Genomic DNA, 288,358 nt, shown 5'->3' on the forward strand with positions numbered 1-288,358 from the left:
GATGTGTGACCTCGAGCAAGACACTTAAGTTTTCTTTGCCTCAGTTTCCTCACCTATAATTGGGGACTCAGTACCTGTTCCTCATCTTATTTACACTATGTCTGACCTAATCATTTTGGATCTAACCCAGTGCTTAGTAATAATAATAATAACGATGATGGTAGTTGTTAAGCGCTTATGATGTGCCAAGCACTGTTCTAAGCACTGCGATAGATACAAAGTTATCAGGTTGTCCCACATTGGGCTCACAGTCTTAATCCCCATTTCACAGGTGAGGTAACTGAGGCACAGAGAAGTTAAGAGACTTGCCCAAAGTCAAAAGGTTAACAAGTGGTGGAGCCAGGATTAGAACCCATGCCCTCTGACTCCCAAGCCCATGCTCTTTCCATCATCATCAATCATATTTATTGAGCGCTTACTATGTGCAGAGCACTGTACTAAGCGCTTGGGAAGTACAAATTGGCAACATATAGAGACAGTCCCTACCCAACATTGGGCTCACAGTCTTTCCACTGTCACACTGCTTTGCTTGGCACATAGTGAGTGCTTTAGAAATGCCACAATCTATGAATCATCTGCAAGGCAGTAGGGATTGTCTCTTTTTATTGCTATATTGTACTTCTCAAGCACTTAGTACAGTGCTCTGAACACAGTAAGTACTCAATAAAAACAATTGAATGAATGAAAGGCAAAAAGATTGTCCACAGATGAACCAGATGGCAGCACTCTCCCTTCTAGAGGGAAGAATAGTTGGTCTCTATTTACCTGTGGTGTGAGGACCAATTTAGCGTTTCAGCTCTAAGAACATTGTTCTGGGGCAATAAGTGGCTGGCATGTAATTGCACCATAAAGCAAAGTATCCATGAAATCAATTCATTCTGGACTCTGCAGATAGCCACAGAAAATGCATTAATTAAAAGGAAAATCAGGAAACCTTATCTGTTTTCTGAGATTTGACACTTATAAGAACCCCTTGCTGGGTTCTTGCAGCATCAAAATAGAAATGTTCTTTAAAATATAAAAAACAACTTCCAGGCTTCCCATTGACAGGGAGGGAAAGAATCCTGGAAGGCACATGTTTCTCTGACCCTTCTCTGAACCCTGGAAACCAGTCTCTGCCAGTGTTTGAGACTCTTTTAAATCCAAGGGAAAGGGAGGGTTTGTGGCCATATGGAGTCCTTGGAAAGAGATTGGGGAAAAAAAGCCATCTACAAAACTACAAATTAATGTCAAGGGAGAGAGCTACTGGGGCAAACAGTCTCTTTCCCTAGTCCCTTCCAGAGATTCAGATATAGATGCTTAGCTCAATATAACTCATCACTCAAAAGCAGGTAGATGGTTAGTATTTTGCAGTTACCTGGTTAGCAAATGGGCAAAAATCTGAAATTCATAAATTGCTACTCTCCTATTTCTCTTCCCTGGTCTTGTTTATCTGGTAAATCTGAATCTGGATCTGGATCTGAAAGATGTTGTTTATTTGGAAACTTGTTTCCTTCCCAGGAGGGCCTGCCCACCTTAGTGGGAGGCAGGAAGGGAGAGAAGCGCTGACCTGCATTGGCCCCGGACATCAGCCTCCTCCGGAGCTCCTAGCAGTCATGCCTCAAATTCTGGAGGGTGCCTGAGGGAAGTGCACTGTGGGGACTTTTGGTGGAGGGGAAGGGAAAACTGTTTTTATTGCAATTTAGCTTGGCGGAAAATTAACTTCTATTGCCTAGTAAATAGCAATGGACCTGCCCCATCTATGAGAACAGAAAAGCAGCGTAGCCTAGTGGAAAGAGCACAGGCCTGGGAATCAGAGGACCTGAGTGTTAATGCCAGTTCTGCCACATTCCTGCTGTGGGACCTTAGGCAAATCACTTAAATTCTCTGGGCCTCAGTAACCTCATCTGTAAAATGGGGATTAAATCCTACTCCTTCCTACTTATACTGTGAACCCTGTGTGGCACAGGGACTGTATCCAACTTGATTATCTTATATTTACCCCAGCACTTAGTATAGTGCTTGGCACATAGACGTAACAAAAATCATAATTATTATTCATGTGATTATTAGGCCAGAAAATCATCATTTAAGAATTTTTCAGTCCCCATTTGAAACTCAGGTCTCATCAGAGATCTGGGCAGAACAAGTCTAGGAATCCAGCTCAGAAAACTGTGGGAGAGGCTAATCCCCATCCCCCGACCTGGTGGGGACACCTGCTCATGTGGACACAGTGTTTTACATACAGTAAGTGCTAAATAAATACGACTGAATGAATAGACATTCAAACAGCTCTCCCCCTCTTACCTCACCTTGCTCATCTCCTACTACAACCCACCCTACAAACTTTGCTCCTCTAAATGCCAACCTACTCACTGTACCTTGATCTCGTCCTTCTCATTGTGGACTCTCACCCACATCCTCCTTCTGGTCTGGAATTCCCACCCATATCGTATCCAACAGTCCTCACCTCTCCCCACCTTCAGAGCCCTCCTGAAATCACTTCTCTTCCAAGTAGCCTTCCTTCACTAAACCCTTATTTCTCCTACCTGCTCTCCCCTTTGCAATGCTTGTGGATTTAGATCTGTATTACTATTATCATTATTGTATTTGTTAAGGGCTTAATATATGTCAAGTACTGTTCTAAGAACTGGGGTTGATACAAGTTAATCAAGTTGGACACAGGCCTTGTCCTCAGTACTTAGTACAGTTCCTAGCACATAGTAAGCACTTAGCTTAACAAATACCATTTAAAAAAACCCCACTTTGGAGATATTCAGTAAACTCTGTGCTACCCAGAAAACTCTAATAGCTGGTAATCAATCAATCATATTTACTGAGTACTTACTGTGTGCAGAGCACTGTACTATGCACTTAGGAGAGTAAAATGAAGCAGGGTTATATTGTAGCATTATTGCAGTTATATCGGTAGAGCTTTAGAGTTCTCTTTTACAAGGTCACCCCCTAGATGGGGAAACAGGTCCCTTGGGGCTTTTGCATAAACTCTTTGGTCATCTAATTAGTAAACAACTTCAGCTCAGCCAACCAGTGAACAACCTCTCCACACCGACATCTCTTTCCTCCACCTTCAAGCTAACCTGATTCCTCAAGGATGTTCTCCATCAACTCTAGCAGGACTGCCTTAGGCAGGTTTTGCTGTTTCTACTCTATGTCATCATCCATCAGCAGTTTCAGATCAAAGTCTTCTAGCCTTAGTCTGAGCCAGAGTTCCCTATTCTGTTCCTTTGCTCCAGGCAGATCTACCTGGGGCTTTCAGAAGCACTTCATCTACTGATTATTCCAAGTTTCCTGATGGTTAGCTTTGGCTCTTAGTTTCCTAGAATTTTTGACAAAATCAATCAATGATATTTATTGAGATTTTACTGTGAGGAGAGCACTATACTGAATTGCTTGGGAGAATACATGGCACCTCCCACTCCCCCAGGTGATCAGATAAAAAATCTTCGACCATACCATCTAACAATCTGATAGTAATAATGGCATTTATTAAGCACTTACTATGTGTCAAGCACTGTTCTAAGCATTGGGATAATAATAAATAATGATGGCATTTGTTAAGTGCTTACTGTGTGCAAAGCACTGTTCTAAGCACTGAGGAGGTTACAAGGTGATCAGGTTGTCCCACGGGGGGCTCACGGTCTTAATCCCCATTTGACAGATGAGGGAACTGAGGCCCAGAGAATCAATCAAGCAATCAATCAATCATATTTATTGAGTGCTTACTGTGTGCAGAGCACTGTACTAAGCACTTGGGAAGTACAAGATGGCAACATATAGAGACAGTCCCTACCCAACAGTGGGCTCACAGTCTAAAAGGGGGAAGTTAAGTGACTTGCCCAAAGTCACACAGCTGGCAATTGGCAGAGCCGGGATTTGAACCCATGACCTCTGACTCCCAAGCCCAGGCTCTTTCCACTGAGCCATGCTGCTTCTCACAAGTTAACACAAGTTAATCAGGTGAGTCCACATGGGACTCACAATGTAGGAGGGAGAAGAGGTATTGCATCCCTATTTTACAGATGAGGAAACTGAGGCACAGAACAGTGAATACATTTGCCCAAAGTCCCACAGCAAGCAGTTGGCAAAGCCGGTGTTAGAACTCAAGTCCTCTGATTCCCAGGCCTATATTCTGTTAGACCATGCTGCTTCTCTAACTTTCCTTATAGAAACTCACTATGGCCCTCTCATCCACAAATTTATCCAAATCTTCCTTCAACCTAATGACGTCTCTGGCCTGCTTCACTTCCTGTTGTAACGAATTCCATATGTTTGCCAGCCACTCTGAGGAACTGTTTCCTTTGTCTTAACCCTACCACCTTCAACTTCAGCGGGTGCCCTCAGTCATGGAGTTGTGTGATTTAGTGAACAACAATCTTGTGTTTGCCCTGGTCACCTTTATCGTTTATCAACTTTAAAGCTATTCCTTTTCAGCCTTCATCTTTCCAGAGTGCTCTGGAATAGTGCTGGTACAGTGATCTGCACACAGCAAGAGCTCAGTAAATACGATTGAATGAATGAATGAATGAGATGCTCCATCCCCTTGATTATTTTAATTGCTCTCTGTCCCTTTTCTAGTACTTTCTTGTTCCTTTTATGGCTACTAGAATTGCAAACAGTAGTCCAAAAATAGGTGAACCATGGTTCTATTTTAAACTCTACATTGCTTCTTTAAGAACAAAGCTATGAAAATTTTCATGGTTAAAAACAGGGGATTTCAGGGTTTTAAAAATTCAAATGGTCTTTCACTTTCCCCTGTGTAGATCTGCCATTGAGAGAAACAAGCGAGGTACGATACCACACACATTCAAGCAGAGCTCTAGATTTGGGAGAACAGAAGGAACTCTGCCTTGTTTCCCTTGGGTAAAATCATTCTTCAAGCAAAATATTAAGCATAAGATTTGTTCTAAGTAAGGATTTGAGCTGTCACAATTAGAAGCTAAAGAGTCAGAGTGCGTACTTCAATGACTTATGTCCTGTGACTCAGAAAAGCTGCTGTTCTGTTACTGCATAATTAAGACCTTGTGTGGCTGGTCTTATACTTTTTAGGAGGTGCAGGAAAATTTTCCCTCGAAATAGTCTTAGTTTATTACTGCTTTCGGTTATTGTTGCCACCATATTTATCTTCCCCCTAAAGTAGAAATAGCTGGTCCTGGGTTTAAATGTTTCAAACCGATCCCCGATAGATTGCTCAGTAAATCATATTTGAATCGCTAGCCAATTGGGTAGGAGTTTTTTCTTTTTAATAATGCCAGGCCTTGCTTATTTAAACCATTTTCTCCTCTGCAAGTGGTCACACAATAGCATACATCAGCAAGACGAAAATGCCAATCTGGAAACATGTTGGGAAACATAAGCTTCTTCTCCCAAGCTAACCATTTCTAAAACAGGGTAAAGGATGATTCATTCATTCATTCAATCGTATTTATTGAGCACTAACTGTGTGCAGAGCACTGTACTAAGTGCTTAGGAAGTACAAGTTGGCAACATATACAGATGGTCCCTACCCAACAGTGGGCTCACAGTCTAGAAGGGGGAGACAGACAACAAAACAAAACATATTAACAAAATAAAATTAATAGAATAAATATGTACAAGTAAAATAAATAAATAGAGTAATAAATATGTACAAACATATATACATATATACATATATACAGGTGCTGTGGGGAGGAGAAGGAGGTAAGGTGGGGGGGGATGGGGAGGGTGAAGAGGTGGAGAGGAAGGAGGGGGCTCAGTCTGGGAAGGCCTCCTGGAGGAGGTGAGCTCTCTCAGTAGGGCTTTGAAGGGAGGAAGAGAGCTAATGACCCCTTAGACTTGACCTAGGTATGCAAGAACCCAAAACTGTTTCTTTTCCCCGCTGCAAACAGACCTGCTGTGACACAACAAACAAAACTTGAGCAAATCTGTGTGAAGTCACTCCTGTCTCAGATGATACTTGCACTCTTTCAGATACTCTCATTTTTTCTACAAGGTGGGAGTTACATTCTCACCTAATTCCACATTAAGGAAACCTCACTATACAGAAGGCACACCTTGACCGATCAATGAATCAATGCTCTTCTCTAGAATGCAAACTCAATGTGGACTCTGCTAAATCTGTTGTATTGTACTCTTCCAAGCGTTTAGGACAGTGGTCTGCATACAGTAAGCTTTTGATAAATACTACTGATTGAGCCCTTACTGTGTTCAGAGCACTGGACCAACGCTGCACACAAGCTCACAACCATTTTTTTCTGAAACCACATTGCGGTTTGTCCAGGTAGAAGCATGCTGTCAGCAGAACATTCCTGAATTCTTCCATCACATTCGATTCAAAGCTTACATTGACAACACATAATGAATACACTAAAAGTACATTTGAAGGTCTGCTGACTCCGGTTTCATAATGCCTAAATAATAATCCACTTTCAAGCAGGGAACTGTCAACTGATTCTGTTGTATTATACTTTCCTAAGTGCTCTTCACATAGTAAGTGCTCAATAAATACCACTGATTCATTATGTGAATTGTACTTTCCAAGCGCTTAGTACAGTGCTCTTGGCACAGTAAGCGCTCAGTAACTATGATTGAATGAACAAAGCCACTTCCTAGGGACTGTTGGGAGGAAGAGGGGCCAGATGGATGGATAGAGTGTAATAATAATAATAATAATAATAATAATAATAATAATAATAATGGTGATGATGGTATTTGTTAAGCGCTTACTATGTGCAAAGCACTGTTCTAAGCGCTGGGGAGGATACAAGGTAATCAGGTTGTTCCACAGGGGGCTTACAGTCTTAATCCCCATTTTACAGATGAGGTAACTGAGGTGCAGAGAAGTTAAGTGACTTGCCCAAAGTCACACAGCTGACAAGTGGCAGAGCCAGGATTCGAACCCGTGACCTCTGACTCCAAAGACTGGGCTCTTTCCACTGAGCCACACAGCTTCTCTGATAGATAGCCAGGCCAGACTAGAGCAACAAGCTCCACATCACCATGGCAACTCAGAGTTACATACAAGCATAGTCTTGGTGATTGCCAGGGGTGGTTCCCTGGAGTCACCATTATATCCCAATGCCAAGCTACCAGAGGAGCATTGTCATCCCCTCAGTCATCAATAGAGAGGATTCAAGCAGGAGATACTTGTATGGGTAGGGACCGTCTCTATATGTTGCCGACTTGCCCTTCCCAAGCGCTTAATACAGTGCTCTGCACACAGTAAGCACTCAGTAAATACGATTCAATGAATGAAAAAGGCCAACTGCAAGGGCTTGTTCCTATGATGATTGAACAAAGGTTGAATCCAGGTAGCGCAGGACAGGAGGAGATTGTAAATGATTGGCTGGTTGGGACTTGGTTTTGTCACCAGGCAGCCTAAGTGCTGAGCTAGGAATTCATTCCTGTGGCAATTCTAGGGGATTTCTAAAAGGTTTGCAGCTTTTAAATGCTACTTCCCAAGATGACTTTTAGGTTTCAAGGGAAAGGAACTGACTGGTATTTGAATTTACATCACTCACCCATCCCCTGACAAGAGTCATCTTAAAGTATTCTTCTTCCCATGACTTATTTCCTGAACCTCAAATTCCACTCAGGGTTTTAAGTGGCAATAAAAAAAGAGAAAAACCCAAGGCCATCAAGGGGTTTCCTGAGTTGAGATGTGCTCTTTCTAAGGTATAGAGCGTCTTCCCTATTTACAGATCTCAGTGCTTAGTACAGTGCCTGGCATATAGCAAGCACTTAAAAAATACCATTATAAATCTGGGTAAGAATATCAACGAGTCTAGATTGATTTAGCAAGTCTTGGATTTTCCCAGCAGTGTGATCCAGTGGAAATGATGCTTGCCCGGGAGTCAGAGGACCTGGGTTCTAATCCCAGCCTCACCACTTGTCTGCTATGTGACCTTGAGCAAATCAGTTTTCTCAGCTTGGGAAAGTACAGAGTAAAGAAGAGACACATTCCATGCCCAGAAGAAGCTCATATGGAACACACAAGTAAACATTTTTACAACTAGAGTGGCCAAATTAAATAGCAAAGTGTATATATATATATAAATATATAGATATAGATATATAAATAGGAACACTATCTACCCTAATGCTTAGAACAGTGCTTGACGCATAGTAATTACTTAACAAATACCATAATAATCTCTTTCCCTCCCTCCTTCCTTCTCTCCCTCCCTTCTTCGCTCCCTCCTTCCTTCCCTCCCTTCTTTGCTCCCTCCTTCCTTCCCTCCCTTCTTCCCTCCCTCCTTCCTTCCCTCCCTTCTTTGCTCCCTCCTTCCTTCCCTCCCTTCCTCCCTCCCTCCCTCCCTCTCTTTCAGCAGAGACAGGCCGGCAGGGACAGAGGCAGAGTGATCCATCTGTTCTTCTTCTCTAACCCACTGCCAGGTCTGCCCCCAAAGGTGGCATGAACCAGGACCACAGCAGCCAGTGGGAATGCCAACTGGGATGCAGCTGGAAGTACGGGAGAGCTGGGACTGGGGCTGCGTTGCCATTTTGGCAAGCTCCAGTGCCTCCCAACCATGAGACAGGAGTGGAGAATGCTCATTCTAGCTTCCTGCCCTACCCTGTCCACGAAACTATGGGGCAAACAAAATGACTTGCCCTTCAGTCCCAATCTTAAAGTATCAATCACCTCATCACCACTCCCTTCCACCCCCTTCCACTCCCCACTCGCCGACTCCTAATTCACTGTTTGTCGGGACACAGGCTGTGCCCTGCTGGCAGGGATTTGGGGTCAGTTTACAGTGGGATGTGATAACACATGCTCTGGATCAGTAGCAGTGGAATGTTTGGAGCTGCATTGCTGCCTCCTCATTAACAGGAGACCTCGCTAGACTCACAACTGGAGTATCGCCCAAAATAATTAAACCAGCCCCAAATCCAACCTCAGGGAAGCACGATAAATTTATACAATTAAAAATGAAATGGCACCTTTATCACCAGGATAGACTAAAGCCACAATTAAACTGAATAGCGTTGTGACTCTGTTAGCGGACAAGTTTTTCTATTTGCCTTCACACAGCTGGAGCGAGAATTTGAGGTTTTTCCTGGGACGTTGACAACCAGCGAAAGAAAAGTGATATTAGAAGCAACTGCGGAGAGAAGAAAATCAAATGGAAGGTATGAATTCTAATAACCCACTAGGTAAGTATCTGAGAGTAGAACAACATGAGTTGAAATCTGATATCCCTCAGGATTGAAGTAAAAGCTGACTGCTTGCTCCAGTGAGCCAAAAAATAAAAAACATGTAAGCGCAAGTATGTAGTCAGCAAAAGTATAATGCTTCATAAAACAGGACACAGAATTTTAAACCTAGATATTTAAGGCCTAATATACCTTTGTGAAAATTAAACTCATGTTCATCATGCATTCATTAGATTCCATTTTTTTTTACAAATCATGCCCATGTATTTATGTTTATTTTTGTCTATTGTTTTTTAATCACAAGGAAATTATTTTTTCATAGTAACTCAGAGGATCTGGTGATCTGTTATTTAGATAATTTCAGGATGGAAAAAAGAAAACATCTTTGGTAATCTTTCCTACCCCCTCTCTCCTGTCACCTGCCCAAGGATTAGATCCATTGTAAAATGGGAATTAAGACTATGAGCCCTCTATGAGATACGGACTGTGTCCAACCTGATTACTTTTTATCTATCCTGTGCTTAGTACACTGCATGGCACATAGTAAATGCTTAACAAATATCATTTTTAAAAAAGCAGCCATTTTTTCACAATTATAATGAATATATTTTATTACCCCTGTAAAGGTGCTGCTTTAGTTTGCAGAATTCTTTTTTAGAGTTTATGGGGGTTCTTCACAAAAATCTTGTATTGCTTTGTCACAGCCATTTTTTGTCTTGAGGGTTTCTGAACAACCTACCCAGAAAAGCAGTATTGGGTGGCCTTAAGTCACACAATAGAGTTCGTTTTGAATCTGGTATGAGGGAAATTAGCTACCCAATTCCTACAGGAGCCACATGTCTAAACTGCCATCCTGCTGAAAATATGGGGAATGATACCCCTGATTAAAGGCCAAAGAGGGCTTCTCTGGCAGTTGGGGCCTCAAAGCATGCTGAGAATAGAAGCTAAAATTATTTTATAAAGGGTGCAAATAATGCACCAGAGTAAATGAGATACATTTACCAAAAAAACAACACACAGTCCTTTGAAAAAGGAATATCAGCCATAATGGTCCCCAAGTACTTTCTAGGTGGAAATTTATTATTACAGATAGATGGGTGACAGAATTATCTCCATATTACAGGATGAGAAAATGAGTCACCCAAGGGATAACGTGACTTGATTGAGGTCATGTTTAACCAGTAGAAAAGCTGAGACTAAGATCTAGATATTCTAGTTGGCCCCTGAATCCACCAGTGTAAGAACTGGGAGCCAGTCCGTGATACTGGGCTTAAATGAGGACAGCAGATTTTCTTTTTCTTTTTTTTTCTCTCTCTCTTTCCTCTCTCTCTGCTCCTCTATGCACAAGTGTGAGCGATGAATGATTCCTCTACTTCATGAGTGCCCTGGTAGACCGTAACTGAGCCAGCTAGGGATAGGTACAGTGGCCACCGAGGGACTGCCATCACTCCCACAGGACCTTGCTTCCACCACTTTGGAACAGTATCAGGAAGCTGATCACTGGCATCAGCAAGGAAGCTTTTTTCCCACAGGAACTGTTAGCACTCTTCCAAAAGGAAAATTAACTGGAATATCTCCTCTGAATCTAACTCACCGTAGCCTTTTGGATGCTTCCCAAATGGAGTGAACTAAAAAAGCCCCAAAACATTACTTTGAAAGAAATATAAAAAGAAAAGAGTGATAATGTATTTGTGCCTATTCATCATCAAAACAATAGTTTTTCAGTGATAAAACAAAATTATGGTGGTCAAAAAAAAATCCGCTTGTGTTAATCTCTGTAATTAGTGTCTTCTTCTACTGTTGTAGATCATTCCTCTGTCTGTGGCTTTCCTTCTGTGTCACCCAACTAGGAGGGCTTGCAGCCTGTCTGCTAAATGGCATGCTGCAGTGAGCTGTTTGCCACCGTGGCTTTTAAGCTACTTGCGACTCTTACACAGTTGCAGATACTGCTTCTGTGTGCCCCTGAAGCGTTTCTGCTGTACGCTCCATTTGGGATTGTCCTTCTTGGATGCATTGGCTGTAGTATCCTGGCAATATCCATCTCTCTCATATGACCATCCCAGCGAATTTGAGTAGTAGTGAGCTTGGCTTCTGTGCGTGTGGAATCTGTTTGCAATCCATAACTTAGTTATTTCAAGCCACCTTTCACAGGAGTGGGTGCTCGAGAAGCAGAGAGTCACCTGTCATATCTCTTACATATTACTAATTGTAAACCAACTTGTCTTTAATTTTCCCTTCCTATTTCTCCATTTGTCTTCCCTCCCTCAATTTCTTTCCACCTTCCTCTCTCTCTCTCTCTTTCACTCTCACAACACACCCTTCAGTGAAGTTTAGCTATATTGACCATCTTTGAAAGCAAAGGAACTGAAATTATGGAAGGGTTGAATTGATAAAGGTTCATGTTGCTAAGCTGTGGTGTGAGTTCCCTTTTCCCCAAAACAGTTTAATAACTTTTTAATGTAGCCCAAACCTGGGACTTGGAAGACAGCAATGTAGGTATGATTGTGATCGAGTGGTGACTGAGGTTTTTTTTTTTTTTTTATGGGATTTGTTAAGCACTTATTCTGTGTCTGGCAAGCAATTAGGTAAGTACAAGGTAATCAGGTCGGACACAGTCCCTGTCTCACGTGGGGCTCCCAGTCTTAATCCCCATTTTACAGATGAAGTAAGTGAGGCCCAGAGAAGTTAAGTGACTTGCCCAAGGTTGCACAGCAGACAAATAGAGGAGCTGGGATTAGAACCCAGATCTTTCTGACTCCCAGCCCCATGCTCTATCCACAAGGCCATACTGCTTCTCAGAGGGGTTGCTCTTGGTCCTTAATCTCCCCCAACTAGGAGCCAGACACTGCCAGTGCAGGGACTCCTAAACTCCACTGATCCAACTCCCAACTCTCAGTGGGGTTGAGAGTTTCCTCCCTCCTCTTCCCTTACTTCATTCTCTTCTCTTCTTCCCATTCCCTTTCTTCCCCTCCAATCCCCGCTCCTTTTCCCACATATAATCTTCCTACCTTCTAGAAAGTTCAGTTGATTCTTAAGAATCAACTGAGGAGAGTGTGGTCTCCTGTGTGGTCATTTAGAATTAATAGTTCCACTGCCTCAATCTGAGTTTTCTGTCCCCTCAGGCCTTTACCTTCCCCTATAAACTCTGAAGAGAGTGGAGCAAAGAATAATGAGGTTGCATCAGGACATATGGTGTCAACCCTAACAGTGTAAAGTCTACTTCATAAAATCCTTCTGGAAGCCAGGTGGACTTCTCTTAATTAAATCCAGTCCCTAATTGCAAAATGTCAGTTCAGAACTATGTGACTAGCCCCATTCTTTTGTTTACAGAATGCCACTAATTATTCCTCGTTGTGTGGGAACCTCAGAAATCAAGAATAATACTGAGGCTCATTTTCTCCCTGGGCAAGCGAACCCTAGGAACTGTGTGAGGGAGTCTCTCAATTGCAAAGAAACAGGAACCGCCACATTGCCCTCTTTCAGTCATCTTTGTGAGATGCCAGCCTACAGAACAGCTGGGTTTTTCTACACAACTGCCCACAAATATGAGCTATTCTTCTCTAATTGACTGTGGGTGAATAACTGTTCATTTTATATCCCATGTATGACTTTATTTTTTGAAGTAGTTCCTCCTGCCTTCTCCCACTTGGCTTGTATTCAGTATTTTACATTTGGGATGTGCTTTGCCCTCAACTGTTATTTACTCCTTATGCTCTCCTTAAAAATACCTTCTTCCTTGCAACTTAGTTTGCATTGCCTACAGAAAGCTAAACTGCAATTAGGCCCTGGTGCTTGCATGAGGTGGGTAAATGGAACAGAGTCAGGCAAGAACTGAGAAACAGCACTTCCCTTCCAGTCCAGGGTGTAGATAATTAGAAGGATTCATTGGAACCCTTTAAAATAAAATTACCTTCAAACAAAGAAGACATGGTTTGCATTTCTAGACATTAGACCCAATGGCTTCTCTTTCTACTGATGTTCCTTTGTCCTAGTTTTTCATCTCTAAAATGAGAGTGAGTTCTGTTCTGATTTTTGAGAAGGATTTTTTATACCTTAGATCAAAGACCTTACATGAAGAAGCACAAGCCTAACGGGAGAGTGGCTTGGTCCAGGAAATTTACTCAAACCTGGAAGTTTAGAATCCTGGCTATTTCCAAGGGGAAATATGCATATGTTACAATGTAAAGGCTAGAAAGGAAAGAACAGTCTAATTTGGCTGAGAGGTCAACATTACCTTGAATTTGTCGGTTAAGGAAACACTTTTAAACTGTTTCAGTTGGGACTTCAGTTGAGCTTATAAGTAGACAATCAGAAGTAGAACTCCAACCTCAGGTAATTTTAATTTTATAATAATAAGAAAATTTACTTTCCCCATGTTTATAAATTTAAATCATTATGAGATAGTATTCTAACATCTAACTTTGTGTTGGTCTGGGATGAAAGTAGATTTAACTGGGATGGAGAAAATAAGAACTGGCCACACATCCATTTTCAGGCAATATTTCTCTGCATTTAAATACATGAAATCAATCAAACAGGGCTATTTACCGAGTGCTACTGTATCCAGAGCAATGTATTAAGACCTTGGGAGAGAACAATTCAAATCTGTTTTCAAGAAGTCTGGAGCTTAGTAGTTGGAAAAAGGACTTACTTAGAAGCAGTGATATGAAATATATATATTTTACTGATGGGATACATTCCCCCCACCGCCCCCCCCCAGCAAAAAAGACCCTCATTAATAGTTTATTGTTTTACTTAAACAGAATTTCCAATTTACTTTCTCTCTTTTTCCTTAGAGCTTTTTGGTGCCTGACCTAGATAGTGCTTACAAGATGAACCATTATTTTTTCTCACAAATTGACAAATTATAGAATTCCTATTAGCAAGAGATTCTTGGAAATAATTTGGGGTATTTTTTTAATGGTATTTGTAAAATGCTTCCTATGTACCAAGCACCGCTCTAAGTGCTGGGGTAGATATCTATTCCCCCTCCTTCCTCTCCCCCTTCTCCCCCTCCCCATCCCCCCCACCTTACCTCCTTCCCTTCCCCGCAGCACCTGTATATGTGTATATATGTTTGTACGCATTTATTACTCTATTTATTTTTTTTATTTGTACATATTTATTCTATTTATTTTATTTTGTTAATATGTTTTGTTTTGTTGTCTGTCTCCCCCTTCTAGACTGTGAGCCCGCTGTTGGGTAGGGACCGTCTCTATATGTTGCCAACTTGTACTTCCCAAGCTCTTAGTACAGTGCTCTGTACACAGTAAGCACTCAATAAATACGATTGAATGAATGATGAATGAATACAAGATTATCAGGTTGGACACAGGTTTTAATCCCCATTTTACAGATGAGGTAACTGAGGCCCAGAGAAGTTAAGTGACTGACCCAAGTTTACACAGCAGACAAGTGGAGGAGTCGGGATTAAAACCCAGGTTTAATCCCAGGCCTGTGCTCTACCCACTAGGCTGCACTGCTTCCTTATTTGATTTGAGAATACCCCTTTTCTACTATTAAGAATTGATTTTTACCTCAGTGAATTTTACCAAAATGATTTAATATTTCAAGCAATGGCCGCCATTTTGTGAAGGTCCTTTGCTGAGCCCAGAGGGGATGACTTTGCTTCCTGGCAGAAGCTGGGCCTAGCTTTCAGAGTTAAGAAAATGGGTAGGACTGACAAAGGTTTCCAGGCACATCACTGCCCTGTTCCATGGGCTGTTCTGGGAGCAGAGACCTTTCCTGCTGGAGTCTGCAGATGTAGGAGAGTGATGTGAAGAGCTACAGAACCGGAAATGATTTCTGCATTTCTCCCCAGCTCGCCCTGTCAACAAAAATAGCTGCGTTAAAGGGGTATCTTGGAGTGGGCTCCCCTCCTGCCTTCAGGACATCTCTATTTGGATGTCCCACTGACACCTCAAACTTAACATGTCCAAAACAGAAGACCTCATTTTCCTATGCAAACTCTGTGCTCTCGAGCCCTCCCCATCCCTGTAGATAATACTACTATCCTCCCCAACTCACCAACCTGTAATTGGGACATTACCTTTGACTCATCTCTCTCATACAAGCCACATATTCAATCTGTCACCAAATCCTGTTAGTTCTACCTTCATAAAATCACTAAAATCCATCCTTTCCTCATCATCCAAACTACTACTATGCTGATTCAGGCACTTAACCTATTCCAGCTGACTATTGCATCAGCCTCCTCGCTGACTTCCCTTTCTCCTATTTCTCCCCACTCCAGCCCTTACATCACTCTGCTGCCCGGATCATTGTTTTTAAAAAAACATTCTGTCCACATCTTCTCAATTCTCAAGAATCTCCAGTGGCTGCCCATCCACTGTCACATCTAACAGAAACACCCTAACTAACCATCAGTTTTAAAGCACGCATTGTTTGCCCCTTCGCACCTTATCTTGCTGATTTTCTAGTATAACTGAGCCCATACACTTGGCTTCTTCAACTCCAACCTACTCACTGTACCTTTATGTCATCTATCTCTCCACTGAACCCATATTCACATCCTCCCCACTGGCCTGGAGCGCTCTCTCCCATCATATTCAATGGACCACCACTCTCCTCACCTTCAAAACCGTACATAAATCACATCTCCTCCAAGAGGCCTTCCTAGACTAAGCCTTCATTTTCCCTGCTCCATCACCCTTCTGCATTGCCTTTGCACTTAGCCCTGTAATAGTAATAGTAATAATGGCATTTGTTAAGCGCTTACTACGTGCAAAGCACTGTTCTAAGTGCTGGACCTTTTAAGCATTTGATATTCAGCCCATCCTCAACACCGCAACGCTTATGTACATATCCATATTTTTAGTCTCCATCTCCCCATCTAGGCTGCAAGCTCGCTGTGGGCAGGGTACCTACCAACTCTGTTGTATTGCACCCTACCAGGCATTTACTACAGTGCTCCGCATGTAGTAAGCACTTCATAAATATCATTAACTGGTTGATTTCTACACTTTGTGGGCAGGATTCGCCAATCGCAGCTTTGCCCAGAAGGTAACTGTGATTTTCTGCCTACCTATCCAATACTCAATGTATCCCCTAGTTCCATTATTCTCTCGAAAACAAATCATTTTACTTCTCTGTGCCTCAGTTTCCTCATCTGTAAAATGGGGATTCAATACCTGTCCTCCCTCTTACTTAGAATGTGAACCTCATGTGGAACAGGAACCGTGTCTGACCTGATTGTCTTGTATCTATCCCAGTGCTTAGTACAGTGCTTAGCATACAGTAAGTGCTTAAAATACTACAATTATTATTATTATTAATTTAGCACAGGAGATTGGTCAAGAGCCTGAAAAAATGGATATACTGGATTTGAATCTTATTAAAAATAGAAAATCTGGCCCATAGTTATGGCATTGCACTTCAACATTTGTTCTGTTTACATCAATAGATTGCTACTAGTAAATCTTGAAAAGGCTGAGGAAAATGTTGCAGACTAGAAAACATATTTCAGGATCAAAACTTTCTTGAACTTATTTGTAAGGTTGCTATGCATTTTATGTCCTTCCCAAATGGCAGAGTGTGTCCAAGAGGATCTACACATCTGCCCTAAATAAACAGGCCACCTGGGGTTTGTACTGTCTTCCATTTTATAAGTAACTTTAAGTTGAACAGCATATTTGCTCAAGTGGTTAAGCAAGTACTCTCTTATTTAAGAATACACATGGAACAGAGGTGTTAATTTCTTAAATACTCTCTAACACAGCAGGGGCTCTACAGGAGGGGGTGGTGAGACAAATACCTGGGGAAAAGGAATGAAGGGGAAAAAAGAGGGAAAAATTATTCGTTATGGGCAGGGAACTGGTCTGGTAATTCCATTGTCTGGTACTGTCCCAAGGCCTAGTACAGTGCTTAGTAGAGCACAGAGTAAGCACTCAAATACAATTGATGAGATTAGAAAAGCAGTGCTAAAAAGGAAAATGTTGGCAAGGAATAGGAAGGCAAGAGATAAAGATGAAATGAGAAATGGGTGAGAAACTTGGTGGGTAATTCATGTTGGAAAATTAAAACCTCCATTTTTTTCCAAGTTGCAAATGTATTAAGGTGTAATCTTTTCTTCCCTCATAATAGCTTCATGGATGCTCCCAAGTCTATGAAACACTTCACGTTGGTATCTTCCAAGTAGTCAAAAGCAGCTGATTAGGTCATTTAGCCTTTGGAAGCGATATTACTGGAAACAGGATGGAACTGAATTCACAATACCGTCCAGTCTGGGCCAAGAGGCAAGAATGTGAATGATCCATAATTCATTTGTCCATTCTTGTTCCTCTGTCCTTGCTAGTGACCACCATAGTTTTATCGTCTAGACTGCAAGACTCCATATGCGATTAAATAAAGGATCAATGTGGCTTGACAGGTGTGCAATTTTATTTTCCCGGTCTCCTTTCATCGAATTTCTCATAGTCTATTTCCTACCAGCAGTGCAGGAAACAGCTTAAGGATCTCTAAGACATTTTCCCATACTTTCAGGACATGCCAGCAAACTGCCGAGCACACCAACACCGTGTAATTGGCATTGACCAGGTTTAAAGTGAGTAGAACTCATGGGATCTCAGATCAATCAATCAATCAATCAATCGTATCTATTGAGCGCTTACTGTGTGCAGAGCACTGTACTAAGCACTTGGGAAGTACAAGTTGGCAACATATGAGCGCTCTCTCTAGCTCAAGAAAGAAAGAAAGAAAAAAAAAACCCAAACTGGAAAATATACTTCAAGCAGGCACAAAGGATGAGTGATGTGTGGCATCCCCCTTTATCTATAAAGCCTAGGATCCTCCCACCATCTTACTAGGATTGGACAGGAAGGCAACTGCTTCATATTCTCCTACAGAAGGAATAATAAAAAAAGGCTGCCATTTGTACATGAAGCATCTGCCTGAAGTGGAGAGGATGGTTCTAATTCACCTAGGAATGGTGGTGCAAGGTAACACCTGTTTATCTTGGATCATTTCCATAAAGGCCGCAAGCAAGGCATCTCTATTGAGGTTAGACTTTGAGGGGACCTTGGCGAGCTTTCTCCCCCCAAATGCCAGTCCCCCGAAGTCAGCGGCTAGCCTTTCGGCAGAAGGAACGGTTAGTCCTGTGGTTTCACTCCCGTTTCCTCTGACGACCGCTGAATTATTTCCATCCGGACTCTGTGGGCAGCCTGCTGCGGGGGCTCTCTTTGAATGGGGGCTCGAAGGGAGGGGGCAGGGCGAAGGCAGAGTTCTGCCCTGTGCCCCCTCACCTTCCCACCAGCAGATGCAGGGGAAATTGCGGGGAAGGGGCCCGGAGCCATTTCCCCTTTAGTGTCTCTCTCCCAGCCTCAGCGTGGTGCCTCTGGATCCTCAAGAGCCACCCAATCTGCCTTTTTGTTCTATAATAATAATGCTGGCATTTGTTAAGCGCTTACTATGTGCAAAGCGCATTTCTAAGCGCTGGACGGGGGGGCGATACTAGGTGATCAGGTGGGGCTCACAGTCTTAAACCCCATTTTACAGATGAGGTCACTGAGGCATGGAGAGGAGCCCGTTGGTGGGTAGGGACTGTCTTTATATGTTGCCGATTTGTACTTCCTGAACGTTTAATACAGTGCTCTACACAGAATAAGCGCTCAATTTCTAGACTGTGAGCCCGTTTTTGGGTAGGAACCATCTCTATATGTTGCCTACTTGTACTTCCCAAGCGCCTAGTCCAGTGCTCTGCACACAGTAAGTGCTCAAGAAATGATGTTAAGCACTTACTATGTGCCAAGCACTGTTCTAAGCGTTGGGTGGATACAAGGTGATCAGGTTATCCCACGTGGGGCTTACAGTCTTCATCCCCATTTTACTGGGGCACAGAGAAGTTAAGAGGCTTGACCAAGGTCCCACAGCTGACAAGTGGCGGGGTCAGGATTCGAACCCATGACCTCTGACTCCGAAGCCTGAGCTCTTTCCACCGATCCACGCTGCTTTGAGAAGCATCGTGGCTCGGTGGAAAGAGCCCGGGCTATGGAGTCAGAGGTCATCGGTTCAAATTCCTGCCCACCACTTGTCAGCTGTGGGACCTTGGTCAAGGCTTTTAACTTCTCTGTGCCCCAGTAAAATGGGGATGAAGACTGTAAGCCCCACATGGGGCAAGTCACTTTACTTCTCTGTGCCTCAGTGACCTCATCTGTAAAATGGGGATTCAGAATATAAGCCCCTCGTGGGACAGCCTGATCACCTTGTAACCTACCCAGCGTTTAGAACAGTGCTTTGAACACAGTAAGAACTTAATAAATGCCGTCCAAAAAATACGATTTAATTAATTCATTCATTCAATCGTATTTACTGAGTGCTTACTATGTGCAGAGCACTGTACTAAGCACTCGGGAAGTACAAGTTGCCAACGTATAGAGACGGTCCCTACCCAACAGTGGGCTCACAGTCTAAAAAACGTGGATGAGTAAAAAATGAGTAAAATGAGTAAAAAATGTAAAAAGGTGGATGAGTAAAAAATGAGTAAAAAAAATGAGTAAAAAATGTGGATGAGTCCCTACGCAACAACGGGTTCATGGCCTGCTTCCCAAGCGCTTAATACATCATCATCATCATCATCATCAATCGTATTTATTGAGCGCTTACTGTGTGCAGAGCACTGGACTAAGCGCTTGGGAAGTCCAAGTTGGCAACGTATAGAGACCGTCCCTACGCAACAGCGGGCTCACAGTCTAAAAAACGTGGATGAGTAAAAAATGAGTAAAATGAGTAACAAAGGTAAAAATGTGGATGAGTAAAAAATAAGTAAAAAAAATGAGTAAAAAATGTGGATGAGTCCCTTCCCAACAAGGGGTTCACAGCCTGCTTCCCAAGTGCTTAATACATCATCATCATCATCATCATCAATCGTATTTACTGAGTGCTTACTGTGTGCAGAGCACTGGACTAAGCGCTTGGGAAGTCCAAGTTGGCAACGTATAGAGACCGTCCCTACCCAACAGTGGGCTCACAGTCTAAAAAATGCGGATGAGTAAAAAATGAGTAAAATGAGCAAAAAAGGTAAAAAAAGTGGATGAGTAAAAAATGAGTAAAAAAAATGAGTGAAAAATGTGGATGAGTCCCTACCCAACAAGGGGTTCACAGCCTGCTTCCCAAGCGCTTAATACATCATCATCATCATCATCATCAATCGTATTTATTGAGCGCTTACTGTGTGCAGAGCACTGGACTAAGCGCTTGGGAAGTCCAAGTTGGCAACGTATAGAGACCGTCCCTACCCAACAGTGGGCTCACAGTCTAAAAAACGTGGATGAGTAAAAAATGAGTAAACTGAGTAAAAAATGTAAAAAGGTGGATGAGTAAAAAATGAGTAAAAAAAATGAGTAAAAAATGTGGATGAGTCCCTACGCAACAACGGGTTCACGGCCTGCTTCCCAAGCGCTTAATACATCATCATCATCATCATCATCAATCGTATTTATTGAGCGCTTACTGTGTGCAGAGCACTCGACTAAGCGCTTGGGAAGTCCAAGTTGGCAACGTATAGAGACCGTCCCTACCCAACAGTGGGCTCACAGTCTAAAAAATGTGGATGAGTAAAAAATGAGTAAAATGAGTAAAAAAGGTAAAAATGTGGATGAGTAAAAAATGAGTAAAAAAAATGAGTAAAAAATGTGGATGAGTCCCTTCCCAACAAGGGGTTCACAGCCTGCTTCCCAAGTGCTTAACACATCATCATCATCATCATCATCATCAATCGTATTTACTAAGTGCTTACTGTGTGCAGAGCACTCGACTAAGCGCTTGGGAAGTCCAAGTTGGCAACGTATAGAGACCGTCCCTACCCAACAGTGGGCTCACAGTCTAAAAAACGTGGATGAGTAAAAAATGAGTAAAATGAGTAACAAAGGTAAAAATGTGGATGAGTAAAAAATAAGTAAAAAAAAATGAGTAAAAAATGTGGATGAGTCCCTATCCAACAGCGGCTTCACGGCCTGCTTCCCAAGCGCTTAATACATCATCATCATCATCATCATCAATCGTATTTATTGAGCGCTTACTGTGTGCAGAGCACTGGACTAAGCGCTTGGGAAGTCCAAGTTGGCAACGTATAGAGACCGTCCCTACCCAACAGTGGGCTCACAGTCTAAAAAACGTGGATGAGTAAAAAATGAGTAAAATGAGTAACAAAGGTAAAAATGTGGATGAGTAAAAAATAAGTAAAAAAAAATGAGTAAAAAATGTGGATGAGTCCCTATCCAACAGCGGCTTCACGGCCTGCTTCCCAAGCGCTTAATACATCATCATCATCATCATCATCAATCGTATTTATTGAGCGCTTACTGTGTGCAGAGCACTGGACTAAGCGCTTGGGAAGTCCAAGTTGGCAACGTATAAAGACCGTCCCTACCCAACAGCGGGCTCACAGTCTAAAAAACGTGGATGAGTAAAAAATGAGTAAAATGAGCAAAAAAGGTAAAAATGTGGATGAGTAAAAAATGAGTAAAAAAAATGAGTGAAAAATGTGGATGAGTCCCTACCCAACAAGGGGTTCACAGCCTGCTTCCCAAGCGCTTAACACATCATCATCATCATCAATCGTGTTTATTGAGTGCTTACTGTGTGCAGAGCACTGGACTAAGCGCTTGGGAAGTCCAAGTTGGCAACGTATAGAGACCGTCCCTACCCAACAGTGGGCTCACAGTCTAAAAAATGTGGATGAGTAAAAAATGAGTAAAATGGGTAAAAAATGTGGATGAGTAAAAAATGAGTAAAAAAATGAGTAAAAAATGTAAAAAATGTGGATGAGTCCCTACCCAACAAGGGGTTCACAGCCTGCTTCCCAAGCGCTTAACACATCATCATCATCATCAATCGTGTTTATTGAGTGCTTACTGTGTGCAGAGCGCTGGACTAAGCGCTTGGGAAGTCCAAGTTGGCAACATATAGAGACAGTCCCTACCCAACAGTGGGCTCACAGTCTAAAAAATGCGGATGAGTAAAAAACGAGTAAAATGAGTAAAAAAAAAGAGTAAAAAATGTAAAAATGTGGATGAGTAAAAAATGAGTAAAAAATGTGGATGAGTCCCTACCCAACAAGGGGTTCACAGCCTGCTTCCCAAGCGCTTAACACATCATCATCATCATCAATCGTGTTTATTGAGCGCTTACTGTGTGCAGAGCACTGGACTAAGCGCTTGGGAAGTCCAAGTTGGCAACATATAGAGACCGTCCCTACCCAACGGCGGGCTCACAGTCTAAAAAACGCGGATGAGTAAAAAATGAGTAAAATGAGTAACAAAGGTAAAAATGTGGATGAGTAAAAAAGGAGTAAAATGAGTAACAAAGGTAAAAATGTGGATGAGTAAAAAAGGAGTAAAATGAGTAAAAAATGTGGATGAATCCCTACCCAACAACGGCTTCACGGCCTGCTTCCCAAGCGCTTAATACAGCGCTCTGCACACAGTAAGAGCTCAAGGAATACGAGGGAAGGATGAATGGATGGATGGATGAATGAATGAATGGATGGGGGAATAAGGGTGTCGGCGGTGCGTTTTTATTTTTGGTGAGCCCGGCCAAAAGAAGAGAAAGGAGGACGGGGGATTAGAGGGGCGGGCTGCGTGGGGGGGGGGGGGGTGCCCGCCCCTTTGGGCTCCCCCGCCTCCCGGGGCCACGTGGTGCGGGGCTGGGGGCTGGTGGCGGGGGGCTGTGGATGGTCGTGCGGGCCTGGCCGCGCTGTAGCCGCGCTCGCAGTCGGCGGGGCCCAGGGAGGAGCCCGGGGGAGGCCGGCGCGGAGGCGGAGGCGGAGGCGAAGGCGGAGGCGGAGGCGGGAGCAGCCCCAGCAGCAGGCCCGGCCCAGCCCAGTCGAGCAGCAGCAACAGCAGCAACAGCAGCAGCAGCATGGCGGGGCTCCGCCACCCGCAGCAGGGCAGCCACTGCCGCGCAGCCACGGCCATGAACCTCCTGCTCGGCGTCTTCCACGTCCTCTTGCCCTGCTTTCGCCCCGGAGAGGCGCAGGGACAAGGTCAGCCCCTCTTCGGTCGCGTGTGTCTCTCCCCCCCCCCCCCCAACAACGCCCTCATCATCATCATCATCAATCGTATTGATTGAGCGCTTACTGTGTGCGGAGCACTGTTCTGAGCGCTGGGGAAGTACAGAGCGGCATCAGTCGTATTGATTGAGCGCTTCCTGTGTGCGGAGCACTGGACTAAGCGCTTGGGAAGTCCAGTTTGGCAACAGGGAGAGGCAGGCCCTCCCCACCAGTGGGCTCCCAGTCCAGAAGGAGGTGGCCACCGGCTGGGAAAAATGCCCGCCGAGGCCGCCTCCGCTTTGTGCCCGCGGGGTGAGCCCGCTGGTGGGTAGGGACTGTCTCTGTATGTTGCCAGTTTGGACTTCCCAAGCGCTTAGTACAGCGCTGTGCACACAGTGAGCGCTCAGTAAATACGATTGATGGTGATGATGAGCCGAGCGGACGGGCCTGGGCCGCCCACCCCGCTTTGTGTGTTTCCCCACCCCCTGCACACACCCGTAATGGTTCCCGGAGGCCCAGGAAAGAGGCAGGACCGGCCCGGCCTTCTCCCTGCGCCATCCATCGGGGACGTTTCGGACCCATTTCCCGGATCATCGGAATCCCTTTTTTTCCGCCCAGAAAATGCCGTTAAATTGGGGGTCGGGTCAGCCTTTCTTCCCCCCCCCCCCCCCCCTCACACGCTGTCATCTCACGGATCGGTGGGGCGGGCCCTAACAGCAGCTTCCCCCCTCCCTTGGAGCTGGTGGGGTTTTTGTGCGAAATATCCCCCTTCCTCGGTGAGCGGGAGCCCCTTTTCCGTCCTTAAATCAATCAATCAATCGTATTTATTGAGCGCTTACTGTGTGCAGAGCGCTGGACAAAGCGCTTGGGAAGCACAAGTTGGCAACAAATAGAGACAGTCCCTACCTAACAGTGGGCTCACAGTCTGGAAGGGCGGGACAGAACAAAACCAAACATATTAATAAAATAAATAGAGTAGATATCAATCAATCGTATTGAGCGCTTACTGTGTGCAGAGCACTGGACTAGGCGCTTGGGAAGTCCAAGTTGGCAACATATAGAGACAGTCCCTACCCAGCGGTGGGCTCACAGCCTAGAAGGGGGAGACAGAGAACAATACCAAACATATTAATAAAATAAATAGAATAGATATGTACAAGTAAAATAAATAGAGTAATAAATATGTAATCAATCAGTCATATTTATTGAGCGCTTACTGTGTGCAGAGCGCTGGACTAAGCGCTTGGGAAGCACAAGTTGGCAACCTATAGAGACGGTCCCTACCCAACAGTGGGCTCACAGTCTAGAAGGGGGAGACAGAAGAAAACCAAACATATTAATAAAATAAATAGAATAGATATCAATCAATCGTATTTATTGAGCGCTTACTGTGTGCAGAGCGCTGGACTAAGCGCTTGGGAAGCACAAGTTGGCAACATATACAGTCCCTACCCAACAGTGGGCTCACAGTCTAGAAGGGGGAGACAGAGAACAAAAGCAAACATATTAACAAAATAAAATAAATAGAATAGATATGTACAAGTAAGATAAATAAATAGAGTAATAAAGATGTAATCAATCAATCGTATTTATTGAGCACTTACTGTGTTCAGAACACTAAGCGCTTGGGTAGTACAAGTTGGCAGCATATAGAGACGGTCCCTACCCAACAGTGGGCTCACAGTCTAGAAGGGGGAGACAGAGAACAAAAGCAAACATATTAACAAAATAAAATAGAGTAGATCTGTACAAGTAAAATAAATAAATAGAGTAATAAATATGTAATCAATCGTATTTATTGAGCGCTTACTGTGTGCAGAGCACTGGACTAAGCGCTTGGTAGTACAACTTGTACTAAGCGCTTGGGTAGTACAAGTTGGCAGCATATAGAGACGGTCCCTACCCAACAGTGGGCTCACAGTCTAGAAGGGGGAGACAGAGAACAAAAGCAAACATATTAACAAAATAAAATAGAGTAGATCTGTACAAGTAAAATAAATAAATAGAGTAATAAATATGTAATCAATCGTATTTATTGAGTGCTTACTGTGTGCAGAGCACTGGACTAAGCGCTTGGGAAGTACAAGTTGGCAACATATAGAGACGGTCCCTACCCAACAGTGGGCTCACAGTCTAGAAGGGGGAGACAGAGAACAAAACCAAACATATTAACAAAATAAAATAAATAGAATAGATATGTACTAGTAAAATAGAGTAATAAATATGTACAAACATATATACAGGTGCTGTGGGGAAGGGAAGGAGGTAAGACGGTGGGGGGGGGACATAAAAGTTGCCAACTTCTCGGAGGAGGCGAGGGAAGGGATGGGGGGAGCTAGGGGGTGGACAGCCGGTTCCTCTTCTCGAACTGAAAACGCGTATTGTTGTTGTTTTTTTTTGTCCCCTCACCCCCTTTTGGTGCCTGTGTAGCTATCGAGCCGCTGCCCAACGTGGTGGAGTTGTGGCAAGCCGAAGAAGGGGAGCTCCTGCTGGCCACCCAGGTGAGGAGGAGAAAGTGACAGGGTTTTTGTGGAGGTGGGGAGGGGTGTGTCGGTGTCTGTGTGTGTGTGTGTGAATGGAGAGGCCTAGGCAGCCGCCCCCTGCCTCTTCCTCGCCAACGTCAATTTGCAAGGCAAATAAATGGTGTGCCCGGATCAGAACACCTGGCATCGGGGGTGGCTTTCTCCCACCCGGCTCCTCTCCCTGCCCCCCTGCCTCCCACCAACCATCCGAGCCCCAAAATGGTGCTTTTCATCCTGGCTCCACCGATACTTTCATCCTGGCTCCACCGAATGCAGCAAGGAGACGCTGCTGTTTAGATGACACTGCAGTCTGGGAAGGAGAAGGGTATTCAGGCTTCCTGAGAGCACATGGTGGGGAAGATGCCATATTTTTCCATGAGAAAATGCTTCGGGTTGAAATTGCATGACAGACTCGATATTGCAATATCCTTGGATCATTTCCAGATGTCTCCAGCAGCTAGGGTACACCCATTTGCAAACTGGATTTTCAGGTTTTCGGTATATGGTGATATAATGTATGCAGGTGGAAAGATAATTGCTGACATTTTGTATGGATTTGTCATGTAAAGCTTTTGCTGCCGCTATGGGTGTTGCAAAACTTTTGTGCTTATTTGATTTTTTAACTTTTGCTGATTCTCTAATTTCGATTGCATATGTATATATTGAGAGACATTTTCAGCCATCTTTGATCTATGATCATTCAGATGAAGTATATGCTTTTCTGCACACACACGCATATATATATTTCTCTCGTGGTTCTATCAAGGCCAGTGTTCAGATCCCCCCCCCCCCCCCCCCCCTTTAAAACTCGGTTTTTCACAGTGGTGGCGGCAATTTACCCTATACAGTAAAACATTCATATTCTTTATCTGGCTTGAATAGCAAAAAAATTCAGATTAGTCATGCAGGGGAGAAATTGGATTGTAAAATGTTTGCACTTTTTTTTTCCAGACAAGTATGTTTTGTAGACTCTGAGGCATATGTTCATTTTTCTCTAGTCTGTTCCAGCTGTAGTTCTGGGAGGAGCTTTCCTAGACATTTAAACACTGGGTCTTTAAATGAAGAGACCCATTTTCATGTGAGGCCCTCCCCCCCCCCCCCCTTTATTCTGGTTGATGAAAGAATTCTATATTTTAAACCAAGGAGGCGCTGAGTTGGTTTCAGGTCAGAGCTATGTCATAAAGAAACCAAGTTGTAGCCTCTTATGGAGTATAGTTTGCAGTTTTTATGTTTACTGACCTGAGGTGAGAAAGTGTAGGTACAAAGCTTAATTTTTCTTGTAATTTTTGGTCTTTGTCAGCAATTTTTTTTTTTTTTTTTAATTTTGAAAGACCACATTTAGGGATTAAGTTTGTGCCTGCCACAGGGCACGTGTTTCTTTTGAAGAGTTTTTCCATATGCTTCTGGTTGGGCCCAGAACTGCCTTGGCCTTGCAGAACCAATGTGACACCAGTGGGGATTGTGCCATATCGACAAGATCAGTGTTTTTGGTTCACGTAACTGCTAATCCTCGTTCCCAGCTTGTCCAGGAACGCTTCTGTGAATTCGGCTGCCTGTGTGGTATTTGATAGGACAGGCTCCATCAGCCATATTCCTCTCCCTTTTTGGGTGGCCTCTAGTCTGAGCCCAGGCAGACTAAAGGGTCTAGGGAGGAAGAGTCCTTAGCACCCCAGCATGCAGCATTTGCTTAGTATTATTTTTTGCAGATTCTGCATATTGGTGCAAATGGATACATTTTCTTTTTTGTATTATATGTTTAGGGAGAATTTCTAAGGTGGATTTTGAACCCATGATATGGCAGTGCTATGCTTGTGGCAGAAGAAGGAATGACATTCAGTGCCAATAAACAAATCATTCAGGCAGATTGCTAGGTCAGTCTAGCATTCTCAAGGCAGTGTGGCCTAGTGAAAAAGAGCACAGGCCTGGGAATCGGGACTTGGTTCCACCTGCCTGCTGTGGGTGACCTTAAACAAGTCATTTGACTTCTTTATGCCTCTGTTTCCTTATGTGTAAAATGGGGATCTGTTTTTGTTCTTCTCTTGTAGTCGGTTGTATTTATTGAGCACTCACTGTGTGCGGAGCACTGTACTAAGCGCTTGGGGGAGTACAATATAATAAACTGATTCATTCCCTGCCCACAACGAGCATTCAATCTAGAGGATTGTGAACCTCTTGTGGGACAGGGACTTTCTGGTGTGATAATTATGGTACTTGTCAAGCGCTTACTATGTGCCATGCACTGTTCTAAGCACTGGGGTAGATACAAGTCAGTCAAATTGGACACATTCCCTCGCCCACATGGGGCTCAAACTCTTAATCCCCATTGTACAGATGAAGTAATTGAGGCCCAGAGAAGTTAAGTGACTTGCCTTAGCTCACACAGCAGACAAATGGCAGAATCGGTATTAGAACTCAGGTCCTTCTAACTCCGAGGCCCCCCCTGCTCTATTCACTAAGCCATGCTGCTTCCTGTGGCCTGATTAGCTTATATCAACCCCAGTGCTTTTCACAGTGCTTGGCAAATAGTACACGGTTAATGAATATTATTTTTATTAAGACTAAAATATCTTCTGATCCAGCCTATCGTTTGGCCTTACAAATTAAATTGAAAAAAATCGGTTAATATTAAGCACCCCCCCCCCCCCCCTTTCTGTTGGGGGTTTTTGGGCTCCTTTAAAAATAGGCTGATTTTGTGAAATCTTTTGAACCTGTGATTAGATTTGCTCCTCAGACAAAAGTGATCATTATGGAACATTTTGAAACAAGTGAGTTGTAATGAAAGTGAAATTGCTAGCATTTGTTGGTAACATTTTCAAGTAAGAACCTATCCAGCCGCTATTCAGGTGGCTTTATTGTGTTCTGGCTAGAGGAGCAAAAAACCCCTCCATGTGTGACTGCTGAAATGGGGTGACTCTTCTGCATTGCTGTACTTTTGTCTTTTCAGTGTCTTTGTAAATTAGAGGAACTTCAGAAATGTATTCCTGCATGCTGTAGCATGCAGCATTTGCTTAGTATTATTTTTGCAGATTCTACATTTTGGTGTAAATGGATACATTTTCTTTTTTGTATTATATGTTTAGGGAGAATTTTTAAGGTGGATTTTGAACCCATGATATGGCAGTGCTGTGCTTGTGGCAGAAGAAGGAATGACATTCAGTGCCAATAAACAAGCAATGCTGACAAATATTTGCTTACCCTAATTATTTACATAAGCTTGCTTATTTGGGAAATGATTTCTCTGAGTGAGAAATTGAAATTTTTAAATGTGTGTCTCCTTAAGTGATCAGATTCATTTCATATTGTAACCTTGACCAATTGAATCTTTGTGAAGAAAAAGTAGGAGTAATGGCCAGACATCTAGAGTCTAGCAGTGAGTTTCAGGGAAAGTGAAATTGCTAGCATATGTGTGAAACCTTGTTCACAGAATAGTGCAAAGTAGGTTCCTTCTTTTGACAAAGTTGCCTAGGCAAAATGCCATGGTGCTACTCTGAGCTGTGGAAATAGATCAGTGACTGTGAGCCCATTGTGGACAGGGTTTGTCTCTGTTGCTGAATTGTACTTTCTAAGCGCTTAATGCAGTGCCCTGCACACAGTAAGCGCTCAATAAATACGATTGAATGAATACATAAATGTTTTTAAAGAACCATTTTTGAATGTGAAGCATAGGTAAGAGTTTTTCTCCCACTGACCCTTAAAAGAGAGGCGGCAGGAAGGTTTTAGCTAATACTTTCTCTTTCTGATATTCCTGGTCCTATAATAATAATAATAATAATGGTATTAAGCACTTACTATGTGCAAAGCACTGTTCTAAGCGCTGGGGACGTTACAAGGTGATCAGATTGTCCCACAGGGGGCTCACAGTTTTAATCCCTATTTTACAGATGAGGTAAATGAGGCACAGAGAAGTTAAGTGACTTGCCCAAAGTCACACAGCTGACAGTTGGCAGAGCTAGGATTTGAACCCATGACCTCTGACTCCAAATAATAATTATAATAATAATGATGGCATTTATTAAGCGCTTACTATGTGCAAAGCACGGTTCTAAGCACTGGGGAGATTACAAGGTGACCAGGTTGTCCCATGCTGGGCTCACCATCTTAATCCCCATTTTACAGATGAGGTAACTGAGGCACAAAGAAGTTAATTGACTTGCCCAAAGTCACACAGCTGACAACTGGCGGAGCTGGGATTCAAACCCATGAACTCCGACTCCAAAGCCTGTGCTCTTTCCACTGAGCCATGCTGCTTCTCCTACCCTCCGCCCTTTCCTCTCCATCCAAACCACTACCTTGCTGGTTCAATCTCTCAGCCTTCCCTAACTGGATTACTGCATCAGCCTCCTTTCTGATCTCCCATACGCCTGTCTCTCCCCGCTTCAGTCTATACTACACTCTACTGCCCTGGTTATCTTTGTACAGAAACGCTCTGGGCATATCACTCCCCTCCTCAAAAATTTCCAGTGGTTGCCTGTCAACCTACGAACCAAGCAAAAACTCCTCACTCTTGGCTTCAAGCCTCTCATCACCTCGCCCCCTCCTACCGGACCTCCCTTCTCTCCTTCTACAGCCCAACCCGCACCCTCCGCTCCTCCGCCGCTAACCTCCTCACTGTGCCTCATTCTCACCTGTCCTGCTGTTGACCCCTGCACCACATCCTTCCGCCAGCCTGGAATGCCCTCCCTCCGCATATCCGCCAAGCTAGCTCTCTTCCTCTCTTCAAAGCCCTACTGAGAGCCCACCTCCTCCAGGAAGCCTTCCCAGACTGAGCCCCCCTTTTTCCACTCCTCCTCCCCTCCCCCCCGCCCTACCCCTTTTCCCTCCCCACAGCACTTGTGTATATTTTTACATATTTATTACTCTATTTGGACATATTTATTACTCTATTTTATTAATGATGTCTTTATAGCTACAATTCTATTTATTCTGATGGTATTGACACCTGTCTATTTGTTTTGTTGTCTGTCTCCCCCTTCTAGACTGTGAGCCTGTTGTTGGGTAGGGACCGTCTCTATATGCCGATTTGTACTTCCCAAGCGCTTAGTACAGTGCTCTGCCCACAGTAAGCATGTTGTTGGGTAGGGACCATCTCTATATGCCGATTTGTACTTCCCAAGCGCTTAGTACAGTGCTCTGCACACAGTAAGCAGTCGATAAATACGATTGAATGAATGAATTTTATTTTTAGAAATAGTTTTGCATGAATGTAGTGATGAGATTTTAGCCACCTTCCTAACTAGCCCAAGCATAGTTAGGCAGTGCAAGCTTTCTCATAAATATATTATTTAGTTGGTAAAGTTTGAGTACTCCCAGGGAGTGTAGGACTGTGTGATGAGTTGTGGAGGAGTGAGAGGTACATATTAAAAAAAAATTGATGTGTACAATATTTCTCCTCTCCCTTCCTGAATCCCCCCCTCTGCAGTGTAGCCTAGTGGAAAGATCATGGGCTTGGGAGTCAGGGGACCTGGATTCTAATCCCAGCTATGCCAACCACTTGCTGGGTGACCTTGGGCAAGTCATTTAACTTCTCCTTGCCTCAGTTATCTCATCTGTAATTTGGGGAGTAAATCCTCTCCCCTCTAACTTAGACTGTGAGCCCCAGGTGGGACAGGGATTGTGTCCAACCTGGTAAACTTGTATCTATTCCAGCACTTAAAACAGTGCTTGCTGCATAGTAAGTAAAAGTAAAAAAAACCCAAACCAACAACTTTCCCATCATAGTTGACAATACCACTGTCTTTCAAGCCTTCCACCTGGATGTATCCTTGACTCCTCCTCGCATCCAGTTTGTCACCAAATCCTGATGGTTTTTCCTGCTCATTATTTCCAGCATTTGACCCTCCTCTATCCAGACTGCCACCATACTGGTCTAGGTATTTGTCGTATCCCTGATCGACAGGTGCAGCAGTCAGCTTACTGCCTTCAGCCACGCTCCTCTCCAGTCCAGCCTTCATTCTGCTGCCCAGATTATTTTTGTAAAAAAAGGCATTCTAGCTACACCTCCAGTGTTACTCGTTCCTTTTTGTATCAGGCAGACATTCCTAATCATTGGCTTTAAAGCACTCAAACAACTCTCTTCCTCCACCGTGCCCTAACTTGCACTATTTGTTCCTCTCAAGCTAACCTACTCACCCCAGCGTATTCTCATCTCTTCTGCTGTTGCTGTCTCGCTCACCTCCTCCCTTCTGCTTAGAACCCTCTCCCCCTTTCACATCCAACAGATCACAGCTCAACCCATCTTCGAAGTCCCTTTGAATCAGATTTCCTCCGTGAGGCCTTTTGCTTCCTGCTATCTGTAATTTAAGTGACTGTCTCTCCCTTTAGATTGTAGGATCTTTGAGGGCAGGGATCATGTATGCAAATTCTGTTTTATTCTCCCAAGTGCTTAGTACAGCGCTGTGCTCCGTATATGCAGTTAATCATTTCCAAGGGGTTTACAGTCTAATGGGTGAGGGCAAATAGCAAACATGAACAAAGATCCATTAACCATATTTATTACAAGAATGAGTTGAGAAGTGGCCATGTATGGCTTGTGTTGATGATTTGGAGAAAGGGTGGGGATGGGAAAATTGGGAGAAGTTCCTGCTTCAGTTGTGCAAATTTTTAACAAGAGGAGGGAGGTTGTCCCATGTATTGAGGTTGTCTTGGGTCAAGACTCGAAGATGAGAAGAGGGTCAAATACAAGAGGGCTACAGGAAGGCAGGTTTGGTTGGGAAAGATGGTGAGGTGTGGGCGAATGGGACCACTGATGGGAAAACTTTGCAGGTAACAGTCAGACACCAGAATTTATCATGGAAGATAATGGAGAGCCAAGGGAAGGCCAAAAGTAGTGCAGTGATGCATGGCAGCCATAGGTTTGGAAGATTATTTTAGTTTGCAGTCTTCAAGCCTTGAGTCTGCCACGGTCTGTGTAATCAATTTAGACGGGTGGCTGGATGGGTGGTAGCTGGCGAGGGTTGGAAAAAGGGAAAACACTGAAGCAGTAAAGAGGTTATGGGTGTTGAACTCCTGGACTTCTTGTCTGCCACTTCTCTGCTGTGTGACCTTGGGCAAGTCAATTCACTTCTCTGTGCCTCAGTTACCATCAATAAAATGGGGATTGAGACTGTGAGCCCCACGTGGGACAAGGACTATGTCCAACCCAATTTGCTTGTATCCACCCCAGTGCTTAGTACAGTGCCTGGCACATAGTAAGCGCTTAGTAAGTACCATAATTTAATAAGTACTGAAATTATTATAATTATTATGACGATGTTCAACTAGAGTGTGACTTCAGTGTGGTGTTTCACAGTATCCTGTTCCTATCTCTGTCTTCAAAATTGTCATCAGTGTTGAAGACGTAGGCAGGGCCACTGCTTTAAACTTCGAGAATATGGTACGTGTGGCCTGGTGTTCTGTCGTTGCTTTCCGGACCTGTTTTTGAAAGGGCAGGTTGTAGGGACAAGGAGGTATTTCTCGGTAGCTCCGTCAACCTTTTATTACTGAGACTGAGATTATGGGTTCTGTGAAGAATCACGTTCGAGGGAGGGATCCTGAGGGATCATCTGGTCCATTCCCCTGCCTCCAGAACAGAGATTAGTTCCTTTCCAGAGATGCACTGTTGTGATTTAAAGCTGGGGCCCCCCGTCTGGGGCTGAAGCGGCAGGGTTCAGATCTGACCTAAACTCTGTTCATGTTCCGTCTCTCCTTTCCCCCACTTTTATTTCTTTCCAGAGTTGATGAACAGGAGCTGAAATTGATAGAAAATGAAACTGTACTAGTAATACTTTGCTGAACCTAGCACGTTTTGGCTCACAATTAGCTGTGTTTTCCTTTAGGATAGAGAAGGAGCAATGTGGCAAGTACTGTGCTCAGCTCTGGGGTTGATTCAGTACAGTCAGATCAAACACAGTCTTTTTCGCACATGGGGCTCACAGGCTAAAGGGGAGGGAGAGCAGATGTGAGTGCCCATTTTACAGACTAGGAAACTGAGTAACAGGAAATTTAAATGACTTGCCCAAGGTCTCACTGCAGGTAAATGGCAGAGCCGGCATTAGAACATAGGTCTCCTGTTTCCTAGTCTTGTGTTCTATCCACTTGGCCATGCTGCCTCTCAAGCTACTGGAAATCTCAAGGAAGAATATTCCTCTCTGGCAAAAGAACGGTAATAGAGACATGAAGTCTAAAAGACAACTAGTGAATATGAGTGTGCAGTGATGTTAGGAGGAAGACCACCAAATCCTGTATTGATTTGGAATTTCCATTGACATGGTGCTGGTGGTAGCCAGTGTATTTACCAAGCTTCTGTTAAAGTCCTTTTCCTTATTGGTGAAACAGTTGTAGTCATAATGAAGGTCTATGCAACAGTTTTTAGGTGAACTCTCAAGTGTGGTTTATGCTGTTGATAAATTTCAACAGATTTTATGTTTAGAACTGGTGATTTAAAATGACCAAGAAAATATATTTTAGGGATTCCGGAATAGAGGGGGAAGTCTTTATGTTGGAATTTTATTGATTATGGGACAGCAGATTGAGAATCAGGGTCCTAAGGTAGGTATGAAGTAAAATTCACTCCTGTTGGCTGGGTTGAGTTAACTACTTAAGCAAGCAGAAGTTTTGTGTGCAGTGGATCCACTTAAATCATTTTACAATTTGTGGCTTTTTACTAGTGAGTCATTAAAAGTACATCAGCCTTGGTGGGATTTAAAGAAGTCTGTTTTTGGTGAACACTCTGTTCTCCTTTTGAAATATCTCATAAAAAGTGTTTTCTTTGTTCAATAGGCTGATTCAGAGGAGGATGTGGAGGACCATCCGCAAGAGGCAAGGTAAGCAAAGTCAACCACCTGGGGGAATCTCGAGGCCTGTCTCATTTACTCTTTTGTCCATTGTCTATTTTATATTCTGTTTGAAATCAGACTAGTTTTCTGAACACTTGTTTCATTTATAATCTCTTTTCCTGGTATTAGTGTCATGACGTCTGTAACAGTTAACATTGTGTCACATATTAGCAAGAAAGCCTTATGAATATATTAGACTACAGGAAAATTTTGCTTTACTACTGGAGATCATAAATGTAGATCATGTATGTGGGCCAGAAGTAGGGTTATTTAGGGGAGAAAAAGCAAGGGTCAAGGTTAAGAAGTATATCCATGTGCCATTCCATGATGTCTGGTTGTTTAGCTGATGTGAGAATACATTCCTATAAGAACAAAATAATCGTATCCTCACAGGTATTGACAGCCTTGTATCTTAAAAATGAGTATAATTTGCTGATTTCATTTAAACACACAAAATAATATTCCTGGCAAGTTGCTCTGAGACCTACGGAATTCCTAATAAAGTTGCCTTGTTTGAAAGAAGAGGATTTATATGTAACAAATTTGTGATATTCAGTTTCTCTATTCAAATTAAGATGTTTTATGTTCTTACTAATATATGTAATTTTCCCCTGTCTAAATAAGTATTATTTTCAGTACCATTAAATTATTCATATCACAAACCTAATGAGATAGACAAATGTAATTGTGTTTTGTACAGACTTCAATTTTTCACAAGGGAAATTGGTACTTAAGTTATGATCAGAAAATATATCCCCCTGGGTATCTATTGTGTGTCTGTTTTGGAGGTGAGGTAAATTTTTTCTCTCCCAAACTACTGCATTAAAAAAAAATTTGTTTCCAATTTATCACAGGTAATCCTTGGAGAAAATAATCTAGATTATTCCACTACTAGTTTTTCTTCACTCAATCCTTTGCCATTAGGTGCTCTTTCCCCCCCTTTTTCTTCCAGCAAACAATATGCAGACTTTATGCCTCCAAGTTTGGCAGAGTAGGTTGATGCACATTGCTTCTTCCAGAAAATTCCAGTCATTGCCAGTATTCTTCTTTTAGCTTAGGGCTTTGATCTGGGAGAAAAGATTTTTGTTGCCTCTGGTCCTTTTGCTTTTGTTGCCTCTGGTCTGTTGCCTTTGTTGCCTTTGGTCCTTTTTTTAAAATGTCATTTGTAATAATAATAATAATAATGATAGCATTTATTAAGTGCTTACTATGTGCAAAGCACTGTTCTATGCGCTGGGGAGGTTACAAGGTGATCAGGTTGTTCCACGGGGGGCTCACAGTCCTAATCCCCATTTTACAGATGAGGTAACTGAGGCCCAGAGAAGTTAAGTGACTTGCCCAAAGTCACACAGCTGGCAATTGGCAGAGTCGGAATTTGAACCCATGAGCTCAGACTCCAAAGCCCGTGCTCTTTCCACTGAGCCACGTAAGCGCTTACTATGTGCAAAGCACTGTTCTAAGCGCTGGGGAGGTTACAGTGTGATCAGGTTACCCCACAGGGGGCTCACAGTCTTAATCCCCATTTGACAGATGAGGGAACTGAGACTGTAGTCATCATTTTCATTCATTCATTCAGTCGTATTTATTGAGCGTTTACTGTGTGCAGAGCACTGTACTAAGCCTTTGGGAAATACAAGTTGGCAACATATAAAGACGGTCCCTATCCAACAGTGGGCTCACAGTCTAGGAGGGGGAGACAGACAACAAAACAAATCATGTAGATAGGTGTCAGTTGTCAGAACAAATAGAATTAAAGCTATATGCACATCATTAACAAAATAAATAGAATAGTAAATATGTACAAGTAAAATAAATAGAGTAATAAATCTGTACAAATATATATACAAGTGCTGTGAGGAGGGGAAGGAGGTAGGGAGGGGGGGATGGGGAGGAGGAGAGGAAAAAGGGGGTTCAGTCTGGGAAGGCCTCTTGGAGGAGGTGAGCCCTCAGTAGGGCTTTGAAGGGAGGAAGAGAGCTAGCTTGGTGGATGTGTGGAGGGAGGGCATTCCAGGCCAGGGGAAGGATGTGGGCCGGGGGTCGATGGCGGGACAGGCGAGAACGAGGCACAGTGAGTGAGGAGGTTAGCGGCAGAGGAGCGGAGGGTGCGGGCTGGGCTGTAGGAGAGAAGGGAGGTGAGGTAGGAGGGTGCCAAGAGCCTAACCTTGGGACGATTGAGGGAGGATTCAACAGACCCTGACTTGTTTCCATTTTCCTAAATGACAGATCTGCTAGTTTCAAAATATGATTTTTGCAGCAGTGCAAACTCGTCTCTGTCTTAATCGTTTTGGCCTGGCTGACATTTCCGGATTGGTAAGCCAGGCACCCTTGAAAATTCATGTTGCTTTTCAATTTCCAGTTTAAATTTATTCTTTTGCTATGTATTTGGCAAATAGACAGTCAGTTTAGCCATAATGTTGGGATTGTGTTCCTGAAGAACCTCGCATTCATGAAATTTCAAGTAGTACTACTTGTACCGGGCCCTATAAAATCATTTCTTCCATCACATGTTGTATCCACCCATACGCATTTTATGCAGATATGCACACTTTTGGAAAAATTCATTCATTCAGTCGTATTTATTGATTGCTTACTGTGTGCAGAGCACTGTACTAAGCGCTTGGAAAGTACAATTCGTCAACAATATGTTCTCTGATTCTACGACAGCATTCTTTCCAAAATGTCATGACAACCTGTAGTGTGACAGCAGTATCTGTCTAAAAGAATTTGTTCACAATCCTGAATGTACAACATCATTGGTTTGTGGCTATGATTTTTTTTTTTTTAATTCTGAGACTGGTTTACACTTCAGCTGGACATAAAAGCCATTTAGGAACAATCATCTGGCATCTTTGTAGAGCCTGTTACTCCAGTGGAACTGTGGCCCAAGAGAGAATATAGTCAGGAAATTTTAATTTTTTTTTATCCCACAGACCCCCCATTCAGACCGATCGGGTTCTCTGTCTTGGTTTAGGAAGGGAGGTTAGGGTTCAGGGGAGAGGCGGTTCTGACTAGGTTAGATCGGGCCTAGAGCAGTCCCACATCAGCTCTGTCGAGACTGGTTCTGGAGGTCCATTTCCCCCTTAAGGAAGACCCAGAGTGGCCCTGAGGGTCCTGAACTCCAAATCTTTGAACTGTCTGTTGCTCCAGGATACTGTGGACCGGAAAGGTCTTTGTTGACTCTGTGGCTTTCCCGGGCTTTTCCAGGCCAGGACAGAGCCCTCCCCGGTTTTCCCGGCCCAAGGTGTTCATACTGTACCCCCTAGAGAAGAAGGGGTCAGGTCACAGAGCCAAAGGCAGTTTCCTTCGCAACAGTCTCTTCGTTGTCATCCCTTGTTCTTCCCGTTTTGGTGTTTTGACCAATTTCCTCCTGTTGCAGCTGAATTCATTGCCTCTTGTCTGGTGGCTGCTTGTGTTTTCTCCTTCCAGTGCTTTTAGTCTTTCTGTCATGTGGCCTTCAGGATTACTTTCCTTGGCAGATACACCTTCAGTTTTCCTCCACCGAATGGCATTATAACATTTACTTGCAGGATCTCATATCAGTTGCTCTAGGTTATTTTCCTGTATTTTTTTTCTTTTTGGGTCCGGGGAAGTTCCTGAGCTGATTACCTTAATTGCATGTTCTGAAGATGGTTGGTCTGTGTTTCTGGTTGAAGAATTGAAATGCAAAGTTTGAGAGGTGGCTTTTTTTTTTTTAAACCCCAGCCTCTCTTGGGCATTCTCAAATATCACTAGTAATCTTTTCCTTTTGCTGGAAAAGTAACATTGCTGTTGGGATTCAGTAACAAGAGTAGATGAAAAGTGACTTTAGCTCTTGTTAAGGCTCCAGCATGCTCTAGGAAGCATGTTGGGTAATTGCTCTGTTCACATGCATTCTATCAGCTTTTTATTTGTATTATCTGGGAATGTGAATTCAAAAGGGGAACTACTCCTGTATTTTTCAGGATCCTAAACTTCTGAGGATTGCCAGTATTATTTAACTAGAGTATTAATACTGCATGACAGTACTAAAGTACTAATAAACCCCTCTTAAAAAAATCCAAAAAACCCTCGTGCTATTTATAGATTTTTCCATCCTGCACAATACAGTAGTCTTACTTCTTCTCCATTTCTCCCCCCACCACCCTCCAACACACACACACACACACACACACACACACACACACACACACACACACACACACACACACACACATATTAACCAATTACTCCTTATGCCCAGAGAGGCTTAGAAAAAGGACACTTGTTTCTGCTTAGTAACAGAAGAGGTACTGGGCTAGCTCTGGTGGATCTGCTTAATAAAATGTTAGAAATTTCTGAAAGAATATGTCAGAGAAACCATTGCTGTTAGATGTGAGACTGAGATTTAAAATAACAAAAGTGCCTTGAAATGTAATTTCTTTTCTGGTAATTTGGGGCTCTCGCAGCAGATTTGGGAATTGAGAGCTTCTTTTTACTGTCTTGTAGAAAATTAAAGTTAGAACTTGAACCTTCAAGGGCTTCCTTAGATAATAAAGTCATCTGTGTCTCAAAATAAGTACAATTTACATTGATCCCATAATTTACCTTTCTGCTGTTTGTTCCTCACTCATTATGGATAGTGATGTCTTTTCACATGTTTGTAATCTACACCCAAATGTGCATTTTTTTTACATAAAAAGGTTGTTTTTAATGAAGCTATGGTTTTCTTTTTGGTGAAAGCTTTATTAATATAAATAATATGTGCATTTAAAAAATGCTTCACTAACATTGCAACTTTATTAAAATAACATTAAGCAGTCTTTTTTTCCAGTCCGCATCTCCACAGGATGCATTTGAAAACAATGGGCATTGGTAGTAACTTGAAGGAACGCAGGGAGTTTTCTTTTCTTTCGTTAAAAATTTGACCTGCCTACAGGCTTGACTTCATAAGATTCTTGGGTCCCTTTTCTAGTACTAGATTTTACTATTGAATCAGTAGTTAACTTAGCAATTTCAAAAGGCTTTTTAATACTGACATGCTAATGCTTGACAAAGAGTTTATTTTAAGGTCCTAATAAATGTTACTTCAGTATTCTTGCCAGTGAACTTAAAGCAAATATTGTACCCACTTTCTAGAGCGGTTGTGTGTCCCAGCTCCGAATAGTTTTGTGAGTATCGTGCATTCATTCATTCCCTCAGTTGTATTTATTGAGCACTTACTATGTGCAGAGCACTGTACTAAGCTCTTTGAGAGTACAACAATAAACAGACATATTCCCTGCCCACAGTGAGCTTACAGGTTTGAGCCGGGGAGACAGACATCAATACAAATAAATAAATTACAGAAATGTACATAAGTGCTGTGGGGCTGGGAAAGGGGAATCCGAGCAAAGGGAGCAAGTCAGGGCAATGCAGAAGGGAGTGGGAGATGAGGAAATGAAGGGCTTAGTCCGGGAAGGCCTCAATAAGGCTTTGAAGCAGGGATGGGAGGGTAGCATAACTGTCAGTTGGATTTGAGGAGGGTGGGCATTCCAGGCCAGAGGCAGGACGTGGGCTAGGAGTTGGTGACAAGACAGGCGAGATCAAAGCACAGTGAGAAGGTTAGCACAAGATCGAGGCATAGTGAGAAAGGTAGCACTGGAAGAGCGAAGTGGAAGAGAAGCGTGAGGTAGGAGGGGGCAAGGTCGAATGCTTTAAAGCCAATGGTGAGGAGTTTTTGGTTTGTGGCGATGGATGGGCAACCACTGGAGTTTTTGAGGAGTGCAGTGGCATGTCCTGAACGTTTTTGTAGAAACATGATCTGGGCAGCAGAGTGAAGTATGGACTGGGGGTGGGGAGAAACAGGAGGCTGGGAGGTCAGCAAGGAGCAAAGTTACTGACTATGTGGAGAATGGAACTTTACCTAAAACTCCTGTCTTTTATACTTGCCTTGAAGTCCTTCCCCACAAACCCCCTGAAATAGTTTGAAGTAATTTGTTCCTTTGTCATTTTCTGTGTTTTTTCAATAAGGCAAACATTGGCACTCTGGATTTTTATGCTAGTTTCCTCCTAGCTTGAGCTTGACTTGAGTATTGCCTGGTAGGTTTCTAACTTGTTAATTTGCCAAACACTGAAATCCTGGGAAATTGGTTCCTTTTCTTCAGTTGGAGATAAATTAAGGAAAGGTCTGTGCACTACACAGGAAGGTGGAGACAAACAGTTTCCATCCATCAATCTGGTAAGGAGACAGAGAACATATGTTAGAGTTCAACGGTTGGGCTGAGACGACCCAACTATAGGTTCATAAAGACCACTTTTGTATTAATCAGCTCCTCTCAGCAAGATATTCAGAATTATGGTACCCTCCCCTAGAATGCCTCCTTTTAGGAGGTGGAATAGAAGGAGGATCAGTAGACAATGGAAAGTTCCCAAAGTACAGGGAGAGACATGTGTTCCCCCTAAAGCAATGCCTGGGGGAGGAGCAGTGACCATTGTACATGGCTCGAGAGAGGGCAGACATTGTTTAGAATTTCAAGATACAATTTCAGTCTTTCCCAAAAGAGTGCTCCACTGGGGATCATGCTGTGTGGTTAATGGATTCTTCTGGGGTTTAAATCTATTTTTAGATGCTGTCAACAGAACTCTGTTAGAGAGAATCTTCCTTTAACTTATAGAAAGGGCCCTAACGATACTCTCTACCTTGCCCCTCTCTTGTGTTCAGGTTTCTCTTTTTCTTCTGGTTGGAGGAATCCAAGAAATAGGAAGATGCAAATGTTCATCAAAGATAGGAGGGGAAACCATCAGAAAGAAGTCATCTTTCGTCAGTCAGCCATATTCATTGAGCGATTACCGTGTGCAGAGCACTGTACTAAGTGCTTGGGGGAGTACAGTATTTATCTCTTCCTACCAATAGGTGGTCCTTGTCCTTTATGTATGTTCAGTTTGGGAGGGGTGTTTTGATTTGAGCAGTCTTTGCACACTTTTGAGTCTTTAACTCTCTACTTAGATAAATTTAGGATAAGAAGTTTCCCAGAGATGAGAAACACTGGGACTTGCCCTGGGAGGGGTGAAGTGGTGGACTCTCCTTCCTTGGAGGTATTTTTTTTTGGTTAGCATTAGCCAGATTGAGACGATTCAAGGGCAGTATTGCCTAGTGGAAGGAGTATAGGTCTGGAAGACAGGCGACTTGGGTTCTAGTCCTGATTCCCCCACTTGTCCACCGTGTGACCTTGGGCAAGTCACTCCTTCAGTTTCCACATCTGTAAAGTAGGGTTCCTTCCTTCATTCAATCGTATTTATTGAGCGCTTACCGTGTGCAGAGCAGTGTACTAAGCGCTTGGAAGTACAAGTTGGCAACATATAGAGACGGTCCTTACCCAACAGCGGGCTCCCAGTCTAGAAGGGGGAGACAGACAACAAAACAAAACATATTAACAAAATAAAATAAATAGAATAAATATGTAGAAGTAAAATAGAGTAATAAATATGTACAAACATATACATATATACAGGTGCTGTGGGGAGGGGAAGGAGGTAAGGCGGGGGGATGCGGAGGGGGATGAGGGGGAGAGGAAGGAGGGGGCTCAGTCTGGGAAGGCCTCCTGGAGGAGGTGAGCTCTCAGTAGGGCTTTGAAGAGAGGAAGAGAGCTACCATGGCGGATGTGTGGAGGGAGGGCATTCCGGGCCAGGGGGAGGACTTGGGCCGGGGGTCGACGGCGGGACAGGCGAGAACGAGGCACAGTGAGGAGGTTAGCGGCAGAGGAGCGGAGGGTGCGGGCTCGGGCCAACATAGGGTTGGCATACCTGTTCTCCCTCCCCTTCAGGCTGTGAGCCCCATGTGGGAGAGAGATTGGGTCCAATCTGATGATCTTGTATCTACCCCAACTCTTGGTTCAGTGCTTGGCACATAGTAAGGGCTTAACAGATACCACAGTATTATTAGTCCTGTGATGGTATGGTTTGCACACCACTGTGTCCTGTTAACACTCCACTCCACCCCAACCTGTCCCTCCCTGCATGTGGGAGACCAGGTATGCAGTTGACAAAGCACTCCTCTGCCCAGTGTGGCCTAGCGGAAAAAGCATGGGCCTGGGGGCCTAGGAGTCAGAGATCATAGGTGCTACTCCTGGCCATGCCACACGTCTGTTGTGTGACCTTGGGCAAGTAACTTCACTTCTCGGTACCTCAGCTACCTCATCTGTAAAATGGGGATTAAGACAGTGAGCGCCTTGTGGGACAGGGACTGTGTCTCACCTGATTACCTTGTATCTACCCCGGTGCTCAGAACAGTGCTTGGCACATAGTAAGCGTTTAACAAATGCTACAATTATTATTGTTATTATCATTATTATTATTATTATTACTTGTGCCTTAGACCACACTAGGCTGACCTGGGGAACTGACTCTAACTAAAGCCATTGAAAATCCACTGGTCTCAGCAACAATAGGTGTGCAGTTTTCTCCTGAATTAAAGACATCCTGCTTTGCAGGATAATGGCCAAGTAATTGAGGTCCAGAGCCAAGCCTATCTATGTAAATGCTGTTTAACAAAAGTCTGAAATTACTAAATGTACTTGGCCAATGTGGTTATCCCCTGCTGTTCACGTATTTCAGACCTCTCTAGGAATGGTCATCAATGAGTGATTAATTTATCCACTGTGTTCTAGGGAGGAGGTTTTTCATTTAGCCTCAACTTACTTTTGAGTGTTTGTCCATCATTAGTGTCACCAAACTTAGTTCCTTTTAACTGCTTTTCACATGTATAATAAGAGATGCTGTATCGTTGCAAGACATTCAGATTATTTTTGAAAAAATGTATGCCAGGGAAAGGAAATAAACATTAGGAAGTAAATTCTAGCCCATGGGTCTTATCCTCATAATCAGCAGTATTGATTGAGGTTCCGTTTGTTTGGCACAACAGCTTATTAAATTTACCCTGGTGGCCTTGAAACAGTATATTCAAGGTGGGAGACTGTCACTATCTCCTGGGGAATGGTACCCAGAGCTCTGAAGTTTATTTAAAATGGCTTCTCAGGGGAAATTCCCCGAGTGACATTGTGGCTGGAATATTGGCTTGAAAGTCAGAACTAAATCCTATTCCTGCTTCGGCCACTCCTACTGACAGTTTCTCTTTTCTGCATCACAGGGCTTGCCTCTGTTAACGAGCTGCTAGCAATACAAGCCTATTGGTCCTGTTTCCTCAAAGGGATAAAAATACATGTTCAGGCATGTTCATTTCAATATATTAATTCAGATGCTTCCTTTGGCCCTCCAGTCAAATTTCAGGGAACTCTAAATTAGGGCAGAATCCCTTCTGAGTTGTCCGTTTGTTGATGACCCTAGCTCCAGCAGGAGGTCTTCCAACTGCTAAAACCTCTGCTGCCAACAGATGGCTTTTGGAATTTTGGACAGGAGCAGTTTTTATTTGTGAGAGAGAGAGAGAAAAAAAAATATGCGCGCGCACTTGTCTGTGCCAGAACCTGCCGTATGTTGCCTCATTAATATAGATGGTAAGCTGTTAGACAGGGATGGTTTCTTTTTAATTTCTGGAATAATTGTTGCTGTCCTGAGGCAAACGATCAAATGACTTAGTCCCCAAATAAAATCATATGTCTGTGACTCGGATTCAAGCAAATGAAACTATTAAGCCATTGGGCCGGTTTAATTTTTTGAAAATAAAACTGTCTTTTAAAAGCCTGTGCTTGTACCAAGCGAAACAGGGCAAATGGATATATTCACCCCTGGTGGGGTGCGGAGGGGTATGTTCTGTGCCATTCACTTTTAGTCCTTAAGGTTTCCTACAGCTGGTCTGCTTTTGTGTGTTTCTGTATTGGCTAATACTTAAAATCAGAAGGTTAGCTTTCCTGCTTCCTAGTCAAGAACCTCTGTAGACCGTCTCCTCAGCTTTAGTTACGTGAATAACTGGCAATCCCCTAGGTGTCACAGGGCTTCTGTGTGGGTTTAAGTGCTTCAACAAGCTCCATCTTCAGATGACTGGATGTTCGGTCATTTGATTTTCTTTTAACTTAAACAGCAGATGTGTGTTACTGGGGAGCTTTGCCTCCAGTTCTGACATTGGTTATGGTTGGCCTGCCATGTGAGTATTGAGGTGATTCCATATCCACTTTTCTGTTTATTCAATTCTGCTCTGTAATTTGGGTTGAAAATGTCAGATGAGAAGAAGTTAGCACTTGTTCTGTTAGTGTCTCAATTCTTACATCTTTTAATCCATCTGTGACTGTAAATTCAAAATTAATTCCAATTTTTTAAAAGTTTTAGATGGTGCATAGGGAAACTCACTTCTTGGTCTTCACTGCCATTCTCCCTATTGACGACAGGCATTTTACTGTAATTGTACTAGTAGGGCCACATCTCTTGAACTTTGAAAAATTGAGGTATGCCATAACAATGTTAAGTCCCCACGAGGAGCCGAAATGATTGCCTCAAGGTGTGCGGGTGAGAGGATATGGAGGTGCCAGATGCCGATTTTTGCAGAAGAGGGTGTGCCCAAGGCATAGAATGGTGTGGACTTTGCTCTCTAAAGCCTTACATTCTAAAAGAGATAAGAAATACATTCATATTTTGACATAAAGCTCCTTGAGGGCAGGGAACATGCTTACCAACTCTGTTGTGTTGTACTCTCCCAAGCGCTGAGTACAGTATACAGTAACTATGATTGAGCCCTGGAGTAGGTACAATACAGTTGGATCAGATAAGCTTTCTTCTTTCTGGGTGGGAGGAAAAAGGAAAGGAAAAGAGGCAGAGGAGGGAAGAATGCCTCAAAATAGAAGCTGAGCAGGTGGTTGCCCATCCACCTCCACATCAAACAGAAACTCCTTACCATCAGCTTTAGGCTCAAAACAGCTCTCTACCTCCTACCAGCCTCATTGATCTACCGCAACCCAATCTGCAAACTCTGCTCCTTTAATGCCAACCTACTCCCTCTACTTTGATCTCATCTGTCCCACCACCAGCCCCTTGCCCACATCCTCCCTCAGGCCTGGAACTCCTTCCCACTTCATATCCGACAGTCCATCACTCTCCCCGTCTTCAAAACTCCCCTAAAATCGCATCTCAAAGAAGCTTTCCCTGACTAAGCCCTCACTTCTTCTACCCCCCGACCCCAGCATCAACTCTGCACTTGGCTGTGTACCCCTAGGGCACTTGGATAGATCCTCACCCCAGCCCCACAGCACTTATGCGTACATCTTTATACTCTACTATTTTCATCATCTGTACTTTGTTATAATGTCTGTCTCCCCCTTGAGAATGTAAACTCCTCGTTGGTAAGGATTACATTTATCAACTCTACTGTATTGTACTTTCCCAAGAGCTTAGTACAGAGCTCTGCACACAGGAAGTGCTCAATAAATTCTATTGATTGATTGTAGCAAAATCGTGAAGGGAGATGCTGAGCAGAAAAGGTAGAGGAAGAAGAGGCGGTATTTGAGATAGAACATTTCCTAAACTGTTGATTTGTTCTTTTGCAAGTGAACTGACTGTTCACTTTCTCAGCTCTCATGGCAGAATTTTAAAGTCAATACCTGGGCAAACCTTGTTTTACCTCTTCCCTTCACTCTGCAGCTCACTACTGATTCTTTCCATTGATCCAAGCTGCTTCCCCCGCATTGCTCTGAAAAGCCATAGGACCAAATTCTCCCACTGCCCAAGAGCCCAAACTAGGGTCTCTCTTTTGAACCATCTACATCACTGTTTCTTCCAGTATTGGTACTTAAGAATTGATGAACATATACAAGAAAGAATAGTCAGAAAGTGTTTTTTTGGGCTGCAATGGCCATAATAATATTAATAGGATTAAATGATTAAGTATAGTGTTAATTGCTGGCATAAGTATGCAATAGTGATTGGGCTCAGACCCTTTCCCTCATTGGGGGTTACAGTTAGAGAGAGCGGGTATCCTGTCCCCAGTTTACAGATGAGGAAACAGAGAAGTCAAGTGACTTGCCCAAGGTCACACAGAAGACCAATTGCAGAGCAGTGATTAGAACCCTGGTCTCCTGTATCCTAGTGCCATGCTCTTCCTGTAATTATGTTGTGCTTGGTTCTATCTAATTCTGCTTTCGTTTTTCCTTAAACTAAAACAACGCACCCTAAGTAAAAATATATTCTGTTAGAATAGATGAAATAAAAAAAATTACATTCTACTGTATTCTCTAGACTGTAAGCCTGTTGAGGGCAGAGAAAGTACCTGCTAACTCGTACTCTCCCAGGCTCTTAGGTCAGTGCTCTGCACATTGTAAGCTCTCAATAAATACAATTGATTGATATCTCTTTCTAACTTCTAAATTGTGTGTGTGTGTGTGTGTGTGTGAATGTATAAGAACTCTAGAAATGTTTAAATGCATCCAAGAAATGGTTATTTTTATTTTTAATTATTTAACTTTTCCCAAACTAGGGAAAAACTTAAGCATCTGAAAAACTGTTATTTCTTAAAATATATTACCAGTCCATGATGAATTATGAATTGTAAAACTAGCTTTTATGAAACCCACTTTTTGACATTGCATACTTCTCTTTATATACCATCTTTACAGTATTTACTGTAATTTTTTGCCATTAAAGAATTTAATTTGAATGCCCATCATTTTGAGATAAAAATGAAGTTTGTCTTCAGATCCTCATTAGAATTTTGCACCCCAAGAAGTGATGGCATAGTAGCTTGGCTCATTAGCATGATATTCAAGTCACTCTAGTTTTGCTCAAGAAGCTCGGTTTGTTAGGGATGTATAGATGCCAAAATATCTAGCTAGACTCACATAACCACAGGTGCATTGCCTTTTAATCAACCAAAGGTGCTAGGAGCTCTCCTTCCATCCATCAGTGGTATTTATTAAATGCTTGCTCTGTTAAATGAAATGAAGGTTCCTGTCTTCAAGAAGCTTTTGGGCTAAGATGGAATGTGGTTGAGGTAAAATGGGTAGGAAGGAGAGTGGGAGGAATAAGCGCTGGGGAAGAGGGGCAGCCAGCAAAGAGTAGGGGAGAGGGAGAGTGTGGAACATAATGGAAATTTAATTGGTCCTGAAACTGTGTTTATTTCCTTGCAGATGTAATGCTAGTGGTGGTTTCCATAGGTTGGGGACAGACGTGCAAGAGTGTAGGGAGAAGGCAGGAAAGGGGGCAGGTAAGAAAGACAGAAGTAAAGATACACAAGAGACACAGATAAAAAGATATGGACAGATGAGGCATGGAGATAAAGATGTACACATCGTACACTCTCTCTCTCTCTGTCTCTCTCTCTCACTCTCACTCTCATACTGATCTAGACCTTTCTCCTTGTACAGCAGAAGCAGCAGCTGTGAAAATCATGGAAGGAGACAGCTCGTCCCCTGCCTCTGCCTGCTAAATGGGCCAGCCAGAGCAATGAGCTGCCGCTGCCTTTGAGAGTTTTGGGACTGAAAACTCACTGCAGGCAGAGGGGCTCAGGATTCTGGAGAGCTGTGGCCTGGAACCCTTTCACTGCTAAGCAGGAAGTGTGTTCCAGGCCACGGCAGAGCTGGGACATGTGTGCCTTGACTGTCTTTTTTCAGCTTTCCGTTGTGATCTGTTGTCCTTTGGTTTGCCGACAACTTCAGTCAATCAATTATATTGAGTGAGCACTTACTCTGTGCAGATCACTGTACTAAGCGCTTGGTAGAGTACAGTATAACAGAGTTGGTAGACACGATCCCTGCCCACAACGAGTTTACAGTCTAGAGGGGGAGCCAGACATTAGGATAAATAAATTATGGATATGTACATAAGTGCTCTGTGGCTGAGGAAGTGGTGAGTAAAGGGTGCAAATCCAAGGGTAAACAACAAAGAAGGAAGTGGGAGAAAAGGAGTTGAGGGCTTAGTCGGGGAAGACTCCTTGGAGATGTGTTTTTAATAAGGCTTTGAAGGTGGGAAGAGTGGATCATCTGTTGGATATGAAGAGGGAGAGAGTTGCAGGACGTGGGTGAGGTTGGCAGCGAGATAGATGAGATCAAGGTGTAGTGAGTAGGTAGTCATTAGAGGAGCAGAATTGCCAGCTAGGTTATTGCAGGAAATCAGGGAGGTAAGGTAGGAGGGAGCGAGGCGATTGAGTGCTTTAATCAATCAATCAATCAATCGTATTTATTGAGCGCTTACTGTGTGCAGAGCACTGTACTAAGTGCTTGGGAAGTACAAGTAGAACAAGTACAGCTTTAAGGCTGATGGTAGGAGCTTCTGTTGGATGCCAAGGTGGATGGGCAACTGCTGGAGGTTCTCAAAAAGGAGTGGGAAAACATGAACTGAATGGGCAGCAGTGAAGTATGGACTGAGGTGGGGAGAGACAGGATGCAGAGAGGTCAGCAAGGAGGCTGATGCAGTAATCGAGATAGGTTAGAATAAGTGCTTGGATTAACTTCATGGTAGGCTTTGAGTTTGGAGTGCCTGAATTAAGGGTTCCTTCAACATGTCTTGAGGTCAGGAGGCCTTTCACTTCTGGTAACCTGGGGCAAACTGCATGAGTTAAGTGACTACATGGGCATGCTTGGGGGCTGGAATCTGCCACCTCTAGACCTCTAGATGCAATTGAGGAACAGTTTTAGGTGGGAGGTAGGATGAGATTCCTGGTCTTTTCAGTATTCATTTTTTCAGTCGTATTTATTGAGCACTTACTGTGTGCAAGGCACAGTACTACAAGCTTGGGAGAGTACAATTTAACAACAGACACATTCCTGCCCACATTGAGCTCACAGTCTAGAGGGGGAGACAGGCATTAATATAAATAGATAAATTACAGATGTACATATGTGCTGTGGGAATGGGAGGGAGGATGAATGAAGAAGCAAGTAAGAGTGGTGAAGAAGGGAGTGGGAGAAGAGAGGAGGGCTTAGTCAAGGAAGGCTTCTTGGAGGAGATGTGCCTTCAATGAGGCTTTGAATTGGGGTAGAGCAATTATCTGTCTGATATGAGGAGGAAGGGCATTTCAGGCCAGAGGTAGGATGTGGACAAGAGGTCAGTGGCGAGATAGACGAGATAGAGATACAGTGAGAAGGTTAGCATTAGAGGAATGAAGTGTGTGGGCTGGGTTGTTGTAGGAGAGCAGTGAGGTGAGGTAGGAGGTGTCAAGGTGAATAAGTGCTTTAAAGCCAATGGTGAGGAGTTTCTGTTTGAAGTGGAGGTGGATGGGCAACCACTGGAATTTCTTGAGATTCTTGTCATCTACCCTCTTATACCTACCCACCCACTCAGAAGACAAAGATGGCAAAGTTTCAAGGGACTGTTCTGTAACCTTCTCCGTAGTCTTCCCCTCCCTGGCCTCTCTCGAATTTCTGCTGACACCTCTGGGTGCTGGTAGTCATGAGATTAGCTTTATCTCCCATTCCCCGCAGATGTGGACCGAAAGCCTGAAGGTGCAAGTCGGATTTGGAGAAGGCCAAGTCATTTGAGGCTTAACTACCCATGACTGCTGATGGTGCAGTTTTGTGTCATGGGGATTGCCATGGCAAAACAATCGTACTGATGGAATTAAAAGGGAAAGTTTTAGCTTGTGGGAATATTTCATGAAAAACATTTCATGCTTTTGTGTTTCAAGCAGATTTGACAGGGGGATGGGGAGAACATTTTCTCCATAGGAGATAATCGGAGTACTCAAGGAATATGTGTTGGTTCTTTCCTTTGTGCCAGTGAGCTACTCCTGCATGCTTCCCTCCCTTTCAACCTTCAGTGAGTCTTATCCAATCTCTCACCACCAAGACTATCAAGACCCTTTACTAAAAGATAATAGTAATAGTGATGGCATTTGTTAAGTGCTTACTATGTGCGAAGCACTGTTCTAAGCGCTGGGGGGGATACAGGGTGATCAGGTTGTCCCACCTGGGGCTCACAGTTTTAATCTCCATTTTACAGATGTGGTAACTGAGGTCCAGAGAAGTTAAGTGACTTGCCCAAAGTCACACAGCTGACAAGTGGTGGAGCCGGGATTAGAACCCATGACCTCTGGCTCCCAAGCCTGTGCTCTTTCCACTGAGCCACGCTGCTTCTCTAAAAGATGGGATGGGCAGAGGGAAACCTGAGGTTGCTGAGTCCAGTTTTAGTTTTACATTGGAGAAGCTGACTCTGTATTTAGACTGCGAGCTGCACATGGGACAGGGACTGTCTGACTTGATAATCCTGTATCTACCCCAGAGCTCGGTACATTACTGGCACATAGTAAGTGCTTAACAAATAGCCCTGTTATTAATTTTATTTATTATCAGGGGAAAGCCTTAAAATTGGCCTCTAGGGCTTTTCAAACTTGATTGACTTGCATTGCTGAGCAGTCTGGAAGAGGAGAGGCCTAGCCTTTCTGTTCTGTTTCAGCTTCCTCCGCCTCTTACCTTTCATCACTTGGCCACATGATCACTGGGGCTTCTGGGGAAGCGTTGGGGTTTGGAGCTCTCAGTGCAGGGAATCTCCTCCTCTGGCCGGCCCAAGTCCGTCTGCTTTGCTCTGATGACGCGGTTGTAGCAAGTGTTGGGGAATCATCTCAGGTGGGAGCACGTAACTAAGCTGACTTCGGGGAGAGCATCAGAGAAAGCCAGAGGGGGAACAACTAATTGTGGTCTCGCCTTGCCTATGGATCCATTACCCCACCAGCAACAACCCTCAATTGTGACGGTAGTTTACTTCACATATCCTTTGGCTGGGATAAGTAGTATTGTAATTACTGTATAATGAAGCACTTAGTATAGTGCTCTGCACATAGTAAGTGCTCAATAAATACCATTGATTTAAGCATACCGTATCTTTGGGCTCATTCAGCACTTTGAAGTCACTTGTCCAGTTGTATTTTCACAACATCCCTAAGAGGTAGGGATGGGTAGGATTTACCTCCATCTTGCAAATGAGGTAAGCAAGATCTAGACAGACCTATGATCCCACACCTATGATTCTAGCAAGTCCTGGTGGTAGTGTGAATAATAATTATAATGGTATGTGTCAGGCACTGTTCTAAGCGCTGGGGTAGGTACAACATAATTGGGTTGGACAATCTATACTAAGTACTTGAGAAAGTACAATACAGTGGAGTTGGTATGATCACTGCCCACGAAGCGATTAGAGTCAGAGGGGGAGGTAGATATTAAAATACAATAAAACAGTCATTACATTAAAAGACATTAAAATCAATTGCAAATGGGGAAACTTCCTCTCCCTTCATATTTGACAGCCTGCCACTCCCCACCTTCAAAGCCTTATTTAAAAAGCGCATCTGCTCCAGGAGGCCTTGAGAGGCCTAAACCCTATTTTGTCGTCTCCCACTTCCTTCTGCCTCACTTTTGCACTTAGATTTGCATCCTTTATTCACCCCCACCCTCAACCCCACAGTACTTGTGTACATATATGTAATTATATATGTATTAATTTATATTAATGTCTGTTTCCCCCTCTAGACTTAAACTAGTTGTGGGCAGGGAATGTGTCCATCAACTCTTACATTGTACTTTCCCAAGCATTTAGTACAGTGCTCTGCATACGGTACTCAGTATATATGATTGGAAATGGCAGAGCATAAGGATATGCATATGGGAATATCAAGTGCTTAAGTGGTATAGATTCAAATGAATAGATGACTCAAAAGGGAGAGCAAGTAGGGGAATTGAAAGCTTAATTGGGGAAGGCCTCATGGAGCAGATGTGATCGTGGGAGGGCTTTGAAGGTGGGAGAGTGGTGGTGTGTCGGATATGAAGCAGAAGGGAGTTCCAGGCCTGAGGGAGAACATGAGCAGGTGGTCAGAAATGGGATTAGTTGAGATTGAGGTGCAGTGAAAAGTAGATGCAACAGTGCTGAAGAAAATTCTGGTATCCTTTAGAGCATCCTCTTTCAAGATGCTCGTGCTCCTCTAGTTGTCCCCAGCATTGGGTGTCACTAATTAATCATATTCATTTAGCGCTTACTGTGTGCAGATCACTGAACTAAGCACTTGGGAGAGTACAGTATAACAGAGTTGGTAGACATGTTCCCTGCCCACAAGGAGCTCCTATGAGGAATTGTTTTTAGGATGTTTTTATTCTGGCCCTTGTGGCTTCCCTTTCCTCCCTTCCCTGTAATTTTCCCTTCACTCAGTTACCACGGGTTGCCTGTAAACTAAAAATTGGCAGAAACTTAGGAACCAAAGAGTGGCTTAACTGTGTGTATGTACATAGTATGCAGCACATTAAGCTAAAGTTAGTTCCAAATTTAGCCAGGTTAGGTCACAGCTTTTAAATAAGTCTTCCTTGGCACCTGAAGCAAAACTATGCAAATCTGCCCAGAGGAAGCAGCCCACCATTTCGGTGTTCAAGCCTGGGGTTGCGGCCAAGCCAGAAGTCCCCTGCCCAGGTCTAGAATCAGTAGAGTGTAACTCCCACTTCTGGGCTGTTTGGAGCTACTGAAACCGTATCTGTGGCCATTGAACTTGGGTAGCTTCTGACATATCTGGCTTGCCCTTCCTCCAACTAGGCTTAGCTCCAATGGTCTGGACAGTCAGAGATACAGCAAGGCCCCTCCAAGCCACTTAGAACTGGGTTTTCAGAGGCCTAGTAACTTGAGAGGCAGTAGGCCCGGCTGACCAGCCCCCAGGCCACTGATATCTTGGCAGTGTGGCCAGAGGGACCTACTGCAGTGCAGTTTGTTTTTATTAAAGCCTCTGAGCTCCACAAAGTTCAGAATGGCATAGAGGCCTCCTCCAGTACAAGCATGAGGTGGTCTGCACTGAGCCTTTTCTTAACGTGTGTTTTTGGTAGGCAATGTTAGGAAATTAGAGTACGTTCTTCTGACCATGCTTGTCTGTCTGGGTAGAACAACTGATGGAAGAAGCAGGTGGCCACATGAGCATGGTATTGGTGGAAGTTGCCACAGTAGAGTGGGAATTTTCCTCAACGTGGAGTTCGTCGAGAACTTAACCCCCACATTGTGGGAGGATTCAGGGTACCTGAAGGCTAGACATCTGCTTAAGATTTGGCTTAGTTTGCCATGTTGATCTTTAATTCTTGGGCAATTTTTTCTTCCTGTGAATTATTCATGGATTTTATTTTCAGCATTGGGAAAGATGACAAGAAAAAGACATGTAAATTATTTAGTTCACAAGCCTGTTTTTCGCCGTGGCATGTGTTCTTTTGAGACTATTATGTCCAGAGAACAAAAAAGGAAGCCTGTTAGCTGGGGGAAGATTGATATGGGATAGATATTTAAATGTGTAATTCGCATTATCTTTGGGGTGTAGTTGTTGTAGGCTACAAAGTAAAACTTTTATGAAGATGCTATCCTTGCCAAACAAATTAATTTTAACCTAGTCCCGTTGCTTTCATTTCCACAATTCCTGATTCCCACATCCTTTTTTTTTCCATGCTTTGTGCCAGAGGTCAATCAATAGTATTGATGGAGCACCTGCTCTGGGCAGAGCACTGGTCCAAAGCACTGTGGAGAGGTATTTGTCTCCCCTGAGTTGTCCCTCTTTATAAGCGCCTCATGGGTAGGGAGGAACCATGTTTCTTGTGATTAAATTTGGTATGGTGCTTATTACAGCATCAGTAAATGTTTTGTAGTAATTTTTGATGACAGTGATGGTGACTGGGTGTTTATCAGTGTTTCATGCTGCCTCGTTTTCCCTCCCCCGGCATTGTTCCTTTTCACTCAAAAACAGCCTCTTACAGAAAAATGTGAATGGAGATCTGCCTGCCCTGTGAATGTATGAATTTAAATAAGGATTTGGAGTGGGTATAGATTTCTTAAAAGTTGTCAGCTGTACATTCTAGTGAGCGTGTTTCTGTTGCCGGAAGAGGACTCAGCAGAAAGACCTTCCTGTTATGTAATTGCAAACTACAGTGGTAAGTGGAGGACTTATGGAGAAACCAGGGGAGAGCACAAAAGAAAAGATGGATTCCCTGTCTGGGGCATTGTATCAGCCACGGCCCTGAGATGTCAGGACTGTGAGCCCTATATGGGCCAGGGATTCTGTCTGACCTTTTTAGCTTATATCTACCCAAGGGCTTAGTGTGCTGCTTGGCACATAGTAAGCTCTTAACAAATATCACAAATTATTATTATTATTATTAGGTAACATGTGCAAAGGAATTGATTATAGTGATAGTGGCTTGCACATCATCACTATCTCTCATTCCTTCTTTCCAGTCATATTCCTCCTGGGCCCAGGGCGCAACGGGTCAACAGGTGGGCAAGGGTGGAGCATGCTGCAAAGTGCCTGTGCAGTCTTTGCCTTCGTTGGCCATTTACAGTCAGAACCAGGGTTTAAACCCAGGTTTCCCAGGTCCCTGTGCAAATCTCTTTCACATAGACCAGCAACAGAGTTGCAAGGGGAAATAGGCTTTTAGGAAAAGGCTAAGGAATTAAGTCTACTTAGCATCTTCTCCTGGAGGCCTTCCCCAATTAATTTGTAATCTCTTAAGGTTATACCATGTACAGCCAACACTTCTACACCACCCACACACATGTTTGCTCAACCACTTCTATATTACGCATGTAGCTTTTGCCCTGGGATTTAAACACTAACTTGTATCCGTTTCTCCTTCATCCTTCTAGCTGTAATTTATTTTAGTGTCTTTTATGCTAGATTGTAAACTCCTTAAAGACCAGATCATCGTACTCTACTGTACTCTTCCAGACACTTAAAACAGTGCTCTGCACCCAGCAGATGTTCAGTGAATACTCTAGTTGTTGATGAAGAGAAGATTAAGGGGTTAATAGATGGCAAATACATATTTTAAAATTCCACTGTTGGTAAAATAAGAGGACATAGGGAGTGATTTATTCCAGGAGTTGTGATTTAGGGTAGACCCTAGGAATGACTTGTTGATTGTAAAGGGCTGTGAGAAAACAGAGAAGCAGCATAGTTTAGTGGAAATAGCATGGGCTTGGGAATCAGAGGACGTAGGTTTTGTACCCAGCTCTGCCACTTGTCTGCTGTCTGACATTGGGCAAGTCACTTAACTTCTCTGTGCCTCAGTTACCTCATCTGTAAAAGGGGGATTAAAAGTGTGAGTCCCACGTGGGACAACCTGATTACCCTGTATCTGCTCCATTGCTTAGAACAGTGTTTGGCACATAGTAAGCACTTAACAAGTACCATTTTTATTATTATTATTCTTGTTAGAAAATGAAGTCTTAAAATGGTAAGAGGGGACATTCTTATCTAGAAGCAAGGGATCGACATAAGTGACCTGACAAAGTCTTCCAACCCTCGCTTTTATATTTTGAATCTTACCTTTGCTGTTCTGTATCGTGTTACTTTGACCAGACAAGACAGGCAAAAGAGAAGCAAATGGCCGGAGCGGCCATCTAAATGTGTGCCTTTCTCAGGGGAGAGAAAGTAGAGGTTAGACTGAACCAAGACTGACCGGAGAGGAACAGAAGTTGCCCAGGGGGAGGGGATGTGGTGTGAGAGATACCAGGCACATTCACAGAGGAACAGCTTGGCAAAATGGAAATGAATGCCTGGTCAAGAACCTTTTGGCTGCAGATTAGCATTCCACATTGATTTTGATTGCTTTTCCCCCATCCTAACCCTGCAGCTCTTCCTGAGCAATAGGAGTTATTGTGCCCAATATGCTGTTTCCTTAGCTGGGGAAAAGGTCATTTCAGGTATAGTCAGATTTTGACAGTGGGGACCACAGGACCCAGAGGAGTTCTAAAAAGAACTGTGAAGAGAAACAAGCCAGGGGAAAGTGGAGAGGGAATTGCAAAAATGTGAAGGACTCCTGTCGGATTGCTCCAAGGAGAACTGGAGAAACAGGGTGAAGATTGAGGAAATGCCCCAGGTGTCCGAGAAATCCGCACTCCACCCCCTCTATACCTTTGGAGCAGTTTGGGACCCTCCTGGGCTGGAGCCAAACAGAAATGCTCTCCATAGCTTCTGGGAGAGGGTGGAGAAGGCGGAAGAGCCCATGACCCCTATCTTTGGGATATTTGGGGTATTTACCTCGGGCGAGGATGGGGTTGGGGACTAATTTAGTTGGAGAGGGAGAAAGAGAGAGAGAGAGGTGAGAGAGAGACTCCCATGTACAGTTGAAGAAGTTCACACTGATGGCGTAACTTACATAGGGTACTTTTGTCTTTTGAGAAGGCCAAGATGGGATCCATAGCCCTAACCATACTGTGTTCACACAAGGATTGCCTTTTGTCATGCTGTCATGTTGTTTTTTGCTTTTACTTCTTTGTATTACAATTCTATTTATTTTATTTTGTTAATATGTTTGGTTTTGTTCTCTGTCTCTCCCTTCTAGACTGTGAGCCCACTGTTGGGTAGGGACTGTCTCTATATGTTGCCAATTTGTACTTCCCAAGCGCTTAGTACAGTGCTCTGCACACAGTAAGCGCTCAATAAATATGATTGATTGATTGATTGAGTAGCTGGTCCTTTTTTGACTGCAGTTCACCATGCTGGTATGTCTGCTTTAGTTGTCTCCATTTTTCAGTGGGGATTCAGTATTCTTACTTTGCTTTAACTTTAAAATGTTTCCTCAGTCCCTCTTGTTTTTGGTTGCTCCCTTTAAGCTCTTCCTCCAGCAGCTGTTCGCAGCTGTCGAGAAGCCCCGCTGCCCTCCATTTTCCTCACACGTTCCATCAGTGAATCTGTGTTTGAGTGAGCATAGCTTCAGTGCTAGGACATTTCGTTAGTTCCTGGCCTTTGTTATTTGTGGTCCTTTCTCATTCATTGATGTTGTGTTTAGCTTATTAAGTGGTGTTGATGGCACTGCTTAAGGAGTCGGATGTGGCATATGTGTGTGGTGTAGGTGTCACCACCGTAGAGAAGATGGCAATACAGGCCTTGGTCTAAATCCTGATGCCACACAGCTACCGCACTCTTTGTCAGTCTCCCAAAGACTACGGTGGTCTTCTTGATTCAGTTTTCTAGTTTCCTGTTTATTGTGGAGGTGTCTGCTGTGTTGCCGGCGATGATATTTGACTGTTCAGTTTTCCTGGTATAGGGGAGGACAGAAAATAGAAATACCCCAAAATAACTTAATAGTGGGAGGAGGTTTTGGTGTTCAGGTTGATGACTGGGTTGGCTCTTGAAAAAATTCAAAAATACAACTTTCCCTTAAAAATTTATGTATATTCAGTTCTGCCATAATGTGTGTTTTCAGTACACTTTTTGGGCTAGAATGAAAATTAGGGAGTGGCTAGAATGCGAATTAGGGAATGTTCTTCAGAGAAGGTGCCAATTTGTACTTCCCAAGAGCTTAGTACAGTGCTCTGCACACAGTAAGCGCTCAATAAATACGAATGAATGAATGAAATTGGACTTGACATCATGCGTTATGGAAGAAACCGCTTGACGTAGGGTTGTAACGGTGGAGTACTATGGGACAAATTTTCTTCAACCAATGTTTCTCAAAACTGCACTCATGTTGTTGGTGAAAGTGAATTGAAAAGGCTTGTTGCGAGATGGTAGAAATGAATGCACTGATGCTTTCATTTAGTCTGTCTTTATAGATCCTGTAAGGATACAGACTGTATCTTTACATGATGCAAATAAGGGATTTTTATGGGTTTTTTTTTAATTAAGAAAAAAAAGGTGCCCTGTAGGCCTTGAAAGCCATTTTGCAAACATTTCTCACCACATCCGCTTTTCAGAAGTAAATTATTTGAACCAATGGATCATAATGACCAGCTACCCAAGCAAAGGCTAGCTTTGTAATCAGAAAAAAAAATTGGCTATCCAAAACCAACTGGACAAGTGTCTGTTGTACACTGTTAGCAGTCAGTAAATACCATCGATTATTAGGCAAACAGTCTAGCTTGAGTAATCAGAAAAAAAAATTGACTACCCAAAAACAATTGGACGAGTGTCCGTTGTACACTGTAAGCAGTCAGTAAATACCATCGATTATTAGGCAAACAGTCTAGCTTGGGTAATCAGAAAAAAAAATTGACTACCCAAAAACAATTGGACAAGTGTCTGTTGTACACTGTAAGCAGTCAGTAAATACCATCTATTATTAGGCAAACAGTCTATCTGAAATTTCAGTGGTCTAAAAGTGGTTGTGCAGTCAGTCATTATGTCATTATGTTGAATTTAGTAGGATTAATTTTGATGTGCCAAACAGGATATAAACCGTGAGGGCTGCTGAAGAGAGGGGTTGAAATTCTTTGCTTTCTACCCCATTATTAAAAAATGGTGGACTAGTTGGGGAAGACACGAGAATTGAGGAGGGATGTGGGCAGGAATTGTCTCTACTGCTGTATTGTACTTTCCAGGCGCTTAGTACAATGTTGTGTACACAGAGCACAACAAATATGATTGAACAAATAAATGAATTTGAGAGCAGTACCTAGTCTTGGGACTGAAGAGGGGCTAGTACGAGGCTGGCTTTCTTTACGGGGGTGTCATCACATTCCCTGCAGAACTGTGGACTAAGTCATTGTTGGCAATAGTTTTTGCAGGTTCCCTTCATTATTTGGGGATAATCATTCCATTTTATGTTGATGTGTAACTTTTGCAATTGGATTTCTCAACATCTTTCAAATGGTAACGACTCCCCATAATTGTAAAAGAGCTAACACAGACACTTAATTGTGGGGTATCACACAGTTACCAGATGCAAAGCACTGTGCTCAGTTTTGGAGTGGATACAATGTCAGATCAGTCACAGTGGTATTTATTGAGCACTTACTATGGGCAGAGCACTGTACTAAACGCTTGGGAGAGTACAGTACAACATAATTAGCAGACATGTTTCCTGTCCATAAGGAGCTTACAGTCTAGAGAAAGGAGACCAGACATAGTCCCTGTTCCACCTGGACAGTCAAAGACATGGGGAGAAGAGGTGTTGTTACCCTATTTTATAGATTAATCAGTGGTATTTATTGAGTGCTTACTTTGTGCAGAGCATTGTACTGAGCGCTTAGGGAAGTACAGTTCCACAGAGCTGGTGGACATGATCTCTGCCCATGGGGAGCTGACAGTCTACAGGGGGAGGCAGACATTAAAAGAGATTAGGGATAGGGGAAAGAGTAGATAATAAAAATATTTGCATAATTATTCTGGGGCTGGGGTGAGTATCAAGGTGCTAAAAGCGTTCTCGGCCAAGCACGTAGTTGACACAGAAAGGAGGGCAGTTAGGGGAAATCAAGGGCTTAGCCTGGGAAGGTTTCTTGGAGGAGATGTGCTTTTAGGAAGATTTTGAAAGTGGGGAGAGTGGACTGTGGACAGGTGAGAAACCTGGGGTCACACTGCCAGCCAGTGACAGACTGGCACTAGCAACTGGGTCTTCTGACTCTTAGTCCTATGTTCTTTCCATCAGGCCTTGCTAAAGGCACCTTCCTCAAGTTCTAGGCACTCTGTGTTGATTGTCAGGAGAACACTGATAATCTCATTTCTTCATGCCCCGGAATGCAGCAGCATTCACGAAGGGCCTGTTCCTGGCGGGGGATACTGGGATGAGGATGGGCATGCAGTCATTCAGAGAGCCTCGAACCATAGGCGGCTAAACCTAACGGCAGAAGATGGTTAGCTTTATCACGTGTGTGGTTCAAGGCAGGTCTCATAGTGTTCAACCTCTGAGAACAGCAATGTATTTTTGAATTTTTAAATCCAGGTACAGAACTGAGACAGAGACATGGGGAGAGAATGCAGAGCAGAAAGAAGCCCAGGGGAAAGTAAAATATGTATATCTCCCTGCCAGACAACACTGAAGAAAAGAATTTGGAAGAAAATTAAGTGAGCTGGGCTTTTAAAAGAAAAATATGTGCAGATACATCCTTAGAATAGAAAAGCAGCGTGGGTTAGTGGAAAGAGCTGGCTTGGGAATCAGAGGATGTAGGTTCTAATCCTGACTCTGCCACTTGTATGCTGTGACACCTTGGGCAAGCCACTTAACTTCTCTGTGCCTCATTTACCTCATCTATAAAATGGGTATTAAGACTGTGAGCCCCAAGTGGGAAAACCTGATTACCTTGGGCTACCCCAGAGCTTAGAACAGTGCTTGGCACATAGTAAGCACTTAACAAATACCATTATTATTATTATTACATTTTAAAGGTATTCTACATTATTTTTATAAATATTGCTAATTACCACTAGAATTATATCAGTTTATTAATAATTATGAACAATAACAATAATTTATCTATTAATTATGAAGTAAATTTTACTTATGCTGAAAATGATTTTGTGATATCTGAGCAAGTTTTCATCCCAAATAAGTGAAACCTCTGTTATGAATCGTGGAAAAAGTTTGTCAGTGAATGATTGTGAGCCCCATGTGGGACAACCTGATTACCTGGTATCTACCCCAGCACTTAGAACAGTGCTTGGCACTTAGTAAGAGCTTAACAAATACACCATTATTATTATTATTATTATTATTATTATTATTATTATTATCCAAAACTGAACTAGAAATCACTGAACATTAGATTCTTATTATATGCACTTGATTCTTCCATTCATATATTTCCTCACTGTGTTTTGAAGAGTGTATTATCAGCGAATGTTCTCTCAACAACTCTGTGGATAGAACAGGATGTGATGTCAGAAAAAAATGGTTATCCAATCAATCCGTGTTATTTATTGAGCTTGTATCCCAAGCAGAGCCCTAGACTGTGAGCTAGTTGTGGGCAGGGAATGTGGCTACCTACCTTGTTGCATTGTGCTCTCCCAAACACTTAGTACACAGTAAGCAATCACTAAATACCATTAACTGATTGATAAAAGAAATTTCAGAAAGGGGAAGTGGTAGAGTGTGAGGATATGTGCACATGTAGAGTTGGACTTGAAGTGAGTAGCAAAGTGGTTAAGCGATTAGGATAGGTAAAGGATAGGTTAGTCAAGGAAGGACTTTTTGGGGGAGATGTGATATTTCGTAGGGCTTCCTGCCCTCTGGACTTTAAGCTCCTTGTGGACAAGGGATTGTGCCTGTCAACTCAGTTGCATTGTACCCTCCTAAGCGCTTAGTACCATGCTCTGTACATAGTAAGCACTCAAATACCAGTGATGATCCCAAGTGCTCAGTACAGTGTTTTGCACACAGTAATAGCTCAGTAAATACAATTGATTGCTTTGAACATGGGAAGAGTGGTGGTCTGTCAGATTTGAAGTGGGGAGAGATCTCTAGGCAAGAGAGAGATATTAAACAATAGGTCGATGGTAAGAGAGATAAGGAAGAAGTTCAATAAGTACGTCATTAAGAGGAGTGACTTGAGCATGTTGTTGTCCACGGTATGTGTATTCTCATGTAAATTTTCCTTTCTTTGGGGTTTTCCTGGAATGTTATAAAACTGAGTGCATTTGGAAAATATATGCCCAGTCCTTTCAAGTCAGTAAGCCCTCCTCTATGCTGTAAGTTCTCTGTGGTCAGGGAACATGTCTGCCAACTCTGTTGTACTCTCCCAAGCGCTTAGTATAGTACTTTGTCCACAGAAAGCACTCAGTGAATACCATAGATTGATATGTTTGTAGAATGTTTTCCCTGACTACAATGACTCCTTTTTTAATTTTGGAAACTTAAGGAGCTTCATTTGTGGTTCACAGCCATCTGGTTATACCTTCTAGCCCCATGTATATCTGTATAGCCTAGTGGCGATGAAATCAGAATTAGGCTCAGCCTGTGACGTGGGGAATGTAAAGCAAAATGCAATTCTGCATTTTGGTATTTAATTCTGCCAGTCAGGAGTCTTTATAATGCCATTCATTAATTCTTTATTCAGGTAATTAGAAGCACTTTCCCATATATTCAGGCTTAATTCCCTTTATATAAGAATTATGAGAATGATTTGAAACTGCATTTGGAGAGAACACTTTTTATCATGTTTAAAGTGGAGGTGGTGCAGGTAAAGCTTTAATTCTGATGTGAAATCAGTTGGCTGATTCTTCAAGTGGCTATCAGTCCATCAGTAATAATAATAATAATGGCATTTATTAAGCACTTACTATGTCCAAAGCACTGTTCTAAGTGCTGGGGAGGTTACAAGGTGATCAGGTTGTCCCACATGGGGCTCAGTCTTAATCCCCATTTTACAGATGAGGTAACTGAGGCACAGGGAAGTTAAGTGACTTGTCCAAAGTGTCACAGCTGACAATTGGCAGAGTCAGGATTTGAACCCATGACCTCTGACTCCAAAGCCCATGCTATTTCCACTGAGCCACGCTGCCTCTCTAGTAGTAGTGTATACTGAGTATTTATCATGTACGGGACACTGTAGTAAGTACAGTAGAGTCAGTGGATGCCACCCCTGTCTTCAGGGAGCATATAAGTCTAGGTGGAGAGACAGACCCTAAAACAGTGTAAAGGTAGGGGGAAGCAGAATAATTCAAAGGATATGTATGTCCAGGGCTTCAGAGGGAGGAAGTGGTGAGTACCCAAATGTTTAGAATCAGAAAAGAGGTGGATAAAATGTGAATCACAGTCTTTTTTCTGTGAATTTGTAGTGCATTTTATATTATTTGAAAAACCTTGATAAACCTTGATGGATGGTATAACACCATTTATTTTCTGTGTTTTAACTTGAGATTTATAGGTGCTTTAGCCAAGGAGATTTTTCTGCCTTACATAAAGTCATCTTAGAGTTCTAAATATTTTATTACAAGCCTTTTCTGGAATATAAGGAAATTTTTCTTCAGTGGCAGCCTCTGAGGCTGATTTTTTTTTTCCGGAGGTATCTTGTAGAACTAGCATAAATCTTTTAAATAGATGTTCACATTTGTTAAATGGTAAGTTGTTTCTACAAGAAGCCACTTTCTCATAAATAAAGCTTTAGTGGACCTTTCTTCAGGAGATGTGAACAGGATGATCCTTTACCTTTGACGGTGGGAGAGAAATGCCATGTGTTATATGTTAGCCCCTTGGCTGCTCACACTCTGCAGGTGTACTTTATCACCCCTTAGGCAGAAACCAGATGCCTTGCCGCTTTGTTGTTTTTTTGTCAAAACAGACCAATATTTTATTTTCAGTTTTCTAGGTCTTCCTCCATCTTTTTTTTTAATGGCATTTATTAAGCGCTTACTATGTGCAAAGCACTGTTCTAAGCACTGGGGAGGTTACAGGGTGATCAAGTTGTCCCATGGGGGGCTCACAGTCTTAATCCCCATTTTACAGATGAGGTAACTGAGGCACAGAGAAGTTAAGTGACTTGCCCAAAGTCACACAGCTGACAATTGGCAGAGCTGGGATTTGAACCCCTGACCTCTGACTCCAAAGCCCAGGCTCTTTCCACTTAACCACACTGCTGCAGACTGCATGAGTGCAGCTGTCAGGCAATTGTATTTATTGAGCGTTTTCTATGTGCAGAGCACTGTACTAAGCACTTGGAAAAGTACAATATAGACATATTCCCCTTCCACAAAGAGTTTACTGTCCTTCCAGATATTCTTCTATTTCCACTTGTATTTTCAAATTTCATCCATGCAGCTCACTTTGGAGTCAGAGGTCAGGGGTTCAAATCCCGGCTGCACCAGTTTCCAGCTGTGTGACTTTGGGCAAGTCACTTAACTTCTCTGTGCCTCAGTTACCTCATCTGTAAAATGGGGATTGACTGTGAGCCCCTGTGGGACAACCTGATCACCTTGTAACCTTCCCAGTGCTTAGAACAGTGCTTTGCACATAATAAGTGCTTAATCAATGCCATCATTATTATTATTATAATTACTACTAACCTGCAAGATTACTTTGGATAAGTGCTATCATAATTTGGGATTTCTAATTTCAAAAGTGGGAACAGTAAGTCTAACTGTCCTCACACAATTATTAGAAGAAAAATTGTTAAGCTGATTAAAGCCATTTATGTCACCAGACTGTCAGTTCTACCTGCATAACATTGCTAAAATTCACCCTTTCCCTACCAGCCAAACTGCTACTATGCTGACTCAATCAGTCTATTCTGCTTAGACTACTGCATCAGCCTCCTCGTTGATGAATTAATTGTATTTATTGAATGAACTGTATTGTAGTAAATCAATACAATGTATTGTATTTATTAATGCTAATACTCTTGCTTATTAGTAAGCAAGAGCACTGTACTAATATGTACATAAGTGCTGTAGATCTGAGGGTGGGGTGAATGAATTGTACAAATCCAAGTGCATGAGTGAGGCAGAAGGGAGAGAAAGTAGGAGAAATAATTATGACATTAATAATTAATTAAATATTAATTAAAGTTAAGCACTTCTATGTGCCAGGCACTGTTTAAGCACTGGATAATAATTGTAGTATTTGTTAAGCGCTTACTATGTGCCAAACACTGGAGTGGATATAAGCAAATCAGGTTGGACACAGTCCCTGCTCTATGTGGGGTCACAGTCTCAATCCCCATTTTACAGATGAGGGAGTTGAGGCCTAGAGAAGTGAAGTGACTTGCCCAAGGCCACACAGAAGACAAATGGTGGAGCTGGGATTAAAACCCATGACCTTCTACTCCCAGGCCTGTGCTCTATCCAGTACACCATGCTGCTTAAATGAGAGCCTAGTGGAGAGGGCTTTTTGGCGATGTGATTTTAATAAGGCTTTGAAGGTGGGGAGAGTGGTGGGGAGAGGTGCAGTGAATACCTCATTGTGGGTAGGGAATGTATCTACCAATTCTGTTGTATTGAACTCTCCCAACTGCTTAATGCAGTGCTCTGCAAATAGTAAGTGCTTAATAAATACCACTGATTGAGTAGGTTCATGTTAGAGGAGCCAAGTGAGAGTGCTGGGTTGCAGTAGAAAATCAATGAGGTGAGGTAGGAGGTGGCAAACGGATTGAGTGCTTTAAAGTAATTGTTAAGGGGTTTCTCTTGATGCAGAGGTGGATGAGCAAGCACTGGAGACTCCTGAAGAGTGGGAAAACATGGACTGCCCATTTTTTTTTAAGTGATCCAGGCAGCTGAGTGAAGTGTGGACTGCAGGGGAAAGACATAAAACAGAGAGATCATCAAGGAGGTAATCAAGGTGAAATAAGATAAGATAAGCGGTTTGTGTGAAGAAGAAAGGGCAGATTTTAGTGATGTTAGAACCACCAGGATTTGTTGACATTGAATAGTGGTTTGAATGAGATAAGTTGAGGTTAATGCAGAGGTTATGGGCTTATGAGACAGGGAGGATGGTGGTGCCAGGAAAGACAGGGGAAGGAAAGACAGGGGAAGGACAGGGTCTGGGTGGGAAGATGAGGAGTTCTATTTTGGACATGTTAAGTTTGAGGTGTTTGTGGGACATCCAAGTAGAGATGCCCTGAAGGCAGGATGAAATACAAGACTGCAGAGAAGGAGAGAAGTCAGGGCTAGAGATGTAGGTTTGGGAATCATCTGCATAGAGAAGGTAGTTGAAGACATAGGAGTGAATGAGTTCTTCAAGGGAGTGGATGAAGGGGACCCAGTACTGAGCTGTGAGGAATTCCCACAGCTATCGGGTGGGCAGCAGAGGAAGAACCTGTGAAAGAGACTGAGAATGAGCAGCCAGAGAGATGGGAGGTGAACCGGGAGAGGACTGTGTCTGAAGTCGGTGTTTCCAGGAAGAGAGGGTAGTCGACAGTGTTGAAGACAGCTAAGAGCTTGAGGGGGATTGGGATGGAGTAGAGGCCATTGGATTTGGCAAAAGGGAGATCATTGGTGACATTTGAGAAGACGATTTCTGTGGAGTGAAGAGGGTGGAAGCCATATTGGAGGGGTTCAAGGAGAAAATTGAAGGACCTCCTGGTTTCCTGCCTCTCCCCACTCCAGTCCATACTGTAATCTGCTGCCTGGTTCATTTTTTTTTTTTTAGAACTACTTGGCTGCTGAACCTTCAGCGGTTGCCCATCCACCACCCCATCAAACAGACATTCCTTACTTACCATCTGCCTTAAAGCACTCAGTCAGCTTGTCCCTTTCTACCTTACCTTACTGATCTCCTAGTACAACCCAGCCCGTACACTCTACGTCCGCTAATGTCAACCTACTCACTGAACCTTGATCTCTCCTAACTGCTGACCCCTTGCCTGCATCCTCCCTCTGAACTCCCTTCCCCTTCATATTCGACAGACCACGACTTTCCCCACCTTCAAACCCATATTAAAGTCACATCTCCTTCAAGAGGTCTCCCGAACTAAACCCTCGTTTCCCCTACTCTCTCTCCCTTCTGCATCACCCTTGCACTTGGATTTGTATCCTTTAAGCGCTTGATAATTCAATCTGTCCTTAGCTCTGTAGCACTATGTACATATCTATAATTTATTTAAACCAAATCAATAGTATTTATTGAGTGCTTGCTGTGTGCAGAGCACTGTACTAAGTACTTGAGAGAGTACAGTACAACAGAGTTGGTTGATGCTTTCTCTGCCCACAGGAGCTTATAGTCTAGTTTAATTCCTGTTGTTTTTTTATCCTTTTGTACTGTGTGTTGAGCACTGTTTTGTTTTTACCTTTAGACTGTAAGCCTCTTGTGGGCAGGGAATGTGCCTACCAAATCTGTTGAATTGTACTCTCCCAAGTGCTTAGTACAGTGCTCTGCACACAGCAAGTGCTCAGTAAATACCATTGATTGATTATAGAGTATAGTACAAATATGAATATAATCGTAATTGTGAGAGTTAAGATGGAAATGAGAAATGTAGCAAAAATTTCCTTTTTGCTTACTTTGAAATGGTGAACCAGGAGTCACCAATGTAGTTGGTGTAGGTGCAGTGATATTTGATAGTTAAAGTACCAGTTTTTGAACACGGAACAGGATTAATTTTTTTGGTCATACATCAGAAATATTCTGCAGAGGTGCAGTGGCTTCACGCTTGTTTCATTTCAAAATAGTGAAGTGTGTCTGTTAAAGACATGGCAAACTCAGTAGCCGTGTTCTTAAGGTATCTAAGGTTGCAGATAATTTTTTCCTAGTTAGTAGAGGAACATTTTTCAGCACAGTGATTCTTATTAAGCCTACTGTTTTTGTCATTAAATGTTAAAAAGTAATTTACCTAATAAATGATTTAACCAATTCTGATACTAATGACATGTAGAGGAGTGCTGGTGAGAATATTTAAGGTGTATCTCTAGTAATGATCGTGATCTGATGTTCACATTTCCACCCTTGGATTTGTTGAAAGCCTGTCCTAGGATTGGGCTGATGGGTCTGTTGTTTTTGGCTGGGCACAGTCAGGGGGATTTTGATGTAACTTTACAGTGACTTCATTCTCTTTGTGTGAGCCCCAGAAGTTGGTGTCATATAGCCTTTCCTGTACTCTTTAGGTTGCCTCTCTGGGGGATGGGAGGAGTATTTTGTATTACCGCCCTGCAAGTGGGGTTTGGAGTAGGGAATGTTTGTGAGCACGCCAGAATTATCCTTGAAATAGATTTGCCTGAGTTGTCATTGGTAAGCCACCATCATTTGACTTTTCACCTGTTCCTGCCAGCGTAGTCTCATTTCTTTATCACTTTCTGGATAAGCCCGGAGCAGTGCTGGGAGAGGGAGTCTTGAGAGGGACAATCAATGGTATTCATTGAGTGCTTACTATGTGCAGAGCCCTGTACTAAGTGTTAGGTGGTGTTCAATGCAGTAGAGTTGGTAGAAATGATCCCTGCCCCCAGGGAGCTGAGGGGAGGCAAACGTTAATCAATTGTATTTATTGGGCACTTAATGCATGCAGAGCACTGTACTAAATGTTAGGTAAAGTTCAATGCAGTAGAGTTGGTAGAATTGATCCCTGCCCACAGGGAGCTGAGGGGAGGCAGACATTAATCAATTGTATTTATTGAGCACTTAATGCATGCAGTGCACTGTACTTAGTGCTTGGGAGAGCACGGCACAACATTAACATAAATTACAGATGGGGGAAGGCAGAATGTAAAGATATGTACATAAGTGGTGGGGGGATGAGAGGGTTGGTGAATATCTATAAGGGATACAGATATGAGTGCATAAGGAACGTCCAAGGGAAATGAGGGCTTAGGGAAGGACTCTTGGAGATGTGATTTTAGGAGGGCTTTAAAGCTGGGGAGCGGGTGCTCTTTGAGATGTGAAGGGGGAGAAGCCACATGGCCTAGTGGATAGAGCATGGCCTGGGTTTTAATCCCAGCTTTGCCACTTGACCTCCGTGTGACCCTGGGCAAGTCACTTCACTTGTCTGTGCCTCAGTTACCTCATCTCTAAAATGGGGACTAAGATTGGAAGCCCCATGTGGAACAAGGATGGTGTCTAACCTGATTATCTTGTATCTGCCTCAGTGCTTAGAACAGTGTCGGGCACATAGTAAGCACTTGACAAATGCCATTTAAAGAAAAGTACAGGGAGGGGAGGCAAGTAGGGGCAAGGCTTTATAGGTGGATAGATGAGGTCGAAGTACAGAGAGCAGGTTTGGCATTAGAAGAGCCAAGTGGGTAGGTTGGAGATTAGGGAGGTAAAGTGTGAGGGGAAAAGCTGATTGAATGCCTGAAAGCTGATGGCAGGGAATTTGTTTGCTGAGATGGATGGACAGCCATTGGAGGTTTTTCAGGAGTGGCGAAGTATGGACTAAGAGGTTTTGTTTTTTGTTTGATTTTTTTTTTTTAAAAGAAAAGTGATCTGACAGCAGAGCTAAGTGCTTATTGAGTGGGGAGAGATGGGGCAGGGAGGTCATCCAGAGGCCTGGTGCAGTAGTCAGGATGGGTTAGGATAAGTGCTTGGATCAGCACAATAGCAGTTTGGATGGAAAGGAAAGGGTAGATTTTAGCGATGTTATGGAGGTAGGATCAACAGGATTTGGTGACAGATTTGAACATATGGATCGAATGAGAGAGATGAGTTGAGGATAATCAATCAGTAGTATTTACCGAGCACTTACTGTATGCAGAGCACTGTACTAAATGCTTGATAATGCCAAGGTTACAGGCTTAAGACAGGGAAGTTGGGGTGGTGTCTAAAGTGATAGGAAAGTTATGGAGGACAGGCTGTCAGTGGGGAAGATGAGGTGTTCTGTTTGAGGCATTTTAAATTTGAAGTGATGTTGGAATATCCAAGTAGAGCTGTCCTGAGAGCAGGAGTATATGCGAAGCTGGTGGGTCAGAGAAATAAGGCAGGGGATGGGAGCCCGCTGTTGGGTAGGGACCGTCTCTATGTGTTGCTGACTTGTACTTCCCAAGCGCTTAGTACAGGGCTCTGCACACAGTAAGCACTCAATAAATACAATTGAATGAATGAATGGGAGTAGATTGAGTATAAAGCTTCTGAACCTAATGTGTAGGAGGTTTCATAAAGAAATTCCTGACTGTTATCTTTAAGATTCTCTTTCAGTTTGCTCTTCTTGCAAGCTGCGGGAGTATCAGAGCAGAGCCCATTCAGGCAACAGAAGTTGTTTTAGGGGGCAGCGAAGCTTCACTGAACGCTTAGTTCAGGGCTGATTTTAGAAAGTCTGATCCGAGCACCTGCCTGATGGTTAAACCAGCCCCCGGCTGCTGCTTCTCTCATGAGGAAAGCTGTGCCTCGTGTGGGGCACGTCCAGACCCCATCTCCTTCACAAGGCTGTATAGTCCCACCTGGTCCTTGGACATTCTCTTTACACTTGGCCAGTGTTCATTCATTCAATCAATCATATTTATTGAGCGCTTACTGCATACAGAGCACTGTACGAAGGATTTGGTAGGTTACAATACAGCTGTAAACAGGCACATTCCATGCCCACAATGAGTTTACAGTTTACCTTGTTAGAGCCCCAAGTGATGATGGACTTTGGGGTTGATAAATTCTCTTTAATATCTTTTACCAAAGAAGAGGGTGTACACTATGGAAGCGACTCTTGTAGAAAGTGACGCAGCAGGGTGGAAATAGGTGAAGTACCACACTCAGCACCTTACTAAGAAGCCAGGAGCAGGGGCAGCTTTTTGGGATAGGCTGGTGGAAAGACACACAGAGAAATGTTGTTGCCCTGCTTTCTGCTCTCCTGTCAGTCAATCAGTCAGTTGCATTTACTGAGCACTTACTGTGTGCACTAAGTGCTTGGGAGAGTACAATATAACAATAAACGGACATATTCCCTGCCCACAACCAGCTAGCTACCAGTCTAGAGGGGAATCCGATTTGACCATCGCTGTTGAGTGTGACTCTTACTTCCGATCTACTAAATAGTAATTTGAACATTGGTAATGGAGGAGGGGGCAGAGGCAATGACGGTGAAAGAGTGGAAAAACCAAAACATGGTTTTAAGATTTATAGAGCTTCACATTCTCCTTCCCCGTACTTTCCCAGAAGCTGTCCCCTCCCGGCTTTCCTGGTCTACGCCTGCGGAGGACCACGGAGTTCAAAAGAGAAAGCAAAATAAACTAAGTATTGGAGCAGATCTCTTGCTTCTCCCCCTCCTCCTATTGGCACTATTTATTGAACACTTTCTTTGGGTAGAGCAGTCTGCAAGAGGTTTCCTTTAATCACCCCATACTCTTTTTAAGGAAGACCAAGGTTGCTGTATCTAAAAACTCTCTGTTAATGCACAGTCATGGCTCAAACCCCAACTGCTTACCAATTGGATATTCCAGAGGAAGCAGTGGTTAGAAACTGTGAGGTCTGTTTGGCTGACCCCTAGGCCATTAGTAGCCTGCACATTAGGTGATAGAGCTCATTTTTACCCAGAGGCTCATTATTGAGCTGTTTCAGGGGTGTATAATGAATTTGGCTACTGATCTATTTAAGGACATTTATGGCAGGCTTTTAACAAGATGAATTATTGACTTTATTTCATGAGGTCCAAGAACATGATGAACACTGATCTTCTTTATTATTACAAATTAACACATTCCATTTTCTGAGATTTTGAGTGGTTGTAATTCAGCTCTGAAGGTTTGAGACAAATCATTTTAGTTTAACACCTTTGCTCCCATGCGCCTGATTATTCGCTTTCACAATAAGTAAAATTAAGTGATTGAATTTATTCACTTAACTACGCACTAAGCATTGGGGAGATGATTGGACACCTGACCATTCCCATGTGAGGCTCTCAGTCTGAGGGAGGGAGGGTAGAAATCTTATCCCCATTTTGCAGATGAGAAAACTGAGACCCAGAGAGACTGTTCCATGGTCAAACAGGAAACCAGTAGCAGACCTTGGATATTATGCCTTAACTGTAAATACGTATTGCGTGAATTCCCAATGTCTGGTAATAATGGCATAATGTGTGAAGTAATTTATAATTTATAGTAATTTATATAGTGGAGGTATCCAGGGATTCACCCTTGGCGTTTACATATAAACTGTTTATTGACTTACTGTGAAGTTGCTTCCTCTCTAGGTTCTGCAGTTTCCCACAACTGAGGTGACAGTTATAAGGCTTGCCACCTCCTAATGATGATAATATCAATAGTTATGATATTTAAGTACTTACTGTGTGTCAAGCACTGTTCTAAGCACTGGGGAAGATATTAATCAGGTCAGACACAGCCCCCTTCCCAACCGATGCTCACAGTCTCACAGCACATACACATCTCTGCAAAGTAAGATCACATGCACAGGGATTTGAGCTGTCTGGGTGACAAAAGAGTAAGAAAAAGAAAGAAATGTTTTGATCATGGCTCTACTGACCCCCTGTTATTAATAGTAACAATGATAATGACAAACTGCAATTTTTAAGAAATTTTTTTCTCCAGCCAAGTTAGATTAGATGATGCCTTTTCATGTTGTGTCAGTATAAAGCCATGTCTCACCAAAGTTTTTTAAAAAATGCTTGAAATGGCTGGGTATGAGGCTATCAGTGACAACAGACTATCTAGTTTGAATCCAAAGCATTCTGCAACTGAACTGATTGGCTCATTTGTGGGCCTGCCCACAATGTCTTGTCTTAACATTTTGGTACTATATGGGCAGAGTTGGGTTAGTGTTGTTAGCTCTTAGTTAATTCACCCCCGGCAGCCGCACTCAGTTGGAGACAGAAATATTTCGATGACAGCCAGGGGAGCAGTGACATATTAGTTGTGGGTGGCACATTTTTATTTTATAAGTGCGGGTTGGCTTAAAGACTGTTTCAACTGTTTTACTGTTCAGCCCTTTATAGGAGAGAGGAAAGGAAGTGGAGATGTGACCACAAATTAAAGGAACTTTCTTTAAGAGATTTAACTGTGTGTGATATAATTGCCCTTCATGCTCTTTGTGGTTGTGTATGTGTGCACTTGCTCCAAGCACACTTCACATACTCAACTAACTAGAAACCTGGTGTTACAACCACTGCAAGGCACTGGCTTTTGGTTCTTTTTCCTTTTTGATATTTGCCTCCCAGTATTCCAACCCGTGATCCTTTCCCTTTATTTTCATTCCCCCCCCACCCCAGGCCACTTCATCAAAGCCTGCTTTCACTCCTGATTGGTATAGCTTTCTCACCATCCCTCACGGAAGCTCACTCCTCTGAGTTTCGGTGTTCTCATCTGTAAAATGGAGATGAAATATCTTTTCTCCTTCCTCCTCAGATAGTGAATCCTATGAGACAGGGTCTATATCTGTCCCAGCATTTAGTGCAGTACTTTGCATACAGCGAATCCTTAATGATAATAATGGTATTTGTTAAGCGCTTACTATGTGCCAAGCACTGTTCTAAGCACTGGGATAGATACAAGGTAATCGGGTTGTCCCACATGGGGCTCACAGTCTTAATCCCCATTTTACAGTTAAGGTAACTGAGGCCCAGAGAAGTGAAGTGACTTGCCCAAAGTCACATAGCTGATAAGTGGCGGAGCCAGGATTAGAACCCATGACCTCTGACTCCCAAGCCCGGGTTCTTTCCGCTGAGCCATGCTGCTCCTCCTGAACAAATGCTACCTATGCTTTGCCTGCTTTTTCTATCGTTGAGGTAGCTGAACTTTAAATAGTCATGAGAGCCATGGGGATCCAGCCAAAGGCTCTCTCCCCTTCTAGCTTGTTGTAGGCTGGGAATATGCCAGTTATGTAGTACTTTTCCAAGTGCTTATTACAGTGCTTTGCACACACATTTGCACACACATTTGAATAAATACAACTGACTGACCGAAGAACTGACTGCTTCCTCCAGGCTTAGCCTGACAGATTGTAAGTGCCTTGAGGCCAGGGCATCATGTCCACCAGCTCAGTTATCCTTCCAAGGGTGTTGGGCAGTGCTCTGCACAGGGTAAGTGCTCGATAAAGTACTATTAACCAATTACTAACCACACTTCACCCCCTCTCGTGTTTCCCCCTGGTCCCTACCAGGACTAAGAAACAGTGGTAGCTCTTTGCAGGCATTTGGGACTACAGAGCAGATGTGGGCTTAAGATGGTGGAATAGCTCCAGCTTCTTGAATCTTTGACTGATACTCATGAATTGTGTTGAAGAAAAGGTATTTTGCATAGGCTAGTCAGTTCCCATGTACCAGAAGAATGCAAGGATAGAGCTGTTGTGGGGTGTTGGAGATGATTCTGCTAATGGTGGGGTCAGTGGGGTGCTGAAAAGGCCTTGGTACCCCTGATGAGGGGTCAGATCCGCTAATTATATTGCATTCTTCCAAGTGCTTAAATGCTGTACACAGGGTAAGTGCTCAATAAATACTGTCATTTGATTAATTTCATACTGTGGGCGGATGAAAAGTACTTCGCTCTGCTGCTGCATTTGTTGCGTTCAGGGCCAGGCACTATTTTTGGAAATGTTTGGAGATCTCCCAATCTTCCCAAAGCCTCTGCTCAAAAAGAGCAACAGTTCTCCTGGTTACTGCGTGTCAAGCTAGTTTTGTCTGCAGAGTAATTTTCTGATAGCTCACTACTATATTAGATTGATGGAAATTAGGTGTTACTCTTTCATATGTTTCCTGTGCCCTCCCTGCTTGTATGTGGTCCTTTTTAGTTCACCATATTGCAGTGGCCTAGGGATCCTGTTACCCTCCAGTCTTTTCACGGGCCCCAGCAAAGCTGTTTTGAAATGAGTATTGTGTCAGTGCCGGACCCAGGACCTTCTTATGATTATCTTGTCCTGTCATTTGATGTTGAATATGGTTTGTACGTGGTGGTTTCTAGACTTTGTTTGCTTTTGAGGTTTGATGTCTTGTCACCAAACTGAATTGTAAATCTCCCAGAAACCACTGTGGCCTCTTGGAATTTGTCTTTGACTTTTTGTGTTCATTTGGAAGTTTTGTATTGCTGCTAAGTTTTTCCTGGTGCAGAAGCTGGTTCTAAGCTTCATTATTGAAGTTAAAAAAAAAAACACCTCTTCTTGAGATGGAAAAGCCAGTGCTCTCAGTTCTGCCCCAGACCATGTTTTTGGTATGCATTTTGTTGGGAATGTTCTTAGAGACTTAGGGAATATTTGTCCAACAAAATGAGTCTCTTTTTAGGTAGCTTGTGATATTGGAAGAAAGGGCTTGAGAGAGAGAGAGAGAATGTGTGTGTGGCATTAAAAAGGATGAGTACTACAGCATGAATTTGGAATGCTGCAGGAACCCAACCTCTGCATTATGGGAGAACTGGGGTCTGTATTATAGTAATAGTAGTAATGGTATTTATTAAGTGCCAACCCTTGCCATGTGTTGTTCCAAACTCTGGGGAAAAAGGTGGGTGAGAATTAACCGTGGTCCCTGACCCTCCAGGGGCTCACAAACTGAAGAAGCAGAGAGGGGAGTTTGGTAACAGACACATGATGAAAGATGAAAACAATAGGAACATAAAAATATCATGATTCTTTGGGTTCCCGCAAACACTCTGCTGAGGGAGTAAAGACAGGCGCAGAGTCGGGAGTGGAGAGGAGTATGTGGGAAACAAAAACAGGCAAATAGGGGTGGGGATCAAATCACATTCAGAAGGAAAGAGCCAAGCGAAGAGGAAAATCCTGAGGGTAATAGAAAAAAGTGGGATTTAGAGCACAAGCAAAGCTAAAATTCAGAGGGATAATAAAGGAGAATGAATTGTTTTAATATTGTTAAAACCAGGCTGAGCAAATAATTATAAGCAAGTATTAGACTCGGGGAAACATTACACCATGATACGATGTGAGGAAAGGGAAAGGGAGTAGTGGCTGCCAGAATCTTGCCTGCAATAAAATGTTTATGTAGCAGAGATGTTTGTTTATACATATTTTGTATATGTTATAAAAAGGATATAGCTTCACACAGCATTTGGCTGTATTGTTTACTTAAAGTTTGAGAGGCAGCCCGGCATTTGTGCTCTATTGTTCATATCAGTATTGAGCTCACAAGTTTCTCTAAGCTTTTTTTTTTGACAACATCATCAGTCCTGAACGATGGGGCAACTATTATCAGATGAGGAAAGTCGAATCTGTTGGGCTTCACCTGCAGTCTATCATGTGTGGCTGCTCTTCCATGTTGAATGCTTGTCAGTGCTTGGCAATGGGAAATCTTGGTTGTTGATAACCAGAGGAATCGGGGAAGTGAAGAAGCTAGGCTTCTTGACCATAGTTCGTGTACTAAGTTGCTGTTCACTGCCTCTTTTCGAAACGGACTGTTAAATTCTATCACATGCTTTTGGTCGTTCTGTGCATTGGCTTTGCCCTCCCATCATTCACACTAACCCCCTTGTTTCCCCTCCTCCACTTCTCTTACATGCTGCCTGTTCTTCCGCACTATCACTGCCTCTTCTCCGTGTGCACAGTGCATGTGCGAAGTATGTCCAGGATCATACTCCCTCCCTTTTTGACCTTCCCAGCCACCCACACACTCATAGGTGAACCTCACCCTCAGTGCTGCTGTCTTCAAATACAGACAGCTGTTATCTATCAAACCATCTTGTGTCACAGAGTTTTGCCTCTTAAAAAAAATTAAGTGTGGTGGGTAGCAGACCACAAAACTTGCTCCGAAGCAGGGGACTTCAGGATGTTGGGGGTGATTTTTTGGGATCCGATTCATGGAGTTTGAGTGACTGCCAATAGAGCTGTGTGTGGGCAGGGTTGGTTCTCGGCCTCAGAAAGGCAAGGCCCTGAGCGCAGGCCAGGCCACCAACCCTCATGTCGCACCGTTTATGGTTGAGGGGGTGATGGCTCTTGTAATTGAGGCAGCTATGGCCCTGCTGCCTTGCCAAGAATGCAGGTCACGCGTGTGCGCGTGTGTGTGTGTGTGTGTGTGTGTGTGTGTGTGTGTGTGACTGTCCTTTGTGGGCTACCAGGTCAGCAGATCTACAAGTCCGGGAAGCTCCCAAGGGATACCCCGTCCCCTCCCTGCAGGCCCCCCCTGGGTTTTGGTCTGTAGCCCAGGGGCTTGCTGGGGCCCAGCATAGTTCTGTTTCTGAGTCCTGTGTTTGCGTCTCCCTCAGGGACAGTGTTTAAAAAGCTGCCGTACTTCTTTGAGGCAGAACTTGGTAGGCTGTAGAGGAGCTTGTCTTGGGGAAGGAAAGCATTTACAAGGGCTAACAAATATTGCAAAGTAAATCTTAAAACGGAAATATAAATGGGCCACTTCCCAACAGTTGTATTTTAGTCATTAGAAGCAGTGTGGCTTAGTGGAAAGAGCCCGGGCTTTGGAGTCAGAGGTCATGGGTTCAAATAGCGGCTCTGCCACTTGTCAGCTGTGTGACTTTGGGCAAGTGGCTTAACTTCTCTGAGCCTCAGTTACCTCATCTGTAAAATGGGGATGGAGACTGTGGGGATGGGGATGGAGACTGTGAGCCCCACGTGGGACAACCTGATCACCTTGTAACCCCCCCAAGCGCTTAGAACAGTGCTTTGCACATAGTAAGCGATTAATAAATGCTATTATTATTATTATTATTATGTGCTAGCAGTTCCCAACTGTTAAAGGAGCCAGGATTCTTAGTGGAGTAGACTTCATGGTGTCCTGCTGGGGACTTTATTTCAGCCAGCAGCCCAGATCAGTGCCAAAGAAAATATGATAGAGCTCCCATTCTTGACATTTTGCCACAGAGCTGTAGAAATTTGCTTTTTCATTTGAAGGGTTAGCATGTGGGCTGTATAGTCAGGTCAGCGGAGAGCAGGAGCACAGAGGGTAGCTGGGAGGAACCCAAGTAGCATTTAAGTCAGCTGAGCAGGGAGTTTATTTAACCATGCTCCCCTCCATTATGCGTACCTTGCCTCAAAGCTGATGAGCTGGATTGGATGACAGAAGCAGTAATTGGGGCCCGCCGCAGGGTTTTGACCCTGGGAGAGGAAATGAAGGAGGTGTTGCTGTGCTTCCGTCATCCCACATGTCTCCCATATTTTGGGACGGATTAGGATTTACTAAATAAAGAGAGGAAAGGAGGAGGTTGAACAGGTATTAAATCTCCATTTTTGCTGATGAGGAAACAGAGGCATGGAGAGGTTGTGACTTGTCCAAGACCATATAGCAGACATGTGGCAGGCCCGGAATTAGAACCCAGGTCCTTTGGCTCCCAGGCTGGTGCTCTTTCCACTAGCCGTGTGGCTCAGACATGGACAGAGTAAGCACTTTGTCCTCCACTGGTGATCAAAAACTTTGTGGGAACAAGCAGGGGCTGAGCGATTCTAGAGTCCTGCCGCAGCCTTACGTGATATTTGTTTGTTGAGTTCCTGGAACCAGTGAGCAGTTCGGTGGTCATGAAGAGGAGCATAGCTTGGACAGAATAGTAAATAGGAAGGATGGGACCAAGGAGGAACATGTCTGTGGAGAAAATTTTGACTACCAGCTACAAATGTTTCAATTGTGATGGAGTGACAGATCAGCAGTATTTGGCTGGGTCTGTACCTGGAAGTTTTAAAATAAGGAGATGAAGATGGACAAATAATTGTTGGTTAATTTCATACCAGTCTTTATTGATGTTGGGCTATCCAGCCAAGAAATTGTTAAACTCAAAGAAAGCACTAGTATGTCAGTTCCACTTACATAATTTAAAGAAATAAAGAAGACTGAATCTTGGCACCCATTAGATGCTCAATAAACGTGATTATGACTAGTACTATTATGAAATAGGTTAGAGTAGGAATGAGTTTGTGGTTCTTGCGTTTTATTTTTTCACTTTAAACCATTCTTGAACTATTCAGTGTTATATTACCTAGAAATAGGATGATCATATGTCACTGGGATAGGCCAGAAAATCTTGACCACAATAATTATGGAAAATTTAAAACTCAAATGGCATTGTGGAGGCTAAAGCCCCATTATGTGGCTCCCTTTCTGAGTTAAAGATGCCAAGTTTATGGTCAGTCTTCTTAGAATAAGGCTGTCTGTAGTGATATTTAGGAAAAGACGGAATCTGGTTCCTACCCTCCCTAAGTCAGTATCTGTCTCTTCTGAATTTTTCAGGGTTGACCATGGCTTGAGTAGATTTTCCAGATGAGGGAGAGCATACTTCGGTTTCTGCCCAGAGGAAATGTTGGAAAGGAGATTGTGGAGGAAATGTCCACATTTGTGTTTGCAGTTTAGTCCCCTTCCCCATTTGTGGATAGATCAGCAACTTATACTTCATAAGCTTTGTTCCTTTTCCAATACTAATTGTTTGGAGATTTAGAACAAACCAGATGGAAGTATAGTAGTTGCTAAGTAGTTGACCTTGGACAGTGTTTCCATGTGGCCAGGGCCCTTTAAACCTTTGATAACCAGTAGATGCCCCCATAACGAGACATAAAATATAGCTTCCTAGGAATGCACTCCCCCAAATGGGTTACGCCACCCACACTGGAAGGCTAGATAATTTGTAACTGGCAGAATTGTGGGTTATTTTTCAGCCAGCAGTAGATTGTAAGTTCCAAAGTTCATTAAGATTTATCTCGATTTCTGGTTATTTCAGGAAATTTATTTTACGAGATATGGGAAAAGGGAGGATACCGTCAGAAAGCTTGAGAAGGGGAAAGTTGTCTCAGGATTGACAGAGATGCTTAATACAGTGCCTGGCGTATAATAAGCACTTAATAAATACCACTAAAAAACAGAGGTGAAGGAAGCAGTGAATCAGGAGGTCTGAGTGAAAGGACGTAAGACAAGAGAGGGCCAGTTTGGAGCTTCAAAGATGAGAATGGGGATTCAGTCTTGGGGTAAAAAGCCAGGTGACATTATCAAGATTCCATCAAGTGCTCTGCCTGCAGTAAGCACTCAAGTACCATTGATTGATCAGGAAAGAGGACCTCGGATTATACCGATGCAAGGATGGACTCAAGCAGAACTGACGGAGGGGGAGTTCATCTTATTCAACCGTGTTTTGAAAGAAATTGAAGGGAGAAAGATGAAAATTGGGGAAGCCAGAATGTAGGATGTTGAACTGCTGTTGATGAGGATACCAGGTGATCCTTCAAACCTAGCAATTTAGCCTGCTGCTCGCATCTAACACCCTGCCTCTGGCTATTCTGTGCTGATCGGTGCCAGGGAGGAGAATAGCAGCAACCTCCCCCAGAGGGTATGATAGCTACTGAATCTTCCCTCCCCTTACTCACTGCTTGTTTGTCAAGGGGCCCCACGGCCTCTTCCTCCTGCCAGTTTTATGTAGCTGCTGCTGTGGAGGCCGCCAGGAACCACCCTCCACCCACGTTTCCCCTGTTCTCTTCTTACACACCCTTTGGATGCAACATGAGCTTCTGCACCCTTGTTTCCATTGAACAATGTATCTTTCCGTCCATCGCTGTGCAGTTGCTAATTTCAAATCCATGATCCAGCTGTGCAATTGATCTTTATCCTGTAGTCAAGAGTATTTAAGTGCTCTGTGTAGAGTACTGTACTAAGCACCTGGCAGAGGCCAGGAGGTTTAGGAGATATGCTGTCTTCCCTCCCTCTGCCCCTCCACCAAGCTAGCTCTCTTCCTCCCTTCAAGGCCCTGCTGAGAGCTCACCTCCTCCAGGAGGCCTTCCCAGACTGAGCCCCTTCCTTCCTCTCCCCCTCGTCCCCCTCTCCATCCCCCCATCTTACCTCCTTCCCTTCCCCACAGCACCTGTATATATGTATATATATATGTACATATTTATTACTCTATTTATTTATTTATTTATTTTACTTGTACATTTCTTTCCTATTTATTTTATTTTGTTGGTATGTTTGGTTCTGTTCTCTGTCTCCCCCTTTTAGACTGTGAGCCCACTGTTGGGTAGGGACTGTCTCTATGTGTTGCCAATTTGTACTTCCCAAGCGCTTAGTACAGTGCTCTGCACATAGTAAGCGCTCAATAAATATGATTGATTGATTGATTGATTCCCTCAAGGATCTTAAGTCTAGTCTGGGGAGACCCAAGTTACAGGTAGGAGGAAGCAACAGAGAGTAAAGATATATACATATGTGCAGTGGGTGGGTATGTTAGTACCCAAGAGTTGAAGTGGCAATACGAGAGGGTGATGTGGTGTGGAGATGAGATCACCAGAAAAAAAATCTCCTCGAGGAGCTGTGATTTCAGAAGGATTTGGGTGATGGGGAGGGTAACATCAGGACAGATGAGAAGGCTAAGGGAGTTTCAGGCCAAAAGTAGAGCGTGAGATAGCGAGAGAGATGAGACTGAGGCACAAGTAGATTGAAAGAGCAGTCGTAGGGAAGCAGCATGACGTAGTGGATAGAGCACTGGGACACAGAGGTCATGGGTTCTAATCCCGACTCTGCCACTTGTCTGCTTTGTGGCCTTGGGAAGTCATTTTACTTTTCTGTGTCTGTTACCTCATCTGTAAAATGGGGATTGAGACTCTGAGATTTTAGGGTGAACACACTTAGGGGCTTCAATTTTATCAGTAGAGTACATGGCCAGGTCATTAGGGGCAAGGGTGGGGTGGAGGTGGAAGACAGGGGGTTTGAGAAAGGAGTTAAACATAAGAAATAGCTGGCACAGGCAGTGAGTATGAGTCATTAAGGATGGAGAAATAATGTTGCTGGGTGGAGGGGAGGGCAGAATGAAAGCAGAGGAGATGAATTTGTTATAGACGAGGTTAGCCTGATGTCTGGGTTTCCACGAGCAGCACTCTGCAGCTTGTGAGTAGGAGCAGAGGAAACATACCGTGAAGGTGATCCAGCATTATGGATTACTGGTACTAGGTTAGTGGAGGGAAAGGGGAGTGAAAAAGAAGGTGGTGTTGAGGGTATCAACTTGTGTATCAAGAGGAGGTAGTGTGGGTTTAGAGGCCCATCAAGACATTATAGCTTTAGAAAATTGGAGGTCAAAAGATTGGAGGGTTTTTTTTTGTGTGTGTGTGTGTGTGTGTGTGTGTTGCGGGGGGAGAGATTTTCAAGGAGAGGGTGTGGGAGAGAGAAGGCAGATGAGGTTGTGGTTAAAGGCATTTCAGAGTTGCTGAGAGAAGAAATTGTACAGTGATCAGAGATGATGAGATTGAAGCTGTCCAAGTTAGTGGATGAGCTGGGGTGGAGCAGGAGGTCAGTGGAATCGAGGAGTGAGGAGTAGGAAATGGAAGGGTAGTTGGGAATATCCATATGGATATTGAAGTCCCCAAGGATTAATGTATGATGGAGAAAGAGAGAAGGAATCCATCACTGGCATTTATTAGGCATATACTGTGTGCAGAGCATTGTACTAAGCACTTGAGAGAATAGGATCAAAATGGTTCAGAAAGTTGGAGGAGAGACCTGGGGAACAGTAGATGACCGTGACTAGGAACTGGAGTGGGTTGATAGAGGTGTAGGATGAGCAGAAGCGTGACTTTGGTGACTAAAAAGGAAGGCAGCTTCTCGTTTCCCGATGAGCCTGGGGGAGTAGAAGAAGATGAGCCCCCTTCCCTCCAGTCTGGGGAGAGCTAGGTTTCAGTGATAGCAAGGAGGAGCAATGACCGAGTCAGGAATAGGTCAAGGATGAAGACATGACTTCTCATGATGGAGCAGGGGTTCCACAGGCCATACTTGGCTGAGGCTGTTGGGGGAGCAAGGAAGAGGGGAGGACTGAGTCAGGGAGAGGATGGGAGAGAGGAGTAGGAAGGGATTGGATGGGAATAAGCTGACAAGAGCCCACGTTGGGGGAGGGGGATGAAGGGCCTCTTTGGGAAAGTAGAACAGGGATGGGGAGGGGACAGCGTGAGGTCCACACACTTTGCTTCTCTAATCTCCTTAATCTCGTCCCTTTCGCCGTTGACCCCTTGCTCAGGTCCCCTCTTTCCCCCTTCATATCTTATAGCTCACCACTCTCCCCACCTTCAAAGCCCTGTTAAAATCATCTCCTCCATGAAACTTCCCCGAACGTCTCATCTCCCTACCCTGTGTGCCCACCATTTTGAGGCACTTATGCGCTCGGGTCTGGACTCTTTAAGCACTTCGGTACTCACACACCTCCTCTTCCTCCATTTCCCCTCGGTCTCCATCACTGGTTATAGATTCCTTGAGGGCAACTCCACCAGCTCTGTTGTATTAAGTCATTCAGTCAGTGGGATGTGTTGAGTGCTTACTGTGTGCAGAGCACTGAACTAAGGGCTTGGGAGAGTACAATCTTACAGAATTGGTAGAAACATTCCCTGCCCACAACAAGTGTACAGTCTATATTGTACTCTCTTAAGCACTTAGTACAGTGCTTAAACATTCAATAAATGTCACTGAGTAATAATAATAATAATAATTTTGGTATTTGTTAAGCGTTTACTATGTGCCAGACTTGGATGGGTTCAATTTTGAAAATGTAGAGAGAGAATTTAGGAATGGTTTTTAAAAATCAGGCTTTGAATTTGACGTTCTGTGTTTCTGGATGACTTTTCCAGTACATCTTCAGGGTTGTGTGAAAGGAGATGTTGAATCCCCCAGTTTTAGGAAAGGAAAGTGTTAATTTTGTCTTTGTGTTACTTGCCCCACCCCCACCACTGTCTGGAAATTTTATAATTGTTTCTGGGATCATTTTTATCTTATGACTGACTAGTGGAGGAATGACTCTGATCCTAGCATCACCTCTAAACCCTGAGACATTTCATCTATATGGAAACATTTAAATCAGTTCCCAGTATTCTAGTTGCTAATATAAATTAGACCCTTCCTTGAGATTAAAAATGAAATGTCACAATATAAACTTTGACCATATAGTAGGTTGGAAAGGAACCTCTCCACTTAATTAGGAAAGAGAACCTTTTTCCCTTTAAAAGGAGTTGACTGACTTTTTTTTCTTACATTAATTCCTCTGTCAATAAAAGTTGGAGAAGGATTTACTCTTTGTGTATCTTTTCATTTACTGAAAATTATTGAAAATAAACGTTTAAAATTAGTGAAATTTGTTTATATTGCTTTATTTAGAAAGTGGCGTTATTTTAGAGTAGAGGCAAGAAGAATTGAAAACCAGTGAGATGATTGAGAACTGAATCCTAAAATGGTAAAAGCTCTAACACAATGCCAGTGTAAACTACATTCAAAAGCCAGAGTTTTTTTAGCAAATCTAGGGGAAAAAATAGAGCAAAAACTTTTTTTTTTGGTCATGTCCTCTAAGGGGCAAAGAGTCATTAAAATTTATATAAAGATGTCTTTTCAAATAAACCATGGAAGTCCTTGGGTAACTTGACATCTGTGTTTGCAATCATATGGTGTGTTTTATTCAGTAATACTTGGTTGCAATAGTTATTTCCTTAGAAGACTTGACCATTGGTATTCCTGTATGTGTGTTTCAACAAACACAAAATGTTTTGTAAAGGTTGTTGCATTTTAGAATTATAGTGACCTTTAATATTTTATTTTGTTCATGTTCAAAATATGATGGGGTATAACTGATATATTTTAATGTGTTTTTTGGAAATCTAAGTAAACCCTATTCATATGGTTAAAATATGCTAAAAATAGATTTCCTCTCATTAACATACCATTATGATAAGTGCTGACAGAGGAAATATGTTTGAGCTGCATATTTTGAAGATTGAGCTGTAGAAAAATCTGTCTGTCACTTATCTGTTTTGTGTCCAGGTTGAAGTGATTGACTTTGCTGTTGACAGAATGTGGAAATGATTATAGTGTGTAGCATTCAGGATTTCCTCCTTTTGTGAACACAAAAAGAAGGGGATGTATTTTGAAAGTATAATTGGAAGTGGATTATAAAATTTAGCAGAGGGTAATGAGAGTTCAAATTGTACAGAGATGCAGTATGCTACTAATACTCTATTATTGTGCTTTATCTGAGTATATGATAAAAAATTAAACATAAGGAAATCCGTGCTAGAAGAGAGGTCAGAAAAAATTTGGGAAGTTTACATTGCAGGGTAGAGATCATTAGTTATACTTTTTATTACTGTAGCTCATAAACTAAGGTAATAGATACTGAGTGTAAGAGCCAGGTATCCAGCTTTTTGTGACCTGCATAAACTCTCAGTTCTAAAATTATGTGGGGAAAAGAAATAAGATCATAAGCATAAGGTTGATGCTAATTCCATTTCTTTCAGCTCTATCCTTTTGGGTCTTTTTGTTTTTGTGTTTTGGGTTTTTTTTGGGGGGTGAGTTGGCAGTGGGGAGGTTCTTCTCTCCTTCCCTCCCTTTTTCCCCACCCAGCTACAGAAGGTGATTGTGAACTCAAGCATAATAGTTATTTTTAATGGTTTCTGTTAAGTGCCTAATGTGTGTCAAACACTGTTCTCTGTGCTGGGGTAGGTACAAGTTAATTAGGTCGGACATAGTCCCTGTCCCCCATGGGGCGTACAGTCTAAATAGGAAAGAGAGCAGTTATTTAGTCCTCATTTTTCAATTGAAGAAACTGAGGCACAGAGAAGTTAAAGTGACTTAACCAAGGTCACACAGCCAGCAACTAACAGAGCTGAGATTAGAACCCAGGTTCTGTGACTTCCAGGCTTGTTCTCTTTCCACTAGGTCACTCTTCTTCTCCGCAGAAAATCTTAGTGGGGTTGAAGTTCATTAGGGTGTGATTATCCCAGTCCATTTCACTGGCCTCAGGTAAATTGGTTCTCAGCCGAAATGCAGCACTGTTCCTTCCCTGCAGTTGTTGAGCAAGATGACATCATGCAGAATCTTTTCTTCATTTAATAGATTAATTTAATTTAATTTAAGAATTATTAGGCAGCATGAATTTGCTGCAGCTAACAAAATGCTGCATAATATGAATTTGGGAATGCTATTAGATCTTACATGTCTGTGTGTGATATTTTCATTCTGTGTACCATGGCCTTTTGTCCTGAGTGAGGGGGGGAAAATCAGTGTTTGTCAAGCAGAGATTCAGCAGCAGAGGTCTACCTTTCTCTTAGCTGTATTGTATCCTGCAAAGTGATTGAGATAAATCCGACTTAGAGAAATTTGGTTAATTGCTGGTTTATCATTTTTTAAATTTAGAGGTGTGTTGCTTTTGAAAATTAGAGTAGCAGATTTTCCAGGAGCCCTTGAAGGGCCCTTCCACCTCATAAAAAAAGTGTTTTCTTAATTTTTCTTGATCATTCACAGTGCAAAATGTATTTGTCCTTTTGAAAGTGATGTATTCTCCTTAAAGGGCCCTTCCACCTCATAAGAAAGTGTTTTCTTAATTTTTCTTAATCATTCACAGTGCAAAATGTATTTGTCCTTTTGACAGTGATGTATTCTCCTTCCTTCTGGAAATTGCTTTGCAAATCATTGAAATGCTTCTCTTACTGGCATCCTCTGCCTAAGATAGACACCATCTTCCTCCTCTTGTCAGTGTTATAGGTGGGGACAGAGTAAAATGAAGATGGTGTCAGAAGCCCTCCACCCCTACACAGTCATGACAAGTATTGGGATCTAGGAGAAGGGAGCTTGTGAACAAGAAGACTCGGTTTGTTAGTGATAGTCAGAGAGAGATGATTGAAGCCTTGACATTGAAGGTCCACTGTCCAGGAACTGAAGGTTCCATTTGAATGAAAATGGGAATTTGGTAGCTACCCATTGGTATTAGAGGGACCTTGGTTGTTTTGAAAGTATTGAACCCAGTCTTTCAGCTTTCTGGTAGATTTGGGATTGCGATCCAGGAGAGAGCGTTTTCCCGGGTTGGGTAGAGACTGTCTCTATATGTTGCCAACTTGTACTTCCCAAGCGCTTAGTACAGTGCTCGGCACACAGTAAGTGCTCAATAAATACGATTGATTGATTGATTGAGTAATAATATCTGTCGTGGATAGCTATTTAAGATTTTTTTTTATGACTTTAACCTTTCATGTGAGAAAATAGCGGTAAAGGCCCAAATGTTTCTCCATTGGCTTTAGAGTGCTCCATCAACATTTTCCTCCTCCTTATCCACCCTTTTCCCCCATTACACCCATTTGCACTCTTCATCCCCCCAAGAGTAACATACTTGCTGTGCTTCATTCTCATCTCTCTTACCGCCATTCTCTTGCACATGTTCTCCACCCATCCAGTCCGTCCTTCCTACTCCATGGCTGATGGAACACAGCTCTCCCCATCTTCAAGGCCCTTGTAAAATCACATTTTTAGGAAGGTTTTTGTGACTGTAGTAATTGCAGTACTACTTATTGAGTGCCCACTTCGTGCAATGCACTGTATTAGGCACTTAATCGACTTCTTATCTGCCAACTCCCATGTCAGCAGTTTCACAGCACTTCATTACTGTGTAACTCTCTCTCTGTAACTTTAGTGCATGTCTCCCCCATTAGATGGTAAGTTCCGTGGGAGCAGGGATTATGCTTACTAATTTAATTGAATTCCCAAATGCTCTGCACCCAGTAGGCATCAATAAATACTTTTGATTTCTTTAGCCTATGGCACTACATGACAACCAGGGGGGAAAGGAAAAACTCTTCTTAGAATATTACAAGTAGTGTTTAAAAAAAAAAAAAGCAACCAGGTGTAGTACCCACTCGGAAACCCAGTTTACTGAAGCCCTTTGTTAACTCATAAAGAGTTCTCTGTAGGTGGAAATTTTGGGTTACTGTTATAGATAGAAAGAGGAAATGGTGGGTTACAAGTCATATTTAACAAGAATGTAACTTCCTATTGCTCTTGAGCTTTGTAGCACACTTTATTTCCTGTCAGTGATATCCTCTGTTCTTTAAGAGATAATCTTAATTCTGTGGATGGAGCAATAAATGTTCAAAAACTGAGGCTAGTAGGTGATCTGGGACAAATCTGTTTTTCTCTCTAGCAAGGTCCTTGCTCTCAGGCTTCATTTCATGCCATGAGGGACTCTGTACTTTACTGGAACAAAGAGGAGGTGGGCAAGGAGAGGGGAATTCAGCTAGATCCCCTTAAGGACGAGAAGTGATGGAGGGGAAGGCAAGTTTAACTGGGGAACAATAATAATAATTTTGATATTTGTTAAGTGCTTACTATGTGCAAAGCACTGTTCTAAGCGCTGGGGAGGATACAGGATGATCAGGTTGTCCCATGTGGGACTCACAATCTTAATGCCTATTTTACAGATGAGGTAACTGAGGCCCAGAGAAGTTAAGTGACTTGCCCAAAGTCACACAGCTGACAAGCGGCAGAGCCAGGATTTGAACACAAGGCCTCTGACTATCAGGCTAGACTGGAAAAAGGGGTCCCTTTGCCTTGGCCCACACTCCCGTTTTTGCCTTGGCAGGCTGTGGGGGCACTGAGGCCCCGGGGGACATTCCCGGTGCGGGATCCTTGTTCCCGGCAGGTGCAGTGAAGCACTGTGACCTAGTGGCTAGAGAACAGGCTTGGGAGTCAGGAGGACCTGGGTTCTAATCCCGTCTCTGCCACTTTGCTCTGTGACCTGAAGCAAATCACGTAACTTCTCTGTGCCTCAGTTGCCTCATCTGTAAAATGGGGAGTAAGACTGAACCCCATGTGGGACAGGGACTGGATCCAACCTGATTAGCTTGTATCCACGCTTATCTTCAAGAGATAATATAGATTCCACAGATGGAGCAATAAATGTGCAAAAACTGAGGCCAGTAGATGTTCCGGGGCAAACTTATTTATCTCTCTGGCAAGGACCTCACTCACAGGCTTCGTACAGTGCCTGGCACATAGTAGGTGCCTAACAAATACCACTGTTTAAAACAAAGGGCCGGGGGGAGAGGGCAGGTTGGACAGTGTGTGCAGTGTAACGTATGCTGCCCTTCCTTCTTCTCCCAGACCTCTTGAGGCTGACCTCAGTAAATACGATTGATTGATTGATTGATTGATTGATTGACCTGGCTGGTTCCTGGACCCAAACCCAGCGTAGAAGCAGAGGTCATGGGTTCTGATCCCAGGTCCGCCACTTGTCAGCTCTGTGACTTTGGGCAAGTCAGTTAACTTCTCTGAGCCTCAGTTACCTCATCAGTAAAATGGGGATTAAGACTGTGAGCTCCTCGGGGGACAACCTGATTACCTTGTATCCCCCGCCAGAGCTTGAACAGTGCTTTGTACATAGTAAGCGCTTAACAAAAGCCATCATTATTATTAAACCCCTTCTCTCAGCTGGATTCGGGCCCCAGGTTCTTGCTCCATTAATGTCCCAGCTAAGGTCCGGTGAGGCAGGAGGCCCTGTGAGGCAGGCCTACCCAGAGAAGTAAGGAACCACACCAAAAGTGAAACCCACGCTGCTGTACTCTCTGTCTCCTGGCCTGTCTCTGAAGCCCTCCTGCCGCTTCTGCAGGGACAGGCAGTTACCACTAGACCAGGGACAAACGTTTGCAATTCTTAAGCTCTGAGGAAATGAAAACTTTAGGGTTATGGCCTAAATTCTGAAAATGGGCTTTGAACATGCACAGTTGGAAGAAAAAGGAAGAGGACATTTAAAAATATATATACATATATCAAAGCCACATGAAGTGCATATTTGTATTGCCATAACTGTAAACTCTAGACTGTAAGTTCCTCGCGGGCAAGGAACGTGTCTACCAGCTCTTAGTGTACCCTTCCAAGTACTTAGTACAGTACAATAGGAGAAGCAGAGTGGCTCAGTGGAGTCAGCAGTCATGGGTTCAAATTCTGGCTCCGCCAATTGTCAGCTCTGTGACTTTGGGTAAATCACTTATCTTCTCTGTGCCTGTTACCTCATCTGTAAAATGGAGATTAAGACTGTGAGCCCCCCGTGGGACAACCTGATCACCTTGTAACCTCCCCAGCGCTTAGGACAGTGCTTTGCACATAGTAAGTGCTTAATAAATGCTATTATTATTATTATTATTATTATTACAGTGCTCTGCCCAGAGTAAGCACTTAATAAATAGGATTGATTGCCAGTCACACACTCATTGCCAACATTTGTTGAGCAGTACTTGGTAATATGCAAGGGAGATACCGTCCCCACCCACAAGGAACTCAGTAAATTGTTTTTTAGTGTATTTGTTAAGCCCTTACTATTTGTCGGGCACTATTTGATTAGCTTGTTAGATACAAGCTAATCAGATTGGACACAGTCTGTGTCCCACATAGGGCTCACGGTCTTATTCTCCTTTTTAGAGATGCGGGAACTGAAGTACAGAGAAGTGAAGTGACTTACCCAAGGTCACACAGCAGACAAATGGCAGAACCAGGATTCATTGATTCGTGCAATCGTATTTATTGAGCATTTACTGTTTGCAGAGCACTGAGCTAATCGTGTACTAAGGATTAGAACCCAGATCCTTCTGAATACCAGGCCCATGCTTACCTAGTAGGCCATGCTGCCTCATCATTGGCTTTAAAGCAGTCAATCACCTTGCCTTCCTCCCCTCCCCCCACCACATCACCTCCCCTTTCCTACTATAATATAGCCTTCTCACTATCTCGGTCTCATCAGTAGCTGCCAACCTCTCACCTATGTCCTGCATCTGGCCTGGAAACTCTCCCTGCTCATTTGACAGGCAATTACTCCCCCCACCCACCTTCAAAGCCTTATTTAAGGCACATCTCTTCCGAAAGGCCTTCCCTGACTAAGCCCTCTTTTCCTTTTCTTCAATTCCCCTCTGTGTTGCCTGACTTGCTCTCTTTATTCATCCCTCCTACCAGTCCCACAGCACTTCTGTACATAACTCCCTCCGCACATCCGCCAAGCTAGCTCTCTTCCTCCCTTCAAAGCCCTACTGAGAGCTCACCTCCTCCAGGAGGCCTTCCTAGACTGAGCCCCCTTTTTCCTCTCCTCCCCCCCACCCCCCGCCTTACCTCCTTCCCCTCCCCACAGCACCTGTATATATGTTTGTACAGATTTATTACTCTGTTTTACTTGTACATATTTACTATTCTATTTATTTTTGTCAATGATGTGCTTTTAGCTTTACTTCTATTCATTCTAATGACTTGACACCTGACCACATGTTTTGTTTTGTTGTCTGTCTCCCCCTTCTAGACTGTGAGCCCGTTGTTGGGTAGGGTAGGGACTGTCTCTGTATGTCGCCGACTTGTACTTCCCAAGTGCTTAGTACAGTGCTCTGCACACAGTAAGTGCTCAATAAATATGATTGAATGAATGAATGAATCTGAAATTATATATATTCATGTTGGTCACCCCCTCTAGACTATAAGCTCACTGTGGGCAGGGAATTTGTCTGTTACATTGTTACATTGTACTGTCCCAAGTGCTTAGTACAGTGTTCTGACATAGTAAGTGCTCAATAAATATAATTTATTTGACTGACTGCTTCTCTTTGTGGGGCGATGAGGAACAACTAACAATGGAACTTCAAAGACCATACATCGTTTGAGCAAATGCCCCCCACCAGCAGCGTTTTATTACTATTCCCTTTACTTCAATCAATCAATCAATCGTATTTATTGAGCACTTACTGTGTGCAGAGCACTGTACTAAGCGCTTGGGAAGTACAAGTTGGCAACATATAGAGACAGTCCCTACCCAACAGTGGGCTCACAGTCTAAAAGAGGGAGACAGAGAACAAAACCAAACATACTAACAAAATAATGGTCAAGCAGAAATATCCTGAATTTCTAAGGGTTCTAAAAGTCCCACTTCTCCCATCCTCCAGGACTGAAAATGCTCCTTTCACTTCATTTATTTTGCACAATTCATTCCCCACCCCATTTGAAGAGAAAGGTCCTTGTCTTAAGGTGATTCTTTTTCTTTGCTGCCTGGAGGGCAGTTCCTTACTCAGTGAGACAGCAATGTTTATGGGTTGATGGCACAGGGTTTGATGCTTGGGGACACTGCGAGTGTGCATGCCTGCTGCAGTTCTGTCTCCCCCAACACATATACCACAAACTCACCTCCCCATTTCACCAGGCCTGATGTGGAGATTTGGAAGTTAGGCATCACCTCACCGAAGCCCAGTGCCCATTTCTTGGAAGCAGCTCCAGGACAGAATGGGCTGGAGACTCTCAGGCTGACAGCTTTCACTGGGGCTTGTGAAAGGAACAGCAACAGCAGTCATTTTGGTAAGATCAACATTGTAGCCTTGTGGGGAGAGTGCAGGGCTGGGAGTTAGGGAACCTGGGTTCTAATCCCAGCCCCGTCATTTGCCCATTGTAGGATGTAGGTAGGGCAACTAATTTAACTTCTCCGTTCATCTGTTTGCTCAACTATGGGCTGTGGATTAAATGCCTGTTCACCCTCCTGGTTAGATTGGGAGCCCCATGTGGGACAAAGACTGTATCCAATCTGAGTATATTGTATTTACTCCAGCGCTTTCACAGTGCTTTTAAAAAAGTGATATTTGGTACTTGGCGCATAGTAAGCACTACATGAAGGAAATCATTGAAGCCAGTTAATCATTTTCAAGGATGATTTTTAAAATATTGAGGTTTTCTCATCTCAAATTGACATGTATATATAGGTTATATAGATCTGCACAGTCGGGTTATTTGCCACACGAAGAGAGTATTTTAAATTTCCTTGGAAACTTGTTTTCAATCTGCTGTCTTCACTGTTTATGAACTGGTGGCATTACTAGTCTTCTGTTCTATGTGTCTTCCTGACCAATACTCACTAATGTCTTTTGTGGACTAATGAATTTTACATATTAGCCAATGATAGGTGGTCCTCAGACTTACATCACATAAGTAAACTGCATCTAAAATCTGAACCTTGTAACTTGGAACCAGTTTCCTCATAGGAACAGTGTTGCAAATGGGGGATTGATCTGGAACCCAAGTCTGATACCTAATCTTTCCCAAATTCCTAATAATTCTGGACTCAATTCTAAATGAGCTACATTAATGTATTTAAGTTGACCTACTTTGCTAGCATGATACAGTAGTGGAGCTAGTGTGGGAAGCAGAGCTACAATATTAACAGTTATTTGTCACTGCAGGAAATTTCACTCTCCCCACCCCCCAGCGCCCCATTCAGTTTCTGCTCCTTTGATTCATATTTGGAAGGTGCCATCGCTTTGGCCACAGACTCCCTCCTTGGCCCCCACCCTCTGAAGCCAAAGACCCCAGGATGGGAGAGGGCAGTGGTCGAAGAGGGGTCAACAGGGAAGAAGATAGGAAATGGCAGTCACTTCTAGCGCTAACCACCATTTGCTTTCCCCATGCCCCCGTGGTGCAGCTTCAGATCTTCGCCTCTGCGACCCGAGAGGGCAGGAGTTGCAGGCCATGGGGTGATGATGGTGAGAGGAGGAGCAGCATTGGCAGCTGCTAAATAAGACAAGACAACAGAAACTGAGCAGAGGATGGGGCCTGGGACGGGGGGAGAGAGGCAAACTCAGGAAATGGGGACAGGAAATATGCAGGCTGAGAAACTGGGGAGCGCTGAGGGAGGGAAGTGAGGGTGAGAAAGGAAGGGGTAATACCTTGGGTTAAGAGCCTAGCATCCTAAAGTTGAAATCAATGTGTCATAAGTCAAATTGGAGTAAGTTTAGAATTGTCTAAAGGGCTCTTTGTTGTAGCTCGGTCATAATTCCTAGACTGGCTGTATTCTGAACAAATGGCAGAGTCACCAAAAACGAAGAGAAATGTACTGTTCTGTAAAAAAGCAAACGAGTCTAGACAAGGCCAGGGAGAAGCAGCAGACATTACCTTTGTCCTCTTCTAACCCTCTCTGGGTTTGGGTAAAGTCATGTGACCTGATTGTCCACATTTTCTCAAATATACCTTCCTCATGGTGATGTTGAGACTATTACGTTCTTTAGAAAACCTAAGTTGCTTTGAATTGCTTTAATTCTGTTCATAGTACAGTGAGTAATCCTTGAATTACTTTGTGATGCGACTGTGGTTTGAAGAGTAACTGGGCTTGCTGGTTTAACTAGTGGCTCTGCTCCCTGTCTGCTGTGTGACGTTGGGCATGTCATTTTTCTCTCTGCCTCAGTTACCTCATCTATAAAATGGGGATTAAGACTGAGCCCTATGTGGGACAAGGGACTGTGTCCAACCTGATTATCTTGTATCTACGCCAGAACTTAGTACAATAGCTTGTTTTTCTGGTTCTAAAAACCCAAGAGTAATGAAGAACATTAACTTTTAAAGCTCTCCATCAGGAATTACACATGTAACAACTCTTTGAGGTTCCCACAGACACCGCTCTTCCTTTCCAGCTTTATTGGGGCAGGAAATGGTTTTGAAAATTGATAGGGTGAAAAGGCGCTTGACTTTCACTTTCTGTTTCTCATCATTTCTGCCGCCAGGGGTCTGGCTGCGTTCCGCCTTGCCTCTGTGAGTTTTCAAAGCCATCACTACGTCCCCGAGGGACCACGGTGCCAAAAAAAAAAAAAGTGGAAGTCACCACCACAGGATGCGCGGTGGCGGTTTGCCCTTGCCTTTCCAGTGTGGCCACAGACATGTTCCACGCGGACTGCAGCATAGGCCCCCATCCTGAGTAGGTTGGCACTACCGAGAAGCTCCGTGGCCCATATGCTCAACCTATTCCTCACACTTTTCCACCTGCCTTCAATCCCACCCTTGCCTCCTCAAACGCCACCTCTCCCCCACTCTCAGTGCTCTTTTAAAAAGTTAGATGGCATGGTACTTAAGAGCTTATTATGTGCCAAGCACAGTTCTAAATGCTGGGGTAGGTACAAGTTAATCAGGTTGGACACAGTCCCTGTCCCACATGGGGCTCACACTCTTAATCCTCATTTTACAGATGAGGTAACTGAGGCCCAGAAAAGTTAAGTGACTTGCCCAAGGTCACACCCAGAAAGTATTCCCTGGTGAATTTTGCTTCTTTTCTTTCAGCTACCTCAACGTTCATGAGTTCCTTTGTATTTGTTTTTGCCTTTGTTGTTTTTTATCTTTTATCTTACTCTATTCCAGCATATCCCTCAATTTTTGTTTCTTTTCCCCTTCATTATACTGTAAACTATTCATGAGCAGGGATCATATCTTTTACTACCATTTTATGTTGTATGGTACGTGCGTAATTGCACTGCATGTTTTGGAGAGCATGGAGTGCTCTTCCAGCCATGCACGTTTGCCTGATAGAACGTGATATGTTGTTGGATAAGTGGTTGCACATATGTGCGTGTTGTTAAGTGAAAGTTAATCTTAACTCTTACTTGTGTACAAGTACAGTGGCGAGGTGTGTTGCTGCTTGCATCTGCTTAGTTCTCTATGATTGGAACAGACTAATCATATGTGCCTCAAAAGTGAGGGCCAGCAGTGAATAATAATGATAATTGTGGTGTTTGTTAAGCTCTATGTGCCAAGCACTGTTCTAAGCGCTGGGGTAGATACAAGGCAATAGGGTTGTTCCATGTGGGGCTCACAGTCTTAATCCCCATTCTACAGATGAGGTAACTAAGGCACAGAGAAGTTGAAGTGACTTGCCCAAGGACACACAACAGACAAGTGGAGGAGCTGGGATTAGTACCCATGTCCTCTGACAACCAAGCCTGTGCTGTTTTCACTAAGCCACCCTGCATCTCAAGACCTGGACAGATGCTTGTTGCCATATCAAATGGTGGAGAAATATAGAGGGGCGAGTATCACTAGAAGCAGAGGTGTGGAATCAGCCATCTCCCATATCTCCCTCTGCAAGATGTGAGAGTGGTGGCAGCTTTCTGCCACATTTCCCTCCCCCTCAAACTTAACCTAACAACCACTGGGCACCCCTCCCTTGGCACCCTGATTCACTCTGAAGAAGAGCTCAGATCAGGAAGAAGATTTTGCTCCTCTAATGCTAACCTACTCACTCTACCTCAGTCCCATCTATCTCACTGCCGACCTCTCACCCACGTCCGACCTCTGGCCTGGAATGCCCTCTCTCATCATATCCGACAGACAATTACTCACCCCACCTTCAAAGCTTTGTTGAAGGCACATCTCCTCCAAGAGGTCTTTTCTGACCTAGCCCTCATTTCCTTTTCTCCCATTCCCATCTGCATTGCCCTGACTTGCTCCCTTTTTATTCACTGCCCTTCACCACCATCCCAGCTCCACGTCACTTATGTACATATCTGTAATTTAATAATTTATATTAGTGTCTACCTCCCCCTCTAGACTGTAAGCATGTTGTGGACAGGGAATGTGTTTATTATATTGTTGTGCTCTCCCAAGTGCCTAGTACAGTCCTCTGCACACAGTAAATGCTTAATAAATATGATCGATTGACTGATGGAGGAAGCCAGCACTCCACCGTTTGGATGTGGCTCTTGTACGGATAACGCACTAGGGGATCAGGCTGTGCCCTCAACTTTAGTCCTCGTATGGCAGCCAGCCCACAAACACATAAATTTTGGTCACCATTGGTGAGCCAGTAAGGGATAATTTTCTAGTCTTATTTATGTCCAAACCCAGAATGCTATCATCCTTGGGGTAGCAAAGGGAAACAGTATGAAACAAATCCCCTCTGGACTGTAAACTCCCTCTATCTAAACTGTAAGCTCTTTGTGGACAGGGATCATGTCTACCAACTCCGGTGTATTGTACTCTCCCAAGCATTTAATACAGTGCTCTGCACACAGGAAGCACTCAATAAATACCATTGATTGGAAAAGTCCCAACCTCAGGGGAGCAGAGGGCAGACAGAAGACAGCTGTATAGCTCAAAATCCCCTGGGGATGTCAGAGATCCTTTTTCACTGCCCCCCAGCAGGGTTGATAATAAATTAGTCAGTGTTAAATATGGTCCTTCAGACTCTTTTTTACCAGATTTCAGTAGACCCACCAAGCAGTTTGTTAGGAAAGATGTTTATTAAAATCCTAAAAAAAATTCATAGTTCAGATCATAAGAAGAGGGAGGAAAAAATTAATCAAGATTAGAGAAAATGAACTTAAGAAAACACATTTTAACAGTCTTAGTGCCCTATTTGGAAAAACAGTATGATTATTACTAACATTTATTATGCACTTATGGTGTGCAAAGCACTTTAGTATGCAGTGGAGTGAATACAAGGGAATCAATTAAGACCTGCCCCTTTCCTGCAAAAGGCTCAGTATTTAGGGTGGGGAGAAAGGACAAGAGCATTAGTATAGTGCTGTGCACACAGTAAGCACTCAATAAATACGATTGAATGAATAATCCTAAACAGACTGATAGAAGGAAAGGACAAGAGACAAAGAAATTACGGAAAACTGGCTGTTCCTCTAAAAGAATGTTCTGTTAGTTCAGGAACAAACTTTACCAATGCAGAGGTAAAATGAGAAAGGTAGTAGGGTTATCATCAAATTAAATGAATCCAGGGTTCTACAGAATTTCAAAAGTGAAATTAAAAAAAAGGGAAAATGAATTACTCTAATACAGAAAGGGTTAAAAAGAAATGGCATTGGTAAGTTAGAAAAATTAATGATACACCAAGTTAAAACAAAACAAGAATTATTTGATTATATTAAGGGAAATGCCAGTTCCTTTAGAAGGGTAAAGTTAATGATGGTGAAAAGTCAGAGGCTTTTATTCATTTTCATTTTTCATTTCTGTCTTTAAAATGAATTCAGTATAATCCGTTAACCAGGGTAAATCCCACTTGAAATGAATTAGAAGGCAGAAAGCAGAACTAGAATAAGAGAAGAAACCCGTTAAGAGCCTTGTAAATCAGAGTAGCCAGTTGCAGCCTAGGGAACTGAAGACATTGTAAAGTGTAATAAAAAGCCACTAGCCATTATTTCGAGAACTTGTGGAGGCCAGGAAAATTCCCTGAGAATTACAGAAAGGCAACTCTTATTCCCATCTGTAAAGAGGGCCAAGAAAAGATACTAGTAATTATATGTACCAGATAGTAAAACAAGTGATCAGACAATTTGCAGTCAATCACCTAAAGAGCATAAAGATACTAGGAATCTTTGTGAGTAGTAAATTGAGCCAAACATATGTAACTTCCTTATCGAAAACGACAGACCATGTAGAAACAACAGACTAATTTATCATAAGTAGCAATTTTCATTGGATTCCACATGAAGCCCTCATTGACACTGGGAAGTGTGAGATGGGTGGCCATCTGGCTCAAAGAGACACCCAAAAGACAGTCATCAATAGTTAGGTGTCAGTCTGGGAGGAAATAGCAAGTGGCGTCTCACAGGGATCAGTTTCTGCATTTTATTGATGAGTCAAATACAGGAATAAGCTATGCCAGGTTTGCAGGTGATGTTAAATTGAGTGGGGTTGTCAACACCTTGGAAGACTGAAACGAAATGTATAGTGGTCTAGAGAAATGGAAAAAACAGCTTTACCTAAGGATAATGAAGTTTAAGTGGAATCGTATGGAAGAGAGTATATTTAAGAATGAATTGAAAATCCAACACAACTGTGTGTTGGGGAAGACCTAGCAGAAAAAGACTTGGAGCTGAAAATGAGGCAACATTGTGGATCCATTATTTAGAAAGGGAATGTGGTTTGAGGATTTATTCATTCATTCATTCATTCAATCGTATTTATTGAGCGCTTACTGTGTGCAGAGCACTGTACTAAGTGCTTGGGAAGTACAAGTTGGCAACATATAGAAACAGTCCCTACCCAACAGCAGGTTCACAGTCTAGAAGGGGAAGACAGACAACAAAACAAAACATATTAACAAAATAAAATAAATAGAATAAATAAGTACAAATAAAATAAATAAATAAATAGAGTAATAAATACGTACAAACATATATACAGGTGCTGTGGGGAGGGGAAGGAGGTAAGGCGATGGGGAGGAGGGGGAAAAGAAGGAGTATGTTATTTAAGCATTAGTAATGATTCCTGCAGGACTCTGCACTGGTCATATCCTTATTTGAGTACTCAGTTCAATTTTGAAAACCAAATTCTTAAAGGATGTGGTAGTATTGGAAAGGGTCCAAGCATGATTGACCAGTTAATAATTATAATAATAACTGTGGCATTCGTTAAGCGCTAACTGTGCCAACACTGGGGTAGGCATAAGAGCACCAGGTTCCACTTTGGGAGAAGCGGTATTTAATCTCCATTTTGCAGATGAGGGATCTGAGGCACAGAGAAATGAAGTGACTTGCTCAAAGTTACACCCCAGATAAGTGGTGGAGCCAGGATTAGAACCCAGGTCTGCTGATTCCCAGGCCTGGGCTCTTTTCATTAGGCCATGCTGCTACCCAGTTTTTAAAAGGAAAGAAAACAGGTCTTATGAGTGAAAGACTCCAGGAATTGGGATTGTTTGGCATGCAAGAAGGAGGCCAAGGGATAATTTAATAATACAGGCATGGTCCATGATATAGCCATAATATGTTTCTAGAAACCATGGATAGATCATGTATGGCTGTATCATGGGGTATGTTTTCCTGTAGACTTATCCGTTACAAATTGGGATCAGTTCCAGAATCTCTGGAAAAATAATTAGAAATTCCTTCACATGCAGTGTTCTGTAACAAGCATCACTAAACAATTAGTTATTCTCTTACTACAAAAATTAAAAGCATAACATCACAACATTAGCTGAATAAGGAATCATAATGTGGTTATGAGTCTGTACAGCAGAAGTAGACTTGTTCTGCTGATTATGGCACTGGTTTTTAATGAAAAATGAGTCCATCTGAGGTTACCTTCTTTTTTTTAAAAAGCAGCCTGTAGTAGGCTAGGTACTTACGAACTTTCCCACACACCTTTGAACTCTTTTTATTATCAGGGTTTTCTTCAGTCATTTATATAAAAAGCTCATCCACTTTCTGGAATATTGACACAAGTCATTTAATCTCCAGATTTTAGCTGGTAGCCATAACAACCTCTTGTGCTGCCACTGGGGCCTGGGGATTTTTTGCACTTCATCTGAAAGCAGCACAGAATCAGAGCATGAAGGAAATGCAGAAATTTTCCTTAGATTTAGGCAGCTTTTTATGTCTTTGCCATGATCCTTTGCTTTTGGGTAAAGCAGAGAAGCTGGCTTTAAGTTTCTCTTTGGGGAGAGATGGGGGAGGATGTACAGGGTAGCAGGTAAGTGAGACAAGGGTTTCCTAGTACTGTTTTTAGATCAGTCAAATGGATTTATTGAGTGCTTCAATACCGTTGATGGATTTGATTAAGGGGGCTTTTCATAAAGGATGTTCACCGTTTTCGTTGGATACCCAAGTAGAAAAATAGGCTTCACTGGAACTAGACCTGCTGATTCTTACCCTGGTTAGATTAAGGTTGCAGATAAGAAACCCTGTCGCCTGGAGATTTTTCCTCACTAATTTATTTCTTCTGGTATTTGTTAAGCACTTACCATGTGCCTGGCACTGGGGAAGATAGAAGATAATCAGGTTGGTCACAATTCCTGTCCCACATGGGGCTCAGAGCCTTAACCCCCATTTTACACATGAAGTAACTGAAGCACAGAGAAGTGAAGTGATGTGCCCAAAGTCACACAGTAAAAGTGGCGGGGCCGGAATTAGAACCCAGGTCCTCTGACTCCCGGGCCCATGCTCTTAATGGTAGCAGTGTGCTCCAGGGAAAGCTCAATCATTAAGTCTGTACTGATTCCGCATGGTCAGACATCATTGAATGAGAAGATAAAGTCATTTATAATGCTCGTCTATTTCCAGAATCAAGATACTGCACTGATTTAAAAGGTGCGAGGTTAGTACTGCAGATGGATTTCATTTACTTGTCTTGTAAGTTTGGGAAGCTCTGAAATCCATTAGATTGATTTATTCCGAGTCTAAATTGACCTCTGAGTGAAGACATTTGGTGGGTTGAGAGGAGAAAAAAATCAAATAGCTGTTTTGTCTGGTGAAAAAAAAAAGCTTACATATTTTAAGTGAAAGAAAATTAGACAACCCTGGCCTGGGCTTCCTTCCCTTCTCAGGCACACTTGGGCAAGAGGGCCCAGATGTTTGTTGCAAAGAGTGATTTTGGGAAGAAAACATTTGGTACTGGTTATTGTTTGAGGCTTTAATAATAATAATAATGGCATTTGTTAAGCACTTACTATGTGCCAAGCACTGTTCTAAGCGCTGGGGAGGTTACACGGTGATCATGTTGCCCCACGGGGGGCTCACAGTCTTCATCCCCATTTTCCAGATGAGGTAACTGAGGCTCAGAGAAGTGAAGTGACTTGCCCAAGGTCACACAGCAGACATGCGGTAGAGCTGGGATATAAGAATCAGCCAAAGATTACCCTCTCCTTTTATGTCCCCCGGTCTTATACTACAAGGAGAATAAGCAAACCAAAAACTTCTGAGCATTATGGATATTCTTTTGGATATTTGTAAGGGACTTTCCTTAAATCAAAAAGCACACAACCACACACAGACACAATCCCGAAAAGTATTTAGAGTTTTTATTCAGTCACAAAAATCCCCAAAACTTTGGGAGAATCTTTTGGTATACTGACTTGGATGAGGGCTCCAGTTGCAACAGATTGCTATCATTTTGACTACCTGTTTTCGTGAGAATTTAAAATCGTGGCAGAATAAGCCATTTTGAAGATAAATTGTCATTTTATTTTAGAACAACAGCCCTTATCAATATGTTTAATTTTACATTTCTAAAACAGGGAGAGTGACCCAGGTTTCAACTTTTCAGAAACACTGCCTTCTACCCAGATTGTTTTCTTTCAGTAGGTTAATGCTAATTTTTTTTTAATTGGAAGAGTTTGTTTTTTCTTCAGCTGCTGCAGCTAATGAGGTATATGTAAGGTCTTCAAAACAGGAGGGATTGTCATTCATCTAGAAGAGTGTCTTGTGACCTGCTAGGAGGGTTTCTCCAATATGGAGTTGAAACCGTTTGAGAGTGACTTTGAGGTTATCAGAGAAGTGGGAGGCTCCTCCAATTTACATATTTGGGCCAGTGTGGAAGATGGTGGTGAATCTGGAGTTGAAACGTGGGACAGGGAGCTCCAAAAGTAGGTTCTCTTGCAGAAATGAAGTGAACTAGAAGCAGCAGCAGAAAAGAAGGGGATTCATTCATTCAATCATATTTATTGAGCATTTACTATGTGCAGAGCACTGTATTAGGCGCTTGGGAAAGTACAATACAGCAGTAAACAGTGGCATTCCCTCCCACGATGGAACTTACAGTCTAGAGCGGAGGAGACAGACATCAATAAAATTACAGGTACGTACATAAGTGCTGAGGGGCTGGGAGGCAGGAAGAACAAAGGGAGCAAGTCAGGGTGACACAGAAGGGGGGTGGGAGATGAGGAAAAGTGTGACTTAATCTGGGAAGGCCTCTTGGAAGAGATGTGCCTTCAGTAAGGCTCTGAAGAGGGGGGAGAGTAACTGTCTGTCTGATTTGAGGAGGGAAGGCGTTCCAGGCCTGAGTCAGGGGTTATGGGCTAGGGGTCGGTTGCGAGACAGGCGAGATCGAGGCACAGTGAGAAGGTTAGCACTAGAGCGAATTGTGCCGGCTGGATTGTAGGAAAGAATTGAGATGAGGTTGGAGGGGGCAAGGTGATGGAGTATTTTAAAGTCAATAGTAAGGAGTTTTTGTTTGATATTGAGGTGGATGGGCAATCACTGGAGTTTTTTGAGGAGGGCGGTGACTTAGCATGGCTCAGTGGAAAGAGCCCGGGCTTTGGAGTCAGAGGTCATGGGTTCAAATCCCGGCTCCCCATTTGTCAGCTGTGTGACTTTGGGCAAGTCACTTAACTTCTCTGGGCCTCAGTTACCTCATCTGTAAAATGGGGATTAAGACTGTGAGCCCCCTGTGGGACAACCTGATCGCTTTGTAACCTCCCCAGTGCTTAGAACAGTGCTTTGCACATAGTAAGCGCTCAATAAATGCCATTATTATTATTATTCTTATTGTTGTCCTGACCATTTTTATAGAAAAACGATTCGGGCAGCAGAGTGAAGTATGGACTGGAGTGGGAAGAGACAGGAGGTTGGATGGTCAGCAAGAAGGCTGATGTAATAATCCAGGCAGGATAGGATGAGTGATTTTATTAATGTGGTAGCAGTTTGGAAGGAGAGGAAAGGGTGGATTTTAGCCATGTTGAGAAGGTGAGATCCACAGGATTCAGTGACGGATTGAATATGTGGGTTGAATGAGAGAGAAGAGTCAAGGATAATGCTAAGACTACCAGCTTGTGAGACAGGAAGGATGGTGATGCCGTATACAGTGATGGGAAAGTCAGGGGGAGGACAGGGTTTGGGTGGGAAGATGAGGAGCTCTGTTTTGGACATGTTAAATTTAAGGTGAAAGCAAAAGGAAATCTGAGACTGGAGAGAAGGAGAGAGATTAGGGCTGGAGATGCAGATTTGGGTATCATCTGCATAGAGGTGGTAGTTGAAGCCATGAGAGCGAATGAGTTCTCCAAAAGAGTGTAAATAGGTGCTGGTCTTGAAAGCCAAGCTTAAAGCTTTAGGGAAGGAAATAAGTCAAACAGAGGAGATAAATGGTCTTTACAACATAAAGTGTTTTGAATCAGTTGGAGAGGTAGGGAAGTGCTGATAGTGTGGTTGGTGATGGATGGTTTTAGTAATGCAGAAATGAGGTGATCTGAGCCTGGATCAGAGTTGAGTTCTGAATAGGAGGAGGAATGATCACGTTTTGGAGTTGGTATGTATAATGAATGCACATTATTCTGCCGTAATGTGGGGGTTACAGTCTTCTTCCGTTAGGAAAACTCGGTTGACTAGTTTGTGTGACTTGATTAGGGGCGCTTCTGTCCAGCCGTTTTTCCAACATTGCTAGCACCCTATCCGGTGGTCCAAATTTCCCAGTAATGTGTTGTGAAAACATGTGTAATAGAATTTTATTGTTAAACAATTAGGGTGTATTTTTTAACTTCAGAAAGGATGCATAATAGTTTCTTTTTAAAAAAAAAATTACTGCTTTTGTTGATTCTTATGACCTTTGGTATTTAGGAAAAAAACTTAAATCATAAAAAACTAAGTAGTGATTCCTGGTTCCTCAAATAATACTATGGCTAGTAATAAGGTTTACTGAAGAATGTACTAATACACCACACCTGTCACATTTTAGGCTAAGTTTTATGATAAGCTACTTCTCTGTGTGTGGATTCAGAAGCAGGATGACTCCCGAAATGCCATTATATCTGTGAGTGTGCTGAGACCAGGGAGCTGAATCTATTGTATGGGAAATGGGGTCGCAAAGCAGCATCTGATTTTTGCAGTGTTATGCTAACCATATGCTAATTATGCAGTGGTCCCATAATTAGTTGGGGGTGGGGGGTTTTTGGAGGCACTGAAATGACCCAGACTGACCTGGCCCCTCTCTTGCCTGCACTTTCATAGGCCTTGAAGAAGTTAGGGTCTGGTCCACCTGAAATCCAAATTCCTAAAAAAAAAAATGGTACTCTGGTTTTAGGTCTGATGGCACATTGAATATTTTTGATTTTGCTGAATTCTCCCTGAGCACTTGGCAGTGGTGCTCCACTGGAGGGATGAGAGGTTGGGATGAAGCCCATAGAAAGCAGGGGATTTTAAAGCACTTATAATAATGATGGTATTTATTAAGTGCATGTATTATGTCCTAAAAACTCTGTGAAATGCCGGGGTAAGTATAGGATAGTCAGATCCCAGTCCCTGTCCCACTGGGGCTTACTGTCTAACGCTGAGGATTTAGCTTCAATAAAAATTAATTATTTTCTCTTCTTTTTCAGCTTTTCAGCTAAACTGTCGGATGAGGAGGGCTTACATTTTCAGCCTTCAGTCCTAGATTTTGGAAGGCAGTAAGTAGCTCTCTGATGCTTTAAAAATATTTTTCATAACCTCAATCTCATTTTTATTGCTGTTTGAATGACTATAGTACTTTTTATGACTTGTTTACTGTAATTAGGATATCCTTTGTGTACAGGTACACAAATTCATTGTAAGTAATTAACCCAACACTATCCATAATGATAAAGGGACTTTGATCCTGGAATCAATTAAGCAGGAACATTTTTGCAAAAAGGAAATTGATAGAAGTTTTTTGGTGTTTTTTTGCCCTATCACTCTGTTTTATGATGTTTTCATGGGATGTCTGGTTATTTAAAGTGTTCAACTGTTTATGTGAATGATTCAGCATTATTATATTGGAACAAATTGGGGTGAGGAATGAACTTGGCTTTACCTGAAGATATTACTTTACAGGTAATACTGGGAATTTAAGCCACAAATGCAAAAACCTGGTAGCGGAGTTGGGGCATGAGTGAAAGAGAGCTATTGCTCTGCCATCTGCAGAGGCTATGGTACCTTTGATAAGGGTGGTGTGCCATTGGTTTTGGAAGGGCAGCTCAGTCTCATGGAAGGAACCTTAGAACTACTACAAGAACCTCTTACCAGGAGGGCCAGTCTGAACCAGTTTCTGCCAGGTATCAGCAGGAGGTTTCCCAAGGTCATACTGGTTTCCCTGCATGACCTCATCCATTGCTGTTTAAAGGACGATTAAGGTGACTGGCAGGAACAGACACCATCATTCTCATCCCTTACCCTGCCACCACAGCAGTGCATTTCCAGGCTCCTAGAAAATATTATCCTCTCTCCTCTTACCTCTCCTCTTTTTTTTTTTAAACAAGTGTGGCTTAACCCAACATTCACATTTCCTCATGCAAGAGCACAAAGTGGAAGAAAAAAGTGAGACCTAAGGGCTGAGCGAAAGACTTTGAGACTTAATAATGAAAGCTCAGAATGCTGAATAGGACTTCTCAGTGTAAATCAAAGTTAGATCCAGCCAACCCCAAGAGAACGTACTACTCAGTTCCAGAATGTATGGGAATGCTGATTTGAAAAACTTTGCTAGCATCTGTTTCAGCTCCTGATGATAATAATCAGATTTATTAGTAGCTTTTTGAAATGAAGAAAATGATATAGAGGAGAGAGCAATAGTGGAAGGAGCTGCCTTTTGTGTAGAATGCAAAGCAGTGCACTGATTGCCCCTTGGTTTTTCCTTCTTGACTGTCATGCTAATTAAAAAGAATAATTTGAGCAACTGAAATGGACCTAAAAGAAGAAAGACATGTGAAACCTTCAAAGGATTTTGCTAAGCTTACAAGATTCCAGCCTGTTGCTATTTTCTGCCTTTTTAAATGTTCATAACTTGACTTGGGTAAAGAATCCTTAATATTAGAAATCATATTTATCTTCAAAAAATGAAGTGATTTAGAAGCACTGTAGTTTGGTCAGCAGTTGAAGAATGCTGTTCTGATGTTTCTATCTTTCATGTATCCTTTGTGTCTTGGGCAAAACCTAGCTCATTGTGGGCAGGGAATATGTCTGTTTACTCTCCCAAGCGCTTAATACAGTGCGCTGCACACAATAAACTCTCAATAAATACGAATGAATACATTTCCCATCTTTCAAAGGAGTAACAGCATACCTACTTCACAGGGGTTTTGTGAGGGCCAAGGTCCACTGATCCTCTGCTGAAAGTTGCTCATTATCATTGGAAGCAAGTGAATTGGTGAGATGTAAGAATTTCAGATTTACATCTGAAAGATGGCCCTTCTCTTATCCTTTAGGTGAGATCATATATTAGAGTGACTTCCAGTTGTTACTAGTCGGGAGAAATTCAAGACACGCATGGCACTTTAAAAATAGCAAAGTGATAAAGAAGGCTAGGCCCTAGCCAACATTCCCTCTGGTAGGGCAGCATAAGTAAGGCTTTTGGGTTGAGAGAAGGGGAAAAGATCAATAAAAGGGATTCTCGAAACGTAGAAATAGCAGCACTTCTCAAAGTATAGGGTTAATGAACCAAATGGTACTGGATTTTTGTTAAAGTGCATGGAAACTTAGAAACTCAGGAAGAGAGGCAAAGCAGCTGAGAGTTTTGCCAGACATAAAACACAGCTGGGTTTTTTTGGTCTGGGCTGATGAGTCCTGCTCATTAGAGTCTCTATCACCAAAGAGATTCAAACCACAGATGTAAAATTTTGGGAAGTTAGCAGAACAGACTCGAGCCATTCAATCAATTGTATTTATTGAGCACTTACTGTATGCAGAGCACTGTATTAAGTACTTGGGAGAGTACAGTATAACAGAGTTGGTAGGCATGTTCCCTGCCCACAATGAATTTCCAGTGTAATCTGTCTGTCAGAGGAGTAAAAATATTTGGTGTTAGCATCCTTTCAGTAGGGGCGAAGCAGGTGTGTGTCTTTGTTCCACAGCTTTCAGTAGTGTCTTGGAGCACAAACAAGGATTGGAAATGATTAATTATTAGCAATGAGAATAGTAATTTGAAGCTAGTGTAACTCATAGGTTTGTACATTTTTATTTTTGCCATGTAGGCTTTCAGGGCCAGTGAATTGGCCCTTTCCTGCCAGAAGTACCCAGAAATGCAGTCCCTGGATGTTAAGAATGTTCCAAGAGTATATAGTGATTTTAGCAAATAGACTTTACACTTTTAACCAAGGACATAAAAGCTTAGAGGATCAACCTTTCATCTGAGCAACAAGGTTTTTTGGTTTTAAGCAATGTTATTTTCATTTGAACAACATATGTTAGAATTGTTACTAGTCAGATGTAGCCGGTGTCCTGTGCCTGTTTAATCAAATGGTTTATGACCTAGATGGGTTGGATTCATTTAACCCCTTATCCAGTGGGGACAGTGACATGAGTTGGGTTAAATGCCAAAAGAGAAATCTGATTGCTTCAAATAAAATAAAATGTTTTGGAGTAAATATTTTAATAATTCCGAAGTAGAATATTTCACTTTAAATGTATTGAACTTTGTGTAAATCATTAAGTCTCTTTGTGAATATGTACATATGTATGCTCTCTTTTTCTTTCTCCCCCCACCAGGTTACTGGGCCTGCCCCGAGCTAAAATGCTGTATGCTCACAACCCTAGTAGGGATAGAGAAGTTGTAGTGAATTCAGTGTTTACAGCTACTAGTCATTTTCATGTGTCTCCTGTTCATTGCAGGGTGAGTGTTGATGTACTCTTGGAAACTATGTGGTGGCAGCCTGCCAGATTTTCATGCTTTCTTTGGCCTGAAGTCTTCATTCTCTACTCCCCTTTCTCCCTTTTCCCCACTGCGCCAGCCCTTTCCTCCAGCTTATTTATTTTAGTGTTTATCCTTTCAGTTGCCTTTAACATGTTTTGTAGGTCTAGACATCAACAATTAAGAGTTGGGGGGAGGGGCAAGGGGGAGGGAGCTGTAATGATAAATATAGTGGTACTTTTTGCTCACTATTGAAGAAATATTATTTTGTCAGTTTCCAATTTACTGTCTTCATCACGGTGTTCAGTGGTTAGAATGATAGCCTATCGTTCAGTCTTACAAGCCCATGGAGAAATTTAAAACTGGCATTTTGCCTTACGAAGCAAGTATTAGCGATTCTGGGCAGGGACTCACCCTTAGCCACTTTTGTTTATGCTGAGCCTCAGTTGCTAATGATCTTGTATTGTTCTGTATTAGCTCTAATGCCATTTTGATGAGAATTAGGAATATAATTCAGGGTATAAATTTAAAATTGATATGGCTAGGAAAGTAGTGTGAAAAAATGTAGGTTAGTGTCTTGACTACTTGTCCAGGGTAGATTTTCACTTGTGTGAAGGAGCATCAGAATGCTCGTACAGTGTTCCTTCCCTACATTTAATTGGCCTCAGAGATATTTTGGATTGGAGATCAGTATTTTTGAATATTATGGGCTCTGAGGGATAGGGAGTCAATAATGTGAAAACTAAAGTTTGCCCGTGGGTGTAGGTGAGTCAGGGAGCTGGGTTGGGCCACATTGTGGAAGGGGGAACTTGCTTCTACAGCTACTCCCTCCACCCCCACACTTTTTTACAGTACTTGGTAATAATAATTATGGTACTTTTTAGGCACTTACTATGTGCCAAGCACTGTACTAAGCACTGGGGTAGATACAACCTAATCAGGTTAGACACAAACCCTGTCCCACATGGGGCTCACAGTCTTAATCCCCATTTTTATAAATAAGGTAATTGAGGCACAGAGAAGTGAAGTGACATGTCCAAGGTCACACAGCAGACAATTGGTGGAACCAGTATTAGAACCCAGGTCCTTCTGACTCCCAGACACATGCTCTGTCCATTAGGCCAGGCTGCTTCTGAACCTTTCCAGTTTAGGCTCAGTGTTTCTGAAACCTCCTGGTAATCCTTGCACAGGCAATACAGTGGGTTCCTGAAAACTGCATCCAAATGGAAACATTGTAACTCAGAAACAATTTTCTCATAGAAATGGTGTTATCAAAGTTATGGGGTATTGGCTCCCCATCCTAATAGTCCCTTCCCTTCACCCCCATTTTCTCCCAATCCCAGTGGCACTTAGATGTGTGTTGTTGTTTTTTTTTAAAACTTGTTTCCCAGCTGGGCTGGCTTCTTCCCCATCTGCAGCCCATCCCCTACCCTCTGGGACTGCCATAGCCACAGTGACCCAGTCCAGACTGGCTGTGGCAGGGGAACAGGAACAACTTGGAGGAAACTGCAACAAGCTAAAACAAAATGCAAAAAGCAGTAACAGGCAGGGAGTAAAGTGAAAGGGACATGGGGATGGTCCACTTCCCCATTTGTAGCATTCTTCCTCCTCCCTCTCTCTTCCTATTCTTTCAGCTTTTATTTTTGAACCACCCTGTCATTGACCCTTTCTTTACTTGCCATTACCACCTACCGGGCTGCAAAGTCCAGGGTTAGTGGTGCTGGGGCCTGGGGCAGGGCCATGCTGGGATCAGTGTTGGGAGGTGCTTTCTCCGACCTTTTCTCCCACGCCCTGTTTTCTTCCTCCCAGGAAACCCAAGTAGAAATCATTTCTAGAGGAAGTGGTTTCCGCCGGGTTGACATGGAACCAAGCAGCGCTAGTCTTACGAATGAGTCCAGATTTGAAAAGTTGATTTGTAAGTCTAGAGTGGCTGTTTGAGGTAAACCCTCTCAAGTCTGCCAGCCCTTGACTCTCCGTAGTGGATAAGGCACGGAGCTTGGGAGTTAGGAGACCCAGTGTTCATCCAGCTCTACCACCCCCCTGCTTTGTGACCTTGGGCAGGTCACTTAATCTCTGTGCCTGTTTCCTCATCGGTAAGAAGGGGATAAAATCCCTGTTTTCCCTCCCTCCTCGGCTGAGGGTTCTGTTTGGGGCAGGGGCTGAGCCTGATGAGATTATCTTGAATCTATCCCAGCCATCTGCGCAATGCCTAGCTCACAGTACATGCACAATCAATTCCATTATTACTTTAAACCCCAAAGTAGTAAAGTCAGAGGCTGCCTGTACGGTTGCTGTGATGTCTATATGGTTGCATCTCCCAGCAGCCTTCTGAGGCAAACATGAAGGGGCAGTCTGTCGACTTTGGAGCTAATTGGGGATGAGTTGGGTCCATCTGTCTGGATGTTAGTTCACCTGCATGTTGCATGCTCCTGGGACTCAGTTCAGACTGAACCTCAGCTTTTTGGTCCATTCAGGACTGGTCATGAACACCTATGTATTCATACACTCTCCGAGGCTCCAACCTTTGGAAACTAAAGAGATTTGATAACTCTGCCAAAAAGCTTTTGGAACTGTTCTTACAAAGCTGACTCTGATTTTAGGATTTTTGACCTGTTTATGGAAGCATCAAGGTTTCTGATCTCTGTGTGGGCTTAAGCAGGGAAAGATCGAAAAGCAGGGATAGACAACAAAGGAGAGATTAAGATAGATACTTTAATGACTTGTTTTGAGAGTTGGCTTAAAATCTTACCCTCATTTTCAGGTGATACCTGCAATGGGAAAAACTTCCTTCAGAATCATCTTCTTTCCATCTGAGGAAGGCAACATTGAAAGTTCCTTATTTATAAATACATCCTCTTATGGAGTCCTTTCATATCGGGTAAGTACATTTCTCTCTCTCTCTCTCTCTCTCTCTCTCTCTCTCTCTCTCTCTCTCTCTCTCTTTTGGGGAGGATATTTGGGATTAAATTTTACCTAGTTCACCTCAAAGATTTTGCATGAAAAATATCCTAAGGAATTTTAGAATTGTGACTCGATGACCCAAGTTGCATTTAGTGTCTTTTCAGGCTATTGAAGTTACTAATCAGAGGCTCTTGGATGCATATCCTCTCCAATCCGTCAATCTCTGAAAATATTCAGTTTTTGTAAATGAAATACCAGTGTTTTAATATATAAATGAAGCATTTTTTGAGGGCATGCTTTTCCTGGGAGTAACTTTTGGGATTAATTATTTCAGTTCACTAGGGTCACATTATAGCAGTAATTTATTGAACCTAACATTGAAAATTTGTTCCTGGAAATCAACATATATAATGAACGATTTGCATCTGTTATCTCCCTTCTGGAGCATGTATAGTTCAGCATTTTGTATAATTTGTGCTTAGTAATTAGTCTCCAAACATAAGGAAACTTCAGTCCTGCTCTCAACAGGTACAAAATGATATTCAAATTGTGTGTGTGTGTGTGTGTGTGTCTATGTTCACAAGTACACAGTATTTCCTTATCATCTGTTGGGGGGACAGGATTCTGAAAGCACTCATGTTTGGCAAACTACTGTAGGTAAGACCAGAGCCTTTTGGGACAAGAATGTAAGGGGATCTGTGGGTTTGGTCCCAGTGGGGGAAGTCTGGAAAAGATTATAAGAGTCAAAATTAAGCATGGTAAGCCTGTTAATTATATGCTGTTCATATTACAAGGGAAATCAGTTACAGCAACTTTAATGTTTCTTTATAGCCAAGTGCTGTGGGCCTGGTTTGCAGGTCCTTTCTAGGAAGTGAGATACATGGTCAGAAAAACCATAGTAACTTAAAATGATATACTCTGGTCTCCAAAATGGTCTATAGAAATTGGCTGTGGATGCTTATAACCACAGTTGGAAAAATCATGGTTCTCACGGTTGCATTTCCTGGTGGTTTGGGAATGTTACAGCTGGTAGTCAGGAACTTAGATATGACTTGGTAAGACAGCAGTATTTGGGGAGTTTGGAGGAGGGAAGTAAGTGATAGGGTGAAATGATGTGCAAGAAAGACAGCCTTATTGGAGTTTCTAGTTTTCCGCAGTCTCAAAATAACTCATTTTTTGCAGCATTATATAAGAATAAATCTAGAGTAGAAATTTAAATAGGTAGGCCCCTTATTGTTTCAACGCACAAGCACTATGAAGAGCTCATCTTCTGGGCTTCAGTCAGGTCAATGATCTTGGCTTGCCAAATTGCATTGAGTGTGGGAAGTGTGCACCCTCCCAAATTCGTGGAGGAAGTGTCAGCAGTGTGAGAAATGTCTCCTGACTCAGGTAGCAGAAATATATTCTACAGCATCTGTTCTTAGGTACCTAAACTTTGGTCCGTGCCTCAGGTGTACCTCATTTCAGGGGGAAAGTGGTCCGCAAATGAGCAGGTCACCATGTGCGTCCAGTACTTCAGCCAATCAGGTGGTGACCATTCCTTTGTTCGTGTAGCAGCTCCCTCATGTGTCACACGGAAGAAGAATGTACCACTTTTTTCATGTTGTCTGTTAAACAATGTTAGAGAATCATAGGACTTAAAGATCTAGTCCATTCTCCTGGCTCTAGGCTGTTCTACAGCTGATAGAGACCATTGCAAATTTATTCCTTTGAGGACACCCACAGAAGATTTCACAATTTTCAGGATTTCAGTGTTCAGCAGCTTTTCTGTCAGGAAGTTCTGTCTTCCATCTGTCCTAAATTTCTCCTGGAGCAGTGCCCAGAGGAGGTGGAAAAAAAATCTAGTTGTCTTCCCTTGTTACTGTCCCATACTGATCATCTTTCAGTTCTCTGTAAGTTAAGAAATCTGAATTTATAAAAACCACATTGGGACCTAGTGGAAAAAGCACTGGGCTGGGAGGGAGGAGACCCAGATTTGAGTCTCAGCTCTACCATTGTCCAGCTGTGACATGGGTTAAGTCGCTTTACCCTTCTTGGCCTTTGTTTTCTCGTCGGCAAAATGGGAGTAAGATGGCACAGAGTAGGCGTTTAACAAATACCATCATTGTTATCTCCCCCCTTCTAGACTGTGAGCCCGTTGTTGGGTAGGGACCATCTCAATGTGTTGCCGACTTGTACTTCCCGAGCGCTTAGTACAGTGCTCTGCACACAGTAAGTGCTCAATAAATGCAATTGAATGAATGGATTATGCATCCCATGTGGGATAGGAAATTTGTCCAATTGATAACCTTGTATTTGTTCCATGCTATGATTCATATAATCATTGTGGAATCTAGCTCCCTACCCTCTGGCAGGTAAATAACCAAATCATTCCCTTTTACACCGTTAGCCTCAAACCCATCCTGTAGGTCTTCTCCACCAAACTTTCAATAAATTCTCAAAGTCCATTTGAAATTGTGGAATCTAGACTTTGGCAATATGATCTGGAGAGGGTGTGCCCCATTATGAGTAAGCGGATTAGTTTGTGATTCAGAGTTATAATACAATGAATCTATTTATGTATTCCAGAATTGCACTTTTATCATCAGCAAAACACTATCGATTTATGTTCTGTTTCTAATCCACCCTGACCCACTAAATCTTTGCCATACTTGCCTATGGATAGATTTGCCGTATCTTATGGTTAGGTAATTTATTTTCTTCCCTAAACCTATTTATCCGAACTGATTCCTAATGAGTCTATTTGCAGATATTTATCCATCATCATAGTTGTACTAAATTTTAATGCTTTCCTCCAAGGAAACCCTCTCATTTTTTTTTCATTCCTTAACATAATGAGCTTATTCTCTATCCCATTCTGTTAATGTAGGGAGTTGGAGTTTAATGAAGGCAAGAAGCAGAGCATTGGAAGGCACCACGGGAGGGAGGGATCTCTACTTAGCATTTTTGCCTAGGGGTAGATGTTGGCTTTAAAATATATATATATATATATATATATATATATATATGTATGTATATATATGTATGTATATATTTGGACTGAGGAGATTGCCAATTTAAGAGAGGACAAGAGGACCTGAGGCTAAGGTAGGCATGTTAAAAGGCCAGATTTAGGGAAGCACTTGGTTCTTGGTCCAGACATGGGATAGATTGAAAAGGTAGGGTCAATTCCCAGGGGGAGAGCCAACTTAAAAGAGTCAGGGGAGAGAATGGAAGAGAAAAACAGTGAGTGCTCCTCTGTGTGAATTTCAGCTAATCAGTGGTATTTACTGAGCCCTTACTGTCTGCAGAGCATTGTACTCAATGCTTCGGAGATTACAGTAGAGTTAGTAGACACAATCCGTGCTCTCAGAAGTTTACAGGTGTGCTGGGGAGAGACACTAAAGGTAGAGGAAGGAACAGAGTATAGGGTTATGGACTTAATTTCTGTTGGAGTGAGGTGAGTAAACTGCCTAAGGGCTATGAACTAAAAGGTATAGATATGGGTGGACTTGAATGCATTTGTGTTCATCTGTTGCTTTTCTGTTCATGGACAGCTGAATTTTCTCTTTTGGAGATTTGGAGAAAAACAGTCTTTAACATGTTGCTGCTAGGCATTGTGCATCAATCCTATTTACTTGCTGCATACTTTGTGCAGAGCATTTGTACTAGGTGCTTGAGAGAAGACAGTATAACAGAGTTGGTAGACACATTTCCTGTCCACACCGAGCTTACAGTCTAGAGGGAGCTAAAATGTTCTGGACTGCCAAGTTACATAGATGTAGCTCAGCCTGATCTCCTGGATTTGCCCATGGATATACTTGATTAGTGATGAAAGTGTTAATTAGCAAGGGACCGTTAGCTGGCCTTGAGGGACCCCGCAAACTGTATCCCTTGGGTGTTAGAACACTGTCAGCCTTGTTCTCATAATTGTCCTCCAGTCATTCACCCATCTAATTTAAACATTTCTGGATCTGATGCAGTAGCCTTTATTATACTCTATTCTATACTTCATTGTGCTGCCCAGATCACTTTTCTAAAAAAAGTTCACCCTTAGTCTCCCCACTCCTCAGAATCCCCCAGTGGTTGCCCATCTATCTCTGTATCAGACAGAAACTCCTTACCTTGGGCTTTAAAGCACTCAGTCAGTTGTTCTCCTTGTACCGTACCTTACTGATTTCCTACACATCACAGCCTACACATTTAGCTTCTCAAATGCCCACCTACTCTCTGAACCTTGTGCTCATCTCAACACACTGCTGACTGACTGACTGACTAAATGACTGCTGACCTCTTGCCCTCATCTTCCCTCTGGCTTGGAACTCCCTCTCCCTTCATATCTGTCAGACCACCACTCTCACCACCCTCAAGGTCATCTTAAAATCATACTTCCTCCAAGAGACTTTCCCCAACTAAGCCCTTATTTTCTCTACTCTCTCCTTTCTGCATCACCTATGCACTTGGATTTGTACCCTGTAACCCCTTGATTATTACCCCACCCTCAGCCCCACTCTCTGATATACATATCCCTATAACCTGACATTTTCCCTCTCTATTTCTATGTCTGTCTTCCCTTCTAGACTAAGAGCCTTGTGGTTAGGGATCATATCTACCAGGATTTTTTTTAACTGTCCCAAGTGCTTAGAAAAGTGCTCTGTACACAGTAAGCACTAAATAAATACCATTGATTGACTTATTTTTCCAGTTTGAGAGTAATGTATTCTTTAGGACAGAAGTGCTAGCCTTAGTAGAATCCAAAGAGGTTATACCACCTATTATTTCTCCTTAATCTAAATGGCTCTGTCATGCTATCATAGAAGAAAATTAGACTAATCCATCAGGTTTGTATTTTACAAACTGGCCTTCTTCTAGTTCTGTATTATTAAAAAGTGATTCTTTAATTTTCTTCCTGGAGTGGAAATTGCTTATTTCAGAAGATAGTTGTAATCATGTATTTGTGTCACTTCATGTCTTTTTTTGTCTCTCATTTTATGTAATAGCTTCTTGCAATATTGCTCTTCAAATAACAAATGTGGATTGCATCTTGATTAACAGGGGAATTATCCACTTCTTTATCACAGGTATTTGGAAATGGAATTTCCAGAGCCTCCACAGAAACGTCCACCAAGGAGATATCAAATTCCTATTTGCTGCTTCCTCATATGCAGAGTATCCAGATTTTCCAGACACAGGTAACTTTATAAACTATAAACTGATAAGCTTTGCAATATCCAGAAATCAAGGTGGCCATTTTTTTTCCCATGGAGAAGAAAAGGTTGTGCTGGAATACCTTAAGTTTCATAACAGACTTCACCCCCACTCCCCCACTTTTCTCATTTCCCTTCTCCCCCTCCCTTGGATGTTGGACAGCTGTGGAACTTACAGCAGGCCTGCAGTGTCACCTCACAGCCCCTCTCCTAGTGACAATACATCTGGCCACCCGAGGCCCAAACCGTAAACCGTCTCATCCATAACCCTAACCCGCCTGAGAGCTGCTGCTGTACCAGATCGGGGAGAGGTGGAGAGATAATTGGCTGGGGAGATGTCGACTCGGGTCACTCTAGCCTGGGGTAGTTGTTCCTAGAGGTCCTCACCCAGCAAGGCCAGCCTCAGACGTTGGCCACTTGAGGCAGGGAGAAAATCACCTCCCCATCCCACACCACCCATATCACCACAGTACATGGTGCATACAGATGGCACACTGTAAGACATCACCACCTTTGGCAACAGGTACACACAGCATTGCATACGACATCCTTACAGTGCTGGGACCCAGGGTTTGGGCAGGTGTGTGGGTGTGTGTGGTGGTTATTTTTTTTTAGGAAACTTTGACAGAAACTGCCTATCTGTTAACACATCATAGGTTTGAGTTTCTGTTTGGTAAAATGGGTCGAGCAGCTCTACGTTCACATGCATTGTGTATTAGGGCAAATCTCACCTGATTTAATTTCCAAGACTTTGGTGGCCAACTACTGTTGAGCCACTGCTAAGGTGAAGGGAACAGACACTTAGAAAATTTTAACAGTGAATTAGAACATTAAAAAAAAATTGATCATTATAAAAGACTCTGGTCACTTGAACTAGATAGCCACACTAATCTCACACTACCACACAATTGTATTGGGTTACTCACCCTGCAGGGGACTGTTGAAATCTGGTACTCTTTTTAGCTGGCGAGATTGAAATTCTCAAGAGTTCTGCCTTCTAGGGTTCCATTGAGCAGGTGCTTTTTAGTTTTGCCTGTTAGAATAGAGAGGGTAGGGTAGGAGACAGTAAAAGTAGTATGAGAGAGAGAAGCTGATTGATATGTTTCTGCAGGGTCCATTTTGCAAGATTAGAAGACCAGTTGTGTTTGAGAGGGACAGACTCTGTGATTGTTCATTTGTTGTTTTGGAGATGGTTGGGAGAGTGTAACTCTTCTGGATGTAGTCACCACAAGATATTTCATGAAAATGAAATAGAGGAAGAGGGAATAGTATCTTAGCAACTTTATGAAAAATACAAAGTTGTACAAAGTTATGAAAAATGTCCCCCCTCTTCTCCTCCCCCCCCCCCCCCCCCCCCCGAGTTGATACAAATTTCTGTCTGTTTCCTTTGTGTTGGATTTAGAAAAGAATATAGAATCTCAGGGCACTCCTCTAAAGAGACCGTTATTTTGCCCATGTCAACCTTATTGTTTGTGGTGTGCTAGGCAGATCAAGAGGCTCTATCACCTATTTTACATATAATTCAAGAAGAGAATGTGAGTTAAATGTTTTCTCAAAAGAGCAGATGGACTGGTCTCCAAGGATTAGCACCCCCAATTGATTCAGAAGGCCCAGACAAGCTACCTTGTTTTCTCACAGTTCTGAAATATTTCCACCTTGACCGATCCACTGGCCCTTCATTGACCCTACTGCTGAGGATGCTAACAAGAGAGCCATCTATGGGGAAATCTTTTGGCAGAGATATTTAACAAGACACCACCCTGTCAGCTCACTTTGTTTCCCCAGAGGAGATTTTTTTTTTTCTGTGATACTAATTATTGTACTTTCAAAGCAGTCTGCCTTGTCTTTGCCCCAGCCTACTTCCTTTGTGCGCATCCCTTAACTCATGGGAAAGCCCGGGACATTCACTGACTAATTATATACACATAAATCTGCACCTGGAGAGAGAGAGGGGGGCCAGATGTACTCCTTTCTCACCTTGCCTCAATTTTAGACTAGTAGCTATTCTGAGCTCTCTGTCTGTGGAGAACTTTGCCTCTCCAAGGTGGCGTTTGTTTCGAGAGATGGACAGTAAGTTTATCATTTGTGTCTTCAGCCACTCCTGAAGTTTTTATTTCACGATCATAAAATGGCTCCTATAAGGACAACAGTGGAAGTGTGGTGGCTGGGGCCAGAATGAGCAATATCTTGTGGGATGCTGGGGTATGTGGTGACATCGTGACTTAGCTGGTGCTCTGGAGAGGGGTGAGCTCGGGCCGCAGCTCTGTGCCGATGCTGCCGCTTACCCCCTGTGGCCTCTGTGTCCTGAATCTGGGGACCTAACCTCCAAGCAGTGCTGCCTTGGGGCAGGGGGATTGAACAGCTGAACTGGAACACTCTGGGCCAGGGCAGGGTACAGAGGGGCATGGTGCTTCCACCAGCTGTTGCATATCTCTGGGTTTTTTTCGTGGGTGTGGTGTGTGTTAAGCGTGTACTGTGTGCCAAGTACTGTACTCTGCACGTTGGAAGATACAAAATAATCAGGTTGGACACTGTCCCTATCCCACACAGGGATCACAGTCTCCAGTTCCAGCCGGGAGCCCCCTGGGGAGGCAGTATGATGAGGCTCTGAGAGTCCCCACACCCAAGTATATCTGATTATTTTCAGACAAAAATCCTGCTCCATTTGGACGATTCTCTGGAGGAGGCAGGGCCTCAGAGCGGGTCACAGCATTGCTTGGGCCAGCAGTGCGGAGCCCACCACCAGGTCTTATTTGAAATGGGATCCAGGGTGGCAGCTTTGCTCATCCCTCTTCCTCTAGCCCTTTGAGGGTCAAAAGCCAAAATGTGTCCAATAATGATAATAGCTGGCTGTTAACAACAATGACTGATGCGACCTGCCAAATCCAAAATACATGTTGGAGTTAAGCTGTAACCCTAACCCAACTCTAATGGTTAGGTTAGCCAGCCAGTGGTATTCTGGGTTTTGGCTGATGGAGTTGACTAGTGACGATAATGACTATTATCAGGATTGGCCACGTTTGGAGTTTTGGCTGTCATATATATTTCCCTGCCCTGTTGAGAAAGGAGTGGAAAGAGATGGAAGGTGAGAGGAAAACTGCCCAGAGTACAGCCCATCATGACCAAATGGGTGCTTACTAGATACCATTACTATTGCAGGTCGAGAACTTTAATTATTTGTGCTTTTCATCCTGTTGACTGAGATCTTCTTGGGGGCAGGGATTGCATCTACCAACTCTAGGGGATTATACTTTTCCAAATGCTTAGTACAGTGCTTTGCACCCAGTGAATACTTGTGAGCAACAGAGCAACTGTGCATCTTGAAAAAAATGGGCCTTTTGTTTAAAAACCAAAAGAAAACTAAGTATTTTAATTTGTTTCACCTGTTTTTCCCCAACTGTTATGCCTGGGATAGAGTCCGTATTGTGACATTTACAAGGAACACATGCTTACTGAAATTGGAATTCTTGAAAATTTTATTTTTACTGCTGGCATAGAGTGCCACTGGGGAACATTAACCAAATTTAGACTTGCCTGTCAAACCCAAGCCTGTTTTATTTTCCAATTACTGAAAATATTATAAATAGTGCCTTGTGTGTTATGTGCTCCTGTGCATATGTGAGAGTCTAGGTATGATCTATATAATCCTGTGCAGATCTAAGAGGAAGTAGGCAGGGTCATGACCCAATCCCTCTAGGGCAGATAAACCTCCGCACGGTTGTATTTTTATACTTATAATGGATTATAAAGCGTGGGGGTTTTTTCTCCTGATAATGTGTCCTGTAGGAAAACCCAAAACTTACCAGTTCCTTACTAAGATTCAGTAAGTACTGTTGTCCCTCTGCAGGTCCAGGAAGCTGAAAATATAGCCATCTCCCCTCCCACCTCACCCCCTCCGTTCTTACTGTTTTTGTTCTCAGATGGCAACTTCAAGCTGCCCATTTTAGTTCAGCGACTTGTCCCAAGTCATGCAATAGGTAAGTGGCAGAACTGGGATTAGAGCCCAAATCCTCTGACACCCAGGTCTGTGCTCTTTCTGTGACGCCACTGTTCCTGCTACTGATGTTACCAGTGTAGTCCTGCCTGCCCATTAGGCAGTCCTCTCTCCACTTGAGCACAAGAAGAATCAGCTCAGTTGCTTCAGAGCAATTCTGAAAGAGCAGGTTAAGGGACTTACTGATTTATTAATGGTTGAATACTATACTTTTGAACAACTGAGCCCATGATCAGTGACCATCGCCTTATTTTTTCATGTGGGATGGAGAAAATGTATTATTAGCTCCCTGGGATTATCCACTTAACTATTCAGACAAAATCAACAGCGCTGCCTCCTTCCTCCACCTTAGAATTCCTCAGCCCCAAATCTTGCCTCCTACAGGTTTCTCCAGTTTATCTAGAATTGTTGTGACTGTGATTTCCCCATTCAGTGGTGGACAGAGTCTATTTTTGAGTGGACTCAGTATTCTCCTTTTAATTTGCACTTTGATTTTTCTTAGGAGGCATTCCTTTTATGTTAAAAAAAAAAATCAGGTGCCCATCTGATTAATAATAACGCAAAAGAATGATTCCACTTTTTGAAGCACAGCCATTCCAGGTTTTAAATTGAGATTTACGCGCTGAGGAAAGACCGCGTAAAGCGAACTCTTTTATAAAAGATGTGGGGAGCAGTCCTCTCAGCCCTTAAAACACGTTAACTGTTTTGTTATGGAAAATGCATTTATTTTGTGCGCACACATTCCAATGCATTCAGGCACACGTATTTGTTAAAAGTTGTTGATTACTTATGTGTTCTTTGTAAAATCAGTTATTCATTTCCTTTAGTTCTAGCTAATATTATAAATCAGTTGGTGAATAGAACTGTTATTTCTTCGGTGACATGATGTTAGCAGATGGATCTTCATCGGGGGTGAGGCAGCAGCGCGGTGTGAGGGGAGAAAAGCAGGAAAGGGCAAGAAAGCTAGATACTTTACCCGGGCAGTGATAGAGACAAACATGAGAAAGCTGAGTGCTCACACCCACACTCTGATCCAGTTGTCTTCCTCTGTGACAAGCAGGAGAAGGAAGGGAGGAGAGTGCCCTTCCCACAGCATCTGCTTAGTAACCCAGCCCCAAGTCTCAGGTTCAAGGGCCGCAGGCTACTTCTGCTGCCACCGATCTCCAAAACTTAGAGTGCCGGGGCCGGGGGAAATGGCAGAGTGGGAAGAAAGGAAGAGAAAGGGGGAGCCTGCATGCACGGTGGCTTGGAAAGCTCGTGACAGTCCAGCAGAGTTGAGGGTTGGCTGTTTCAGCAGCCTCCTTGCTGCAGCCAACGTGGAACTGCAAGGGCTTCCTCAGCAGGTACCAATCACTGAGGGCAAAGATCAAAAGCAGCATGGCCTAATGGAAAGAGCAGGGCCCTGGGAGTCAGCTCTGCCAAGTGTTTGCCGTTTGACCTTGGGCAAGTCACTTAATTTCTATTTGCCTCAGTTTCCTCAACTGTCAAATGAGGATTTTTTACAAAAAATCTGCCCCATCCCCCCCACCCTACCTCCTTCCCCTCCCCACAGCACCTGTATATATGTTTGTACAGATTTATCACTGTTTTACTTGTACATATTTACTGTTCTATTTATTTTGTGAATGATGTGCATTTAGCTTTAAGTCTGTTTGTTCTGACGACTTGACACCTGTCTACATGTTTTGTTTTGTTGTGTCTCTCCCCCTTCTAGACCGTGGCCCGTTGTTGGGTAGGGACCATCTCCATATGTTGCCGACTTGTACTTCCCAAGCGCTTAGTACAGTGCTCTGCACACAGTAAGCGCTCAATAAATACAAATGAATGAATGAGGATTAAACGCCTGTTTTCCCTCCTATTTAGACTGTGAGCCCCAGGTGGGACAGGGACTATATCTGGCCTAATTAACTTGTTAACTTGTACCTACCTCAGCACTTAAAACAGTGTTTGACACATAGTAAGGGCTCAACAAATACCATTAAAAAATTGCCAGCAGAAGACGAATATCTTGCAGTTTGAATATTTTGTGGGATTCAGGGGACCATGGGTCTATGATCAATGTGATTTAGTCAGTGTGATCTAAATGATATATTAAAAGGAAGGCTTTCTGACTAGTGGAAGAAACCCGGGAGTGGGGATCTTGGGATCTGGGTTCTAGTGTTGGCTCTGCCACTTGCATGCTAAATGACCTGGAGCAAGTCCCTTAGCCCCTCTGTGCCCATTTCCTCATCTGTTAAATGTGGGTCGAATACTTGTTGTCTCTCCCTCTTAGACTCTGAGCTGTGTGTGGCACAGAGACTGTGTCTAATATGTTTTTTTGTATCTCAGTGCTTAGCAAGGAGCTTGGTACATAGAAAGGGCTTAATAAATATCACCGTTAAGAGATTGTGTGATATTGAAGGGCTGATAAAGAAGATAGTGGTTCAAAAGAAGGCTGATTGTTAAGCAGAAAACAAACTGAACTCTCATCACTGCTTACTCGGTCTGTTCAGGTCTATTGTATCTAATTTACAAGAGGAGAGTGCTGAGAAAATGCAGTATAGAGTGAACTTGTGTAAAATATGCTCCATTTAATGCAGGCAAAAGGGAGTTGTTACAGACTCTTTCCGGTAGTGTTACTAGGCTACATAATAAATACAATGTCTATCTTCGAGGAGCTTATAGCATAATAGGACTGGCAAGAGAGACAGTCAGTAAATACAGTAGGTCTAAATAATTGTGATTTCATTCTATTGTATTTATTGTTAATAATAATAATAATAATAATAATGGTATTTTTAAGCACTTACTATGTGCCAGATACTGTACTAAGCACTGGGGTGGCTACAAGCAAATCAGGGTGGACACAGTCCCTGTCCCATGTAGGGCTCACAGGCTCAATCCACAATTTACAGATGAGGTAACTGAGGCCCAGTGAAGTGACTTGCTCAAGGTCACACAGCAAACAAGTGGCGGAGCCAAGATTAGAACCCATGACCTTCTGACTCCTAAGCCCGGGCTCTATCCACTACATCATGCTGTTCTTTATTGAGCGCTTACTGTGTTCAGAGCACTGTACTAAGCGCTTGGGAAGTACAGTTCAGCAACAAATGGAGACAATCCCTGCCCAAAACAGCCCCACAGTTTAGCAGGGGGGAGATAAACATCAAAACAAGTAAATAGGCATCAGTAGCATCATTGTAAATAAATAGAATTATAGATATATACACCATTAATAAAAATACATAGAATTATAATTATAAAAATGTACATATATACACAAGTGCTGTGGGGCATGGATTCGGGGTAGAGCAGAGGAAAAGAGGGACTTAGTTTGGGAAGGCCTCCTGGAGGAGGTGAGCTTTCAGCAGGGCTTTGAAGGGGGGAAGTGTGCTAGTTTGGCAGATTTGAGATGGGAAGGCATTCCAGGCCAGAGGTAGGACATGGACCAGGAATCAACAGCAGGACAGGCGAAAATGAGGCACAGTGGGAAGGTTAGGCCAAGAGGAGCAGAGTGTGCGGGCAGGAATGTAGAAGGAGAGAAGGGAGGTTAGGTATAAAAGGACCAGGTGATGGAGAGCTTAGGCAATAGCGAGGAGTTTTTGCTTGTTACAGAGGTTGATAGACAACCACCGGAAATTGTTGAGAATGAGTTGGGGAGGAGTGGATCACTAAAATAAGGAGGCAACTGGAAAATGGGTGAAGCTTCCTACCTGTGTGAGATTTGAATTATGCTTTATAGAAGGGGAAGGATGTGGCAAGGCAAACTGGAGCAGAGTGTTTTTTTCACAGGGGTGGGTTGGTTGGGAGAAGAAAGATTGAATGTGGGAAGTAAAAATAGCTGGCACTGTGAGTGTGCATTACCCAGGAGGATCCTCTCTAGCCTCCTGCTCATTCTCTGGGCATTTCATCGATTGATTTTACTGCTTCAGGATCCGTACCAGAGCTCTGCCGCTGGTTCAGGGGGAAGAGCTTGGTAAGAGCTTGCCATCAGTGAGGAAGGCTACTTACTGACTACAGAACCACTTAGGCTATTCTGCAAAGTGGACATGCTCATTGTGAATCCTGAAAAATAGCAGACCAGAGGGAGTAGCAGAGACCACAGAGATGACCAGCGCAGCTGCTCTCTAAACCACTGCACCCTGGCACGGCACTGGACTCTGCTGTTGTCACTTTGGCTTACTCTTTAAAAACAAACAAACAAAAAAATCTCCATGTGTACTCTGCCAAGGGCTGCAGTCCTGCTCAAGTACTTGCTCATTGTGCTCTCTCCCCCAGCATGGGCGTGACTGGCAGGGAAGAGAGAGCAAAAGTGGTACTGGGAAAACCAGTAATCAAGCCCTTTGCCCAAGTTATTGGTCCTAAAGCCTCAGATGGAGGCTTATCCGGTGCTCCCAGTGGGAGACTCCATCATCATCTCCCCCACCAATGGATGGAGCCCTGATGGGCTCTCTTAGTGAAAACAGGCGAGCCCTAGTTCTCATACTTCATATTAAGCTGCCCATGGAGGCCAAGGCTATTCACACAAAGGTCAGCACTGGTTGTCTTGTAGTGCTTGAAATGGCTTTTTGCTTGATGCGTCTCAGCTGCAGCATGGCATTTGCCCTGAAAGAACCAAAGGGCAAATCTGATGTCAAGAAGACCCATCTTGGGCTGCAAATTCCCAAGCACTGCTAACGTTGGTATATGTCATTCATTCAATCGTATTTATTGAGCACTTACTGTGTGCAGAGCACTGTAGTAAGCACTTGGGAAGTACAAGTTGGCAACATATAGAGACAGTCCCTACCCAACAGCGGACTCACAGTCTAGAAGGGGGAGACAGACAACGAAACAAAACATATTAACAAAATAAAATAAATAGAATAAATATGTACAAGTAAAATAAATAAATAGAGTAATAAATAGGTACAAACATATGTCCTCAAGTCGGCCTTTTCCTCTGGCTACTTGTGGCCCCTCTCCCAACGCTAAACTCTCAATAAAAGATCATCTTGGGAATCCTTGTGTTGTTCACTCGAATCAGGTGTCCTAAACATTCTGTCCGAACTGGCTGATAAATAGAAGTACTTTTCCTGTACTTTATGGCACACTTTCCAAACTAGGATGCTGGGGTTGTCTTGAAGTAGAATTGTCAGGCTGCCATCTTTAATTTAATCACAGGTGCTTTAAGGTCTCCATTCCCCAGCCTCTTACAACTTGAGTGGTTCATTAAGTATGTTGTGAAATGAAAGAAAGGGCTGAAAGTTGTCACATCAGCCTAAAAAAGTCGAGAACCACTATCTTGTCAGCTTCAAGTACAGTTTGCGTGGCAAATTCATTCACTTTTTCCATCCCTGTACTTCACTACAGGAAGGGGAGGAGTTGACCACATTCTCATCAGGTACTTTTTTTTGCAGAAATTAATGCAAAGGATGTGTCCTCATTAAAGCTCTTAAGATTGGTAAAAGGGCTCACTTTTTTGTGATTCCATATGCTGTCATTGTAGATTGAAGAATTGGAATAAATAAAACTATAGGGAGGTGTTTGTAGAAGAAAGTTGCTAGCTTAGGATTCCCCTTTGGAGAATTGTGCTAGAATTTTATTTTTTAAATCCTTTCTAAAGTTCAGATAAAATATGAAGGAGCTAGCACTCCCCCTTGTGGGATTCTGTAACATTTTCTTCTTCACATTTCTTAGAGGAATCAAATTAAAACTAGTTGTGATTTAGGGTTTTTCTTGTACACATGTAAAAACCCTGCATTTGAGAAAATTTTGCATTCACTTTGACTGTGGAACACATAGGTACATTCCTTTCTTTGACCCGTACATCACAGTTAATCCAGACAGACATGCTTTGTTGGAAGAACAATCCCAATTCCCCAACAGCGTTCTGTCCACAGAAAGCTCATGTTGTATATACTCAGTTCTCCCATACTTCAACTATGCTTCAGTTGAACTATACAGTATAATAGAAGAGACATATAGTCTAGCTGGCACATATGACCAAGAGAAAGGAACCAGATGGGCTTCAAATCCTCTCTAAAAGGTGCGGCTTACAAGGTTTCAAAGAGAATGTTGCTTTCTTGTTTAAAGAAATGGATTTTGAACTTCAAGTAATAACTCACAGTTTTCACCTTATTCAAGTTAGTTTCCATGAAGAAAAGGTAAGAATAGTAATAATAATAATTGTGGTGTTTAAGTGCTTATTGTGTGCCAACCACTGTTCTAAGTGCTCAGGTAGATACAATAATAATAATAATAATAATAATAATGGCATTTATGAAGCACTTACTACGTGCAAAGCACTGTTCTAAGCGCTGGGGAGGTTACAAGGTGATCAGTTTGTCCCACATGGGGCTCACAGTCTTAATCCCCATTTTACAGATGAGGAAACTGAGGCCCAGAGAAGTGACTTGCCCAAGGTCATAAGGCAGAGAAGTGGCAGAGCGGGGTTACGATGGGGGCAAGAGTTAGGCTAGGGTGAGGATTATATCTAGGGTTGGGGTTAGAGTTGAGGTTGGGTAAAAGTTAGGTATCAGTGTTCGCGATGGATTCTGTTGGCAGCTGAACATTAAATGAATGATTGATTGTTTCATCGGCAGTTGACCTTCAGGCTTTCTATTTATGCCTATTCATTTTGCAGCTGGTTTGTCTATTAGCTGAACTGTTTAGTTGTAACTATGTACTGGGACATTCTTTTTAACATGGGCCTGTTCTTTTTACTCTCAGGGCCATAACTACGTAGTCCAAATCACATAAAATAGTTGGGTATATAATCACAAGATTGTTTTAATCAAGTACTGTAACTGCTGGTATGTAAGTGGACATTTATTTTTTCTTTGATGTGTTTTACACATCAGCCACAGCCTAGTGTGTAGCCAAATCTTACCAACAGCAACATTCCCATTGATGCTTCAGTGGGAAGAGATGGGTCCATATAATCACTAAAGACTTTTTGAGGAGATGACTGAAGATGCAGGGACATTTGTGCACTTATGAAATATGAATGATGAAGATAAGTGATCCTCCCTGGCTAATGTAGGTTGACTGTCCATTTGTGTTCGATTGATTACTTAATCTGGACTTCCTCTCTAAGGCCTTATTTTTTTCCTTTTAAACTTCTAGGCAGAAACCACTAATGCCAATCTACTGCAAGTTCGCCTAGAATGCAGTTTACATAATGTGTGTCAGCAACTCAAGGTAAAATATTTAAATGCTTTCATTTTTTGTAGAGGGCTCACTGTCAGGTTTTAGGGCTAAAAATTGACTTCTGCTAAGAGTGACCCTTTCTTAAGGCTAAACTTGAGAGTGTAGGCCTCTCTTTATTTAGCGTGTTTACCAAAGGAAGAAAAAAAGGAAGCAAGCTAACCATTCCCAAAATAGCCATGTTCTTTTACTTAGGATCTTTCTTTAGGCCTGTTAACCTTTTTTCCTTTTACGGTTTTATTTCTTATTTGTTTCTTAGTACATTTCAATGCAGGAGCCTCTCTGGTTTCCCATTTTTGAGCCCAAGCAGCAGTAGTCAGCCTTTCCTAACAACCCCCAGTCAGAGGCCTGGTCTCAAGTCTGACCTTGAAAAAAGAGAGGCTGTCATTCAGCAGGGATGACAGCTGATCCAATAGTCACGATTTCTTTGTTTTTATGCGTGTGTGAGAATTGTGATGAGTTTGGGAATTTGTTTTCTCTCTTCCTTCAACCCCCAGAGTTGTTGCTTCACATCTGAAGATGCATTGCTGCTACAAATGAGCATAATGGAAAACTCCCCAAAAGAATTTGAGGAATACCAAGAAGATTTACTAGATAATCTTTCCGTTGTTTACGTAGCTACAGACAGAACTGAGGTCTCAGGTAAAATCAAGCGGTTGGGGTTTTTAACTTTAGTAAAAATTGCCTTAATTCAGAAAGTCTGTTCTAAAATATTCCCTTGGGAGTAGTTTAGTAACTATAAACAGAGTGAAGTAATAAAGAGCTCCAAAGCCTATTCGAGTTTGGGAAAGAAAAGACAGTTGTGAACTATTCCAAGCTATAGCTGGGTGTGACCTTCCCTGTCTGATGGTAACCTGTGAGGAAAAAGGCATGCTAGTTTTGGAATATATTTAAATATTCACTGATTATCTGAAGGCAGTGTTTTTCATTTCCATATTGCTGACATTGGAAGAAGTTTAATTGAATAATACCTTGCAGTTCTAAATTTTCTGTTAAGTAATGGACTGCAGTAAATTACAAATAATTACTTCCTGAAATGCTGAAAAGAAGACACAGTATGGACCCCCTCAATGTCTGTCAAGTTTGGCAAATTGGAATCTCTCCCACAAAAGTAATTTCATCCTCTGCATTCATATTTATTGAGCATCCACTGAATGATGTGCACTTGTTGTGGCACTTGGGAGCATGCAATGAAAGAAGAAGACACATCCCTGTCTTCAAGGAGCTTACTATCTAGCAAAGGAGAACAGACACAGATTGTATCCCTGCACTAGAAATGAGGGAAAGCACAGATCACAACTGGTAAAAGCAAAAGTAAGCACAAAGTGAACGAACAAAGTAGAGCACGGACCCGGGAGTCCGAAGGTCATGGGTTCTAATTCTGCCTCTGCCACTTGTCTGTGGTGAGACCTTGGGTAAGCCACTTCACTTTTCTGTGCCTCATTTACCTCATCTGTAAAAGGGATTGAGACTGTAAGGCCCATGTGGGACAGGGACTGTGTCCAACCTGATTTCATTGTATACACCACAGTGCTTGGTACAGTGCCTGGCATGTAATAAGCACTTAACAAATGCCAACATTATTATTATTATTATATTCACATAAGTACTACATATGGTTGATGGGATAACATAACTGGGGAGGGGGAAACATGGCTTAGTGGAAAGGACACGGACCTGGGTTCTAATCCCAGATCTAATGCTTGTCGTCTGTCAGGCTCTTGGGTAAGTTATTAACTTTTTGGTGCCTCAGTTTCCTCATCTGTAAAATGGGAATTAAATACCCGATTTCCCTCCCTCTTAGACTGTGAACCCTACATAGGTCAAGGACTGTGTCCAATCTGCTTGTCTTGTATCGATTCCAGTGTTTAGTACAGTGTTTGGCACATAGTAAGTGCTTAAGAAATACTTCAGTTATTAATAATGATGGCATTTGTTAAGTGCTTACTATATGCAAAGCACTGTACTAAGTGCTGGGGAGGCTATAAGGTGATAAGGCCGTCCCACATGGGGCTCCCAGTCTTAATCCCCATATTACAGATGAGGTAACTGAGGCACAGAGAAGTTAAATGACTTGCCCAAAGTCACACAGCTGACAAGTGGTGGGGCCGGGGTTTCGAACCCATGACCTCTGACTCCCAAGCCCGGGCTCTTTCCACTGAGCCACGCTGCTTCAATTAATACTGGTTAATAGTTATTCATACTAAGTGGGTATTTGGGGATGCTTCCTGCAAGAAGTTGTGTTTTTTGAAAAGTTTTTGAAAGTGGAGGTGGATGTGGTTTGGTGGATTTGAGGGGAGAAGAGTTCTGTGAGTGCATCGAAGGTGGAAAAGCTGAGATATAGTGAGGTATAGTGAAGGCTAGGTTGGCAGAACAGAACACTATAATATGGAGTGGAATGGGAGAACAGAGCAGAACAGTAAGGAGACATGGATGGAGACCGTGGAAGCCAGTGGTCAATAGCCAGTCATTTATAGAGTGCTTATTGTGTGCAGAGCACTGTCCTAAGCATTTAGGAGAGTACAATTTAACAGAGTTGGTAGACATGTTCTGTGCCCAAAACAAGCTCACAGTGTAGAGGGGCAGTTGAGGAACAGCAGCATGGCCTAGAGGATAAAGCATGGGCTCGGGAGTCAGAAAGATCTGATCTCAGCTCTGCCGCTTGTTAGCTGTGTGACCTTGAGCAAGTCACTTAACTTCCGCACCTGTTACCTCATCAGTAAAATGAGGGTTAAGACTGTGAGCTCCGTGTGGGACAGTGGACTGTGTCCTACCTGATCAGCTTGTGCAGTGCCTGGCACAGAATAAGCGTTTTACAAATAGTGAGAAGCAGTGTGGCTTAGTGGAAAAAGCATGGGCTTGGGAGTCAGAGGTCATGGGTTCTAATCCCAGCTCTGCCACTTGTCTGGTGTGTGACCTTGGGTAAGTTGCTTAACTTCTCAGTGCCTCAGTTACCTCATCTGTAAAATGGGGATGAAGACCGTGAGCCCCCTATGGGACAACCTGATTATGTTGTATCTACCCCAGCTCTTAGAACAGTGCTTGGCACATAGTAAGCGCTTAACAAATACCACTATTATAATTAAGTGCCGTACCAAAAAAAAAGTTTCTGTTTGTGATGAAGAGAAATGGGTAGCCATTAGAGAAGTTTGGGGCAGTGAATGAAACATTTTGAATGGAGTTCCTGGAAGGTGATCTAGATCACAGAGTGCAGGATGGTTTGAAGAGGAGATATGCAGGGAATGCCTCCCAGTATACTTTATTAATCTTTTTCTCAAATTTGACCAATCCAAAGTGCAGAACTAGCTGTTTTCATGGGGGGTATTTAGAGAGGAAGAATGTGTAATGCTACAGTCTAATTTAATTTGGAAGAAGGAAATCAGGTGATTAGAGACCAGGGATTCAATTACGGTATTTATACTGGCTCTTTTTTTGTCTTTTTTAAAAGGAAACGTTTTATCTTCATGCTGAAGTTTTTAACTGTGCCAAGGGTCAAGACTTAGCTGGAGCATCCATTTTCCAGCCTTTATTGTGAGCTCTCAGAAATAGTGGTGGGATCAGTCCACTTACAATTTCCTGATGAAGCCTTAGTGACCCCAATGAATTTGTCTGTTTCAGTTGTGAGGCAGCAGCAGACTTAGATTGTAAATGTAGAAATCATTATCCTCCTTTATAGTCCAGGTAATGGAAGGTGATGCATGTGAGGAAAAAAAAGCAAACCTTTCATAAAACCCCAGTAGGCTAGGGTTAAAAGCAAGTCATGTTTTGTAGTCTGTTTCCCTTGGCCTAAGGTTATTTAATTCTTGCCTTTGGTTTACGACCCTGAAGACTCCTAACTGAATTTACAAGTTACACATTCTCGTAGTCATTTTTCTAAAGTTATGCTTCAAGGAATAATAAGAAAAGTCGCAGTATTCACTTCAGTGCAAAAAATAGGTATTTCAGTTGTAATAGTTACATGTGAGAGACTGCTTTATTTAATCAAATTGCTTCAATTCTTTTATACAGATGAATCCACAGTAGATGTGTATATATTGCATTCAGGGAACAACATATTATGGATAAAGGTAACCATATATACATTCATTCGTGTGTGTGTGTGTGTGTGTGTGTGTGTAATATACATATTACACACAAACAAGTAAGAAATTTTATATGGGCATGTACATCTAAGACATAATTTTGAGATATGAAGTTGGAGTAGGAAAAAAAGGAACTATAGAATCTTCCTCCAGAGGGAGTGGAGCAGATGGACTGATTCTCTAAAGATATGACTGAGTCTCATCTACCTTGAGTGGTTCATGTGTGATCCTAAGGTCATGGAATGGCTAAGTGACTTCTCTAGCTCCTTTCTAGCCATAATATCCTTCATTCGCTTGCCTTCATTCCATAAACATTACTAGAAAGTCTTATAAATGAAAATGCATTTTAGCAAGTTACTTTTATAGTTGAGTAAATTATGAAAACTTGCTTTAAACAAGGAATCATCTATTCCATGTGCAACTAATTTGTCTGGCTACCAAAGGATAGGGTTCCTTAAGTTTCCCTGAAAACCTATTCTAGGGTATCATTACCCTGACAGTCGAGAAACTCTTGCTGGTGTCTGGACAACTCTCAGTTACTGCCACTTTAGCAAATTTCCACGTTTTTTAATCTCTGGAAATGGAGGATGGTTCATCACCAACTTTTGTCATTATAATCCTCTATAGTCTTGAAAGTAAGTTCCCTGAAAACCTGCCCGTTTCCAGGCTAAACAGTCTAGTTCCTTAACCACTTTCTCATGGAACACATTTTTCATACCTGGACTCGCTCTTGGTCATTCACAGAACTTGTAATGATCATCAGTGTGGCCTAGTGGGAACAGCTTGAAACTTGAAGGCAGGAGATTTGGATTCTAGTCCCAGCTCTGCCTCTGGCTTACTGCGTCACCTCAGACAAGTCGTTTATCCCAGGGAGGGTCCCAGTTTCCTCATCTCTAAAATGGAGATAAAATAGATTGTGAGCTCCCAGTGGGACAATGTTCAATCTCATAGCATTTTGTCTACCCTAATGTGTACATTAAGCACATGGTAAATGCTTAATAAATACCATAATTACTATGGCAGGTGGGATGAGCAATTGTTTGTTTTGTTACAGGATGTGTATCATTTACCACAAAGGGATATTTTATCTCTGCAATTTGAATCTGCATTGCTGCCAACTTCGACAACAAACTTTACAAAAGTTGCTTCCTTTGTTTGTAAAGGTACAGTGTTTAAGTATAAAATCTCTTTGTTATTTTTATAGCATAGTTTAAAGGCTTAGTAGAAGTAATTATTTTTTAAATTATTTAAGGTTTGGAGTTTATGAAAGAGTTTAGTCCAGTTATACAGATTTACTTGTTCTGAGAGGTAAGCTGAATAAGGAGAAATTCCACTACCGTTTTCAGCGTCAACTTTCATAAAGTGTTGATTAAGGGACTCTATTAAAGGCAAATCAGAGAAAAATGGTAGGGTATAATGTTCACCTTAGTGGCAAGAGCATGGGCTTGGGAGTCAGCGGACATGGGTTCTAATTCTGTCTCCGCCACATGTCAGCTGTGAACATTGGACAAGCCACTTAACTTCTCTGTGCCTCAGTTACCTCATCTGTGAAATGGGGATGAAGAGTGTGAGCCTCACGTGGGACAACCTGATTGCCTTGTATTTATCTACTAATAATGGTATTTATTAAGTGCTTACTATGTGCTGAGCACTGTTTTGTGCTAAGTGCTTAACAAATTCCATAAGTATTACTATTATTAAAGGTACCACCACTTTTCAGGTTGAATGCAATTTGCTTGCCTTTTTTGTAATATGGTTCAAATCCTATCTTTGGATTCTTAAGTGCATATGTCAATGAAGCCAAATGAAGCCAAGAGGTCATATGTCAGCATGAGAGGACAGAATTTATTCCTCAGGTATTATTGTAGTCTGAGTAGTTTAAGAAGGGTCTTACTGAAATGTGCACTTTTGGCTTCTTGAGCTCCACCTGTTCACTGGTCAGACTTTCTTCTTTATTTCCTTGGTTGACTGCGGTTCGCCTCCACCTCCACCTTCATTCTTATATCTTTTTTCCAACTTAAAGGACTGTATTGCTGTTTTTCTTGAACGAAGGTATCCAGAGAGAAAATATATTGGGTGTGATTTTTTTTCCAAGGAAAGTGTGGCAATGTCTTTGAAAAGAACAGAAAAAATAGGTTTTGGCTAAAAAGTAAGGATCAGCCAGGGTTCTCTCGCTAAAAATGAGTCTAGAGGGAAGGGTACAGAGTTGGCTCTGTGGTATTAGGGTTTCTACTTCAGGGTGTTTTATGTGTCTCTTCAGGATTTACAGGAACCAAGGTACCTGTGCTTCACCTATTTTTCTGCTTTTTCTTGAAACAGCTTCATCGTGTGACAGTGAAACTAGTTATTTGGGAGAAGTGAACAGGAATTTCTTGGAAGGCACTGCAACGCTAAAAGCATGTTTTTCCCATCCTGTGGTGAAAGGGTAGGTTCATTCTTCCTTTTATAAAGCAGGTAATATACTTTTTTTTCCAGATTTTTATGAAACAGCTATTTCTCAATTTTTCATAATGATCAGAACCAAGGTAATTTGATTCAATGGAATTCCCTGGAAATATGATCAGAGTTGCTAACAAGATTGCAAATAGGCATGTTTTGAATTTCAGATCTTCTCTGCTCCTTCTGGTGGTGCTAACCAGCTACAGAAAAGCTTAAAGCTAGAAGATGAGTCCCAGAAAGGATCGGGAGGCCAGCCCCCTAATGACCCCTAATGATAATTTACTCCTGAGCCATCCCAAACTATTGATGTGCCTAGAAACCATTGTTGGCCAATTTGAAGAGGGCCGTGATGGATTTCAGCAGCAGAGGCATGTTTCTCAGTTGCGTGCTTCATTTCTGTTTGCAGGTATTTTGGAATTGACCCTTCTGAGGCCCGGTTTCACATAGAGCCTTTTCAGAATGCATTTGGCTTTTGGTCAATCTGGCTGACTAATCATTTTAACCACAGTGTCATATTAAATGATGTGTTTGTTCCCAAGGAAGCCAAGCATATCTTAAAGGTATGTATTTTAGGTAAAATATATTCCAAGTTTATGATATCGCCGTTTCTAGTCTATAGGTTAGAAGCTAACTTGCTAGTGTAATTTTGTATTTGACTGCCTATATTGGAGCATGCATACTTTGGAATGCTTTTGAGAAAATGTTATCTGTCAGCTTAATTTTTAACAATGCGTCAGATATGTAATAATAGTAATAATTATGGTATTTATTAAGCACTTACTATGTACTAAGCACTGTTCTACTGGGGTAGATAAAAGGTAATCACTTTGTCCCAAGTGGAGCTTCACAGTCTTAATCCCCATTTTACAGATGAGGTAATTTAGGCACAGAGAAGTTGACTTGCCCAAAGTCACACAGCTGACAAGTGGCGGAGCTGGGATTAGAGCCCACGACCTCTGACTCCAAAGCCCGGGCTCTTTCCAGTAGGCCACACTGCTTCTCTATCATTTAGATGACTCATTGTGCCTCACTAGATCTTTGCTGTTCACACTGAGCCATGGCTCACTGATAAGTGCCTAATTTCATTGAAGGATATAGCAAGGCCACTTGGAGATTTTTTTTCTGTAAAAAAAAGGAGATCTTTATCCAGCTAAATATGAACAGCAGTATTTTTCAATATTATACTTCTTCATAGGACTTATTGCTTCAATTAGAATAGAAAACAATGTGTTTGAAAGGGTATGATATAATGGAGTCTCCCATCCAAATGACTTGAGAATTCAGGAAAAAGAACCAGCAATGGAGGAATTGATTATGTAGTGCTAAGTGCTTTGCAGGGCACCAATGACACATACTTTCCCCAGCTAGTTAGGTCCCCACAGAGAATCGGAATGCCAAGGGCTAATATGCAGGGCTGCAGCACATTATGCAATGCTGGCAAATGGTTTTTCTTGTAAAATTGATCCCCTTTAAGCCAAAGTGACTGCAGCATACTGCCAGTATTGTACCACAAGGCCATTTCCCAGGAGATGATGGCCATGTTAGTTGTTGCTGTTTTAGCCCCCAAGTTAGCCAGCTACTTTTCAGTATTCCCCCTGGACCTATTGCATAATCTAAGAATAAAGGGGGAATAATAATAATGGTGCTGTTTGCTAAGTGTTTACTCTTTGCCAACACCATACTAAGTTCTGGGGTAGATGCAAGATAATCAGGTCATACACAAGTCCCCGTCCCACATGAGGCTCACAGTCCCATATTTAATCCCCATTTTACCAAGGAGGAACCGGGGCACAGAGAAATTAAATGATTTGCCCAAGGCCACCCAGCAGGCAAGTGGTAGAGGGGATTAGAACCCAGGTCAATCAATCAATCATATTTATGACTCCTCGGCTCATGCTCTTTCCAGCGGGCCATGCTCCATTTTGAAAAGTGGACTGGCCACAGATGTATAATTGTGGTATTTAAGTGCTCACCATGTCTTAAGTGCTGGGGTAGATGCAATCATATCACAAGATGAAACAGTAATACAAAAACAATGTAAAAGGCAAAGACAATGATAAATACAGTAAGAGGAGTAGTGGTCAGTGGCTAGAGGAGCAGATTTTCAGGCTCCTCGCGGCACAGTCCAACGGTCATAACGGTCACATTCCAAGGGTCAAGAGGGCCCCCCTCCCCCACATCTGTTCCCCCTTCCTGGGCTGGTGGGAAGTTCCAGGGAGATTGAGGCTGGGCAGCTTTTCTCCTGGGTTGCAGGACTCGGTGATTATTATTATGGTGTTTGTTATAATGGCATTCATTAAGAGTTTACTGTGTGTCGAGCACTGTTCTAATTGCTGGGATAGATACAGATTAATCAGGTCGAACCACATTCCCTGTCCCATGTGGGGCTTACGGTCTAAGTAGGTGGTTCAGTGGAGATGGGGCCTGGTGGGGACTTCATGTACTGGTTTCTCTTCCCCCTTCCTGGGATGGGGCAGAGATTAGTGGAAAGGCCCAGAGGGGTGGGGACTGGGCAGCTTTTCTCCCAACCACATGCTTCAGTGAACTGGTGGGGAAGTAGACTGGCAGTGTCTCAATCAATCAATCAATCAATCAATCAATCGTATTTATTGAGCGCTTACTATGTGCAGAGCACTGTACTAAGCGCTTGGGAAGTACAAATTGGCAACACATAGAGACAGTCCCTACCCAACAGTGGGCTCACAGTCTAAAAGGGGGAGACAGAGAACAGAACCAAACATACCAACAAAATAAAATAAATAGGATAGAAATGTACAAGTAAAATAAATAAATAAATAAATAAATAGAGTAATAAATATGTACAACCATATATACATATATACAGGTGCTGTGGGGAAGGGAAGGAGGTAAGATGGGGGGATGGAGAGGGGGACGAGGGGGAGAGGAGCGAAGGGGCTTAGTCTGGGAAGGCCTCCTGGAGGAGGTGAGCTCTCAGCAGGGCCTTGAAGGGAGGAAGAGAGCTAGCTTGGCGGAGGGGCAGAGGGAGGGCATTCCAGGCCCGGGGGATGACGTGGGCCGGGGGTCGACGGCGGGACAGGCGAGAACGAGGTACAGTGAGGAGATTAGCGGTGGAGGAGCGGAGGGTGCGGGCTGGGCAGTAGAAGGAGAGAAGGGAGGTGAGGTAGGAGGGGGCGAGGTGATGGACAGCCTTGAAGCCCAGGGTGAGGAGTTTCTGCCTGATGCGTAGATTGATTGGTAGCCATTGGAGGTTTTTGAGGAGGGGAGTAATATGCCCAGAGCGTTTCTGGACAAAGACAATCCGGGCAGCAGCATGAAGTATGGATTGAAGTGGAGAGAGACACGAGGATGGGAGATCAGAGAGAAGGCTGGTGCAGTAGTCCAGACGGGATAGGATGAGAGCTTGAATGAGCAGGGTAGCAGTTTGGATGGAGAGGAAAGGGCGGATCTTGGCAATGTTGCGGAGCTGAGACCGGCAGGTTTTGGTGACGGCTTGGATGTGAGGGGTGAATGAGAGAGCGGAGTCGAGGATGACACCAAGGTTGCGGGCTTGTGAGACGGGAAGGATGGTAGTGCCGTCAACAGAGACGGGAAAGTCAGGGAGAGGACAAGGTTTGGGAGGGAAGACAAGGAGCTCAGTCTTCGACATGTTGAGCTTTAGGTGGCGGGCGGACATCCAGATGGAGATGTCCTGAAGGCAGGAGGAGATGCGAGCCTGGAGGGAGGGGGGAGAGAGCTGGGGCAGAGATGTAGATCTGGGTGTCATCAGCGTAGAGATGATAGTTGAAGCCGTGGGAGCGAATGAGGTCACCAAGGGAGTGAGTGTAGATTGAGAACAGAAGGGGACCAAGCACTGAACCTTGGGGAACCCCCACAGTAAGAGGATGGGAGGGGGAGGAGGAGCCTGCAAAAGAGACTGAGAAAGAACGACCGGAGAGATAAGTGTCTCACATTGCTGGTGCTCTCTCTCCCACCTTCTTGGACATAAAATGTAAAGAGCATAAAATATTGCTGCAACAGACCAATGGTGCCACTCTTCCCGGTTCCATTTCTGTCAGTGACAATGTTGGATTTGAGGCACAGTGTGATGGTTGCCCCCTTTGATGTCTTAGCCATTTGTATGCAGTCTCCGTGCCTGAGAGGCATGAGTATTGTGAAAAATGCTTAAGATTGAAAGGACCTATGAAATGTAAATTTAAATGTTGTTGTTATAATTTAGGGATGTGATAGAATTAAAAATCAGCGAGATAATTAATCTGTTCCAATTGTTTCATTTTAGATTGTGAATTTCACTGGCCCCTTATTTCTACCTCCAGGCTGTTGGAATATATTTTCTTTGAAATTTGGTGTTAAAAATACTGCAGTAAATATATTTACCCGTGTTTTTTTGACCACTGACATGGGTGTCATATTTGCAATACCTCTACAAATTTACTCAGCCCTGTCCAAGGTACTGTATATAGAATAAGAGTATATATTTGGGGCGGGGGGGGGGTGTATGTATACTTATATACATTAGGATTTAAAACTGTACGTCTTGGGATGCTCTGATATTTTGAAAGAGGCTAAGGACTTGCAAATCTACATTGTTCTTCTAGTTACTTCAGTTTTTGTTTCGGAAAACAAATTCTTGAATAAAAGTAGTTGCCTTCCTCATTTAAAATGCTCTCCATCATCTAGCTATAGCACTACTTTGCACAGTTTATTTTCTGAAGCTTTGTATATTTTACTTATAAACAATGCCACTTGTCTTGCTGCTGGCATTTCTTTGAGAGATGACTATAATCTGAAAGTGCAGGCCGTTAAGAAATGTTTCCTGTTAATGCACTTTGTCTAGATTATGTTCTGCTAATATCATTCTCATTCTATCTGGTGACAGAGAAAGAAGACAATAAACATCTCCCGTCTTTCTGTTTTCTTTATACTAATCATATATAAATTATTTTAATAATAATTCTGTTTTTAAGTGCATCGTACATATCAAGCACCATACTTGAAGTACAGTTCATTCATTCGGTCATATTTCTTGAGCTTACTGTGTGCAAAGCACTGTACTAAGCGCTTGGGAGCGTACAATACAACAACAAACTGACACATTCCCTGCCCACAATGAACCCACAGTCTAGAGGGGGAGATGGACATTAATATAAATAAATAAATTACAGATGTATACGTGTGTGCTGTGTGGATGGGAGGGAGGATTAGTGAAGGGAGCAAGTCAGGATGATGCAGAAGGAACTAGGAGAAGAGGAGAGGCGGGTTTAGTCTGGGAAGGCGTCTTGGAGGAGACGTTCTTTCCATAAGGCTTTGAAGTGGGGGAGAGAAATTATCTGTCTGATATGAGGAAGGAGGGTGTTCCAGGCCAGGGGTAGGATGTGGGCGAGAGGTTGGCAGCAAGATAGATGAGATCGAGGTACAGTAAGGTTAGCAGTAGAGGAACGAAGTGTGTGGGCTGGGTAATAGTAGAAGAGTAGTGAGGTGAGATAGGAGGGGGCAAGGTGATTACGTGCTTTAAAGCCATTGGTGAGGAGTGTTTGTTTGATGTGGGTGGGCATCCACCAAGGTAATCAAGTCAGACACAGTCCTTGTCCCACATAGGGTTCACAATCTTAAGTGGGAAGGAGAATAGGTATTTAAGCCTCATTTTACAGATGAGGAAATTGAAGCACAGAAAACCAAAGTGACGTATCCAAGGTCACAAAGCATGTAAGTGGCAGAGCCAGGGTCAGAATGTAGGTGTCCTCGCTCCCAGTCCCGTGCTCTTTCCACGAGGTCCCACTCCTACTGTTTTAGTATTTGACTATTATTAAAGTCTTTCCTTGGAAGTAATTTTTTTCCAACCTCATGGTCATTGATATATTCATTTTTTGGAGTTCTGTAATTTACCAGTATTGCTGGTGTAGGTTTGTCCAGAACTGGTGCTATGCTACATGTTCATCCTCATCAGAGTAATGGCTTCCTTGAAAAGCGGAGGGTTTGAATTTCATGCTCTTCCCCTCCTCTGCCGACTGTATAGGAAGACTAACTGCAGGAGGGCAAAAAGAGAGGATTGTCAAAGAGTAAACCATCTGAAGCCAGATTGTTAAGCCCTAATTGTGATTGTAGAGCTTGATGGTTCATTTCTGTTGGAGTATGTTTGGATATTTCTTTCTTTGCATTGTGGGCAAGGAATGGGTCTACCATTTCTGTTGTATTGTACTCTCCCAAGCGCTTAGTACAGTGTTTTGCACATAGTAAGGCTCAATAAATGCCACTGGTTGATTTCTGTGGAAGGTAGTCATATATTGCTTTTTATTCTAGGAGGGACCTCTTGGTTTTGAAGTGGTAGCACACTGTGGTCTGCACTATTACTTGGGAAAATCAAATACAAGTAAGTTTTATGTTTAGACTTTCACAAGTATTACGATTTGGAACTGTCAGACAAATTAGTAATTACCAATCAGAAATGTCAGGCTCTGGGTTTCTCTTCTCTCACTATTTTCACCAGGTCCTCCTCCACAGCCCTCCTCCTCCTGACCTCATTCCTGTCTCTCTCCCACACTCTACGTCTCTCAGATTCCCCTTTCCCCCCGCCTTCCCCTCTTCCTGGTATCCTCTTTCCATCCCTCCCTCCTCTCCAGACATAGCAAACCCACTCATTCAACCAGAAAACCATGCAGCTGGACATACCCACACATCTACTTATACACCCAAAGAGAAACTGAAATTCTTACCCAGTACAGAGCAGACTGGAGCAGCCCCCATGAAAGGCGAAGGGGTGTGTCAGCAGCTGCTCCCGGCTGACCTGAAACCCCAGGACCAATTTTTCCAGGAGCTGGCATGAGAATCCAGCCTTTCCTGCAGCTGGGACAGGGCAGTAACAGAGCTAGGGAGCCCACTGTAGTACTGGTAACTGCAGCTGCTGCCTTGCCTCCACTGCTGGCTGGCTGACTGATCCCTATGGGATCCAGTTGGATTTCAGCCCAGCTTATACAGTGGTGAGGGAGGCCCTGGCCCCAAATTCCTACCCTCTGTGGGGCTCTGGAGCCGCTCTGATCCCTCCCCATCCACCAGATGCCATGTAGGCACAACATTCCACACACCTGTAAGGCTCAGGGAAGACCTCACCCAAAGGATGGCACATAGTGGGCCAATAATGGGCATATTTGTGCATTTTCAAAATGTTAATTGCTTCACAAAACTAAATGAAGAATTTTGTAGGTTGAAAATGTGGACAGTGTGGTTACTGCATTCATTCAAAGCCTGAGTGACTCTCTGATATTTTAGAGACATTAATTCGCTGTAGTCCACTGTCATGCCTTCAAAGCGTTTATGCCACCTTTGAGTGCCCAATTTAGTACAGTATTGAGGGGTAATTTAAGTACTCTGAGGAGCTGGTCAAAAAGGTTAGCCAGTAATCGGAATGGAAATCAAACTTGTGATCATACTCTACAATTTCACTTCCACTCTGAACTCACATTTCAGAACTATACCCATTTACAAAGTTGATTATGATAGCGTTTTTTGAAAAATGTTGGTAAGTCGTAAAATGAGGGCTCAGATGTCATTATTACTAATATTGATGATTAAGGTTGGAGAGACAGTTCTGATTTAAAGATAATGGACTATTTTTTGTTAGCCAGTACAATTTGGAACCAGTTTGTAGATGTCCAGGTCATTGTTTCCATTCTTCTGATTGTATCATTTGCAACTTAATGAATGGGAATGAAAGAGTTATGTTTCGGGAGAGGTGGAATTTTCACTTTATGGCATTCTTAGTTGGAGAGAAGACCTGGTTCTTTCTGAGAATGACTTATGATTTCCACTCTTTCAGCTTCCAATTCAGTGCCATGTGTCCTGTGAGTGCTCAATAAATGGGAAATGAACTGAATTGACTTGTCACATTTTCTGTGAATGTAAAAATGAAATCTGTTCTCACTTACAGCAAGTCCTCATTGGCAAGAGAGCCTTTCTCTGGACCATTCTACATGGAATGTGGATTCTGAGCTTGCGAACAAATTGTTCAGAAGGTGGCAGAAAATCAAAAGTGGTGAAGCCTGCAGGTGTGTTCTAAGATGGAATGAGCCCCTTCCACAGAGAGCTGTCCTGTGTGGTTGTTTTTTTTAAAATTTGTAGAAAAGCAACCAAAAAAACTGCTAAAGGGACCCTTTCTGAATTGTTTTTCCTTTGCCAAGAAGTGTTTTTTAAATGCAGGTCAGAAGACAAAAGGCCTTTGGGATAAAACATTCCCCTAAAACTTTTCTTTCTTCACCAACCAAACAGGAGAAATGTTTTGGGGATGACTCAGTTTGCTCAGCCACAGAAATCTGAGGATTTGGAGTCGTTTTCCTTCTTTTTGCCACGTTTAATTACAGAGCCTGGCCTTACATTGAACTTCAGTGCAACTGCTCTTAGGAACAGCATGGTGAGAATTAATATTTCACAACTTCTTTCCTATATATTATGCATACTTGTAGCTTAAATAGGGGATTTGGTTAGCATTTTATTTTAGAGCTACTTTGCTACTTCTACACTTGTTTTGGTGTGAAGAATTAATGAACACTAAGAAATCCAGCTGCATTGTAACCCAAGATAGAGCCCGTTGTCTTGTAGTCTTGGGAGAATCCCAGAAAGATTTGGTAGCACTCTTAAAGGGGCTCCTCATGTTCCGTTCTTGCTGCTAATTTGTGGGTGCCGATCGAAACCTGTTACAAGCTCATTGTGCTTCATTTTGTTTCCAAAATTTAATCGTTATCACTGAAAAGTTCAAATGGCTTGCTTGTTAACAGATTATTTCTGTATTTGGAATCAGGTACCTAATTTCTGTTACTTCTAGGACCAGTTTAACTCACTCAGTCATTTATTGAGCACTTACTGTGTGCAGAGCACTGTTCTAAGTGCTTGGGAGAATACATTCTAACAATATGAGACACATTCCCTGCCCACAATTAATTAGTTTACAGTCTCATTGTAATCCTTTTTTTCCTTTATGTATAAAAAATTCCATAGGCTGTTTACTTTTCCCTTTGGCAGAAAGTCTTCATCGGACCAAACTAAAATGAAAAGTGAAGAAAACTTACTTCACCAATTAGAATGCCTTGGGATTTATTTGATTTCTTTTCACCTAAGCACATTGACGGGCATAACAATACTAGCAGTGATTGCATTGTGTAAACTAAATGGGGATTAAGATGGTTAGCCCTGTGTGGGACAGAAGCTTTGTCCCACCCTTTTATCATGTTTCTACCCCAGTGCTTAGAACAGTGTCTGGCACATAGTAAGTGCTTAACAAATACCACAAATAGGGCCACTTTTGATCCCACTTCAGGTGCCTGACTTGCGTATGTCAGTGCAATTGGCAATATTTCAGGCCACAGCCCTCTTCAGCTCTTCCTGTGTGGACCAATCCACTGCAGATTACTGGAAAAGGGTTTCCAATTAGCGACCAATGGAAGATCAGCCATATTTATTGAGCACTTACTATGTGCAGAGCACTGTACTCTAAGCCCTTGGGAGAGTACAATACAACAGAAATAGCAGACTTGTTCCATTCATTCAATTGTATTTATTGAATATTTACTGTGTGCAGAGCACTGTACCAAGCACGTGGGACAGTGCAGTATAACAACAGACACGTCCTCTGCCTAAAATGAGCTTACAGTCTAGAGGATGGAGACCATTTCAGATCAGATGCCCAGATGTTGTCTCTGAATGGAGCCACTTTGGAGCTGATCCATTGGATGAAGAAGGGGGCTTTATTTATTTTATTTTTTTGCGGGGGGGAAAGACTTTCCATACTTGGGGTGCAAGGAAGGCAGTATGGGTTTCATGTGTCCCATGTTATCTTCCAGTACTTAGGAGGCAAGATGAATGATAGAAGCCAGTGCTGGGCAGCCAGCAACCTCTAGTGAGTGGCGGCAGTCAAGTGATGGGCTCCCCGTTTGTACCGGCTTACCTTTACATTTTTTGGACCTTTCCACACTTAATTGGCAGATACATGCAATATAAATCCTGCTAAAACTAACTGACAGAAAGTTGTATTTTCTATATGCCTGGGTAAAAAAATACCTCTAGGCCATGTATTATTTTAAGATAATTTTTTGGAGGAAATCTACACCAAACCAAACTAAAATAGAAAGGTTGTCATGTTTGTGAAAGACACTTGATGGATAACATGTTTTATTTGAAGAGTCTGTGGTTGACTGCTTCAATTTGGAGCAGTAGAATTTGCTTTTGAGGTTGCTAATGTGGCCTTTTCAGTAAGAAGCGAACTGAGTCCCACAGAAGTGGGTCTTGTCCTCGGGAGAGGTGAGGTGCTTGCTCTGTGGCTATGTGTTCACTGTGATCTGTGTTAGGGCTTCCACTGTCACGGAAAGTTTAAATTATAGCCACTCTGATCTTATAATAATTATGGTATTTGTTAAGCACTTACTGTGTGCCAAGTACTGTACTAAGCTCCAGGGTGAATCAAAGCAAATCGGGTTGGACACAGGCATGTCCCACGTTGGGCTCACAGTCTCAATCCCCATTTTACAGAGGAGGTAACCGAAGCATGGAGAAGTGAAGTGACATGCCCAGGGTCACACAACAGATTAGAACCCATGACCTACTGACACCCTGGCCCATCTTCTATCCTGTATGCCATGCTGAGGCAATCAGCTTTACTTTCACCTTGGCCAGCATCTTTGTAGGGAGTCTGATTCAGTTGCTGATGCTGCCTGTTGCAGTCAGTGGAAAGCCTTTCACTCCTGTTGTGCCATTTTCCTACTTTTTTCAAGTGCTTCACTTACAGATACTCATAATTTGTAATTTGCAGTCAGTCGAAAGCCTTTCACTCCTGTTGTGCCATTTTCCTACTTTTTTCAAGGGCTTCACTTAGAGATACTCATAATTTGTAATTTTCAACCTAACAGGTGAAATACTTTGTCCTGAAGAATCCCTCATCACTCCCAGTGATGTTGCAACTGCTGCCATTGTCTTTCTACCCCGAGCCTGAAGCAGCATTGAGCCTGCTGCATAAATGGTAATAACTTCAACTTCACGGAGAAACAACCTCCGATTTCCCTAAAAGTTGTCATCGTTTGCTTCTTTCAGTACCGTCCTCCATGACTTGGTTATGTTTTTAAATCTTCTGTGTTCGGAGATTTAATGATCTAGAGGTTCCCGGTCCCGCAGTTGTCAGTGTTTATGACTGGAGGAAATTGATCACTGTCTCTCATTGTGTCTATTACATGACCCTCTCTTTGGTTCCTATCTCCCACCAGAGTAATGCCCCTTTGGTGGTTGTGACACCTTCTCTACAAGGACTCCTTATGAGAATTTAAAGGATTGATGGACCGACAGCAATAGGCTAAGTAATTGGTTTAGATGCAGCATTTCATTATTCCAAATAAGGTAGATAGTTGGATGAAACAGCTAAACTGCTAAATGATTACTCAGTCAATTCTTTCTTATGTGATCTGCAGTTAATTTTTTAGCAACAGGTTGTTTTTGCTCATCAAGGTCAACTCTTATCCAAATGACCAGTTTTTACCCCTATATAACGCACATCACTAAACATTTTGAGAAACAACAGGTCCTGAACTCTTTCCCACTTGCAGAAGTGAAGTATCGAAAAGCATTTGTGCTTGGCCAAGATGGAGGCAGAACAGACGTGGACTTTGAAGTCTATACCTATATATTTTAACAGGTTCTTATTTTCTTTGTGTGTGTGTGTGTTTTTTTTTAAGGTTTGGCACTGATGTGCAAGCTATTAATTTCACGACTGGTGAATTCCAGCTTACAGAAACGTGCTCCCACCGGGTAAGAATTCTACTTTGGAGAGAGAGTAAAGGAATCAGACAAACTAGAAAAATAAGCACATGGGCCCCACTGTTTTAAATTTTGCTAAGTCTTTTTGGCATGCCAAACCATGTTTATTTTCGTTCTTCTCTAGGTCTCAAAATGCAGTTTTCTTATTTGTCATGAACTTTCCTTACATTTTCAAAACAAATAAAGGATTTAAACATGTTGCTAGCAACATTTTGAGGAGGCCAGAGTGTGGTCTGCTGCTCTCCATATCTACACCAAATTGAAGTTTTACTTATTATTGCATACTCTGCAGTGCCGAGTATTGATTTTTTGACTTGATATTCATTGATTGTGTTAATTTAGTGCTTTTAATCTCAACTGATTTGAACACACAACTTGACAGTCAGTGGGCCGAACAGTTGACTGAAACTATCAGAGCCTGGAAATTTGAAATCTGGCTCCAAGCAAATTTGTTGGGCCTTTGGACACATCGTCATCTGACTGCTGGCATTCCTTGGACCTTATCTGTAAAACAGGGTCTAACTGTACATATGAAAGCATTTAGTAATGATTGTGGTATCTGTTTACCAGTTGTTTACTGAGCTCTGAGGTAGGTACAAGATAAACAGGTTAGACAAAGACCCTGTCCTACATGGGGCCCACAACCTCAGGAGGAGGGAAAACTGGCATTGAATCCCCATTTTACAGATGAGGAAACTGAGGCATGGAAAAGTTAAGCGATTTGCCCAAGGCAGTTGCCGGAGCCGGGATTAGAACCTAGATCCTCTGGAATTGCTGAGGTGCTAAATACATGTTTGTATGTCACTCCCCCCCTTCTCCAACCCCCTGGCTCTCAACGCTCTCCACTACTCTCCCATCGTTCCCAGCAGTATCCTCAGAGGAGTTCTCCTCCCTCCTCTCAAGTGCTACTCAGGCCACCTGTGCTTCTGACCCCATTCCCTCTCATCTCATGAAATCTCTCGCTCCGTCCCTTCTCCCTTCCTTAACTTCCATCTTCAACCACTCACTCTCCACTGGTTCCTTCCCCTCTACCTTCAAACATGCCCATGTCTCTCCCATCCTAAAAAAACCCTCTCTTGATCCCACCTCACCTTCTAGTTATCGCCCTATCTCCTTCCTACCATTCCTTTCTAAACTCCTTGAACGAGTCGTCTACATGCGCTGCCTCGAATTCCTCCATGTCAACTCTCTCCTCGACCCCCTCCAATCTGGCTTCCATCCCCTACATTCCATGGAAACTGCCCTCTCAAAGGTCACCAATGACCTCCTGGTTGCCAAATCCAATGGCTCACACTCTATCCTAATCCTCCTTGACCTCTCAGCTGCCTTTGGCACTGTGGACCACCCCCTTCTCCTCAACACGCTATCCAACCTTGGCTTCACAGACTCCGCCCTCTCCTGGTTCTCCTCTTATCTCTCCGGCCATTCATTCTCAGTCTCTTTTGCAGGCTCCTCCTCCCCCTCCCATCCCATTACTGTAGGGGTTCCTCAAGGTTCAGTTCTTGGTCCCCTTCTGTTCTCGATCTACACTCACTCCCTTGGTGACCTCATTCACTCCCACAGCTTCAACTATCATCTCTAGGCTGATGACACCCAAATCTACATCTCTGCCCCTGCTCTCTCTCCCTCCCTCCAGGCTCGCATCTCCTCCTGCCTTCAGGACATCTCCATCTGGATATCTGCCCACCACCTAAAACTCATCATGTCCAAGACTGAACTCCTTGTCTTCCCTCCCAAACCCTGCCCTCTCCCTGACTTTCCCATCACTGTTGACGGCACTGCCATCCTTCCCATCTCACAAGCCTGCAATCTTGGTGTCATCCTCGACTCTGCTCTCTCGTTCACCCCTCACATCCAAGCCGTCACCAAAACCTGCCGGTCTCAGCTCCGCAACATTGCCAAGATCCGCCCTTTCCTCTCCATCCAAACCGCTACCCTGCTCGTTCAAGCTCTCATCCTATCTCATCTGGATTACTGTATCAGCCTCCTCTCCGATCTCCCATCCTCCTGTCTCTCCCCACTTCAATCCATACTTCATGCCGCTGCCTGGATTGCCTTTGTCCAGAACTGCTCTGGGCATGTTACTCCCCTCCTCAAAAATCTCCAGTGGCTACCAATCAACCTACGCATCAGGCAGAAACTCCTCACCCTCAGCTTCAAGGCTGTCCATCACCTCGCCTCCTCCCACCTCACCTCCCTTCTCTCCTTCTACTGCCCAGCCCACAACTTCCACTCCTCTGCCACTAATCTCCTCACTGTGCCTCATTTTCGCCTGTCCCGCCGTCGAATTCCGGCCCACGTCATCCCCCTGGCCTGGAATGCCCTCCCTCCGCAGATCCGCCAAGCTAGTTCTCTTCCTCCCTTTAAGGCCCTACTGAGAGCTCACCTCCTCCAGGATGCCTTCCCAGACTGAGCCCCCCCTCCTCCTCCCCCTCTCCATTCCCCCTGCCTTACCTCCTTCCCCTCCCCACAGCACTTGTATATATGTATATATGTTTGTACGTATTTATTATTCTATTTATTCATTCATTTTATTTGTACTTATTTATTCTATTCATTTTATTTTGTTAATATGTTTTGTTTTGTTCTCTGTCTCCCCCTTCTAGACTGTGAGCCCACTGTTGGGTAGGGACCGTCTCTATATGTTGCCAACTTGTACTTCCCAAGTGCTTAGTACAGTGCTCTGCACACAGTAAGCGCTCAATAAATAAGATCGAATGAATGAATTAATTAATTAATGTTTGTGATTAATAATAAGAAATGATGGAATTAGATTTTACTTCTTGGCTTGGATGTCAGCCTTGTTTCCCGGATTTCGTTTGTTTTGTTTTCCCAGGGCTTTGATATAGGTGAAGGCTTGCCCCTCAGAGTAACCTGGCTTGGCCTGAGATCCAGAGCTCAGCACATAAAAGAGAATGGCATATAAAAGAGTATTGATAGTCCCCTTTTTTATGAATTGCTTTTATATTTTTAGAAATTAAAAATCCCAGCATTCTGGGAGGAGAGTGCCATTGAATTATATGAAAACTTAAACTACTTTGGTGGACCACTGGAAAATTATAATTCTGTAATGTGTAGATAAATCCCAAGGAAAGCAAGCAGTATGAAAGATTATTTTTCTCGATCTTCGGAGTTCTTTTGAATATCTATAATTAAGGTATTTTCTTGATAATGTACTCATCAGAGTGAGCAAAATTCTGTGCCCTATCTTATGAGTAAACAAATGCATGTAGTTACACTTGAAACTATTTATTTTTCCTTACCTTCATAGGTGGTAACTTCAGTGTTCTTAGACAAATTTAATAAAGATAGGGAGTAATGTCACAGTTGTCTTATGGGTCTTTTAATCGTGTGCTTGAATAATTTATTTGCAGAATATATATCAAGAGAATCTTGCTCCTGTGAAATCCAGGTTTGAGGTGCTTCATTTCCATTTACGTCCATTGGAATCCAGAAGGGTTGGTGTTATATTTACACCTGTGGACTACAGAAAAGTAACCTCACTTATCTTGATCAGGTATAGTGCCCAGAGTTTAATTTGCTTTTTTTAGAAGCAGACACTTAACGTGGATCACCATTCCCATGTTTGGTAAGAGGGGAATTCCATGTGACCTCTTTAAAGAAGTAGTACAGACAGAAAGTCCAAAAGAAAAATTATGATTAATACTTGAGTAATAGCATATTTTGGGCCTTTCTTTTTATTAGTCTGTGTCGTATAGTGATTATGTCTTTATGTTTCTTAAACTGAGGTAAACCTGGATGCATTTCTTCAGTTATGCTCCATTTTTCTCTAAAGATTTCCTGGGACTTCCTCAGCATATTACTTTTTTCATATCTGATAGCAGGAAGTCTGTTAGAGTGACTGTTGAGTGTGTGGATTAGATGCACGTGTAGTAAGTATATAGTTTATACATGTGCGGAGAATTTAATGTACAATGTGGCCAGATTTCTGCCCATAGCATTTATATTTTAATTAAGGATCTATCATCACACACACTTTTACTCTTCAGGGCTTTTTTACCTCCATCCTTTGAGCAGTGACTGATAGAATAGGAAATAAAAGCAAGTTCCACATTTGGCTTTATGCCTGTAATCTACTCGATATGAGCTGATGCAGGGTTTGAGGGGCTCAGATGATTCAAAATAGGAAAGGTATGTTGGGCAGGAGGAGGAGGGAGGCCCAAGAAATGTTAAGGTGATTGGGGAGGCAACTGTCAATAAATGGAATCTGTAGAGACATGCAATGAGGCGTATATATTGAGAGCTTACTATGTACAGAGCTGTGTACTAAGCCCTTGGGAGAATACAATACAACAGAATTAGCAGACACGTTCCCTGCCCATAATGAGGTTACAGTCTAGAGGTTTGACATTAATCTGAATAAGTAATTTATAACATATAGTTTACCATTCTGGACTGGAGGTGCTGTGCCTTATGAGAGGATTAGAGGGTAGTCAGGCCTGCAGCTGCCATGTGGACAGAATCAGCAAAGTGATAACCCCCTTCCGTAAAATGGGAAATGAAACTGGGTGTAAGTAAAAGTAATGGGATTGTTGTTCATTTTGCCCCATTCCTAATCCCTTACATCCAGAGATCCCAATTCATAAGAAAGGCTAAGTTGGTGGTTAGAAGCAGTAGTCTGAATCCACCACCTCAAGGGCTTGATTAATCTTGTAGTGTAGCAGAGAAGCAGCGTGGCTCAGTGGAAAGAGCCCAGGCTTTGGAGTCAGAGGTCATGGGTTCAAATCCCGGCTCTGCCAATTGCCAGTTGTGTGACTTTGGGCAAGTCACTTAACTTCTCTGTGCCTCAGTTACCTCATCTGTAAAATGGGGATTAAGACTGTGAACCCCAAGTGGGACAACCTGATTACCTTGTATCTACCCCAGAACTTAGAACAGTGTTTTGCACATAGTAAGTGCTTAATAAATGCCATCATTACTATTATTATTATTATAAATTCTGTAACAGCATGTATTTGGGTGTGGACTCTCTGCAAATGTCCTTCTTGGCTCAGAAGTTAAAGGTTGTGAATTTGTTCCTTTAAAGAAATAACTTAACCATTCTGGACTTGGTCAGTGTGGAAGGATTTGGAGCCAGAGAATTATTGAAAGTAGGTGGAAGATTGCCTGGAACAGGAGGTTCTCTTAGATTTAAGGTGCCTGAATCGACGCTCATGGACTGCAGACAACGTGAGTATGAAAGAATAGGAGCCAGTCAGAACCGAGTCATTAAGAAACACAGCTCTGTTGTCCTTCTATCCCTCCTTTGTCTTCATGGCTTTAAGGTCAGGTGCTGGCCCTCCTGCCTCCCCACGTCCTTCCTTTTCCCCACTTTCTCTTTCTTTGCCTCCGCCCTGCTCCTGCTTTGGCAACTACCTCTTCTGTGGTCCAGTCCTCCCAGCCAGTCACTTCATGGGAGCCATCTGAGCCATCCAGGACACTCAGTTACGGCTCATCCGGGGACCTAAAAGAAATCAGACGGTGGCTGTCGGTGGAATTTAGCCAGCTTTCTATGGTCGTTTATTACCTTTTGTATAAGTTTTTCTGATAACTGGTGTTTGTGGGGATTCGCTATTTGAGTTCCCTTGGTCCGAAGACGGTAGGAACGGTAGCAGCGGGTGGGGAGTGTAGGGAAGGGCCTGGTGATGACATGGCTGGGTTTGAATGGGACCACTGAAACAAGTTAATCAGTAGGTGAAAAAATTTTGGGGCCCATAGTTAATTCTTTAACCATGCAAGCCTTTTGAAATATGTTGAATTGACATCAGTAATGCATACTGAATGTGACTTTTGTCTTCCCCAGAATTGAAAGACAGCAAGCAAATTTTATCGATTACAAAAAACTTTAAAGTTGAGAATATTGGGCCTCTTCCTATAACTGTGTCATCTATGAAGATAAATGGTTATAATTGCCAAGGCTATGGGTTTGAAGTGCTAGATTGTCAGGAATTTTCCCTGGATCCAAACTCTTCCCGGGAGATCAGCATTGTGTAAGCATCAAATCTTAACCATATTTTGGTTTTATTTGAAATGTAAATATTGTCTGTTTCATTTAAATGTGAAAAATACCATTTTCCCAAATCTGTGCAGGCCATGTAAAAATGTTGGGACACAAGGAAATAAATCATTCTTTGGAAAAGCATCTGCCCTGTACCATTGCCAAGCTTCTGAAAGCATCACAGTCTGGCAAACACACGTTTAATATCAGATACAATAGGTTCTTAGTTTTAAAATGGTTTGTTTTAGCAATCTAATCGTAAAGCACAGTTTTCATAATCTGGTCCTCATCTCACACCCTTTTCCCGATGTATAATCATGTTCTTTTTATTTCCACTTGAACATTGATTCATGCTCCTGCATGTAATAAAGTGGATCATATCTTCTTCTGAGAAAGGCAGGAGGAGGCAGGCCTGGAACCACTTGGTTACCATCTGTGGGAATTTTTTATGGGTACGATTTTATTTGTTCATGAGGAGGGACAGGTCAGTTAAATTATGTAGGTTGTATTAATGGCTCAGCTTTTCACTGGTCCCTTAGCCCTTTTCTGGTAATAGGGGCTTCCAGCTTTTGGGTTCTAAGTGCACCCCAGGTCTCCTGAGAGCATTAAAACCTAAGTGCCAGAGAATAATTTAAGACCTTAGGAAGACTAGAACCAGTAGATTAAAGCCTGTCACCTTGTCTCGGTCTCTTAGGGCATTGGACAGCGTGGCTTAGTGGAAGGAGCACAGGCTTAGGAGTCAGAGGTCGTGGGTTCTAATCCCGGCTCCGCCATTGTTGGCTGTGTGACTTTGGGCAAGTCACTTCACTTCTTTGTGCATCAGTTTCCTCATCTGTAAAATGGGGATGAAGACTGTGAGCCCCAGGTGGGACAACCTGATTACTTTGTACCTACCCCAGCACTTAGAACAGTGCTTGGCACATAATAAGTGCTTAACAAATACCATAATAATTATTATTATTGGACAATTCAGAGCCTGCAGCTGGCCCAGCATTTAATACCAGACCTCACCCCATCAGATTGCCACTGTGCTAGAATGGATGTGCTGCAGAGGGGAGTGAAGGGGAAGCCTGGGTATGGAATAACAACCACCAAGACAACCAGTGAGCTCTCACGGGGGAGGAAGAGCTAAAATGTTAATTAAAATGCTAGGTTGTTTTGGCTCCCATGCATGCTGGATTTGGGAAGATATTTTAAATCAGTTTATCAACGGAATTTCTTGAGCTCTTACTGTTTAGAGAGCACTGTACTGAGTGCTTGGAAGAGTACATTACAATAGAGTTGGGAGACATATTCCCTGCCCACAAGGAGCTTAAAGTCTAGAATGAGCTCACATTCTAGAGTTAATCCACAGTCTGTAGAGTACAGCCCAGATTTAGCCACTTCCTCTCCCTTATTCCATAGTTGCTGACCCAAGGAAAGTCTGAGTTTTCTCTTGTGGAAGCTTGAGGGGCTGTCCAAGCCTTCCTTAACCCCACCTAGGTTAGACTCTGCTGTGGCCTGACACAGCTTTTGTGTTGGTTAAACGCGGGCCCTCATATTAAGTCCCAGCGTTCTTCCCTTCTCTGTCAGAAGGCAGTGAAACTGACAGCAGGTAGAACTTGGGCTACGGCAGGAGCCTGGGAGCCAGACCTCCCAAAGTATTTGCTCACTGGGTGACCAAGGACCCTTCTTGGGGCTCCCAGTCTCCTCATCTCTAAAGGAGGAAAAAGAAACTTCTTCCTGTTGCTATTAATTGCCTGCCAACGAGCAGGGGTGTGGTGCCAGGAGAAGGAAGAAGGGGTTGGAAGGGTGGGTGAGCAGAGACAGCTTGAGAGAAGCGAGGGAGGGAGGGAGGGTTGGAGTCATACCAGACACCTATTGATGTGTGGCAGATGGGAGACCCTAGACTGTTCCCAGCTATAGATTGAGTTTAACTGCCTTAGGTGGTACTGTCTGCCCAGAGGGTTCGGCAAATAATCTTTGTGGGTTTGAGAATAGTAATTGCTACCTGCTCATCCTGCTTCACAGGATATCTGTAATGCTGAATGAAATCACTGCCAGAGTAAATAAAATTGGGAGGAGTGCTTTGAATGATTTAGAGAGCAGTGTTGTGTAAATATAAATTACTGTAATTGAGATGCGTATATATATATATATATATATATATATATATATATATATATATCTATCTCAACACCAAAAGTCAATGAACTGACACTTTTGCATGTTGCCCTGCCTTGGAAAACAACAAATCATTTTGCCTTTTATAGGTTCACTCCCGACTTTACATCGTCTTGGGTTATTCGTGAGCTGACTCTAGTGACGGCTGCAGACCTAGAGTTCCACTTTACGCTCAATGTGACGCTTCCCCATCACCTGTTACCACTCTGTGCCGATGTGGTGCCAGGACCCAGTTGGGAAGAGTCTTTTTGGAGGCTCACAGTTCTCTTTGTCAGGTACACCCCTGATTTCCCAGCCCCTTCCTTCCTTTTCTCTATCCCCTAAGAAGGGAATAGGCGTCAGTAAGGGCTACTGATGATTGTTCTTTACAGTCTACTAGTCCAGTACAATTGATATGTCTTTGAGACTGCTGATATCACTGTGTATTAGGACGAACTGAAGTTACTTTCTCTGATTACTAGTTCATATACTGGTAAGTTAGAAGGTGCTCCAATCAATCAGTCAATCAATCGTGTTTATTGAGCGCTTACTGTGTACAGAACACTGTACTAAGCTCTTGGGAAGTACAAGTTGGTAACATATAGAGACAGTCCCTACCCAACAGTGGGCTCCAAAAATGTTAACTGACATCGAAGGTGGAGGGTTCATGTTCTGTTCTGTCATTGATTTGATACAGAGTAAGAAAGTTTCTTCTAGAAAGCAAGCTTAACCCTAAATTAAATTTGGAAGAGGGACCTTGAGAATTGGGTTATTTTCATTGGGGTTTTTTGGCGGGGCGGGAGTGGAGGGAGGCAAGTTTGAATAATCATGTTTTTCTTTTTTGAGAAACTTGAGGGCAGCCTCCTGGAGTGCGTAATAGTTGAATAGTTAGTAGTCAACTGGCTGTAGAGAAAAGCACACTGGCTGGGAGTGTGGGGATCTGGATTTCAGTTCCTGTTCTGCCTCTAACAGTGGGGCCGCTGGGAGGGAGAGACGAGAGAGAGAGAGCACCCCCCGCGCAGGCGTGGTTGAGGGAACTTCCCATCAGCTTCAGGTGCCTTCCTGTTCCCCTTTCTTGTATCAGACCTCTCTTGGGCAGGGAACTGGGCCTCAAGAAGTGCAGTGTGGGTGTAAGTTGCAGAGGTGCACAAAGATGCATATCCTGAGTTATAACTCCCCCGGCTCAAAGGACACTGACTGCATGGACCTGAGCCTGGGCCTAGGAGCCCAAACCCCTGGAGCCCAACTCAGGCTAGCCCTAACCTCCGTATTGGCTGGTCAGGATTCTTTGTGTGGCAGTGGGCAAGTCATTTAAGCTTTCCAGCCTCAGTTTCCTTAGCAGAATAAATGGGGAATCTACCTGCTCTCCCCTATGTGTCTGTGGGGATATTGTGAGGACATGAGAAAGCCCTTTGATATCTTAGGAAGCGCTTCTAAGTGCTTAGTACAGTGCCCTGCACACAGTAAGCGCTCAATAAATACGATTGTTTAGGAAGATGCTTTCAAGTCCAAGGTAGCATTATTTATATTTATATATTTTTATGCGTCAAGCCACCTTTTTCATCATGAAGCTGCCCTGTTCCTGTTGTCATGGAGTCTGTTTTCTTCCTCAGTTCATCCTTGTTGGGTGTGATTCTAATAGCCTTCCAACAAGCACAGTATATTTTAACAGAATTCATGAAATCAAGACAGAGACAAAATCCTAATTCCTGTTCTCAGCAGAATAGCAACCCAGTTGATGTAATCAGCTCTGATTCATACAAGTAAGAATTATTCTTTTTATTCCGTATGAACTAATTTTTTTGTCTTTTATATTCTGAGTCATTAAAAACATTTTGTAGAAAATGTGTGAGTGTTCCTTCAGGAGGCTTTCCAGAGGATGAATGTGTGAGCGGAGAGATTTGTTTCTCCCAACAGACCGTGCGTATGAAATCTCCATTTATACTGGATTCTCCAATGTCAGAAAATAGTTTGTTAGCTAAGGGGCTTGATGTGGATAAAGAAGGAATCTATTTGCTGTTGTTGACTTGAAAACTAAATTGCACTGATTTTGTCTTACATGGCTTTCTTTTTCTATTTAATTTAGGGGCAGTTGCAAATCCTTTGTGGACTCCTACAGTCCTTCTGATAAAGGCAAAGGAAAAGGCTTCCTTTCGGTATCCACACCACCAAGCAGAATCCAGAATGCTACAAAGAGAAGCCCAGCAATGTATAGCCATTCTCAGAAAAAGCACAAGTGCTCTGTATATTACAGTAAACAAAAAACCAGCACGGTGGTTGCCAACAGTGCCAACACTACTACTGATGAAAAGCAAAACCTGGCTGCCGAGGCCCATGCCTCAGCACCCAAAGAGGACCTTTGCATAGACACTGGGGGTGAGAACTGGGTAAATTTTAAATATGCCAACGGAATTAGTGTTAACATGCAAAAGAATTTGACCCTTCCAGGAAACTTCCTGGGTAAAGAGGAGAATACACTGAAAAACACCAACATTGTGAAAAACACTTCTTCAGAATGTGATGTGAAGGAGGTCACACAAACATGTATGTTTCCTAAGGAAACTGATATTAAAACTTCAGAAAACTTAACTGAGCTCAAGGAACGGGAGCTCTGTTCTCTGAAGACGCCTAAAAAGCTACCTGAAAGCCCCTTGCCAAGAAATTCACCGCCACCCCAGGCAGAGCTGCAAGAAACTTCCAGGAAAAATAATGGTAATTTTCCCATTGGTATATTCAGTTCTTTGCTGCCTTATGAGGTAGATTTACTTATGTCCCAAACTGTTTACAGTGAGGGTTGGTTCCCAATTATGAGAAGCAGCATAGCTCAGAGGAAAGAGCGTGGGCTTTGGAGTCAGAGGTCAGGGGTTCAAATCCCAGCTCCACCAATTGTCAGCTGTGTGACTTTGGGCAAGTCACTTCACTTCTCTGGGCCTCAGTTACCTCATCTGGAAAATGGGGATTAAGACTGTGAGCCCCACGTGGGACAACCTGATCACCTTGTAACCTCCCCAGCGCTTAGAACAGTGCTTTGCACATAGTAAGCGCTTACTAAATGCCATCATTATTATTATTATGACATTCAGGAAGAATCAATGTAATTGGGACTCTGTTTTGTTTTATTTTGCCTTTGACTTTTCTCAAAGATAAGCTTCCCAGAACAAATATGTGGTAAAACTGGAAGTTTGAAGCAGAGAGGTTTTAGGGAGGAAGCATAAGGAATGGACCCCAGTGCCTAAGCCTAGATAGAAAGTGTTTTCTTTTTAGAGTGGGAGGAGACAGGCACTCCTTGCTCATCTTTTCCCTTGGCCCAGTCTTGTGTATGTGGTTTGCAAAAATCCTAAGGCATCAGAAATTTGATTAGACTCTGAGAATGGGTTTTGCCCTTGCCATAGTCAACAGTGTCATTCTTCACTGGCACCAGGCCATCAGCAAAATTCTGAATCCTCCCAAACACACAAAACCAGACTTAAAGGAGAGACTTAAAGGATTTCAGACTTAAAGGAGAACAGACCCTATTGGATTTCAGATAGTCCCTAGCCTTTGAATCTTTTTAGACCCTTTCTGATTTGGGTGTTTGGTGGGTGGTTTTTTTTTTCTAAGTCATGTGGATCATTGCTTATTTTCCTGGCTATTCAACTTTTATGTGTGTAAAAATTGAATTTGTTTTGTGGTCTTTTTCCAAATCTGATAGGTCAGTAGTAATAATGATGGTATTTGTTAAGCACTTACTATGTGCCCAGCACTGTTCTAAGCGCTGAATAGTAGTTAACTGTACTACCTGACCAATCAGTTAATGGTATCTGATTGGCTGCTGAGTGTGAAGCACTATACTGAGTACTTTGGAGAGTGCACCAGATGCCAAATACATGTTTCTTGCCCGCAAGTAACTTGCACTTTAATGAGAGACAAATAGGTAAAAATTATTTGTAAATAGTGGCAGAACAAAGATGTAACAGGAAGTAGATCTCTTTCCTGCCCAGTGACTGAAAGCTCTCAATCCATCATCATTTCTGCATTTGCACTTCTGTTGTAACGCATCGTCTGTTTTTCTGCCCGCTCATTTTATAAGCTTTTCGTGCTTTTGACTATCTCTCCATTCAGATGAGCTTAATGTTTCATGGCTTCTAGTCCTGATGATTTACTTACATCAGGTTTATTAGTTCTGAAATACCCTGTGTGTTTATCATAGAGTAGCTCCATAATGGCTTTGCTGGCAAAGAACACGCTCAGGCCAGCATGGTCTTGTGGGAAGAGCATGGAACTGGGAATCTGAGGCCCTGTATTCTAATCCTACCTCAGCCACTGGGCCACAGGGTGGCCTTGGGCAAGTCACTTCACTTCTTCGTGCTTCAGTTGCCTCATCTGTAAATTCCTTTTCCTCCCCCCAAACGGGCATCGTGAGCATAAAGTGAGATAACAGAAGCAAAAGCATTTTGGAAAAATGAAAGTGTAAAGGACATTAAACCATCTCTTAAATCAGTGAGGGCATGTCTATTATATCACAATCATTAACTCAGCTCACTGATTCCCTAGCCAACTTGCTGCTTTTGATATACTTGAAAAATTCTTTATTATTAGCTTTGCCATCTCTTGCAAGGGACTCATATTTCTTTTTTTTGGACTAATTTCCTGTGGGCACTTTCCATTTCTCCCCACTTAAGTGAGCTTTTCCCTCTGTTGTCCTTGCTGCCATTGAGCCATGCAGGGCTTTTGTTTGAGCATTTGTTTTTTCATTGTTGTTCTGTGGGACACAGTTTTCCTAAATATCAAATATGATGTTTTAAACCAGCCTCCAGACATGAAGAAGGCTTTGTTATTTTTCATAGCTGGTCCTTTCAGCTTTTTCCTAAGGAAGCTAAACATTTCATGGTGGTTCCTTCCTTAAGGAGAATGTTCAGTTGAATCAAGTGTTCAGAACAGTGTTCTGCACACAGTAAACACTCAATAAATGCTATTGATTGATCACACTGCAATCGCTTTGCAAAGGGGCTCTTCCACCAAGTCTTCCTCTGCTTAGAATTAAATTCAGCATATTATCTTCCCCTGTAGGCTAGTTGATCTAGAGAAATAATTTATCCTATCTAAAAATCTTCTCTCTCCTTCTATTTAGGAGAATATGTTGTCTATTATTCTCACCAATCGCAATTTTACCACCCTCCCAATCTCACATTTTGTTTTTGCTTACTTTACCATTCTGGTTAGAAGGTCTATAATCCAGCTGTCCAGTAATTTTATAATGTGAAATTGCTATCCATGAGGGCTTGTTTTATTACTGTTTATGTTGCCCCTCCCAACCAGTGCCGCACCTCCACCGATGCACCTATCCCTTTCCTTCCTCTAAAATTTCTAGCCTAGCACCTTTGCAAGTCATTGGTTTTCTTCCCTTACCGTGTCTTGAGGCGCACTTACTGTTCCTCACCCCTCCCAACCAGTGCCGCACCTCCACTGATGCACCTATCCCTTTACTTCCTCTAAAATTTCTAGCCTAGCACCTTTGCAAGTCATTGGTTTTCTTCCCTTACCGTGTCTTGAGGCACACTTACTGTTCCTCAACCTTGTGTCTCTTGCTCTCGACTCTAGTCATGCCCTCTTTCCTTCCTGGAAATCCCACCCCCTTCACACCAACAGACCACTGCTCTTCCCATCTTCAAAGCCCTACTAAAATCATACTTAATCATACTAAAATCATAGAAAGCCTTCCCTGACCAACCACTCATCTCCCCACCCTGTTCTCCCTCCCTTCCGCGTCACCTCTGCACCAAAATCCATTCCCCTTAAGCACTTGGGTATTTACCCTACTTGCACAGTACTTATGTACATATCCGTATGCCTGGTTGTTTTCCCTTACCTGTAATTTATTTATCTGTCTGTCTTCCCCACTAGATTGTAAGTTCCTTGATGGCAGGGGTCATGTCTTCCAATTCTGTTATACCTAGTACATATTCTGCACACAGTAAGTGCTCAATAAATACCATTAATTGATAACATCCACTGTGTCTGAGACGCCTGTTAAATAACATGAAGGCCCTCAGTAGTTTGTCAGAAATTCCAATTACCCCGCTTTGTTTCTTGAAGTTCTAGCATACAGCAGCATTGGTATTATTTTGCTTTCTTTTTTATTCTGGCCAGTTTGCAGTTTGATGGGCAGTCTACGTAATGTACTCCTTATAGCTCAGTTAACCTGTTTGAGTCTCTCCAAGTCTCCCCATCCCTTTCACCCCCATGCCCTTGAGCCATCTTCCAGAGATTGCATTAATTTCTTTTCTGAACTCACTGGCTTTCACCCAGTTCTCATTTTTAAACTGTTCCTCACCTTCTAGCAGCCTGGTTCCATTTTGGTTTAGGTGGAGCCCATTTCACCTATCTACACCATCACCTCAATCATGCCTTGAGACTCTGGAGCTCTGACTGCCCACCACATTGGTACTAGTAGCATTTCAGAGAGTATTAATGTGGAGTCTGGGCATCACTACTGCATCAGCCTCCTCGCTAACCTCCCTGCATCCTGCGTCTCCCCTTTCCAGTCCCTACTTCAGTCTGCAGCCCGGATCATGTTTTTGAAAAAGCATTCTGTCCATATCTCCCCACTCCTCACAAACGTCCAGCGGTTGCCCATCCATCTCCACAACAAACAGAAACACTTTACCATTGGCTTTAAAGAACTCAATCAGCACTCTCCCTCCTATGTAAACTCACTGATCTACTACAACCTAACCCACACACTCCACTCCTCAAACACCAGCTTACTGTCTGTACCTTGATCTCATCTATCTCGCTACCCACCTGTTTGCCCATATTCTCCCTTGGACCTGGAATTCCCTCCCTTTTCATATTCGACAGTCCATCACCACTCTCCCCACCTTCAAAACCCTCCTAAAATCACATATATTGTTCCAGGTCTTCCCTGACTAAGCCCTCATTTCCCCTACCTCCCTTCCATTTCGACTCTGCATTTGGCTGTGTACCCCTTAAGCTCTTTGATTCTCACCCCAGCCCCACTGTTCTATTATTCTATTTCCCCTATCCCTAACCTATTTTAATTAATCTGTCAGTCATATTTATTGAGCACTTACTGGGTGCAGGGCACTGAACAGAGCGCTTAGAAGTATGCAACACAACAGAGTTGGTAGACATTGACCTTACTTGTGGTCAGAGATTGCATTTCCCAATTCGGATATGTTATGTTTTCCCAAACGTGTGGTACAGCGCTCTGCACCCAGTAAGCGCTCCATGAATATGACGGATTGAGTCTTGGGCCTCAGCTCCATGCCTAACAGTATAAATTGATTCTCCGTGATGCTCTTCCTTTCCTGTGCCTTTACTTCCATCTTGTACCCTGACCAATGGCTCCTCCCTGAAGCAGCGTGGCTTAGCAGAAAAAGCACCGGCTTGGGAGTCAGAGGTCATGGGCTCTAATCCTGGCTCCGCCACTTGTCAGCTGGGTGACTTTTGGCAAGTCACTTAAGTTCTCTGTGCTTCAGTTACCTCAAATGTAAAATTGGGATGAAGACTGTGAGCCCCACATGGGACCTGATTACCCTGTTTCTACCCCAGCTCTTAGAACAGTGCTTGGCACATAGTAAGTGCTTAATAATTACCATCCTCCCTGACCCTCTCTAACAACATATTTACCCTACAAGTGTCAGGCTACCTCTGCACCCAGCAGGCAAGTTACAGTGGGGTTCTCTTGTATATCTCACAAGCTAGTCATCAGTGTGGACATGCACTGTTTGTTGCTCCTCAAACCATATCCTAAAATTAAATTACCTTGTTCATACTGGCTGCTGTGGCCCATGTGCCCATTTGCCCAGAAGCACCAGAACATTTTGGAGATGGCAACCTTTTAGTAGATGTCCCTCCATTAAGTCTGAAAAATCTGGTACTGTTAGGTCGTGGGAAAAAAAACCCCAAAGAAGTCCTTGTTCCAGGATGTATCTGTGCCTATTCATCATCTGAATACGTTTGCCGACAAGTTAACTAGTAAACAGTTTAATTTACTGCAGTTGGAGGAATAGATGTGAAGACTCTCCTCCTTTCTGGAATGTTTGAAAATATAATCATTTGGTTTTTGCCAGACCAGATCAGAAAGCCTTCTTTTCTAGTCCAGGATTAGTTTTGCCTTTGACAACGTCTGATATCTGATGTTTGATGCTAATAGTTGAATGAGGATTGTCTTGTAGCGTATCATGGGAGTTGGGGAGTAATTTAAGGTGCAAGTGGAATCACTGTGATAGTTTTAGCTCTTGTAGCTGTGGATAGTGTGCATGAATTGTGAAGTGGTCCAGGAGGCTGCATTTCATAAGAGGATAGTTTGTACATTTGTTATGAATCTTCTCCCACAAAGTCCTCTTGTTTTTGATTATTTTTTGGCCGAGTCAGGAATGTGTTAAGTGATGTAGGAGTGGCTGTGGAGGGAAGCGTTTTAGGAGTTGATGAAAGAGCCTTGGACCCCTGCTCCATTCAGACCTAGCATAATGAAGCAGAAATGTGTGGTGCTTGATATTTTCTGATGCAGTGAGGGTGTTAGCACCAGAGTCTTTTACAGGTTCTCCAAGCGGTCGTGTTCTTCTATCTGCACTTAGGTATTCATTAAGACCTCTTTTCTTATATTATAAGAGGCTTACCTCTCCCTTGGAAAGCATGTCAGTTCCTCCATAATGCTTTTCCCAGGTAGTGGCATGCAAAACTGAATCTAGCACACTTTAAGAGATGCAAACGTCGCCAACCCCCTGGTTCCCCAATACATATACGGAGAGTATCCAGATTATAGGCCAAAGAGACCTGGCCCTGGCCCCTGCTCAGGCCTTGAGAGCATTCCTGGCTCTGCAATCTCCCCTACACCTCCTTTCAAGTTAAAGAAAGGATATAACAGGCACCTCCCACCCCTTTCACCATTACCTTCCAAACCCCCCTCCGTGAGAAACACACCACAAAATCTGTAGACCATCCTCTTTGTGATTCAGCCCCTCTTGTTATACTTTTGAGTGAATATAGAGTTTTGAACTCATGTTTGACATAAAGAATGATCCCAGCTAGTCTTAAATGAAGATGGAGGAAACAGGGTTCATCACCCTCTACACTGTAAGCTTGTTATGTCTGCTAATTCTGTTGTATTGTACTCTCCCAAGTGTTTAGTACAGTGCTCTGCACATAGTAAGCACTCAATACCATTGATTAATTAATCCATCTTTTTGTCAATGTTGAGTGGTTCCCATCCACCCGCTGTTGGTGTTTTCCACTGTTGCATCTAATTTTGCAGTGAATGCCTATTCCTCTGGAAAATTGTTCCTCCATCCCATAACTCTTCTGCCTGGGGGTATTTCTCAGTACTCAATTTGAGGTCTCTGTCTACTTTCAACCCTTGTTCCATTTTGTCTCCTGTGGAATAATAATTGTATTTATTAAGCCCTTACACTGTGCTAGTTGCTGGAACAGACACAGTACAATTAGTTCAGACCCAGTCTTTGTACCACACGGGGCTCACAGTATGAGGGGATGGGAGAACAGGTATTTAATCCTAGTTTTACAGATGAGGAAACTGAGGCACAGGGCTGGTCACAGAGAGGGAATTGGCAGAGCCGAGTTTATGTGCACTTTCAACTAGGCTATGCTGGTTCCCTGTACTCATCTTCCCAGTGGACGTAAAGTGTCTTTTGCACAGACAACTACTTACATAACTGCTTCCTGATCCACAGGCAAGGGTGTAATGGGTAACGAAAGGATGGAGGGGCAGATTTGGGTGGTGATTTCAAATGGTCGCACGGGCTTGGGAGTCAGAGGTTCTAATCCCAGCTCCGCCACTCGTCAGCTGTGTGATTTTGGGCAAGTCACTTAACTTCTCTGTGCCTCAGTTACCTCATCAGTAAAATGGGGATTAAGACTGTGAGCCCAACGTGGGACACCTTGTATCTACCCCAACACTTAAAACAGTGCTTGGCACGTAGTAAGTGCTTAACAAATGTCATCTGTGACTCACCCTCCACCTGCCCAAGGTAGATTGGGCCATTGCTGCCCAATCTGTACAGCAGATTGGGAAAGGCAGAAAGGGACACCAAGTGGCAGAGAAAACAGAAAATGAGAGGAAAATGAGGAACAGTGAGTAGAGAGGAGGAAACAGTCCAACAGAAGAGCTGAGGCCTGGGCAGGAGGGTGACCGTGTGAAAAAGAGGAAGAAAAAGACTAGGCTTAAAGGAACTGGGAAGGTATAGTCTCTAACTAGCCCCGGGAATAGGAATTAGTATTGAGATTCCTGGCATCTTCAAAAACATGTGCTTCATTAAGCACATCAAGAATAAAGGGAAAAAAACCAACTGACAAGGGGGAAAAAAATACTCTGCTTCCCCAAATCTCAGTGTGTTGTAATAGTTTTTGTTGTTGATGTTGCCGAGAACTACAGAACTGTTTCTAAATTCAGTCAGTGTGCCCTTGCCTTCAAGCCTCTTTCCCCCTTCGCTGCAGGCCTTCTGCCCTCATATGAATTAGATTGCCAAATTCCCTGCTCAAGAGACATCTGTGGGCTGATTCTTGAAAGTCCTCCACCACTCTTAACCACTGTCCGACTGCCAGAGATATATGCAACCAAGTTTAAAACTATTGATTCAATTTTGTAGTAGCTTATTAATATTCCTGATGGGGTAGAGACCTTAATAATTTTGGTAGTTATGGTTTTTAAATGCTTACTATGTGTCAAGTACTACTCTAAGCCCTGGGATAAAATACAAATTAATCGGGGAGAACTTGAATACCCATTATATGGATGAGGAGAAGTTAAGCGACTCGCCCAAGGTCACATAGCAGGCACGTGGTGAAGCCAGGATTAGAACCCATGTCCTCTAACACCCAGTTTTGTGTTCTTTCTGCTTGGCCATGCTGCTCCTCAAAGAGCTTTTCTTTGGTCAGACTGTACCTCATTTGTTTTTATGTGATCTCAAATGGATTTTTTCTGTTATTGCTAGTTTTATGTTTTGGTATTAATGATAATACCAGCTAGAAATTAACCCTGAGTATTACAAGGTAGTGTGTGAGTACCCTCACTCTGCCAGAATTAAAATTGCCTCCTAAAATAAGGTTAACAGCTTTCAATTTATTGCCATGAAGCAAACTTTAAGGAATCACCAATATTTCAGATGATTTTTAAAACTATAATCATTGGAATTGAACACCAAAGAGGCAATGCAAAAATTTTATATAAACCATTCATTTTTGTTTCCATTGTGTTCAATTCCCTGGCACCACAGGGGCATTACTGATTTTCCAAGGATCTGTGGTTTACATTTTATTGTAAAAGTGGTTGAGTGTTGTATATTAAATCTGGATCCCTCCACTAGGAAACTTCGATGACTAATACTTTTAGAGCTGCATTCTTGGCATGAAGAAGTCTTCAGGAAACAGTTTTCTCTGTGGATTATATCGGTAGGGAGGTGGTGACTCATTTTTGTGAGGCGAGCACCCACACTTACTTTCAGGCCTCTGACCTCCAGGATCTGACAGGATTCTTACTCACTGTTTCCTTTTGTGTTGCTTACAGATCCTCTCCTCCCTTGATGATTTATTTTGCTCTTTGCATCTTATTTTTCTTTTCCTGACCTTTTATTGAAATGCATTGAATGCTGACACGTACAAAGTGAAAGGGGTACATATTTCTGTAATGGTATGCTCTTGAAGGGGGACTGCTTTTTTATCTATTGCTAGCTATACAGTGCCATATGATCAAAGATTCTTAAGGTCACCTTGTTCTAACCCTCTTGGTAGATGGGGCTACACCACTATCCTCTATACCTCTATTCTGTCAAGCGCTTAATACAGTGCTCTGCACATAAAAGTGCCTAATAAATGCCATTGATTGACTCTTCCAGAAAAGGAGATGTCACATCTTCCATAACGGGGTCAATGAAGGTCAGCTCTAGGTAGAAAGGTCAGGCTGAGTGGGCTCTAAGGATCCAAAGACTGTAGGTAACTATGCTAAACTTAGTTCTTCTGTTGCTCCAGCTTGCCAGAACTCTCTGCACATCAGAATAATAGATTTTCTGAGCGTGCAGAATACCAAAATAGGTGTTCTCACTCTGTAAAGTTAAAAAGGATGTGAGATTTTGCCTGTCCGGTAATTGAAGTATGAGTTTGGGAAATCAAAATCTGCTATAACTAAATATAAGACCTTTTCCCCTCAAAGTCTAGGGTGTGCTTTCCATATGAGATGTCACTTTGCCTGTTATTTTTGATGAGCTCTCATTATAAGTTGCTCCTATTGCAATGATAATGGTGGGAGTGCCTCTTGACAAGAAGAGAAAAAAATCAAGATTACTTCTTTCTCAGGGAAGTGCTGTAAATGCAGTAAGGAGGTGAAGGTGATATAGAAACTCAGGATATTCTATTAAGGACTGCGTTCACCTATAGGCAAGATAGGTGATTGGGAAACCATTGGAATTGGAACCACAACCCCATACTTCCTGACTGTCAGTGTTCAAAATGGAAGCACTGTGACAGGCTCAGGCCATTCCCTACATTAGACAAATTGTGACAAGCCTTTGAAAATATGGCTTTATCTTAAGTGGTTGTGTTGGGTTTTTTTTTTTGTAAGAGGAATTGGAACTGACATTTATTGAGAATCCATTATATGCCAATCTGTGGGGTAGATTCAGGGTAGTCAGATGAGATACTGTTCCTGTCTCGCTCAAAGCCCACACAGTATGAGGTAGGCAGAGTGGAGTTATTTCCATTTTACAAATGAGGAACCTGAGGTACAGAGTGGAAAGGGACTTGCCTACAGTCACTTCGTCAATTATTGGAAGAAGTGGGATTAGAAGTCAGGTCTCCTGACCGCCAGAGCCGTGCTTTTTCCAAACAGGCCACACTACCTCCCTTTTTATTTCAGTCCGCATAGTTAGATGTGGAAATGAAATCAATCTTGGCTAGTGTGGTAGCATCTGGTTGCAGTGTGTGTGTTTGAGCACTGTCCTCTGTGTGTCATGTGATGTGGAGGTGATCCTAAAACAAGAGGAGGAAGAACTAGCCTCCTCAGCTGCACCTCCTCCTATTTAGCTCTCCATTTTGGCATCTCCATATCCACCCACATGTGCTTCTTACTGTTGTCCATCAAATCTGTCACTGTCCTGTGCATGTCTCTGCTAGTACTATGCCCTCTGACTAAAATATTTTGTCCCCTTTTCCAAATTCCATTCTTCCCCTTCTTCTGAATGGCCACCTTCATCTTACAGCCCTCCTCTATCAGCCATACTTGACTGAGTAGTTCATTGATTCCAGCTTCCCCCAGCCTTTTGTTTGCTTCCATAAAGTATGTCAGTTCTTCTGCTTTGCACTTGCATGTTATTTCTATTCTGTTCCTTGGCCTCTTGAAATTTTGATCTCACATTTTGCCTGCTTATGTTAATCTATTTCTAGTGTGCTTGCATTTGTTTTCCTGACTCCCATAATAAAAATGATAATGGCATTTATTAAGCAAAAACTCAGGCAAAAACTCCTCATCCTTGGCTTCAAGGCTCTCCATCACCTTGCCCCCTCCTACCTCACCTCCTTTCTCTCCTTCTGTAGCCCAGCCCACACCCTCCGCTCCTTTGCTGCTAATCTCCTCACCGTGCCTCGTTCTCGCCTGTCCCACCGTCGACCCCCCGGCCCACGTCATCCCCCGGGCCTGGAATGCCCTCCCTCTGCCCATCCGCCAAGCTAGCTCTCTTCCTCCCTTCAAGGCCCTACTGAGAGCTCACCTCCTCCAGGAGGCCTTCCCAGACTGAGCCCCCTCCTTCCTCTCCCCCTCCTTCCCCTCTCCATCCCCCCCACCTTACCTCCTTCCCCTCCCCACAGCACCTGTATATATGTATATATGTTTGTGCGTATTTATTACTGTACTTATTTATTTTATTTGTACATGTTTATTCTATTTATTTTATTTCGTTAATATGTTTTGTTCTCTGTCTCCCCCTTCTAGACTGTGAGCCCGCTGTTGGGTAGGGACCGTCTCTATATGTTGCCAACTTGTACTTCCCAAGTGCTTAGTACACTGCTCTGCACACAGTAAGCGGTCAATAAATACGATTGAATGAATGAATAAATAAGCAGTTATCATGTGCAAAGCACTGTGCTAAGTGCTGGGGTGGCAGAACAGGGACTGTGTCCACTCTGATTATCTTGTATCTACCCCAGCACCTTAGTGCAGTGTTTGGCACATAATGCGTAACAAATACCATAATTATTATCTGATACATTGCTGTGAAGTCATTCACAAGCCCTGTCCCACACAGGCTTCACAATCCATCTCATTCCAATTTTATAAATGAGAAAATGCTGTTTCCCGCTATTCCTGAAGAGGCAAGGGAAGGGGAAAAAAGGATCAATAGAATTCCAACTCCTTGAGGGCAGGATTTGGTTCTTGTTTTCTTCTTTATAATTCTCCAGTGTGGCTAGTGCAGTGCTTTGTCAGTTGAATGAAGAAATGAGTGAATGAATTGCCAGGAAGATGAATAGAAAAATCTAAAGTTGCATTTTTTTTTGTTGTTATTTCTCGTGACTACAACTCAGGGAGTAACCCGCAAGTGCCTAACAAGAATGAAGTAGAAAATTGTGAAGCTCTGAAAAAGCAGGTGGTCATCAGCACCAAGCCTTCCTCAGAAAAGAAGATTCACAAGGCACCCAAAGAAGAGCCGTGTTGTGGGAAAGCAGAATTACCTTCACTTGAGGTCTGTATTCAGTCTTTAGTAGACATCAGAAACTTTAGTTTAATTGTTTTTTTATTTATTCAAGTTGGGCTGCAGTTCTCATTTGGCAAAAAATTTGTTTTGTTACAGTTTTGTTTGTTTTTAAGTGCTTACTATATGCCAGGCACTTTACTGATCACTGAAGTAGATAAAAGCTTGGGTAAGGTTGGGCATAATCCATGTCCCACATGGGGCTCACAATCTTAATTCCCATTTTACAGATGAGGGAACTGAGGCACAGAGAAGTTAAGTGACCCGTCCCATGGTCACAGCAGACAAGTGGCGGAGTTGGGATTACCTCCCAGCTCCTATGACTCACAGACCTGTGTTCTACTCACTAGGCCATGTTAAATTCTCTTTTGTTGGGGAAAGGAAAGACATGGTGAAAGGGGCTGGATATTGCTTAAGGGTGCCGTCATAACAGGTTAGTTCCTCCCTGCTCTCATTTCCACCTGCCTCATTTTTTAAAAACACATAGGTAATTATTCTGAAAGCTGTAAAATAGGCCATGCCTAAATTTTGAAAATAGGAAGAGCATGAAGACAATCATGCAGGTAACTTACATAAAATCATGTACACCCCTCGCACAGAGATTACTTTTTGATTAACGCCACATTCATTCATTCATTCAATCGTATTTATTGAGCGCTTACTGTATGCAGAGCACTGTACTAAGCGCTTGGGAAGTACAAGTTGGCAACATATAGAGACGGTCCCTACCCAACAGTGGGCTCACAGTCTAGAAGGGGGAAACAGAGAACAAAACAAAACATATTAACAAAGTAAAATGAATAGAATAAATATGTACAAGTAAAATAAATAAATAAATAGAATAATAAATACGTACAACCATATATACATATATACTGGTGCTGTGGGGAGGGGAAGGAGGTAAGGCGGGGGAATGGGGGGGGGCTCAGTCTGGGAAGGCCTCCTGGAGGAGGTGAGCTCTCAGTAGGGCCTTGAAGGGAGGAAGAGAGCTAGCTTGGTGGATGTGTGGAGGGAAGGCATTCCAGGCCAGGGGGATGACGTGGGCCGGGGGTCAACGGCGGGACAGGCGAGAACGAGGCACGGTGAGGAGATTAGCGGCAGAGGAGCTGAGGGTGTGGGCTGGGCAGTAGAAGGAGAGAAGGGAGGTGAGGTGGGGGGGGCGAGGTGATGGACAGCCTTGAAGCCCAGGGTGAGGAGTTTCTGCCTGATGCGTAGGTTGATTGGTCGCCACTGGAGATTTTTGAGGAGGGGAGTAACATGCCCAGAGCATTTCTGGACAAAGACAGTCCGGGCAGTGGCGTAAAGTGTGGATTGAAGTGGGGAGAGACAGGATGGGAGATCAGAGAGGAGGCTGATACAGTAATCCAGATGGGATAGGATGAGAGCTTAAATGAGCAGGGTAGCGGTTTGAATGGAGAGGAAAGGGAGGATCTTGGCAATGTTGTGGAGGTGAGACCGGCAGGTTTTGGTGACGGCTTGGATGTGAGGGGTGAAAAAGAGAGCGGAGTCGAGGATGACACCAAGGTTGCGGGCTTGTGAGACGGGAAGGATGGTAGTGCCGTCAACAGTGATGGAAAAGTCAGGGAGAGGGCAGGGTTTGGGAGGGAAGACAAGGAGTTCAGTCTTGGACATGTTGAGTTTTAGGTGGCGGCCAGACATCCAGATGGAGGTGTCCTGAAGGCAGGAGGAGATGCGAGCCTGGAGGGAGGGAGAGCAGGGGCAGAGATGTAGATTTGGGTGTCATCAGCATAGAGATGATAGTTGAAGCCGTGGGAGCGAATGAGGTCACCAAGGGAGTGAGTGTAGATCGAGAACAGAAGGGGACCAAGAACTGAACCTTGAGGAACCCCTACAGTAAAGGGATGGGAGGGGGAAGAGGAGTCTGCAAAAGAGACTGAGAATGAACGGCCGGAGAGATAAGAGGAGAACCAGGAGAAGATGGAGTCTGTGAAGCCAAGGTTGGATAGCGTGTTGAGGAGAAAGGCGTGGTCCACAGTGTCAAAGGCATCTGAAAGGTTGAGGAGGATTAGGATAGAGTATGAGCCTTTGGATTTGGCAAGCAGGCGGTCATTGGTGACCTTTGAGAGGGCAGTTTCCGTGGAATGTAGCGGACGGAAGGCAGATTGAAGGGGGTCGAGGAGATTGAGGAAAACTGACGTGGTATATGCAGCTTGACAGACACTGAGTGGCAATCAGTCCAGAAAGCCTAGTGAAAACACGTAATATGGAAGAACAGTGCATTTCAGTGCCATCTATTAAATATGGAGCAGATCCTCAATTGTCTTCGACAAAGTTGAAAACAATTCTAAGCTGTAACTTTTATATCATTTCATATCTTTTTCTCTTGACATGATGGTGAAGATGACTTTCCTTTAGAGTAAACAGAAAAAGAGAAAAATATGTAACTGCCTTGTCCTGGCTAACATTCTAAATATTTCTTCAATAGTAATTCATGTGGACCGCAGTAATAAAAACAACAGGTGAAGGCAGGAAAGATTTATTGTTGCTGAATTTAACAACAACATGACCATAAATCTGGCAGATGGTTCTAGTTTTAAAACCATCAAAATTTTTATAGACTATTTTTTTCTTCCCTTGCTTCATCAGGAATAGGGAAAGTGGATAATAAGAAAGAGAAATGCATACACCACGGTGCTAGAAAAACTTATATTTCACTTTTCCCCCAAGGTTCAAGGACCTGACTTTTGGAGGGTTAGCGTAACAATAGATTTGGGAAAATATGGAAGTTTTTGTTCTCCACTATGTTTTGACTCTAAATCATTAAAGATCCAACACACTTGAATTCAGTATTGACATAACCATTTCATTAACTCATATTTTTGCCTTTCAGCAAGAAGATCCTTATAGGAAGAAAAGGCCTCAGGAGAAAAGAGAAGGAAATTTACCGAATGTAAATTGGAATAGAAATAGGACAACTAGAAAAAATAAGAAAAAAAGCATTGTTGTATCTGCAAGGTATGTTTAACTCATTGTGCCTTCCAACACTTAGTCTTTCACTTTATTTCATTTTGGCCTGTCTTGAAATTTAAACACATTTTTGAAATTTTGAAGGTCAGGTTATTGGAATGTTCTCACTCTTAGGTCTTCATGTAAATCAGTTATAAACAGATATTGCACTCCTTAGCATGGGTTGTTAGGAATTATTTTAAGGCTAGTTAATTTGGTGTTACTTTGGGTTTCAAATTCTTACATAGTTAACCTCAATTGGAAAGTATTTCTAGCTGCAGCAGATTTGGGAGAAAAGAATAATTTTACACAATCTATCCATCATTGTCCAACAACAAAACATGATTTCAGTAAATATTTTATTCACTTATTGTTGTGAAGAAAAGTTTTATAGGGGAAAAACTTTATACTGTAAATGCAAATTTCTAACCTGTTGTAAAAATTGACTTTTAAAATAGTTTAAAAGTCATTTTTTTAAACAAGAGTTTAGGTAGTTTCCCTGATTTTATTGTGTAAATGGTTTCCTTTTCAATACTGGAAACTACTTTATGAAAAGCTATGATCAAATGTGTGGTGCATTCTCAAATAAATAAAAAAACTAACCTTGAGGGTGCTTTAAAGAGATATCATTTTCCAGTGTGAACATAAAAGGCAAGAAATGTTTCCCAAGATGTTAAAATGGAGTTTTCCCAATTAGACGTGATTTAAGATTAGAAGTAAAAGTCTGGCATTCTTCAGACATGCAAACTCATAAGTAGCACATAATTGATGGAGAAAACAGTTGGAAAATTTGGTTATTTTCAAGTTCATTTTCTTATTGATAAGAGAATGGTTCTATTTTAATAATTAAATTTAAAATAGAAGGAAAGTTCCCTTTGGTATTGTATCCCATGTGTTTGTTTCCTTTATCAAAGCATCTTCCCCACCCGTGGTAGCTAGGAGCAAAAACATAACCTGCAATTATCTTGCCCTTTTTTAACATGTTCTTAGCAAAGCTACTCCCTCAAGTAACTTTTGATAACTTGGTTTGCTGAAATTGTAGATGTACTTGGTTGCTCCTGAAACCATCTCTTCAGAACAGTTAATTGAACTCAGTGACAACTTCCTGCCTTTCAAGAGTGAAGACAGATTTATCTATTTCTGTCTTTTCATTCCCACTTTTCTGTTCTCTTCTCATTCTAAAACCAGTGGGGCCTACTGCCTCCTCTCTGCCCTCCTATGCCTTTGTTTTACTAGGAATTAAAAGTCAAAGAATTATCTGAGATGTAATATGTGCCGACACCCTCAAGTCCTCTCTTGTTTGCAGCCTCCAAGGGAGCACTGCCAACCCCACATCCAGTTTCGTGAAGCTTGGGTGAGAGAGAATGCAATTCAGTAAAAACATAAATATGATTTTGTATCTTAGAGTTCCTGAGCAGAGTGAGCAGAAGCATATGTGCAGTGACTTTGAGAGGCCCGAACTGAGATCTAACATTGGTCTGAGAAATTGGTGTGCACAAGGTGGTACTGTGGAGGTGTGTAAACCAGAACCCAAAGCTGGGAGTTTATCTGCTTCACAGGGAGAAACAGGTATGTAAATGTGCTGCAGTGATATGCTTTCGCAGTTGGACAACGTGGTAAATTTTCAATTTCATTTTCTTTTCTTTCTCCCTCACCAAAGGGTTGAAACTGTCCCACAGGGTGAACTGGGCTGGATAAAGAGTCAGTTAACAGTCAGTTGGGTTTATAGAGAGCACCTGCTGTTGTCGAGCACTGTATTAAGTGTTTGGGAGAGTATAGGAGATACCATCCCTGTCCACAAGGAGTTTACGATCCAGTGAGTGTAGGCAGACTCATGGTTTACCCCCAAAAAGCTGATGGTAGGAGTGGTGGTATTTTATTAAGCATTTACTATGTGCAAAGCACTGTACTAAGCTCTGGGAAAGAATACACAGGTGGATATTAGACACAGTTGATGGAAGTAGGTAGTGTGCTTAAAATGAATAGCAAAAGGCTAATTTAGGGAGGTTCCAGTCCTTCCATGGCATATGCTGGCCTAAGACACTGAAAATCAATCTCAGTATCTCTCTCTCTCTCTCTCTCTCTCTCTCTCTCTCTCTCTCTCTCTCTCTCTCTCTCTCCCCCTCTCTCTCCCTCTCCCTCTCCCCCTCCCTCTCCCTCTCCCTCCCTCCCTCCCCCCCACTTCTTCCTCTCCTTCCCTCTCTTCCCCCCTCTCCCCCAACCCTTTCTTTTTTTTCCACCATCCCCTTGGCTTTTGTGTGTCTCATTCCTCCTTACTCACTCACTCCTCTTTCCTACCACCTGAATACTAACAGTTATCAGCCCAGGTTGGGTTTGGAGTCATTTAGAATAATAAATAATAACAATGGCACTTATTAAACACTTAAACTATGTGCAAAGCACTGTTCTAAGTGCTGGGGAGGTTACAAGGTGATCAGGTTGTCCCACAGGGGGCTCGCAGTCTTCACCCCCATTTTACAGATGAGATAACTGAGGCTCAGAGAAGTGAAATGACTTGCCCAAAGTCACACAGCTGACAATAGGCAGAGCTGGGATTTGAACCCATGGCCTCTGACCCCAAGGCCTGGGCTCTTTCTACTGAGCCACACGCAGGATATCTCCAGAAACTTAATGTCACCTGTCCATCTGTGTAGTGTTCCCATGTAATACAGTTCTGTCTTCTTACAATGAGATTAATCCAGCCTCAGACTGGATGTATGGGTCCATTTTAAGCTTACATGCAAAGATTGGTTCTTTGTCACAGGTTTCACTTGGAAAGGCCTGAGGAAATTCTGAAACTGTCCATATGGTCTTCTAATTCTTCCAGAAAACTTTTACCAGAGGCCCAAGAAGAAGTGCGTGGAGAAGTTTTGTTCAGACTCCAGCTCAGATTGCGGCAGTTCCTCGGGCAGCGTGCGTGCCAGCCGGGGCAGCTGGGGCAGCTGGAGTAGCACCAGCAGTTCTGACGGAGACAAGAAGCCCGCAGTGCCCGCTCGGCATTTCTTCCCATCTCGTGAGTTGAGAATGGCCCAGAAGCTGGTGCCGCCTGTATGGAAACCCAGAGAGGGCAGGGCTTCCCCCAGATAGGCAGCTCCACTCTGCCTTCCCCCTCAGGTTGCGTGGAGTCTATTCAGCATGGTGGTGTGCTCTTACCAGGGCGCATTTTATGAACGTTGGATGCTCCACTCTTATGTAGGATGGGCCCCGGTGGGCCCCCAGTTCATTAGGCCACGAGGCCACAGGTATAAAAATGCACTCGGAAACCTGTACGGAACAATGCTAGGAAAGGGAGGATAAGCCCATTTCGTTTAGTCTGGTGCTGAGTTCTTTTGTGTCCTGAGCCTGGCGACACTGTCCAGTGGACCTGGCGGTATATAGAGAGACATGTAATAAATGCCAAACGCACCCTCCTATCCCCCCAGCATGCTTGTCCTCTGCCTCGTGCCAAGCAGCGTGCCCAGGGGTCTCTCCATTCATTTTTGTTACCCTTGCTAAGTGAGCAGTACTTTTCTTTGTCCCCATAAAAATGCTGGCTGGCTACAATCATCAGTTTAGGCTGGGATATTGCTTTCCACTTCATGACCAATATTAGCCCAGTGTTCAGGCTACATCTGTGCCTCAAGCCTTTGGCTGGCTGGTAAAAGATTGAACAAGCTGGCTTAGCAAAGAATTAAGGACACCAGAAATTGGGAAAATAAATCTTATGAGAGCTGAAGGAGCTTGGAGTTTCAGGAGCTCAGTGGGGCACTGTAGGGAACTGCAGCGGGGAGCCTTTCTCTTCCACCCTTCTCCAGGAGCTAGACCTCGGCTTGTTCTCAGTTTCAGCGGAGCATCTCTGCCCACGGCTCAACTCGGGAATGTGCCTGGGTGGACAATCTGGAAGCTGTCCCATGGAGGGCAAAGAAACCAGGGTTTTTCACTCTGCAAAATCACTGGGCGTGTCCCTTGCCCCTCCCAACCCTCCAGTGGCTCACTGGGGTTTCTGTTCTAACTGAAGGACACTGAGTCTTTCTTGCCCTGGGTATAAAAGGGAGGTCTCCATTCACTCCCTTGTGTTCTTGCTGAGGAACAGCTCTAATCTGCTCCCTTTTACATGGAGGGGAAAGTGGGGGTGGATATTAGTATATAAACCACCCATTTTCTGCAAAGCACTGTACTGAGTATTGGGAATGGACTTGGTCCTTGACCCTCAAAAATGTCAGGATCGAAGAATAAAGGGGGAGAGGAGATTGGTGACAGGTACATAAGGAAAAATGAAAAAAAACCCCACTAAAACAACATAAAAGGCAAGGGCAAGAATAAAAACAAAAAATAACAATAACAGTAGTAAAGTAGATGTTTGTTTAACTCTTACTATATGCCAAGCACTGTACTAAGCACTGGGGTAGATCAGAGATGATCAGGTTGGACACAATCCCCGTCCCTCATTGTCCAAGTAGGAGGGAGAACAGGTTTTGAATCTCTGCTTTACAGGTGAGGAAACCAAGGCACCGAGAAGTGAAGTGACTTGCCCAAGGGTGTACAGCAGGCAGCTGGTAGAGCCAGGATTAGAACCGAGCTCTTTTGATTCCCAGGCCAGTGCTCTTTCCACTACACCACTGCTGCTTCCCGAGGAGAACAGTAATGGACTGTGGGAAGCAAAGCTGAATTTTGGGCTCCTGCCAGCTCCTCCTGGCTCAGTGGCCACCAGCCCCACTCACAGTAACCACCACAGCTGTGGCCTTGCTGTCTGCTGTAGTTTGTGGTTGTCATGTCTACTTCTTCCCACCCCCTCCACCACCGCCCACCGCTGCATTGTTGGAGGCCCCAGGATGGCACAGTGAGGTGGGCACCGCAGCTACCGACAAAACAGCACGGCAGTCCAAGTGGGTTGGGAGGCTGATGGCAAGCACTGTGGCTGCATCTGTCCTTCCCACTGGCCTAATCTAAGGCCAAGGGACAGGGAGGCAGAATCCAGCGTGATGATTCAGAACAAGTAGTTAAATAATTGGAATAACCCAGGCTTTTTCCAGGCTGATCTCTTCTCTAGCATAATATATGCCCATCTCCCTCCCTGGAAAAACTTTTTCTGGGAATGCCTAATGGTTTTAGTCTTCAAAGTGAGAAGAAATACAGATGAATGAAAAATTATTTAACCAATTTTTTTTCCTCTCTGCTGACTGGGTGATATGAGAATGTAGTCGAAGGGACCATCAAAAAAGTGATGCCAGCTGAAAGAATAGATTTTTAGGAAGTCTCCCTGGAGGACTGTGGACAAGCAAGCCTAAAGAGGAGTCAGAACTGTCTAGTATTGAACATTAAAAGGAGGGAGGAAAGAGTATATTATAAAATAAATCAATGGCCTTTTCAAAGATGAGTCTATAAAGCAGCCATATAAATAGATACCTAATATTTGCTCCACCTGAAAAAACCATCAGCCCTCATAATTTTCACCCTGGTCCTAATCTCGGCAGGAACACAGGGATGCTACTTCTGTTGCCAGACTGTTAGTCTGATTTGATTTTAGGCCCAACTGACTCGAAGCATGAACACAGCAAATTTGGGACCATAAAGATCCAGACTAGCCTCCCCACTACTTCTCCTACCTTATGCATATCTATAAAGAGGAATAAACACAGCCAATCAAGCAGTCAAATAAAAAAAAAAAAATCCAAAGCACAGTATTCAACACAAACTTACCCAGTGGCTTGCCTGCTCAAGGTCTAGATTCTGTTTCAGAAGCAGGTGTCAGAGCTCTAGGAATGGGAGGGAGCAAGGGGTTTCCCAGGTGGGGAGGGCAGGAGAGAGGGAGGTAGGCCCAGCACAACACGATCCCTCGGTGACTGCACACCCCCTCGACCTCCAGAGCAGGGGGTGGTGAAGGAAAAGGCCTTGTTTCCCAGCTACCACAGAATCCCAGGAGTCTGGTGAAAGCCACAGCTTCTAGGAACCAGCCAGCCAGTCAGTAGTATTGGTTTAGCATGTACTGTGTGCTGAGCACTGTACAAAGCACTTGGGAGAGTACAAGAGAGTTGCTTCCTGCCTAGTGTTGAACTCCCAGGGCACCTTGAAAGATAGGCTTTTGGTTGGCAAGATTGATTTTATAAGTATGGAAAACGACCTGAGGAGACCTAACAAGCAAAATTTCATCTCTGAGCGATGGACTTAGCACTCACTTTATGCCTCTCACATCCTGTTAAAAACAAAGAAGGCAAATTCCATGTTGCTTCTTCCACTCCCTCCTTTCTCCCAGCAAACATTGAATTGGTAAACAGCTTGATTGCAGACTTGGCTTAAAAAAAAAAAGAAAAGGACTTGAATGGCTTCCTTTTACGGTTTGGAGAGCTTCAGACTTTTAATCTCTCTCAGCATATTGTAGGCATGAAAGTAATATGCTAATGGAATCAGAGACAGGTTTTTTATGGTATTTAAGCACTTACTCTGTGCCAGGCACTGTGAAGCACTCAGCTAGGTACAGCGGCATGGCTTTGTAGACAGAGCATGGACGTGGAAGTCAGAAAGACCTGGGTTCTAATCGCAGCTCCACCACTTGCCTGCTGTGTGACTTTAGACAAGTCTCTTCACTTCTCTGTGCCTCTGTTTCGTTATCTGTAAAATGGGGATTAAGACTGTGAGCCCTATGAGGGACAGGGACTGTGTCCAACCTGATTTGCTTGTATCCACTCCAGTGCTCAGTACAGTGCCTGTAACAAGGTAAACACTAATATACATATTTTATATATATATATATACATATATATATATAATTGGGTTGGACACAGTCTCTGACCCATGTAGGACTTGCAGTCTTAATCCTCATTTTACAGATGAGATGACTGAGGCACAGAGTAGTGAAGTGACTTCCCAAGGACACATAGCAGACAAGCAGCAGAGCTGAGTTTGGAACTCAGGTCCTCTGAATCCCAGGCTCATGCTCTTTCCATTAGGTCATGCTGATTATGTCAGGGAGAAAGCTAATTGAAAAGGCCCGTTGTATATCTATCAATACAATAATTGTGCAGGAGCATTAAAGAGGGAAATAAAAATAACCTGATAATCATTTGAAGGTACTATGAACCAGTAATATACTATGTATGAATACAGAACTTGCTCATTTTGGTAGTAACTGTTTATCCTACAGAGATGGCTTTTATTTTTTAGGTGAGACCATTTCACAAAATGATTTTCCAACTGAAACTCCTATCACTCTGAATCTGTCCCACAACATATGCAACCCCAGGTAATTTGTTACTTCTTTCTCCAAATGTACACAGGGAACAAGATTCCGGTGATTTTCTCTACTTTTACTCCTTTTCCTCCTCTTCTCCATTGTCCTCATTTCTTCCCTCCTCCTCCTCTGTAATCATGGATCTGCAGTAGCATTTCGCATTAGTGCTGATTATGATTTAACGTAGCAATGTCTTCTCCCAGTGAAATGAGGGCACTTTATAGGTTTACACGATGTGAGTCCTTTCTATTTACCTGTAATTCATAGGTGGAAACTCTTCCAAGAAAACCTTACCTGTTGCTTATTTTTGGCAAGACAAAATCTGCCTAATATAGGTTTTCTCTTCTGCCATCTCCCCTCCACCCCCAAACAAAGATACAGGCCAAAAAGAAGCTTCTGAACAACCATAAGGGAAAATCTCAGCCCTGTTCAAAAGTTCTGCTCTAAGGTGTCCAGCAAGAGGAAGTTTTTCCACCTCAAGAGTATCTCAGAGGGAATCAGTCGTCAAAACTAAAGCCCCCTAGATTTATTTTGAGAAGAATCTCATTGGCATTTTTACATGCTCAGAGAAAGCCAAAAATCTTTGTGACAATTGTCTCTCATTTCTTAAAACAGCAGAGACATGAATACTGTTCCCCAGTACCCAGAAACCCTGTGTCCTAGCTTCCCAGATATGACTGCTGAACCTGACAAAAATAAAGGTGAGTTGCTTTATCTCCCCAGAGCTTTGTAATGATGATTTTCAATGCACAATATATTCATTTGGGTGTGTTGCTGTACACTGAGGGTTGGCTTTTTTTATATCCATCACTTTTGCTCGTCTAATCCAATTTCCTATTGAAATACTTAATTTAAATTTTTTTTGCCCTATTGTTGCACATGGGGTGGTCTGGTGCCCAGGGCAGTTTAAATGACTTTTCCAAAACAATTTCAGCCTTTGTGACCATTTTGCTTTGTTCTCGCCTACCCGTGTGCCAAAATGCATTGTGATAATTGGGCAAAATTGTGTTGATTAATGATAATTGTCAGATTAACTACCATAGGTTGAAAGTGAAAATTAGCATTTGTTAAACAGTGTCTTTCATGGCAGAGAGAAGAAAGTCATCTTTTTTTCCACCATACCTTACACTCACCTCAAATCCACCTTCGGAACTGATTCAGGAGAATCAGATCAGCTCTCCTTTTGCTTGATGGAGTCAAGTAGTATTCACTCTGGGTGGGCTCTGACCTGGAACAATTCAGTACCTTTCTCAGAATTGTATCCTGTAACGGAGCTTTAACCCATATGCTGGTTTGCTTATTTACTAGTCTGGAAGGGGATTTTTTTAAGCACTTGATATTTGCCCCACAGCACCATAATTTATTTTAATGTCTGTCTATTCATCTAGAATGTAGGCTTCTTCTAGACAGGGAACATGTCTACCAACTCTGTATCATAGTCTCCTGAACTGAGCATTTAGTAAATGCGCAGTAAATACCATCAGGAATTAGCTTTCTCTAGTAGAAAAATCAAGGGCCTGCGAGTCAGAGGACCTGGGTTCCAATCTCATCTCTATCACTTGTCTACTGTGTGACCCTAGGCAAGTCACTTAACTTCTCTGTGCCTCAGTTACTTCATTTGTAAAATTTGGGAGCCCCATGTGGGATATGGATTGTGTCCAACCTGATTAGCTTGTATATACCCCAGTTTTTAGTACAGTGCCTGGCAAGCATAGCAAGTGCTTAAGAAATACTGTAAAAAAATTGATTGATTGATTGATTGGGATCCTGTAGCAGCAGTGAGGATGGGAGGAGCTCTCTTTCCTGCCTTGTTCTTATAGGGTACAATGAGCATGGTCTATCTTGGAGTGTGCTGCCAGAAACTCTGGGAAAAGCTGAACCTGATCTTCGGGGTTCTTCTAACTCACAACACAATCAGGGGTGGTTTCTCACAGTCTGGGTAGGTGATGAGAAATCCATCTAGAATTTTTCCCACCTGCAAACCAATTTGGTTCAAACAGAACAAGTTGTTATTCTTTGTTGATAATGGAAGATTTTTGATGTGCTCATTGGATCATACTGCAAATGTCTCTGCTTTGGGAGAGAGTGGTATCTTTTGTTATAAAAAACAGTGTAGCCTACATCAAACTGACTTTGTTTTACATACAGCCTTTGGCTGATGATCTGAGAGACAGATGCCAGTTGGTTTCCTGGTTTGTAGCTCATTGTCTGTCACATGTTGCCCACCTAGATCTCTTGATCATGCTTTTTCTCTTTAGGTCTTTATCCAACAGGAGATTTGTGGCCTGCCCAACCAGTGTGTCTAACAAACGGCTTAAATTACAACCTGGAGAACAACATGCCTTGCATGATCCAGGAACCCCCACCTGTTCACAACAGGTAAATTCCCCTGTGTCTGCTTTTCAGTAACCTGGGATTTGACCAGTGTGCCCCAACAAGTAATGCTCAGAAAATACCATCAGGAAGCAGCGTAGTCTAGTAGAAAGATCATGTGCTCCAGTGTGGTGTGTCATTGAAATGCTTCAATGTCCACCTTTTTGGGAGTTGCGATGTGAGGTGTAAGAGAAATGATGGTCTGTCTTCAAAGTTGATAACTCTTCTGTTTCTTTCTATTTTTCCATTGTAATTGCTTTTGTCTGCTCTTTCTGGCTGTCAGTTTTCTGAAACCAGACCTCCTTTTTTGTGTTTTAACAGTTTCATTGATTGGAATGCGACTTGTGAAGGCCAGTTTCCCAACGTGTATTGTCCGGTGGAAGTGAATGATTACAACACCTTTCCAGAAGGTAAGACTACAGGACTAGCAAAGCTCAGCTCACCAGTTAGCACCATTCCCACTTTCACTTGAAGTGGCAAGTGTTATGTTTTCAAAGCATTTAGTACAGTGCTCTGAAAATTGTAAGCACTTAGTTCCATTGATTGATTTATTGGTTGATCTCAGAGCACCCTTAGAAACCCAGCTCACTGGAAGCTGGTTGCCGGGGGCAGTTTTGTAAGCATAAAGGAAGAAGAGAATTACTGAATAGCATCCGATGTCCCAAAGGAACCTGACCTGAGGTACAGCCAGGTCTTTCACTCTTAGTGTGGCAAAGCATTTCCTCTCTCAAATGCTTTAATGTGTCTGCCTGCAGTAGCTGTCTCCTGAATTTAATTTATTCAATCATATTTATTGAGCAATTACTGTGCAGAGCACTGTACTAAGTGCCAGAATCATAAAGATAGAAAAAAAACTGGGGTCTTGCTTCTGAGGTGTTCTGTTGTTTTGTGTGTGTGTGTGTGTGTGTGTGTGTTCAAATGGCAAAATAAAGTGATTCATAAAAGTGCTCTTTTATAATAAAAACTGCTCCCTGCAGCATTTTGACCCCCAAATTGGCTCTTATGGGCAGCAGTCAGGTTGAGACCTTCCTATTGAGCCACAGTGACATTGGGTCGGTCAGTATCTTCTGTGGATTCACAGTTGATGGTTGCTCTGCCGTTGGCCTGGATTGATAGGAGCAGATTCTCTGCGGCTGACCCCAGTGTGGGGGTGGTTCTGATAAACAGGTCAACTGTAACCTTGACCACATCCTGCCAGGCCCAGTCTCAGCGTGCCTTCAGAAGGAAGATCATTTATATGTCTGCTTTCAAATTACTGTCATAGTAAGCAGTGGGAATCCACTTTTTGATGAGAGGACAGAATCATATCCCTCCCTAAAAAGGGTCACCTTTCTGAGCACTTGAAATGTTTTTTTCCCCTCCTTTCTTTTAGAAAATATGAATTATCACAACGGCTTCCCCTGCCCTGCAGAAGTCCAGAGCACCGCCTTCATCGACCACAGTTGTCAGTCTACATGGAGCACCCCGCCCAACCTGCCTCCAGCCTGGGAACCTGCCAGTTACGTCAACTCTACGGTTAGTGTCTGGGTGTCCTTCCCAGTGGCTCCTGGGCCTCTTCCTGAAGAGCCCCGATCTCCTTTCCAGTTCTCTCCTTTGCCTTCTCACTGTCTGGCTCCTCACCTCATAACACCAGCCACTGAGCTCTGGACAAAGGAGACAAGTATGGTGTAACTGGGTGTTCCCCGTCATCAGGGCAAATCAACCTAACAAGTGGAAGTAAGGGAGCCCAAGGGATCATGGCTTGAGCGGTTAAGTGGCACATTTTCTTCTCTGCTCCCTGTCCACCCACAGCTGCCCAAAATGAAGGTGCAGTTGGTTCATTAATTGACTGGGAATCAGCTGAAGGACTTTGCAACCAAACTGTTCCATTTTTTTGCCCAAGCAGAGTGGTCAGCTAGGAACAGGCCAGGGGACCACTTCACTTTGAACTGTCCTTCTTTGTCCCTTCTTCCATGTGCCAATCCCCGTGACCTTCACACCTACCTGGTTGGGAGGACTGGAGAGAAACTTGTGTCAGTATCCACCCTTTTACACAGGGAGAAACTGAGATCCAGGAACCTACTCCGATAACTCATGATAGCCATAGTGTAATTGAAGTGAGTTTTGAACTATTAGACTTTCCATTTATGCTGTGAATGGAAAATTGAACTGTAAGACTTTTCAGTCTCGCCTGGAAAAGCCAAAATAGGGAGTCTCAGTCTCCTAACTTCAAATGCAGCCCCGCGTTGCAGGCCCCCAGGGCCAGTGCGTACAGGCAAGGCTGGCAGCCAGCTTCTGAGCTAGTGAAGCCATTTTGTGCACTTTCATCAGCAACTGTGAAAGGAAGTGTGGATGACGTCGGCGAATACCCTGGGTGACTTTTAGGGTGGGGGAGAGGGACGGGGGTGACTTTTGATTCAAGTGCTTGGGAGAATACATCACAACAATATAAATAGACACATTTCCTGCCCACAGTAAGCTTATAGCCTAGGGGGGACATTACAGTTACCTGGAAGGGAATCAAGGATGATGCCCTCTTCCCTTGGAGGAGCCTCAGCCAGATTGAGTCTCTGTAGTGGACCTGTGTTTCTCTAACTGTCTCTGTCTTGCTCTGCAGCCATATTTCTCGAGCACCAGAAGCTTGTCTCCCATGTCTGGACTTTTTGGTTCCATCTGGGCCCCACAAAGCGACATGTATGAAAACTGCTGCCCCACCGTCAACGCCACCTCTCAACATTCTACTCATGTGGAAAGCCAGGCCGTGATGTGTAAGCAGGAATTTAACCCATTCCGTGCCTATATGAACCTGGACATATGGACTACAGCCGCAAATAGGAATGCAAATTTCCCTCTTTCTAGGGACTCGGGTTACTGTGGCAACATGTGAAAGATTTGGTTTTAAACAATGTGAATAAAGATGCTTGCCTTTTGAGTACTACAGTAAACTGGTTGTTGAGATAGATTATGACGTTGGTGGATATTTTGGCACTTTTATATGGAAAATAAATTTTTTTACTGAAGACCGGACATTCTGTTCCATTTTTGAAGCCAAAAGGTGTCCGAATACCATACCGTGACAAGGTGGCTAGTGGCCGGTCTGTTTTGAAAGAGAATGTAAGAGCCTGCTGAGAAGGCAGGAACCAAGAAAGCAAGTTGACTTGAATCCAGCCTAGCAGACAGACTAAGCACCGGCCCCTAGAGAGTAGCTACTCTTGGGTATCAGGATCCCCAAACCACTTGGCACTGCTGCATCCTTTTTTTGACTCATCTCCTGTGGGCCACCTCCTGACTGGCCGTCAATCGACTCTAATCCATTCCTCCCATTAAGTCCTGCTGTGGTGAGTTCCTTTGATCCAGGGACCATGTAAGTGGGTGTAATTCCTATGAGTGTGAATATAGAATAAGTAGAATAGAATATCCAATCAATCAATTGTATTTATTGAGCGCTTACTGTGTGCAGAGCACTGTACTAAGCGCTTGGGAAGTACAAGTTGGCAACATAACTTGATCCAAGACTTGGCCTTGTGGGATACTTAGTGGATAAAAGATGGAGAGGGAAAAGAGTCAAAAGAGAAACTGAGAAGGAGGTTAAGAGGCAGCAGGAGGAAAAGGAGAGAATTGAGTAGTTCTTTGGGTTTTTTTTTAACCCAACAAGCTAGAAGAGAGTTTTTTGGAGGTGAAAAGGGTCCAGGAAGGATACAAGATGAACAGTAGATGATGTCAATTTTCAGCGCACAATAAATCAACCAGTAGTATTTACTGAAGGCCTTGAATGTGTGGAGTGCTTGGGAGAGTACATTGTTAGTGTTCTGTTGTATTCTCCCAAGTGCTTAGTATAGTGCTGTACACATAGTAAGCGCTCAAATAAATACCCTTGATTGATCGAGGCTGATAGAGTTGTGCAATCGGAAGATGGTGAGAGCTTGAACCTGGGCTCATCTGGATTCAAGGAAAGAGGTAAGTCTGAGAAACACTGTGGAGAAGGTGCCAGCAGGATTTAGTGACACTAAATGCGAAAGTTGAAAAATAGCAAAGAGTCCGAGATCACCAAGGTTGTGAGCTTCAGGGATGGAGGATGGTGCCACTGGTTTGGGCACTCTAAGGGAAGCCATCTTTCACTATTCCTAACAGTCACTTCTATAGTAATATGGCAGACTGCAGAAAAACAGTAATAATAATAATTGTGGTATTTAGTGCTAACTATGCACTGCACTGTAAATGCTGAGGTAGATACAGAATATTAACTTGGACACAGTCCCAGTCCCACAGTCTAAGTGGGAGGGAGACAGGTATTTACTTTCAGAAACATCAGGAGTTGTACTTGCAATTAGTGAATCTCACCGAGTTTTCCTAGCCTGAGACAACAGCCTGCTGACTGGCTCCTCGACAGTTTCCTATTGCACATAAAAAAAATTCCCCTGCTCGATCCCCTCAATCAGTAAATCTAGCTTACTGAGTGGTTATTGTGTTCAAAGCAGTACAACAGAGTTGGTAAACATGTTCCCTGCCTACAGTGATCTCTGTCTGGGGTTTTTCCCCATAGTGGCGATATGTGCTGAAGATTGAATGAATTGTTACACCTGCATTTTTTTGATTTGGTGTAAGAGTGAGACTTTGACCAGAGAATAGAATCGATGATATGTAGAAACCTTTTTGTTAAAGTGTTCACTAATCTTGGAAAAAAAAAACAACCCATAATTTTTCTTATTCTTTTTTGTGGATTATCCTCAGACTGAACTCCCCAAAGACCACTGGTTCTCCATTCCAACAGTTCTGCCTTGGTAGAAATAGCGACAGCAGTGCAGTGACATAGTTCCCAAGCTCCATGTTGAGGAAGTGCTGGGGACTGTTCACCACTAGGGGGCAGTGTGAAGCTTCCCTCTGGTTGTGGTGGAGAAATTCAGAATTTTCACTCAATTCCCGACTTGACCATGAGCCACAATAAAGCTTCCAACGGTATCTTTTAAGGCAACCGTCATTTTGGGGGCCTTATAGCCACACAACCCATCTGGTCATCCTATCTGCTCAAAGGCTCGCTTAAAACCACTCCTTGACACCCATGGACGTGGCTTAACAATCAATCAATCGTATTTATTGAGCACTTACTGTGTGCAGACCACTGTACTAAGCGCTTGGGAAGTACAAGTTGGCAACATATAGAGACAATAGTAGTGCTGGGAGGATGCATCTCAACGCCGGAACTGTGTCTCCCAGGATCTTGCAGTGCCCCCAGCTTCCCTCCTGCTTCTCTGGTTCCCAAGGAGGGAGAACAGTGCTGGTAGCTAGAGCCTTTGCATCTCTTCTGGGAGAATGAAGTACTGATTGTCCATCTGAAGCCCTAAGAGAAACTGGAAACTGAGCCCAAGCCCTGCAGCCTTAGCACAGAACGGTAACAACCAGAGCAGAGATCCAGGTGAACACTGTAGTCGCTAAACCAACAGTGCTTCCTTGTGTCTACCTCTAGTTCTCCTCATCTCTTCCCTTGGACCTCTGAAGGCACTCACTGTACTGCTCACTCTCGCACGATTATTTGCCTCTCTTTTCAGTCACCTCCCCTATCCTTCAAACTAGCTTTCTAGATTCCTCTTTATCTCTTCTTTCTTATTCCCTCTTCACCGTAATCCACTGCGCAACACTGCAGTGAATGTTGTTTTTTGTTGTTTTTTTTTCCAGGAAAATCTATTGGTTGAAGAGGCAAGATGGATTCTAAATTCTCTGAAGGTAGTACTGACCAAATTTTGTGATAGATTTAATATGTCAGTTGAAAGACAGCTCAGCTGAGGATATTGCCAAGATGACAGGCTTGTGAGACGGGATGGTGCATTTGTCTACAGGATAGGAAAGTCAGGAAGGACAGGATTTGGGTGGGAAGATGAAGAGTTCTATTTTGGCCATGTTAAGTTTGAGGTTTTGGCGGGACATCCAAGTGGCAGCATGGCTTAGTAGAAAGAACACAGGTTTGGGAGTCAGAGGTCATGGGTTCTAGTCCCAGCTCCGCCACAAGATACTTGACTTCTCTGTACCTCAGTTACCTCATCTGTAAAATGGGGATTAAGACTGTTAGCCCCACGTGGGACAACCTGATTACCTTGTATCTACCCCAGTGCTTAGAACAGTGCTCAGCAGATAGTAAGCGCTTAACAAATGCCATCATTATTATTATTAAGTAGTGATATCCTGAAGGCAGGAGGATAGGTGAAGCTGGTAGGTCCCTTCTTGCTTGGAATTGCCTGTACATATCTGACAGATGCACCATTTTCCCCCATCTTCAAAGCTCTGCTAAAATCATATCTTCTTCAGAAACCTTCTTTGACTGTTATATTACCCCAACCCTATTTTTTTAATGATATTTATTAAAACACTAGGTGTCAAGCACTATTCTAAGCGCTGGGGTAGATTCATTCAGCCATTCAATCGTATTTATTGAGCGCTTACTGTGTGCAGAGCACTGTATAAGTCCATCAGGTGGACACAGCCCCTGTCCCACATGGGGCTTAAAGTTCAAGTTGGAGGGACAGCAGGTGCTCAATCCCCATTTTGCAGATGAAGGAACTGAGGTGCAGAGAAATGGAGTGACTTAACCTAGGTCATAGAGCAAGCAACTGGCAGAACTGGGTTGAGGAACTCAGATCCTCCGACTCCCAGTCCCGCAATCTTTCCACTAAGCCATGCTGCTTTTCACTTCTGCTCTGTATTACTGCTCTGGCTGTTATGCAGTGAGTACTTCTGGAGTGGTAGCTCTCTTCAAGCTGCTGGATTGCATCTACCACATCTCAACCTCAGCTCTCTTGGAACACTTGGAAAAATAAGACTTGCTGGGTGAGCGGGTCAGGGAAACCTTTTCTCCAGCTGCTTGATGTGTGATTCCTCCCACCTCCCCCTTTTCTGTTGTGGTTCCAGAGGCCCTGCAAAGAAAAATTGTAATTGTAAGAGCACTGAGGGTTTTGTCTTGACTGAGCCAACTTCCTCTTCCCTACATCAGAGGCATGACAGCCCTGGAAACCCCAATGCCAGAGAAGAGAGATGGAGGCAGGGTTCAAGCAGGGGTATTTGACTGTGGTCACTGAGTCTATCGACAAGGGGGATGTTGCATCAGGAAAGTCACAGACCAGCTGGGCATGGATTTCCTTCCTTGCAAAAAGAGTAAAACCAGAATTATATCACATTGTGCACTTAAGTCCAGTGTTTAAAAGCATTTCACTCACACCCTAACATTCCTGTGGCAGCAGATAACCATTTCTCACAGATGAAGTTACTGACACAGAGGTTGTCACCATCATCATCATCAATGGTATTTATTGAGCATTTACTGTGTGCAGAGTACTTTACTAAGCACTTGGGAGAGTGCAATACAACAGCTGGTAGACTCCCTGCCTCCAAAGAGCTTACAGGCACACAGAAAATCAGTGACAGCTTACACAAACCTTCCCATTCCAGTAGACTACAGTCTTCTCTAAATACCTACAGATAATTTCCAAAACTTTGCCAGCCTTCCTAGGCTGCTGTTGGGAAAATTGTATCCAAACAAAAAAAGTGGATCTATGGGTGAGATTCATGGTGCCCATGAAATTGCAGTAGGACACTTTCCGGCCCGTTGCTGATGGGGGTGAAAAGTAGCTCAGATGCCAATGGTTACAAGGGTGAAGGCATCCCCTACCACCAACACACATGCAGGTAAATTACTTTTGTAGTTGTAATGAGTAAGCTGTCCTGAAAGTTATTCCCTATAACATTATCATGATATTATTATTACTCTGACTTCCTGGGTCACCTAGAAGGAGGTCTCAATCTCTCTCAGTAGCTCCTACAAATTCAGCCCAAACTGTTTGTTCGGGTGAATAAATGTATCATGTCTTCCTCTCCATCTACAGTTCTCCAAGATGCTACATGAGTATAACATTTTTTCCAGCATATTTTTGTCTTGTTGCCAGAGACTTTTAGCTTTCCCATCCAGGAAAGGGGAAGAGTGGCTGTGAAAGTCATGCATAGATAGCTCTTAAGGCATGTTTTCTCATTTAATTGGAGCTGATACAAAAATTCACCTGCATCTGGGTTCGTGTGGAATATCCCTGATGAACTGTGTAGGGTAAGAGCTAGGGTAGAAGCAGCATGGCCTGGTGGACAGAGCAGAGGCCTGGGATCACAAGGACCTGGGTTCTAATCCCTGCTCCATGGCTTGTCTGCTGTGTTACCTTGGGCAAATTACTTCTCTGTGTCTCAGTTACCTCATCTGTAAAATAGGGATTAAGACTGTGAGCTCAGTGTGGGACAAGGACTGTGTCCAACCTGATCAACTTGTAGCTATCCCAGCACTTAGTACCATGCCTGGCACCTAGTAAGTGCTTAATGAATGCCATAAAAAGATCCATGAGAAAAAAATCAGACCCTAGGTAGTATGTTCATCATCAAAGATTTTATTTTTCTGTTTAAAATTGACAAATACTCTGTCGTTCATTCATGCATTCATTCAGTCATGTTTACTGAGAGCTTACTGGGTGAAAAACACTGTACTAAGCACTTGGGAGAGTACAAAATAACAATAAACAGACACATTCCCGGCCCACAAGGAGCTTTGTTGAGGTCAGTGCTTAGCAGTCTGTGACTGTGGTTGATATGGCTCAGCCCCAGGAGGTCTCAGAAAACATTTTACTGATTTCAACAGGTTGTAGGTGGGGGAACTCGGGAAGCTCTTTACCTAGGGAACCCTGTAGTGGCTTGTTGCTTGGCAGCTGGGGCTGACTGCTTCCAATATGGAACAGATGCCAACGTGTTTCTATTTAGAGTTGAAAATGACAGAAGTAAAATGGAATGCAAACATTTTGAAAACCCTTTGCAAAGTCCATTTCCCCCAGGGTAGTTAAAGCGACCACAAGATAGTTCCTGATTTCTTATGATGAATGGGAGCCAGTCTGCTCTTGGTGCCTCTTCAATCCTGCACTTCCTCATCTCCCAGCCACAGGATGCAGCTGTGGGAAGTTGGTCCTTCCTTATGCAATCTGGAGCCAAGACCTTGGGTAACCATGACCAACTAGTGGCTTCTTGTGGGCCCAAAGATTGCTTCATTTTCAAAGCAGTTCCACTTCTTGGACCACTGCCCGAAATGACCATTGATCATTCCAGGTCCTCCCTCGCTTCACCTCGCTCAGTTGCAAGAGAAATGAAACAACCAAGGTGGTCTTGACATGGATGGAATTGCTAACTCTGTCAATCAGGGCCAGGCTGGCTGTTGCAAACTGGTCAGGAAATCATGAGAGGGAGTACAGTTGAGGGGGGGGAATTTGAGGGGGATGCTCCCAAATGCCCATCTGCCAACTTTTCTAAATGGTTCTCAGAGTCTCCTTGTTCTTTCTTACCACTGACTGACAGATGCCACCCAGACTGTCCAGACTATATCCTCTTGTCCAGACACTTGTTGCCACTCCACAGTTAGCATTTTGAATGCCCAAATCACTTTACAATCAACAGTTAATGATGCTTAACCCATTTCTTCCAAACAGAATTTGTGCCTCCCTTTCTTTCCCCCCTTTCCTACCCTCAGTTTTCTAGGTGGGGAGATTGAAGCACAGGGAGGGTCGGTGACTTGACAAGTGCCCTCAGCATTTCAGGAAGAAAAGTGGATGTAAAATACAGAATTCCTGTCATTTGACTTTGGGACCTGTGCCTAGTCCTCTGGGCAGTACTTCTTCTCAGAAGCAATGATTGAATATTTTTCAATTCTCTCTACCACTTTTCAAGGCCTAACACTGTCTAGTTATCCAGTTTCAATCTTTCATCAGCCTTGAAGAAAAAAAAAATTGACTGGACTACTTTGTTACATTAGTCAGGTGTGCAGACAAGACTAGGGTTTTCCAAGAGCTTGTGCCCCTTTTGAACTTAATGGAATAATCTGTGTGTGTTCAGAGGGGAAGGGGCTAAGATCTGGAGGTGTTTGTTGTCAGCAGTCTGTCCCTAAATTCCTTCTAATTCGTCTCTTGTTTCTCCCCCATCACTCAAAAGCTTCCATTTTCTGTAGAGGTGTTTTCTTAGAACTGAAGTCTTAATCACTTAGAGTCTAAATGGTAAATAAAATACCCCTAACGGCATGCTGCCAGGACACGATTTTCAAAACTAAAAGAACAATTTGAACCCAAGCTAGAGACTATACATGGGGAAAACTAGAGGTGTGTTTACCTGGAGTTGTCTTGAAATCAACACCAGAGCTGATTCAAAATTATTAACAACAATAATAATAACTGTAGTATTTGTTAAGGGCTTACTATGTGCCAGGCATTGTATTAAGCACTTGGGGTGGATACAAGCAAACTGGGTTGGACACAGTCCCCATCCCACAGCGGGTTTACAGTCTTAATCCCCATTTTACAGATGAGGGCCAGAGAAGTGAAGGGACTTACCCAAGGTTACACAGCAGACAAGTGGTGGAACCTGAGTTAGAACCCAGGTTCTTTTGACTCCCAAATCCTTACTCCATCCGCTGGGCCACACTGTTCCTCCTATAGTATTTATTCAGCATTTACTCTGTGCAGAGCACTGTATTAAGCACATGGGATAACAACTACAACTACAACTAAGTAGACATGAGATCCCTGTCCTCAAGGACCTTACAATCTAGTTGGGGAAGCAGACACTAAAATAAATTTCAGGTAGGGGAAGCAATAGAGTATTAAAGATGTGAATATGAGTGCACTGTGGTGAGGAGGTATGTGAGTACTTATTTGGTGACACAGTGTTTGGGGGATGATATAAAGGGGAGATGAGAGGTTCAACTAGCCAGGGAAGGCTTCCTGGAGGAGATGTGATTTTTAGAAGGGCCTTAAAGTACAAAGTTGCTTGTTTTAGGTTCAGATATTCCGAGTGGGGGATTTGTAGTAGCAATAGTAATAGTATTTACTAAGCACTTACTGTGGGTGGGGGGGCATGGTACTAAGCACTGATAATTTCAAAATGAGAAAATGGTGAAATGCCTGTTATCAGTGGGGAAAAGCTATCTATGGTTTGCCTCTTCCTACGTACATATTTACTATTCTATTTATTTTATTTTGTTAATATGTTTTGTTATATTGTCCGTCTCCCCTTTCTAGACTGTGAGCCCGTTGTTGGGTAGGGACCGTCTCTATGTGTTGCTAACTTGTACTTCCCAAGCGCTTAGTACAGTGCTCTGTACACAGTAAGCACTCAATAAATATGATTGAATGAATGAATGAATGAGAACACCTGATCCAGGTAGGTCTGGCAGGGGGAGCTTTCGGTTCAGATGGGTGGCCACGCTCCTCGACTGATAACTCAGTTGTTTTCTTGATGCTCTGTTTCCGACGCTCTCTCTCCTGCCAGGGCTCTGGCTGGGTGCTCCTTGGATGCCATGAGACAACACTGCCAGGAATGCCCCCACTGAATGCCACAGTGCCACAGCAGGGTGACAGTAAGTTGAGTTGGAGGTGTTGCTTGCTCCCACTGTGACCACCATGAACCCCTTCTGTGTTTCCTAGTGGCAGTTGGAATTTGGGGCCCATGCCATTCTGCCTGGGGGAAGGATCTCAATCCACCAAAAACTGGATTAGAGGGGCCCTGTCCTCTAATGTGGTCACATGGGAGTCTCTATCCGCAGAAAATTGGTTCTGGAAGCGCCTTACAATGGCTTGGTGTCATAGGAATTTATGCAGCCTGCTGAACAGAGTAGCCTCAGTGGTAATAATGATAACAATAATTGTGATATTTGTAAAGTGCCTACTCTGTGCCAGGCACTGTACTAAGCCCCAGGTGGATACAAGCAAATCGGGTTGGACTCAGACCACGGGATCAAAATATTGATAGCACTTACTTTCCATTCTTCCCCTCTGGACTGTAAGCTATGGGCAGGGAACTCATCCTCTGCTTCTGTTGTAATGTACCCTCCCAAGGGCTTAGTACAGTGCTCTACACATCATAATCCCTCTGTAAATGCCACTGATTGATTGATTGACCTAGATAAGGGGTATGACGCTCCTCTAAAAGAGGCCCTGGAGGTTTTCATCTGAGCTTAGTACAGTGCTCTACACATAATAATCCCTCAGTAAATGCCACTGATTGATTGATTGACCTAGATAAGGGGTACGATGCTCCTCTAAAGCCCTGGAGGTTTTCATCTGAGCTTAGTACAGTGCTCTACACATCATAATCCCTCTGTAAATGCCACTGATTGATTGATTGACCTAGATAAGGGGTATGATGCTCCTCTAAAGCCCTGGAGGTTTTCATCTGAGCTTAGTACAGTGCTCTACACATCATAATCCCTCTGTAAATGCCACTGATTGATTGATTGACCTAGATAAGGGGTATGATGCTCCTCTAAAAGAGGCCCTGGAGGTTTTCATCTGAGCTTAGTACAGTGCTCTACACATCATAATCCCTCAGTAAATGCCACTGATTGATTGATTGACCTAGATAAGGGGTACGATGCTCCTCTAAAAGAAGCCCTGGAGGTTTTCATCTGAGCTTAGTACAGTGCTCTACACATAATAATCCCTCAGTAAATGCCACTGATTGATTGATTGACCTAGATAAGGGGTATGATGCTCCTCTAAAAGAAGCCCTGGAGGTTTTCATCTGAGCCATTCTACAGTCGGTTGAGGCCCTGGGCTCATTTTCCGTGGGTGTCCCCGGTGGCCCCGTGCCCCCAGCTCCTGGGCCCCGTCGCCCCAGAAAGTCGACTGGGATGGCCCTGGGCAGGGGGGCAGGAGGGCAGGGAGCGGTGCCCCCGGGCAGAGTCGGCTCCGGGGGCGGGGAGGAGAAGGAGGAAGAAGAGGCGGGTCCCCGGCGGGCTCGGCCCCAGAGAAGGGCAGCCAAGCGGAGGAGGAGGAGGAGAAGGAGACCCCGCGGGGCATGGAGGGGTCAGAGCGCGCCCCCCAGCCCCGGCCCGCCCGGAGGTAGGTCCAACCCCGGGCCCTCCAAGCGCCAGACGCTCTTCGATGCGTCCCCCCCCCAACCAACCGCTTAGTACAGTGCTCTTCACACAGTAAGAGCATGTTACTCCCCTCCTCAAAAATCTCTAGTGGCTACCAATCAATCTGTGCATCAGGCAGAAGCTCATCACTCTCAGCTTCAAGGCTGTCCATCACCTCGCCCCCTCCTACCTCACCTCCCTTCTGTCCTTCTCCAGCCCAGCCCGCCCCCTCCGCTCCTCCGCCGCTAACCTCCTCACTGGGCCTCGTTCTCGCCTGTCCCGCCGTCGACCCCCGGCCCACGTCCTCCCCAGGGCCTGGAATGCCCTCCCTCTGCCCACCCGCCAAGCTAGCTCTCTTCCTCCCTTCAAGGCCCTACTGAGAGCTCACCTCCTCCAGGAGGCCTTCCCACACTGAGCCCCTTCCTTCCTCTCCCCCTCGTCCCCCTCTCCATCCCCCCATCTTACCTCCTTCCCTTCCCCACAGCACCTGTATATATGTATATATGTTTGTACATATTTATTACTCTATTTATTTTAGTTGTACATATCTATTCTATTTATTTTATTTTGTTAGTATGTTTGGTTTTGTTCTCTGTCTCCCCCTTCTAGACTGTGAGCCTGCTGTTGGGTAGGGACTGTCTCTATATGTTGCCAACTTGTACTTCCCAAGTGCTTAGCACAGTGCTCTGCACACAGTAAGTACTCAATAAATATGATTGATTGATTGGTAAGGGCTCAGTAAAGAGCCCTTAGAGAAGCGGTGTGTGTCAGTGGAAAGAGCCCAGGCTTTGGAGTCACAGGTCACCGGTTCAAATCTCGGCTCCACCAACCGTCAGCTGTGGGACTTTGGGGAAGTCACTTCACTTCTCCGGGCCTCAGTTCCCTCATCTATAAAATGGGGATTAAGACTGTGGGCCCCCCGTGGGACAACCTCACCTCATCACCTTGTAACCTCCCCAGCACTTAGAACAGTGATTTGCACATTGTAAGTGCTTAATAAATGCCATAATTATTATTATAAAGACGATTGAATGAATAAAAAGGTGGGCATGGGGGAGGGGGCTTTTAAGGGGCCTGCACACACCCATCCTCTCTCTATCTCTCTCTCTCTCTCTCTCTCTCTCTCTCTCTTTCTTTCTCTTTCTGTTTCTTTAATAATGATGGCATTTATTAAGCGCTTACTATGTGCAAAGCACAGTTCTAAACGCTGGGGAGATTACAAGGTGATCAGGTTGTCCCACGGGGGGCTCACAGTCTTAATCCCCATTTTACAGAGTAGGTAACTGAGGCACAGAGAAGTGAAGTGACTTGCCCAAAGTCATACAGCTGACAATTGGCAGAGTAGGGATTTGAACCCATGACCTCGGACTCCAAAGTTCCTGCTCTTTGCACTGAGCCATGCTGTTTCTCTTTCTGTTTCTCTCTCTTCCTCTCTCTTTTCTTTCTCTCTCTCTCCCTCTCTCTCTCTCTTTTTCTTTCTCTCTTTCGCTCCCTCTCTTTCTCTCAGCAGCTGCAGCCGGTCTCATCCCCGGGCTCCTCCATCCACCCACGCACCCACTCAACCATCCACCCACGCACCCACTCAACCATCCACCCACCCACCCACCCATTCCGGGTCTCCTCCACCCTGCACCGCCTTCTGGCCTTCCTCTCTCGTTCCCAGGCCAGCCCTCACCCTCACGCCCAAATCTTGCCCTTCTCTTCAGTTTCTTGTCACTCTAATGCTCCCTTGCTTCATTCTATTTTCATTGCTTCGTCCTTTCCCTGCTGATCAGTTTGGGCATCATTTGTTTTCTTGTACTGTCCTTCCTAGTGTTTTCTTTTACTGAATCTTCCTCTCTCGCTCCCCCTTATCTCATTTTTTCCCCCGTTTTATTTCCTCATTTTTAATTCTGCCCCGTTCTTTTTGCCTCATTTTCTCTCCTTTCCATCTCATTCTTTTTTTTCCTCCTTTCTTTGGTCCCCAGCTGTATCAAGTGTGAGCAACGGTGTGAAGAGGGGGTCGATAGAGGAGCAGGGAGGAGAAGATGACGAGTAAAGGGCAGAAAAAGAGAGCATCTGGCATGAGGAAAGAGACAGACGTGGAGGTAGACAGTGATGGGGAGACACAGAGAATGGAGCCAGATAGCCCCACGCTGATGCTGTGAAACAGAGGCAGAGTGCTCCCTTCACCCCTTGTTTCACCTTTTCCACTCCTCTACCCCAAATCCTTAGCACCACGTTCCTTTAACCCCCTTCCCTCTATGTTCCCTCTTCTTCCTCCTCTTCAGGTGTAAGATGCTGGCTTCCCCACTCAGGAGGGTCGTTTCCTGGCTTCAGCTCTCCCTTCCCCACTCCTTGCCTATCACTGCCCCTCTGCCTTTACCCCAACGTTACATACTGTTGCTCTCCAACTGGTCAGCATTGGACTTTTTCTCCACCTTCTTCTTCAGCTGAGTGACAGATGAACTATTCCTGATCCTCCCTTGCTCTGGTGCCATATTGGCATCATGAGGTGGGGTGGGGGGGATGTGGACAGGTCAGTGGTCCAGCTGTGGAGTTACCTTTGGGACTGTGACAACCTCTGGGTCATTGATATAATGGCTCCCTTGAGCTACTTGGAGTAAGCCCCTATATTCATGATCCTTTCTGCATTTTGTCCTAAAGCACATGATATTCACTCCAGTCCCGCAGCACTATTGCGCAAATCCTTAGTCTCTCCTATTGCCCCTATATGTAGATTTATTTTAATGTCTGTCTCCCCCTCTAGATTGTAAATTTGTACTGGGCAGTCTACCAACTCTATTATATTGTACTATCCCAAGCACTTAGTACAGTGCTCTGAACACAGTAAGTGCTAAATAATTACCATTAATCAATCAATCAGTCATATTTATTGAGTACTTACTGTGGCAGAGTGTTGCATTATGCACTTGGAGGAGTACAATATAACAAGAGTTGGTTGATACATTCCCTGCCCACAGTGAGTTTACAATCTAGACGGGATACAGAGATTAAAATAAACAAATTACAGATATGCACATAATGCCGTGGGGCTGAGGGAGAGGTGAATAGAGGGTGCAAATCCAAGTGCAGGGGTGATAGAGAAGGAGTGGAAGAATAGGAAATGAGGGCTTAGTTGGGGAAGGCCTCATGGGGGAGATGTTATTTTAATAAGGCTTTGAAGATAGAGTGATCGTCTGTCGGATATGAAGAGGGAGGGAATTCCAGGCCAGAAGCAAAAAGTGGGTGGGAAATCAGCATCAAGCTAGACAAGACAAGGTACAGTGAGTAGGTTGGCATTAGATGAGTGAAATGTGTGGGCTGGGTTGTAGTAAGCAGTCAGAGAAGTAAAGTAGGAGGAAGCAAGGAGTTTCTGTTTGATGCAGAGATGGATGGACAACCACCGGAGGTTCTTAAGGAGTGGGTAAACATGGGCTGATCGTTTTAGTAGAAAAGTGATTTGGAGAGACATGGAGGTTAGCAAGGAGGCTGATGCAGCAATCAAGGTGGGATAGGATAATCAGTCAGTGGTATTTATTAAGCACTTACTATGTACAGAGAGAGCACTGTACTAAGCCCGTGGGAGAGTACAACAGAATTAGCAGACACGTTTCCTGCCCTTAACAAGCTTACAGTCTAGAGGATAAATGCTTGGGTTACCATAGTAACAGTTTGGAGGGGAGGAAGGGGTGGATTTTAGTGATACTATGAAGGATAATAATAATAATAGTGGTATTTGTTAAGTGCTTACTATGTACCAAGCACTGTTCTAAGTACTGGGGTAGGTACAAGGTAATCAGGTTGTCCCACTGACCAACTTTTTCATGATTCATAACAGAGGTTTCACTTATTTGGGATGAAAACTTGCTCAGATATCACAAAATCATTTTCAGCGTAAGTAAAATTTACTTCATAATTATTAATAGATTAATTTCTGTTATTGTTCAAAATTATGAATAAAGTGGTAATTAGCAATATTTATAAAAATAATGCAGAATACATTTAAAATGTAATAATAATGGTATTTGTTAAGTACTCACTATGGGCCAAGCACTGTTCTAAGCGCTGGGGTAGCACAAGGTAATCAGGTTTTCCCACACGGGGCTCACAGTCTTAATCCCCATTTTACAGATGAGGTAACTGAGGCACAGAGAAGTTACAGACAGGACTTAGTGACAGATTGAATATGTAGTTTGAATGAGAGAGATAAGTCGAGGATAATGCCAAGGTTATGGGTTTGTGAGACAGGGAGGAGGATGGTGCCATCTGCACTGATGGGAAAGTCAGAGGAAGGACAAGATTTGGGTGGGAAGATGAGGAGTTCTGCTTTGGACATGTTAAGTTTGAAGTGTCAGCAGGACTTCCAAGCAGAGATAACTTGAAGGCAGGAGGAAATAGGAGAATGCAGAGAAGGGAGATCAGGAGATGTAGATTTGGGAATCATCCATATAGGGATGGTAATTGAAGCCATAGGAGTGAATGAGTTCTCCAAGGGAGTGGGTATAGATGGAGAATGTAAGGAGAAGCCCACAGAAGACATGGGGAATGAGTGGCCAGAGAGATTGGAGGAGTACCAGGAGAGGACAGTGTCAGTGAAGCCAAGGTTGGGCAATGTTTCCAGGAGTAGGGGGTGATCAACAATGTTGAAGGCAGCTGAGAGGTTGAGGATTAAGATGAATTAGAGGCTGTTGATTTTGGCAAGAAAACGTCATTGGTGACCCTTAAGGTGAGGTTTCTGTGGAGTGAAGGGGGTGGAATTGATTGATCAGACCTCTATAGACATTTCCTGTATTCATACATTTGAGGTGGAAGGCAGTGATAAAAACAAAGTTATTCCGATTTTTTTTTTTTTTTTTTTTTTGGGTGATGGTGGTGGCAGAGGACATTGACAGGGATTCTATTTTGGCTCTGAGCTCTGTCCAAGAACATGGAACTTAGGGAAAGGGACCAGATATTGGAGAACATACTGTTCATAAAAACTAAAATTTAAAAGAGGGGAAACAGAGTCAAAAATGGTCAAGGATAACTAAATATAGCCCAGTTTTGAATGCATGGAGTGGAAAACTACCTGGAAAAGAATGCATCTTGTTACACTGTGTATTATTTATTTAGTTTTGGTATTGAGTTTTACTAGATGACAAGCACTATGCTAAACCCTAGGGTAGATTGAAAATAATCAATTTGGACACAATTCCTGGACTAATTCGGGCTAACAATATAAGTGGTAGGGAGAGAAGTTACCATTTTACAGATGAGGAAACTTGAGGCCCAGAGAATTTAAGTGACTTGCCTAAAGTTACTCAGCAGGCCGTTTGCAGGCCTGAGACTAGAACCTGGATCTCCAAACTGCCTGGCCCTTACTCTTTTCGCTAGGTCGTTCTGTCCCCAAGTTTGGTTTTGTTTCGAATGTTAGGTCCAGTGAGCTCCAAGACCTGGGTATGGTTAGAAGTGGAGTTCCCCATCATCCATAGAAACAACTTAAGTTCCCGGCATAGAATAGTTACTGTTGAATCACGTTTTCTGGAGTTCCCTTTTGTGCTTCCTCAACTCGACTAAATGACAATTTCCTTTTTTTTTTTTTGCTTTAAAACTTGTATAACTGAGATTTTTATTCTGTTTTTAACCAGAAATGGTGTAGTGTGTAAACTGTTCAGCTGAGCTAATGTACCCTACACTAGATTATAAACTCTTCAAGGACAGATCTGTCGTCTGTTTATGTGCTTCCAAGTGCTGACAGAGCACATTGTATAAAGTAGAGTTGTCCTTCTGTTTCAAGATGCTGCTGCAATGGTGAGATTTTATAAAGGGAGAGAGAGAGAGACTGGCAGAGAATCTCTTTCACACTTGTGCAGTTTATCCATGAAAATACAGTAGTACATTTTTTCTGGCCCCTTGCCATTTAGAGTGAGTATTGTTCCAACATCAATATTTAAGTGGAAGACCATCATACATCCGACCACCAGCAGGCTACTGTCTGGAGTTGTTTTTTGTAGTTGTGATAATGGCTTGCACTGAGCCAATCACACTCTCTTGCCCAGTCCTCACTGTGCCAGTGGTATCGCATCATGCGTCAGCTGGTAGAGAGAATTGGTGCTATCTGTTGTTATGGAACAGAATATCTCACAACTAAATGGCAACAGACATCACTGTACCTTCATCCGTTCTGTAAGCCACTGTTGAGCAAAGCTCAACTAACACTGAGCTGCTCAGAGGTGAAAGGGGCTCTTTTTTACCTTCTTGCAGAACCAGAAAGGAAAAATCAAACAAAGAACTACAGTCACAACAAATCACTGCACCAAGTGCAAAAAAGTGGGCCTGGGAACCAGAAGATCTGCGTTCTAATCTCAGCTCTAGCATGTGCCTGCTTTGTGACCTTCGGCAAGTCACTCGACTTCTCTGGGTCTCAGTTTCCTCATCTGTAAAATGGGGTTTTAATACCTACTCTCCCTCGTACTCAGACTCTGAGCCTCATGTGGGACAGGGAATGCATCTGACCTGATTAATTTGTATCTACCCCAACAGCAACAGCACTTAGCATAGGGCTTGGCTCATAACAAACATTTAACAGGTACTATTATTATCCTCTATACAGGTAGACATGACAGAGCTAGAAGTGTATGACCATTAGATCAGGGCATTTGCAGACAAGGGTGGTGGCTTTTCTGTATGGTATTTGTTAAGCTCTTACTATGTGCCAGGCACTGTACTAAACTCTGAGGAAGATCCAAAGCAATAAGGTGGACACAGTCCCTGTCCCACATGGGGCTCACAGTCTTAATCCCCATTTTACAGGTAAGGTATCTGAGTTACAGAGACATTAAGTGACTTGCCCAAGGTCGCCCAGCAGACAAGTGGCAGAATTAGACTAGTCCTTCTGACTCCTAGGCCTTGTTCTATCTACTAGGCCACAGGCAGCACAGAATCTGAGATAAACATTTCTTCCTGGGCAGATTGAAAGGCCTGATCTCTGCAATTATCTGAACACAAAACCACTCCCACTATCGCTAATGTTGCAGTGAGGAAAGACTTCACCAAAACAAGGTGCATCCATCACCAGACTCCGGGATTCGACCTTCATCAGGGTCTCAGCTGCTGCTGTGGTACGGACTCCCTCCCAGCCAGGCCCGGTCTAAGATGATGCCACTCTTTCTGGGCAATCGCTGTTCTCATCATCGTGCAATGCCACAATCAGAAGGGTGTAGTGCAGGGGTGAGGTTGAAAAAATTTAAAAACCTAATGTGTTAAAAACTTACACTTTATACCGCACCAGGCAGAAAATCAGAATCAGAAGAGTCACACTTCCCCAGAAGCCTTCTTCTTAGATCACTGGAGGACCGTGTAAAAAATAGAGACGTCTACCCTGCTTACTTCCTGATTGTGGCCTGAATCTGGTTTGTTACTTTAGTGCAGTGAGGCAAAAGAATCATGCTTCTACAGTGAAAAGGACAAGGTCATGGAAGAAGAAAACAGACTGGCTTGTCTTTCTCACTGGCACACCCAAAAAGTATTATTTATTGAGCGCTTACTGTATGCAGAGCACTGTACTAAGTGTTTGGGAGAGTACGGTATAACACAGTTGGTAGATACATTCCCTGCCCACATGAGCTTGTATTCTAGAAGGGGAGACAGATATTAATATAAATTAATGAGAAGCAGTGTGGCTTAGTGGAAAGAGCATGGGCTTGGGAGTCAGAAGACGTGGGTTCTAGTCCCAGCTCTACCACTAGTCTGCTGTGTGACCTTGGACTAGCCACTGAACTTCTCTGTGCTTCAGTTACATCATCTGTAAAAAGGGGATTAAGACTGTGAGCCCCACGGGGGACAACCTGATTACCTTGTATCTACCCCAGCTCTTAGAATAGTGTTTTGCACATAGTAAGCACTTAAAAAATACTATTATTATTATTATTATAAATTATGGATATGTACATAATTGCTGTGGAGCTGATGGAGGGGTGAATAAAGGGTGAAAATCCGAGTGCAAGGGTGCTGTAGAAGTGTTGGAAGGTATGTTGGAAAGTGCAGAGCGCCAACTTTTACATCCCGTGAGGAAAACTGTAATAATAATAATGGTATTTGTTAAACACTTACTATGTGCCAGGCACTGTATTAAGCGCTGGGGTGGATACAAGCAAATTGGCTTGGACATAGTCCCTGTCCCATGTGGAGCTCAGAGTCTCAATCTTCATTTGATAGATCAATCAATCAATCAATCGTATTTATTGAGCACTTACTGTGTGCAGAGCCCTGTACTAAGCGCTTGGGAAGTACAAGTTGGCAACATATAGAGACAGTCCCTACCCAACAGTGGGCTCACAGTAGATAGATGAGGTATCTGAGACACAGAGAAGTAAATGACTTGCCCAAGGACACACAGCAGACAAGTAGCAGAGCTGGGATTAGAACCCATGACCTTTTGACTCCCGGGCCCGTGCTCTATCCACTAGGCCATGCTGCTTTTCTAATGTAATATCATCCCTCCCTGGGTTCCTGATCTAGCCATTAAGTAAGCCTACTTTTGCCTCTCCCTCCCAGCTCCCAGCATCATCGACAGCCCCTTTCCGGCTTGCAGCTCCCAGGACATCAATACCCCCAGGGGCCGACCTCTCCACCTCCTGTCTCTCCCCTCCCTGGTTCATACTTCACTCTGGCTGCCAGGATCATTTTTCTAAAATGCCATTCAATCCATGTCTCTCCACTCCTCAAAACCTTCCAGTGGTTGCCCATCCCTCCCTGCATCAAACAGCAACTCCTTAGTGGAAAGGCCCTTCAAGGCCCTGCTGAGAGCTCACCTCCTCCAGGAGGCCTTCCCAGACTGAGTCCCTTCCTTCCTCCCCCCCTCGTCCCCCTCTCCATCCCCCCATCTTACCTCCTTCCCTTCCCCACAGCACCTGTATATATGTATATATGGTTGCACATATTTATTACTCTATTTATTTATTTATTTATTTATTTTACTTGTACATTTCTATCCTATTTATTTTATTTTGTTGGTATGTTTGGTTTTGTTCTCTGTCTCCCCCTTTTAGACTGTGAGCCCACTGTTGGGTAGGGACTGTCTCTATGTGTTGCCAATTTGTACTTCCCAAGCGCTTAGTACAGTGCTTTGCACATAGTAAGCGCTCAATAAATACGATTGATTGATTGATTGATTGATTGAAAGAGCATGGGCTTGGGAGTCAGAAGTCGTGGGTTCTAATCCTGTCTCTGCCACTTGTCAGCTGTGTGGCCTTGGGCAAGTCACTTAACTTCTCTGTGCCTCGGTTACCTCATCTGTAAAATGGGGATGAAGACTATCAGCCCTACGTGGGACAACCTGATTACCTTGTATGTACCCCAGTGCTTGGCACATAGTAAGCGCTTAACAAATGCCAATATTATTGTTATTATTATCCATTTTAAGGGACTCAATCAGCTCTCCTTCCTACCTCACCTCACTCATCTCCCACTACAACCCAGTGTACGTACTCTGCTCTTCCGATGCCAAACTTTTCACAGTCATTCAATGGCATTTATTGAGTGTTTACTGTGTGCATGGCACTGTGTGAAGCCGTTGGGAGAGTACAACACAACAGAGTTGGTAGACACATTCCCTGCCCAAAACTACTTTACAAGTCTAGAGGAGTTCATCTGTCTTGCCCATGTCCTGCCGCTGGCCTGGAATTCCCTCCCCCTTCATATTTGACAGATCACCACTCTTCCCCACCTTCAAAGCCTTACTACAATCACATCTCCTTCCACATGCCTTCCCTAACGAATCCCTCATTTCCCAACCCTGTCTGCATTTGCCCTCCCTTCTTGGTTGACTTTGCACTTGGGTCTGTACCTCTTACATTTTGCTTACATTTTGATAACCCACCCTCATGCCCACAGCACTTATGTGTATATCCTTGTGATTTATTTTAGTGTACATCTACACCTTTAGATTGTAGGCACCTTGTGGGCAGAGATCGTGTCTACCAACTCCGTTGTACTCTTCCAATTGCTTAATACAGTGCTCTGAGCATCGTAAGCATTTGGTAAATATCATTGATTGATTGATCAGGATGGACTGGGGGAGGGTGGAAGTGCTCTCTCCCTGGCCTCCTCTCCTGGGACAATCCCTGGGGGCTATGAGTGGAAAGGAATCAGCCAAGACAACTTTACAAAAAATTTTAAAGTGGCATAGAGAAGCAGCATGGCTCAGTGGAAAGAACACAGGCTTTGGAGTCAGAGGTCATGGGTTCGAGTCCCGGCTCCGCCACATGTCTGCTGTGTGATCTTGGGCAAGTAACTTAACTTCTCGGAGCCTCAGTTACCTCATCTGTAAAATGGGGATGATGACTGTAAGCCCCACGTGGGACAATCTGATCACCTTGTATCCCCCCCCCCCCCAGTGCTTAGAACAGTGCTTTGCATATAGTAAGCGCTTAACAAATGCCATTATTATTATTATTATTGGGTGAGGTGAGTTAGAGGGGAAGCCACAGAGGCACTGCAGAGATGGGAGGGGGCGGAATAAAGGGTACGGGAGGGTGAAATGTGGAGTGCATGGGAGCTGCGGGAAAGCTATTTAAAAAACTGTGACTGGAAGTCGAAGGGGTGGAGAGGGGAGCAGGGAGTATGAGGTTTAAAGAGGAACAAGAAGAGTAGACTGTAGGCTGTAGGTCCTGTTGACAGGGATCATGTCTATCAAGTATACTGAATTGTTCACTCCAAATGAACTTAGTACTGTGCTCTGCACCCAGTAAGGGCTTACTTGGTGGAAGTGTCAGAATTCGGGGGAAAGGAGTTGGGATTTGGATGGGTTTACCAGGTCCCCGACTGAGGATGCCAGCAAGGAATAACACAATTTTACTTCTGGGGTAACAAAAATTAGCACTGCTGTTGCCTTGCCACACAGAGTGCTCTGACTGGAACCTCCATTTTCCAAATCAAGTAGAGCTGCATGCTTGCTTCGTTCAAAAAGCCATATAGCCGAGAAACTGGGTTTCCCTCCCTGGGACTCCAGGGAGAAACAGTCCACTTCTTTGCAACAGCATTTAGAGAAGAGAGCTCAACATTATTCATGCTATTAAAATACAGCGAGCAGCAAGAGAAGCAGTGTGGGCTAGTGGATAAAGCACAGGCCTGGGAGTCAAAAGGACCTGGGTTCTAATCCTGACTCTGCCAGTTGTCTGCTGTGTGACCCCATGGTCACTTAACTTCTCTGTGCCTCAATTACCTCATCTATAAAATGGGGATTAATGCTGTCAGCCCTATGTGGGACATGGACCATGTCCAACCTGATTAGCTTGTATCCACCCCAGCATGTAGTAGAGTGCCTGACACATAGTAAGCACTTAAAAAATACCATTAAAAACCCAAAAAACAAGCACTATCCTACTTAATTTTTCCAAATTTACACTTTCATGCTTTTTGTAGATTTTCTCCACCATTCTCACAAAAGCATAGTAGATTTATTTTGCAGGATGTAAACTTCCCAATCATTTTTCACGTTTTAGGTTGGAGCCCAGGATGCAGAGACTCCTCATCTGTTGTACAGGCATCCTGTGGGCTCTTCAGAGTATCACTGACGAAGTCGCAGCTGAACACATTTCCCTACTGTGTGATGCCACGGGTTTCTGCGATGGGTCCTCCCTGGCTTTCAGCACCATTCCATCGGGCCTAACCATTACAGTGCAGCAGCTTGACCTGTCCAACAACAGCATCAGACACATCGGGAAAACGGATCTACAAAATTGTGTGAACCTGAAAGCTCTGATGCTCCAGGCCAACCGGATTAGCACAATAGATGAAGATGCCTTTCTTTCCCTGAGAATTCTAGAACTTTTGGATTTATCCAGCAATCACCTGTCTAGTTTGTCACCCTCCTGGTTCCGATCCCTTTCTTCCTTGCTATCCTTAAACTTATTAGATAATCCATATGCAGACTTTGGACAAAGTCCCCTTTTTGCTCACCTCAAAAAACTGAGATCTCTAAAAGTGGGCAATGGTCAGTACTTCTCTGAGATTCAGAAACAAGATTTTGAAGGGATTTCAGATCTGGAAGAACTTGAGATTGATGGTTCAAACCTTCAGCGGTATCAACCCCTAAGTTTGGAATCAACTCAGAATATAAGTCACCTGCTGTTAGATGTAATCAAATCTGACATAGTGCTAAAGATTTTAAGCGATCTTATACCTCCTAGACTAGGAAATATTTCAATGTCGAGCCCAGTAACCAATAATCATCTCAAGAGAATTGAATTAAGGCATGTCGAGATGACAGATGAAAGTGTGATAACAACTTTTAAAATGCTATCTCTTGCTGTTCAGTTGCTAGAGATAACAGTAGAAGATTGTGTGCTTTTTGGAGTTGGAGATTGGTATAAGTCAGACCCAAGGAACTTTAATTATTTAGGTTCCATAGAAACAGTCATAATTCGAAGGTTACAGATTCCAGAATTTTTCTTATTTCGAGACATGCAACCTGTGTATTCCCTTGTAGGAAGACTCAAGAGACTTACAATTGAAAATTCAAAGGTTTTCTTGGTTCCTTGCCCCCTTTCACAAAGTTTTAAATTACTGGAATATTTGGATCTTAGTGGAAATATATTATTTGATGAATTACTGAAGAATTCCGCCTGTGATGGTGCTTGGCCCTCCCTACAAACCTTAAATTTAAGTATGAATAGTTTGCGATATGTGGATCAAACGGGAGCGAGTTTAAGCACTCTGAAAAAACTGATCAATCTTGACATTAGCCAGAACAAGTTTGATTCCATGCCCGAATCTTGCCAATGGCCAGAAAATCTTAAGTATTTGAATATGTCTGGCACCCGAATTCCCAGATTGACGGACTGCATCCCTAGAACACTTGAAATTTTAGATGTCAGTAATAATAATCTCAAAGATTTTCTGTTGAACCTCCCATGGCTCAAAGAGCTGTACATTTCTAAAAACAAGCTGAAGACCTTACCAGAGGGTACCCTGTACCCAAACTTATTGGTCATGAGGATCAGCAAGAACGCACTGAACGTTTTCACCAGGAAAGAATTTGAGTCTTTCCAGAAACTGAAGGCTCTAGAAGTCGGTGGCAACAACTTCATTTGCTCTTGTGTTTTTCTGACTTTCCTTCAGGACCAGCAGGCAATAGCCAGTGTTCTGACTGATTGGCCCGAAAACTACATATGTGATTCACCATCCCACGTGAGAGGCCAAAGAGTTCAGGATACTCATCTCCCAGTTTTTGAATGCCACAGAGCTCTGTTAGTGTCCATAACATGCTGCATTCTTTTTCTGCTCGTAGTACTCATTGTGGCTCTCTGCCACCATTTTCATGGAATCTGGTATATTAAAATGACCTGGGCCTGGCTCCAGGCCAAAAGGAAGCCCAGAAAAACCCAGGATAGGGAAATCTGCTTTGATGCTTTTGTTTCCTACAGTGAAGAAGATTCCTACTGGGTGGAAAATCTAATGGTGCAGGAGCTAGAACACTCTAACCCGCCCTTTAGATTGTGTCTTCATAAAAGAGACTTTGTGCCTGGCAAATGGATCATAGACAACATCATTGACTCCATTGAAAAGAGTCACAAAACTCTGTTTGTGCTCTCAGAAAATTTCGTTAAGAGTGAGTGGTGCAAGTACGAGCTGGACTTCTCCCACTTCCGACTCTTTGATGAGAACAATGATTCTGCCATTCTAATTCTTCTGGAGCCCATCGAGAAGAAGACAATTCCCCAGAGGTTCTGCAAGCTGCGGAAGATCATGAACACCAAGACCTACCTCAAATGGCCATCAGATGAGGCTGAGAGAGAGACATTTTGGCTAAACTTAAAATCAGCAATTAAGACAGAATGTTTCATTGAAGACTCATCTCTGTTGCACTGAATTTCCAGGCTAGATGAAGCATTGCCAATACCTTACTTATTAAGAAATCATTAGATTCTCCCCAGGCCTTAGTTATTCCTTGGAAGTAAGTTAGGCTCTAAAGTAGGCTTTTAGAGCCTCATTTAATGCACTCCCTGGGCTCATGTAGACCGAGAGAGTAAATGGACTTTCCACACAACTAGCTTCCTACCATGGAGTTACTTCAGCCCTGTGAAGTACCCTTACGTGTTTTTGCTTTTCTACTGTTGTAGAATTTGCTTTTCAGTTTTTAAGAAATTGTGTGATTGTCTTGGGTCTTTTTTCTTTTCTGTTTTTACCATGTTAATAGGTATAAACATTACCTCTCTGGTATGATGACTTTAATGAGAGTCCAGCTAAATTGGGGGCCCAACCAAATGGCGGTGAGGAGGGTGATTGCCCTCACAACTTTTTCAGATGGATTCCCATTCTTTCTCATCCCAGGTCTCAGAAAAGATCTGAGAATTTCCAAATGATCAAAACGCTGATTTTGAAGCTTGTCCTTTGCTAGTCTTCACCCCTCTTAAGTCCCTGTCCCCTTTTCCCTCCCATACTTGCAATGAAAAGTTGGCATCTATGGATCAGGTATATTAATACCCTCTTTCAAGTAATTCCTTGTACTTCAAATTTCGCCTTTTTTCTCTGTGACCCAAAGAAGAAGTTCTTACCCTGAGCTTCTGGACTCCGTTATATTGGGAAAGTGACCCATCCACCTGGGCCCTGGATATCTGCAACATAAACCTGAATGCTACCTGCTGTTTCTTGGGAAGCCTAGTTTTCTGGAAGTAGGAGGAAGCACCATGGTCTAGCAGATAGAGCACGGGCCTAGGAATCAGAAGACCTGCGTTCTAATCCAGGCTCTGCCACTTGTCTTTTGTATGACCTTAACTTCTCTGTGCCTAAATTACCTCATCTGTAAAATGGGGTTTAAAACTGTGAGCCCCATGTGGGACAGGGACTGTGTCCAACCTGATTATCTTGTATCTACCCCAGTTCTTAGTACAGTGTCTGGCATACAGTAAACTTTTAATACCATTTTTTTAAAAAAGAAGCTCAGGCACCCAAGGGCTGTCAGTCACTGTGGAAAAGCTAGGTGTTTGCTGAAAAGCCTGGAGGGCTGAGCTCCAGAAAGTGTCAATATATCCAATCAAACAGAACAATTGTTTTCTTTGTTTCCCAGCTACAACCAGCTTAGGAACCCATCTCAGCTATGACCAATGCACTCATCTTGTTTAGGTCATTTAAATCAACAATGTTTTTCCCTACAAATTCAAATTTGACCTTGATTTTTTTTAATGAATAGCCAAACCATCAGCTATGAAGTGGTGTGCAGGCTGTATTGCTGGTTTGTTAGTTTGAATATATAACCTATGGATCAGGGTCATGACTGGAATTCAAAATCTAGAGCCTAATAGTGACTAACAGGGATTTTTCCTGGTTGAATTAACAAAAGTTATGAAGGATGTTGAAAGTGCTGCATTTGTGTAAATCTGCATCTGAAATCATTTTTGAATGGCTACAATAATTAAAATCTGTCAGTACAAACTTCGAGTTTGCATGAATTACAAGGGAAAATAAGATAACAATGAACTACCGATTTTACATGTAGATTCGGAATCCACACGTTTCTTAATCAGGCATAAGTTTTCAACTGAGTGAAAGAGGGATTGGCAATGGGGATTTTTGTCATATTTTACATGAATCAGGTAAAACAATCTGATTAAGATGTGTACACATGTTTTTTTTCCCCTGTGAGTTCCTACTCACAGTGGTCAGTGGTCCTGATAGACAGCTGCATAGGGGTTCCCGGTGTAGGAAAACCATTTCTGCCTGGGTCTCAGTGTTAAAGTTCCTAGCTGAAGTTCCCCCTTCTGATACTGTGACTCATTCGCCCTTCCCTCCTGAGAGATAGTGGGGAGAGAAAGGGGCTAGTGGGTGAGCATTGTGAGCTCTGTAGCTCCAGGCCCCAATCCTTGACATCCAGCTGGTTTGGAATTGGGCCAGTTTCATTGTTCATTGTAGGGAGCCCTCCACAGTCCTTTGGTGATGGAAGTGGTAGGGGATGGGGAGAGGGACAGTTGCACAAAGTATTGTGGTTTCACCCCCTACAATGTGCAGCCACCCCGGGAGGAGTTCTGTCTTTTTTGGCCCAAAGATTTAAAGGTCCAAAGATCAGCACCAAACATGAGCCTGTGTGAGGGAGGGAAAGGCTTATGGAGGGGGTGGTATCTAGGTAATAATAATAATAATAATTATAATAATGGCATTTTTAAGCGCTTACTATGTGCAAAGCACTGTTCTAAGCGCTGGGGAGGTTACAAGGTGATCAGGTTGTCCCACGGGGGGCTCACAGTCTTAATCCCCATTTTACAGATGAGGTAACTGAGGCCCAGAGAAGCAAAGTGACTTGCCCAAGGTCACACAGCTGACAATTGACGGAGCCGGGATTTGAACCCATGACCTCTGACTCCAAAGTCCGTGCTCTTTCCACTGAGCCACGCTGCTTCTCCAGCAGGTGAGTTTGGTAGCATGAAATGCAGGTAGTCATTCAGGCCAACAGACTGGCATTCAGAAAAGCAGTGTGGGCTAGGGAAAGAGCACAGGCCTGAGAGCCAAGGGACAGGGTTCTAATCCTGGCTCCACCACTTACCTGCTATGTGACCTTGGGGTAGTCACCTAACTTTTCTGTGCCTCAGTTTCCTCATCAATATTCCTCCTCATTCAATATTTGTTCTCCCTATAGACTGTAAGCCCCTTGTGGGATAGGGACTGTGTCTAAGGTGATTATCTCCTACCTACCCTTGGCACATAGTAAGCACTTAACAAATATCTTAATAATTGTTATTATTAACCTCATTTCCATAAGGTTTGTGCCAAATGTCAGGTCTGCACTGGGCAAATAACCTGTTTTTCAACATCCAAAGAGAAAATGACTGCCAAATGCAGACTTGGTCAGGGTCATGTTTTTCGAACAACTTCAGTATTAGCCTTCATGACCCTAAGAGTAAAAGTGCTGAGCTAAAATTGTATATGCAAATATTGCTGTAGTTTCTTACTAGTTTCAGTTCTCATTGCCATAGGTAATTTCCAAAGAAGCGCGTGTTAAAGTGTCTCATGTACTATTATGTAATTACAGAATTCTAATTGGGTGGGCTACCAGTGGCCCAGTTGGTCATTTTATAGGCTGTCCACCTGTTGAGTGCTGCAATCCCATCCTAACTGATCCCTCTTTGTAAAACAGATAGATATTTAAGCCTGTGTTTGAAAGCATTTAGGATTTTCTTGCTTTGGAAACAGCCACGATAACTGAAAAGGAAGTTAGCTATGTAGAAAGAATGCTAACTGCATTCATTTTACTACCAGGGCATATGAGAAAGTGGCAGATTTTTTTAAAAAAATGCTCCATTTTTGTAGCTATTTACATGGCCTGTACTTTCTAGACTGTGAACCCATTGTTGGGTAGGGATTATCTCTATCTGTTGCCGAATTGTACTTTCCAAGTACTTAGTACAGTGCTCTGTACACAGTAAGTGCTCAGTAAATATGACTGACTGAATGAATGAAATGAATGGCTGAATATAGTTAGGAAGATTGTGGGGAACTTAAAAAAAATAGATAAGATTCCAGATCCATTTTCCATACTTCGTCATCTGGCAGTACCAGATATCTGGTTGCCATCTCTGTCCCACCTCTTTCAAAAAAAAGGAAATGGATCTGAAATCCTGTTCAATTTAATGTGACTATTCCTTACGAATGTAGCAACTAGCTTGGAATTCTTAAGCCCTTAATCATTGTAAAATATGTTCTATTGCATTTTCAGATTCTTATCAATGAAATTGAGCACTTACTATGTGCAGAGCACTGTACAAGCACTTGGGAGAATACAATGCAATAGAGTTGGCCGGCACATTCCCTGCCCACAACAAGCCTACATTCTGGCATCTCTATGGTAATTAACATTTCTATCCTTACATATTTCAGTTTTGATGGTATTGAAATGCATTTGCAGAGCAAACCTTCATTCTTTCAGCAACTCTTAAAAACAGATCATGGATTTAATGATATGAAATATTTTACCAAACGACTTTGCTATACTACTAGTAAGGGAATCCCAGGGATGATACTATAACATTGCTGAACAATGAAAATTATCTATACTTGAGTGAGAGTTTCATTATCAAAACAGTCTCTACTTCTGTGACTTGAGTATGTTTCTACTAAAACCTAGTTGATATACTATTCATTTATTCATTCACTCATTCATTTGTATTTGAGCACTTCCCACATGCAAAGCACTGTGCTAAGCAACTGGGAGAGTACAATATAACAATAAACAGACATTCCCTAGGAAAGTGCAGCAGAGAACTCATGTGATTTAAAAAATCCCATAAGCCAAACACACAAAATACAACAACAGGGGATGCAGTTGTCTGGTTATTTAAAAAGAAGAAATGGGCAAGGTTTTTTAAAAATCATTATTATTTGAGGGCCATGGGGGTGGCATTTAGCCTGAATTATTTAGAAAATTTCCTTAAGTTGCTCTGGCCAGGCTGGTGATGGGAGTGCTCCTGTGGGTCTCACGGAGCTCAATCCCCTCCTGGAACCTCAGTTATCTCAACTTCAATCAATATTAATCATTTTTATTGAACTTCAGCCCCTTCATATGTTGGTTTCTCAAGACAGCCACCCTGCCCTCCAAGTGCTCTGCCCAGTGCCAGCCCCTACATAAAGTAGCTTGGGTTTTTGCCAAGGGTCTCCTGGGGCTAAGGGAGGTAGGCACCATGACTGTAGGTTGTGTAGGATTCATCTGCACTTACCTGTAGCTTCTACACATAACCCTCTCTCTTTTGAAGCCCATGTCACCTGCACCTTAGCTCTACTTTCCATGAAGATATTTTCCCTTCTCCTTCCCAAGCTTTGGCTCCCTTCAGGGAGGAGGTGATGGTGTTCCTCCTCCACCACCACCACCACCATCACCTCTTACTCCAGAGTAGAGTACATGTAATCTGAATCTCTCAGGGAAGACGTGCACAGAATAACATGTGCATCTGCCTAAGGAGGGTGTGGGGATGGGGGAGAGGAGTACCCCTCCTTCTCCCTGTTCTGCAGGGAGATGAGCGGGGCTCAAACCCATTTCTTCAAACTCCAAAACTGGTCATTGCACTCCTTTTTGCAAGATTATTAGAGTTCCTAATTGAAGGAACTGGACACCTTGGAGTGTGTTGCTGCATCACTGTGACTCTATATGTAGTATAGTTCTCATACATGAGCATATAAGCCATTTCCTCAAGATCCCAAATTTCTCTTGTTTTAATATTGGTTAAAACTTGGGCCTAAATTATAGCGACTACAGATGTTTATATTGTAGGTATGCTGCCTTTAAAAATAGGTATTGTAGAACACAAAGTGGAGGTTAAAAATTATAAAAATGAACTCAATACAGAAAGCTAATTTCCGAACCAGGTTTAAAAGTATACCAAAGTTTAAATTTTCTTAATTTAGTGGGGATGAATCAGAAATTTGTATTTTGTATTCAGTAATTCTACCAGAAGAAGTAATTTTGAAAATGAGTCCACATTTTGTAACAATTAATAAAGATTCTTTATCAATGTACAGAGCAGTTAAAACTTCTCTTTTTAATAGTAACTGTCACATATGAAATGTAGAAATTTTCTGCCTCATATATAAAGGGATAAAATATGTACAATCTAGTCCTATAGCTGTAGAGGAGAAGCCTTAGTATCTGGAATACATTAATAATGCTGGAAGGGTTGCCATCTGGACATGTACATATAAAAACACGTCTACATTACTGGTAAAATGGCAGCTCAAACATCTGGATCATATTACTCCACATTTTCCTTATCCACACATCATAGCAAGAGGAATTTCCTGACAAATCAGGCTGCTGCCCAAAGGTAAAATGTTTTTCTTATTCTCATATTCAAAATTAGCCCCCCAAATCCTGTAAGTAAAGTCAAAATCCAAGCTACCTTTTCATTTGTCTAGTCTTTAAGAGCAGTAAATACCCATATGGAAAGGGCAAAACTGTGTGAAGCTCTTTCTGTTCTGTCTCTCCATTAATTCCCAAGCTAATCCTAAATATTTTTGGTACTAAAACAAAAAAATGACTGCAAAGGAACAGCACCAGAAGCATTATTTCTCATTATCATTGTTCTTACAAAGGAAATGGTGAAAGTTATAGCAAAACTAAATGGCTTCATAGAACTGAAAGGAACTTCCTTCCCTCAGGGTTATTAAGTGCTTAGTACAGTGCTCTGAACACAGTAAGTGCTAAATAACTACTGTTGATTGATTTAGCCCATCTTTCTTCCTCCTGGCAGAACTGCCCTTACACCATCTTCCATAGTTGTGGGCTCTATTAAAAAATCTTCATAGAAGATTCCTCACCTTCCCTTGATAAGGAAGCAGGGTGGTCTAATGGAAAGAGCACAGGCCTGGGAGTAGGAGACCTGGGTTCTGATCCTAGCTTTGCCATGTGTCTGATGTATGGCCCTGAGTAAGTCACTTAGCTTATCTATACCTCAGTTATATGTAAAATGTGGTTTAAATCCTGCTCCCTCCTACTGAGACTGTGGGGCCCATGTGGGACAGCAGGGATTGTGTCCAAACTGATTAACTTGTATCTTTCCCAGTGCTTAGAACAATTCTTGTCATATAGTTAGTGCTTAACAAGTACCATTATTATTTTAAGGATGGGGTCCGGGCAGGATCAACCTACAATGAAAAAGTTTCCCCCAAGTCCATGTGTTTCTTAACTGCCCTAATAAATGAACTAGTTAATGATTGTGGAGGGGGGAGGAGTTCTGCTGAATTTTCAGTCCCAATTCAGCCCAGAAGAACCAAAAGGCATTAAGTTGAGGTTGTGCAGCTAGAGTTTGGATTTTTTTTGCTGTTAGATTGTGTCCTTTTGATTGACCCAGCAAATATGTTTCATCCAGGAGGCCTTCCCAGACTGAGCCCCTTCCTTCCTCTCCCCCTCATCCCCCCTCCATCCACCCCATCTTACCTCCTTCCCTTCCCCACAGCACCTGTATATATGTATATATGTTTGTACATATTTATTACTCTATTTATTTATTTATTTATTTTACTTGTACATATCTATTCTATTTATTTTATTTTGTTAGTATGTTTGGTTTTGTACTCTGTCTCCCCCTTTTAGACTGTGAGCCCACTGTTGGGTAGGGACTGTCTCTATATGTTGCCAATTTGTACTTCCCAAGCGCTTAGTACAGTGCTCTGCACACAGTAAGCGCTCAATAAATACGATTGATGATGATGATGATGATGATGATTGAGGCCCTGGAGTTCCACGCAGCCTTGGACTCTTCCCGTCAGCCATCACTGGGACTAGTGGATAAAATATAGGCCTGGGAGTCAGAAGGACCTGGATCTAATCCTGGCTATGCCACTTGTTTGCTGTGTAACCCTGGGCAAGACACTTAACTTCTCTTCGACTGTGTCTCCATGTGGGACATGGACTATATCCAATCTGATTAGCTTGCATCTATCCCAGCATTTAGCACAGTGCCTGGCACTGTACTTAACAAATGCCATAAAAAAAATCCCCCTGTCCCCAACCTACCTAGAATCCGAGGCTACTCAACAGTCAACCAGGACAGCAACAGGGTAAGGGAAGGGCCTGAAATATTGTCTGTTGAATGGGAAAATGTGCCGCCCTTGGGGTTCCTTGGGTAGGACTTGGGGGTGGGCTCACAAATCATTGTCAGTGGAGATTCAACACAAGCACTCGGGCCTTGAAAAAATGACTGCAGAGACAGAAAACCAAAAAGCATTGCTACGGTACCCATGCCTACCGTCCGTCACTGTTTATTGTTTTAGTACAGTGCACACAGTAAGTGCTCAACAAATATGATTGAATGAATGAAAGAATTGCCAGGGAAGTGATGAAATAGGTCCTATTACAATTAAGAAATTAAATTGAACTGAAAGAAATGTTCTAAACTCATTTCAACTGTGCATGGGAAAAGCATAATAGAACTGGAAAGCGACAATCAATGGTATTTATATTGAGTGCTTGTAGTAAGTGCTTGGGAGGATCCAGTAATAGGCAAGTTCCTTGCCTTTGAGGAACTTACCATCTAGTGCGAAAGACACATTAAAACCAGTTACGTAAAGGAGATGACTATAAAGATACTTACGGAAGTGCTGGGGGGATAGGGAGTAGGGCGCATAATAAAATCCTGAAGGGGTACAGACTCAAATTAATGAGTTGACAGAGAAGGGAGGGAAAATAGGATGGGGAAATGAGAGACTAGTAAGGGAAGGCTTCCTGAGGAGATGGAAGGTTGGAGGCAGAGCTGTAAAGTACCACTTCCATTTTCTTTCAGTTACTGCAGCCAAGACAAAACCTAAGTGTCCCATCAGTCCTAGCAACTGCCCTAATCTTGTCTCTAGGAGAGGGCGAAGGCCAATAACCAGATGATTCTCCCTGGAATTCAGTCTGCCCTTTTCCCCTGTGGGATTCAGGGTTGGCTGGCAGCCAAATGATTGGGCAACTCAGTTCCCTTTGTTGGCCCCTCTTCTTTTGTGGGAGGTAGGGGTTTTTCAGGTAGGAGGAAGAGTGTTAGGTTACCTAGGTCCATCTCTAAGACAATGTGTGTGTTCAGAAATAGCAACAAGGCATGACATGGTAATGGAGAGAATGGAGATGCAGCATCCCTAACGGATAGAGCACAGGTCTGGGAGCCAAAAGGACCTGGGTTCTAGTCCCAGCTCTGCCACTTGTCTGCCGTGTGAAATTAGACAAGTCACTTAACTTCTCTGTGCCTCAGTTATCTCATCTGTAAAATGGGGATTAATCCTGTGAGCCCCATGTGGGAGGTGTACCATGTCCAACCTGATTAGCTTGTAATCACCCCAGCATTTAGGTTAGTGCCGCTAACTTCCTCACTGGGCCTCGTTCTCACCTGTCCCACCATCGACCCCTGGCCCACGTCCTTCCCCTGGCCTGAAATGCCCTCCCTCCACACATCCGCCAAGCTAAGTCTCTTCCTCCCTTCAAAGCCATACTGAGAGCTCACCTCCTCCAGGAGGCCTTCCCAGACTGAGCCCCCTTTTTCCTCTCCTCCTCCCCATTCCTCCCCCCTCTGCCCTACCTCCTTCCCCTCCCCACAGCACTTGCATATATTTGTATAGGTTTATTACTCTATTTTACTTGTACATATTTACTATTCTATTAATTTTGTTAATGATGTGCATAAAGCTATAATTCTATTTATTCTGACGATTTTGACACCTGTCTACATGTTTTGTTGTCCGTCTCCCCCTTCTAGACTGTGAGCCTGTTGTTGGGTAGGGACCATCTCTATATGTTGCCGACTTCTACTTCCCAAACAGTTCAGTGCTCTGCACACAGTAAATGCTCAATAAATACTATTGAATGGATGAATGAATGAATAACTTATAGTCAGTGCTTTACAAATAACATAAAAATGGGGCATGATCTTTATAGCTTGGTAGACCCAAGAGATGGGTATGGAAGCCCATCAACTCCCCCCTCTTTACTTATTCTGCCGCCAGAACCTGAACCAGCAGTTTCCAGCTGTTTGCTTAGAGAAGTTACCCTAGATCTTGAGGCCATTTCATAACTACTACGCCTGTCTGTGTTAAGTTAATTGGGTCAGGCACGGTGATTTCCAGTCACCAAATGAGTGTAATAGGGTTGTGTGTTAAATCCAGTCTTATTCAGCCTATTTTGTGCAGCCAAGCTTGAGGTTTTGAAAATAAACCTAGAAAGTTGATCTTTTTGGGTCCTCTGGGAAACTTTAGCAGTACATCATGTCACAAACATCATCAACATTCACTGAGTCAGTCTTCCAGGAACTGCTCTGTGCCAAATGACTGTGCTCTGGAAAGGCACACACAAGCAGGCAACACCATGCTTTACAGTGTCAAGGAAACTGAAGAAGTCCAAGATCATGAGCCATCCAGATCTCTGGAAATCTCATGACAGTCAAACATCCTTAACCGAAATTCAGGGTGAATGAATGAATGAATCAATCAATTAATTGCATATAGCTACAATTCTATTTATTCTGACAGTTTTAACACCTGTCTACATGTTTTGTTTTGTTGTCTGTCTCCCCCTTCTAGGCTGTGAGCCCATTGTTGGGAGGGACCATCTCTTATGTTGCTGACTTGTACTTCCCAAGCGCTTAGTACAGTGCTTTGCACCCAGGAAGCGCTCAATAAATATGAATGAATGAATGAAACAATGGTATTTATTGAACACTTATTATGCACAGAGCACTGTACCAAGTACTAGGGAGAGTACCATATGACAAAATTGGTAGGCATGTTCCCTACCCACAACAAGCTTAGAGAGCGAGATAATCAGTTTGGACCTGGTCCTTATCTCTTATGGGAGTAGGAGGTAATCTCTATTTTACAGGTGAGGAAACTGAGCCATAGAGAAATGAAGTGATTTGCTCAAGTTCACACAGCAGGCAAGTGGCAGAGCTAGGGCTAGAACCCAAGTCTTCTGATTCCCAGGCCCATGCTCTTAAAGTTGCCCCTTGGCAAAAAACAAAAATCTGTCATCTCAAGAATACCTGATACTATTACTGAGTCGATCATATTTCCTGAGCATTTATTGTGTGCAGAGAACTGTACTAAGCACCTGGGAAACTATACTATAACAGAGTTTGTAGACACATTCCCTGCCCAGAAGGAGCTTGCAATCTAGAGTACAGTCTGTTAGATCAGAGCAGAATGGTGTTTGTTAATGGGCTTAGAAACCAGACTAAAGGTCTTGAGAAAAGAGGAAGGGTCAGTCAGTCAATTGTATTTATTGAGCCCTTACTATGTGCAGAGCTCTGTACTAAGTGCTTGGGAGAGAACATTTTAAAAATAGACACATTCCCTGCCCACCATAAGCTTACAGTCTAGTGGGTGAGACAGACATTAATATAAATAAATTATATATGTATATGCATGTGGGGATGGGAGGGAGGAGCAGCAGCAGCAGCGTGGCTCAGTGGAGAAGAGCACGGGCTTTGGAGTCAGAGGTCATGGGTTCGAATCCAGGCTCCACCACATGTCTGCTGTGTGACCTTGGGCAAGTCACTTAACTTCTCTGAGCTTCAGTTACCTCATCTGTAAAATAGGGATTAAGACTGTGAGCCGCATGTGGGACAACTTGATCACCTTGTATCCACCCCCAGTGCTTCGAACAGTGCTCTGCACATAGTAAGCGCTTAACAAATGCCATCATTATTATTTATTATTATGAATGCTGGGAGCAAGTCAGGGTGATGTAGAAGGGAGTGGGAGAAGAGGAGAGGAGGACTTAGGGAAGGCTTCTTGAAGAAGATGTGCCTTGAATAAGGCTTTGAAGTTGGGGAGAGGTAGGATGTGGGTGAGGGGTCAGCGGCGAGATAGATGAGATTGAGGTACAGTGAAAAGGTTAGCATTAGACGAGTGAAGTGTGCAGGCTGGGTTGCAGTAGGAGAGTGCTGAGATAGGTGGTAGGGACAAGATTGAGTGCTTTAAAGCCAGTGGTGAGGAGTTTTTGTTTGATGCGGAGGTGAATGGGCAACCATTGGAGTGCCTTGAGTGGGGAAACATGGCTTGAATGATTTTGTAGTAAAATGATCTGGGCAGCAAAGTGAAATATGAACTGGAATGGGGAAAGACAGGAGGCAGGGAGGACAGTAAACAGGCTGATACAGTAATCAAGGTGGGGTAGAAATGAGTGACTGGATTTATGTGGTTGCCGTTGATGGAATATGAGAAGTAGCTTGGCCTAGTGGTTAGAGCACAGGCCTGGAAGTCAGAAGGTCATGGGTTCTAATCCTATCTCTGCCACCTGTCTGCTGTGTGACCTTGGGCAAGTCACTTAATTTCTCTGTGCCTCCATTCCCTCAACTGTAAAATGGGGTTTAATACTGTGAGCCCTGTGTGGGACAAGAACTGTGTCCAACATAATTATCTTGTATCTACCCCAGTGCTTAGTACAATGCTTGGCACATAGTAAGTGCTTAACAAATATCATTATTACTGTCAAGTGGAAAGGACAGATATTAGCGATGTTGTGAAAGTGGAACTGACAGGATTTTGTGATGAGTTGGGTGTGTGGGTTGAATGATAGTGAGGATTCAAGGATAGTGCTAAACTTACAGGCTTGTGAGACAGTATGGATAGTGGTGCCATCTATACCGATGGGAAAGGCAGGGTTTGTGTGGGAAGATAAGAAGTTCTGTACTTGAAGGACATCCAAGTAGAGATGTCTTGAAGGTGGAAGGAAATGTGAGAATGCAGAGAGGGAGAGAGATCAGGACTAGAGATGTAGTTTTGGGTATCATCCACATAATGTATAATAGCTGTGTGAGAATGGGAACGAACTCAAATCCAGTTTCAGTGAACTATTTGCTTGATTCCTAATATTAGGCAGCAGGGAGGGTCACCAACCACATGACCCTCAAGACCCTTCTGAAATCTCCTCTAAGAGGCCTTTCTTGATTAATTTCTAATCTTCCCAAACGATTTTCCCATACTGCAATTTAAGCACTTTTGGGTACTCACTGCCTCACCGCTCCTCCACCACCCTCCTTCCATAGTGTGTATGTGCTTATCTTTATTCAGTATTTCTTCTGCCTACCTGTAATTTATTGTGCTATCTGCCATACCTTGAGGTCAGGGAGTATGTATGTCCTATGTTACTGTGCTTAGTCCAAGAAGCAGCGTGGTCCAGTGGAAAGAGCATGAGGCTGGGAGTCAGAGGAATTACGTTCTAATCCCGGCTATGTTCTCCCTCATATGAAGGATGTGAGCCCTATATAGGACCTGATTATCTTGTGCCTATCCCAGTGCTTAGTACAGTGTTCAGCACACAGTAAGCACTTAACAAGTACCATTATTATTATTGTTATTTTTATTATTGACAGTGCTTTGCATAGAGGGAGCACTGATTTGACTGCTGTTCAGAGTTAGATCTTTATTTATAGGGGCATCTTTCGCTGCGAGTTGAAAGCCCTTGGATAAAGTGCTACTTTCATCTGAGACTAAAACAAGAAAGCGGAAGGAAGCACCAATTGTAGAACCAGTCCCGAGTGCCAGGCTGCTCGAGGCGGGCTCGGCTGTCCACAATCCTGACAGCCAACACTCTGGGTGCTGCTAACAAGGATTCTCTTTTCCCGCAAGACGGCAGTCAAACTGGAAGAAAGGGATATCATACAGGAGTTCCCATCCAGGCAGGGGAGAATAGGGTTCAAAGGTTGGCAGATGTGATAGAAAAGTTACTTCTAAGATTTTACTGCATCTTTATTCCTGCTCAGGACACTGAGGGAAAGAGAAAGAGGAAAGAGCCCATTGTTGGGTAGGGGGTAGGGACCGTCTCTATATGTTGCCAGCTTGTACTTCCCAAGCGCTTAGTACAGTGCTCTGCACACAGTAAGCACTCAATAAATATGATTGGATGAATGAATGAATGAAAGAGCTCCTCATTATGAGGAAACCATTTTAGGAGAGCGGAACACTAAGAAAGCTGAAGGCTTACACTGGCTCAGGGAGACCTCCTCCTGATAATATAATAATAATAATAATAATAGTGGTATTTTTTCATTAATTGTCATTCAATCATATTTATTGAGCACTTACTGTGTGCAGAGCACTGTACTAAGCACTTGGGAAGTACAAGTCGGTAACATATGGAGACGGTCCCTACCCAACAATGGGCTCACAGTCTAGAAGGGGGAGACAGACAACAAAAGAAAGCATGTAGACAGTGTCAAAATCGTCATAACAAATAGAATTAAAGCCAGGCACCATACTAAGCACTGAGGTGGATACAAGCAAATCAGGTTGAACGCAGTCATTATCCCATGTGGGGCTCACAGTCTCAACAGATGAGGTAACTGAGGCACAGAGATATGACTTGCCCAAGATTACACAGCAGACAAATAGCAGAAGCAGGATTAGAACCCATGACCTCTGACTCCCAAGCCTGTGTTCTTTCCACTAAGCCACACTGCTTCTCAATAATGTATCACTATTGTATATGAGCACTGAATGAAGAGAAGGCAGCTGTGGGATGACAAAGGAAGAGAACGACAACTGGAGGGAAAAGATCAAATCTAGCAGGATCCAATTGATGAGGACACATAGGTGGGTAAACTGTGTGCACTGACTCCCTATCCTAGGTTCTTTCCACCTTTCACCTCTCTGAGTTGGTGCCCTTCCCACTCCCTAATGCCACTTTCACACTATCTTACCTCCCCCAACCCTCTTCTTCCCTTTTTTGGAAGCCCATATCACCTGCTTTTCCAGTTTCTAGTCATGGTCATCTACCACCCTCCCTGACCCTGCCCCACCAGGACCCATCTCCAACTTTCTGAATCATTTTGATCCCTTTCTCACATTCAATCAGTGATATGCATTTGCTCTGCACACAATAAGCACTCAATAAATGTGATTGAATGAATTGAGTGCTTACTATATGCAGAGCACTGTACTAAGTACTTGGAAGAGTTCAATACAACAGAGTTAGGAAACACGTTCCCTGTCATTCCTTCTCTCTTTCTCCATCTCTACATTGACACTCAGGGATTTCAATATCCATGTGGAGGTCCTGATGATTCTTCCGCTGCCTTCTTCTTCTCACTCCTCACCTCCACTGACCTCCTTTTCCACTTCACCCTCTCACAAACTTGCACACCCACTCGATCTCATCATTTCTAGTCACTGTAGACTCTCTACCCTCATCAACTCTGAAATCCCTCTGTCCAACCACAGCCTCCTCACCTATCTTCTCACTCACATCTACTTCAAGCAAAGCTATCCTGTTTCCAGAAAGAGACCTCTGGGCTCCAATTTTCTAAAATTATAATGCCCCATTTTGACCCCATGCCCAAACTATCTTCTCTTTGTGCATGTCTATCCCCCATACAATAGACCACAATGCTCCCAATAATAATAATGATGGCATTTATTAAATGCTTACTATATGCAAAGCACTGTTCTAAGTGCTGGGGAGGTTACAAGGTGATAAGGTTGTCCCACAGGGGGCTCACAGTCTTAATCCCCATTTTACAGATGAGGTAACTGAGGCACAGAGAAGTTAAGTGACTTGCCCAAAGTCACACAGATGACAATTGGCAGAGCTGGGATTCGAACCAGTGACCTCTGACTCCAAGGCCTGTGCTCTTTCCACTGAGCCAAGCTGCTCTCATCTTCAAAGTCTCATTAAAATCTCACCTCCTCCAAGAGGACTTCGCTAAGTCCTCATTTCCTCTACTCCCTCTTTCTTCTGCTTCACCTATATAATTGGATCTGTACTCTTTAAGCCTTTGATATTTACCCCACAGCACTTATATACCTATCCTTCATTTATTTTAATGTCTGCCTCCTCCTCTAGACGAAGTCCTTGTGAGCAGGAAATGTGTCTACCAACTCTGTTATAATATTCTCTCCTAAGTACTTAGTGCAGTGCTCTGCACACAGTAAGCACTTCACTATGGAATTTTAGACTCTGTAAATGAAAGCAGAACCAATGCTTCAGTTGGGACATATATGTAAGTTTTCCTTTTTGTCAAATCCCCAGGATTTTTAAAATGAAAGCTGGATTTGGGGAAGGATTCTTTCTAGAACTCATTTCTCTGTTTGGCACTTGGACTGAGGTTGTGCATGAGTCCGGCCTCCTCAAGGGAAAAATGCCTGGGAAACACTCCGTGAAATTGGGGTGATCCTCCCCTGAAGGAAGGTGCTGGTGGTGGTGGTGACGACGGCTGGGAGGAGGGGGAAGTGAGCAGTGGGGCTTCTGGATCAGAAATGGTCACTGTTCACTGGCAGGAAAAGGAGAAATGAAGAAAAGATGATCAGCTAGCTGAAATGCAATCTGAAATAATAGTAGTATTTAGATGCTTACTAAGCACTGGGGTAGCTACAATTAGTACAGTGCTCTGCGCACAGTGAGCGCTTAATAAATATGTTTGAATGAATGAAAACTATGTATACACACACACATATATATATATATATATACACATATGCACATAATATAACATAATGTACTTGATATTGACATCACAAGAACCCTAACTAAATCTGAAATTACCCAAGGAGGGATACCATTCTTCTACCTAAACCAAGTATTTGGCCTTTGAGTGTCCCCTGCTGGACAATTTGTAGAGTGCACAGTCTACATCAAGTTGATGCCTGGGCGGGGTTAATGGGACCGCATGGCAAAAGCTGACACAATCAATCAATCGTATTTATTGAGCGCTTACTGTGTGCAGAGCACTGCACTAAGCGCTTGGGATGTACAAGTTGGCAACATATAGAGACAGTCCCTACCCAACAGTGGGCTCACAGTCTTTAGGGAAAATTCACCATTTCCCTTGAAGGAAGTGACCATTTGATTCATCTTTCAAAGGGTTACTCCAAGTACTTCAGCCTGCTCCACGGATCCTTAATCAACAAAAACGTTCAGTCCACATCTCCCCATTCCTTAAGAACCACCAGTGGCTGCTCATCCACCTCTGCAACAAACAGAAACTCCTTACTGTTGGCTTGAAAGCACCCAATCAGCCTGCCCCATCCTACCTCACTAATCTCCTACTCCAGCCCAGCCCGCACACTCCACTTCTCTACCACCAGTTTAATACCTGTGACCCCATCTTGTCTATCTCGCTGCTGATGCTTTGCCCAAGTTCTCCCCCTAGCCTGAGAACTCCCACTATGCGAGACCACTACTATCTCCACCTTCAAAGCTTTTTAAGGACATAGCTTATCCAAGAGGCCTTCCCCAATTAAGCTCTCTTTTCCCTGGCTGGCTCTCCCTCCTGTGTCATCTATGCATTTCAATCTGTGACCCTTAGACATTTGATATTCACCCCACCCCCAACCACACAGCACTTATGTACATATATTTAAAATATATTATTTATTGTTTATTATTATTATTTATTATTATTTATTATTATTAATATCTGTCTCTTACTTCCTTCCCTTCCCCACAGCACCTGTATATATGTTGGTACATATTTATTACTCTATTTTACTTGTACATATCTATTCTATTTATTTTATTTTGTTAGTATGTTTGGTTTTGTTCTCTGTCTCCCCCCTTTTAGACTGTGAGCCCACTGTTGGGTAGGGACTGTCTCTATATGTTGCCAACTTGTACTTCCCAAGCACTTAGTACAGTGCTCTGCACACAGTAAGCGCTCAATAAATACGATTGATTGATTGATTGTCTCCCCCTCTAGACTGTAATCTCATTATGGTTAGGGAATGTGTCTGCTATTTCTGTTGCACTGTAGTCTCCCTAGCACTTTGTACAGTTCTCTGCATGTAGTAAGTGCTCAGTAAAAATGACTCATTAAGTCCTGAGGAGCTTCTCCCTTCCCCCTCTTCCCTCCCTCTTTTTCTCCCAAGTGTGAAGGCAGAGTCCACAACTTCTGTGACAATCTCTTCAGGAAATCATTCAATCAGTGTTATATTTTTTGAGCACTTACTCTTTGTTGAACACTTGGTAAAGCACAACATAATGTGTGCTCGGAATACTTGGAGTGCTTGGGCCTGGAATACCCTCCCTCCACACATCAGCCAAGCTAGCTCTCTTCCTCCCTTCAAAGCCCTACTGAGAGCTCACCTCCTCTAGGAGGCCTTCCCAGACTGACCCCCCTTTTTCCTCTCCTCTTCCCCATCCCCCCCGCCCTACCTCCTTCCCCTCCCCACAGCACCTGTATATATATTTGTACAGATTTATTACTCTATTTTACTTGTACATATTTACTATTCTATTAATTTTGTTAATGATGTGCATATAGCTGTAATTCTATTTGTTCTGAGGATTTTGACACCTGTCTATATGTTTCGTTTTGTTATCTGTCGCCCTCTTCTAGACTGTGAGCCCGTTGTTGGGTAGGGACCATCTCTATATGTTACCGACTTGTACTTCCCAAGTGCTTAGTACGGTGCTCTGCACACAGTAAGTGCTCAATAAATACAATTGAATGAATGAATGAATAATATGATCCCTGACCACAAGGAGCCTGCAGTCTACGGGGGGAGACCGATATAAAAATAATTTAAAGATAGGGGAAATAGTAGTCTATAAGGCTATGGACTTAAGTCCTTTGGGAATGGAATAGGTAACAAAATACCTAAGGGGGAGACCTCTTGAAGAATATAAAACTCCCCACAGTTAATCTCCTTGCCTTAAGGGCAGATGCCTCTAAGAATTTCTGTTAGACATGATCTCCCTAAAATCTCCCCTGCTCCTCTCCAGTCCCTCCCTCCTCGTGCCCCTTCTTCAACTCTCCCTTATTTCCTAGCAATATCTCTAGAGGAGATCTGCCTTCTCTCAAAATCCAACCCATCCCTTTGCACCTTATCACAGCACTTGCCCCTTCCCTCTTCCCTTTCTGACAGCCATCTTCAATTGTTTGCTCTCCAATGGCTTCTTCCTCACTGCTTTCAAACATGCAGTCTCTCCTCTCTTAAAAAAAAACACTCCCTTGACCCCTTGGCTCCCTCCAGTTATTGACCCATTTCCCTCTTACCATTCCTCTTTATACTTCTTGAGGGAGTTGTCTATACCCACTGTCTCAAGTTCTTCTCCCCCAGTTTTCTCCTTGACACCCTCCAATTTGGCTTCTGTTCTCTTCCCTCCACAGAAACCACCCTCTCAAAGGTCGCAAATGATCTTCTTGCCAAACCCAGTGGCCTCTACTCCATCCTAATCCTCCTTGACCTCACAGCTGCCTTTGACACTGTTGATAACAGTCTTCTCCTGGAAACATTATCCAACCTCTGCTTCACTGGCATTGCCCTCTCCAGGTTCTCCTATCTCTCTGGCCTCTCTTATTCTATCTCTTTCACAGACTACTCTGCCTCCCACCCTTTAATGTGGTTAGATTTTGGGTCCCCTTCTATTTTCCATCTACACTCACTCCCTTGGAGAACTCATTCACTCCCATGGCTTCAACCACCATCTCTATATGGATGATTCCCAAATCTCCATCTGCATCCCTGATCTCTTTCCCTCTCTGCAGTCTCACATTTCCTCCTGCCTTCAGGACATCTCTACTTGGATGTCCTGACATCATCTCAAACTTAACATGTTCAAAACAGCACTCCTTATCTTCCCATCCAAACCCTGTCCTCCCTGTGACTTTCCCATCACCATCCTTCCTTCCTATCTCACAAGCCCATACCCTTGGCATTATCCTTGACTCATCTCTCTCATTCAACCCATATACTTAATCTATCACTAAATCCTGTCTGTTCAAGCTTTACAACATAGCTAAAATCTGCCCTTTCTTCTCCATCCAAGCTGCTACCCCATTAATCCAAGCACTTGTCCGATTCTGTATCAGCCTCCTTGCTAATCGCCCTGCCTTCTGCCTCTCCCCACTCCAGTCCATATTTCACTCTGCTGCCTGGAACATTTTTCTACCGTAACTTTCATTCCATGTTTTCAGTCCATGCTTTCCCACTCCTCAAGAGCTTCCAGTGGTTGCCCATCCACGTCCACATCAAACAGAAACTCCTTACCATCAACTTCAAAGCATAGGGACCATGTCTGTTATTATATTGTACTCTCCCAAGTGTTTAATACAGTGCTCTGCACACAGTAAGCACTTGATAAATATGATTAACCAACTGACTGCTTCAATAATCATGCCCCCCTTACCTCACCTTGCTGCTCTCTTACTGCAATCCAACCCACACACATGGCTCCTCTAATGTCAACCTACTCACTGTACCTCAATCTCGTCTACCTCACTGCCAATCTCTCCCCTCTTGTTCACGTCTGCCTCTGGCCTGGAACACTCTCCCTCTTCATATCCAGTAGACAATTGCTCTCCCTATCTTCAAAGATTGAAGATTGAAGGCACATCTTATCCAAGAGACTTTCCCTGACCAAGCTCTCATTTCCTTTTCTCCCTCTCCCTTCTGCATCACCCATATTAGCTCCCTTTATTCACCTCACTTGCTACTCTCCTATTATAACCCAGCCCATGCACTTTGCTCTTCTAATGCCAACCTACTCACTGTACCTCAGTCTCGTCTAACTCACCACTGTCCTCTTGCCCCCAGTCTGCCTTTGACAGGCAATTACTCTCCCCTCCTTTAAAACCTCTTACCTTAAAACCTCAAAGGAACATCTCCTCTTTTCCTTTTCTTCCACTTTCTTCTGCATCTCCCTGACTTGCTCCCTTCATTCATCCCCCCTCCTAGCCCCACAGCACTTATGTACATATCCGTAATTTATTTATTCACATTAATGTGTTTCCCTCTCTAGACTGTAAGCTCATCGTGTGTCTGCTATATTGTTATATTGTACTCTCCCAAGTGCTTAGTGCAGTGCGTACCTTTTTCCTGGCATCACCTTGTGGATTGTCAACACTTTCTTTCATGTGCGGCTGGTAGGAAAATGCGTAGTTTTCCTGATTTTCCCATTTTCTTCAGAATGGTTAAGTGACTTGTCTGTGGTCACTCAACAAATCCAAGCAATCCTAGACATAAAGCCCCAAACCCAGTATCTTATCCCTTCAGAAAACAAACCTTTTAAAATGGGCATTTTGGCATGTAGCCATGTAAATACTAAGAGGAAAAAATGCACTGAAATTGAGTGTTGGTGATACAGTTGCTTTCCAGTTTATTGTATTAATGCAACAATCCTAGCACATCATATAATAGCCTCAAATTGTGGACACATGGTGTTCATTTTTGTAATAAAACACATATTTACATTATTTTGGAATATACTAGAAATGGAATACCAACTCCTTTGGTTGTTGTTGTTTGTTTCACCTCTTCATTGGGCAGGATTTAAAGTATTCCAAGCTACTAAAATCATTGCAAATGGAAATTTTTTTGCAGAGCTTGATGTCCAGTTAGGACTGTTCTTTAAATTTAATATCTCGGTATAAAATTACTTACATCTGTTTAATTTTTGCAGTAAACAAGTCTTGCTGTGTCTAAGGGGAAACTTTTGATTGGAACTCTAAGGGGAATTGTTGATTGTTGAAGCAGGGGTTGAGGATTGAGGTGGTCATTAATAGCCCAGCTAATTGTCCTAAAGATCTTATAGGTATTCTTTAAAGTGGCTGTTGAATAGGAACTTTAAAAGTGGAAATTCTCTGAAGAAGCTCAGTATGTTAGGAAGATGCCAAGAGTAGAAGTGGGCTTAAATAGACTATTGAGAAACCTGGATTTTATTCCTATCTCTGTTGTTTTCAGGGAAGGAGAACAGGCCTGGAAGCCAGGAGGCTTGGGTTCTAATCCTGGCTTTGCCCCTTGACAGCTGTGTGATCTGGGGCAAGTCACTTAACTTCTCTGTGCTTCAAGTTCTTCATCTTTAAAACGGGAATTCAATACCTATTCTCCCTCCATCTTTAGAGTATGAGCCTAACTCTCCAGGCAGCATCTCCCAGGAGACCCTCTGTTTGGGAGAATACACTCTCTCAACTCCTTTGATTTTCTAATTGAAATAGGCTTATTCCTGCTTCAGTGGAAGTGTTAGTCAGGCAGCTCTCTTATTTGTTGCCCAAAAACCTTCTTCTTTTCTTTAAAGAGCAAACTATAATAGATTTACTACTCCTGTGCACCTCTACACATCTTTGAACTCCTCTTTCCATTTGCCTTCAATCTGTTTTATCAATTCAACCACTTTCTTGAAAGTTGAGATGTCTTTTTAATCCCAGGGTTTTAGCCGGTGGTAGGTTAAAGTATAACTTAATCAGTTTTGGCATCTTGAAAATGGTGCAATAGATTGTAGAAGCCCATTGTAGTTCTGGACAAATGATTTTCTGGACAAATGATTCCTCTGAATGGGATTCAGTTAACTCACTGTTGTTGCATTATCGACTAAACTAAGTTGCCTTCACCGTTGGACTATTTAATTATCTACTCTGAGGTTTCTTCTATGCCCTGAAAGTCTGACAGAAACTGGTGACTGAACTTCCTCCATAATAATAATAATAATAATGATGGTATTTGTTAAGTGCTTACTATGTGCCAAACACTGTTCTAAGCGCTGGGGTAGTTGCAACCTAACCAGGTTGTCCCATGTGGGACTCACATTCTTAATCCCCATTTTACAGATGAGGTAACTGAGGCACAGAGAAGTGAAGGGACTTGTCCAAAGTCACACAGCTGATTAGTGGCAGAGGCAGGATTAGAACCCATGACCTCTGACTCCCGAGCCTGTGCTCTTTCCACTAAGCCATGCTGCTTCTCTTGTTGATTGCTTAATCATGAGGAACGATTTACTTCTCTGTAGCGTAAGCTCAGTTTGGTCAGGAGGTGTGTCTGCTAATTCTGTTGTATTAAACTCTCCCAAATGCTTAGTACAGTAGTCTGCACATAATAAGCACTCAATACCATTGATTGATTGACTGATAGAGCTCAGTGAGAACGTCAGGGCAGTTGGGGGGTTGCCTGGAGTGAGTCACCAAATCAATATAGAAGAGGAGCAGTGTGGCCTAGTGGAAAGAGTACTGGCCTGGGAATCAGAGGACCTGGGTTCTAATCTCAGCTCTGCCACTTACTTGCTGTGTGACCTGGGAAAGTTACTTAACTTCTCTATGTTTCTGTTTCCTCAACTGTAAAATGGGGATTCAGTATCTGTTCTCCCTTCCACTTGGACTGTGAGCCCCATATGGAATAGGGACAGTTTCACCTGTGTCTACCCTGGCACTTAGAATAGTGTTTGATCTATAGTAAGCACGCAACAAATACCATAAAGGATAATAATAATGTAGGTTGCAGGTATCCCAGGGATGTTGGTAAGTGGGGTGTTTGCAAAAGAGTCAAACAATTCTAGGTCCTCTGGTTATATCTAGCTGATGTGGTTGCATGACCTAGTGGAAAGAGCACGGACCCGGGAGACTGAGGACCTGAGTTCTAATCCTGACTCTGTCAACTGCTTGTTGTGTGACCTTGGGAAAGTCACTTAACTTCCCAGTATCTCCTACTTAGAATGTGAGCCCTATTGCAGGACAGGGACTGTGTCCAATCTAATTAACCTGTACAATAAGCACTTAACAAATACCATAACAAACCCCTAAAACCTGGAGTGTGCCTGAATTTCAGTCAGTCCAGCACAATAAGTTTATGAAAAGCTTGATGAAATCCAACATTAAGCACCAGGGGAAGCCCAATCAAACCACGCCAACTACCATTTGAAGTAATGGCAGGAATCTCGGAAAACTTTGGAGGTTTATAGATATTGCACACTACCCAAGCTAGACGCATCTCCCGCTGCCCGACAGGATTTACAAAATAGTAAATGGAAAAAATGATAAAGAGTAAATCTGAGGTCCTCCCAAGCCTGATCGTCAGTAAAAAAATTTCGAGGCATTGAACCCTCTGCTGATCATTCTGGTCACCGACATGATACCTTCCCGCAGGCCCGTAGTTTCTACCGTGACTAGTTTATATCAATCAGTGGTATTTATTGAGTGCTTACTGTGTGCACAACACTCTACTAAGCACTTGTTTATGTGGAAGAATTGGTTAGTCCTAATTCTTTAACTATGTTACTCAATCGATATCTCTATTCAGCCCATTTTACAAACTTTCCCTTCTCATTTCCCGAAATGCTTGACCAACTGTTCCTTTTCATTTCAGTGGTTCCTTGGTCTCCTGTCCTTCTGGCTGTCATCCATTTGGCTCTCCAATCCCTCTATTGACTAGTAGTAGCCATTTAGAGGTCCAGAACCTGAGTAAACCTGGAATCTTGAGGGTGAAAGTGGAAAGAAGAATGCAGCATGGCATAACGGAAAGAGCACAGGACTGACAGTCAGGGGACGGGTTCTAATTCTGGCTCTGCCACTTGATTGTTGTATGATCTTGGATAAACTACTCAACCTCTCTGGGTCTCTGGGTCCTCATCTGTTTAATGGAGATTTAATATCTGCTCTCCTTTTCCCCTTAGACTGTGAACCTCTAATTGGGTAGGAATGTTTCTCATTGTACTATATACATATATGTATCCTGTGCTTGGCTTGGCATATGGTGAGCAATTAATGAATACCACACTTACTATTATTAATTATTGGAGTAGAATAGGTTTTAAGTGTGAGTAGGTACTTGGAGTTCCTTGGCAAGAGAAATGCTAAGCACGTCTCCGGAATTATTAAATTCATTGTTAAGTTTCCTGTCTGAGAATTTCCAATGAGGATTTGGTGGATCAGGCTTTGCTCTCAGCTCTCTCAGCTCGCCCCCTCCTACCTCACTGATTTCCTACTACAATCCAGTCTGCACACTTTGCTCTTTTTTTTTAATGGTATTTGTTAAGCGCTTACTATATGCAAAGCACTGTTCTAAGCGCTGGGGAGGATACAAGGTGATCAGGTTGTCCCACGTGGGGCTCACAGTCTTATTCCCCATTTTACAGATGAGGTAACTGAGGCCCAGAGAAGTTAAGTGACTTGCCCAAAGTCACACAGCTGACAATTGGCAGAGCCGGGATTTGAACCCATGACCTCTGACTCCAAAGCCCGGGCTCTTTCCATTGAGCCACGCCGCTTCCCTGTTGCTCTGCTTAAGGTCACACGGCTGACAAGTGGCAGAGTCGGGATTAGAACCCAAGACCTTCTGACTCCCGGGCCCACATTCTATCCATTATGCCGCTTGTCTGCTTACTAATGACAGCATTTGTTAAGCGCTTACTATGTGCAAAGCACTGTTCTAAGCGCTGGGGAGGATACAAGGTGATCAGGTTGTCCCACGGGGGGCTCACAGTCTTCATCCCCATTTTCCGGATGAGGTAACGGAGACCCAGAGAAGTGAAGTGACTTGCCCAAAGTCGCACAGCTGACAATTGGCAGAGCCGGAATCTGAACCCAGGACCTCTGACGCCAAGGCCGTGCTCTTTCCACTGAGCCACGCTGCTTCTCCACCCCAAATAGGGCTTGCCAAATAGTAAGCATTTAATACCACAATGTAAAAACATTTTATGTCTAAAATCATTACAATACAACTGACTGCCCCTTTCTCTCCCCTCCCTCAAATCTGTCTGCCTTAATATTTACCTTGTAAAGGAATTAGATTTTACACCCGGAGCCAGGAAAAAGAAAATGGGAAGCAGAAGACATGGAGGTTTGGATGGAGCTTAGCTGGCTGAGGTGGAAGTTCTGGAGTAATTAATTTGTACTTCCCAAGCGCTTAGTACAGTCCTCTGCACATAGTAAGCGCTCAATAAATACGATTGATGATGATGATGAGTAGACAGGAGCCACTCATGACCCTGTGAACCTGAGAGAACCAGGAAGGAACTTTAGGCATGTGACGGGAAGCAGAGGACAAAGGTTGGGAAATGGAAGTAGCAATTTATTCATTCGATCGTATTTACTGAGCACTTACTGTGTGCAGAGCACTGTACTAAGCGCTTGGGAAGAACAAGTTGGCAACATATAGAGACGATACCAGTAGTAGCATTTTAGTTCCTCCAGGGTGAATGCGTTGTATTACGCACTTGGAAAGTGTAGAATATAGTCGCTTGTTCTCTACCAAAAAGGAGTTTATATTCTAATTGGGGTGACTGTTATAAAAACATTTACAAGTAAAATAAGCAGAATACATAATTGGGCATCCAACAGCAAAAACATAGATACGTAGGCCAAAGACACGGCCGATATATGGTTAGATTGGGAAAAAAATAATTTGCGTTTAGGGACTTGGGAGAAACAGGCTGTTTGAATAAATTGTTATTGTTAATACTGCACCTGTCTAGGGATCTGCGCACTATATCTTTGAACCCATGTGAAAAAAATAAAGGAAAAGCTCCAGGACTTTCTGGCTAGCCGAGAAATGTCTGAACTCAGCCGGACTGTAACAGATATAAATAAAAGATTGTTTCTCTATATGCAGACCGGAGTGAAGTGAGCCTCAAAAATCTAATCCAGATCTGGATCTCGGATTGCTTGTCCTTACACTGAAGTTCCTGGGGAGCCAGGAAGCTCTGGGGATTCTGGGCGCATTATTCCCACGAGAGAATTTGGATCCCTTGGAATTTTGGTCCTTAATCTTAAACCTGCCTGGGGCTGCCAAGGTAGAAATGCTTTGCGTTACCTGGAGAGACAGGCAGATGGGAACTGGCCCATCTCTAAATCCCATTAGAGGAGTATCAGATCTATCAAAGATGCTCTCGCTTGTTAATTGATTCGTTCGATGGATTTTGAGTTAATTTATACCTAGGAAAATGGACAACTGGGACAATTGCCAAATAAGAAATGAAAACAATTGCCCAAATTAGCTGGATATTTTCCTAGGTCTTATTCTGGGTTTATGTTATCAAAATAACAAGTTTGATCACCATCATCATCGATCGTATTTATTGAGCGCTTACTATGTGCAGAGCACTGTACTAAGCGCTTGGGAAGTCCAAGTTGGCAACATGTACAGACAATCCCTACCCAACGGTGGGCTCACAGTCTAGAAGGGGGAGGCGGAGAACAAAACCAAACATACTAACAAAATAAAATAAATGGATCAAGTAAAATAAATAAATAAATAAATGGAGTAATAAATATGTACAAACATATATCCATATATACAGGAGCTGTGGGGAAGGGAAGGAGGTAAGATGGGGGGATGGAGAGGGGGACGAGGGGGAGAGGAAGGAAGGGGCTCAGTCTGGGAAGGCCTCCTGGAGGAGGTGAGCTCTCAGCAGGGCCTTGGAGGGAGGAAGAGAGCGAGCTTGGCGGATGTGTGGAGGGAGGGCATTCCAGGACCGGGGGAGGACGTGGGCCGGGGGTGAGGGGCACGCCCCGATCACTAGAAAGACACGCCCCGATCACGTGCGCGGCACGGCCCCATCACGTGACAGGCAGGCTCCAATCACGCGCCCGCCACGCCCCGATCGCGTGCACGCCAAGCCCCGATCGCGTGCACGCCACGCCCCGATGACGTGGCAGGCACGCCCCGATCACGTGATCGGGGCGTGTCTGTCACGTGATTGGGGCGTGCCGCGCACGTGATTGGGGCGTGCCGCGCACGTGAACGGGGCGTGTCTGTCACGTGATCGGGGCGTGCCTGTCACGTGATCGGGGCGTGCCGCGCACGTGATCGGGGCGTGCCGCGCACGTGATCGGGGCGTGCCGCGCACGTGATCGGGGCGTGCCGCGCACGTGATCGGGGCGTGCCGCGCACGTGATGGGGGCGTGCCTGTCACGTGACCGGGGCGTGTCTGTCACCTGATCGGGGCGTGCCGCGCACGTGATCGGGGCGTGTCTGTCACGGGATCGGGGCGTGCCGCGCACGTGATCGGGGCGTGCCGCGCACGTGATCGGGGCGTGTCTGTCACGTGATCGGGGCGTGTCTGTCACGTGATCGGGGCGTGGCGCGCACGTGATCGGGGCGTGCCTGTCACGTGATCGGGGCGTGCCGCGCACGTGATCGGGGCGTGTCTGTCACGTGACCGGGGCGTGCCGCGCACGTGATCGGAGCGTGCCTGTCACGTGATCGGGGCGTGCCTGTCACGTGACCGGGGCGTGTCTGTCACCTGATCGGGGCGTGCCGCGCACGTGATCGGGGCGTGCCTGTCACGTGACCGGGGCGTGCCGCGCACGTGACCGGGGCGTGTCTGTCACGTGATCGGGGCGTGCCTGTCACGTGATCGGGGGCGTGCCGCGCACGTGATCGGGGCGTGCCGCGCACGTGATCGGGGCGTGTCTGTCACGTGATCGGGGGCGTGCCGCGCACGTGATCGGGGCGTGCCGCGCACGTGATCGGGGCGTGCCTGTCACGTAATCGGGGGCGTGCCGCGCACGTGATCGGGGCGTGCCTGTCACGTGACCGGGGCGTGTCTGTCACGTGATCGGGGCGTGCCGCGCACGTGATCAGGGCGCGTCTGTCACGGGATCGGGGCGTGCCTGTCACGTGATCGGGGCGTGTCTGTCACGTGATCGGGGGCGTGTCTGTCACGTGATCGGGGGCGTGCCGCGCACGTGATCGGGGTGTACCGCGCACGTGATCGGGGCGTGCCGCGCACGTGATCGGGGCGTGTCTGTCACGGGATCGGGGCGTGCCTGTCACGTGATCGGGGGCGTGCCGCGCACGTGATGGGGGCGTGTCTGTCACGGGATCGGGGCGTGCCTGTCACGTGATCGGGGCGTGCCTGTCACGTGGTCGGGGCGTGCCTGTCACGTGATCGGGGCGTGTCTGTCACGTGGTCGGGGCGTGGCGCGCACGATTATTGCATTTGTTAAGCTCTATGTGCCAGGCTCTGTACTAAGCACTGGGGTGGATACAAGCCAGTTGGGTTGGATCCAGTCCCTGTCCCATGTGGGGCTCACAATCTCAATCCCCATTTTACAGATGACGTCACTGAGGCCCAGAGAAGTGAAGTGACTTCCAACTCTAACTTACTCCCTGTCCGGCAATCTTCTCTAACCCACCACTGACTCTTTACCCAGGTCCTCCCATTGGCATCGAATTCCCTCCCACTTGGTATTCTGCAGTCCACCTCTCCCCATCTTCAAAGCCCTCCTAAGATCACCTCTCCTCCCAGAGGCCTTTCCCGACTAAGCCCTCATTTCCCCAGCCTCCCTTCCTGCTACATCGTCTGTGCCCTTGGATCTATACCATTTAACAGTTGATACCCGGCCCACGGCATTTACATACATATCCTTATGCTGCCATTACCCCTAGCTATAATTTCATGTCAGTTTCCCTTTCTAGAGGTAAGCTCCTAGTGGATAGACATCTACCAACTCTATTGTATCATGCTTCCCTAAATGTTTAGTGCACTGTCCTGCACACTGCAAGCACTCAAACACCGCTAATTGCCATTGCCCAGTCTCACCCGTTTGGTTTGTCAGCGAACACCGTGTCTGCTAGGCTCAGTGCTTGTGATAGATACTTCTTCTCTTTGGCATCAGCTGCAACTCATTCCACCTAATCCATGGCCTTACCAAGACTATTTCTAGAGTTGTATTTGATACGTTGAGAGAGGGGTGGGCAAATCTTGGCACACAGCCTGAATCTGGCCTGCCAAGCGATTCACTCTAACCTGCAGAGTGGTTTGGTTGCAGAAGTGGCAGTAGTTTGTCTGTAGCTGGTGACTGATGTTTGCCCTGGGCCATCCCACCAGGTCAAAGCCCTGATCTCCACCCCAACCCATAAAAGGTTTGAAGAATTCAGAAAGTAGTCATCTGCCCAAATCTATTACCCACCTCTGGAGTGAAGGCTGCTGCTATTTCTGGTTGGCTCTTCTTGAGTGCTTCTTTGACAAACTTTGGTGAAATCTGGTGGAGAAAATCTGGCCTTTATGACCATTCAAGTTCTCAAGGATTTAGGAAAGTGGAATGACTTATATAACCCTTTCCTTCTCGTTCCGACTGAGGAACTAAGGCTTGATATAAAACAGTAACCTGGAGAGTTAAGGCAAATTTCCCAGAATCTACCACAGTGCTTAATACAGTGCTTGGCACACAATAAGCACTGCACAAACACCACAATTATCACGGTGGGAAATCACTGCTCAAGGCTTAAGGACAGAAATTCTGCATTGTCAAAGGGCGGATGAAAGTCACCCCTCAAGGTACTCTGGTGTCTTCCAATTACCTCCTTTGAAGAAGTCTCAAGAAAAAACACAAAAGGTAAAACATGATGTAAAGTTTATATACAAGAATATAATGTTTATCTGAAATATTTACAGTGTTGGTTAAAGCAATATTTTACAACTTTTAGGTAAATCACTAGGTATGTTACAGGTTGGCTACAAATTAAGTAAATTTTAAAAAACAAAGCTACAAGTTGTTTTCAGATGTTACAAAACTTATCTGGTTTACCTTATATCTGAAGAAATCATGCCGTGAACACAGGTTAATGTGCTTTTATCAATGCAAGAACTGTACTTGGAAATGTAATACCACATGCAAAAATTATAACTTGGTGACATAAGGTGTAAAGTAGCTGATGAAAGCTGATGAGATTTGTGATGAGAAAGATGTTGAGATAATAGCCAGCTCTATCTCAACTGTTTTATTACACACGATAGAGACTGGGTATATAGAGAAATCAAGCAATATGCAGTTAACTGCATGTAAGTGAAAGGTAAAATACCAGTCATCCTAAATGAAGGAAAAAGAAAAAAAAAACACCCACCAGATCCATCACATTTGCACCAAATTCAAAAAGTAGCTTTAACACAATTAGTTTAATACTTCACAAACAATCATAATTTTAATGTTTTAATATATACAAAATTTGGACTTTTTCTGTATTGTAAATGAAAACTGCTATTGATTTCCCAGGCCTCCTGGAACCTTGCAACTCAGGAAATGCTGGGGTGAGAAGGTGCGTATGGATGGGTGGGTAGCGGCGGTGATGGGCAGTGGCGGTGGTGGGGACGGGTGAAGGGGGGCATTAAGGCAAGGAGTGGTGAGAGTAAGTAGTCCTAGATTGGGGGGGACCAGACTCGCTCTGTCAGGACAGGCTCGGGTGCGGGCTCGCCAGGAAAGGACTAGCACTGGAGCTTGCGGATACTGCGGGAGATCCGCTTAAATTCACGCTGGCCTTTCTGCCACCGCTTGACCGAGGTGATCACTAGCTCTCCACCCTGCTTCTGTCCCATGACGAGATAGGGTGCGTGGATGTCATTCATCTCCTCGCAGGTGCACTGCAGGCTGTCTTTGAGCCAGAGCACCGACTTCTTCAGATCCCTTTCGGACACCCCATTCAGCTTGTAGATGGTCTTGCTCTTTGTTTCCAAGATGATCTTGGTGTCTCTATTGATGTAGGTTATCTCCTTCACTTTTATCTTCAATGCTAATGAGAAAAGAAGTTGGAGAGGAGCATTGTGTGAGAGGGAAGCAGAGGGAACTAGAAGAGGGGGAGAGAGAGGGGTCCCCCCACACCATGAGTCAATCTTTCTCCCTTTCCCCCATTAATACATACAAAGATGACCTGGGGGTGGGTGGGTTTCCTTTGCTAATGAAACTGTCAGGGTCTGACAGATTGGGCAGGCAGCAGCAGGTGGCTTCATTTCTATAGCCTCAAAGGGCTTGCCAAGAACTTTGTTTCCAATCAACCATCATCTTTTATTTTTGGTCTCAATTAACCTTTCTTCTAGTTTTCCAGCATTTGCAGAAAGAGGACATATGTTTGCATGTAGATAATATGTGTTACATGGTTTGTCCAGCAATTGACTTTTCCTATTGGAAACTTCAGCATGAAAAGAAATGTCTGACTCTTAGGTGAAATGTGATCCCTTCTGTGGCTGTAAAATTTAAACTCAATTTATTACATCGGAGAGGTTTTTGGACAAACCTGTAAGGAAATTGTATTACACAATCATTGTTTTCTAAAGAACAGATTACAGGGAAGGAGAATTGATCTTACAGCTGCATTTGATTTGGTAAAGTAACTAGGAGAAAAAATATGAAAGACTGTTTAAGAGCACAACATGTTTAGCTGTAAAAGTGGTTCTCTGAATACCTCATCGTCATATGCTATCATTTGTCTGTCCAAGACACTTACAGATCATATATGTACCATATCCCAGATGGATATGTAAACTCATTAGAACGCTAAGACTAAGTAACTGATTTGCTATGAAGGACACACCTTACAAGTCACAAACAGGATTCTTTTAAAGAATAAAAATAACCCAAATGTGTATCTTTTGTAATTAGATGTCATGATCATAAGGGTCCCATAGAGTTAGTCTGAAGAGCCAGGAAAAGCAAAACTACAGAATTCTCAAACTACGTCACTGAGTGGACCATACCATATGTGTTCCAAAGAATCTTACTATCTCTGCCGAGAGTTCGGTATATACAGTAAATAGGAAATGATACCACGATAATCATAACTTTTAGACTTCTGACAAGTTTACATCTGTAGTTTAATGCTGTCAATTACGTGCAGAACAAATGCTCTATTGATGCAAGTTTAATGACAGCGTTAAACTAGCATCAGTAGAGGATTTGTTTTGCACGTAATTCCTTGGGCCTTTAGGGAAAGACATAAATTTAAGAAGGGACTCTTCCTCTACTATGAAATATCTAAACCTCATTTACTTTACAGTCAAACAATAGGCTGCTGGGACTTTCACAACCTTGGCTTTGCCCGCATGTGTGCAGCGGTACTAGTTCCCAGTGCTTACAAGACTTAAGTCATGGAAAAAGCCAAGTAATCTAAACATAGTGGAAATTTCATATTGTGTGTTCAAAGGCAATTTTAAACAGCTTTGGCTGGATCTTACTGCCTGCTGAATCTCTACTTAGGGAATGAGAAAGGAGGGAAGCTGGGCAGGGGGAGACTGTTTATAAATTACCTCTGAGATCCCTTCTCGGTACTGACAGGGCTTGCAGAAAGTTCCCGCTGTTAAAGTCAACCACTTTTTGAGTTACACTGTGGCTCGGTGTCGGGAAGCATGTGTTTATTTCACCCTCTCCCTATTCTTAAATAGCCAGCCTTGATTTGACCCAGATTTCCATAAAGAAAAACCCTCTCAGAGCTGGATTCGAACTTGCAAATTCAAAAAGTCAGCTTTCTGCAATTTTGGAGGATTCAGATAGAAAATTGTTTGTTACCTGAAAGTTAGAATGATTGTGTGTCAGACAGGCCTGTGGGCTGGAGCAGAGGGGTCCTGACAATTAACCCGCTGCAAAAATTATCCAGTACTTTGTTGAGATGGAATAGGTACGGTTTACACAAGCACATCACTACCAATATTTTTGCCTGGTAAGAGGCACAGATACATTTTAAAAACCGCTGACTTTGGACCTGAAGCAAGCTTCACTGACTCTCTGAACCTCAGTTTCCTTAGCCTCAAACCGACCCCATAGTGTAGTTGTGAGGGAATAGGTGATTGTAAAGCAGTTTGTCGATTATAGAGGGAAGTTTTGGGATCTCAACCCTGGAAGGAGCTTTCCAGTTGGGAATAGGAGTACCCAAGCCAAGACACTCAAAACACCTGGTAGTACTTGCCCAGGCATCTTAAATAAGCTCCGTAGTATTTGTTTTACTAAGATGAGATTATTCCTTCTGTGCATTTGTTGTTGTTATTGTTGTTGTTTTGAAAACCACTAGCCCTCTTTAACACTAACAAATTGTTTATTGCAGCGTTCCTGTTTTTGTTTTAGTTCTCCATTCTGGATCATCTGGGTGTCAACGTCTCAAGGTGTGTGGTCAAAAGATGATCTCTTTTTATCTGGTCTCTCCCCTGCAGTACAGATATGGCACAGAATGCCTTTTTGTCTAGTATTTATATTTTTGACACCCAATCTCCTCTGTTGCAGCTCCTATCACTGAGTTCCACAGCTCAGAAATAGGTCCCCTGTCCATCCAGATCAGGGAGGGAATGCAATGATTCCGGAGTGAGTGGGTGGGAGTCAGGGAGAGATTGAGGGAGGTGGGGGGAGGCAGGGGTCCCTTTAGATACACTCTAGGTTTGGGCAAACTGGCCTACTTTTACAAAGTGGCGTGTGTGTCATCATTATTTTATGGTGCATGCCTAGCATAATACTTAGGATGTCACATGTGTCTCCAGGTCCAATATTTTTGGGTATCATCAGGGACCACCTTCCTCTCCCTGCCCTTCCCCTGCCCCCTACTTCAAGTCTCACTAGGCAGCTTAGAGGAGGGGCAGAGGACAACAATGCTTATCAACTTGTGATGAAAGTGAGGGGCTCTGGCTCACCTAAATGGTGCCTTGAAAAAAAATGACTGAAAAATAAAAGGAGCTGGCCCGGATGACCTCCTGATATCTCTTCTAGTTCTGTGATTCTGTGACTAATAATGGAGTACGAAGTCCAAAAGAGTTGCATGTAGTCCTTGAACCGGTGTTTGCCACCTCAAACTTTATACAATTTTTCTGTTTGTCATCCCTTTAGTATAGTACAAAAAAAATCTTCAGAAATCACTGACTTCTAAATCACTGTGGGAGAGCTTATTCTCCATATATTCTTCCCTAATTCTATACAAATTTAAAGCCTCTCTACTCAGTGAGCATATTACTACTCATGAGAAAGTGAATGCTGATTGGACTTGTGGGAGCAGATTTGTATATGGATTCTTATAGGCATGAGAAGATACCTGTAGGAGTTTTTGCTCCTACTTCTCCTCTTAGTCTATCAGTGGTATTTATTGAGCATTTATTATGTGCAGAGCACCGTACTAAGCACTCGTGAAAGTGCTGCCTCACTCGAAGGCCAAAAGTGACATCCTAACTCCCTGCTGCCACCTCAGTGCCTTGAGGAGTCCTGGGCCTGGGGGAGCCTTCAGAAGCAGCTCTGAATGTCTCTGCTTCTCTAGCCAACACATTTGAAAGCTTGGGCCACATTCCAGGTCATCCCCACAGCAGGTTTCCAGGGCCACACCCCCACCTGCAAACTTTGCTGGTTGAGAAAGCAGAGAACACGGGGAAGGAAGGTGGCCGATACTTCCGCAGTGAGGGACCCCAAGAAGGTTTGCTAGCAGGCACGCAAATGGGGCACACTGTGTCTAGTAGTCAAATATCTGAATATTAGTATTTATTGATTGTCTTAAGATTGTAAATTGCCAAGGGCTAATAAGTGGCTCTGAGGTAAGTCCCACCCAACCCTTCCCCTCACATGTCTTGACCTGAGTTGGGGGAACTGAGCTGGGCACTCTTCCAACTCCCTTTCCCCCACTCTACTGCTCATCTTCCACCATACAGCAGAAAGGCTGTAACTCAGGGTATTTATTGTCCCATGAGACCTATGTCGTACCAGGGCCTCTTCTGTATCTTGCTAACGTGTGTTCTTACCTTTGCCTTTGAAAATGTATCTAGTGCTGCAGGCTTAAAAAATCAAAGCTTTGCAAATAACACCTTTAAATTGTTGTACTTAGTATGAATCGGTGGGGGGTGATTTCTTTTCAAAACATAGCAAAAGCTCTGCTTATGTTCCTCTTTAGTTTTCCCATCTGAAAAGCAAACAATGTCTACTGTGCTTTTACATATACTGCATGTTACCTAAGCAGATTTAATGTACTATAAGAAACTACAGTGCTATCACTAGAGGGTAATTCAGGTCATTTGAAGTTTCATTTTTGAATGATTTTATAAGTTAATTTTTTTGACTGCGCCTCATGTGCTGGCATCGGAGAATGGTTGGCAAGTCGTTCATGGGTGTGGCTAAAATCTGTGGTTCAGAGCATGCGGCTTTAATTGACAGTTCTATTTCTACTTACCAAAATCATTTTTACAAAGGGTTTCCATGATGTCATTATCATCGTCGTTTTTGTTTTTGCAGGCTTCACATACCTTAGGTGCTAGAAATACAAAAAACAGTCTTCATTCAATAGATTTAGTTAAAAGGGGACAGCAGGTGGCGTGTGGAAAACACTGAATTGAGCACACTCATCTATGGGTTTGGTTAGACCACCATTTGACTTGTTCCTTAGCATTTACCTCCCTCTGAGGTCACATATTCTCATCAAAAGAACGTTCTCTTGAAGAAAGTGGATCCATCATGCCCTGGTTGGATAGAGCATCTTAACTTTGATATTTGAAAGTCAAATTACGGTTGCGGTAGTAACGTACTGTATCAATGCATTCTAAGTGCAAACTATGGCACGTGTGAGTCCCCCTAAAGCAGAATTTCAGAGGGATATACAGGTGTACACGATCTACTTTTAATGGGACAGCATGAATGTTGCCTGAATTTGATGGAAGCAGATTTACATACTCTAGTTTTGTTTCATCAACCCCACATGACACCTCCTGAAACTGCTGCTCCTCCACCTCCACAAAACCTGGTAAAGAAGTCAGGCATAAGTAATAATAATAATTATGGTATTTGTTAAACACTTACTATGTGCCAGGCACTGTACTAAGCGCTGGGGTGGAACAACAAATCAGGTTGGATACAGGGGCTCACAGTTTCAATCCTCATTTTACAGGTGAGGTAACTGAGGCAACAGAGAAGTGAAGTGACTTATCCAAAGCCACACAACAGACAACTGGCAGAGCTGGGATTAGAACCCATGACCTTCTGATTCCCAGTCCCGTGCTCTAGCCACTAACACCCTGCTGCTTCCCCAGTGATTTGCAGCTAGCTTTGTCCTTGTCGATTGAGAAGGGATTTCCCGCTGTAGAGTGGGCAGGGAACTGGTCTATCAAGTGTTACACTGTACTCTCCCAAGCGCTTATGCACACAGTAAGCACTCAAATGCAATTGACTGATTCTGCCATACCAAGTGTTCTTCTCACCTTTGGGGGAGATTTATAACGATGTATGTCCAACCCGCTTTTGCCCCTTCCCTCTCCCTCCTACTGAGAAAATACCAGTAGATATCTGGGTTCTAATCGTGTTAACGTGCCTGCTGTGTGATCTGGGGCAAGTCTCAACTTCTCTGTGCCCTAGTTTCCACATCTGTAAATGGGGAATTGAAATACTCACTCTCTTTCCCCCTTCGAGCCCTAAGCGGGGCAGAGATTGTAGCCAACCTGATTACCTTGTACTTACCCTAGTGCTTAGCACGGTGCTGGACACATAATAAACACTTAATGAATCTCCCAATTAATGCTGTTACTGCAGCAGAGCTCAATCTCTGTCTGCCTCTATTAAACCATTAAATGAGGCCCTGAATAGCAAAGAGAGATTGAAACCTATTTTTAAATCTGAATGGTAGGTAAAAGGATTACAAGTTTTGTGAGTGGATTATTGCCACCTTTGGAAAGGCACCTGGCTTGAAACCCATCCAAAACTTGGTTTTATCAGAGTGTTGGGGAATAACGGGGTCTATATAACTCTGTCACCTCACAGCTTTTTGCCAGATTTTCTTAATAATGGAACAGTTTCACATACAGATGGGCCAAATTATTTTCATTTTTTTCCCCTCTCATTCATTCAAAGTCTCAGAGCTGCCAAATGGAGGCCAATATCATCATGCCCCATCGCATGATCAAAATCAAGTGTGGTGGAGCTGTCAAGGTGACTCTGAACCCTCAAGCAGGGAATCTCAGAGGGTGTGTGGGCTGAGTTACATCTGTCAAAAGCTTTTGGGTCAGTGAACGAATCAAAGATTACGTTTGTCCACACTCATTTCAATATATACTGTTTAGCTGGAAGACTCATTACCACACGATGCTTTCTAAAGAAAACCCTTTTTTATAACATTGGAAGGGATTTTATTGTGTTTTGGAAATAGCAAGGAAAAATACCCATGTATATAAACTTTTTTTGTTTGTTTTTTCAGAGAACAAGAAAGTCCTATGTAAAGCAATGGTGGAACAGAGTAATACAAAACAAAAGGGGAGGGGAAGAACCACAACATTTCCATTAAGAGCTTTAGGAATGTATATAAAACGTTACTAACCTGCTTTGGTTGGTCTAGGGTATATGGTGGACAAATGTTCAAAAAATGTCAAACATTTGCAGTAAATTAGAAATCTAACCAATAAGATGATTGCGAGCTCACAATGCATGCCAGGAAAGATTGCTAAGCAACTTTGCATTTTCTTTAACTAATGATGGCTGTAGAAAGCAATTAGAGATTGAAAAGGAGATCCTGCTGAAGGCCCTGAAAGGGATTAGGGAGTCCCCTTTCCATCCCAAGAGGAACCCAAATCAGTTCAGGCACATTGTGTATTTTTTTCCTTTCGGGAAGAATATCAAGAGCGCATGAGGTTTTCATTGCTTTGATGGCTTTTGCACAGGAACCCCTCTCCCCCCGCTCTTTTTTAAAAACTTGGGAAACTCTCTTTTGCATGATTTGTTACAGCTAATTAAAACCAGCCCTAAGATAAAAGGCAATAGTCCGGGGGAAAGATTAATCAAGGGACTATAGATTTGTGTCTTCTTCGTGTCTTTCTTCATTAGAACATCCGACTTGGACCCTGACACCGCCTGCTTCCCCCGACTTCACTTTTCAGAGAGAGAGAGAGAGAGAGAGCCCACAGTTTGAATCCTGTTAATTCCAACAATCTTTGGTGTACCTTCAAAGCATCTCTCCTAAAGGAGCTGCTTCTGGGACGAGCCCTTCCCGCCCCGGAGTCCCTTTCAAAGTGAGCTGGAAATGGGCCAGGGGCGACTGTAGGGATGACTGTAGGCATCTTTGGGGGTCGGAGCCGAGGGGCGATGGTTGGGGGGAGGGAAGGGGGACTGGCATGCTACCGAAGTTCAGCAGAGGCCCCGGGCGAGGAGTGTCGGGGGATCCAAGCTCGGACTGTGAGCCCACTATTGGGGAGGGACTGTCTCTATATGTTGCCAACTTGTACTTCCCAAGCGCTTAGTCCAGTGCTCTGCATCATCATCAATCGCATTTATTGAGCGCTTACTGCGTGCAGAGCACTGGACTAAGCGCTTGGGAGGTACAAATTGGCAACATATAGAGACAGTCCCTACCCAACAGTGGGCTCACAGTCTAAAAGACTGCACACAGTAAGCGCCCAGTAAATACGATTGATGATGATGATGACCCCGACTCTCGGAGCTGCGGAGGGCAATATTGAGCGAGGGGGGCACAGGAGGGAAGGACGGGCCCAGCGCTTAGAACAGTGCCTGGCACATAGTGAGCGCTTAGCCAATACCAGCAGCAGCAGCAGCAGCAGCATCCCAGCCGCTGCCACTACTGCGGGGGAAGGGATCCAAGGGGGGGCGGGGGTGCCGGGGGGGCGGTGGCATCGGCTCTTACCTTCCTCGGTGGGCGGCAGGAGGTGGTCGCCGCTGGCCAGGGGGATGCAGAGGTCATTGTCGAGCGGGAAGCGGTCACACTCGAGCATGTCCGGCCACGGGAAGCCGAAGGCGGACATGACCGGGGCGCAGCGGTCCTTCACCTGGACACAGAGCGAGTGGCACGGCTGGATGGTCTCGTCCAAGTCGTCCAGGCAGACGGGGGCGAACAGGGAGCAGAGGAACTTCTTGGTGTCCGGGTGGCACTGCTTCATGACCAGCGGGATCCAGGCGCCCGCCTGCTCCAGCACCTCCTTCATGGTCTCGTGGCCCAGCAGGTTGGGCAGCCGCATGTTCTGGTACTCGATGCCGTGGCACAGCTGCAGGTTGGCCGGGATGGGCTTGCAGTTGCTTCTCTTGTAGGAGAAGTCGGGCTGCCCGAACAGGAACAGTCCCCGGGCCGGGCCCAGCCACAGCGTCGCCAGGGAGAGCAGGACCAGCCAGCCGGGGCCCGGAGGCATCGCGGAGGGAGGAGGAACAAGGGGAAAGGGGGCAGGAAGCGCGGGAAGGACCCAGGGGTGGATGGAGCCGGCAAGGCCCGAGGGACCGGAGGGTGGAGCCGGCAAGGATGGAGAGATGGATGCAGAGGGCAAGGATGGAGCCAGCAAGGATGGAGACAGCAAGAGTGGAGGGAAGGACGGAGCCAGCAAGGATGGAGGGAAGGATGGAGCCAGCAAGGATGGAGGGAAGGATGGAGCCAGCAAGGATGGAGAGAGAGCAAGGATGGAGCGAAGGATAGAGTGAGCAAGGGTGGAGGGAAGGACGCAGCCAGCAAGGATGGAGCGAGCAAGGATGGAGGGAGGGCTCAAGGAAGGGAAAGAGGGAGGGACGGCCACCTAGGCCCGTCGACTCCCCTGTCCCCTACCCCGTGCCCCTAGCCGGAGCCCCGGCGCGGCGTGGCCGGAGACAAAGTGTCTGCGGGAGGGCCGAGTGTGCCTGGCCGTGTGCGGGGAAGCCACAGAGACCCAGACACACAGACAGACGGAGACGACAAGAGACAGAGATTCGCGCTCCCGGCTCCCCCGGCCCTACATTCGGGGCTTCGGGACCCGGGGGCTCTCAACCAGGGGGCCCAGACTGCTCGGGGGTCGGGCCAAAACGAGAGTTTTCTGGCCCTTTTTTATGCAAATTGAGTGAGGGGAAGGGAGGAGCCGCCCAGAGGAATCCGAGGAGGATTGGTCACTCCTCTCCGGCTCTTGTATTCCTCCGGGAGTCTCTCTCTCTTTTTCTCTCTCGCTCCCCCCACCCCCTTTCTCTTTTCCATTCTGGGCAGGAAATTGTTACAAGAAACGTTAAGCAGCGCGTGCTTTTAATGTTTTCAAACAAACACGACGATAATAACACCAGCCATTCCCACAGCCCGGCGGAGGCCGATGGACAAAGGGCCGGCGTTGGCTGCCGGAGCCGTTGTTCCCAGCGGACTAATCAATCAATCAATCAATCGTATTTATTGAGCGCTTACTGTGTGCAGAGCACTGTACTAAGCGCTTGGGAAGTACAAGTCGGCAACACATAGAGACAGTCCCTACCCAACGGTGGGCTCACAGTCTGGAAGGGGGAGACAGAGAGCAAAACCAAACATACTAACAAAATAAAATAAATAGAATAGATATGTACATGTAAGATAAATAGAGTAATAAATATGTACAAACATATATACATATATACAGGTGCTGTGGGGAAGGGAAGGAGGTAAGATGGGGGATGGAGAGGGGAGTGGACTAATGGACTAAGGTGGAGGAGGGCGCCCCTCCCCACTATAACTTCTTAAATAATAATTATTATTATGGTTCATTCATTCAATCGTATTTATTGAGCGTTTACTGTGTGCGGAGCACTGTACTGAGCGCTTGGGAAGTACAAATCGGCAACATGTAGAGATGGTCCCTACCCAATAACGGGCTCACAGTCTAGAAGGGGGAGATAATAATGATGGTATCTGTTAAGCGCTTACTCTGTGCCAAGCACTGTTCTAAGCGTTGGGTAGATACAAGGTGATCAGGGTGTCCCAACGTGGGGCTCACAGTCTTTATCCCCCATTTGACAGATGAGGTAACTGAAGCACAGAGCAGGGAAGCGACTTGCCCAGGGTCACCCAGCAGACAAGTGGCGGAGCGGGATTAGATCCCACGACCTCTGACTCCCAAGCCCATCCTCTGGCTACTGAGCCACACTGCTTCTCTACCAGAGGGTCCCTGCCGAAAAGCCCGGTGCTTCTGCCCTCTGTCCATCACCGGCCCTGCCAGGGGGTGAAGCCCTGCTTGGCGGCTGCCACAGGGCTCTGTTTTTCGGACTGTGTCGGGGTATTTTCCCACAGCGCTTCCAAAGCCCCCTCCCCCAACCAGGAGTGGGGATCAGGGCTCCCGCAACCCCAGGACCGGCCCAGCCCTCACCTCTCTCATTCTGCCTTTTGCACAAAGCAGGAATTGTACTTCACAAGTGCTTAGTACAGTGCTCTGCAAACAGTAAGCGCTCAATAAATAGGATTGATTGATTGATTGATTGATTGAGCCCACCTGTCTGTAAGGATGGAGAGCGTGAGAAGCGTGGCGTCCTGGCTAGAGCACGGGCTTGGGAGTCAGTAGGCCTTGGGTTCTCATTCCGGCTCCACTACTTGTCTGCTGGGTGACCTTGGGAAAGTCACTTCACTTCTCTGCACCTTAGTTACCAATCTAGGTAGGAGCCCACCTGTATGTAAGGATGGAGAGCGTCAGAAGTGTGGCGTCCTGGCTAGAGCACGAGCTTGGGAGTCAGTAGGCCGTGGGTTCTCATTCCGGCTCCACTACTTGTCTGCTGAATGACCTTGGGCAAGTCACTTCACTTCTCTGCACCTCAGTTACCTCATCTGTAAAATGGGGATTGAGACTGTACCCCCTCCTCCCCCCTCCATGGGACGAGGGCTGTGTCAAACCTGATTTGCTTGTATCTACCCCAGCGCTTAATAGAGTGCCTGGCACATAGTAAGTGCTTAACAAATATCATAATTATTATTGTTATAAGTGGGGAGTGACTCCCTAAATGACGCCCGAGCTCCTTGTCCCCAAGCTTTTTTTCTTTTTCTCTCCCATGAGGCTTTCTCTGTTGCAGCGGCCCGGCAGTATAACTATTTATTCTTCCTGAATTTTCATTCTGTTTTACAACAGCTCTCAACCCGTTAATCACCCAACAAACCACCCCAATAGGTTTTTTTAATTTTTAGGGGGACTAATAATAATAATTATAATTATTATGGTACTTGTTAGGCACTGTTCTAAGGGCTGGGGTAGATAAAAGTTAATCAGCTAGGACACAGACCCTTGTCCCACATGGGGCTCTGAGTCTTAATCCCAATTTTACAGATTGAGGTAATTGAGGCCAAGAGAAGTTAAATGAGTTGCCCAAGGGCACACAGCAGATATGTGGAGGAGCTGGGATTAGAACCCCTGACGCTCCGACTTCCAGGCCTGTGGTCTATCCACTAGGCCATTCTGCTTCTCTAGATTTTTTACCGCATCAGCCTCAGTGGAGCGTTGCTTTCTCGGACCTTCCATGCCCAAGCATATCTAAAGGTTGCATGAATCCGCTACAGCAGACTTCCAGGCAAGATTGGGAAGTGGAAGACAAATTTATTTCCTGATCTCCTCCAGATACAACCAAGCTCCTAATCCTCCCAGCCCCTTCTCAAAGGTACCTCATCGACAAGAGAGATGCCTAAAAGGGAAGCAGCTTAGATTAATGGAAAGAGCCCGGGTTTGGGAGTCGGAGGTAATGGGTTCTAATCCCGGGTCCGCCACTGGTCAGCTGTGTGACTTTGGGCAAGTCACTTGACTTCTCTATGCCTCAGTTACCTCATCTGTAAAATGGGGTTGTCCCAAGTGGGACAACCTGATTACTTTGTATCTACCTCAGCGCTTAGAACAGAGTTCAGCACATAGTAAGCGCTTAACAAATGCCATCATTATTATTCAAAGGGGCATTGGCTCTCGAAGATCGGAGCTCAGGAGAGAAGAAGGGAGATGCCGGAGGCTTAGATGCCAAGGCTGCACCAGGAGGTAGCTCTGACACTGAAGGCCAGAGCTAAGGGACTCACTCGCCTTTGCTGTTTTCTGCAAGATTGCCCTCTCTTTCTATTAGGGCAGGAAAGCCGACCTCCCCAAGCGCAACCAATTCCAAACTCGGAAAAACAAACAAACCCTGGACCCCTTTCTTTCCCCTCCGCCTTCCCTTCCCCCGCATTATCCAACAACCAGCCTGTTGTTCGGGCTTTGTGGCGAGGGGCCAGGATTGGGAAGGCGGTGGAGGAGGAGGAGGGGGCGGAGAAAAAGAGAGGTAAGGGCAAAAGAGTCTCGTCTTCCCGCCCTTCTTGGCCGGTAGCCACAGTCCGGCCTCGAGGGACGCTTTCTCCGCGTGGACCATCGCCTCTCCAAAAGCCCTTCCACAGCCCCGGGCTAATGGGGCCCGAAGAACGGAGAATAATAATAATAATGATAATAATAATGATAATAATAATGATAATAATAATAATAATAATATTTGTTAAGCGCTTACTATGTGAAAAGCACTTGTTTTAAGCGCTGGGGCGGATACAAGGTGATCATTCATTCATTCGTATTTATTGAGCGCTTACTGTGTGCAGAGCACTGTACTAAGTGCTTGAGAAGTACAAGTCGGCAACATATAGAGACGGTCCCTACCCAAGAACGGGCTGATCCGGTTGTCCCACGTGGGGCTCAGTCTTAATCCCCATTTTACAGATGAGGTAACTGAGACACAGAGAAGCTAAGTGACTTGCCCAAGGTTACACAGCTGACAATTGGCAGGGCTAGGATTTGAACCCATGACCTTTGACTCCCAAGCCTGTGCTCTTTCCACTGAGATGCGTTGGAGAAGCCATAGCTAATGCAAATAATAATAATAATAATAGTCATTCATTCATTCAATCGTATTTATTGAGCATTTATTGAGCTGTGTGCATAGCACTGTATTAAGTGCTTGCAAAGTACAATTCAGCAATAAGGAGAGACGATCCCTGCAGGCCCACATCGGCTTTACCATCTGGGGGGCGGGGGAAGGGGAGACAGACATCAAAACAAGTAAACAGGCATCAGTATTAAAAAATAGAATTATAGATATATACATATATACGTAAGTGCTGTGGGGAGGAGAGCAAAGGGAGCAAGTCGAGGTGATGTGTGGAAGGGAGGGGGAACTGAAGAAAAGGGGATTTAGTCTGGGAATAATAGTAGTTATTTGTTAAGTGCCTACTCTTAATGAGAAGCAGCGTGGCTCAGTGAAAGGAGCCCGGGCTTTGGAGTCAGAGGTAGTGGGTTCAAATCCCAGCTGTGTGACTTTGGGCAAGTCACTTAACTTCTCTGGGCCTCAGTTACCTCATCTGTAAAATGGGGATTAAGACTCTGAGCCCCCCGTGGGACAACCTGATCACCTTGTAACCTCCCCAGCACTTAGAACAGTGCTTTGCACATAGTAAGTGTCCTTATTATTATTATTATTACTGTGTGCCAGGCAGGCCAGGGTAGCTACAAGGTAATTGGGTAGGACAGAGTCCCTGTGCCGCATTGGGCTCACAGTCTTAATCCCTGGGAACTGAGGCAGAGGGAAGTTAAATGACTTGCCCAAGGTCACCCAGCAGACTCATGGCAGATCCGGGATTAGAACCCAGGTGCTTCTGACTCCCACCCTCCATCCACTAGACCAAGCTGCAAATAGAGGTTCAAACCTCAACTTGCAAAAACTGTGTTGAAAATGGAACAGTTCCGAGCTGCCGGGGTTTTTCCCAAATCTCTGGGCGGGGGTGGGGGTGGAACTCCAAGGTTCCATGAAGCCCAGATGCAGGGCCGTGTCCACGGTGGAAGGGAAGCCAGCTCTCCCGCTGCCGCCCCGCACGTCGGTCCCTTTTTCTCCTCCGCCCAGGTGCTCACGACGCCTTGCTCTGCAGCCCTCCGCGGGTCCCGCTGAAGCCACCAGGGGGCGCCAAGAGCAAAGACCGGCCTGCAGGGGCTTCTCTTTTCCCTCCCTTCTCCTCCTCCCCCTCCTCCCCCTTCCTCCTCCCCCTTCCTCCTTCTCTTCCCCATTCTCCTCCCCATTCTCCTCCCCCTCCGTCCTTCTCCTCCTTCCTCCTCCGCTTCCCCATTCTTCTCCCCCTGCCTCCCCTTCTCCCTCCTCTCCTCCCTTCTCCCTCCTCTCCTCCCTCCCTCTTCTCCCCCTCCTCCCTCCCCCTCCTCCCTCCCTCCTCTCCCCCTCCTCCCTCCCTTTTCTCCCCCTCCTCCCTCCCCTCCTCCCTCCCTCTTCTCCCTCTCCTCCCTCCCTCTTCTCCCTCTCCTCCCTCCCTCTTCTCCCTCTCCTCCCTCCCTCTTCTCCCTCTCCTCCCTCCCTCTTCTCCCTCCTCTCTCCCTCTTCTCCCTCCCCTTCTCCCTCCCTTCTCTTCTCCCCCCTCCCCTTCTCCCCCCTCCTCCCTCCCCTTCTCCCCCCTCCTCCCTCCCCTTCTCCCCCCTCCTCCACCCTCCCCTTCTCCCCCTCCCTCCCCTTCTCCCCCCCGCCTCCTCTCCCTTCCCTTCCTCCACCCCTCTCCTCCCTCCTCTCCCCTCCCTCTCCTTCGCCCCCTCCCCGCCCCCGCCCCTCAGTTTCTCCCCCTGTTCCCGGGCTTCTCCGTCCCTCTCACTCCCCGACGGCTGCGGGGCCGCCCCCCGGCTGGGATGAGAAATGATCTGGGGCGAGGAACTGTGAGCTCACTGCTGGGTAGGGCCCGTCTCTATATGTTGCCAACTTGTACTTCCCAAGCGCTTAGTACAGTGCTCTGCACACAGTAAGCGCTCAATAAATATGAATGAATTGGGCCGGAGTGGTCGGTCCCCCCTTCCCCCCCTCCCCAATCCCGAGGGCTACTCGGGACCCCCCCATTGCAGCTTGTAGGAAAAGTGTAAAGAGCCCCACATCCTCGAGGCAGCCCTGCCCTTCCAAAGGGTAAGGGGATACGGCGCCACAAGCCTCTGGAGTCACACCGCATTCATCCAACCATCAGCTGTTAAACTTCTCGTAAGAGACGCCAACAAACATCTCAGGGGAGGCCCCCGGGGGACGGGACAGATAGACACGCGGGTCCGTATCTGTTCTTTCTATGAAAATAGAAATACCTCTTCTTTCGAGGAAAATAGCCATTTATCTCCCTCCCCACCACCGCAGCCCCTGCTCAGTGAATAACTGGGGGAAAAGTTAGCACCGGCGCACGAGGAAATCGATGCCAGGTGGGGCCACGTGCGCGCAAGTCCCCGCAGCTGGTGCTGGGGGAGGAACAGCTCTCTTTAAAAACCATCCCGACCCGCCAGGTGAGTTTAGCCCAGGTTCGGATCCCGAGAGGGCCCTGCCCCAGGTATGGCCCGCGGACGGCTGGGGAAATCCGTCGGGGGAGGCAGAAAGGCCCCCAGTGGCCCCCCACATCCTCGCCCTCCATCGTTGGCTTCCTGAGGCTGCAAGAAGGAGCCATCCTCCCACCCCCAGCCTGGAGCCAGGTGCAGGTAGCAATTTGGCTTTCTGGTTTAGGTGCCCGAGCGACCTGTACAAATGCAGGATTTTGTGTGGCAGGGGAACAGAGCAGAAGGAAAGGAGTTTAATTCGTGGAGATGGTGATAGGCTGGGGAACACTAAATGAGAATTCAGATCGGTCACCCAAAAAAGGGTGTGCGGTTGTCTCTGTCTATCTGTGCCTGCCAACTCTCTGTCCAAGGGGGTTCAGGTAAGGAGGGGACCCGGCTTCAGCCCGGCTGGGCTGGTGCACTGGGAGGACAGTGACAGTTTCCCTGTGGCCAGTGCTCTGCCCTGCAGGAGATAATAATTATTACAGTGTTTAAATGCTTACTATGTGCCAGACACTGTATTAAGTGCTTGGGTGTATCCAAGTAAATTGGGTTGGACAAAGTCCCCGTCTCTCACAGGCCTAATAGTCTTAATCTTCATTTTATAGATGAGGTAACTGAGGCATGGAAAAGTGAAGTGACTTGCCCAAGGCCACACAGCAGAGAAGTGAGGGGATTAGAATCCATGACCTTTTGACTTCCAAGACCGTACTCTAGCCACTAGGTCATGCTGGGGCTCCCTGTCCTGCCATGCCATGTCCTGACTGCATGTGGGGTGTGGGTGGGTTATATCTCCCTGCCTCCCCCACACCCCCAGAGGAAGAGAGTAGGTGACTAAAGGGCAGTTCAGAGGGCCCCAACCCAGCCTCTGGCCCAGAGTACCATGCTCCAACCTGCACCTGCCCTTCTGCTGCCACTGGTCTTAATTGCTACAAGCCAGGTAAGATCGAGAGTTATACATGGGGCTTTGATCTGGCTCTCCTGAACTTGGACTTCATTTTATGTAGGTAATGTGAAAGGGTTATTGAATTGTTAGTGTATAAATGATCCTTTAGATTGCAAACACCTTTAGGGCAGGGATCATTTTTACTAACTCTTCTGGACTGTCCCAAACAGTACTGTGCTCTACACATACTAAATGCTCAGTAAATACCATTGATTTTATCTTTCCCCTTTCGCTTAGTACAGTGCTCTGCATACAGTAAGTGCTCAATAAATACGATTGATTGACTGATTGCCCTATCAGGCTTGTTTTTTTGACTTTCCTGGATACTCTTTATAGGTTTCTCACCCCCTAAGAACTTCAGTGCTCCCCCAGCCCCACAGCACTTATGTACATATCTTCTTGTAATTTATTTTAATGTCTGTCTTCCCCATTAGACCATTGAGAAGGAACATGGCTTAGTGGTTAGAGTATGGGCCTAGGTAATCAGAAGGACCTGGGTTTTAATACAGGCTCCTCCACTTATCTGCTGTGTGATGTTGGGCAAGTCATTTCACTTCTCCGAGCCTCAGTTATCTCATCTGTAAAATGGAGATGAAAACTGTGAGCCCCATGTGGGACCTGGGCTTTGTCTAACCTGATTAACTTGTAGGTACCCCAGCGTTTAGTACAGTGCCTGACACATAGAAAGTGCTTTCCAAATGCCATGAACATAAATCCGATCCATAAGCTCCTTGTGGTAGGGATCTTGTCTACCAAGTGTATTGTACTCTTCCGAATGCTTAGCACAGTGTCCTGCATTAAGTAGTTGTGCAATAAATATTATTGGCTGATTGAGCTGCAGTGACCAAGGAGGTGTGTAGGGAAGGGAGTAAGAGTTATTGTGTTCCCTTGTGTTCCCCCCCCAGCGCTTAGAACAGTGCTCTGCACGTAGTAAGCACTTAACAAATGCCATTATCATCATCATTATTGAGAATTTTCCTTCTAGAAGATTTTTCTCCCAAGCCCAAGTTTTCAGACAATGATACCTGGGACAGGTGGCAGGAGGCTCTGACCACTTTGAAGAGCAGGGTCTGAGCCAATGATGTTTGATCCTGCCGTTGTTTACCTAACAGAATCTGGAAGGCATTCTGCTCAGACAGGAACAAATGGGCAGACTGAAGAACTGAGTTCTGATTCCCTTCACTTTGTTAACCGTATCTTGATAAGATCTGAGCCTGCGGAGTTTGAGAAGCAGCATGGCTTAGTGGAAAGAGCACAGGCTTTGGAGTCAGAGTTCATGGGTTCAAATCCCGGCTCTGCCACTTTCAGCTGTGTGACTTTGGGCAAGTCACTTAACTTCTCTGGGCCTCAGTTACCTCATCTGTAAAATGGGGATTAAGACTGTGAGCCCCCTGTGGGACAACCTGATCACCTTGTAACCGCTCCAGCGCTTAGAACAGTGCTTTGCACATAGTAAGTGCTAAATAAATGCTATCATTATTATTATTATTGGGAAGTAGCATGGCCTAGTGGATAAAGCCCGGGCTTGGGGGTGAAAACCTGGGTTCTAATCCCACTCTGCAACTTGCCTGGTGCATGACCTTGGGCAAGTCACTTAACTTTTCTATGCCTCAGTTTTCTCAACTGCAAAATGGAGATTCAACACCTGTTCTCCCTCTTATTTAGACTGCGAGCCCCAAATGGGATGGTATTATGTCTGACGTGATTAACTTGTACCTACCTCAGTGCTTAGAACAGTTCTCAACACATAGTAAGCACTCAACAAATACTTTTAAAACTGTAGGCCTCAATGGACATAGTGTGTGAATAGATTAGAGAGAAATGAAACTTCTGTATGAGCAAAGGGATGGTCTCCACCGTCAGAACCTTGTTCTGTCTCTACAGCAGGCAGGTAATATCAATAGCTCTGAATATTCAATTGAACATGAACCCTGTGCAGACTAATGGACCAGATCAGAGCACTTAGTACAGTGCTCTGCACACAGTAAGTGCTCAATAAATACGATTGAATGAATCAGAGGGTTTAGAGAAGACACAGTTCCTTTTCTTGAGGAGTTCACATTCTGGGTTTACAATTTCATTCTGAGTTTATATCCTAAATCTACCCCAAGATAGAGAAAAACAGCATGGTGTGGTGGAAAGAGCCCAGGACTGGGAATCAGAAGACCTGGGTTCTAATCCAGCTTGGCCACTTGCCATCACAACAGTATGTGACCTTGAGCAAGTCACTTAATTTCTCTGGGCCTCAGTTTATTGATCTGTAAAATGTTTTCCCTCCCTCTTGCTTCACTGCTTCATCTTAGACTGTGACTCCCCTCTGGGACAGGGACTGTGATTGTATTATACCTACCCTAGTATTTAGCACTGTGGTATTTAGCTTAACTATTTAGGTATTTAGTTTAATACCACCCTATAGTGTTATTGCTATTAATTTTTATCATTATCCCCCTCATCCTTCTCCCTTGGACTCAGCAAGCTCAGTTTCTGAGGCCCATCGCTGGCCCTTTAGGCAGATGACAGAGTGGAAGAGGATCATAAGAACAGATCTAGTGGGAAGAAGAGGGACGTGGATTGAAAGGACAGAAAGGAAAAATGGAGGTTACTGTTTCAGGAGAGGGTTTCAGTGGTCTGCACTCCCTGCTAGTGATGATTTTCTTAATCTGCAATATAAATGAATGAATGGGAATGGAACTACAGCCCTTGCTTGCATCTCTGCCCTGGTACTTAACTTTGCCCTTTCAGCCCATCTCAAAAACTGCTCTGTTGCCTCCTCCATCCAGCATTTTTCTTTTGGGGATTTTTTCCCAGTGGTGGACTATGCCTTGTGCTCCAAGACACTTTACCATTCCCCAGAAGCCCCTGTCCACAGAAAGTCCGAGAACAGCAGCAGTACCTCAAGTTAGGATCTGTTTTTGGTTGGCTTACACCTAGGAGCTTGGTTACAGCCTCAAACCAGAGCCGGAGAGGCGTGGGGAGTGGGAATTGCCATTTGTTTAATGGACGTGCATGTTCTAGGAATGGTCAAGGGCCCTTCTTCACCCCCACCCCAAATCACACCTGGCTCTGGTGGAAGCAGGGAGCTCATTTCCAGATTGTTTGCCCCCGTGGGGGCCCTTTTTCTGACAGGCAATTCTGACCCCCATGAATAGCTGACGAATGATGGGCTGGAGCATCACTTTGGAGCTGGAGCCCAGTGAGGAGAGTCTTTGGCTAATTGGGCTCTTAGAAAGCATCTGGAATCTTTTTAAGACTCAGTAAAAAGCTAATGATGAGAGCAACAACCATACGACTAATACTATAAAGCTACATAAAAGGCACTTCTTCCCTATTGGTTTTTTTTTAACCAGTTCCTTGATAGCATTGTAACTGAGTATGCACAGAGTTATCTTTGGTGATTTCTGCTAGTGTGGTTACTTTCCCTCAGACTCAAGTTGGCTGCAGAGAGACCAAGTATCCACTGTACCTTGTTGCTATACACCTGGCCGGGATCTTCTTTTGCTCTTAAGGCTGAAGCTAAGTAATTCCATCTGCATTTCTTTCTAAGAAGTTTCTGTTTTACAAGCTTCTTGAATTGTTCACCCGGGCAATCCGGGGGTGGGGGACTTGGGCATGACAAGTAACTGTTCTGTTCTCATCTGGGTTCCTTTGCTTTTACTGCTCTAAATAAGAAACCCAATGCCTGTAAATGACCTGGGCTCCTGGTTGGCGGAGAACAGTTTATGAGGATTTTGTTTTCTGCACCTCTTGGATACAAGCAACCACTTGTTTACTTGGTATGTTGCAGCAGCTTTCTGATATTCTCATCACCACCCCACCCGATGACTGATACTTTACTAGGCCAGAAATTCGTTGGACCTTTGGCTTAAATGGTGATAGTTTGAATCTGTCATATGTTTCCCTTATCCTCTGCTCCCTTATCCCTTTCAGCCTGTTTCTTGGGGTCCCGGCAATTTATTGCTTCACTGAGCTGTCCCAAAGCCTCTAAGCTGACTCTTTAAGGGAAGCCTCTCCTAATTGCGCACAGTAGGAACTCCTGAATAGAAATGGCACAAACAGGCAATTCAGAGAAAGGAGCCCAGGGAATCAGATGAAGAGTGCCTTCGAGGGACCTACTCCATTGTCTAGCTTGGGCAGCAGAGGTCACTGGCTAAGCTGGTGTTCCACTCTGCGGGGGAATTTATTGATAAGGAACAGAGTCAATACAATAAAGCCCACTGGTGAAAGAGACAGGGGATGGAATTTGAGTTTCTACATCCCCACTTTTACCTACTCCAGAGGCATGTTCAGAATTAATAGAAAAATCATGACGTCATTCCCGACAGTGGTTTTGCAGGCAATTTTTCAATTTCAACAGTTATGTGTACCAGTGGTGTACGGTTGATTTTTAAAGTAAGTCCTCACTAGCAATAGTTTCAACCCATTACCCTCAAAACACCTCCTCCCCCAAACAAATATAGCTTTACACCAAGGGTTTTTCCAGCTTCTTAATAGCACTGAGTAGCTGGGAATAAAGTAGCACACGGCCATTATAAGGAAGCCGTGTTATCTAGGTTTTGGTTGACTGGCGGTGGTAGGCAGTCTCTGAGTAATGCATGGGGCAGGTCCATTTCCAAACCTCCTAGGTAACTCTGGATTCTTTTGAGTTTGGGCCTTATTTCTGGGCTGGGAATCTAGGCCAGAAAGCTGAGGTGGCCTTGTATCACAGCTGACAACACCTGGGGACAATGGCCCTCAGTGCTCCAATGGATGGCAGTTGCTGCTGGTATCCTATTTGTTTTTTATAGTGTTTATTAAGCACTTACAGTGTCATACGCTGTACTAAGTGCTGGGGAGATACAGGGTAATCAGGTTGGACCTGGTACCTGATGCACATGGGGCTCACTGACTTCATCCCCATTTTACAGTCAGGGTACCTGAGGCAGAGTGAAATGACCTGCTCAAGATCACACGGCAGACAAGTGGCAGAGGCAGGATTAGAACCCAGGTCATACTATCTCCCTGCCCAGGCCTGTGCTCTGTCCACTAGGCCATGCTTCTTTTCACTATGTTTGTTATTAATCTTCCCAGTTTAACCCTCTACTCCCTGCCTCCCAGCAGGTAGGCAACGACCAGAAGCTGCAATTGTACAGACACACCTGGCCACCAGGCAACCACTGGCCGCACCTTGTCTCCTGGCCCTTGCCCCTGGCCAAGCCCCCACAATTTCTGCACCTGCACTAGGTTATTTTAAAACGTGTGACTTGAGAGAATGTTAGAAGCATCAGGAATGCATGCTGAACTCCCAGAAACAGTTTAAATTTACAGCTTTTGTACTTGTCACCAATGCCCGAAGTTAATAAACAAAATGAAAACTCATTACAATTCAATAGATAATTTATTGTAGAGTGTTATACCTTCAAATTTATATTTCTGGTTGGCTATGCAGTATGTGACTTACATGCCCTAGTCACATATTTCAAGACTTTTAGACCTATTTCAAGACCTTTTAGACTGTGAGCCCACTGCTGGGTAGGGACTGTCTCTATATGTTACCAACTTGTACTTCCCAAGCGCTTAGTACAGTGCTCTGCACACAGTAAGCGCTCAATAAATACGATTGATGATGATGATATTTCAAGAGGATAAGGATTTTTCCCTCTAAATAGAAGTCTTATCTTTGTTTTGGTAATTCTGCTGTCCTTGTGGGGTTTTTTTCGTATCTCCTTATGTATCTGTTGCCAGTTCCCACTCCCCTGCTTTAGTTTTAGAGTGTGAGTCCCCTGAGGTATAGGAGCAATATATATTTCCCACTTTTGTATTCTTTCCCAGTGCTTAGTATGATGCTCTGCACACAGTAAGTGCTTAATAAGTATTACTATTACTTTCTTCCCCATGACTAAGCGAGTAGCCAAAATCATACAAGTAATTAATATTTTAGACTTAAAGACTGCTCAAGAGAAGACACAAGTCTCATCAAGGCCCATCACGGCCCAAGATGTGCCCTGCAGCAAATTGCTTAAGCCTGGATTAGAAAAAGATGTTTGGCTTTAGCAAATTAGGACTAGTACCATGTGAGAAGATAATTTGTTTGTAAACATCAAGTTATTACCATTGAACTGAATTCACTGGCATTGATTTTTGACACAGTGTTTGAGAAACACTAGAGAAAATGTTTCTTTGTAGTTGATGAAGTACCAAAGGGATGTTGAGTAATAAAATTTTACCAGAAACATCTTTTCCAAATGTTCAATTGAATTTATGATTTGGATGGGCTGCCTACAGAGTCTAGCAAGTTGTCCGTAGCTGTGTTGTCTAAAAGTGTTTTCACTACAGTGGTGTTTGCTTCTTGTGATTTTCTTTGCATCCCTTATTAATTAAGGAAGTACATAAGAAACCTTGCATTGGAGGAAAAATAGAAAAAAAGTTGTAAGTATGGCTCTTCCTTAGGTTTTGGTGAAGTGAGTTGAGGGCAAAATTCATTTCTTTATAAACAACTAACACACTTTATCAAGAGTCTCCGTCAATTTAGTTTGAAAAGCAGCATGACCTAGTAGTAAAAGCACTGTCCTGGGAAGACCAGGTTTCTAGTCCCAGCTCTGCTACATGTCTGCTGTGTGACCTTGAGCAAATCATTTAACTTCTCTGTGTCTCAGTTCCCTCACCTGTGAAATTCATTCATTCAATGGTATTTATTGAGCGCTTGCTGTGTGCAGAGCACTGTACTAAGCTCTTGGGAAGTACAAGTTGGCAACCTATAGAGACGGTCCCTACCCAACAGCGGGCTGAGTGCTTACTGTGTGCAGAGCACTGTACTAAGCGCTTGGGAAGTACAGGTTGGCAACATATAGAGATGGTCCCTACCCAACAGCGGGCTGAGTGCTTACTGTGTGCAGAGCACTGTACTAAGCGCTTGGGAAGTACAGGTTGGCAACATATAGAGACAGTCCCTACCCAACAGCGGGCTCACAGTCTAGAAGGGGGAGACAGACAACAAAACAACACATATTAACAAAATAAAATAAATAGAATAGTAAATATGTACAAGTAAAATAAATAGAATAATAAATCTGTACAGACTTATACAGGTGCTGTGGGGACGGGAAGGAGGTAGGGTGGGGTTGATGGGGGGAGGGGGAGAGGAAGGAAGGGGCTCAATCTGGGAAGGCCTCCTGGAGGAGGTGAGCTCTCAGCAGGGCTTTGAAGGGAGGAAGAGAGCTAGCTTGGTGGATGTGTGGAGGGAGAACATTCCAGGCCAGGGGGAGGATGTGGGCCGGGGGTCAATGGCGGGACAGGCAAGAACGAGGCACAGTGAGGAGGTTAGCGGCAGAGGAGTGGAGGGTGCGGGCTGGGCTGTAGAAGGAAAGAAGGGAGGTGAGGTAGGAGGGGGCGAGGTGATGGAGAGCCTTGAAGCTGAGAGTGAGGAGTTTTTGCCTGATGCATAGGTTGATTGGTAGCCACTGGAAATGGGTATTCCACCTGTTCTCCTGCCTACTTAAACTGTGAGCCCCATATAGAACCTGATTATCTCCTCTCTATCCCAGCGCTGAGTACAGTGCTTAACACATAATAAGCGCTTAACAGGTCCTCTTCCTCTTCCCCCACCTTTAAACCTGATTATGGGTCTTCCATACCTAACCCCAAAAATAAGTAGTGTGGGTGTGTTGGCCACTCTCTGCCATCTCAGTACTTAATAATAACAATAATTATGGTATTTGTTAAACACTCACTCTGTGCCAAGCACTGTACTCAGTGTTGGGGTAGATACAAGGTTATCAGGTTGTCCCATGTGATTGTCTCACAGTCTTAATCACCATTTTTACAGATGACACAATTGAGGCACAGAGAAGTTGAGTGGTTTGCCCAAGGTCACACAGCAGACAAGTGGCCGTTATTAGGACCCATGACCTCTGACTCCCATGCTCTTACCACTAGGCTATGCTGCTTCACTGCAGTACGTTCATCTGCACTGCCTGAATACTTGTGAACTCCCATTGCACTTAGGAGCTAATGGTGGTGGTAATAGTATTTGTAAGTGTTTACTCTGTGCAGAGCACTGTAATGAGCACCGGGAGGGAATATGCCAATGGGAATTAGACATTGTCCCTGATCCTCAAGGGGCTCACAATTCAAGAATATATATAGGGGAGAGGGGTTGGATAAAATTTCAAGGATAAGGAGGTGTCTTCAGGATCAGAGGAGCTTGAGAGGTCTAGGAGGATTGGAGTAGAGGCAGGTTAGCCTAGCCCAGGTGAACCTACTTATACTCCAGTCTTAATGTATTTTAATAAAATATAATGTTGGATTGGGAGAATTTGGACAAAGCTGTACTAGATCAGTTACTTTACTCAGAATAGCTACTTTTCATAGGACTGAATTCCAGTCCCTGCTCTGTCCTTGTGTATGAGCTTGGACAAGTTTCCAAACTTTCCAGCCTCCATTTTCCAATCTGGAAACCTGAAATGATATGCTCAGTGCCTTTGGATAATGGACCCAATTCTCTCCAGCTTCACACATTCCTTATATTCTGTCATTTCCCCTATCTGTAATTTATTTTAATGCCTGTCCACCCTTTTAGATGATAAACACCTTGTTGACAGGGATTACTGTATTGTAGTAATAATAATAATAATTGTGGTATTTAATGGTTACTGTGTACTAAGTAGTGATATGTACTACCTGGGGTAGATACAAGATAATCTGGGCAAACAAAAGTCCCTTTCCCATATCACAGTCGAAGAAGCCGGCGAGAACAGGTATTGATTCTTCCAAGCCCTTAGTACAATGTGCTTCATACAATAAGCGCTCAATAAACACCACTGATTGATTGGAGGTAATGTTTCCTCCAGGGCCCAAAGGGAAGAAAAATCTCCTCCCATTGTCTTGCATGCATACATTGATAAGGTCCCCAGAATTGGGATGGAAGAGTCATCAAAATGGGGCATGCCCTGCCTCTGCCTTCTCTCTTTCCCCACCGACCATCCCATCTGTGCTGTAGCCCGCTATATGGAGGGTGAGGAACAATTCCCTCCCCCCCGCCCCACCCTGTAGGAGGAAGAATTAGGCTTTTTATATGAGAGAGCTCTAGCACTTTATACTTCCTAAGGAATTTTTAGAAACCTTCCACAATTAAAACTGAAGCCTGAGAAGGAGTGCTTAGAAGTCTAGAGATTCTTTTGTCCAGGTGGTCTGCTGTGCTCTTTAATGGGGTGAATGGAACTCACTGTTCATCAAAGTCCAGGTTTTTCGGTTTGGGGATTCTCACATGACAAGGGGATGTAAGACTATCAAAGGGAGCATCACAACAGGTGGGCAAGAATTCTGCCAAGCTGGTCCCAGGCTGAATAGAAAAAGATGCTGATGTAATCTTTTGTTTTGTAATCACTTTTTCCAGAAGACTAAGGAAGGGATTTCCTTCACATTTCTGAAAGTGTTAAATCCCATCAGGAGATGCTTCACTTTTCAACATTTAGCTTAAAGGTGGCCAGGGGTGTGAGACCCATTCAATGGCCTACTTAGGATGAAGACAATCTTCCCCCACACTTAGCTAAAGGTGAAAGGGATATGCATCCACTTTTGTGAGCCCCTTCCTGGGAGAGGTGATAATCAAACAATGGATGTTCCTCTTGCCAAATGGCTTGAAGACTCCAGGTGCTTTCTCTGCTTATGATCTTTGGATACCAATTCTATTCAAGAATTAGTTCTGATTCTGGACATCACATAATTATGTGGCTGAGAAAGTTCTTGTTGGGGTTGGGGAGTGAAATTTTATATTGCTTTTTTAAGACATTCCAGTAACCATTTTCAGCTTGTAATCAGTCAGTGGTATTTATTGAGTGCTTACTGTGTGCAGGGTACTGAACCAAGTGCTTGGGAGAGTACAAGTCAACACAGTTAATAATAATAATGGCATTTATTAAGCGCTTACTATGTGCAAAGCACTGTTCTAAGCGCTGGGGAGGTTACAAGGTGATCAGGTTGTCCCCCAGGGGGCTCACAGTCATAATCCCCATTTTACAGGTGAGGTAACTGAGGCACAGAGAAGTGAAGTGACTTGCCCAAAGTCACACAGCTGACAATTGGTGGAGCCGGGATTTGAACTCATGACCTCTGACTCCAAGGCCCGGGCTCTTTCCACTGAGCCACGCTGCTTCTCCGATTGGTAGATACATTCCCTGAGCACAAGGAGCTTAAAGTCTACAGTTTAGTGAGTCTCATTACAGTAAGTGGCTTGTGTGTGTGTGTGTGTGTGTGTGTATTGTGTGTGTATTCTCTATGAATATTTACTGTTTCTGTCTCCGTCCCCTACCCTCCTTTCCCCCTTGCCATCACACCCAAATAACTGTTATGCTGTGAAAGTTTGCATTTCTAGAAGCATTACCTCAAAACTGCTTGGAAAGAGGGTAGGTGCAGAATTTCTTGAAGGGGGTAAAGGAAATAGTGAAATATTTCCATTCTCTGGTGGGAAGTGTGAGCACGTTCTGCTTCCAAGTGCATTATCCACAAACTCCTTCTTTGCACAGGTGGGGCAAAGTGATGCAGCTATTACCTCACCCTCTTCTCTCCATCAGCCTCTTCTTTGGTTCCTCTCATTTCTATTCCCTGGAGTCTGATGCTGGCTGGAACATTTTTGGGGACCTCACGGGGCCCTGGGGCTCAGTAAGGGGCTTTTCTCACCTCCCCACCCTAGATCAGGTCTCAGCTGGAATAGTTCTTTTGCCCCTTCAGGAGGCTGATGAATAAAGGGAGGTGACTTGCTCCCTTTATTCATCCCCCCTGCGCCCCCAACACTTATGTCTGTAATTTATTTATATTAATGTCTGTCTCCTAATCTAGACTGTGAGCTCATTGTGGGCAGGGAATGTGCCTATTTACTGTTACATTGTAGTCTCCCAAATACTTAGTACCATGCTCTGCACACAGTAAGTGTTCAAAAAATGCAGTTGACTGACTGGTAGGGCAGGAAGGAGGGAGATGAAGAAGAGGCTCTTGCCCCTAGACCACGACTCTCAACTCTTCACTCTGAGGTTAATTCATTCATTGTCGTATTTATTGAGCGCTTACTGTGTGCAGAGCGCTTACTAAGTGCTTGGGAAGTACAAGTTGACAACATATAAAGATGGTTCCTCAAACGAATGAGAAGTTGGTACCCCTGCAAAAATTTCAATAACAATTCACAGTTATGGTATTTGTTATACACTTACTATGTGTCAAACACTGTTCTAAGTGTTGGAGTAGGTAGGAGGTAATCAGGTTGGATACAGTTCCTGTCCCACATGGGACTTAGAGTCTAAGGAGGAGAACAAGCATTGAATTCTCATTTTAATCAATCAATCAATCAATCAATCGTATTTATTGAGCGCTTACTATGTGCAGAGCACTGTACTAAGCGCTTGGGAAGTACAAATTGGCAACACATAGAGACAGTCCCTACCCAACAGTGGGCTCACAGTCTAAAAGGGGGAGACAGAGAACAGAACCAAACATACCAACAAAATAAAATAAGTAGGATAGAAATGTACAAGTAAAATAAATAAATAAATAAATAAATAGAGTAATAAATATGTACAACCATATATACATATATACAGGTGCTGTGGGGAAGGGAAGGAGGTAAGCTGGGGGGATGGAGAGGGGGACGAGGGGGAGAGGAAGGAAGGGGCTCAGTCTGGGAAGGCCTCCTGGAGGAGGTGAGCTCTCAGCAGGGCCTTGAAGGGAGGAAGAGAGCTAGCTTGGCGGAGGGGCAGAGGGAGGGCATTCCAGGCCTGGGGGATGACGTGGGCCGGGGGTCGATGGCGGGAGAGGCGAGAACGAGGTACAGTGAGGAGATTAGCGGTGGAGGAGCGGAGGTTGTGGGCTGGGCAGTAGAAGGAGAGAAGGGAGGTGAGGTAGGAGGGGGCGAGGTGATGGACAGCCTTGAAGCCCAGGGTGAGGAGTTTCTGCCTGATGCGCAGATTGATTGGTAGCCACTGGAGATTTTTGAGGAGGGGAGTAATATGCCCAGAGCATTTCTGGACAAAGATAATCCGGGCAGCAGCATGAAGTATGAATTGAAGTGGAGAGAGACACGAGGATGGGAGATCAGAGAGAAGGCTGGTGCAGTAGTCCAGACGGGATAGGATGAGAGCTTGAATGAGCAGGGTAGCAGTTTGGATGGAGAGGAAAGGGCGGATCTTGGCAATGTTGCGGAGCTGAGACCGGCAGGTTTTGGTGACGGCTTGGATGTGAGGGGTGAATGAGCGAGCGGAGTCGAGGATGACACCAAGGTTGCGGGCTTGTGAGACGGGAAGGATGGTAGTGCCGTCAACAGAGATGGGAAAGTCAGGGAGAGGACAAGGTAGTTTTACAGATGAGGAAATTGAAGCACAAAGAAGTTAAGTGACTCACCCAAGGTCACACAGCAGTCAAGCGGTGGAATTGGGATAAGAAGCCAGATACTCTGACTCCTAGGTCACACTGCTCTAGAGAAGACTATCCAAAATGTATCTCATCAGCCAGTCGGCTTCTCCACCCACTTGGAGAGAACCAGGCACAGGAAGTATTTTCTCCGGGAAAGGAGCCTTGCTTCCCGGAGAACAGACTGCTCTCTAGATGAAATCATTCCAATTGTTTCATAAAAGGGTACTAAGGCAATGATGGATGTAAAACTGGTTCAGAAAAACAAGAGTTGAGTTAAATCTTTTCAAATACCAACCGCACCATTTTTGAGGGTTTGAAAAAAGTTTCGATTATTTTTTCATTTTCATTGCAAATCTTAAATTCCTTGTTTCAGCCAAGCTGATGCTGGAAATACAGTATTGAGAAACCAAGAGAAGCCGCTCCTGTGGAATTTGCAGCCTGCTTGAAGGCAGGAAGGATTCTAGCCTAACTTTGCACACTGCAGGGATTTGGAGTGCTCAAGTAACGAGATACTTGCCCTTAGCCATCTGAAACTGTACAAAATAAATCTGGGTGGTAATGATTAGTTTGGGAATCTCGTCTGCTTCTGGTCATTTTCTGACCTGTCTCCAGGGTTGCTCGTGATGTTTTGTGGGTTGTGAGACCCTAACACTTTCACCTTTCCCCATCCCCCAGTCACAAAGTGTAGCCCCTGCACCTCCCCCAGCATCCTGGGAAGGAGAGAAAAGGGGTGGACAGAATGCAGGTTGACCCCTTTTGCCTCCACAGTGACCCGGCAGAGTAGTGTAACAGATGAATGAAGGTAAGAGCAGGGTTTGATTTGTGCTAGGGAGTAGCATCGGCACTTGTGGGCATGGCCCTGGCACTGTTTTTTTCTTCTCCCATTATTCCCCAAATCGCTTTCTTCTTTCCTTTCAAGCTAACCTTCTAACTACCCCCCACTCTTAATAAGAACAGTGGTGTTTGAGAAGCACTTACCATGAGGCTGAGGACTGAGGTGGCTATGTTACGAGTTCAGACCGAGTCCCTGTCCCATATGGGGCTCACAGTCTCAGGGGGAAGGAAGAACAGGTATTTCATCCCCATTTTAAAATGAGGAAACTGAGGCCTAGAGAAATTAGGTGACTTGCCCAAAGTCACACAGTGGACAAGTGGCAGTTAGGATTAGAACCTAAGTCTCCCGACTCCCAGGGCCATGCTTTTTCCACTAGCCATGCTGCTTCCAACTCTCTCACCTCAATCCCCTCACACTGTTCTTCTCAGCTTGGAAATCCCTCCCCAGACCTGACCGGCTATAGTGTTTCCCATCTCTAAAGCTACAATCCCACCTTCCCTTATGAGCCTTTGCCAAATAATTCCTGGCACCCTAAATTGTATAAACCTGTCAGCTATTTCTAGCACTGATGAGCTTATTTATATCCATCCTCAGTACTTTTGTAAATGTATATATATTCAATTCAAAATGAATTTATTCAGGCTACTCTGTGTGGATTTTTATGTCTGTTCCCCCCATTAAAGGGCAGGGAAAGTGTCACTTCTTTAGTTTTGTACTTCCCAGTTGCTTCATTCAGTTTAGTACACCATATAGGCTATCAATAAAATACTATTACTAACTACTACTACTAACTACGAATACATCAGATAGTGCCAACCCAAGCTGATTCAGTATTTAGGTTCTTTTCATTTCTTGTAGATGGAAGAAAATGAGAAGTTCCATTGTTTCAGGAAAAGCCTGCCATTTTTTTGAGATGTTTTCATTTTTGAAAGTGGCCCTTTTCACTCTCAAAGAACCAGCATAGCAGAAACATTAAAATTTAGGATTGATATTCCCCTCCTACTTGCAGTGCTATATGATAGCATGCTTATTCCAGTGAACATAGTCAATTTTTATATATATATAAACTGTTAGATAATTTTGTGGCTTTGGGTAGCAGTTCTACTTCAGCCATTTAATTTATTTTGTACATTTATCTGGCTCCAAGGACAGCAAAACATAGTTGGAAATGTTGATGTTTCTTTTCCTTTTAAGAAACTTCGGTTCCCAATGAGAATTCCTCACATTTGTAAGATCGGTCCCCGGGAGAAGACCACCTCACTATATTTTTATTTTTTAAAATTCTTCAGAGTAGTTTCCATAACTTCACTGAATTCTTTTTTCCTACCTAACCTCGTGAATCCATTGAATTCCCTGGAAGCCACTAATTAATAATGATGGCATTTGTTAAGTGCTTACTATGTGCCAAGCACTGTTCTAAGCGCTGGGGGGATACAAGGTGATCAGGTTGTCCCACGTGGGACATCACCATTTTACAGATGAGGGAACTGAGGCACAGAGAAGTGAAGTGACTTGCCCAAAGTCACACAGCTGACAAGCGGTGGAGCTGGGATTAGAACCCATGACCTCTGATTCCCAAGCCTGGGCTCGTTCCACTGAGCCATGCTGCTTCTCTGTTATCTTCACTGCTTATCTTCTCACTAGATAGCCATTGAATGAAAATGAGCAGCAGAGAAGTGTGGTGAATGAAGAAATTGGAGACAGGAACACCCTTGAGGAGGCTGATGCATAAATCAAGGCTGTTAATCCAGACACTTTTTTTATGGTATTTATTAAGCACTTACTTTGTGCCAGACACTGTACTAAGTGGTGGGATATATACATGATAATTAGGTAGGACACAGTCCTTGTCCCACATTGGGCTTATAGTCTTAATCCTCAGTTTTATAGGTGGGGTAACTAAGCCTGGAGAAATTAAGTGACTTGCCAAAGGCCACACAGCAGACACGTGGTGGAGCCAGGAGTAGAACCACTTTTCACCAGGCCATGCTACTTCACTGCATTTATCATATCTTGGCTTGACTTCTGTATCTACCTCCTCAAGGGTGTCCCTGTCTCCAGTTTCTTTATTTTCATCATACTTGGTTTTGCTGCCTGGATTGTCTTTCTAAATTATCTTTCTGGTTTAGCCTCCCTTCTCCTGAAAGGCCATCAGTGGTTGCCCATTCACCTTCACATCGGGCAGAGATTCCTGACTGTTGGCTTTAAGGCCCTCAGTCAACTGTCTTGTCCACTCTTAGCTCTCCTTCCATCTTAGCTCACCCTCTTTGTTTCTTTCTAACTAACCTGCTTACTGTGACTCTGCCACCTCTGTCTTCTTGCTCAGACCTTCATCCCTATCTGAAAGTCCCTTCTTCACAGTGCCAGACCACAGCGTTCCCCAGCTTCACATTCCTCCTGAAATTTCTTCCCTAGTCAGTCAATCATTGGTATTTATTTAGCATTGCTGGGTGCAGAGCAGTTGGGAAAGGACAATGCAAAAGACTATTTCTTAGAAGTCTTATTCTCCCAACTACCACTTCAGCCCTTCTGTACCAACTATACACGTATGAATTCACAGCGCTCCATAGCCCTTCTGTACATTTCAATTAACATACTCTCCTATTTAAGTGTTAGCTCAAATACTTATCAGCTTATCCTTCTTCCTCTTACCCATAAATTATTTTATTGTCTGTCATCTCCTCTTGACTAAAGTCTTTGAGGTCAGGGATTGGACCTATAAACTATTGGACTCAATACAGTCTTCAGCACATAGGTGTTATAAATGCCACATTTGGTAGCATGTTTGAAAATGAAGTTTAGCTTTTACTTTTGACACTTGAAGCAATTGCATCTTTAGAAAACATGGAACAGCTTGATTCTGTGGGAGTTGGAGGATTGATATCTTTAGATCTGATTTTTCCATAATGTATGAAACTTATTTTGGCTTAAAGAGTATTTAATATGAATAATATTAGCATATATTTTTGTTTCTGTGTATCCTATCTGTTGTCTTGCTTATCTGGTCTCTATGTATATTTGTGTGTAACTCTGAAGGCATGCTTGTATTTCTGTGTCTATCGTGTGTTCCCTATGTGGGTTTCTTCTTTATACGTGTGTTTAGTTTAGCCTCATCTTTGTTATCTTATTATTAATAATAATAATAATAGTATTTGTTAAGCACTTACTATGTGCCAGGCAGTGTACTAAGCGCTGGAGTAGATACAAATAGATCAGGTTGGGCACAGTCTCTGTCACTCATGGGGCGCACATTCTCAATTTCCATTTTACAGATTAAGCAACTGAGGCACAGAGAAGTGAAGTGACTTGCCCGAGGTCCCACAGCAGACAAGTGGCAGAACCAGGATTAGAACCCAGGTCGTTCTGACTCCCAGGGCTATGATCTATCCACTAGGCCATGCTGTTGCTTCCTCTCTGATTTGAGCAGAGTAGGTAACAAGTGCCATGTCTCCATTGCCTCCTGCTGTCACTGTGTGTCCTGCACTTCTGTTTGCAGGAGCAATTCAGAATTAATTGGAACTTTTATCAGTTACAGGGTAGAGGCAAGGCTTCTGTTTTTGAGGCCCAAACGTATTTTTCTGTGGAGGGAAAACACAGAGGTAAATATATGAGAACATAAAGACTATGCCATTTTGAAGAGTTCCTAATAGAGTTGAGAGTAATGAAGAGAGTAGTAGCCAATTTTTATTGAAACCGAGTTGTGTAAATTCACTTTTTCCAAGGTTCTGCATGTTGCTTGTACACACACACACACACACACACACACACACTGCTTGTTGTTGAAAGCCCATTTCCTTTGCCAATGGGGGAAGTAAAAATAAAGTTGAGCTCAATAATGTCAACAGTCACAAAAGGAAAGCAGACGCAAACTAGTAAAAGATGGATGGAGAGAGGTTTCCTAAAGATCCTCCTATTCTTCCAGACAGACAGCTGTGTGGAGTCCATAGGCTCCAATTATTGGGGCCAACATGTATGGAGGAATATTTCTACCAATCCCCTTTCCATTTCACAACCAGATGACCTGAAAATGAGTACCTCCAGAATTTGACTGTGCAAATATTGATCACTTAATTCTGTGTTCTGGCACAAAGGATCTATTGATGATGATGGAGTCTCCTGTCAGGAAAGATGGATGAGTCTCTATCTTCAGAATTTAGAATTGGGACTTGCTTGGAGGAATTGGTTTTAGTACTAGTGATTTATATAGTGCTACTTGCACTCTGTTATGGCAGTCATATTAATGTTATGGTTCATAAACTATCCACTGTCAAAGGATGTAGACTAATATATTTGTTCCTTGTAGTTGCAATTAGAGTAGGAAAGAGAGAATAGCATTAGAAGTGTGGCAGCCATAACAAATCTAATGTCATTGTTGCTTCCTAAATGTGAGTGCCTTGAGGATGCTTTTGAAAATAATAACTAATAACTTTTGTTGGGAACAGAAGCAAGACCATGGGCAAAGAGAGCTTGATAACCTGGGTTTACAGTCTGAATATTAACATTCAGAATCAGAAAACACATGTGGCTTGGAAAATATCATTTGAGAGAGATTTTTTTAAAAATACTTTCTCTGTATTAAATTGCTTTCAACAAATTCCTGCGTAAGTTGAATGAGTGGAGACAAAATACTTTTCTTTTATGATTGTACTAATTATACCATGTCTGGTTTGGCTTTGTACATTAGCATTTTTGGCAGGAAGAGGTTGAGTAGATCTGAGAATATATTCTCTGACAGTACCCAAATTTCCAAGAAATGAGCTAAAGACCATCGATTGAGGAACAAGAGGTAAAAAAAAAAAAACCGAAGTCTATCTTGATGGTTGTTTCCAATGGAATATAGAGTAGCAGCAGAAAGAGGAAAAATATGCCTCAAGACACTCAGATACAGCTTCTTTGTCAAAAATGGAAAAATGAGGATTGCAGATGTTTTCTTAAAACCCTTTTTTGAGCACAGCTATCCAAGGGAAAGTAAGTTTTGGATTCCAATTTTTGGGTGGTTTGAGACAAATGAATATCGTCTGAAGGAAGTTGGTGCAGCATGAGATTGGAAGAATAAACATCCCTGAGCCTTCTAGGCCACCATGAAGTATTAGCACCTACAGTGTTTGCCCCTGAGGTCATGTCACTTGGGTAAAGAGGGATTCTTCTATTCCTTCATTCATTCAATCACATTTATTGAGCACTTACTGTGTGCAGAGCACTGTACTAAGCACTTGGGAAGTACAAATTGGCAACTTATAGAGACAGGTCTACCCAACAGTGGACACTGTTCTAGGGCCAAGCAGCCAGTCACCAGGTCACTAATTATGGAATTTAGGTGTTTATTATGCATCCAAGCACTGTTCTAAGTGCTGGGGCAAAAAGAAGTTAATCATGTCGGACACAGACCCTGTTCTTCATGGGGCTCACGGTCGGAGTAAAGATGATGTTGTAATGCAGATATGTTGAGGATTAGATTGTGCTGCCTCCTGGGTGTCTGAGATTTTAACCTATGTCAAAGAAGGCATAATGTGGCAAGAGAAACACTGACAATGAAGGCTTGGGAGCTAAAAGTTCTGGGATCCAAACCTTTCCCTAGATAGTCTTCAGGTTTTTTTTGTGGTATTTAAGTGCTTATTATGTGCCAGGCACTGTATTAAGCTCTGGGATAGATACAAGATAATCAGATTTTCCGACATGGGGATCACAGTCTTAATCCCCATTTTACAAATGAGGTTAACTGAGAAACGGAAAAATGAAGTGGCTTGCCACAGTTGCTTAGTTGCCATGTAGCCCCACGTTTGGCCCAGTGGCAGGGGCACTGCTCTGGGAAACAGGAGGGCTGGGTTCTAGTCCAGGTTCTGCCTGTAGTTGGGTAATGTGGGTGAAGACTGCAAATACCCTTTGCAGTGTACTGCACCTCTGCCCGCCTACTCCCTTGTTGCAACCTGTGCCCCAGCAAGGGCATGACTGCCAGGCGTGAGAGTGTAAGTGGCACTGTGCCATCCACCAGCAGTATAATTCATTCATTGGCGTAGTTATTGAGCACTTACTGTATGCAGAGCACTTTACTAAGCACTTGGGAGAATACAAAATAACAGTAAGTAGGCATGTTCCCTGCCCACAATGAGATTACAGTCCAGAGATGAGCTAGCAGTTCCTTTTGATGACATTGTCTGAGTGGAACTTCCTGGGGTGCTCTGTCCAGGGGCAACTGCGGAGAAATGCGAAATGCCCTTTTGCAAAATGTCACTTCCATTCACTCAATCGTATTTATTGAGCGCTTACTGTGTGCAGAGCACTGTACTAGGTGCTTGGAAAGTACAATTTGGCAACAGACAGTCCCTACCCATTTGATGTTATATTTTACCTTCCTAAGCACCTAGTACAGTGCTCTGCACTTAGTAAGTGCTCAATAAATACCACTGATCGATTAATTTCTTGATGTAATCATGTTACGTTTTGTGTGGGGGCAGTGCGATGTGACTGCATCATGCAGTGTATTGTAGGAGGTCCCATGAGACCCTGTCTCAGGATCCTAGGGTGTCTGAAGCCAGCTGGCTAGGGAGGAATGAAAGATTGATGTCTGAACCCATCTCCTTAAATGGGAAAACAAAGTTAGCCTCCAACTGGCCTAGGATGGTAATATTGTATGTAGATGAGACATATCATTTTGGGGGAAAATAAAGTACTTAGGAAAAGATCCAAATTTGAAGTACTGTTCTTTGGGTTCCTGATTAGGAACTGTGTTGACTGTATAAAAGTTTATTTATTGGAAGGTAAATCATATACGAATGGTTCCAGACACTTTCCTCTACCTCCAAGTCCTATTTTGAGTAAGGAAAAAAAAAAGCTGACAATTCAACTTTTTGGGACTTGATGTCATTAGGGAATTTTGATTTGCACTTATTGAATATTTTCAAGGTAGGGTAGAGCCTTGTATTTTAAAATGGAAATGGCTGATGAGAGCTGCCACAAATTACTCCTGTAGAGGTGATCATTTCACTGACCATAAAGATCTAACTCCTCATCTCATCCAGTGTCCTTTACCCAGCATGCACAGCACTGGAAAGAAATATTTCTGAACCTGACACCTTTCTTTTTTCTCTTGATCAACCTGGTTTACTTCCCTTATTGCGGAGGGGAAATAGGACTCAGGGCTTCTCTCTTGTGATTGTAGCAGGACAAGCAGGAAATAGTCTGCTATTTCTGAGTGATTGCAATACCCAGGCAGGGGCCACCCTACTGTGGCCATATGTGAGTGAACAGCCTCATGGTGACGCTTAGGCACATCATGTAATTTTTTTGCTGCATCCAATGAGGTCAGGTCATGATTTTCCTTCACCCACAGATCAGCCGGTCTCCACCCAGGGATAATCCTTTGATATTTTGCTCTTAGAGGTGGGGCCATCAGTTTACAGTGCAGTTGATTCATTCAATCACATTTATTGAGCGCTTACTGTGTGCAGAGCACTGTACTTAGCGCTTGGGAAGTACAAGTTGGCAACATATAGAGACGGTCCCTACCCAACAATGGGCTCTGAATTGATGCCACTGAATTGTAGGAAAGAGTATATGCCTCTCACCTAATTGGGGTGGAATGCGAATGTTAAAGGTATCGCTCTCTGCATGGTTCAAAGAGAAGCTGCTTCTGCTACACTAAAGCACTGATTGCCACTGTTTATTATTCACAGGCAGGTCATTTTATTCTATATCACTTATGCTTAATGAGCCTTGCATAATTCTTTGAAAGATTTCCATTTCCCACTTAATGATACCCACTAAGCCTTGGGCTTAATGGCTTTCTTATTTAACAAAAGAATAATCATCACACTTTAGTGGTATTTCACCATTTTTTAAAATGGTGTTTGTTAAGCACTTACTATGTTCCAGGTACTGTACTAAGAGTTGTGGTAGATACAAGATAATCAGGTTGGACACAATCCCTGGGACAAAGTCCAATTTCCACCTGTCTATGCTTCCCCGGCATTTATTACAGTGCTCTGCACACTAAGTGCTCAATAAATATGATTGGTTGGTTGATTGATAATGAATAATATTACTACTACTATTTCCCAGATACCAGAATACACCAGAGCTAGCTCCTCTTGGTTGGCAATAAGAATTTCAAAACATGGCTGGTTAATGCGGTTCTGAAAACTCTAAATCTTCCATCGTTAGCCTGGAAAAGCCACTGCAGCTCAGTGGCTCTGTCTCACAACCTTGGTCTAAGTTAGAAAACACTTTCCTGGTCCCGCCTTAGGCCTTTTGAGCATCTGGACAGAACCTCAAAAATCATGACTTTCTTACCCAAGTCTGGATGTCTGGTCACTACAGCCTTGGTTGGGACAAGTTGGTAGGGAGAGAGTGAGGAGCTATACTGATATATGGTGGCCACCTTCCCACAAGTTAACTGAGAATATTTTCTTGTTCATGTTGGAATTTAGGAATTTTGAATTCAGGAATTTTGAATTCACTGAATTAAGGATATTTTCTGTACACCTACACGTACCCAGGGGTCGGAATGGAAATTATGGAATTTGAAATGCCTCAGTTCATAGATTTGTGCGTGCTGTTGGGCCTGGGAGGTCCTAGAACCTCACTATCATATGTTTTTCCCCATTTCTAGCCATGTCCACACTCTCCCCAGTTCCGTTCTCAGACGTTTATATTACAAATATGGGGGTGGAAGTTCCTGGAAGTAACAGCCAAGTTTATGAAGTCCACATTTTGGCCACTTTGAGAAAAACATACTTGCAGGATCAGTTTAAGGTTCTGGTCGGCCTAGATTCTGCTGAAGAGTGAGGGTGATGGAGGGGAGGTTTAGACCAAAATTAACCCCTTCTTATATGGTAGACCTATACTCCTCTATGCACTTTGGGACAATTTTTCGACCAAACTCTGTGTTCAGTGGAGATAAGATTGGGGACAGGAAGTGGCCTGTTTGTTAGACGATGCGCTACAAGTCACTTTATCTTTCTGTGACTCAGCTGTAAAGTTGGAAAAATAATCCCTGCCTCTATCTGATAGGTGGGGGATGTTGTGAGTCCGAAATTAAAAAATTGGTATGAAAGTGCTCTGGAATAATAAAATAACTACAAATTGAAGCTATTATTATTATTATTACTTCTACTACTATTTTGGCTGCCGAAGGCCCATTCTGAGTTGCATAGTTCTCTGAAAGACATAGATAGGCCTTGGAAAATTGACCAGTTTCTCTAGCGTTTAAAATGACACTGCATACAATTAACAAAAATGTACATCTCTATACGTGTCCTAGTTATGCATGCATCTATACTATAAAATGGAAGTTTGTTTTTCCTAGAAAATTAAAGAGTTTTTTGAATTAAATTATTGACTTTAGGAATTTCTGATTATCTTGTAGTCTTGTGCCGGGAAGGTGGTTGAAACATATGACTTTTGAGCCTGATTATCTCTTCCCTTTGTGCTCACAACCACCATGGGAAGAAGAGCTGGTAAGAAACTGACCAAGAAGCCGCCCCTGGATTTACTTAGGGGACGGGGATTGAATATGGTTGCTTTTGGGACACTGGGTTTGCTGATCTATTTGTTTTGGCGTGTGGGTGGGTTTGGGGAAAAGGAAGCAAGGCAAAGAGTGCACAAGAAAGCACACTGTTGCTGCTGTGATTCTATTTTAGTACCCCTTGACTCCTTAGGTTGTCTCTGAGCTGGCTTTTTTGGAATGGCTCCTCAAGAGCATGGCTGTGATGGGATTGAGGAACTCTTCAGGGGAGACAGAGCTTGCTCCCCCTCAAACCTGAAGCAGAGAAATGATCTCTTAATTATGGTATTTGTTAAGCACTAATTGGGAACACATCTACCAACTCTGTTATAGTGTACTCTCTCAAGTACTTAGTATAGTGCTCTACCAACTCTGTTATAGTGTACTCTCCCAAGTACTTAGTATAGTGCTTTGCACACAAGTGCTCGATAAATTCAGTTGATTGATTACTTTGTGCCAAGTGCTGCGGTAGATCCATGATTATCAGGTTGGACATAGCCCCTGTTCCACATAGGGCTCATAGGGGAAAAAACAGGTATTAAATTTCCATTTTACACAGTGGAGAGAACTGAGGCAGCAAGAAGTTAAGTGACTGGCCTAAGGTCACACAGCAGGCAAGTGGTGGAGCCATTATAAGAACCCAGGTCCTCTTATGCTAAGGCTCATGCTTTCACTACTAGACCATGCTACTTTTCCATTTTGTAGCTGGTGAATTCCAAAGTAAACACAAAAGTGAAATCACAATGTCAGTAATAAACTTTTGTGTAACTGAAAAGTATTTTTTTTAAATCGAATATCATACTGCATTGAGTTTCTAATGAACAGCTTGAGTTCTGTAACAACTGAATAAATATGAGACCAGTGCTTTACAGTGGTTTCTGTATCTCCTCCTCATCTTCCCATCTAAACCCTATCTGTCCCATCACTGTAGACAATGCCACTATCCTCCATATCTCACAAATCTGCAACTTTAAGCACTCAATCGGCTCTCCCCATCCTACCTCAACTCACCCATCTCCTACTACAACCCAGCTCGCACACACCACTACTTTAGTGCCAACTTACTGTACCTCAATCTCATCTATCTCGCCTACGACCTCTTTCCCATGTCCTTCCTCTAGCTTGGAACTCTCTTCCCCTCCATATACTCCAGACCATCACTCTCCCCACCTTCAAAGCACTATGGTCATATCTACTCCAAGAGGCCTTCCCTGATTAAGACCTCTTTTCCCAGGGTCCCTCTCCCTTTTGCATCGTCTATGCACTTGGATCTGTGACCTTTGGGCATTTGATATTCGCCTCACCCTCAACCCCACAGCACTTATGTACATATCTTTATGTAGTCTAAATATCTTATTTGCATTAACATCTCTCTCCCCTTCTAGACTGTAAGCTCACTGTGGACAGGAACTGGGTCTGACTGGTTGAACTGTACTCTACCAATCACTTAGTACAGTGCTCAGTACATAGTAAGCACTCAGTACAATTGATTATGATTATTACTTTCTTAGGACAGCTTCCTCACTAGCTTTGTCGAGCAATTTCTGTGCCTCTACTCCGCTTCTTCTTGGTCTGCAGTTTTCCTGCAAGATGTCCAAGTTTTTTTCAGTGGAGGCTGATAACATACCGATTTTTATTTGGAAAAGATGGATAAGAAAATCTTGCTGGGTCATGACCTCATCACAGTGTGCTGCACAGACTCCTGTTAGCCAGGAAGTGGAAAAGAGAGAGACAGACAGACAGTGAAAGAAAGAGACAGAGAGTGATGGATGCAAAGAGAGAGGCTCTTTTCTTAACCTCCTTCATAAATCTTGCAGGCCTGTTGCTTCATCACTGAGTGCACTCTCACCTCTCTGGCACTTCACTCCTGTGGAAATTCTGGCTTTTGATTAACCATTGTAGGCCATCTCATGCTGTGACAGTGAAACAACAGTAATGACGGGAATCTCTTAAATATGCTTTGGGTAGCTTGTGAAGCCCCCCTCCTTCCCCTCCCCTGCCGATTGGATTGGGGAATATGCTCCCCCAATCTGTCTCTCTAAAGTGATAATTTTGGAACATTTTGAAAGGATGACACACTGCCAAGACTGGGCCTCTCAAGCATTTGTTACCTCACTTCTTAGATATTTCAGCAAGTTATTAAGCAATTTCATTTTATTTTTGCAAGAAAATTTGTATTTTCCACTCCTGTGTCTGTTTTACACGTTACACATTTTTCACTTAATACCTTGAGTGCCACTGCATTTTATGCTGTGCTTTAGCCGAGAAGAAGCCTGATAGAAAAAAAGAATAAAATGAGCAAGGCCATATTAATCTGATCAATGACCTACCTAACCAAGCACTTGTTTTATTCATTTTTCCAAAGGCCCCTGGAGGAATGGGGGATAACTGCCCTCCTTCACTTTCAGCCTTCTTGTTTAGAGACACAGCTTTTAATTAACGTCCTTCCCCTCCCTCTGCTAACCATGGTAACTCACAGTTGAATTGAGCAGAAATGTGTCCTTAAGTCTATGGAACATACTCCTGACATTGGTTCCAAATTTAGCTGCTTGGGGATTAGTGATTGCCTCTTTGACTTGTTTAATGCTTGCTTATGAGAAGCAGCGTGGCTCAGTGGAAAGAGCATGGGCTTTGGAGTCAGAGGTCATGGGTTCAAACCCTGGCTCCGCCAATTGTCAGCTGTGTGACTTTGGGTAAGTCACTTAACTTCTCTGGGCCTCAGTTACCTCATCTGTAAAATGGGGATTAAGACTGTGAGCCCCACGTGGGACAACCTGACCACCTTGTAATCTCCCCAGCGCTTAGAACAGTGCTTTGCACATAGTAAGTGCTTAATAAATGCCATTACTATTATTATTATTATTAATTTTGGAGGAGATCTGTGGTTTCCTTTTGTCACTTTCTGGACTGGTAGATGATATCCAGAAGGTGGCCCCAAAAGATCATATGCCACAAAGTGTTTGTGGTCTTCATTGGCTCCTAGCTAGTCTCTGTGCCCCTGGGAGTAGTTTGCAGAGGAACTGGTTATAGATGGAATAATAGAGATTCCTGATCCCCTGGATCCTCAGCTGATCTCTATCATAAACCCTCATAAATCTAGCTAAATCTGGCCTTCCCTGACTAAGCCCTCCTTTCCTCTTCTTCCATTGCCTTCTGTGTTGCTCTGACTGGTTCCCTTTATTCATCCCCTCTCCCAGCCCCTTATGACACTTCTGTATATATCTGTAATTGATTTATATTAATGTCCATCACCCACTCTAAACTGTAAGCTCATTGTGGGCAGGGAATAGGTCTGTTTATTGTTATACTTACTCTCCCAAGTGATTAGTTGAGTGCTGTGCACACAGTAAGCGCTTGATTAATATGACTGAATGGGATCCATAATATCACCTTCAAGATCTTCTTTCCATAAAGAAATGCCTGTTTAACATTAATTTACTTGACATAAGATGTCCTTTTCCCCTGCGGTAGGTACAGCCTTATTCCAATATATTTCACACTTCACATAATACAAAAAAGGGATCATAATGGAAATCTTCAGAAATCCTTAATAGATCTGGTTTGTGAACTGTCTAAATCCACTGCTGGGCAGCATTTGTACTAGGATTCATAAGTAGTATTAATAGGATATGAAAAATGAGACTATAAGTATGCTTTCTGATAATGCATATATTGTTTTCAAGCCAGCAGTTGAGCAGAAGGCATCCTTGATAAGATGTTTAATAAATATCCTTGGTCTTATCTCTTAGGAACATGCCAATGTAAAGGAGTATTTTTGTTTCTTTTGGCAATACTTTCCCAGTGTGTAAAATTTGGTCCAATGGTGCCTACCGAGCTCAGATAAATGAGATGTTTATGGAAGTGTTTTGAATTGTGGTAACCAATCCAGGATTCATTATTATTAGTTTTCATTTCCCTCTTATTGATTGGAAACACCATGTTCTAACACTACCACATCTCCCCCACCTCCAAAAAAACTGTACATAGGTTTTAGGTGGTATTAGTATTAAAAAGAATAGGGACAACACTCTTTTTTGACATAATAATTGTGGCATTTTTTGTGGTATTAAGCACCTACTATAGGTTAGGTATTGTACTAAGAGCTGGAGTAGATACAAGATAATCAGATCCCACATGAGGCTCACAGTCTAAGTAGGAGCAAACTGTAGATGAGGAAATTGAGGCACAGAGAATTTAAGTGACTTGCCCAAGGTCACACAGCAAACGAGAGGCAAAGTTGGAATTAGGACTCAGGTAATGTGTCTCCCAGGCCTGTGCTCTTTACACTAGATCACACTGCTCCTCATATATATGAATCAAATGTTTGGAAGAGCTGGGTTGAGAGGTGTAGTAAATTATCTGATGAGAGTACTGTTTAGCTCATACAGCATCTTTTTTTCTCTTCCTCTGGCAAGAACTAGGGGTTGAATTTTCTATTACTAATTAACGCAATTAATCTTGACAGTGTTTCCAGAAGAGAGGTGGTGAGAGATGTGTAGTGAAAAGAAAAACAAGCCCTTCTATGAACTCTTTACTTTCTGATGTCTTTTTCATGAACTTTGAAATGGGACTTTCTCTATTTTATCTTCAGTGCTTTCCTTGCACTTCTCACATGTCACACAAGTTTATACAAATTTCAGCAAGCAGAACAATTACTTTGGAAACCCTTTCAATGGGAATGTGAGCCCAGATCTCTCTCTCTCTCTCTCTCTCTCTCTCTCTCTCTCTTCCCCCCCCCCCCCCACACACACACACACTCACTCATGGGAGGTTGCCTGACCTCACCAAATTTCTCTGTGACCCAGAGAATATGGCCTCCAAATGTGATCCTCAGAAAGGATGAGGATTATACATAATTCTATTCCTGCTTGTACTTTCATTTCATTTTTGAGGTGTAAAAGGGTGGAGTGCTATTCTTGACAGATGAGGAAAGCCTTGATTTTTGTCCTAAATCTGTTAGGAAAGATAGCATTCCTATGCCCAGTGTTCCTCTGCCCAGTGTGTCTATACTGTGTCTATATCAGATGGTCAACAATGCCTGCTGAATGCAAGCAAAACCCTGTAGGGAGACAGAAAGGAATTAGGTGACAATCCTCTCCTTAAAGCTTTAATCAAACAGACTGATGTTGGTGCCATCAGGTGGGAATCCAGTCTGAACATTCACCTAAGCTAGTTAGGATCACTTCACTGGTTCTACAAAATGTCAGCTGCAAGTTAAAGGGCAGTCTTTATTTATAAGTCATATGTAAAGGGACAGGGTCACTCATAGCTCTCTTCTTCCCTTCAAAGCCCTACTGAGAACTCACCTCCTCCAGGAGGCCTTCCCTCCCCCCTTTTTGTCTCCTCCTCCCCATTCCCCCCTTTGCCCTACATCCTTCCCCTCCCCACAGCACTTGTATATACTTGTACAGATTTATTACTCTATTTTACTTGTACATATTTACTATTCTATTTATTCTGATGATTTTGACACCTGTCTACCTGTTCTGTTTTTTTGTCTGTCTCCCCTTTGGGCAGCAACCATCTCTGTATGTTGCCGACTTGTACTTCCCAAGTGCTTAGTACAGTGCTCTGCATGCAGTAAGTGCTCAATAAATACGATGGAATGGATGAATGAATTGGTCTTTGTAGCCATACCTCAAGTACTCAAGTAGCCATCATTTATCAGTAGTCTTGATCGTTGAACACCCAAGGTGGTAACAGTGTTTGCCTTGGCTATGTATTCTTTAATCATCTCTCACTGTTAGCTTTTGTCTTGGACTACATGGGATGTTTGGGTAAATTACTGAGTAGTTTTAGACTGGTTTCCTCTCCCAGGTTGCAGAGGATTTTTCCTCAGCTGTCCCACTGGTAATCTCTATCTATGCGTACGATTACGTATTAGCCAGTATACGTACAGTTATATATTCCAGGTTTATCAAGTCCAAAAGAAACAGATACAAGCAAGACTATGTACTTCATTTTTAAAATTGGTATTTGTTAAGCACTTGCTATATGCCAGGCACCGTACTAAACACTGGGGTAGATAAACAGCAGTCAGGGTGGACACAATCCCTGTCCCACATGGGGTTCACAGTCTTAATCCTCATTAGAGAAGCAGCATGGTTTAGTGGAAAGAGCCCTGACTTTGGAGTCAGGGGTCATGGGTTCAAATCCCAGCTCTGCAGATTGTCAGCTGTGTGACTTTGGGCAAGTCAGTTAACTGCTCTGTGCCTCAGTTCCCTCATCTGTAAAATGGGGATTAAGACTGTGAGCCCCCCATGGGACAACCTGATTGCCTTGTATCTCCCCAGCGCTTAGAAAAGTGCTTTGCACATAGTAAATACTTAATAAATGCCATCATTATTTTACAGATGAGGAAACTGAGACATAGAAGCTAAGTGACTTGCCCAGGGTCTCAGAGCAGACAAGTGGCAGAGGTGGGATTAGAACACAGATCCTTTGACTTCCAGGCCTATGCTTAATTCTCTCCTTGGTTCTGGATGCATTTCCTAGGTGAGGAGGGAAGCCCCTACCACTAGGTTTACTATCTTTCCAAGAGAATGAATTAGTCTTCAGTTGTTGATGGTCTGAAAGGTTACGGTAGGAAATCCTCTAGGAAATCCTCTAAGATTCCCTTCTAAAAGGAATCAGAAAATTATTTTCAGAGAGTGCACTGGCATTGCAGTGCATATAGAATAATTGCTGGATGTGAGTTGCTGCTCTTCTACCTCCCAGCCACACTTATGCCCCCCCCCGCCCCTCCTCCCCACCATAAGGTGGGATGTCCATTGGTACCGCAGGTGAGCAGATTGGTCCTGATGCAGAATCTCTCTCTATTAGTGTTGGGAAGGGTGGTCATTCTCCTAACCCTCCAACTCCGGGGAACTACCTGGTAATCCAGCTCATTCATTCATTCATTCATTCAGTTGTATTTATTGAGCGCTCACTGTGTGCAGAGCACTGTACTAAGCGCTTCAGAAGTACAAGTCGGCAACATATAGAGATGGTCCCTACCCAACAATGGGCTTACAGTCTAGAAGGGGGAGACAGACAATAAAACATTTGGACAGGTGTCATCACAATAAATAGAAATAAAGCTAGATGCACATTATTAACAAAATAAATAGAATAGTAAATATGTATAAGTAAAATAGAGTAATAAATCTATAATAATAATAATAATAATAATGGGATTTATTAAGCGCTTACTATGTGCAAAGCACTATTCTAAGCGCTGGGGAGGTTACAAGGTGATCAGGTTGTCCCACGGGGGGCTCACAGTCTTAATCCTCATTTTACAGATGAGGCAACTGAGGCCCAGAGAAGGGAAGTGACTTGCCCAAAGTCACACAGCTGACAACTGTCAGAGCCAGGATTTGAACCTATGACCTCTGACTCCAAAGCCCGGGCTCTTTCCACTGAGCCATGCTGCTGCTTCTCTATACAAACATATATACAGGTGCTGTGGGGAGGGGAAGGAGGTAGGGCGGGGCAGATGGGGAGGAGGAGAGGAAAAAGGGGGCTCAGTCTGGGAAGACCTCCTGGAGGAGGTGAGCTCTCAGTAGGGCTTTGAAGGGAGGAAGAGAGCTAGCATGGCGGATGTGTGGAGGGAGGGCATTCCAGGACAGGGGGAGGACGTGGGCCGGGGCTCTATGGCGGGACAGGAGAGAATGAGGTACTCTCCCCAATTAAGCCCAGTTGAGGTAACTGAGGCACAGAGAAGTCAAGGGTAATGCAGCAGACAAGTGGCAGAGCCAGGATTAGAACCGAAGTCCTCTGACTCTCAGACCTGTGCTCTTTCCACTAGGCCTTGCTTCTCCTTTAATTGACTGATTCCAGTGCCTTCATTTAATTCTAGATGGCTGTCTTCAGCTGAAAACTAGCAGCTATATGCCTGGAGGGTCTTCTAAGTGCCACTGGCTATCACTGTGCCATTGGTCAAGCCGTCTTTTACTCTCTGGTTCTCCTGAATATCTTCCAGACTAGGATGAGTTTGAAGTTAAGCTTGGCTATTATCAATCAATCATATTTATTGAGCACGAGCACTGTACTAAGTGCATTGGAGAGTACAATTTAACAGAGTTGGTAGATATGTTCCCTGCCACAAGGAGCTTACAGTCTAGAGGGGGAGACAGGCATGAAAATAAATTATGGGTAGATACATAAGTAGTGTGGGACTGAGGGTGGGGTGAATATTGAACCTTTTCCCTTTTTTGGAGAAATAGAGGTGTAGCACCATGGTGGGTATTTGGATGAAAGCAGCTGAAGCTGGTCAGCCTGGCATATGGAAATCAGAAATGGGATAATTTGTCTTGGAACATTGGCTTTGGGAAGATTGTGACCCAAAGAAGGAGGAAGAAAAGACAGTGCCTGGTATTGACAGTAAAAAGTGCAAGTGCATCAAGAGGGAAGCTTTATAGGCTCATGTAGCAAGAGGGATTGTATTCCAGGCTCTGATCCTTTTTCCACCATAACTCAGTCATTGTCAGATTTGATCCTAGAAGGGAGATAGCTCTCTCCCTCTCTCCCTCTCTCCCTCTCTCCCGCTCTCCCGCTCTCCCGCTCTCCCTCCCTCTCTCCCTCCCTCTCCCTCTCCCTCTCCCTCCTCCTCCCCCTCCCTCCCTCTCCCCCTCCCCCTCCCTCCCCCTCCCCCTCCCTCCCCCTCCCCCTCTCTCTCCCTCTCTCTCCCCTCTCTCCCCCTCTCTCCCCCTCTCTCCCCCTCTCTCTCCCTCCTCTCTCCCCCTCTCTCCCCCTCTCTCCCCCCTCTCTCCCCCTCTCCCCTCTCTCCCCCTCTCTCCCCCTCTCTCCCCCTCTCTCCCTCCCTCTCCCTCCCTCTCCCTCCCTCTCCCTCCCTCTCCCTCCCTCTCCCTCCCTCTCCCTCCCTCTCCCTCCCTCTCCCTCCCTCTCTCCCTCCCGTTTGTGCACTCTCTCACTGTCACTCTCCTTTACTCACTCTCCTCTAAAGTATTGTTTTTATTCTTTGGCAAAATTTTAGCAGTTACTCATTTTTCATGTTTTGGTTCAGAAGTGACCTCTCCCCCCTCTCATGATCCAAAAGTAATTTAACCTGCTCTAACTGGCCCAACTGGAAAGAGACTTGGAAGAACATTCTCTCTCGATGAAAACCAGTGTCTTTAACATTAGGAGTGACTCTCGGCCTTAAATGGTTTGTGCTTCAGAATTTAAATGTGTTTGTTGTATTTAGTATGGCATTTTGAGACCCTTGGCATTTTGGGACCCTCAAGGTCTAACTCTCTCTCACAGTGGCACATGCCTCAGTGAAAGGACTGGGCTCAGAAGGAGTGTCTCTGCCAGGTTTAGTGCACACTGGACCTTTGGGGCCCCACCTGAACTCCTGGAACTCAGGTTCGTTCTCAGATTTGGAGGCCTCCGAGGAAGACAGACTGGGAATGAAGGGTAGCCTTTCCAGAGGGCCTGGGGTGACCCTATTTTAGCCACAATCCAAGTGTGCTAGGGGAGCTTGGCTTGGCTCTGTGTTAGTATATGTCTCAGCTGCATTAGAAGCTAAATATAATAATAATAATAATAATAATAAAATTCTGGCATTTGTTAAGCGTATACTGTGGGCCAGGTACTGTGCTAAGCCCTGGAGTGGATACAAGCAAATCGGGTTGGACACAGTCCCTGTCCCACGTGGGGCTCACAGTCTTAATTCACGTTTTACAGATGAGGGAACTGAGGCACAGAGAAGTGAAGTGACTTGCACAAGGTCACATGGCAGTCAAGTGGTGGAGCCAGGATTAGGACCTATGACTTTCTGATTCCTACGTCCATGCTCTATCCACTATGACATGTCCAAATCCTATATGTTCATATTTATGATGTGATTCCCATCCACCATGATAATATAATAATGCTATTTATTATGCACTTAGTTATTGTCCCACATGGGGCTCGCAGTCTAAGAGGTAGGCAGAGCACATATCTGATGCCCAATCTATGGTTAAGAAAAATGAGGCCCAGAGAGTTAAATGAGGTCACAAAGCAGGCTAGTGACAGAGCTGGGCCTAGAACCCTGGACCTCTTGACTTCCATTCCTTCCCCTAGGTCACACTATCTGTGACATTTTATACATGGCACTATTCTGGTAACATCCACTGGATATAACAGTGAAGTGGCTTTCCACAGAACAATGTACTAGCTCTTTTTAAAAATTTCTTTGTGAGTACAATTAGCTTATAAACTACTAAAGGGAAGGGACTATGCTTTTTACTCTGGTGTTTTGTTCCCAAGTGAATAGTTCAGTGTCCTGCCCCCAAGAGGTGCTCAGTAAATTCTTTTGATGATTTGTGCATCCCTCACAAGAGAAAGATTTTTCTACCCTCAACAACAGAAAGTAAGTATTGGACCATCACTTAGGAATCTTAGCTGCTCAAGAAATAACTACCTGAACTCTTCATTCTTGACATGTCATTGCTGTCAGTTCTTTGCTCAAGAGCAAAGTCAGGGAAATTTATCCACTTTTCATGTTCAACCACAAAACATTTACACGCTCTTCTCTTCCATCCCAGAGAGCTATTTTGCAGGCTAGAGGCCATGGGAATTTATATCTATTTCCCTTTAAAATGCTCTCATTATAATAATACTGGAGAGTAGCTCTTTTATTTGTGAAATATTTATGAGCTCAATAACATTTGAAATTAATTTCTATCTAAATATTTTGTAAACATAAAGCAAAATTGCTGCTTGCGAAATGGACCCCATCTAAGAAGAGGCTAGGTTTCCCAGTTCCAAGCATCACTGATCTAGCTGTTTATCCTCTGAGCCTGGAAGTGATCCAGCAGAATTTAGTTTTATGGGGCTTAATGGTAAAGGTGTTGTATTTCATGAGATGAAATCATAACACAGTGGGTTTGCAAGAATCTTGAAAGATTATTTTTTCTGAGTGTTGGCAAGCACTGTTCTCTGGAGAAATATTCATCTGAAAGAGAAATATAGATCTTCTTTCATTGGACTGAAATGATAATGAATCCTTAAGCCTACCTAGATGGGCCAGTGGCTGGATTGATTTGAAATGTTTGCAGCAGGTACAAAGAGGACTTATCTTGTATAGCATATATCTAGCTGTTTGGTTTTCAATCAGTTCGGTGGTATCTGGATTTGAGTTTCTCTGACTCCACTCCTCTAGAAGGATCAGCATTTTGCTAAAAGGTCTCTTCTGACTACTTTATCAATAGTGTTTCATCTATGGAGCTCACCGGCATTTCCATTTCCTGTGTACAGAATGATGAAAATTGAAGAGGAGGGAAAGGTGACCAAGCTGTATCTCAAGTTTCTCTCTTCCTCTGATCAAGTTACACTTTAAGCAGACCAGTTTCCCTTCCTGGATTTTGCAGAAAGCAGATCAATTTCACTAACTGTTGTTGAACATTTTTCTTTGTCCTGAGAGATATTTAACTATCCTCAGGCTAACAGCGTCTCTGCTCTTGTGACCACTTCCTCTACACTGATTCCACAATGCAAAATCTTGGATCAGGTCTGTTGTGACACATAGGCAGCAAATAGTTGAAAGTTGAACAGTTCAAAGAATCTGGCATTCTTTCTGCCTTCAGCTTCTGCCCTAAATTATATGTGTATTCCATTAAGATGACCAGCCTTCCCAAATTCAGAGGGACAGTCTTAGTCTGGTAGTCTAGCCCACTGTCTCCCAGGGCCTGAAAGGCAGGCTCTCCCTGTCACATTTGGGAGTCAGTCTGACCTTCCTTATCTCTGCTGTGTGACCTTGGGCAAGTCACTTCACTTCTCTGGGCCTCAGTTACCTCATCTGTAAAGTGAAGATTGACTGTGAGCCCCATATGGGATAGGGACTGTGTCCAGCCTGATTACCTTGTATCTACTCCAGTGCACGGAACAGTGCTTGACATATAGTAAGCACTTAACAAATACTATAGTTGTTGTTGCTATTATCATTTTATTACTCCCCTTTTCTAGCAGCCTCTCATCCTT

At 43.7% G+C, this 288,358-nt stretch overlaps 3 protein-coding genes and 2 long non-coding RNA genes across 6 annotated transcripts; 3 read left to right on the forward strand and 2 right to left on the reverse strand.

Annotated features, from left to right (window-relative positions):
- Positions 1-2,038: 2,038 nt before the first annotated feature.
- Positions 2,039-17,485, forward strand: LOC119935784. Its single transcript, XR_005453442.1, has 4 exons — positions 2,039-2,226; positions 8,307-8,445; positions 9,011-9,108; positions 17,236-17,485. It is a non-coding gene; the product is annotated as an uncharacterized LOC119935784 (long non-coding RNA).
- A 5,522-nt stretch (positions 17,486-23,007) lies between these two features.
- Positions 23,008-183,011, forward strand: TMEM131L (transmembrane 131 like). 2 transcript variants are annotated; one of them, XM_038755015.1, is made up of 35 exons: positions 23,008-23,131; positions 25,568-25,638; positions 34,417-34,460; positions 103,822-103,890; positions 106,940-107,063; positions 109,843-109,959; positions 115,043-115,153; positions 126,249-126,323; positions 126,827-126,971; positions 130,338-130,396; positions 131,466-131,574; positions 132,731-132,836; positions 133,257-133,410; positions 137,109-137,279; positions 139,130-139,199; positions 140,754-140,871; positions 141,092-141,233; positions 143,722-143,831; positions 144,538-144,610; positions 147,994-148,136; positions 149,667-149,809; positions 150,423-150,609; positions 152,870-153,055; positions 154,373-154,522; positions 154,846-155,471; positions 167,292-167,449; positions 170,310-170,434; positions 171,831-171,994; positions 173,253-173,438; positions 177,566-177,644; positions 178,248-178,333; positions 179,891-180,011; positions 180,327-180,415; positions 181,378-181,520; positions 182,602-183,011. In XM_038755015.1, exons 1-35 carry the CDS (start codon positions 23,008-23,010, stop codon positions 182,869-182,871), a joined length of 4,848 nt encoding a protein of 1,615 aa, XP_038610943.1. In that variant the 3' UTR covers positions 182,872-183,011. The 2 variants fall into 2 exon arrangements, with proteins under 2 accessions (XP_038610943.1, XP_038610944.1); XM_038755016.1 differs by lacking the exon at positions 137,109-137,279.
- LOC119935604 lies at positions 109,832-129,962 on the reverse strand. Its single transcript, XR_005453396.1, has 4 exons — positions 129,900-129,962; positions 116,095-116,201; positions 111,440-111,589; positions 109,832-109,891 (listed from the first exon to the last, which is right to left on the reverse strand). It is a non-coding gene; the product is annotated as an uncharacterized LOC119935604 (long non-coding RNA).
- A 9,800-nt stretch (positions 183,012-192,811) lies between the features above and the next one.
- Positions 192,812-207,023, forward strand: TLR2 (toll like receptor 2). The gene is made up of 2 exons (XM_038755369.1): positions 192,812-192,883; positions 204,366-207,023. Exons 1-2 carry the CDS (start codon positions 192,840-192,842, stop codon positions 206,731-206,733), a joined length of 2,412 nt encoding a protein of 803 aa, XP_038611297.1. The 5' UTR covers positions 192,812-192,839; the 3' UTR covers positions 206,734-207,023.
- Positions 207,024-236,355: 29,332 nt separating this feature from the next.
- On the reverse strand, positions 236,356-246,463 carry SFRP2 (secreted frizzled related protein 2). Its single transcript, XM_038755436.1, has 3 exons — positions 245,365-246,463; positions 241,918-241,998; positions 236,356-237,525 (listed from the first exon to the last, which is right to left on the reverse strand). Exons 1-3 carry the CDS (start codon positions 245,861-245,863, stop codon positions 237,221-237,223), a joined length of 885 nt encoding a protein of 294 aa, XP_038611364.1. The 5' UTR covers positions 245,864-246,463; the 3' UTR covers positions 236,356-237,220.
- Positions 246,464-288,358: the final 41,895 nt, after the last annotated feature.

The sequence above is a fragment of the Tachyglossus aculeatus genome, chromosome 12, assembly GCF_015852505.1.
Source record: "Tachyglossus aculeatus isolate mTacAcu1 chromosome 12, mTacAcu1.pri, whole genome shotgun sequence".
Taxonomy (NCBI): Eukaryota; Metazoa; Chordata; class Mammalia; order Monotremata; family Tachyglossidae; genus Tachyglossus; species Tachyglossus aculeatus.

Bases quoted from the DNA above. Each gene is read 5' to 3' on its own strand.
- TMEM131L (XM_038755015.1), top strand. From the start codon at position 23,008: ATGGCGGGGCTCCGCCACCCGCAGCAGGGCAGCCACTGCCGCGCAGCC. The intron at 23,132-25,567 runs GTCAGCCCCTCT...GTGCCTGTGTAG, and splicing joins CGGAGAGGCGCAGGGACAAG to CTATCGAGCCGCTGCCCAAC. The intron at 34,461-103,821 runs GTAAGCAAAGTC...CTTCTTTTTCAG, and splicing joins GACCATCCGCAAGAGGCAAG to CTTTTCAGCTAAACTGTCGG.
- TLR2 (XM_038755369.1), top strand. From the start codon at position 192,840: ATGGAGGGGTCAGAGCGCGCCCCCCAGCCCCGGCCCGCCCGGAG. The intron at 192,884-204,365 runs GTAGGTCCAACC...TTCACGTTTTAG, and splicing joins CAGCCCCGGCCCGCCCGGAG to GTTGGAGCCCAGGATGCAGA.
- SFRP2 (XM_038755436.1), bottom strand. From the start codon at position 245,863: ATGCCTCCGGGCCCCGGCTGGCTGGTCCTGCTCTCCCTGGCGACGCTG. The intron at 241,999-245,364 runs GTAAGAGCCGAT...TTGTATTTCTAG, and splicing joins CCTGCCGCCCACCGAGGAAG to CACCTAAGGTATGTGAAGCC. The intron at 237,526-241,917 runs GTAAGTAGAAAT...TTTTCTCATTAG, and splicing joins CCTTTGTAAAAATGATTTTG to CATTGAAGATAAAAGTGAAG.